At 44.3% G+C, this 288,358-nt stretch overlaps 1 protein-coding gene across 1 annotated transcript; it reads left to right on the forward strand.

Moving 5' to 3' along the window:
- Nucleotides 1-79,106: 79,106 nt before the first annotated feature.
- On the forward strand, nt 79,107-241,854 carry RAB2A (RAB2A, member RAS oncogene family). Its single transcript, XM_069731387.1, has 8 exons — nt 79,107-79,244; nt 112,908-112,979; nt 144,911-144,978; nt 163,636-163,718; nt 164,225-164,317; nt 173,437-173,548; nt 210,928-210,996; nt 237,292-241,854. The coding sequence occupies exons 1-8, from the start codon at nt 79,199-79,201 to the stop codon at nt 237,379-237,381; spliced, it is 633 nt and encodes a 210-aa protein (XP_069587488.1). The 5' UTR covers nt 79,107-79,198; the 3' UTR covers nt 237,382-241,854.
- Nucleotides 241,855-288,358: the final 46,504 nt, after the last annotated feature.

Consider the following 288,358-nt stretch of genomic DNA (forward strand, 5'->3'; position numbering starts at 1 on the left):
TTTCTTTGATAGTACCTGCGTTTATTTGTGAAAAAAACGGAAATTTGGCGAAAATTTTGAAAATTTCGCAATTTTCAAACTTTGAATTTTTATGCAATTAAATCACAGAGATATGTCACACAAAATCCTTAATAAGTAACATTTCCCACATGTCTCCTTTACATCAGCATAATTTTGGAACCAATTTTTTTTTTTGTTAGGGAGTTATAAGGGTTAAAAGTTGACCAGCAATTTCTCATTTTTACAACACCATTTTTTTTTAGGGACCACGTCTCATTTGAAGTCATTTTGAGGGGTCTATATGATAGAAAATGCCCAAGTGTGACACCATTCTAAAAACTGCACCCCTCAAGGTGCTCAAAACCACATTCAAGAAGTTTATTAACCCTTCAGGTGTTTAATAGGAATTTTTGGAATGTTTAAATAAAAATGAACATTTAACTTTTTTACACAAAAAATTTACTTCAGCTCCAATTTGTTTTATTTTACCAAGGGTAACAGGAGAAATTGGACCCAAAAAGTTGTTGTCCAATTTGTCCTGAGTACGCTGATACCCCATATGTGGCAGTAAACCACTGTTTGGGCGCATGGGAGAGCTCGGAAGGGAAGGAGCGCTATTTGACTTTTCAATGCAAAATTGACAGGAATTGAGATGGGACGCCATGTTGCGTTTGGAGAGCCACTGATGTGCCTAAACATTGAAACCCCCCACAAGTGACACCATTTTGGAAAGTAGACCCCCTAAGGAACTTATCTGGATGTGTGGTGAGCACTTTGACCCACCAAGTGCTTCACAGAAGTTTATAATGCAGAACCGTAAAAATAAAAAATCATATTTTTTCACAAAAATTATATTTTTGCCCCCAATTTTTTATTTTTCCAAGGGTAAGCGAAGAAATTGGACCTCAAAAGTTGTTGTCCAATTTGTCCTGAGTACGCTGATACCCCATATGTGGCAGTAAACCACTGTTTGGGCGCATGGGAGAGCTCGGAAGGGAAGGAGCGCAGTTTGACTTTTCAATGCAAAATTGACAGAAATTGAGATGGGACGCCATGTTGCGTTTGGAGAGCCACTGATGTGCCTAAACATTGAAACCCCCCACAAGTGACACCATTTTGGAAAGTAGACCCCCTAAGGAACTTATCTAGAGGTGTGGTGAGCACTTTGACCCACCAAGTGCTTCACAGAAGTTTATAATGCAGAACCGTAAAAATAAAAAATCATATTTTTTCACAAAAATTATATTTTTGCCCCCAATTTTTTATTTTTCCAAGGGTAAGAGAAGAAATTGGACCTCAAAAGTTGTTGTCCAATTTGTCCCGAGTACGCTGATACCCCATATGTGGCAGTAAACCACTGTTTGGGCGCATGGGAGAGCTCGGAAGGGAAGGAGCGCCGTTTGACTTTTCAATGCAAAATTGACAGGAATTGAGATGGGACGCCATGTTGCGTTTGGAGAGCCACTGATGTGCCTAAACATTGAAACCCCCCACAAGTGACACCATTTTGGAAAGTAGACCCCCTAAGGAACTTATCTGGATGTGTGGTGAGCACTTTGACCCACCAAGGGCTTCACAGAAGTTTATAATGCAGAGCCATAAAAATAAAACAAAATTTTTTTCCCACAAAAATTATTTTTTAGCCCCCAGTTTTGTATTTTCCCTAGGGTAACAGGAGAAATTGGACCCCAAAAGTTGTTGTCCAATTTGTCCTGAGTACGCTGATACCCCATATGTGGGGGGGAACCACCGTTTGGGCGCATGGGAGGGTTCGGAAGGGAAGGAGCGCCATTTGGAATGCAGACTTAGATGGAATGGTCTGCAGGCGTCACATTGCGTTTGCAGAGCCCCTAATGTACCTAAACAGTAGAAACCCCCCACAAGTGACACCATTTTGGAAAGTAGACCCCCTAAGGAACTCATCTTGATGTGTTGTGAGAGCTTTGAACCCCCAAGTATTTCACTACAGTTTATAACGCAGAGCCATGCAAATAAAAAATATTTTTTTTTCCACAAAAATTATATTTTAGCCCCCAGTTTGGTATTTTTCCAAGGTTAGCAGGAGAAATTGGACCCTAAATGTTGTTGTTCAATTTGTCCTGAGTACGCTGATACCCGATATGTGGGGGGGAACCACCGTTTGGGCGCATGGGAGGGCTCGGAAGGGAAGGAGCATCATTTGGAATGCAGACTTAGATGGATTGGTCTGCAGGCGTCACATTGCGTTTGCAGAGCCCCTAATGTACCTAAACAGTAGAAACCCCCCACAAGTGACCCCATATTGGAAACTAGACCCCTCAATGAACTTATCTAGATGTGTTGTGAGAACTTTGAACCCCCAAGTGTTTCACTACAGTTTATAACGCAGAGCCGTGAAAATAAAAAATCTTTTTGTTTTCCCACAAAAATTATTTTTTAGCCCCCAGTTTTGTATTTTCCCAAGGGTAACAGGAGAAATTGGTCCACAAAAGTTGTTGTCCAATTTGTCCTGAGTACGCTGATACCCCATATGTTGGGGTAAACCCCTGTTTGGGCACACAGGAGAGCTCGGAAGGGAAGGAGCACTGTTTTACTTTTTCAACGCAGAATTGGCTGGAATTGAGATCGGACGCCATGTCGTGTTTGGAGAGCCCCTGATGTGCCGAAACAGTGGAAACCCCCCAATTATAACTGAAACCCTAATCTAAACACACCCCTAACCCTAATTCCAACGGTAACCCTAACCACACCTCTAACCCTGACACACCCCTAACCCTAATCCCAACCCTATTCCCAACTGTAAATGTAATCTAAACCCTAACCCTAACTTTAGCCCCAACCCTAACTGTAGCCCCAACCCTAACCCTAACCCTAGCCCTAACCCTAGCCCTAACCCTAACCCTAGCCCTAACCCTAACCCTAGCCCTAACCCTAGCCCTAGCCCTAGCCCTAACCCTAGCCCTAACCCTAGCCCTAGCCCTAACCCTAGCCCTAACCCTAGCCCTAACCCTAACCCTAATCCTAGCCCTAACCCTAGCCCTAATGGGAAAATGGAAATAAATACATTTTTTTTTATTTTTCCCTAACTAAGGGGGTGATGAAGGGGGGTTTGATTTACTTTTATAGCGAGTTTTTTAGCGGATTTTTATGATTGGCAGCCGTCACACACTGAAAGACCCTTTTTATTGCAAAAAATATTTTTTGCAATACCACATTTTGAGAGCTATAATTTTTCCATATTTTGGTCCACAGAGTCATGTGAGGTCTTGTTTTTTGCGGGACGAGTTGACGTTTTTATTGAAAACATTTTTGGGCACGTGACATTTTTTTATCGCTTTTTATTCCGATTTTTGTGAGGAAGAATGACCAAAAGCCAGCTATTCATGAATTTCTATTGGGGGAGGCGTTTATACCGTTCCGCGTTTGGTAAAATTGATAAATCAGTTTTATTCTTCGGGTCAGTACGATTACAGTGATACCTCATTTATATCATTTTTTTATGGTTTGGTGCTTTTATACGATAAAAACTATTTTACAGAAAAAATAATTATTTTTGCATCGCTTTATTCTCAGGACTATAACTTTTTTATTTTTTTGCTGATGATGCTGTATGGCGGCTCTTTTTTTGCGGGACAATATGACGCTTTCAGCGGTACCATGGTTATTTATATCTGTCCTTTTGATCGCGTGTTATTCCACTTTTTGTTCGGCGGTATGATAATAAAGCGTTGTTTTTTGCCTCGTTTTTTTTTTTTTTTTCTTACGGTGTTTACTGAAGGGGTTAACTAGTGGGACAGTTTTATAGGTCGGGTCGTTACGGACGCGGCGATACTAAATATGTGTACTTTTATTGGTTTTTTTTTTTTATTTAGATGAAGAAATGTATTTATGGGAATAATATTTTTTTTTTTTTTCATTATTTTGGAATATTTTTTTTTATTTTTTTTACACATTTGGAAAATTTTTTTTTTACTTTTTTACTTTGTCCCAGGGGGGGACATCACAGATCAGTGATCTGACAGATTGCACAGCACTCTGTCAGATCACTGATCTGACATGCAGCGCTGCAGCCTTCACAGTGCCTGCTCTGAGCAGGCTCTGTGAAGCCACCTCCCTCCCTGCAGGACCCGGATCCGCGGCCATCTTGGATCCGGGGCTCGAGCAGGGAGGGAGGTGAGGAGACCCTCGCAGCAACGCGATCACATCGCGTTGCTGCGGGGGGCTCAGGGAAGCCCGCAGGGAGCCCCCTCCCTGCGCGGTGCTTCCCTGCACCGCCGGCACATCGCGATCATCTTTGATCGCGGTGTGCCAGGGGTTAATGTGCCGGGGGCGGTCCGTGACCGCTCCTGGCACATAGTGCCGGATGTCAGCTGCGATAAGCAGCTGACACCCGGCCGCGATCGGCCGCGCTCCCCCCGTGAGCGCGGCCGATCGGCTATGACGTACTATCCCGTCCAGGGTCAGATAAGCCCAGGGCACCTCGACGGGATAGTACGTCTAAGGTCACAGAGGGGTTAACCTGAATCCAAGCCTGCCCAACAAAGCAAACTCTAACAGGCTGAGGCACAGGACTTCAGTGATGACTTAATGCTCTTCCTCTCCACCTTGTAAAGCTCAACACGCAATATGCTTTCCCTTTGACTTACTCAACCAGTGCTAAGTTATAGTTATCAGATTGTCCAACAATTCATAACTACCTACATGACGAAATCACGAAGAACCGCCTCGGCTAATCCTAACCTCTGGACAGGGGCGGCCACTGACAGCTTGGGGCCCCTGTGCAAGAAATGTGTCTGGGCCCCTCTCCTTTTATGGCAACAAAGGAATATATATACATAGCCACACACACACACATGTATATATATTACATAGTCTCCTTTATTATGTATATTGCGGTCCCTTATTACACAGTGCCCTCTCTTGTTATGTACAGCACCGTCCCTTATATATCGGATAATATAGAGCCCTGTCTTTATTACATACCGTCCTGTCTTGTTAGATATACAATGCAATTACAGCTGATGGAGCATGGGAAAGCTTCTTTTCTAATGGAGGAGCTGATGGACTGGTCGTCTGGTCACCGGCTGATCCATCAGCAGTCATTTTATATCTAATAAGAGAGGGAGCTATGTAATAAAAGAGGGCACTGTGAATAACAAAAATAACAAGAATATACTATGTCAGGGACAGCATTGTTGTGCATAACAGCAGAGGAAGCTATATAATAAGGGACAGCACCATATATAACTAGAGAGGATGGTACGCATAATAAAAGGTGAAATTATGCAACTAAGGACGGTGTTATACATAATAAGTGAGTACACTATATACTAAGGGACTGTGCTATACATAATAAGGCTACATTCCTGTATCCATGTACAGTGTCGGTGTGCTGCATGCTTTTACAGATGCATTAAGCATGTCCTATTCTAAAAACACCTATATGTATCCTATATATATACCATGAAGGGAATAAACAGCTACAAACACCAAAGAAACCATCCTTCACACAGAGCCAATAAAATCCATGTATACTTTATTAACAAATATTTAAAAGAGTCAGCAGTAACAGGTAAAAACCACAGCACAGGAAAAAAAGGTGGGCTGTCCAGGAAAGCAAACTTCAAGTATAGTGACAACTAAATCCTAATGCAAACAGAGCATAACATTGTGCCAAGTGACCATGTACATACATGCAAAACAATAATAATATCAATCAAAGTAAATACAAGTGTATATATTAATAATTACCTACGGAGCGCTCCTGGAGACCCACCACACACGACGCGCGTTTCGCAATGAAATGCTTCGTCCAGGGGTGGTTGGGAACTGGCCAGTGAAGGTATATATGTCCCTAAGGACCAATGGGAGCAGTGTTTGGATTAATTACATAATGGAATGCTCCTGTGTCCACATACGCGCAGTGGAATCCTAAGATAACCGACACAGAAACAGCTGACCAATAAAGAACAAGAGAACAAGGAACAGAGCATGCGTCAGAGACAAAAGGCCGTAGCCATGATCACCACACATGATCCGGCAATCATTTCCAGTATCTAAACAAAATGCTTCCATGTTACGGCTGCCAGCCACAATAACACACGGCTAACGCAATACCCGGTGCGCCTCAAATGGTAACCATGGCCACCAGATGCCTAATAACAGCGCGCACATTGTAAGTCCACCGCGCCTGCTACTGTGACTTATGGCACACATAGTCCGGCAACAGTTTCCGGTGTATAGGTCAAACACCTCACCTCCTTTGTTCCGGGAATGCGTAATTGTAACATACCACCGACACAACATCCGGTGTACACAAGCACGTTACCACGGACACCACCTCGCTAACAACAGCGCGCGTACACCATCTGCCATTAGACCCATACAAAATCCCCGCGCATGCGCCGAATAGCTAAGACGGATAATAGTAAAGTAGTTGATCGCAACTAAGGATGCTCAGGTATACAACAATTAATGGCTCAAACCAGTAAATATTACTGGAGCCAGCGAAAGTGCAATAGTGCGTACACAGTGAACTATAAAGTGCGCAGTGATACAAAATGTGAAATCTATAAGGGAAAAAAAAAAGTTAGAACAACCAAATAAAGACAATACAACAAGGGGCACAATTATACCCAAATATAAAACATTAAAAACAATGAATCATATACTGACATAAAAATAGTGTGCCAAATATAACAATATAACATCACAAAAAACGCCAATACATATCAGCAATAACAATCAATAAAATGCAATTAGTGAAAAATACATATGATTGATAAAAGTTGCATGGTAAGTACATAGGCACAAACACACAACAACAACTACATATAAAAATAGCCATGAGCATGAAATAATTGAAGATAATTATAGACGATCAAAAAATCCAATACATAGCGAGGATAAGTCCAACACTGATGACACTCAGTTCCAATTCTCCAAATTCCATATAAAACACCAACACCAAGGTCCTATAAAAAAACAATATAAACAACATATAAAAGAATAAAAACCAGATAAAAACCAGGATCCAAAGATTGCTAACCTGACATTTTAATAACAACCCATTGTTAAACTTGAAAACCTAAATCTATACACCATACATAATACAACCCCAGAGGCTATAATGGTAGGAAGGGAGCATAACTGTTGTGATCATTAAGACCCAGGGGCTGTTTATAGGAGAGAAGTTGAGAAATGCATGTTCTATCAAAGGGACTAAAGGTACCTTCACACATAACGATATCGTTAACGATATCGTTGCTTTTTGTGATGTAGCAACGATAGCGTTAAGGAAATCGTTCTGTGTGACAGCGACCAACGATCAGGCCCCTGCTGGGAGATCGTTGGTCGCTGAGGAAAGTCCAGAACTTTATTTCGTCGCTGGATCTCCCTGCAGACATCGCTGGATCGGCGTGTGTGACACCGATCCAGCGATGTCTTCACTGGTAACCAGGGTAAACATCGGGTAACAAAGCGCAGGGCCGCGCTTAGTAACCCGATGTTTACCCTGGTTACCAGCGTAAAAGTAAAAAAAAACAAACACTACATACTTACCTACCGCTGTCTGTCCCCGGCGCTCTGCTTCTCTGCACTCCTCCTGCACTGGCTGTGAGCGTCGGTCAGCCGGAAAGCAGAGCGGTGACGTCACCGCTCTGCTTTCCGGCCGCTGTGCTCACAGCCAGTGCAGGAGGAGTGCAGAGAAGCAGAGCGCCGGGGACAGACAGCGGTAGGTAAGTATGTAGTGTTTTTTTTTTTACTTTTACGCTGGTAACCAGGGTAAACATCGGGTTACTAAGCGCGGCCCTGCGCTTAGTAACCCGATGTTTACCCTGGTTACCCGGGGACCTCGGGATCGTTGGTCGCTGGAGAGCTGTCTGAGTGACAGCTCTCCAGCGACCAAACAGCGACGCTGCAGCGATCGACATTGTTGTCGGTATCGCTGCAGCGTCGCTGAGTGTGAAGGTACCTTAACATTCTGTCCTACAGGAATCTGCTTGTCAGAAGTGTCCTCTCATCACCATCAGTGACTGGCACATTCCCCTGTAATAAAAAATGCAAAACGTGTACCCACATATTACCAACAAATATAGTCCGTGTACCAAACACAAATCAGGACTATAAGGTCATGGGCTCCTTTTCTTGTACATCCTCCAACGTGGTGTACATGATACAATGTACGAGGTGCCCTGGAAGTATTTATATAGGGGAAACTATGCAAAGACTACAAACTAGGATGAATCTACACAGGCACACAATCAGGAATGAAATGGACACACCGGTGGGAAAACATTTCTCTGGACCTGGACATTGTATGACAGATTTAAAAGTCTTAATACTAAAAGGTAATTTTAAGGACCACAGGGAAAGAAAAATTTGGGAATACAAACTAATGAATATGTTTAATTCGTTGACACTAGGACTCAATTTAACACCTGGATTTATGAGTCACTACATGGATACAATTCACACCTCCACCAGACAGACTCCAGATTACTAAGAACATTATTCCCACTGCCTCTCCATTTGTAAAGGTACCGTCTCACAGTGGCACTTTGGTCGCTACGACGGCACGATCCGTGACGCTCCAGCATCGCTCCATTATCTGTTGTGATAGGCAATTCAGAATCACAATGGACATAGCGGTCAGAGCACATACAGTGATCTGACAATAACCCAAAATAATAGAACGAGCTCTGAGACGTGGGAACTCTGCAGACCGCAATCCCTAATCCTCTCCAAACAACACTAGAGGCAGCCGTGGATTGCGCCTAACTCTGCCTATGCAACTCGGCACAGCCTGAGAAACTAACTAGCCTGAAGATAGAAAATAAGCCTACCTTGCCTCAGAGAAATACCCCAAAGGAAAAGGCAGCCCCCCACATATAATGACTGTGAGTTAAGATGAAAAGACAAACGTAGGGATGAAATAGATTCAGCAAAGTGAGGCCCGACTTACTTAACAGAGCGAGGATAGGAAAGATAACTTTGCGGTCTACACAAAACCCTAAAGAAAACCACGCAAAGGGGGCAAAAAGACCCTCCGTACCGAACTAACGGCACGGAGGTACACCCTTTGCGTCCCAGAGCTTCCAGCAAAACAATTAGACAAGCTGGACAGAAAAAATAGCAAACAAATAGCAAAGAAGAACTTAGCTATGCAGAGCAGCAGGCCACAGGAATGATCCAGGGAAAAACAAGTCCAACACTGGAACATTGACGGGAAGCATGGATCAAAGCATTAGGTGGAGTTAAGTAGAGAAGCACCTAACGACCTCACCAGATCACCTGAGGGAGGAAACTCAGAAGCCGCAGTACCACTTTCCTCCACAAACGGAAGCTCCCAGAGAGAATCAGCCGAAGTACCACTTGTGACCACAGGAGGGAGCTCTGCCACAGAATTCACAACAATTATCGCTCCAGCGTCGTAGACTGCGGTCACACTTCGCAATGCACGGCGCTGGAGCGATAATTTCATGACGTATTTGCGATGCTGAATCAGCAGAGGAGGTGGAGAATATCGTGCACACCTTTGTTACACGATGCGATCATGCCGCCACAGCGGGACACTTGACGACGAAAGAAAGTTTCAAACGATCTGCTACGACGTACGATTCTCAGCGGGGTCCCTGATCGCAGTAGCGTGTCAGACACAGCGAGATCATAAGTATATCGCTGGAACGTCATAGATCGTGCCGTCGTAGCGACCAAAGTGCCACTGTGAGACGGTACCCTAAGAAAATGCCTAATTTGATTACCTTGGCTTATCTATGGACTCATCACACTTCTCACCCCCTAACAAATGTCCTGCTGTACTATTCTTTAAATGTTGTGCTTGTTCCTTATTAATCTATTTGTAATCTTGCCTAAAGAAGGAGCCTCTGTGCTCTGAAAGCTTGCAAACATATTATTTTCTGGTTAGCCAATAAAGGTATCACTCCTAGAATACTTCTGTCATCATTGGGCAGAAAAATATTCACATCGATTTTTTTGGCTAACATGGTACCACAATACAATTTGTTATTGTACATCATTTTTCCAACAAAATTTTAAAAAACATTTTTTTAGTCTCCACATCACATTTAAAGTGACTTTGAGGGGCCTATATGCCAAAAAGTACCCAAAAGTGACACCATTCCAAAAACTGAATCCCTCAAGGTGTTCAAAGCCGCATTCAAGAAGTTTATTAACCTTTAACCCCTTCACCCCGAAGCCTGTTTTCAACTTCCTGACCAGGCCATTTTTTTCATTTCGGACCACTGTCACTTTATGAGGTCATAACTCTGAAACGCTTCAACGGATCGTTTTCTCGTGATATATTGTTCTTTATGATAGTGGTAAACTTTCTTCAGTTTGACTTGCATTTATTTGTGAAAAAAATGGAAATTTGGCGAAAATTTAGAAAATTTAGCAATTTTTAAACTTGTAGTTTTTATACCCTTAAATTAGAGAGTCATATCATACAAAATAGTTAATAAATAACATTACCCACATGTCTGCTTTACATTACCACAATTTGGAAACACAATTTTTTCGTTAGGAAGTTATAAGGGTTAAAAATTGACCAGCGCTTTCTCATTTTTACACCAAAATTTGCAAAACCATTTTTTTAGGGACCACCTCACACTTGAAGTGACTTTGAGGGGTCTATGACAGAAAATGCCCAAAAGAGACACCATTCTAAAAACTGCACCCCTCAAGGTACTCAAAACCACATTCAAAAACTTTATTAACCCTTCAGGTGCTTCACAGTAATTTTTGGAATGTTTTAAAAAAATTGAACATTTAACTTTTTTTTACAAAATTTTTACTTCAGATCCAATTTGTTTTAATTTTATCAAGGGTAACAGGAGAAATTGGACCACAAAAGTCGTTGTACAATTTGTCCTGAGTACGCCGATACCCCATATGCTGGGGTAAACCATTGTTTGGGCACATGGCAGAGCTCGGAAGGGAAGGAGCGCCATTTGACTTTTCAATGCAAAATTTGCTGGAATTGAGATCGGACACTATGTCACGTTTGGAGAGCCTCTGATGTGCCTAAACAGTGAAACCCCCCACAAGTGACACCATTTTGGAAAGTAGACCCCCTAAGGAACTAATTTAGATGTGTGGTGAGCACTTTGAACCTCCAAGTGCTTCACAGAAGTTTATAATGTAGAGACGTAAAAAAAAAAATCAGATTTTTTTTCCCAAAAAATGATCTTTTCGTCCCAAATTTTTTTTTTTCCCAAGGGTAAAAGGACAAATTGGACCCCAAAAGTTGTTGTACAATTTGTACTGAGTACGCTGATACCCCAGCTAGCCACCTCACTTCATGACCCGGAAGGAGTCTCGCGGCCATCTTGGATCCAGGGACTCCTTCCGGAACCCCGGAACAACACGATCGCATCGCGTTGTTCCAGTGGGAGAGCGCAGGGAGCCCATGTCCCTGCGCGATGCCCCTCTATGTCGCTGTCACTACTGAGAGCGGCTTCAGAGGGGTTAAATTCCCACGATCAGCACAAGCGCCGATCGTGGGCATTGCTGCGGGGTGTCAGCTGTCATATACAGCTGACACCCACACGCGATCACCGCGGCGCTCACTGTGAGGCCACGCGATTGCGCCACCGTACTAGTACTGCGGTTTGCGGGAACTCAGTTCCCGCAGAGCAGTACTAGTACGGCGCATGTCGGGAAGGGGTTAAGTTGCTTCACGAGAACTGAAGCAATGTGGAAGGAAAAAATGAACATTTCATTTTTTTTTTTTTAAATTACTTTAGACCCAAACTTTTTTATTTTCACAAGAGGAGAGAAAGGACCACAAAATTTGTTGAGCAATTTCTCCTGAGTATGCCAATACCCCATATGTGTGGGAAATCCACTCGCTCACGGCAGGGCTCGGAAGGGAAGGAGCACCGTTTGACTTTTTGAACACAAAATTGGCTGGAATCGAGAGCAGACGAGATGTCGTGTTTGGAGAGCCCCTGATGTGCCTAAACAGTGGAACCCCCCACAAGTGACCCTATTTTGGAAACCACACCCCTCAAGGATTTTATCCAGGGGTATAGAGAGCATTTTGAACCCACAGGTGTGAGAGACAATTTGGTAATATTAGATTATCATATTGAATATGTCGTCATTAGTGTTGAGCACAAGTGTTTGCTACTCTAGCTTGTATCGGTTGCTCGGTTATGCACCGAATATCACGGGTACTCAAATCGCAAGCTCGAGTCCTGCCTTGCATGTTTTGCAGCTGTTAGACACCCCCCAAAAAATGCGGGGATCCACGATACTCTGTGCATACCCAAGCACCCGATGCAAATTCGAGTAGCGAGCACTTGAGCTCAACACTAACCGTCATATCATTTTTTTTTTAGCTTTGAAAAAAAAACAATTCTCATCCCAACCTTAACCCTAATACAACTGTAACCCAAACCCTAAGACAAACCTACCCCTAACCCAAACCGCAACCCTAACCTCAACCCTAACTGCAAATAATGGGGAAAAAATGACAATTTTTTATTTTATAATTTTTATAACTAAGGGGATGACAAAGGGGATTTGATTTACTATTTTTTGATTTGACCACTGTAATAGGGTCTATCACAATGATTAAAAAGTACCAATAGGAAAAATTCCCTATTGTTTCCAGGTATCGGTTGGCAGACCTCAGCAGGCGCACTGCGCACGTGCCTGCCATTTTTTTGCAGGAAGATGATACAGAGCGTCGGGGGATGGACCACGACAGAATGGGGGATGGAGGAGATATGGGTGGGGCACGGGGGACCCCATTTCCTTCTTCTCTGATGTTAAATCATATAAAGTGAGAGAGAAATGAATTTTAAATCAGCCTTTTTTTTGTGATGGCCATTATTCGGTGAATAACTGTGGTCATGTGACAGGGAACCGTAAAAATTAGCTCTGGTCATGTTCTCAAGGGCAAGTAAATAAGGCAGCACACTGCAGCGCTAAAGCCTGCAAACTTGAAACACGAAATTTGAACTGCATTACTGCACTAGAAATATGAAAAATGAGAGCGTTTAGCGCATAAAAATGGCCAATTTTATGTGTACCTGGTAGCCCCTTTACGGCATCTCTCTTATACCAGGTCCTAAACTTAATACAATCCAAAACGGGGTCCCAAATATATCATTGTGTCAACATAGCTCTATTCAGATCCAACAATTCAGTCTTTTACTTGCCACACAAAAAAGACTAAAAGCACAATGTTTGCAATAATATTAATATCGTAATGTTTATTAATAATTAACAAAAATGAAACAAAAATAAATATTAAAAGGAAAAATCTCCCATGTAGCGGAACGGAAATTTACAACATGGCCACAGAACAAAAAGCACCTGAATATATCATAAGCTCACTACCAAAAACAGCCTGTGTTGTTTAAATATCCCTTTCAGCTGGACACCAATAGTCTTAAAAGCATCCAGCCCTCTAGTGACAGGAGGTGTTATTTAACAAAGGTGCTACAAACGATTTTGTCACTGCCATAAGCATATGACTCACTCATTAGCTGCCCTAGAGTAAACACCCTCAACAATGCCATAAACACGCCGATCTAAGTGAGCCTTAGACTACTTACATAGTGTTTTGTAGTGCCCATGTCCGTTCCTTTACCCCCAGGTAAGGACTCACTCATATGACTCACGAAATTTGAACTGCATTACTGCACTAGAAATATGAAAAATGAGAGCGTTTAGCGCATAAAAATGGCCAATTTTATGTGTACCTGGTAGCCCCTTTACGGCATCTCTCTTATACCAGGTCCTAAATGTGTTTTAATTACAGCAGGTCCAATACCCCTCCATAGAGAGAGAGAATTTTAGTCTAGGAAGAGGTTTCACATGTACCCATTCAGATGGAGATGTTTATTCTCAGCGAGGTAAGGCAAGTTTAGAACCTGGTATAAGAGAGATGCCGTAAAGGGGCTACCAGGTACACATAAAATTGGCCATTTTTATGTGCTAAACGCTCTCATTTTTCATATTTCTAGTGCAGTAATGCAGTTCAAATTTCGTGTTTCAAGTTTGCAGGTTTTAGCGCTGCAGTGTGCTGCCTTATTTACTTAACTATATACGAGTTGGCGACTCTAGGTTCAGCACCTGTTCACACTTAGTCTATGTTTGGATGTGCCGGTCAGGTTTTTGAAATGTATTCTTTAGCCTTCTGATCGTGCACTCCGCCTCCTAGCCTCAGGTGTTTTAATTACAGCAGGTCCAATACCCCTCCATAGAGAGAGAGAATTTTAGTCTAGGAAGAGGTGTCACATGTACCCATTCAGATGGAGATGTTTATTCTCAGCGAGGAAAGGCAAGTTTAGGACCTGGTATAAGAGAGATGCCGTAAAGGGGCTACTAGGTACACTGTTGTGAATTCTGTTGTTGAACTCCCTCCTGTGGTCGTGAATGGTACTTCGGCGAGTTCTGTCCATGGACTCCCTCTGGTGGCTGTGAGTGAAGCTGCTGCTTCTGAGGTTCCTTACACAGGTGACGTGGTTTATCCTTTGGTTGGCTGCTCTATTTAACTTCACTCAGATCGTTACTCCATGCCAGCTGTCAATGTTCCTGTGCTGGTTCAGTTCGCTCTTAGATCTTTCTGGAGACCTGTCTCTTCCTGCAAGAAGCTAAGTCCCCGTTTGTTATTTTCTGTTCATGGTTTTCTAATCCAGCTTGCTTTCATGATTTTGTCTTGCTAGCTGGAAGCTCTGGGATGCAAGGTGGCGCCTCCGCACCATGAGTCGGTGCGGGGGTCTTTTTGCACACTCTGCGTGGTCTTTTGTAGTTTTTGTGCTGACCGCAAAGATACCTTTCCTATCCTCTGTCTATTTAGTTAGTCTGGCCTCCCTTTGCTAAAACCCTGTTTCATTTCTGTGTTTGTGACTTTCATCTTAACTCACAGTTAATATTTGTGGGGGGCTGCCTTTTCCTTTGGGGAAATTTCTCTGAGGCAAGGTAGGCTTTATTTTCTATCTCTAGGGCTAGCTAGTTCTTAGGCTGTGCCGAGGCGTCTAGGCCTGTTAGGTACGCTCCACGGCTATTTTTAGTGTGTGTGATAGGATTAGGGATTGCGGTCAGCAAAGTTCCCACTTCCCAGAGTTTGTCCTGTGAGTTTAACCATCAGGTCATTCCTGGTGCTCCTAACCACCAGGTCATAACAGTACAGCTGGCCCAAAGTATTAATGCATCTCAATAGAGGGATAAGAGAAGCTCTGAGACCATTATTTTTTTCTTTGCACTGTGTTTTGTCTTTCTTTTCCCCTAGACCTTTGGGTGGTTCAGGACACAGGTGCAGAGATGGACATTCAAGGTCTGTCCTCTTGTGTGGATCATCTCACTGCAAGGGTACAAAACATTCAAGATTTTGTGGTTCAGAATCCTATGTTAGAGCCTAAAATTCCTATTCCTGATTTATTTTCTGGGAATAGATCTAAGTTTCTGAATTTCAAAAATAATTGTAAACTGTTTCTAGCTTTGAAACCCCGCTCCTCTGGTGACCCCGTTCAACAAGTAAAAATCATTATTTCTTTGTTGCGTGGTGACCCTCAAGACTGGGCATTTTCCCTTGCGCCATGAGATCCTGCATTGCGTGATGTTGATGCGTTTTTTCTGGCGCTTGGATTGCTTTATGATGAACCAAATTCAGTGGATCAGGCAGAGAAAATCTTGCTGGCTTTGTGTCAGGTGTTGTGAATTCTGTGGCTGAGTTCACTTCTGTGGTCACAAGTGGTATTGCAGTCTCTGGGCTTCCTCCCTCAGGTGTTTTGGTGAGCTCGTTGGCTGCCTTGCTATTTAGCTCCACCTGAGTCTGTCTTCCTTGCTCCTTGTCAATGTTCCAGTGTTGGATCTGAGCTACTGCATCTTTCCTTGGGCCTGCTGCTCTGCTAGATAAGTGCTTCTAGTTTGTTTTCTGTTTTTTCTGTCCAGCTTGCTATTAACTTTTGCTGGAAGCTCTGAGAAGCAAAGGGGTGCACCGCCGTGCTGTTAGTTCGGCACGGTGGGTCTTTTTGCCCCTTTGCGTGGTTTTCGTTTTAGGGTTTTTTGTAGACTGCATAGTTCTCTTTGCTATCCTCGCTCTGTCTAGAATATCGGGCCTCACTTTGCTGAATCTATTTCATTCCTGCCGTTAGTTCGGTACGGAGGGTCTTTTTGCCCCCTTTGCGTGGTTTTCTTTAGGGTTTTGTGTAGACCGCAAAGTTATCTTTCCTATCCTCGCTCTGTTAAGTAAGTCGGGCCTCACTTTGCTGAATCTATTTCATCCCTACGTTTGTCTTTTCATCTTGCTAACAGTCATTATATGTGGGGGGCTGCCTATTCCTTTGGGGTATTTCTCTGAGGTAAGTCAGGCTTGTATTTCTATCTTCAGGCTAGTCAGCTCCTCAGGCAGTGCCGAGTTGCATAGGTAGTGATAGGCGCAATCCACTGCTGCTTATAGTTGTGTGAGGATAGATCAGGTACTGCAGTCTACAGAGATTCCACATCTCAGAGCTCGTCCTATTGTTTTTGGTTATTGCCAGATCTCTGTATGTGCGCTGATTACTGCACGCTGTGTTGCCTGATTGCCAGCCATAACAGTACAAGGAGCCATACCAATGATTCCCAATAGAGGGAAAAAAGAAATCCTGACATCATTTTTTTTTCTTAGCTCTGTCTTCAGTCTTTTTTTTCCCCTAGACATTAGAGTGCTTCAGGACACAGCTGTGGACATGGATATTCAGGCTCTGTGCTCCTCAATGGATAATCTCGTTGTAAATGTACAAAAGATTCAAGATACTATTGATCAGAAATCGATGCTAGAACCAAGAATTCCGATTCCTGATTTGTTTTTTGGTGACAGAACTAAGTTCCTGAGCTTCAGAAATAATTGTAAGCTATTTTTGGCCTTGAAACCTCATTCTTCTGGTAATCCTATTCAACAGGTTTTGATTATTATTTCTTTTTTGCGCGGCGACCCACAGGACTGGGCGTTTTCTCTTGCACCAGGAGATTCTGCATTGAGTAATGTTGATGCATTTTTCCAGGCGCTGGGATTGCTTTACGATGAGCCTAATTCAGTGGATCAGGCTGAGAAAAATCTGCTGGCTTTATGCCAGGGTCAGGATGATGTAGAAGTATATTGTCAGAAATTTAGGAAGTGGTCAGTACTCACTCTGTGGAATGAATCTGCACTAGCGGCTTTGTTCAGAAAGGGTCTCTCTGAAGCTCTTAAGGATGTAATGGTGGGATTTCCTATGCCTGCTGGTTTGAATGAGTCTATGTCCTTGGCCATTCAGATCGGTCGTCGCTTGCGCGAGCGTAAATCTGTGCACCATCTGGCGGTATTGTCTGAGAGTAAACCTGAGCCTATGCAGTGCGACAGGACTATGACTAAAGTAGAACGGCAAGAACACAGACGTCTGAACAGACTGTGTTTCTATTGTGGTGATTCTACTCATGCTATTTCTAATTGTCCTAAACGCACTAGGCGGTTCGATAGCTCTGCCGTTATTGGTATTGTACAGTCCAAATTCCTTTTGTCCATTACCTTAATGTGCTCTTTGTCATCGTATTCTGTCATGGCGTTTGTGGATTCAGGCGCTGTCCTGAATCTGATGGATTTGGATTATGCTAAACGTTGTGGATTTTTCTTGGAGCCTTTGCGGTGTCCTATTCCGTTGAGAGGAATTGATGCTACACCTTTGGCCAAGAATAAGCCTCAGTACTGGGCCCAGCTGACCATGTGCATGGCTCCTGCACATCAGGAAGTTATTCGCTTTCTGGTACTGCATAATTTGCATGATGTGGTCGTGTTGGGGTTGCCATGGCTACAAACCCATAATCCAGTATTGGATTGGAACTCTATGTCGGTAACCAGCTGGGGTTGTCAGGGAGTACATGGTGATGTTCCATTTTTGTCTATTTCGTCATCCATTCCTTCTGACATCCCAGAGTTCTTGTCGGACTTTCAGGATGTATTTGAAGAGTCCAAGTCTGATGCCCTACCTCCGCATAGGAATTGTGATTGTGCTATCGATTTGATTCCTGGTAGTAAATTCCCTAAGGGTCGTTTATTTAATTTGTCCGTACCTGAACACACCGCTATGCGCAGTTATGTGAAGGAGTCCCTGGAGAAGGGACATATTCGCCCATCGTCGTCACCATTGGGAGCAGGGTTCTTTTTTGTAGCCAAGAAGGATGGTTCGCTAAGACCGTGTATTGATTACCGCCTTCTTAATAAGATCACTGTTAAGTTTCAGTATCCCTTGCCATTGATTTCTGACTTGTTTGCTCGGATTAAGGGGGCTAGTTGGTTTACTAAGATTGATCTTCGTGGTGCGTATAATCTGGTGAGAATCAGGCAGGGAGATGAATGGAAAACGGCATTTAATACGCCCGAGGGTCATTTTGAGTATCTGGTGATGCCGTTCGGACTTGCCAATGCTCCATCTGTTTTTCAGTCTTTTATGCATGACATTTTCCGTGAGTATCTGGATAAATTCTTGATTGTTTACTTGGATGACATTTTGATCTTCTCAGATGATTGGGAGTCTCATGTGAAGCAAGTCAGAATGGTTTTCCAGGTACTGCGTGCTAATTCCTTGTTTGTGAAGGGATCAAAGTGTCTCTTCGGTGTGCAGAAAGTTTCATTTTTGGGGTTCATCTTTTCCCCTTCTACTATCGAGATGGATCCGGTTAAGGTTCAGGCCATCCAGGATTGGACTCAGCCGACATCTCTAAAAAGTCTGCAGAAATTCCTGGGCTTTGCTAATTTTTATCGTCGCTTCATCTGTAATTTTTCTAGCATTGCCAGACCATTGACCGATTTGACCAAGAAAGGTGCTGATTTGGTTAATTGGTCTTCTGCTGCCGTGGAAGCTTTTCAGGAGTTGAAGCGTCGTTTTTGCTGTGCCCCTGTGTTGTGTCAACCTGATGTTTCTCTTCCGTTCCAGGTCGAGGTTGATGCTTCTGAGATTGGTGCAGGGGCGGTTTTGTCACAGAGAGGTTCTGGTTGCTCAGTGTTCAAACCATGTGCTTTCTTTTCCAGGAAATTTTCTGCTGCTGAGCGTAATTATGATGTGGGCAACCGAGAGTTGCTGGCCATGAAGTGGGCATTCGAGGAGTGGCGTCATTGGCTTGAGGGTGCTAAGCATCGCGTGGTGGTTTTGACTGATCATAAGAACCTTACTTATCTTGAGTCTGCCAAGCGCTTGAATCCTAGACAGGCCCGTTGGTCGTTATTTTTTGCTCGTTTTGATTTTGTGATTTCATACCTTCCGGGCTCTAAAAATGTGAAGGCGGATGCTCTGTCTAGGAGTTTTGTGCCCGACTCTCCGGGGTTATCTGAGCCGGCGAGTATCCTCAAGGAAGGAGTCATTGTGTCTGCCATCTCCCCTGATTTGCGGAGAGTGTTGCAGAAATTTCAGGCTAATAAACCTGATCGTTGTCCGGCCGAGAAACTGTTCGTCCCTGATAGGTGGACTAGTAAAGTTATCTCTGAACTTCATTGTTCGGTGCTGGCCGGTCATCCAGGAATCTTTGGTACCAGGGAGTTGGTTGCTAGATCCTTCTGGTGGCCGTCTCTGTCACGGGATGTGCGTGCTTTTGTGCAGTCCTGTGGAATTTGTGCTAGGGCTAAGCCCTGCTGTTCACGTGCCAGTGGGTTGCTTTTGCCCTTGCCGGTCCCGAAGAGGCCTTGGACACATATTTCGATGGATTTCATTTCTGACCTTCCCGTTTCTCAAAAAATGTCGGTCATTTGGGTGGTCTGTGATCGCTTTTCTAAAATGGTCCATCTGGTGCCCTTGGTTAAATTGCCTTCCTCCTCTGATTTGGTGCCTTTGTTCTTCCAGCATGTGGTTCGTTTACATGGCATTCCTGAGAATATTGTTTCTGACAGAGGTTCCCAGTTTGTCTCGAGGTTCTGGCGAGCCTTTTGTGGTAGGATGGGCATTGACCTATCTTTCTCCTCGGCCTTCCATCCTCAGACTAATGGCCAGACCGAACGAACCAATCAGACCTTGGAAACATATCTGAGATGTTTTGTTTCCGCTGACCAGGATGATTGGGTGTCATTTTTGCCGTTGGCTGAGTTCGCCCTTAATAATCGGGCCAGCTCGGCTACCTTGGTCTCTCCATTTTTCTGCAATTCTGGGTTCCATCCTCGTTTCTCTTCAGGACAGGTTGAGTCTTCGGACTGTCCTGGTGTGGATTCTGTGGTGGACAGGTTGCAGCAGATCTGGACTCAGGTAGTGGACAATTTGACCTTGTCCCAGGAGAAGGCTCAGCTTTTCGCTAATCGCAGACGCCGTGTGGGACCCCGACTTCGTGTTGGGGATCTGGTTTGGTTATCTTCTCGTCATATTCCTATGAAGGTTTCCTCTCCTAAATTTAAACCTCGTTTTATTGGTCCGTATAGGATTTCTGAGATTCTCAATCCGGTGTCTTTTCGTCTGACCCTCCCAGACTCCTTTTCCATACATAATGTATTCCATAGGTCGTTGTTGAGGAGATGCGTGGCACCTATGGTTCCATCTGTGGAGCCTCCTGCCCCTGTTTTGGTGGAGGGGGAATTGGAGTATATTGTGGAGAAGATTTTGGATTCTCGTGTCTCTAGACGGAAACTCCAGTATCTGGTCAAATGGAAGGGTTATGCTCAGGAAGATAATTCCTGGGTTTTTGCCTCTGATGTCCATGCCCCAGATCTTGTTCGTGCCTTTCATGTGGCTCATCCTGGTCGGCCTGGGGGTTCTGGTGAGGGTTCGGTGACCCCTCCTCAAGGGGGGGGTACTGTTGTGAATTCTGTGGCTGAGTTCACTTCTGTGGTCACAAGTGGTATTGCAGTCTCTGGGCTTCCTCCCTCAGGTGTTTTGGTGAGCTCGTTGGCTGCCTTGCTATTTAGCTCCACCTGAGTCTGTCTTCCTTGCTCCTTGTCAATGTTCCAGTGTTGGATCTGAGCTACTGCATCTTTCCTTGGGCCTGCTGCTCTGCTAGATAAGTGCTTCTAGTTTGTTTTCTGTTTTTTCTGTCCAGCTTGCTATTAACTTTTGCTGGAAGCTCTGAGAAGCAAAGGGGTGCACCGCCGTGCTGTTAGTTCGGCACGGTGGGTCTTTTTGCCCCTTTGCGTGGTTTTCGTTTTAGGGTTTTTTGTAGACTGCATAGTTCTCTTTGCTATCCTCGCTCTGTCTAGAATATCGGGCCTCACTTTGCTGAATCTATTTCATTCCTATGTTTGTCTTTTCATCTTGCTAACAGTCATTATATGTGGGGGGCTGCCTATTCCTTTGGGGTATTTCTCTGAGGTAAGTCAGGCTTGTATTTCTATCTTCAGGCTAGTCAGCTCCTCAGGCAGTGCCGAGTTGCATAGGTAGTGATGGGCGCAATCCACTGCTGCTTATAGTTGTGTGAGGATAGATCAGGTACTGCAGTCTACAGAGATTCCACGTCTCAGAGCTCGTCCTATTGTTTTTGGTTATTGCCAGATCTCTGTATGTGTGCTGATTACTGCACGCTGTGTTGCCTGATTGCCAGCCATAACAGTCAGGGTCAGGATGAAGCGGAGGTGTACTGTCAGAAGTTTAGAAAGTGGTCTGTGCTTACTCAGTGGAATGAGTGTTCCCTGGCGGCAATTTTCAGAAAGGGTCTTTCTGAAGCCCTTAAGGATGTCTTGGTGGGATTTCCCATGCCTGCTGGTCTGAATGAGTCTATGTCCTTGGCAATTCAGATCGATCGGCGCTTGCGTGAGCGCAAAGCTGTGCACCATCTGGCGGTATTCTCTGAGCATAGGCTTGAGCCTATGCAGTGTGATAGGACTTTGACCAGAGCTGAACGGCAAGAACACAGACGTCGGAATGGGCTGTGTTATTACTGTAGTGAATCCACTCATGCTATCTCCGATTGTCCTAAGCGCACTAAGCGGTTCGCTAGGTCTGCCACCATTGGTACTGTACAGTCTAAATTTCTTTTGTCCGTTACTCTGATTTGCTCTCTGTCGTCCTATTCTGTTATGGCATTTGTGGATTCAGGCGCTGCCCTGAACTTGATGGACTTGGAGTTTGCCAGGCGCTGTGGTTTTCTCTTGGAGCCCTTGCAGTATCCTATTCCATTGAGAGGAATTGATGCTACGCCTTTGGCCAAGAATAAGCCTCAGTACTGGACTCATTTGACCATGTGCATGGCTCCTGCACATCAGGAGGATATTCGCTTTTTGGTGTTGCACAATCTGCATGATGTGGTCGTTTTGGGGTTACCATGGCTACAGGTCCACAACCCAGTATTGGATTGGAAATCAATGTCTGTGTCCAGCTGGGGTTGTCAAGGGGTACATGGTGATGTTCCATTGCTGTCAATTTCGTCTTCCACTCCTTCTGAAGTCCCTGAGTTTTTGTCGGATTACCGGGATGTATTTGATGAGCCCAAATCCGGTGCCCTACCTCCTCATAGGGATTGTGATTGTGCTATTAATTTGATTCCTGGTAGTAAGTTTCCTAAGGGTCGACTGTTCAATTTATCGGTGCCAGAACACGCCGCTATGCGGAGTTATATAAAGGAGTCCTTGGAGAAGGGTCATATTCGCCCGTCGTCTTCACCATTGGGAGCAGGGTTCTTTTTTGTGGCCAAGAAGGATGGCTCTTTGAGACCTTGTATTGATTACCGCCTTCTTAATAAGATCACAGTCAAATTTCAGTATCCTTTGCCGCTGCTGTCTGATTTGTTTGCTCGGATTAAGGGGGCTAATTGGTTCACCAAGATAGATCTTCGAGGGGCGTATAATCTTGTGCGAATTAAACAGGGCGATGAATGGAAAACAACATTTAATACGCCCGAGGGCCATTTTGAGTACCTGGTTATGCCATTCGGGCTTTCTAATGCTCCATCTGTGTTTCAGTCCTTTATGCATGACATCTTTCGAGAGTACCTGGATAGATTCATGATTGTATATTTGGATGACATTTTGGTCTCTTCGGATGATTGGGAGTCTCATGTGAAGCAGGTCAGAACGGTTTTTCAGGTCCTGCGTGCTAATTCTTTGTTTGTGAAGGGGTCAAAGTGTCTCTTTGGAGTTCAGAAGGTTTCATTTTTGGGTTTCATTTTTTCCCCTTCTACTATCGAGATGGACCCTGTTAAAGTTCAGGCCATTTATGATTGGACTCAGCCGACATCTGTGAAGAGCCTGCAGAAGTTCCTGGGCTTTGCTAATTTTTACCGTCGCTTCATCACTAATTTTTCTAGTGTTGCTAAACCGTTGACTGATTTGACCAAGAAAGGTGCTGATGTGGTCAATTGGTCCTCTGCGGCTGTAGAGGCTTTTCAGGAGTTGAAGCGTCGTTTTTCTTCTGCCCCTGTGTTGTGCCAGCCAGATGTTTCGCTCCCGTTTCAGGTCAAGGTGGATGCTTCTGAGATTGGAGCAGGGGCTGTTTTGTCGCAAAGAAGTTCTGATGGCTCGGTGATGAAACCATGTGCCTTCTTTTCTAGAAAATTCTCGCCTGCTGAGCGCAATTATGATGTTGGCAATCGAGAGTTGTTGGCCATGAAGTGGGCATTCGAGGAGTGGCGACATTGGCTTGAAGGAGCTAAATATCGCGTGGTGGTCTTGACGGATCACAAGAATTTGACTTATTTCGAGTCTGCCAAACGGTTGAATCCTAGACAGGCTCGATGGTCGCTCTTTTTCTCCCGTTTTGATTTTGTGGTTTCATACCTTCCGGGATCTAAGAATGTGAAGGCTGATGCCCTGTCAAGGAGTTTTGTGCCTGACTCTCCGAGTGTTCCGGAGTCGGCGGGTATTCTTAAAGAGGGGGTAATTTTGTCTGCCATCTCCCCTGATTTGCGGCGCGTGCTGCAGAAGTTTCAGGCTGATAGACCTGACCGTTGTCCAGCGGAGAGACTGTTTGTCCCTGATAGATGGACTAGTAGAGTTATCTCTGAGGTTCATTGTTCGGTGTTGGCTGGTCATCCTGGAATCTTTGGTACCAGAGATTTGGTGGCTAGATCCATTTGGTGGCCTTCTTTGTCACGGGATGTGCGTTCTTTTGTGCAATCCTGTGGGACTTGTGCTCGGGCTAAGCCCTGCTGTTCTCGTACCAGTGGGTTGCTTTTGCCCTTGCCGGTCCCGAAGAGGCCCTGGACGCATATTTCCATGGATTTTATTTCTGATCTCCCTGTTTTTCAAAGGATGTCGGTCATTTGGGTGGTTTGTGATCGCTTCTCTAAGATGGTCCATTTGGTACCCTTGTCTAAATTGCCTTCCTCCTCTGATTTGGTGCCATTGTTTTTCCAGCATGTGGTTCGTTTGCATGGCATTCCAGAGAACATCGTCTCGGACAGAGGTTCCCAGATTGTTTCGAGGTTTTGGCGGTCCTTTTGTGCTAAGATGGGCATTGATTTGTCTTTTTCTTCGGCTTTCCATCCTCAGACTAATGGCCAAACCGAACGAGCTAATCAGACTTTGGAAATATATCTGAGATGCTTTGTTTCTGCTGATCAGGATGATTGGGTGTCCTTCTTGCCTTTGGCTGAGTTCGCCCTTAATAATCGGGCCGGCTCGGCTACTTTAGTTTCTCCTTTTTTCTGTAATTCTGGTTTCCATCCTCGTTTCTCTTCAGGGCAGGTTGAGCCTTCGGACTGTCCTGGTGTGGATACGGTGGTGGACAGGTTGCAGCAGATTTGGACTCATGTGGTGGACAATTTGACATTGTCCCAGGAGAAGGCTTAACGTTTCGCTAACCGCTGGCGCTGTGTTGGTCCCCGACTTCGTGTTGGGGATTTGGTTTGCTTGTCATCTCGTCATGTTCCTATGAAGGTTTCCTCTCCTAAATTTAAGCCTCGTTTCATTGGGCCATATAAGATTTCTGAAGTTCTTAATCCTGTGTCATTTCGTTTGGACCTTCCAGCTTCTTTTGCCATCCATAATGTGTTCCATAGGTCGTTGTTGCGGAGATACGTGGCGCCTATGGTTCCCTCCGTTGATCCTCCTGCCCCGGTGTTGGTCGAGGGGGAGTTGGAGTATGTGGTGGAGAAGATTTTGGATTCTCGTGTTTCGAGACGGAAACTCCAGTACCTGGTCAAGTGGAAGGGTTATGGTCAGGAAGATAATTCCTGGGTTTTTGCCTCTGATGTTCATGCTGCTGATCTAGTTCGTGCCTTTCATTTGGCTCATTCTGATCGGCCTGGGGGCTCTGGTGAGGGTTCTGTGACCCCTCCTCAAGGGGGGGTACTGTTGTGAATTCTGTTGTTGAACTCCCTCCTGTGGTCGTGAATGGTACTTCGGCGAGTTCTGTCCATGGACTCCCTCTGGTGGCTGTGAGTGAAGCTGCTGCTTCTGAGGTTCCTTACACAGGTGACGTGGTTTATCCTTTGGTTGGCTGCTCTATTTAACTTCACTCAGATCGTTACTCCATGCCAGCTGTCAATGTTCCTGTGCTGGTTCAGTTCGCTCTTGGATCTTTCTGGAGACCTGTCTCTTCCTGCAAGAAGCTAAGTCCCCGTTTGTTATTTTCTGTTCATGGTTTTCTAGTCCAGCTTGCTTTCATGATTTTGTCTTGCTAGCTGGAAGCTCTGGGATGCAAGGTGGCGCCTCCGCACCGTGAGTCGGTGCGGGGGTCTTTTTGCACACTCTGCGTGGTCTTTTGTAGTTTTTGTGCTGACCGCAAAGATACCTTTCCTATCCTCTGTCTATTTAGTTAGTCTGGCCTCCCTTTGCTAAAACCCTGTTTCATTTCTGTGTTTGTGACTTTCATCTTAACTCACAGTTAATATTTGTGGGGGGCTGCCTTTTCCTTTGGGGAAATTTCTCTGAGGCAAGGTAGGGTTTATTTTCTATCTCTAGGGCTAGCTAGTTCTTAGGCTGTGCCGAGGCGTCTAGGCCTGTTAGGTACGCTCCACGGCTATTTCTAGTGTGTGTGATAGGATTAGGGATTGCGGTCAGCAAAGTTCCCACTTCCCAGAGCTTGTCCTGTGAGTTTAGCCATTAGGTCATTCCTGGTGCTCCTAACCACCAGGTCATAACAGTACACACAAAATTGGCCATTTTTATGCGCTAAACGCTCTCATTTTTCATATTTCTAGTGCAGTAATGCAGTTCAAATTTCGTCTTTCAAGTTTGCAGGTTTTAGCGCTGCTGTGTGCTGCCTTATTTACTTAACTATATACGAGTTGGCAACTCTAGGTTCAGCACCTGTTCACACTTAGTCTATGTTTGGATGTGCCGGTCAGGTTTTTGAAATGTATTCTTTAGCCTTCTGATCGTGCACTCCGCCTCCTAGCCTCAGGTGTTTTAATTACAGCAGGTCCAATACCAAAGATTAGTAGAGAAAAGACATGTTGTAAAGGAGATCAACAGGACAAATAGTAACTAGTTACTATTTGTCCTGTTGATCTGCTTTACAACATGTCTTTTCTCTACTAATCTTTGGTGCTTGTTTACTTGTTGAGGGGGATTCAGGATTTTCTGACTCGTGTGGTATATCTAAGGTGGTTCCCTCCATTGGTACAATTACAGCAGGTCCAATACCCCTCCATAGAGAGAGAGAATTTTAGTCTAGGAAGAGGTCTCACATGTACCCATTCAGATGGAGACGTTTATTCTCAGCGAGGTAAGGCAAGTTTAGGACCTGGTATAAGAGAGATGCCGTAAAGGGGCTACCAGGTGCACATAAAATTAGCCATTTTTATGCGCTAAACGCTCTCATTTTTCATATTTCTAGTGCAGTAATGCAGTTCAAATTTCGTGTTTCAAGTTTGCAGGTTTTAGCGCTGCAGTGTGCTGCCTTACTTACTTAACTATATACGAGTTGGCGACTCTAGGTTCAGCACCTGTTCACACTTAGTCTATGTTTGGATGTGCCGGTCAGGTTTTTGAAATGTTCTCAAGGGCAGGGCCGGCTCCAAGTTTTCATGGGCCAGGGGCGAAAGTCTCAGTGGGCCCCTTTAACACATACCGCGATTCATGATGCACATATAAAATATAGAGAAATATAGGTATAGAACAATGCCAAAGATTTCACTTAGTTCATACATTACATGAGTGATATCTATTGTAAATACTACAATAGCTCAGAACCCCGACAGTATAGTCCTCCATACAGTATTATGGGCACCACATAGTGCTCCATATAGCATAATGAGCCCCATATATGTTGCTCCATGCAGTATATGGGCACCACATAGTGCTCCATATAGAATAATGAACCCCATATATTGCTCCATACAGTACCGTGGGCACTACATAGTTCTCCATACAGAATAATGTGCCCCATATATTCCTTCAAACAGAATAATGGACCCCATATAATTTTCTATACAGTATAATAAGCCACATATATTGCTCCATACAGTATAATGAGCCACATATATTGCTCCATTCACTATAATGGACCCCAAATATTTCCCTATACAGAATAATAGACCTGATATATTGCTCTTTACAGAATAATGAGCCCCATATATTGCTCCATACATAATGGTTCCCATATAATGCTCCAAACAGTATATGATGGGCCCCATAAAATGCTCCATTCATAATGGGCCCCATATAATGCTCCATACAGTATATGATGGGCCCCATATATTGTTCCATATAGTATATAATGGGCCCCATATATTACTCCATACAGTATATGATGGATCCCTTATATTGCTTTATATATAATGGGCCATATATAATGCTCCAGTATATGATGGGCCCCATATAACACTCCAGTATATGCTGGGCCCCATATAATTCTCCAGTATATGCTGGGCCCCATATAATGCTCCAGTATATGCTGGGCCCCATATAATGCTCCAGTATATGCTGGACCTCATGTATTGCTCCAAACATTAAAAAAAATAATGAAATACTCACCTCTCCTCGCTGGCTGCTGCTCTGTTCCGGATTCCTCAGCGTCGCTGTCTTCCGGCTCTCTACACTGTGACTGTTCAGGCAGAGGGTGCACACTAGTCACATCATCGCGCCCTCTGACCTGAAACGTCAGTCAGGAGATGTGGAAAACGCCACAGTGGAGAAATAGGGATAGGTAAGCATTGCAAGCACCAGGGCCCTGAGCGAAGGGGCCACTTGTGGATGCTGGCACCGGGCCCCCATAGCGCACTGGTGTCCCTGACAGTGAGTGGCCCCCTTCCCCCCTGGCTGCTCAGGGCCCCGGCACTTGCCCGGGTGCTACTCCCGGTAGCCACGACCCTGGAGATTCTCTGACGTTGAGGAGCACTATAGCCTTATTTCTCAAGGCCGTTAAAAAGTGGCGCTGAAGAATATGTACCATTAACTGCCACCATTAAAAGGCGGATCAGATGTCATTAAGGGGTTAAACACCTTAATGCTGTAAACAAATGCTAAGGTGTTGACAAGATGGTACCTGAGTCCAGCTACATTGGCCAAGGCATTTTCCAATTACTCTCCTAATTGTTTCAGAGGCTGCAATTCCACTGGTGACATAATCTACAAATGATGGTGATGCCCTATAGTCCGCAGGCTCTGAATCAGATTATACTTCTGCAGCGCCCCAGAGATCTGGTCGTTGCAGTATGACACTCTGCCGCTAAGGGGAGTGATGGTACGTCTGATGGCACTGAAGGAATTCTTCTGACCAGGTATCACCAGCACACATTACACTTCACACTCCGGCCACTAGGGGGAGAAAAAGGCTTTATTTATTGGGCCACTCCTCACACTGGTAAAACTAGGGGTTGGATAGGAAGTTAGTCAGAAGCTGACTGGGTTGGATTCAGGCAACATCCCGTGGCAGGGGGTGTTGCAGGGAGAAGACACAGGGGGGTCCCTGTCACGCGTGGGAACCTGGCAGGTGCCTAGCGAACAGAGCAGAACGTTACGGAACCGCGCCTGCACTACCTTGCGGCGGTATCATAAGAAAGAGACACGAACGGAAGGATATTGTGGAACAGTGAGAAACGAGATCAAGCACAAAGGTGAGCCAGTAGTAGTCATGCCGTGAGACCGAGGCAACATCCTACTGAGTTGCGTAGCCGGTGGCCGGAACACCGCGGAAGTAACTGACTCTATGCCTTACTTCGAACTCCGCAGGACAGTTAATTATAGGTTGGCTGTCTACCTTAAATTTCCTACGAAGACATAGGTGGCAACGCGTGGAGAGGGACGTCTCTAGGGTCCCGGAAGAGCTCCGAGCCTTCCCGTCATACGGGTGCGTCCTAGCCATAACATACCTGGGGGACGAGAAACTAGTAACATCAGGAACAAGAGAGAGAGAGAAAGAATTAGAAAGAACGAATGAACGAGAACAGAAGTTGTGAGGACTATTCCGAATGCTCAGCAGGATAGCACTACAACACACAGGCGCTAGTGGTAGGCAACGATTTCCACCTGCAAAGAGAACTCTGGATGTGCCCATTGGACCGGCCGGTCTCAGAAAGCCCTGTTAAACGTGCTCTGGATTGAGGATCCTGAAGTCTTCAGTAAAGAGGTAAAGAGACTGCAACCTTGTGTCCTCGTTATTGACTGCACCTCACACCATCACTATCCACCTTACTGGGAAGCCCTGGGGACATACTTCACCTGTGGGAAGGTATACCATTTAGCTGCCATTCCATCACCCCAGCGGACCCCACAGCAGAGTCGGTCACCCTGACCGAACACCACAGGTGGCGTCACGAATCCCTGACAAACTGTACCACCTTTATTGGACGCCCCTTAGCACGGTCGCGGACCGTGTCTAGCCACCGTGACAGCCTCAGAACCGAACCAGAGAGGCCAGGTACCGAGAACTCGTGGCCCTGTGTCTGGGGGCGATCCAACTTGGCGTCAAGAACAGGATCGTACTTAAGCCTGAAGAAGCAGATCATGTGTGCCTGGGAACTGTGATTGAAACGTGCTTGGAACTGTGATTTATTGCAAAGACTGTGTATTGCTATCTGCCGCAAGATTCCTGCCAAAACCGTCGCCATTATAGCGCCACGAGGAGCGCAGGAGAAGAAGGGCGTGGAAGTGGGCGTGAAAGAGCTGAAGAACGCGAAAGATAATGGCCGCCCAGTCCAAGTATTGCTGTATCCTGAGGGCATGTCCGTCAGCAGCTGAGGTCCGCCTTCTCATCCTCTATGGCGGGCAGAGACCGAAGAAACGAAACTATGACTCAGATGGAGTGGAGCTGGAAAGCCGGGGAGGCTTACGGAAGAGGATGGCCCAGTCTAGATCCCCATCATCGGAGGATTTTACCGGCATGCCACTGCTGGAGAAGATCGAGTCCTGGGAGCTGACCGCAGAGCCCCCGCTGCCTGCACCAGACCAGGTGGTCGCCCCTGAGGAACGGCGTGGAGCTGCCAGAGCCCCCACCTGCGAGTGAGCTCGGTGCCCTGGCCAATCGGGGATCGGTGTTCCGCCGACGTATGACCCGACTACCGACGTGGTTGGTGGAGTTCCGGAGTCCGCATCATTCGACCCGGAAACGCGTGAGTGGGACATGGGCTCCTTCCCCTGTGGGGATTATTGGAAGCACCTCATAGCTGAGCATTCCAGGGACGTGGAACGGGATGCCCGCGGTGAGCTGCTGGATGGGTCATTGCCGAAATGGGGAGTGGTGATTGTTTACCAGCCCCAGAGAGGAAGAGGCTTTGTCCAGGAAATAGGATCGACAATAAGGGTCCATATCACCCGGGAGGTGGTGGAGGCTGGCCTGCGGATCGACAGTAAGGGTCCCGTCCTGCTGCTGGGGATGCGGTAAGCTACCGCAGATACCAGAAGGGCCACGGCTGGTGGGCTCGGGATATCCAGCGCTGTACCTCCGTCCTGGTTGCTGCCAAGTCCTTGGAGGAAGAACTGGCTGAAGTAGCGGCAGCCGCTGCTGCTGTTCCTCAGATCGTTCACTGGACTCCCGCACTGCCAGAAATAGACCGTGATTTAAGGCTTCCCAGACCCCCGAGGTCTGCCTGCCCGGTTAGGCCCTGGCAGAGGCCACCAGAGCAGAAATAAACCTCGAAAACCTGAAAATGTACATAGTTAACTCTTTGTTTTCCTTACTCTTTTTGCTGCTTAAACCCGTCCAGGGTTAACTCTTAAAGGGGTCCCTTTGTTTACCCGGCATCCCTATTGTTTCATATTTTCTACTTTGCACAAGTTATCATTGTTTCCAAAGACTGCCGGATCATGAACAGTGAATTATTCCAAAACTGTTTTGTACATAGTTTGCACCTTCTTAAAGGTGCTCCCTACTGGTTTTACATCAAAAGAAGACTTTGCGAAGATACTGCTTTTGGACATGACGCAAAAGGTCTTGCTTTCATTGGACTTGCAGACAGAGAGAATCTGGACTACTTCAGAGAGACTTGGTTCCCTCTTAAAGGGAATGTTCACATGTTGCCTTAAGAAAAGTTAAAATGTTAATAATGTTGTGATTCAGAAAAGTTTGATAATGTTGCTAGAGATTGAGGACAGGAAAGGTTGAAAGTGAACCCGTGGGTGTTAGAGAGAGAGTCCTCCTGAGAACTGTAGCTGGAAGAGAGACAATGACAGTAGGCCCTGCCAAGGAGCTGGGCGGTCCTGCATTGGTGAAGCTAGAAAGAAAAGTTGAGTTCTTTCATAGTATTTTATAGTAGGCCTTTAGTGGGTTCAGCTTATACGCCCTTAAAGGAAAAGTTAAATTATTGTTCAGAATTTGCACTTAGTAGAATACCCGGCTGGGTAATAAGACTTATTTATAGTATGTAGAATAGGATGTTATTTAACCCCTTAATCCCATATGACGTACTATCCCGTCCAGGTGACCTGGGACTTAATTCCCAGTGACTGGATAGTACGTCATATGCGATCGGCCGCGCTCACGGGGGGAGCGCGGCCGATCGCGGCCGGGTGTCAGCTGCCTATCGCAGCTGACATCCGGCACTATGTGCGGAGGGGGCTCCCTGCGGGCTTCCCTGAGACGATCGGTACACGGTGATGTACTCACCGTGTACCGAGCGTCTTCTCCCTGCAGTCCCCGGATCCAAAATGGCCACCGGGCTGCATCCGGGTCCTGCAGGGAGCACTTCCGGGTCAGGATCAGGCTGCAGCTGCAGCTCTAATCCTGCCCGGCTGTATGTCAGATCACCGATCTAACAGAGTGCTGTGCACACTGTCAGATCGGTGATCTGTGATGTCCCCCCCTGGGACAAAGTGAAAAAGTAAAAAAAAAAATTTCCACACGTGTAAAAAAAAAAAAAAAAAAAAATTCCTAAATAAAGCAGAAAAAAAAAAAATATTATTCCCATAAATACATTTCTTTATCTAAAAAAAACCAAAAAAACAATAAAAGTACACATATTTAGTATCGCCGCGTCCGTAACGACCGGACCTATAAAACTGGCCCACTAGTTAACCCCTTCAGTGAACACCGTAAGAAAAAAAAAAAAACGAGCCGAAAAACAACGCTTTATCATAACGCTGAACAAAAAGTGGAATAACACGCGATCAAAAAGACGGATATAAATAACCATGGTACCTCTGAAAACGTCATCTTGTCCCGCAAAAAACGAGCCGCCATATAGCATCATAACCAAAAAAATAAAAAAGTTATAGTCCTCAGAATAAAGCGATGCCAAAATAATTATTTTTTCTATAAAATAGCTTTTATCGTATAAAAGCGCCAAAACATAAAAAAATAATATAAATGAGGTATCGCTGTAATCGTACTGACCCGAGGAATAAAACTGCTTCATCAATTTTACCAAACGCGGAACGGTATAAACGCCTCCCCCAAAAGAAATTCATGAATAGCTGGTTTTTGGTCATTCTGCCTCACAAAAAATCGGAATAAAAAGCGATCAAAAAATGTCACGTGTCCGAAAATGTAACCGATAAAAACGTCAACTTGTCCCGCAAAAAACAAGACCTCACATGACTCTGTGGACCAAAATATGGAAAAATTATAGGTCTCAAAATGTGGAGACGCAAAAACTTTTTTGCTATAAAAAGCGTCTTTTAGTGTGTGACGGCTGCCAATCATAAAAATCCGATATAAAAAACGCTATAAAAGTAAATCAATCCCCCCTTCATCACCCCCTTAGTTAGGCTAGGTTCACATTGCGTTAATGGGTTAACGCTAACGGACAGCGTTGCACGGCGAAAATGTCACAATTAACGCCGTGCAACGGGTCCGTTAGCACAACCATTGACAGCAATGTGATTTTCGGGTGTAGCGCATCGCTAGAGCGTGCCATTTTCGGCTCGCGCTAGCAAGGTGCCGTTCTTTTGTGGCGCGCCTCAGACGCTGCTTGCAGCGTCCGCGGTACGCCCGAGGTCCGATCCCCGATCTTCCAGAGCGGGGACGTTAACGCGACCACTAAACACGACACCTAAAAAGACATTGCGTTAGCGCAATCCGCTAGCGCTAAACGGATTTCCCTAACGCAATGTGAACCTAGCCTTAGGGAAAAATAATAAAATTAAAAAAAATGTATTTATTTCCATTTTCCCATTAGGGTTAGGGCTAGGGTTAGGGCTAGGGTTAGGGCTAGGGTTAGGGCTAGGGTTAGGGTTAGGGTTTGGATTACATTTACGGTTGGGATTAGGGTTGGGATTAGAATTAGGGGTGTGTCAGGGTTAGGTGTGTGGTTAGGGTTACAGTTGGGATTAGGGTTAGGGGTGCGTTTGGATTAGGGTTTCATTTATAATTGGGGGGTTTCCACTGTTTAGGCACATCAGGGGCTCTCCAAATGTGACATGGCGTCCGATCTCAATTCCAGCCAATTCTGCATTGAAAAAGTAAAACAGTGCTCCTTCACTTCCGAGCTCTCCCGTGCGCCCAAACAGGGGTTTACCCCAACATATGGGGTATCATCGTACTCGAGACAAATTGGACAACAACTTTTTGGGTCCAAGTTCTCTTGTTATCCTTGGGAAAATAAAAATTTGGGGGACTAAAAATCATTTTTGTGGGAAAAAAAAAGGATTTTTTATTTTCACGGCTCTGCGTTGTAAACTGTAGTGAAACACTTGAGGGTTCAAAGTTTTCACAACACATCTAGATAAGTTCCGTGGGAGGTCTAGTTTCCAATATGAGGTCACTTGTGGGGGGTTTGTACTGTTTGGGTACATCAGGGGCTCTGCAAATGCAACGTGACGCCTGCAGACCAATCCATCTAAGTCTGCATTCCAAATGGCGCTCCTTCCCTTCCGAGCTCTGCCATGCGCCCAAACAGTGGTTCCCCCCCACATATGGGGTATCAGCGTACTCAGGACAAATTGGACAACAACTTTTGGGGTCCAATTTATTCTGTTACCCTTGTGAAAATACAAAACTGGGAGCTAAAAAATAATTTTTGCGAAAAAAAAAAAATTATTTTAACGGCTCTGCGTTATAAACTGTAGTGAAACACTTGGGGGTTCAAAGCTCTCAAAACACATCTAGATAAGTTCCTTAGGGGGTCTAGTTTCCAAAATGGTGTCACTTGTGGGGGGTTTTAATGTTTAGGCACATCAGGGGCTCTCCAAACCAACATGGCGTCCCATCTTAATTCCAGTCAATTTTGCATTGAAAAGTCAAATGGCTCTCCTTCCCTTCCGAGCTCTGCTATGCACCCAAAAAGTGGTTTACCCCCACATATGGGGTATCGTCGCACTCAGGACAAATTGCACAACAACTATTGTGGTCTAATTTCTTCTCTTACCCTTGGGAAAATAAAAAATTGGGGGCGAAAAGATCATTTTTGTGAAAAAATAAGATTTTTTATTTTTACGGTTCTGCATTATAAACTTCTGTGAAGCACTTGTTGGGTCAAAGTGCTCACCACACATCTAGATAAGTTCCTTAAGGGGTCTACGTTTCAAAATGGTGTCACTTGTGAGGGGTTCCAATGTTTAGGCACATCAGGGGCTCTCCAAACGCAACATGGCGTCCCATCTCAATTCCAGTCAATTTTGCATTGAAAAGTCAAATGGCGCTCCTTTCCTTCCGAGCTCTGCCATCCGCCCAAACAGTGGTTTACCCCCACATATGGGGTATTGTCGCACTCAGGACAAATTGCACAACAACTTTTGTGGTCTAATTTCTTCTCTTACCCTTGGGAAAATAAAAAATTGGTGGCGAAAAGATCATAATTGTGAAAAAATATGATTTTTTATTTTTACGGCTCTGCATTATAAACTTCTGTGAAGCACTTGTTGGGTCAAAGTGCTCACCACACCTCTAGATAAGTTCCTTAAGGGGTCTACTTTCCAAAATGGTGTCACTTGTGGGGATTTCAATGTCTAGGCACATCAGGGGCTCTCCAAACGCAACATGGCATCCCATCTCAATTCCAGTCAATTTTGCATTGAAAAGTAAAATGGCGCTCCTTCCCTTCCGAGCTCTGCCATACGCCCAAACAATGGTTTACACCCATATATGGGGTATCAGCGTACTCAGGACAAATTGGCCAACAATTTTTGAGGTCCAATTTCTTCTCTTACTCTTGGGAAAATAAAAAATTGGGGGCGAAAAGATCACTTTTGTGAAAAAATATGATTTTTTTATTTTTACGGCTCTGCATTATAAACTTCTGTGAAGCAATTGGTGGGTCAAAGTGGTCACCACACATCTAGATAAGTTCCTTAAGGGGTCTACTTTCCAAAATGGTGTCACTTGTGGGGGGTTTCAATGTTTAGGCACATGAGGGGCTCTCCAAACGCAACATGGCGTCCCATCTCAAATCCTGTCAATTTTGCATTGAAAAGTCAAATGGCGCTCCTTTCCTTCCGAGCTCTGCCATGCGCCCAAACAGTGGTTTACCCCCACATATGGGGTATCAGCGTACTCAGTACAGATTGTACAACAATGATTGGCATCCATTTTATCCTGTTACCCTTGGTAAAATAAAACAAATTGGAGCTGAAATAAATTTTGTGTGAAAAAAAGTTAAATATTCATTTTTATTTAAACATTCCAAAAATTCCTGTGAAACCCCTGAAGGGTTAATAAACTTCTTGAATGTGGTTTTGAGCACCTTGAGGGGTGGAGTTTTTAGAATGGTGTCACACTTGGGTATTTTCTATCATATAGACCCCTCAAAATGACATCAAATGAGATGTGGTCCCTAAAAAAAAATGGTGTTGTAAAAATGAGAAATTGCTGGTCAACTTTTAACCCTTATAACTCCCTAACAAAAAAAAATTTTGGTTCCAAAATTGTGCTGATGTAAAGTACACATGTGGGAAATGTTACTTATTAAGTATTTTGCGTGACATATCTCTGTGATTTAAGGGCATAAAAATTTAAAGTTGGAAAATTGCAAAATTTTCTAATTTTTCGCCAAATTTCCGTTTTTTTCACAAATAAACGCAAGTTATATCGAATAAATGTTACCACTAAAATGAAGAACAATATGTCACGAGAAAACAATATCAGAATCGTCAAGATCCGTTGAAGCGTTCCAGAGTTATAACCTCATAAAGGGACAGTGGTCAGAATTGTAAAAATTGGCCCGGTCATTAACGTGCAAACCACCCTCGGGGCTTAAGGGGTTAAAAATATTTCACCTTGTTTTGTTTGTAACGTTCAAGTGTTCTCACCTCCCATAAAGGGAAGCTTTGTTATATTTACTTGTTTCAAGCATTTCAAAATTTTGTATGTCTTTTCCTGATATGTATTGTTGTTCTTCTTCCCAGTCCAGGAGTACTGGATTTAACCGGGGGGGAGTGCAGCGCCCCAGAGATCTGGTCGTTGCAGTATGACACTCTGCCGCTAAGGGGAGTGATGGTATGTCTGATGGCACTGAAGGAATTCTTCTGACCAGGTATCACCAGCACACATTACACTTCACACTCCGGCCACTAGGGGGAGAAAAAGGCTTTATTTATTGGGCCACTCCTCACACTGGTAAAACTAGGGGTTGGATAGGAAGTTAGTCAGAAGCTGACTGGGTTGGATTCAGGCAACATCCCGTGGCAGGGGGTGTTGCAGGGAGAAGACACAGGGGGGTCCCTGTCAGGCGTGGGAACCTGGCAGGTGCCTAGCGAACAGAGCAGAATGTTACAGAACCGCGCCTGCACTACCTTGCGGCGGTATCATAAGAAAGAGACACGAACGGAAGGATATTGTGGAACAGTGAGAAACGAGATCAAGCACAAAGGAGAGCCAGTAGGAGTCGTGCCGTGAGACCGAGGCAACATCCTACTGAGTTGCGTAGCCGGTGGCCGGAACACCGCGGAAGTAACTGACTCTATGCCTTACTTCGAACTCCGCAGGACAGTTAATTATAGGTTGGCTGTCTACCTTAAATTTCCTACGAAGACATAGGGGGCAACGCGTGGGGAGGGGCGTCTCTAGGGTCCCGGAAGAGCTCCGAGCCTTCCCGTCATATGGGTGCGTCCTAGCCATAACATACCTGGGGGACGAGAAACTAGTAACATCAGGAACAAGAGAGAGAGAAAGAATTAGAAAGAACGAACGAACGAGAACAGAAGTTGTGAGGACTATTCCGAATGCTCAGCAGGGTAGCACTACAACACACAGGCGCTAGTGGTAGGCAACGATTTCCACCTGCAAAGGGAACTCTGGATGTGCCCATCGGATCGGCCGGTCTCAGAAAGCCCTGTTAAACGTGCTCTGGATTGAGGATCCTGAAGTCTTCAGTAAAGAGGTAAAGAGACTGCAACCTTGTGTCCTCATTATTGACTGCACCTCACACCATCACTATCCACCTTACTGGGAAGCCCTGGGGACATACTTCACCTGTGGGATCCAGCTGCCATTCCATTCCATCACCCCAGCTGACCCCACAGCATCGTCGGTCAACCTGCCCGATCACCACAGGTGGCGTCATGAATCCCTGACAAACTGTACCACCTTTATTGGACGCCCCTTAGCAGGGTCGCGGACCGGGTCTAGCCACCGTGACAGCCTCAGAACCGAACCAGAGAGGCCCGGTACCGAGAACTCGTGGCCCTGTGTCTGGGGGCGATCCACTTCCTTATTCTTTGTCAGCCATTAACCTTAAAAACATCCCTGAGAAGCTCTGCTTAATAAACGTATCCCTGGTATCGCCAAACACTCCCAAGTCCTTATCTCATTCATATTTCTTGCGGCTAAACAAACCCATGGAAAAGTCAGATGTGGACCTAGCAGAAGTCAAAAGCCACCTATCATGGTACATGATCAACAAAAAATTATCAGCCATACTCACAGATAAAGTCCATAAGTTTGAGAAAATTTGGGAGGAATATGCCAATCATATGCACTTATCTCTGACACCTCCGAAACTTCATGATACAGCAAGTCAAAATGAGACTTCACAGGTCTCTACCCTCAGGCTCCTTTACCCTTCCCCATCCTTTTCTCCTTCCCGTCCCTTTATCGTTGTCCTCTTTACTGCTCCTTTAAACAAATGTTTGTATTAATGCTTTTATTATGTATTCTACTTATGTTAAAATTCTTAATAAAAATCTATTCTTCAATAAAAAAAAAATTCAGACAAAACTTTAAAAAAAAATCTCATTTTTTTCAAAATTGCTTAGAATTTTTTTGGGGGAGGAATTGGCATATTACCAGAAAAATCTGTTTTCCTTAATTAATGACCTCTTTCCACTCCTTGCAAACTCAAAACTACAACAGCATAGGGCTGGTCAGACAGAAAAAAATTGTCAGAAATGCCAAAGTCTTTGAAAATTATTCGACCAAAATTATTTGTACTTCACAAGTTAAATTTAAAAATTGAGAGAGAACCTGTATACCAGCAGGGAAAGACCAGGCACTGAAAGAAATCATGAAGCCAGTGCCTGATACAGGCTGCCTATGGATAGGCAGCATCCATCAGCTGTCAGGTTCCCTTTAAGATCAGGATCATCAGGCATTTAATTGTCCCTTGTCCCATTGTGACTACTTTCTAAAGTTAATATAAGGTCATGTTCGCACTTAACCCCCGAAGCTTTTTTCGGTTTTGTGTTTTCCGCTCCCCTCCTTCCCAGAGCCATCACTTTTTTATTTTTTTGTCAATATGGCCATGTGAGGGCTTATTTTTTGCAGGACAAGTTGTACTCTTGAATGACACCATTGGTTTTACCATGTCTTGTACTAGAAAACAGGAAAAAAAATTCCAAGTACGGTGAAATTGCAAAAAAAGTGCAATTCCACACTTGTTTTTTGTTTGGATTTTTTGCTTGGTTCACTAAATGCTAAAACTGACCTGATATTATGATTCTCCAGGTCATTTCTAGTTCATAGACACCAAACATGCCTAGCTAATTTTTTTATCTAAGCTGTGAAAAAAAATTCCAAACTTTGCTAAACAAAAAAAAAATTGCGCAATTTTCCGATACCCGTAGCGTCTCCATTTTTCGTGATCTCGGGATGGGGAGGGCCAGAAGCGTAGCTAGGGTTTTGGCTCGGGGGGGGAGGGGCGAAAATTTTCAGTGGGCCCCTAACCAGGTAACCTTGATTACAACACGGTGATGCACCCTAATAGTGGAGCAGCAGATGATCGCGCTGTTGTAGAAAATAATCTATATATAAACACCAACATAGATATTGCTGCCATATTGTCAGTGGTTGATACCAGCCCTACAGAGCATATAAGAGATCACAGCACAGTTACAGATGGTGACTTACCGCTGACGTTCTTTCTGATGGAATCGTTCACATTTCCCGTCTTTTCCCATCTGGCTCAGACCGACATGACAAATTCTTCCACCCAGGACTCGACTGCAGAGAATACAACAAAGACACATTTCACTTCTCATATTCCAGCCCCATCACCATCTATTCCCAACCTGCACAAACTCCTCACCCTACTGATACCCCAATACTGAGCCACTGCTGCCGTATGTGACCCTATTACTGCACCTACTGTGTGGTTCTCTGTACCCTCTAAAATCTAAAGCACCCTCTATAATATAGTAATGCCGGCTGCAAGTGCCCTAGAAAACAGAGCCCACATTTTGCCCCCTAAAAAGTATTAATGCCCTCTATGTCCCTTTTGACAGTCACAGTAACCTGAGTTCCCGTATAACAATAAGTGCCCGCTTTACATTTAATAATGTCCAAAATCTACCCCTGTACAGCTCCCCTATACACAGTATAATGCCCCCCCCACTGTATATATACTGACCCCTTAATATCCCCCATATTTCACATAGGTAGACTATAGTATAATACACTTCCCATAGGAAGACTATATAGTATAATGCACTCCCCATAGGCAGACTCTATAGTATAATGTACTTCCCATAGGAAGACTATATAGTATAATGCACTCCCCATAGGCAAACTCTATAGCAGAGATCTCAAACTGTATTCCTCAAGGGCTGCAAACAGGTCATGTTTTCAGGATTTCCTTGTACTGCATGGATGATAATTTAATCACCTACACATAATGATTACAGAACCTTGTGCAATGCTAAGGAAATCTTGAAAACATGACCTGTTTGCAGCCCTTGAGTAATGTAGTTTGAGACTTCCCATAGGAAGACTATATAGTACTAGATGATGGCCCGATTCTAACGCATCGGGTATTCTAGAATATGCATGTCCACGTAGTATATAGCACAGCCACGTAGTATATTGCCCATCCATGTAGTATATTGCCCAGCCATGTAGTATATTGCCCAGCCATGTAGAATATTGCCCAGTCACGTAGTATATTGCCAAGCCACGTAGTATATTGCCCAGGCACATAGTATATTGCCCAGCCACGTAGGATATTACCCAGTCACGTAGTATATTGCCCAGTTACGTAGTATATTGCCCAGCCACGTAGTATATTGCCCAGTCACGTAGTATGTAGTATATTGCCCAGCCACGTAGTATATTGCCCAGCCACGTAATATATTGCCCAGTCATGTAGTATATTGCCCAGCCACGTAGTATATTGCCCAGTCATGTAGTATATTGCCCAGCCACGTTGTCACGGGACTACCGCGACAGAGAGGTTCCAGAGAACCGCAGCGCTCTGGGCCTCGTTCACACACAGTGACAGTCACAGTGATTTCTGACCTGGCTGCTTTGTGCCAGCAATGCAGGAGTTAACCTCATTGCTGAGAGCTGGGTCTCTCTCAGCTGAAGTGGATTTCTTAATCTGATCCTCTATATAGACCCAGTCCTGACTACAGCTAGTGTCAGTGATCAGTTCTACTGCCTGGCTTGGAGGTTGATGGAGCATGGTGTTGGTGTTGGAGGTTTATTTACAGAGATTGGTGTCTGCTGTTTTGGTTGCTTGTTAAACCTGTTTTCCTTCCTAAGTTTATTCCTTCTCTTCCCTTCTCTGTGTTCCTCTGTGGTTGTGTGAGGATTTGGTGAGTTTGAGTCTTTTAGTTACCTTGTCTGTATACCCTGTTAGTTGTTGTATTAATACACTGGTGCAGTCCACCTCCTTTGGGGGAGAGGGGGCCACTGATAGGGCCTGCACAGGAGACAGGGATACGCTGGCGGCTGGGGGCTCCTAACCATCATAGGTACCCCCGAGATAAGGGAAAGCCAGGGCCCCATTAAAGTGGTAGGGACAGGTGCGGGTCCCAGTACACCGACCTGCCCCTTTATCGCCGCTTACGGCGTGACAGTATCACTGACCTTAAAAAATTTTCTGGGTCCAATATGGACCCCATTGCTGCTTTAGCTGGACATATGCAGCAAATCAGTCTAGAGGTGGCTTACCTCTGCTCGGCGGTTGTGCAGCGCACTCCAGTGGCCACTGTAGGGGTTGCTACACCTCCACAAACTTCGCTGGAGCCTAAAATTGCGTTACCTGACAGGTTCTCTGGGAGGCGTGACAAATTTGTTACTTTCAGGGAGGCCTGTAAATTGTATTTTAGGTTGCGTCCTCACACTTCAGGTTCAGAGGAGCAGAGGGTTGGAATTATAGTATCGCTTCTACAAGGTGACCCTCAGACCTGGGCATTTTCACTTCCCTCTGACACTTTGCCGTTACAGACTGTTGAGGAGTTTTTTCGAGCCTTAGGTCATGTCTATGATGATCCTGACCGCGTCTCCCTCGCTGAGTCCACAATACGCCATCTTACACAGGGAGACCGGCCAGTAGAGGAGTACTGCTCTAAGTTTCATAGATGGGCTACTGACACAATGTGGAATGACCCTGCACTCCGCAGTCAATTTTATCAGGGCCTATCAGATAAAGTAAAAGATGCCTTCGCCCTACAGGAGACACCAACTACACTGGAGGCAGCTATGTCTCTTGCGATCCGTGTGGACCGCCGCCTGCGCAGGAACTTAATGAATCGCCGCTATTCAAGTTTAATTCAGATTTGGACTCGCCAGAATCTGAGTATCTAGGGGAACCTATGCAGATGGGTGGCGCTTCTCGTTCTAAGGGGGCTGCAGTAGTACGGCATAAGGAAGGTGCATGTTTTTTTGTGGCAGAATGGGTCATTATGTGAATGTGTGTCCTTCTAGAAGACAACCGCCGGAAAACTATTGAGCTCGGGTTGCAGTGAGGTTGGCAACTCGGGTGTACTAATTTCCTCTTTAGGTAAACCTCAATGTTCCCTACCAGCCGAGATTCGTCTTGGTGAAAATAGGTTCAATATCTCTGCCTTTCTGGACTCTGGGGCAGGGTTTAATTTAATTGATGCTGGGTTTGTTCAGGCACATGGGTTTAAAGGGAACCTGTCACCCCGTTTTTTCAGTACGAGATAAAAATACTGTTAAATAGGGCCTGAGCTGTGCGTTACTATAGTGTATTTTGTGTACCCTGATTCCCCACCTATGCTGCCGAAATAACTTACCAAAGTCGCCGTTTTCGCCTGTCAATCAGGCTGGTCAGGTCATATAGGCGTGGCGACATCGCTGTTTCTTCCCCCAGATCTTGCATATCTTTCCGTTGGTGGCGTAGTGGTTTGCGCATGCCCATCTTCTGAATCCACTGGGCAGGAGAAGAAAAAACGCGTGATCTGCGCTATTTCCCTGGTTATCTGTGGGGGCGACCATCTTCCTGAGACCGCGCGTGCGCATATGGAGTCCTCTGCTGCCCGGGGCTTCAGGAAAATGGCCGCGGGATGCCGCGCGTGCGCAGATGGAGATCGCGGCGGCCATTTTCCTGAAGCCAAGATGCGAACTCGGCTTCAGGAAAATGGCCACCGCGATCTCCATCTGCGCACGCGCGGCATCCCGCGGCCATTTTCCTGAAGCCCCGGGCAGCAGAGGACTCCATATGCGCACGCGCGGCCTCAGGAAGATGGCCGCCCCCACAGATCACCAGGGTAATAGCGCCGATCGCGCGTTTTTTCTTCTCCTGCCCAGTGGATTCAGAAGATGGGCATGCGCAAACCACTACGCCATCAACGGAAATATATGCAAGATCTGGGCGAAGAAACAGCCATATTGCCACGCCCAAATGACCTGACCAGCCTGATTGACAGGCGAAAACGGCGACTTTGGTAAGTTATTTCGGCAGCATAGGTGGGGAATCAGGGTACACAAAATACACTATAGTAACGTACAGCTCAGGCCCTATTTAACAGTATTTTTATCTCGTACTGAAAAAACGGGGTGACAGGTTCCCTTTAAGACTCAAGAGTTGTCTAGACCCATACCTATAATGGCCATTGATTCTGCACCCTTGAGCCAGGGGACTTTCATTCAGATCGTCCGTGGGGTGAGCCTACAAATAGGGGCGTTGCACTCTGAGTCATTAGATTGTTATGTGTTGGGGGGATTGCTGTCCCCTGTAGTTCTCGGTTTACCATGGCTCACGTTACACAACCCGGTGTTAGACTGGCAGACTCGGGAGATTACTAGATGGAGTGAGTTTTGTCAGGAACATTGCCTGGGCACTCGGCTGGCCGGACTGAGTTCTCAGGTTTTGCCAGAGTTCATCACAGATTTTGAGGATGTATTCTCTGAGGAGGGGAGTCGAGAGCTACCTCCACACCGTCCTTATGATTGTGCCATACATCTCATTCCTGGTGCTAAACTGCCTAAGAGTAGGCTATACAACATCTCTGCTCCAGAGAGACAGGTCATGAAGGACTATATCACGGAAAGTCTGGCCAAGGGTCATATCAGACCCTCGTCATCACCCATTGCTGCCGGGTTCTTTTTTGTTAAAAAAAAAGGCCGGGGGTTTACGCCCATGTTTAGACTTCCGTGAATTAAATCAGATTACGGTCCGGGATTCTTTTCCGCTCCCTCTTATTCCGGACCGCTTTAACCAAATTGTGGGGGCTAAATGGTTCTCCAAATTAGATCTCAGGGGGGCATATAATCTCATTCGGATGAAGGAGGGGGATGAATGGAAGACAGCGTTTAATACTCCAGAGGGACATTACGAGAACTTGGTTATGCCTTTTGGGTTAAGTAATGCTCCTGCTGTGTTTCAACACTTTGTCAATGATATATTTAGTCACTTAATAGGTAGGTTTGTGGTGGTATATCTCGATGACATCTTAATTTATTCCCCTGACCTCGAGTCTCATCAGGATCATGTACGGCAGGTTCTTCTGGTACTCAGGGATAATAAACTGTTTGCCAAACTTGAGAAATGCATGTTTGCGGTTAAAGAGATTCCGTTTCTGGGTTATTTCTTATCCTCCACAGGTTTTTGTTTGGATCCGGCTAAGGTCAGGGCGGTCTTGGAGTGGGATCGTCCTGAGGACCTTAAGGCTTTCCAGAGGTTTTTAGGTTTTGCTAATTTCTATTGCAAATTTATTAAAGACTTTTCAGTGGTAGCCAAACCATTTACAGACATGACCAAGAGAGGCACGGATTTCTCCGTATGGTCCAGTGCGGCCAGTAAAGCTTTTGAAACTTTGAAAAAGTGTTTTTCCACTGCACCCATACTAATACAGCCTGACATCACTCAGCCATTTGTGGTATAGGTGGATGCCTCTGAGGTTGGGGTGGTAGCTGTATTGTCTCAGGGGATTTCTCCAAGTAAGTGGCGTCCGTGTGCATTTTTCTCGAGAAAATTATCTCCTACGGAGAAGAATTATGACATTGGTAACAGGGAGCTGTTGGCAATTAAATGGGCATTAGAGGAATGGTGTCATTTTTTGGAGGGAGCACTTCACCCTCTCATGGTGATCACAGATCACAAAAATCTGTTATATTTAGAATCTGCAAAGCGTCTTACACCTAGGCAGGCAAGGTGGTCTCTGTTCTTCGCCAGGTTCAATTTCTACATTACGTGCCGGCCAGGAAATAAGAATGTCAAGGCTGATGCGTTATCCCGTTGTTTCCCGGGGGCTGGGGATAATTGTGAACCAGGTCCTATACTGCAGAAGGGTGTAGTAGTCGCTGCAATTAATTCTGATCTTGAGAAAGAGGTGGTAGAGGCTCAGGGGGACGCCCCAGCAGCCTGTCCGTTAGGTAAACTTTTTGTTCCAGCTAATCTCCGTCTCAGGGTCATAAATGAGCATCATGACTCGGTTTTGGCCGGACATCCTGGAAGTAAGGTTACCGCGGACCTACTCACTCAGTGTTTTTGGTGGTCTGGGGTAAGGCATGATGTACATGAATATGTCGCCTGCAGTGTGTGTGCGCGTTCCAAGTCCTCTCGTTCTCACCCATCTGGGTCTCTCCAACCTTTGGAGATTCCCAATAGACCTTGGACTCATTTGTCAATAGACTTCATCACTGACTTACCGGTTTCGGAGGGTAATACAGTTATTTTAGTCGTAGTTGATAGATTTAGCAAGCTGTCTCATTTCATTGCGCTCCCCGCATTACTAAATGCTCAGACTCTGGCACAGGTCTTTATTAAGGAGGTTGTGAGACTGCATGGTATTCCTTCAGATATTGTCTCAGACCGGGGGGTGCAGTTTATTTCTAAGTTTTGGAGGGCTTTCTGCAGCCGGCTGGGGACTCATTTGTCGCTTACTTCAGCTATTCATCCTCAATCCAATGGTCAGATTGAACGCGTAAATCAAAATCTTGAGACTTAGGTGTTTCATCTCAATCAGGAGGACTGGGTTAAATACTTACAGTTAGCAGAATTTGCTATAAACAATCGTACTCATGAGTCTACTGGTAAATCCCCGTTTTTCGGGGCATATGGTTTTCATCCTCAATCTAGTTCATTTAATAGGAGGGATTCCTCAGGTGTTCCTGAAGAGAGGTTTTCTTCATCCATCACGTCCGTAAGGCAAGGGGTTCTTGATAAATTAAAGAGGATGGGTTCCAGGTATAAGAATGCGGCTGATCGGAGACGTGTGGAAGGTCCGGACCTGTGTGTGGGTGATTGGGTTTGGTTGTCCTCGAAAAATATTAAGCTGAGAGTTCCCTCATGGAAATTGGGCCCTAGGTTCATTGGCCCTCATAGGATTGTGGCCGTCGGGAATTCCATTGCTTTTCGGCTGGCTTTGCCTCAGTCATTTAACATCCATAATGTTTTTCATCGCTCCTTACTAAAGGTTGTGGCGTCATCCAATCAGTCTTCTTCACCTCCATCTCCGTTCCTTGTTGATGGAAATCTCGAGTTCCAGATTTCCAGGTTTATGGATTCTCATTTAGTTCGTCGATCTCTACAATATCTGGTACACTAGAGAGGGTACGGTCCTGAGGAAAGGACGTGGGTACCTGCTACCGATATCCATGCAGTTAGGTTGGTTCGGGCATTTCATACTGCTCATCCTGAGAAACCTGGTCCTGAGGTTCCGGAGGTTCCTCATAGAAGAGGGGGGTACTGTCACGGGACTACCGCGACAGAGAGCTTCCAGAGAACTGCAGCGCTCTGGGCCTCGTTCACACACAGTGAACAGAAGCTCTTCACCTGTTTTCTGACCTGGCTGCTTTGTGCCAGCAGTGCAGGAGTTAACCTCATTGCTGAGAGCTGGGTCTCTCTCAGCTGAAGTGGATTTCTTAATCTGATCCTCTATATAGACCCAGTCCTGACTACAGCTAGTGTCAGTGATCAGTTCTACTGCCTGGCTTGGAGGTTGATGGAGCATGGTGTTGGTGTTGGAGATTTATTTACAGAGATTGGTGTCTGCTGTTTTGGTTGCTTGTTAAACCTGTTTTCCTTCCTAAGTTTATTCCTTCTCTTCCCTTCTCTGTGTTCCTCTGTGGTTGTGTGAGCATTTAGTGAGTTTGAGTCTTTTAGTTACCTTGTCCGTATACCCTGTCAGTTGTTGTATTAATACACTGGTGCAGTGCACCTCCTTTGGGGGAGAGGGGGGCCACTGATAGGGCCTGCACAGGAGACAGGGATACGCTGGCGGCTCGGGCCTCCTAACCATCATAGGTACCCCCAAGATAAGGGAAAGCCAGGGCCCCATTAAAGTGGTAGGGACAGGTCCCGTCCTGCCCCTTTATCACCGCTTACGGCGTGACACACGTAGTATATTGCCCAGCCACACAGTATATTGCCCAGCTACGTAGTATATTGCCCAGCCACGTAGTATATTGCCCAGTAACGTAGATAAAAACATTAGACTCGAACAAAGACGACCCAGGAAAACATACTCAGAAGGGAGGTAAGAACATTTCTAAAACAATCCACAATGAGGAGATTGGAACAAAACAAAATCCTCTAAACTGCATGCTCGCAAACGCCAGAAGCCTGACAAACAAGATGGAAGAACTAGAAGCAGAAATATCTACAGGTAACTTTGACATAGTGGGAATAACCGAGACATGGTTAGATGAAAGCTATGACTGGGCAGTTAACTTACAGGGTTACAGTCTGTTTAGAAAGGATCGTAAAAATCGGAGAGGAGGAGGGGTTTGTCTCTATGTAAAGTCTTGTCTAAAGTCCACTTTAAGGGAGGATATTAGCGAAGGGAATGAGGATGTCGAGTCCATATGGGTTGAAATTCATGGAGGGAAAAATGGTAACAAAATTCTCATTGGGGTCTGTTACAAACCCCCAAATATAACAGAAAGCATGGAAAGTCTACTTCTAAAGCAGATAGATGAAGCTGCAACCCATAATGAGGTCCTGGTTATGGGGGACTTTAACTACCCGGATATTAACTGGGAAACAGAAACCTGTGAAACCCATAAAGGCAACAGGTTTCTGCTAATAACCAAGAAAAATTATCTTTCACAATTGGTGCAGAATCCAACCAGAGGAGCAGCACTTTTAGACCTAATACTATCTAATAGACCTGACAGAATAACAAATCTGCAGGTGGTTGGGCATTTAGGAAATAGCGACCACAATATTGTGCAGTTTCACCTGTCTTTCACTAGGGGGACTTGTCAGGGAGTCACAAAAACACTGAACTTTAGGAAGGCAAAGTTTGAACAGCTTAGAGATGCCCTTAATCTGGTAGACTGGGACAATATCCTCAGAAATGAGAATACAGATAATAAATGGGAAATGTTTAAGAACATCCTAAATAGGCAGTGTAAGCGGTTTATACCTTGTGGGAATAAAAGGACTAGAAATAGGAAAAACCCAATGTGGCTAAACAAAGAAGTAAGGCAGGCAATTAACAGTAAAAAGAAAGCATTTGCACTACTAAAGCAGGATGGCACCACTGAAGCTCTAAAAAACTATAGGGAGAAAAATACTTTATCTAAAAAACTAATTAAAGCTGCCAAAAAGGAAACAGAGAAGCACATTGCTAAGGAGAGTAAAACTAATCCCAAACTGTTCTTCAACTATATCAATAGTAAAAGAATAAAAACTGAAAATGTAGGCCCCTTAAAAAATAGTGAGGAAAGAATGGTTGTAGATGACGAGGAAAAAGCTAACATATTAAACACCTTCTTCTCCACGGTATTCACGGTGGAAAATGAAATGCTAGGTGAAATCCCAAGAAACAATGAAAACCCTATATTAAGAGTCACCAATCTAACCCAAGAAGAGGTGCGAAACCGGCTAAATAAGATTAAAATAGATAAATCTCCAGGTCCGGATGGCATACACCCACGAGTACTAAGAGAACTAAGTAATGTAATAGATAAACCATTATTTCTTATTTTTAGTGACTCTATAGCGACAGGGTCTGTTCCGCAGGACTGGCGCATAGCAAATGTGGTGCCAATATTCAAAAAGGGCTCTAAAAGTGAACCTGGAAATTATAGGCCAGTAAGTCTAACCTCTATTGTTGGTAAAATATTTGAAGGGTTTCTGAGGGATGTTATTCTGGATTATCTCAATGAGAATAACTGTTTAACTCCATATCAGCATGGGTTTATGAGAAATCGCTCCTGTCAAACCAATCTAATCAGTTTTTATGAAGAGGTAAGCTATAGACTGGACCACGGTGAGTCATTGGACGTGGTATATCTCGATTTTTCCAAAGCGTTTGATACCGTGCCGCACAAGAGGTTGGTACACAAAATGAGAATGCTTGGTCTGGGGGAAAATGTGTGTAAATGGGTTAGTAACTGGCTTAGTGATAGAAAGCAGAGGGTGGTTATAAATGGTATAGTCTCTAACTGGGTCGCTGTGACCAGTGGGGTACCGCAGGGGTCAGTATTGGGACCTGTTCTCTTCAACATATTCATTAATGATCTGGTAGAAGGTTTACACAGTAAAATATCGATATTTGCAGATGATACAAAACTATGTAAAGCAGTTAATACAAGAGAAGATAGTATTCTGCTACAGATGGATCTGGATAAGTTGGAAACTTGGGCTGAAAGGTGGCAGATGAGGTTTAACAATGATAAATGTAAGGTTATACACATGGGAAGAGGGAATCAATATCACCATTACACACTGAACGGGAAACCACTGGGTAAATCTGACAGGGAGAAGGACTTGGGGATCCTAGTTAATGATAAACTTACCTGGAGCAGCCAGTGCCAGGCAGCAGCTGCCAAGGCAAACAGGATCATGGGGTGCATTAAAAGAGGTCTGGATACACATGATGAGAGCATTATACTGCCTCTGTACAAATCCCTAGTTAGACCGCACATGGAGTACTGTGTCCAGTTTTGGGCACCGGTGCTCAGGAAGGATATAATGGAACTAGAGAGAGTACAAAGGAGGGCAACAAAATTAATAAAGGGGATGGGAGAACTACAATACCCAGATAGATTAGCGAAATTAGGATTATTTAGTCTAGAAAAAAGACGACTGAGGGGCGATCTAATAACCATGTATAAGTATATAAGGGGACAATACAAATATCTCGCTGAGGATCTGTTTATACCAAGGAAGGTGACGGGCACAAGGGGGCATTCTTTGCGTCTGGAGGAGAGAAAGTTTTTCCACCAACATAGAAGAGGATTCTTTACTGTTAGGGCAGTGAGAATCTGGAATTGCTTGCCTGAGGAGGTGGTGATGGCGAACTCAGTCGAGGGGTTCAAGAGAGGCCTGGATGTCTTCCTGGAGCAGAACAATATTGTATCATACAATTATTAGGTTCTGTAGAAGGACGTAGATCTGGGGATTTATTATGATGGAATATAGGCTGAACTGGATGGACAAATGTCTTTTTTCGGCCTTACTAACTATGTTACTATGTTACTATGTTACTATGTAGTATATTGCCCAGTGACGTAGTATATTGCCCAGCCACATAGTATATTGCCCAGCCACGTAGTATATTGCCTAGCCACGTAGTATATTGCTCAGTCACGTAGTATTTTGCCCAGTCGCGTAGTATATTGCACAGCCACGTAGTATATTGCCCAGTCACGTAGTATATTGCCCAGTCACATAGTATATTGCCCAGCCACATAGTATATTGCCCAGTCATAGTATATTGCACAGCCACGTAGTATAAAGCACAGCCCATGTACTATATTGTTGTGAATTCTGTGGCAGAGCTCCCTCCTGTGGTCACAAGTGGTACTTCGGCTGATTCTCTCTGGGAGCTTCCGTTTGTGGAGGAAAGTGGTACTGCGGCTTCTGAGTTTCCTCCCTCAGGTGATCTGGTGAGGTCGTTAGGTGCTTCTCTACTTAACTCCACCTAATGCTTTGATCCATGCTTCCTGTCAATGTTCCAGTGTTGGACTTGTTTTTCCCTGGATCATTCCTGTGGCCTGCTGCTCTGCATAGCTAAGTTCTTCTTTGCTATTTGTTTGCTATTTTTTCTGTCCAGCTTGTCTAATTGTTTTGCTGGAAGCTCTGGGACGCAAAGGGTGTACCTCCGTGCCGTTAGTTCGGTACGGAGGGTCTTTTTGCCCCCTTTGCGTGGTTTTCTTTAGGGTTTTGTGTAGACCGCAAAGTTATCTTTCCTATCCTCGCTCTGTTAAGAAAGTCGGGCCTCACTTTGCTGAATCTATTTCATCCCTACGTTTGTCTTTTCATCTTAACTCACAGTCATTATATGTGGGGGGCTGCCTTTTCCTTTGGGGTATTTCTCTGAGGCAAGGTAGGCTTATTTTCTATCTTCAGGCTAGTTAGTTTCTCAGGCTGTGCCAAGTTGCATAGGCAGAGTTAGGCGCAATCCACGGCTGCCTCTAGTGTTGTTTGGAGAGGATTAGGGATTGCGGTCTGCAGAGTTCCCACGTCTCAGAGCTCGTTCTATTATTTTGGGTTATTGTCAGATCACTGTATGTGCTCTGACCGCTATGTCCATTGTGATACTGAATTGCCTATCACAACAGTATATTGCACAGCCCCATGTAGTACAGTCATGGCCAAAAGTTCTGAGAATGACACCAAAATTATATTTTCATATGATCTGCTGCACTCTGGTTTTTATTAGTGTTTGTCTGATGTTTATATCACATACAGAAATATAATTGCAATCATATTATGAGTAGCAATAGGTTATATTGACAGTTAGAATGAGTTAATGCAGCAAGTCAATATTTGCAGTGTTGACCCTTCTTCTTCAAGACCTCTGCAATTCTCCCTGGCATGCTCTCAATCAACTTCTGGACCAAATCCTGACTGATAGCAGTCCATTCTTGCATAATCAATGCTTGCATTTTGCCAGAATTTGTTTGTTTTTGTTTGTCCACCCATCTCTTGATGATTGACCACAAGTTCTCAATGGGATTAAGATCTGGGGAATTTCCAGGCCATGGACCCAAAATCTCTGTTTTGTTCCATGAGCCATTTAGTTATCACCTTTGCTTTATGGCAAGGTGCTCCATCATGCTGGAAAAGGCACTGTTGGGCGCCAAACTGCTCTTGGACGGTTGGGAGAAGTTGCTCTTGGAGGACATTCTGGTACCATTCTTTATTCATGGCTGTGTTTTTAGGCAAGACTGTGAGTGAGCCGATTCCCTTGGCTGAGAAGCAACCCCACACATGAATGGTTTCAGGATGCTTTACAGTTGGCATGAGACAAGACTGGTGGTAGCGATCACCTCTTCTTCTCAGAATAAGCTGTTTTCCAGATGTCCCAAACAATCGAAAAGGGGATTTATCAGAGAAAATGACTTTGTCCCAGTCCTCAGCAGTCCACTCCCTGTACCTTTTGCAGAATATCAGTCCGTCCCTGATGTTTTTTCTGGAGAGAAGGGGCTTCTTTGCTGCCCTCCTTGAAACCAGGCCTTGCTCAAAGAGTCTCCGCCTCACAGTGCGTGCAGAAGCACTCACACCAGCCTGCTGCCATTCCTGAGCAAGCTCGGCACTGCTGGTAGTCCGATCCCGCAGCTGAAACAGTTTTAAGATACGGTCCTGGCGCTTGCTGGTCTTTCTTGGGTGCCCTGGAGCCTTTTTGACAACAATGGAAGCTCTCTCCTTGAAGTTCTTGATGATGCGATAGATTGTTGACTGAGGTGCAATCTTTGTAGCTGCAATACTCTTCCCTGTTAGGCCATTTTGTGCAGTGCAATGATGGCTGCACGTGTTTCTTTAGAGATAACCATGGTTAACTGAAGAGAAACAATGATACCAAGCACCAGCCTCCTTTTAAAGTGTCCAGTGGTGTCATTCTTACTTAATCATGACTGATTGATCGCCAGCCCTGTCCTCATCAACACCCACACCTGTGTTAATGGATCAATCACTAAAACGATGTTAGCTGCTCCTTTTAAAGGCAGGACTGCAATGATGTTGAAATGTGTTTTGGGGGTTAAAGTTCATTTTCTGGGCAAATATTGACTTTGCAAGTACAGTAATTGCTGTTAAGCTGATCACTCTGACATTCAGGAGTATATGCAAATTGCCATTAGAAAAAATAAAGCAGTAGACTTTGGAAAAATTAATATTTGTCTCATTCTCAAAATTTTTGTCCATGACTGTATATTGCCCAGCCCACACAGTCTATAGCAATGTGGGCATCATATCCCTGTTAAAAAAAAGAATTAAAATAAAAAATAGTTATATACTCACCTTCCGGAGCCCCCGGATCCAAGCGAAGCGGTTACCGATGCTGAGTCCTCACGCGCTCCGGTCTGAAGAGTGCATTGTGGTCTCGCGAGATGATGATGTAGCGGTCTCGCGGGACTGCTACGTCATCATCTCGCGAGATCGCAGCATGGGCCGGTTACCGGAGCGTCGCGAGCGGGAAAGGCCTGTTGTGGATCTGAGGGGCCGACGGACGGTGAGTATACAGTACAGACCAAAAGTTTGGACACACCTTCTCATTTAAAGATTTTTCCGTATTTTCAGGACTATGAAAATTGTAAATTCACCCTGAAGGCATTAAAACTATGAATTAACACATGTGGAATTATATACTTAACAAAAAAGTGTGAAACAACTGAAAATATGTCTTATTTTCTAGGTACTTCAAAGTAGCCATCTTTTGCTTTGATGACTGCTTTGCACACTCTTGGCATTCTCTTGATGAGCTTCAAGAGGTAGTCACCGGAAATGGTTTTCACTTCACAGGTGTGCCCTGTCAGGTTTAATAAGTGGGATTTCTTGCCTTATAAATGGGGTTGGGACCATCAGTTGTGTTGTGCAGAAGTCTGGTGGATACACAGCTGATAGTCCTACTGAATAGACTGTTAGAATTTGTATTATGGCAAGAAAAAAGCAGCTAAGTAAAGTAAGCTAAGTAAAGAAAAACGAGTGGCCATCATTACTTTAAGAAATGAAGGTCAGTCAGTCCAAAAAATTGGGAAAACTTTGAAAGTGTCCCTAAGTGCAGTGGCAAAAACCATCAAGCGCTGCAAAGAACCTGGCTCAATCTTGCCTTGCGCAGGCGTGTACTACAGAGGACAGAGAATGAATTTCAATCCAATATTGCGGCCAGCATGCAGCCAGCGGGTAAGGAAAGGGTGAATCAAACACCTGAAAACTCCGCCCATATGACCGAAAACCGGTTCCGCCAAATTCAGATGACAAGTTCCCTTTAAGAACCTTCAGTGCTTTATATACTTGTATGCATATATTCAAACCAACAGATTAGACATAGCACATAGTAAATGACATGTGCCAAGATACTCATCAGTCCACATGCTGTGTGGAGTGTGTCCTCTGGTCCTGGGTGCTGCTCCTCAGCTATCAGGCTCCTCCTAATCAGAAGCAGAGGAGTGCAGTGAGCAGAGCTCACAGTCAGAGGTAGAGCCCTGCTGCGTCCAGGCTGGAGCTGATGACTTCTCTGCAGCAGGAAGCATTGAAGGAGAGCACGCTCAACTAGGATTGGGTGAGTGACCTCCCCTTCCCCCTCTCCTCCACAGACTGCAGAAGAGCAGTCACATGACTCACTCTCTGCACTCTGATAGGAGGCCTGTCATTCCTTCTCTCTGTTGACTCCCTGTGATCGCGTTTGTACCATGCATGTTAGAAACGCCGGCTCTGACAGTAGCGTAGCTCCAGGTGGGCCCACTCAGAGCGCAGGGCCAGGGGCGACCTCCTCCTCTGCCCCCTGGTAGCTACGCTACTGTGTAGGAGCAATCAGACGCTATGGTCTTCTGGCTCCTCTCTGTTGCGGTACCCTGCGACAGTACCCCCCCCCCCCCCCTTCTAGAGGGACCTCCGGAACCTCAGGACCAGTTCATCAGGGTGTGCCAAGTGAAAAAAACAGATCATTCTGGCCGCATGGAGTTCAGATGCTTGTACCCACTTCCTCTCCTCAGGACCCCTTCCAATGTATCAGATACTGAAGTGAACGAAGAACGAAACGAGAATCCATGATTTTTGCAATCTGAAACTCCTAGTTTCCATCAACAACGACAGGAGATGGTGGTTGTGGTGTTTGTATCGAAGATGTTTTTGAGGAGAGATCAATGAAATACATTATGGATCCTAAAGGTGGGCGGCAAACAAGACGGAATGCTGCGGAATTGGCAATAGCTACGATCTTATTAGGACCAATAAACCTGGGACCCAGTTTCCAAGATGGAATCTTCAACTTAATGTTCCTAGAGGACAACCACACCAAGTCACCAACACACAGGTCCGGACCCACCAAACATCTCCGATCATCCACACACATATTTGGATCTCATCTTCCTCAAACCAGTAGTAACCCCCTGCCATACGGACGTAATAGATGACGAAAACCATTCCTCTTCAGGTAACTCAGAAGGACGATTTTTATTAAATTAGCTGAACTGAGGATGGAACCTATACGTCCCGAAAAACAATGACTTACCAGTAGATTCATGAGAACGATTATTAACTGAGAATTCGGCTAACGGTAAATAGGTTACCCAATCCTCCTGATTCTCAGACAAAAAACACCTATGATAAGTCTCCAGATTCTAGTTAACCAGTTCAGTCTGCCCATTAAACTGTGGGTGTAATGCAGAAGAAAATGACTGATGGATCCCCAGACGGGTGTAAAATGCCCTCCAAAACTTGGAGACAAACTGTACCCCCCAGTCAGGTCAGAAACAATATCAGTTTGAATCTCATTTAATTTTACAATTTCCCTGATGAAAATTTGCGCCAAGGACTTGGCATTTGGTAAAGCTGGTAATGCAATAAAATGAGACACCTTACTGAATCTATCAACCACTACCAGAATTTCAGTGTTCCCCGCCTACAATGGTAGAACCGTGATAAAATCGACTGACAAGTGAGTCTAAGTTCTACTGAGAATCTCCAATGATTGGAGAGTGGAGAGCACCAAACGGAGGAGTATGAGAGGTCTTAGAACGCGCACAGATACTGCAGGCAGCTACTGTACATACTTCTCGACATCCTGATGAACCCCATGGCCACCAAAAACGCTGAGTAAGAAGATTAATCCCCAATCCCCACAGTTTTAAGCGTGCCCTAAAAACGCATTTGTTCAGACTTTATGTATTTAACCCCTTAGCGACCGCCGATACGCCTTTTAACGGCGGCCGCTAAGGGTACTTAAACCACAGCGCCGTTAATTAACGGCGCTGTGGAAAAAGTCAATAGCGCCCCCCAGAGGCCGATTTTCTCCGGGGTCTCGGCTGCCGAGGGTAGCCGAGACCCCAGAGAACATGATTCGGGGGGTTTTTAACCCACCCCGCATTTGCGATCGCCGGTAATTAACCGTTTACCGGCGATCGCAAAAAAAAAAAAAAAAAAAAGCGATCTCTTTTTAATTTCTCTGTCCTCCGATGTGATCGCACATCGGAGGACAGAGAAAAGGGGTCCCAGGTGGCCCCCCAATACTCACCTAGCTCCCCCGATGCTCCTCGTGTCTCCCGGTGGGCGCCGCCATCTTCAAAATGGCGGGCGCATGCGCAGTGCGCCCGCCGGCCGGCACCGGGAGAATCTTTGGGGTCTCGGCTGCCGGGGGTAGCCGAGACCCCAAAGAGCATGATCGGGGTCGGTATTACCGACCCCTGTTTTGCGATCGCCGGTAATTAACTGTTTACCGGCGACCGCAAAAAAAAAAAAAAAGTAAAGTGTAATTCTCTGTCCTCTGATGTGATCGCACATCAGAGGACAGAGAAATAGGGGGATTCGGGGACCCTAGCATACTCACCTAGGTCCCTGGATCCTCTTGCTGCTCCTCCTGGCCGCCGGCAGAAGAACATGGCGGACGCATGCCCAGTGCGCCCGCCATCTGTCTCCATCTGCCGGCCGGCAGGAGAACAGCAGTTGGGGCTAAAATTAGGGTTAGGGGTAGGGTTAGGGTTAGGGTTAGGGGTAGGGTTAGGGGTAGGGTTAGGGGTAGGGTTAGGGCTAGGGGTAGGGTTAGGGCTAGGGTTAGGGCTAGGGTTAGGGCTAAATTTAGGGTTAGGGTTGGGGCTAAATTTAGGGTTAGGGTTGGGGCTAAATTTAGGGTTAGGCTTCTTTCACACTTACGTCGGTACGGGGCCGTCGCAATGCGTCGGCCCGACATACCGACGCACGTTGTGAAAATTGTGCACAACGTGGGCACCAGCTGTAGTTTTTCAACGCATCCGCTGCCCAATCTATGTCCTGGGGAGGAGGGGGCGGAGTTACGGCCACGCATGCGCGGTCAGAAATGGCGGATGCAACGTACAAAAAAACGTTTCATTGAATTTTTTTTGTGCCGACGCTCCGCCAAAACACAACTGATCCAGTGCACGACGGACGCGACGTGTGGCCATCCGTCACGATCCGTCGGCAATACAAGTCTATGGGCAAAAAACGCATCCTGCGGGCACATTTGCAGGATCCGTTTCTTGTCCAAAACGACGGATTGCGACGGAATGCCAAACGACGCAAGTGTGAAAGTAGCCTTAGGGCTAGGGTTAGGGTTGGGGCTAAAGTTAGGGCTAGGGTTGGGGCTAAAGTTAGGGTTAGAGCTGGGATTAGGGTTAGGGTTTGGATTAGGGTTGGTATTAGGTTTAGGGTTGGCATTAGGGTTACGCTTGGGATTAGGGTTAGGTTTGAGATTAGGGTTAAGGTTAGGGTTGTGATTAGGGGTGTATTGGGATTACGGTTAGGTTTGAGGTTAGGGTTGAGATTAGGATTAGGGGTGTGTTGGATTTAGGGTTTTGATTAGGGTTATGGTTAGGGTTGACATTAGGGTTGCTTTGGGGTAAGGGTTGTGATTATGGTTAGGGTTAGTGATTAGGATTATGGATCAGGTTGGGATTAGGGTTAGGGGTGTGTTGAGGTTAGGGTTGGAGCTAGAATTGGGGGGTTTCCACTGTTTAGGTACATCAGGGGGTCTCCAAACACGACAGCCAATTTTGCGCTCAAAAAGTCAAATGGTGCTCCCTCCCTTCTGAGCTCTGCCGTGCGCCCAAACAGTGGGTTACCCCCACATATGGGGCATCAGCGTACTCGGGATAAATTGGACAACAACTTCTGGGGTCCAATTTCTCTTGTTACCCTTGTGAAAATAAAAACTTGGGGGCTACAAAATCTTTTTTGTGAAAAAAAAATATTTTTTATTTTCACGACACTGCATTCTAAACTTCTGTGAAGCACTTGGGCATTCAAAGTTCTCACCACACATCTATATAAGTTCCTTGGGGGGTCTAGTTTCCAAAATGGGGTCACTTGTGGGGGGTTACTACAGTTTAGGTATATCAGGGGCTCTGCAATCGCAACATAATGCCCACAGACCATTCTATCAAAGTCTGCATTCCAAAAAGGCGCTCCTTCCCTTCCGAGCTCTGCCGTGTGCCCAAACAGTGGTTTACCCCCACATATGGCGCATCAGCGTACTCGGGATAAATTGGACAACAACTATTGCAGTCCAATTTCTCCTGTTACCCTTGTGAAAATAAAAACTTGGGGGCTACAATATCTTTTTTGTGGAAAAAAAAATATTTTTTATTTTCACGACTCTGCATTCTAAACTTCTGTGAAGCACTTGGGCATTCAAAGTTCTCACCACACATCTAGATAAGTTCCTTGGGGGGTCTAGTTTCCAAAATGGGGTCACTTGTGGGGGGTTACTACAGTTTAGGTACATCAGGGGCTCTGCAATCGCAACATAATGCCCACAGACCATTCTATCAAAGTCTGCATTCCAAAAAGGCGCTCCTTCCCTTCCGAGCTCTGCCGTGCGCCTAAACAGTGGTTTACCCCCACATATGGCGCATCAGCGTACTCGGGATAAATTGGAAAACAACTATTGCAGTCCAATTTCTCCTGTTACCCTTGTGAAAATAAAAACTTTGGGGCTACAATATCTTTTTTGTGGAAAAAAAAAATATTTTTTATTTTCACGACTCTGCATTCTAAACTTCTGTGAAGCACTTGGGCATTCAAAGTTCTCACCACACATCTAGATAAGTTCCTTGGGGGGTTTAGTTTCCAAAATGGGGTCACTTGTGGAGGGTTTCTACTGGTTAGGTACATCAGGGGCTCTGCAAACGCAACATAATACCCGCAGACCATTCTATCAAAGTCTGCATTCCAAAACGGCGCTCCTTCCTTCCGAGCTCTGCCGTGCACCCAAACAGTGGTTTACCCCCACATATGGGGTACCAGCATACTCAGGACAAATTGGACAACAACTTTTGGGGTCCAATTTCTCTTGTTACCCTTGTGAAAATAAAAACTTGGGGGCTAAAAAATCTTTTTTGTGGAAAAAAAAATATTTTTTATTTTCACTTCTCTGCATTATAAACTTCTGTGAAGCACTTGGGCATTCAAGGTTCTCACCACACATCTAGATAAGTTCCATGGGGGGTCTAGTTTCCAAAACCCTTGTGAAAATAAAAATTTGTGGGCAAAAAGATCATTTTTGTAGAAAAAATGCAATTTTTTTTTTTCACGGCTCTACGTTATAAACTTCTGTGAAGCACATGGGGGTTCAAAGTGCTCGCCACACATCTAGATAAGTTCCTGAAGGGGTCTAGTTTCCAAAATGTTGTCACTTGTGGGGGGTTTCCACTGTTTAGGCACATCAGGGGCTCTCCAAACGCGACATGGCGTCCAATCTCAATTCCAGCCAATTATACATTGAAAAAGTAAAACGGCGCTCCTTCACTTCCAAGCTCTGCGGTGCGCCCAAACAGTGGTTTACTCTCACATATGGGGTATCGACGTATTCAGGAGAAATCGCACAACAACTTTTGTGGTCTAATTTCTCCTGTTACCCTTGTGAAAATAAGAATTTGTGGGCGAAAAGATCATTTTTGTGTAAACAAAAGCGATTTTTTTTTTTCACGGCTCTACGTTATAAACTTCTGTGAAGCACATGGGGGTTCAAAGTGCTCGCCACACATCTAGATAAGTTCCTTAAGGGGTCTAGTTTCCAAAATGGTGTCACTTGTGGGGAGTTTCCACTGTTTAGGCACATCAGGGGCTCTCTAAACGTGACATGGCGTCCGATCTCAATTCCAGCCAATTCTGCATTGAAAAAGTCAAACGGCGCTGCTTCACTTCTAAGTTCTGCGGTGCGCCCTAACAGTGGTTTACCCCCACATATGGGGTATTGGCGTATTCAGGAGAAATTGCATAACAAAATTTATGGTTACATTTCTGTTTTTACACTTGTGAAAATAAAAAAAATGGTTCTGAATTAAGATGTTTGCAAAAAAAAGTTAAATGTTCATTTTTTCCTTCCACATTGTTTCAGTTACTGTGAAGCACGTAAAGGGTTAATAAACTTCTTTAATGTGGTTTTGAGAACCTTGAGGGGTGTAGTTTTTAGAATGGTGTCACACTTCATTATTTTCTATCATATAGACCCCTCAAAATGACTTCAAATGTGATGTGGTCCCTAAAAAAAAATGGTGTTGTAAAAATGAGAAATTGCTGGTCAACTTGTAACCATTATAACTCCCTAACAAAAAAAAATTTTTCTTTCCAAAATTGTGCTGATGTAAAGTAGACATGTGGGAAATGTTATTTATTAACTATTTTTCGTGACATATCTCTCTGATTTAAGGGCATAAAAATACAAAGTTTGAAAATTGCAAAATTTTAAAAATTTTCGCCATATTTCCGTTTTTTTCATAAATAATCGCAAGTAATATCGAAGAAATGTTACCACTAACATGAAGTACAATATGTCACGAAAAAACAATCTCAGAATCAGCGGGATCCGTTGAAGCATTCCAGAGTTATAACCTCATAAAGTGACAGTGGTCAGAATTGCAAAAATTGGCCTGGTCATTAAGTACCAAATTGGCTCTGTCACTAAGGGGTTAATAGCCCTCTGTATCTGTACTGTTACATACTTAGGCTGATAACCGGTTCATGCAGCTTTACATGAACCCCCAAGCCTTACACTATGGCTGGTCTGAACAACTAAGGCAATTGTTACCATCCACCTCTCGGGTCTCCCCTTTTTTCTCATAGATTTTAAGCTTGCGAGCAGGGCCCTCATTCCTCTTGGTATCTGTTTTGATCTGTGTTTATTGTTATGCTGTAATGTCTATTGTTTGTACAAATCCCCTCTATAATGTAAAGTGCTGTGGAACATGTTGGCGCTATATAAATAAACATTTATTATTATTATTATTCATTATATTATCAGGGGTGGCTTTATTACTAGGATGTACGGCCAAGATCGAATCATGATGTTCACAAAGGACTCTTGGACAAAGATTAACAGGAACAAACAGTTTACCTAGTGGACAGGAAGCAGGGGTATACCTCTGAACGTCAACAATCTCTCTTTCCAGATCGGAGCATATAGACGCTATAACCACTCCTTTTTGTAGAATAGGTACCGGTTCATAATTATTTCCTTCTCCTGGAAAACAATGAGATAAGGCATCTACCTTGTTGTTCCCCGGCCTATATGTGACAAAAAATTAAACCTGGTAAAGAACAATGCCCATCTTGCCTCTCGAGGAGTTAGATGTTTCATCGATCCCAAATATACCAGATTCTTATGGTCCGTGATCACTATAACTGGATAAACTGCTCCCTCCAAAAAATGCCGTCATTCTTCAAAAGTACACTTGATTGCCAAGAGTTCCCTGTTACCGATCTAATAATTTTTCTCTGCCAACGACAGTTTTTTGAGAAATAAGCACATGGACGCCATTTACCAGGAGACACACCCTGCGACAACACAGTCCCCACTCCCATGTCAGATGCATACTCAATGATAAAAGGCCTCTGAGAGACGTCTGGATGTATAGGGATCGGCCTCTTCAAAGTATCGAATGCCTTCCTGCCGGGACTCGACCACTTGAAAAAGTCCATCCCCTTCCTAGTCATATCCGTAACAGGTTCGGCTACTTCCGAAAAGGTTTTGATGAACTTACAGTAGTAGTTGGCAAAACCTAAAAATCTTTGTAACCCCTTCAAATCCTCAGGACGATCCCAATCGAATCCCACCCAGTTATCCACCCTAGCAAGCTGGGTACCCAAGTAGTTCCCTTGACAATACTCACTCCACTTTACCAATTCTTGAGTCTGCCAATCTATTACAGGATTGTGCAGAGCGAGCCAAGGAAGTCCAAGAACCACAGGTGAGGTCAGACCCTCTAGCACATGGCCCCTACCTGAAGATGTAAACCTCGGACGACTTGAGTAAAATACCTATCTCAATGGGTTGGAGTTGATGGCAATTATGGGTGTGGGTCTGGACATTGTATGTGGATTGAGGCCTCGTACCTAGAAGAACCTAGCATAGATCAAGTTAAACCCCACCCCACTGTCTAGAAACATACACATCTACCTTAACCCCTTTCTGGCATTGGACGTACTATTCCATCCATTTGACCTGAGACTTAATACTCATGGACGGAATAGTATGTCATTACCGATCGGCTGTGCACGGGGGGGTATGCGGCCGATCGCGGCCGGGTGTCGGCTTTTGACACAGCTGACACCCGGCACTAAGTGCCAGGAGTGGTCACGGACCGCTCCCGGCACTTTAACCCCCGAGACACTGCGATCAAACATGATTGCAGCGTTCCAGAGCCTGCACAAGGGCTGACAGCCCCTATGCTTTTGGAGCGGAGACCCCATGGCACGCCGCGGGGTCCCGATCGCTACCATGGAGACCCGGATGTCATCATGACGACATCCAGGTCTCCAGAGCTGAGAGACTGCCTGTCATGCGCAGTGCATGTCAGGAAGTCTCTCAGATCAGTGTAAAGAAACTACAGCGCTGACAGCTTCTATAACATGCAGATCTGCATGCTATAGAACCAATCAGCATGCAAAAAATGATTGTCCCATAGTGGGACACAGTGGAAAAGTTAGAATTAATTAAAAAGGTTTTTTTTTAAATAATTGTAAAAATATTTACAAAAATAATAAAAAATAATAAAAAAATAAATACGTATGTATTCAATCAGTAAATAGATATTTGAGTGAAAAAAAATCTAAAGAATAAAAGTACACATATTTGGTATCCCTGCGTCTGTAACGACGCGCCCTATAAGACTGTACCACTAAGTAACCCCTATAGTAAACACCATTAAAAAAACAATGCTTTATCATCATACCGCCGAAAAAAAAAGTGGAATAACACGCGATCAAACAGAAAGATATAAATAAATGTGGTACTGCTGAAAACATCATCTTATCCCGCAAAAAAAAAGCCGCCACACAGCTCATCAGTGGAAAAATACAAAAGTTATAGCTCTCAAAATAAAGCAAATGCAAAACATAAAACAATTATATAAATGAGGTATTGATGTATTCGTACTGACCCAAAGAATAAAGCTGCCTTACCAATTTTACCACACGCGGAATGGTATAAACAACCCCTCCCCCCAAAAGAAATTCATGAATTGCTGGTTTTTGTTCATTCTGCCTCCCGCAAAAAAAAACAAGACCTGACATGATTCTGTGGGCCAAAATATGGAAAAATTATAGCTCTCAAAATATGGTGATGCAAAAACTAGTTTTTCCAATAAAAAGCATATTTTAGTGTGTGACAGCAGCCAAACTTAAAAACCCGCTATAATGCCTCTCACGCGTCCTGATATTTCTGTTACCGGAGATGTCAGTGTCCGTGTGTGTAGTACTTTCAGCACACATGTAGCATGCGTGTGCCGCATCAGTACCACAAGGACGGGTGCCAGGGAAGAAGCGTTACAGTAAGCGCTGTTCCCCGGCGAGAATCATTCTCCTCTGCTTATGCCGATCGCTGGCAGAGCAGGGGAGAATGATGAGAGCCATGTTCAGCACCCGGCGTCGGGGAACAACACTTACTGTAACGCTTCTTCCCCAGCGCCGATGCGTGTCACATGGATGACATCCATGTGTGCTATGCGTATGCACAGGTGCTGGATGTTTTGTGGCCCATGCTGACGTTAAAAAACAGACATGTCAACATGTTTTGCCCACGGACACAGGGTCCATGGAAACACACTGACATGTGCACAGACCCATTCACTTGAATAGGCAAATAGCGCTCCATTCCTCCCAAGTCTCTCCGCATGGCTGCCCAATGGTATAAAATTCTGTGACACGCCCATGGTGTCAATATGACACCTCTCTCAATGAAATCATTGAGAGGTGTAATTCCTACAATGGGGTCTCTTATGGGGGGTTCTGCTGTCTTGGCACCTCATGGGCTATCCCAGTTGGTCATGGCACCTGCAAATCATAACAGTAAAATCAGGTGCTCTTTGACTTCTGAGCTCTGCTGTTATGACCTGGTGGTTAGGAGCACCCGGAATGACCTGATGGTTAAACTCACAGGACAAGCTCTGGGAAGTGGGAACTTTGCTGACCGCAATCCCTAATCCTATCACACACACTAGAAATAGCCGTGGAGCGTACCTAACAGGCCTAGACGCCTCAGCACAGCCTTAAGAACTAGCTAGCCCTAGAGATAGAAAATAAAGCCTACCTTGCCTCAGAGAAATTTCCCCAAAAAAAGGCAGCCCCCCACAAATATTAACTGTGAGTTAAGATGAAAGTCACAAACACAGAAATGAAACAGGTTTAGCAAAGGGAGGCCAGACTAACTAAATAGACAGAGGATAGGAAAGGTATCTTTGCGGTCAGCACAAAACTACAAAAGACCACGCAGTGTGCAAAAAGACCCCCGCACCGACTCACGGTGCGGAGGCGCCACCCTGCATCCCAGAGCTTCCAGCTAGCAAGACAAAATCATGAAAGCAAGCTGGACTAGAAAACCATGAGCAGAAAATAACAAACGGGGACTTAGCTTCTTGCAGGAAGAGACTGGTCTCCAGAAGATCCAAGAGCGAACAGAACCAGCACAGGAACATTGACAGCTGGCATGGAGTAACGATCTGAGTGGAGTTAAATAGACCAGCCAACCAAAGGATAAACCACGTCACCTGTGTAAGGAACCTCAGAAGCAGCAGCTTTACTCACAGCCACCAGAGGGAGTCCATGGACAGAACTCGCCGAAGTACCATTCACGACCACAGGAGGGAGTTCGACAACAGAATTCACAACAGTACCCCCCCCTTGCGGAGGGGTCACCGAACCCTCACCAGAGCCCCCAGGCCGATCAGGATGAGCCAAATGAAAGGCACGAACTAGATCAGCAGCATGAACATCAGAGGCAAAAACCCAGGAATTATCTTCCTGACCATAACCCTTCCACTTGACCAGGTACTGGAGTTTCCGTCTCGAAACATGAGAATCCAAAATCTTCTCCACCACATACTCCAACTCCCCCTCGACCAACACCGGGGCAGGAGGATCAACGGAGGGAACCATAGGCGCCACGTATCTCCACAACAACGACCTATGGAACACATTATGGATGGCAAAAGAAGCTGGAAGGTCCAAACGAAATGACACAGGATTAAGAACCTCAGAAATCTTATATGGCCCAATGAAACGAGGCTTAAACTTAGGAGAGGAAATCTTCATAGGAACATGATGAGATGACAACCAAACCAAATCCCCAACACGAAGTCGGGGACCAACACAGCGCCGGCGGTTAGCGAAACGTTGAGCCTTCTCCTGGGACAATGTCAAATTGTCCACCACATGAGTCCAAATCTGCTGCAACCTGTCCACCACCGTATCCACACCAGGACAGTCCGAAGGCTCAACCTGCCCTGAAGAGAAACGAGGATGGAAACCAGAATTACAGAAAAAAGGAGAAACTAAAGTAGCCGAGCTGGCCCGATTATTAAGGGCGAACTCAGCCAAAGGCAAGAAGGACACCCAATCATCCTGATCAGCAGAAACAAAGCATCTCAGATATGTTTCCAAAGTCTGATTAGTTCGTTCGGTTTGGCCATTAGTCTGAGGATGGAAAGCCGAAGAAAAAGACAAATCAATGCCCATCTTAGCACAAAAGGACCTCCAAAACCTCGAAACAAACTGGGAACCTCTGTCCGAGACGATGTTCTCTGGAATGCCATGCAAACGAACCACATGCTGGAAAAACAATTGCACCAAATCAGAGGAGGAAGGCAATTTAGACAAGGGTACCAAATGGACCATCTTAGAGAAGCGATCACAAACCACCCAAATGACCGACATCCTTTGAGAAACAGGGAGATCAGAAATAAAATCCATGGAAATATGCGTCCAGGGCCTCTTTGGGACTGGCAAGGGCAAAAACAACCCACTGGCACGAGAACAGCAGGGCTTAGCCCGAGCACAAGTCCCACAGGACTGCACAAAAGAACGCACATCCCGTGACAAAGAAGGCCACCAAAAGAATCTAGCCACCAGATCTCTGGTACCAAAGATTCCAGGATGACCAGCCAACACCGAACAATGAACCTCAGAGATAACTCTACTAGTCCATCTATCAGGGACAAACAGTCTCTCCACTGGACAATGGTCAGGTCTATCAGCCTGAAACTTCTGCAGCACGCGCCGCAAATCAGGGGAGATGGCAGACAAAATTACCCCCTCTTTAAGAATACCCGCCGGCTCCGGAACACCCGGAGAGTCAGACACAAAACTCCTTGACAGGGCATCAGCCTTCACATTCTTAGATCCCGGAAGGTATGAAACTACAAAATCAAAACGGGAGAAAAAGAGCGACCATCGAGCCTGTCTAGGATTCAACCGTTTGGCAGACTCGAGATAAGTCAAATTCTTGTGATCCGTCAAGACCACCACGCGTTGTTTAGCTCCTTCAAGCCAATGTCGCCACTCCTCGAATGCCCACTTCATGGCAAACAACTCTCGATTGCCAACATCATAATTGCGCTCAGCAGGCGAGAATTTTCTAGAAAAGAAGGCACATGGTTTCATCACCGAGCCATCAGAACTTCTTTGCGACAAAACAGCCCCTGCTCCAATTTCAGAAGCATCAACCTCGACCTGAAACGGGAGCGAAACATCTGGCTGGCACAACACAGGGGCAGAAGAAAAACGACGCTTCAACTCCTGAAAACCCTCTACAGCCGCAGAGGACCAATTGACCACATCAGCACCTTTCTTGGTCAAATCAGTCAACGGTTTAGCAATACTAGAAAAATTAGCGATAAAGCGACGGTAAAAATTAGCAAAGCCCAGGAACTTCTGCAGGCTCTTCACAGATGTCGGCTGAGTCCAATCATAAATGGCCTGAACTTTAACAGGGTCCATCTCGATAGTAGACGGGGAAAAAATGAAACCCAAAAATGAAACCTTCTGAACTCCAAAGAGACAATTTGACCCCTTCACAAACAAGGAATTCGCACGAAGGGCCTGGAACACCATTCTGACCTGCTTCACATGAGACTCCCAATCATCCGAAAAGACCAAAATGTCATCCAAATATACAATCATGAATCTATCCAGGTACTCTCGAAAGATGTCATGCATAAAGGACTGAAACACAGATGGAGCATTAGAAAGCCCGAATGGCATAACCAGGTACTCAAAATGGCCCTCGGGCGTATTAAATGCTGTTTTCCATTCATCGCCCTGTTTAATTCGCACAAGATTATACGCCCCTCGAAGATCTATCTTGGTGAACCAACTAGCCCCCTTAATCCGAGCAAACAAATCAGACAGCAGCGGCAAAGGATACTGAAATTTGACTGTGATCTTATTAAGAAGGCGGTAATCAATACAAGGTCTCAAAGAGCCATCCTTCTTGGCCACAAAAAAGAACCCTGCTCCCAATGGTGACGACGACGGGCGAATATGACCCTTCTCCAAGGACTCCTTTATATAACTCTGCATAGCGGCGTGTTCTGGCACCGATAAATTGAACAGTCGACCCTTAGGAAACTTACTACCAGGAATCAAATCAATAGCACAATCACAATCCCTATGAGGAGGTAGGGCACCGGATTTGGGCTCATCAAAAACATCCCGGTAATCCGACAAAAACTCAGGGACTTCAGAAGGAGTGGAAGACGAAATTGACAGCAATGGAACATCACCATGTACCCCTTGACAACCCCAGCTGGACACAGACATTGATTTCCAATCCAATACTGGGTTGTGGACCTGTAGCCATGGTAACCCCAAAACGACCACATCATGCAGATTATGCAACACCAAAAAGCGAATATCCTCCTGATGTGCAGGAGCCATGCGCATGGTCAAATGAGTCCAGTACTGAGGCTTATTCTTGGCCAAAGGCATAGCATCAATTCCTCTCAATGGAATAGGATACTGCAAGGGCTCCAAGAGAAAACCACAGTGCCTGGCAAACTCCAAGTCCATCAAGTTCAGGGCAGCGCCTGAATCCACAAATGCCATAACAGAATAGGATGACAGAGAGCAAATCAGAGTAACGGACAAAAGAAATTTAGACTGTACAGTACCAATGGTGGCAGACCTAGCGAACCGCTTAGTGCGCTTAGGACAATCGGAGATAGCATGAGTGGATTCACCACAGTAAAAACACAGCCCATTCCGACGTCTGTGTTCTTGCCGTTCAGCTCTGGTCAAAGTCCTATCACACTGCATAGGCTCAGGCCTATGCTCAGAGAATACCGCCAGATGGTGCACAGCTTTGCGCTCACGCAAGCGTCGATCAATCTGAATGGCCAAGGACATAGACTCATTCAGACCAGCAGGCGTGGGAAATCCCACCATGACATCCTTAAGGGCTTCAGAAAGACCCTTTATGAAAATTGCCGCCAGGGCACACTCATTCCACTGAGTAAGCACAGACCACTTTCTAAACTTCTGACAGTACACCTCCGCTTCATCCTGACCCTGACACAAAGCCAGCAAGATTTTCTCTGCGCCAGAAAAAACGCATCAACATCACGCAATGCAGGATCTCCTGGCGCAAGGGAAAATGCCCAGTCTTGAGGGTCACCACGCAACAAAGAAATAATGATTTTTACTTGTTGAACGGGGTCACCAGAGGAGCGGGGTTTCAAAGCTAGAAACAGTTTACAATTATTTTTGAAATTCAGAAACTTAGATCTATCCCCAGAAAATAAATCAGGAATAGGAATTCTAGGCTCTAACATAGGATTCTGAACCACAAAATCTTGAATGTTTTGTACCCTTGCAGTGAGATGATCCACACAAGAGGACAGACCTTGAATGTCCATCTCTACACCTGTGTCCTGAACCACCAAAAGGTCTAGGGGAAAAGAAAGACAAAACACAGTGCAAAGAAAAAAAAAATGGTCTCAGAGCTTCTCTTATCCCTCTATTGAGATGCATTAACACTTTGGGCCAGCTGTACTGTTATGACCTGGTGGTTAGGAGCACCCGGAATGACCTGATGGTTAAACTCACAGGACAAGCTCTGGGAAGTGGGAACTTTGCTGACCGCAATCCCTAATCCTATCACACACACTAGAAATAGCCGTGGAGCGTACCTAACAGGCCTAGACGCCTCGGCACAGCCTAAGAACTAGCTAGCCGTAGAGATAGAAAATAAAGCCTACCTTGCCTCAGAGAAATTTCCCCAAAGGAAAAGGCAGCCCCCCACAAATATTAACTGTGAGTTAAGATGAAAGTCACAAACACAGAAATGAAACAGGTTTAGCAAAGGGAGGCCAGACTAACTAAATAGACAGAGGATAGGAAAGGTATCTTTGCGGTCAGCACAAAACTACAAAAGACCACGCAGAGTGTGCAAAAAGACCCCCGCACCGACTCACGGTGCGGAGGCGCCACCCTGCATCCCAGAGCTTCCAGCTAGCAAGACAAAATCATGAAAGCAAGCTGGACTAGAAAACCATGAGCAGAAAATAACAAACGGGGACTTAGCTTCTTGCAGGAAGAGACTGGTCTCCTGAAGATCCAAGAGCGAACAGAACAAGCACAGGAACATTGACAGCTGGCATGGAGTAACGATCTGAGTGGAGTTAAATAGAGCAGCCAACCAAAGGATAAACCACGTCACCTGTGTAAGGAACCTCAGAAGCAGCAGCTTTACTCACAGCCACCAGAGGGAGTCCATGGACAGAACTCGCCGAAGTACCATTCACGACCACAGGAGGGAGTTCGACAACAGAATTCACAACACTCTGCCATGTGCCCAAACAGTGGTTTTCCCCCCACATATGGGGTATAAGCGTACTCAGGACAAATTGCACAATAACTCTTGCGGTCCAATTTCTTCTGTTACACTTGGGAAATTAAAAAATTGGGGAGAAAAAGATAATTTTTGTGGAAATAAATATGATTTTTTATTTTTATAGCTCTACGTTATAAACTTTTGTGAAGCACTTGGGGGTTCAAAGTGCTCACCATACATCTACAGTTAAGTCCATATATATTTGGACAGAGACAACATTTTTCTAATTTTGGTTATAGACATTACCACAATGAACTTTAAACAAAGCAATTGAGATGCAGTTGAAGTTCAGACTTTCAGCTTTCATTTCATTAAAATTCATTGTGGTAATGTATATAACCAAAATTAGAAAAATATTGTCTCTGTCCAAATATATATGGACTTAACTGTAGTTAAGTCCCTTGGGGGGGTTTAGTTTCCAAAATGAGGTCAGTGTGGGGGGTTTCCACTGTTTAGGCACATCAGGGGCTCTCCAAACACGACAGGACGCCCGCAGACCATTCCATCAAAGCCTGCATTCCAAAACGTCACTAATTCCCTTCCGAGCCCCGACGTGTGCCCATACAGTAGTTTTCTCCCACATATTGGGTATCACTATACTCAGGACAAATTGGACAACAACTTTTGCAGTCCAATTTCTACTGTTACCCTTGGGAAAATAAAAAATTGGGGACTAAAGATCATGTTTGTGGAAAAAATATGATTTTTTTATTTTCACGGCTCTGCGTTATAAACTTTAGTGAAACACCTGGGGGTTCAAAGTTCTCACCACACATCTAGATAAGTTCCTTGGGGGATCTAGTTTCCAAAATGGGGTAACTTGTGGGGAGTTTCCACTGTTTAGGCACATCAGGTGCTCTCCAAACGCAACATGGCATCCAATCTCAATTCCAGCTAATTTTACGTTGAAAAAGTCAAACGGCGCTCCTTCTCTTCTGAGCTCTGCCATGTGCCCAAACAGTGGTTTACCCCCACATATGGGGTATCAGCGTACTCAGGGCAAATTGCAAAATAACTCTTGGGGTGCAATTTCTTCTGCTACCCTTGGGAAAATAAAAAATTGGGGGCGAAAAGATCACTTTTGTGGAAAAATGTTTTTTTTTTTTTTTTTTGTCGGCTCTACGTTATAAACTTCTGTGAAGCACTTGGGGGTTCAAAGTGCTCACCACACATCTAGATGAATTCCTTAGCGGGTCTAGTTTCCAAAATGGTGTCACTTGTGGGGGATTTCCAATGTTTAGCCGCTTCAGGGGCTCTACGAATGCGACATGGCGGCGATCTTAATTCCAGCCAATTTTGGGTTGAAAAAGTCAAACTGCACTCCTTCCCTTCCGAGCTCTGCCATGCGCCCAAACAGAGGTTTACCCCCACATATGGGGTATCCGCGTACTCAGGACAAATTGCACAACAACTTTTGGGGTCCAATTTCTCCTGTTACCCTTGGTAAAATAAAAAAATTGGATCTGAAGTAAATTTCTTGTGAAAAAAAGTGAAATATTCATTCTTTTTAAACATTCCAAACATTCCTGTGAAGCACCAGAAGGGTTAATAAACTTCTTGAATGTGGTTTGAGCACTTTGAGGGGTGTAGTTTTTAGAATATTGTCACTTTTGGGTATTTTCTATCATATAGACCCCCAAAGCGACTTCAAATGTGATGTGGTCCCTAAAAAAAAAAATGGTGTTGTAAAAATGAGAAATCGCTGGTCAACTTTTAACCCTTATAACTTCCGAACAAAAAAAAAAATTTGGTTCCAAAATTGTGATGTAAAGTACACATGTGGTAATTGTTACTTATTAAGTATTTGTTTGTGTGACAAATCTCTGTGATTTAACGGCATGAAAATTCAAAGTTGGAAGATTGCAAAATTTTCAAAATTTTGCCAAATTTCCATTTTTTCCCAAATAAACGCAAGTAATATCAAATAAATGTTACCACTATCATAAAGTACAATATGTCATGAGAAAACAGTGTCAGAATCACCGGGATCCATAGAAGCGTTCCAGAGTTATTACCTCATAAAGAGACAGTGGCCAGAATTGTAAAAATTGGCCCAGTCATTAACGTGCAAACCACCCTTGGGAGTAAAGGGGTTAATTACACCCAGGTGAATTTCTGCTGGCAGAAAAAATTGCGTCCTACCCACAGAAGTGAGGAATACACCCAGGTGGCTAACATCCCTGCAACCTGGGCCCCTTAGATTTCCTGGTGACTGTTTACTGCAGGGTCAGGAAAGTCACATGCCCACGAAATAATCCTTTTTACCACAGTAAAAAAAACGCTCCCCCTTTACACCAGTTTTCCAGAGTGAGTTACCACACCCACCTGCATACTTTCCTTAGATGAATGAGTCCCGATCTCCCTGGTGCCCCGGACCTCCCGCACCTTGGGCTGTCTCCCTACGTCTCTGGCAAAGACGGCCATCAACCTGGATCGCCAGAGACAAGGTCGCCTCAAGGGAGACTGGAGTGTCATACAGGGCTAAAGCATCCTTCACCCTACTGTAAGCCCCTCACAGAACAGGCTACGGAGTGCGGGATCATTCCACTTAGTGTCCGTGGCCCACCTTCGAAACTCAAAGCAATACTCCTCCGCCGGCTGGTCTCTTTGCTGAAGTTCGCGCAGTGTGGACTCTGCCAAGGAGACGCGGTCAGGGTGAGTTTTTAATTTTTAAATATATATATGGATCTGTGATATTACCTTATCCGCTGAATGCAAATTGGTTTCTCATATATTCATTTTTTTATATTATTAATTATTTACCCTTTGCAATTTTTACCTTGTTACATGCACATCAATTATATGTTGTTTTTGTCAATATAATTATAAATAAAGTGATATTATTTTTTTAAATTTCCTGCCTTGGTGATCTCTGACCTTTTAACCAGTCTGGTGCATGGATTAGTTCACATATTACAGAGGAATGCACCGGGGAGTGGAGTACGAGGGAATAACCAAAGTAAGGACAGTATGGACAGTGGTTAGCACTGCAGACTTTCAGCGCTGGAGTCCTGGGTTCAAATCCCATCAAGGACAACATTTGCAATGAGTTTGTATGTTCTCCCCGTGTTTGTATGGGTTTCCTCTGGGTTCTCCGGTTTCCTCCCACATTCCAAGGACATACTGATAGGGAATTTAGATTGTGAGCCCCACCAGGGACAGCGATGATAATGTGTGCAAACTGTAAAGCGCTGTGGAATATATTAGCGCTATATAAAAATAAAGATTATTATTAGAGGGAAGGGAATTATCACATTTACAAACCACGCAACAGTCACAGATAACTCATCCAAAACTCCTCATATAAACTCCTCTCCACCAAGCCATGCAGCAAAAGCTAGCTTTGACATGAGTTTGAATTAGGACACAGATTATAAAGGGGATGTGAATAGCTAACCGAGCTCATACTCCCAAAGTTTCCAACATGGCCAATTAACCCATTTTCTGCCAAAAGAAATAAACACCACTTAAAACAAAGGAGAAATGCTTCTTTTCAGGGCAGGATTAGGAGCAATCAGATGCTATGGTCTTCGGGCTCCTCTCTGTTGCGGTAACTCTGTGACAGGAACAGAGGAAAAGTATCATAGAAGCATGTCACCACTTCTTTATCACCCACCTAGCCAAATCAGATCTCATGCTTCGCACTGACGAGGGCCAACTGCCCGAAACACCGTGTCTGCGAATTGAGATATTGATTTGGGTTGATTGTGACTTGTAGGATCGCTACTTCCAACAGGTGGCGCTATAGAGTTTAAGTCCTCTTTTTTTTCAGAAGAGGCAATTTGCATATTATATTTCCCAGAGGAGCATTGCATGGCGAATAAGCCTCCTTACCTTGACAAGCCAGAGATGGTATGTCACTCTCCATAAGGAGAAACGTTGCCCCTTAGACCCCAGTCCAGAGCCTCTCACCTAGCCAAATCAGTTCTCATGCTTCGCACTGACGAGGGCCAACAGCCCGAAACACCGTGTCTGCGAATTGAGATATTGATTTGGCTTTTATCCTAAGTCATATTGCACGACTCGTTAAAGGGTTGATTGTGACTTGTAGGATCGCTACTTCCAACAGGTGGCGCTATAGAGTTTAAGTCCTCTTTTTTTCAGAAGAGGCAATTTGCATATTATCACCCACTCCTGATTTTGGCGTACAGACACAGAGGTAAAATACTGACCAAATATTGAAAGTGTGAACAAGCTTGAAGCTGGTTTGCTGATGAAAGCAGGAAAAATGATCATCAGAACTGGACCATGGAAAAAGGAAGTTGGGTGTGGTGAATCTTTTTCTTTTCAAACAATGTGGACAATACATACGTGTAACCAGGGCATTACTGCCCTTACTGCTGTATGGGGCCCGGTGAGCAGAAGGAAAGGGGGGGCCCAGACCTAATCCGGACCCCCTCTTGTGCTTTTGCTCACAGGGCCTCCGGGTATAATAATTTAGTTTGCGCCAGCACAGGGAGGCTTCCTGGAGCTCCCTGGAACAGCCGTGCAACTCCAAGGGAGTCCCCCCCACCCCTTATATAATGAACTTATGAAGGCACGCACGCAATATTATTGTATACGTGCTGGCATGTACGTGTGCCACTCGCGAGGATACCAGAAGTGGAGCTGCAGAGGATCACCAGAGAGGTAAGTTTGAATTTATATTTTTTTTTTAATTAAAAAATGAATTAAATTGGTGTGGGGGAGCACATGATGATGGATTGAGGGTGGGGGATGGGGAACAGCAAACAGTGATGGATTGAGGGTGGGGGATGGGGACAGCAAGTGAGGACTTGAAGGTGGGGGTGGGTAGAGCAAATAATGATGAATTGAGATTGGAGTACAGCAAATGATGGTGAATTGAGGGTAGGGAGAGTAAATAATGATGTATTGAGACTGGGGGAGACTAAATAATGATGAATCAAGGGTGAGGGCAACAAATGATGAATTGGGGGTGGGGAAAGTAAATGATGAACTCAGAATGGGGGTGAGCAAATTATGCATTATTGAGGATGGGAGAGACCAAATGAAGATGAAGTGTGGGTGGGAGGGAGAGAGGACATGACATAATGAATTGGGGCGGATGGGGGCATGTAAATATAATGAATCGGGAGATACAAAGTGGTGGTTGTTGTAGACGCAGGAGGGTGACTAGTAATGAATTGGGGAAAAGAGTACAGATTCTAAATAATTTATATATTTATTGGCTGGGGAAAGTGGCTGTTTATAGTTAGTGGGAGGCACGGTGGGAGTTATAATTTATATTTGGAATGGTGGGTTCCATAATAACTAATTATATATTAATGGTGGGTGCATGCCTGTATTCAACTGCGTAGTGTAGAAGATTCAAAAGGACCATACTCCAACCAGGATCAGAACCAGGACCGACACAGCAGGAAATATTTAAAATATATATGTTTATTTATTCAGTGACAAGATAAAAACCCTTAAAATATACAGACATTATGTTTCATTAATGTGCATATGTAAAAAAAATAAATAAAAAAAAACAAAAAAAAAACTATATAAATATATATATATATATATATATATATATATATATATATATATATATGTGTACAAAAATATAGAAAAATGTGCACGTATCAGGACTTCATATAGCAGGTCACTCCATCATAAAACTAAATAGTAAATAAATAATTAATGCCCCCAAGGACTCAATACTCATTATAAAGCCATATTGCACGTAAAAAAAAGTGCTCCAAAAATCGTATAAGCTAATAAGGTGTACATACAATGTGCCACTTAATCAACAAAAGATAATCCGGGTCCCAAGAGATCATAGAAAGTGCAAAATGTGCACAAAATAAGGTGCTATTTTAAAGTGCAATGCATGCGCGCTATCTAGAGTCACTTACTTATAAAGATAGGGGAGTTGTATTAGGACCGCCAATTGCCTGCGAGCGTGCACCCCGACACGCGTTTCGGAAGCGCTGTTCTATCGTTTTTATGGTTAAAAAATCTCTTTCATGGTACTGGGGGGTCGCTTCTGTGTTTTATTAGTAGTGTAGAAGATGTAGAAAAAGTGGGGAATGTGCTCTGGAAGCGGTGCTCTAGATAACTGTGTTATTTTATGCAGAGACGAGCGCTGGCTGGAAGAAGTGATTGCGGTCTGCACTGGGTGAAGAAAAGCAAAGATGAGGGACTTCAACTAGAGATGTCACTGGTGAGTGAGCGTGCTATTTGTTCACTTACACTATATACAGGTCTCCTGTGTATAATGTCACTGGTGATTCCTGTATTACTGTACACTGACACTATATACAGAGCTCCTGTGCATAATGCCTCCGGTGATCCCTGTATTACCTGTACACCAGGGGTGTCAAACTGCATTCCTCAAGGGCTGCAAACAGGTCATGTTTTCAGGATTTCCTTGTACTGCACAGGTGATAATTTAATCACCTACACACATAATGATTACAGCACCTTGTGCAAAGCTAAGGAGATCTTGAAAACACGCATGGTTTGCAGCCCTCGAGGAATGCAGTTTGACACCCCTGCTGTACACTATATACAGAGCTCCTGTGTATAATGCCACTGCTGATCACTGTACACTGAAACTATATACACAGTTCCTGTGTATAATGCCACTGCTGTTCACTGTATTACCTGTACACTGACATTATATACAGAGCTACTGTGTGTAATGTCATTGGAGCTCACTGTATAATCTGTACACTGACACTATATACACAGTTCCTGTGTATAATGTCACTGATGATCACTGTATTACCTGTACACTGACACAATATACACAGTTCCTGTGTATAATGCCACTGGTGATCCCTGTATTACTGTACACTATACACTATATACAGAGCTCCTGTGTAAAATGTCACTGGTGATCCCTGTATTACTGTACACTGACACTACATATACAGTTCTTGTGTATAATGCCAATGCTGTTCACTGTATTACCTGTACACTGACACTATATACAGAGCTACTGTGTGTAATGTCACTGGAGCTCACCATATAACCTGTACACTAAATACATACAGAGCTCCTGTGTATAACGGCACTTATGGTAATATTAGTATGATTTTTTTTAAATTACTGATCAGAATTATACTATTCGGTCACGATATGGTGGTAAAATGTGGTCCTGTCATTATGTGGCGGTATTTGTTGATTTTATGGGGTATTATTCGGTCACTATGTGGTGGTAATATGTCGTCTGGTCATGGTGTAGCAGTATTTGTCCCTTGTATATGGTATGTTTTGGTCACTATGTTGTGATAATATGTGGTCTGGTCATGTGTTGGTATTTGTTCCTTGTATGTGGTCTTATTCGGTTGCTATGTGGTGCTAATATGTGGTCTGGTCATGGTGTGGAGGTATTTATCCCTTGTATGTGGCATTATTTGGTAACTATGCGGTGGTAATAGGTAGTCCGGCCTTGGTGTGGCAGAATTTTTCCCTTGTACATGGTATTATTCAGTCACTATGTGGTGGTAATATATGGCCTGGTCACGGTTTGATGGCATTGGTCCCTTGTATGTGGTATTATTCGGTCAGTATCTGGTGTTAATATGTGGTCCGGCCATGGTGTGATATTTGTTCCATGGATGTGGTATTATTCAGTCACTCTGTGGTTTTAATATGTGTGTGTTAGGGCTAGCGGAATGCACCAAATAATAAGATAGATTAAGGTGCATTTGCAGCCCGGGGTCCACCGTGCAGAGATGGAACCTGCTGCCAAGTAATGACGGACTATATGGCGGTACAATGTGAATGCACACACGGGTTAACTTCACCCTGTGTGAAGGAAGCGAACTGTATTTGTCCCTTGTATGTGGTATTATTCGGTCACTATGAGATGATAGTATGTGGTCCCACCATGGTGTGACAGTATTTGTCCCTTGCATGTGGTATTATTTGGTCACTATGTGATGGTAATATGTGGTGTGGCAGTATTTGCTCTATGTATGTGGTATTATTCAGTCACTATGTGGTAGTAATAAGTGGTCTGGCCATGGCGTGATGGTATTTGTCCCTTGTATGTGGTTTTATTCAACACTATGTGATGTGAGTATGTGGTCTGGTCATGGTGTGGCAGTATTTGTTCCCTGTATGTGGTAGTATTCGGTCACTATGTGGTGGTAATATGCGGTCCAGCCATGGTGTGATTTGTCCCTTGTATGTGGTATTTTTGATCATTTTAAAAAATACACGTAAATCATTCCCTTAAAGGAAAATATACCTAAAAAGACTATTGGATATTAATAATAAATGTTTAATAGACTAGAGTAGGGCACTGCTAAAAGAGTCTACCTTGTGCCTCAAAAAATCTTTTGGCCAAAACAAAAGCTGATGGCTATGTATGTGATCTGGTGTTTCGATGGGCACTGATGTGTGATTGCTGACGACGTGGTACAGAAGTGGAGATTTTTAAGAGTGGGTAATAGCACTGTGGAAAGTTCGAGGGGTGAAGGCGGAGCTGAGGTGGAGCCTTGGCGAAGTTTCAAGGGGGCCTGAAAATGCTGCCAGTATGGGGCCCAGAAATTCCTGGTGGCAGCCCTGCGTGTAACCAAGGGCAGATCTAGAGTATGCGCAAGGGTCGTAGGGACCCCCGAGCTCTGGAGCCTAGAGGGGCCCAACTGGTCCCTTTGACCTGTATGAGAAGACTGATATTATTAAACCCCCTGGGGCCCTTGTGACGATTCTGTATTGGGGCCCACAAGCTTTATGTTAGACCCCTGTATTACTTGGCAGAGACGTCCCCAGGCTGCACTACGGAAAGGGAATAGAGCGGCCGTGCGTGATCTCAGGCAATGGCCCACCTCAAGCCTTGCGGCGCCATTTATACGGCTGTTACTTTGCCTTGGACCAACCATATATCATCGGGGCAGCCCAAGTCCAGCTATTGGCAATCACGCAGCGGACTCAGCAGTCACACCACGTCAGTGATTGGCTGCACAGGTCACATGACATCCCGCTAGCTGTGGATGCCGCGGCATCACTGAGCGCAGAGCAGTGCTTGTGCAGGAGGTGGCGGTACAGTGCTTGTATTTGTGAACCCCAGAATTAACCCTTCCTTCCTGCCCCAGGCGGCTGCCTACTTCGCCTTCAATTCTCAGTTATTTCTTTAATTATGTTAATTATAAAGAAAACCCATCATGACCTGGACACGACAGCAGCCGTTCTCTGGCCCTGACCCCTGTGCACACGTTCCATGGAGCGTCTGCGATTATCACCCATCTCCAGTGACGCGCTGCCATCATCCACACACTATGACTGGAGGTAACCCAGGAAGTACGAGAGCGCATGCGCGTTCGGATACGCTCGCAAGGATTGTCGTCGTGGACGAGCCCGTGATTACGTCAGCGCGCCGTTAGTAGCAGTGACGAGGAGACAGATCATCCGGACATGGCGTACGCTTATCTCTTCAAATACATTATCATCGGCGACACCGGTAAGAGGCGGCTCTGGCAGCGGCAGTGCTGTGTGAGGGCGCCGCGCTCAGGACGTGCGGGTACGGGCGCTGCTGTGTGCGGAGGCTGCGGTGCGGGCGGGGCCGCCGGTCCAACCATTTCCGCAGTGTTGGAGTCGTTGACGTGGTGGAAGCGAGAGGTGCCAGGGCCTGGTCCTGCGGGGGAGAGCGCTGTGTGCCCGGCCCGGACCCCGCAGGAAAGGACTGCGGCCCGCCCGCCTGATAACGAGGCTTGTGTGGGTGTACGGGGCGGAACTGCGGGTGATGTGTCCTGTACAGCCGGGTGTGAGGGGCGGAACTGCGGGTGATGTGTCCTGTACAGCCGGGTGTGAGGGGAGGAACTGCGGGTGATGTGTCCTGTACAGCCGGGTGTGAGGGGAGGAACTGCGGGTGATGTGTCCTGTACAGCCGGGTGTGAGGGGCGGAACTGCGGGTGATGTGTCCTGTACAGCCGGGTGTGAGGGGCAGAACTGCGGGTGATGTGTCCTGTACAGCCGGGTGTGAGGGGAGGAACTGCGGGTGATGTGTCCTGTACAGCTGGGTGTGAGGGGCGGAACTGCGGGTGATGTGTCCTGTACAGCCGGGTGTGAGGGGAGGAACTGCGGGTGATGTGTCCTGTACAGCTGGGTGTGAGGGGCGGAACTGCGGGTGATGTGTCCTGTACAGCCGGGTGTGAGGGGAGGAACTGCGGGTGATGTGTCCTGTACAGCCGGGTGTGAGGGGAGGAACTGCGGGTGATGTGTCCTGTACAGCCGGGTGTGAGGGGAGGAACTGCGGGTGATGTGTCCTGTACAGCCGGGTGTGAGGGGAGGAACTGCGGGTGATGTGTCCTGTACAGCCGGGTGTGAGGGGAGGAACTGCGGGTGATGTGTCCTGTACAGCCGGGTGTGAGGGGAGGAACTGCGGGTGATGTGTCCTGTACAGCCGGGTGTGAGGGGAGGAACTGCGGGTGATGTGTCCTGTACAGCCGGGTGTGAGGGGAGGAACTGCGGGTGATGTGTCCTGTACAGCCGGGTGTGAGGGGAGGAACTGCGGGTGATGTGTCCTGTACTGCCGGGTGTGAGGGGCGGAACTGCGGGTGATGTGTCCTGTACTGCCGGGTGTGAGGGGCGGAACTGCGGGTGATGTGTCCTGTACAGCCGGGTGTGAGGGGCGGAACTGCGGGTGATGTGTCCTGTACAGCCGGGTGTGAGGGGCGGAACTGCGGGTGATGTGTCCTGTACAGCCGGGTGTGAGGGGCGGAACTGCGGGTGATGTGTCCTGTACTGCCGGGTGTGAGGGGCGGAACTGCGGGTGATGTGTCCTGTACTGCCGGGTGTGAGGGGCGGAACTGCGGGTGATGTGTCCTGTACAGCCGGGTGTGAGGGGCGGAACTGCGGGTGATGTGTCCTGTACTGCCGGGTGTGAGGGGCGGAACTGCGGGTGATGTGTCCTGTACAGCCGGGTGTGAGGGGCGGAACTGCGGGTGATGTGTCCTGTACAGCCGGGTGTGAGGGGCGGAACTGCGGGTGATGTGTCCTGTACAGCCGGGTGTGAGGGGCGGAACTGCGGGTGATGTGGCCTGTACAGCCGGGTGAAGTGGGTTATGGGTTTATAGGGGGAGGGACTGATGCAGCCTGGTGTAAGAAGGGGTGATAGGTTTATAGGGGGTGGGTGTTAGTCAGGTGATGAGTCTATAGTGGGGGAGGATACAGCCGGGTGATGGGTGTATGGGGGGGTGATGGGTGTATGGGGGGGTGATGCAGCCGGGTGATGGGTGTATGGGGGGGGTGATGCAGCCGGGTGATGGGTGTATGGGAGGGTGATACAGCCGGGTGATGGGTCTATGGGGGGGGGGTGATACAGCCGGGTGATGGGTCTATGGGGGGGGTGATACAGCCGGGTGATGGGTCTATGGGGGGGGGGGGGTGATACAGCCGTGTGATGGGTCTATGGGGGGTGATACAGCCGGATGATGGGTTCATAGGGAACGGTGATCATATAGCTGGGTGATGGGTCTGTAGGGGGCTGATACATACGAGTGAAGAGGGTGATGGGTGTTCAAGGGGGTGATACAGCCCGGTGTAGGGGGTGATAGGTCTGTGGGAGGTCATACAGCCGGGTGTAGGGGATGATAGGTCTATAGGGGGTGATATAGCTGGGTGATGGGTTTATAGGGGGGATAATAGGTCTATAGAGGGGTGATACACCCGGATGTAGGAGGTGATGGGTTTATGGGGGGGATCATACAGCTGGGTGATGGATTTGTAGGGGGGGGGGGTCATACAGCCGGGTGTAGGGGATGTGTACAACTGGGCTTATGTTTTGTATGGGTGATATAGCTGGGCATATCTCATGTTGGTAGGGGGGAACTGTACAACCGGGCGTATGACATGTTTGTGCTGGGGGTCTGACCAGCTGGGTGTGTTTGGGGGCGTGGTCTGCACAGTTTGCCGTATGGTGTGTTGGAGGGGAGTTTGGACTGCTGGGTGTATGGCGTGTTGGATTGAGCCTAGGGGGTCCAACTGGTCCCTTTGACCTGTATGAGAAGACTAATACTATTAAACCACTTGGGGCCCTTTTGACGTTTCTGTATTGGGGCCCACGAGCTTTGTTAGACCCCTGTATTACTTGGTAGAGACATCCCCAGGCTGCACTACGGGGAGGGAATAGAGCGGCTGCGCATGATCCCAGGCAATGTCCCACCTGAAGCTTTGGGGCACCATTTGCACTTGGGAACGTATCCTCAATATCCGCTGCTGTTGGCTTCGTCTGCAATTGTCGACCAATGAGGTCCTAGATGTACTCACTCGGAGATAAGTGTGGAGACGCTGTAGGCCATGGTATCACATTTAGGCTGCTCACTGTATCATGGGCATCATGCGGCCTAGCGTAATTGAAACAGTTCTTCAGGGATAGTGCTCATACTCACCTGCGAGAAACTCAGATGAGTCTCACATGTTAATACCCGGCTGCAGCTACTGCTGCCGGCACTCAGGAGCGGAGCGTGCGGCTGCATGTATTCCTATGCGGCCGCACGCTCCGAGATCTGAGTGCCGGGTATTAACATGCGAGACTCATCCGAGTTTCTTGTAGGCGAGTATGAACCCATATACTAACACTGAGCTGTTAGCTTACCTAGATGAAGACTACAGGTTCGGACAAACATACATTATGCCACCCCACACCATAATCCTGGGAGTAGGACTGGTGTATTGTTCCCTCGTGAAGGTCCCTTTATGGCGTTGACCATGTGGTCTTCTGACCAATCTTCAACTATCAGTGTCCAAGCCAAAAGGTGGGACTTATTCCATCCTCCATGGCTGTCTTGCTCTGCACCAAGATATCCTTTCAGAGCGGTGGCATGAGGTCAGTGGAACACTTGTCACTGGATTTCTGGCTTATAGCCTAATGGGCAAACACCTTCTGATGCTTTGCGTAGACACTGTTTGCCTTAGGCTTAGTATATGATTTCCAATTTCACTTGCAGTGTGGAATGGATCTATTGTGGACTAGTGGTAAGGACATTTATTCAGAGGGTTCCAGGATGCGTTTTTCAACACAAGGCCAGGCCACATGGTCTCAACCTGCTACCGTGGCCTACAGCGTTTCCAGACTTGTCTCCCACCGAGCACATCTGAGACATGATTGGCCCTCGCTTGCACAGGGAGCTGCCTGCAGCAGATCTTGATGATTTTCCCAAGTGCATTCAGCGTGGTAGAACATTCCTCAGATGACCTTTAATAACCTCATTTATAGCAGCTAGAGTATGTACATGAGAGTATTCTGTGCGTGGTGTTCATACATGACACTGAATAAATTAAAATGTTTTGAAGCTTTTGTTTCCATTTTTCACTTTTTGTATATAATTAAAGGAGTGGTCAGACATAAAAAGCAATTTTCTTCCTAATTTCCTAACTGCTATGATCTATCCTGATTTCTAATATACCTGAATTAAAAATTCCATACCGTTCCCTTACTACACTGTCTACGGTAACTGCTTTTTTTTATTATTCCTTTTTGGTGATACTTCGTTTTAGAATCCCAGTGCATGCTGGGATATTAAATAAAGCGTCCTCACTGCCATAGCACCTGCTCTCTCACTGAGACAAAGCATCATCAGTGACGCACATTTCAGGCTATGTGCACACGCTGCGGATTACTCTGCAGTTTTTTCCAGACTGATTTTGGTAAATCTGCAGGTAATCCGCAGGGATTTACCAAGTTTTTTTTTTTTTGTGCGGATTCCACCTGCGATTTTACACCTGCGGATTCGTATTATGGAGCAGGTGTAAACCGCTACAGAATCCGCACAAAGAATTGACATGCTGCGGAATAAATAACACTACGTTTCTGCTCGTTTTTTTCCGCAGCATGTTCACTGCGGATTTTTTTTTCCATAGGTTTACATGGTACTGTAAACGCATGGAAAACGGCTGCGAATCTGCAGCGGCCAATCCGCAGCAAAGCCGCAGCGTATGCACATAGCCTCAGGGGCTGGACTAGTCCAAGCTCTTTAAAGGTACTGTCACACTAGACGATATCGCTAGCGATCCGTGACGTTGCAGCGTCCTGGCTAGCGATATCGTCCAGTGTGACAGGCAGCAGCGATCAGGCCCCTGCTGGGAGATCGCTGGTCGGGGTAGAAAGTCCAGAACTTTATTTCGTCGCTGGACTCCCCGTAGACATCGCTGGATCGGCGTGTGTGACACCGATTCAGCGATGTCTTTGCTGGTAACCAGGGTAAACATCGGGTAACTAAGCGCAGGGCCGCGCTTAGTAACCCGATGTTTACCCTGGTTACCATCCTAAAAGTAAAAAAACAAACACTACATACTTACCTACCGCTGTCTGTCCTCCAGCGCTGTGCTCTGCTCTCCTCCTGCTCTGGCTGTGTGCGTCGGTCAGCCGGAAAGCAGAGCGGTGACGTCACCGCTCTGCTTTCTGGCTGCCCGGCGCTCACAGCCAGACCAGAGAAGCAGAGCGCCGAGGACAGACAGCGGAAGGTAAGTATGTAGCGTTTGTTTTTTTACTTTTTAGGATGGTAACCAGGGTAAACATCGGGTTACTAAGCGCGGCCCTGCGCTTAGTTACCCGATGTTTACCCTGGTTACCGGCATCGTTGGTCGCTGGAGAGCTGTCTGGGTGACAGCTCTCCAGCGACCAAACAGCGACGCTGCAGCGATCCGGATCGTTGTCGGTATCGCTGCAGCGTCGCTATGTGTGACAGTACCTTAACTGTAGGATGTGAACAATGACCGTGTACTCCCTGTTGCCGGCTCAGATCAGTAGAAAAGGGAAGATCAGCAGAGCATGCTGTTATTGTGTGTTCTAAGACTACCCAGCCTGCAGAGACCAGTACAATCTACTATATAATTGTCTAAGGGTCACTTCTGTCTGTCTGTCCTTCTGTCACGGTTATTCATTCGCTGATTGGTCTCGGCAGCTGCCTGTCATGGCTGCCGCGACCAATCAGCGACGGGCACAGTCCGGAAGAAAATGGCCGCTCCTTACTCCCCACAGTCAGTGCCTGTCGCCCGCATACTCCCCTCCAGTCACCGCTAACACAGGGTTAATGCCGGCGGTAACGGACCGCGTTATGCCGCGGGTAACGCACTCCGTTACCGCCGCTATTAACCCTGTGTGTCCCCAACTTTTTACTATTGATGCTGCGTATGCAGCATCAATAGTAAAACGATCTAATGTTAAAAATAGTAATAATAAAACAAAAAAAACCTTATTCTCACCTTCCGCCGTCGCTTCCTCTCCTCGGCACTGCAAGCGGCAGGTTCCGCTTCCAAAGATGCTATGGGAGAAGGACCTTCCATGACGTCACGGTCATGTGACCGCGACGTCATGGAAGGTCCTTCGCTCATACCAATCCTGGGACGGGACACCGCACACAAGCGCCGGAACTACAACCGGCTCTTCGGATGGTGAGTATGTTTCTTTTTTATTTTTTAACCTGTTACATACGTGACTGGGCAATATACTACCTGGCTGGGCAATATACTACGTGTCTGTGCTGTATACTACATGACTGGGCAATATACTATGTGGCTCTGTGCTGTATACTACGTGGCTGGACAATATGCTACGTGGCTGGACAATATGCTACGTGGCTGGACAATATGCTACGTGGCTGGACAATATGCTACGTGGCTGGACAATATACTACATGGCTGGACAATATACTATGTGGCTCTGTGCTGTATAGTACGTGGCTGGGCAGTATAGTACGTGGCTGGGCAGTATAGTACGTGGCTGGGCAATATACTACGTGGACATGCATATTCTAGAATACCCGATGCGTTAGAATCGGGCCACCATCTAGTCTACTATATAATTGTCTAAGGGGTACTTCCGTCTGTCTGTCTTTCTGTCGGCAACTTCCGTCACGGAAAACCCGCGTCGCTGATTGGTCTCGCCAGCTGCCTGTCATGGCTGCCGCGACCAATCAGCGACGGCACAGTCCGATTTGTCCCTCCCAACTCCCCTGCAGTCAGTGGTCGGCGCCCGCATACTCCCCTCCACTCACCGCTCACACAGGGTTAATGCCAGCGGTAACAGGCCGTGGGTACCACAGGCCATGGGTACCACACGCCGTAACCGCAGCTATTAACCCTGTGTGACCAAGTTTTTACTATTGATTGTTATGAAAGGCAATTCAGTATCACAATGGACATGGAGGTCAGAGCACATACAGTGATCTGACAATAACCCAAAATAATAGAACGAGCTCTGAGACGTGGGAACTCTGCAGACCGCAATCCCTGATCCTCTCCAAACACAACTAGAGGCAGCCGTGGATTGCGCCTAACGCTACCTATGCAACTCGGCACAGCCTGAGAAACTAACTAGCCTGAAGATAGAAAAAATAAGCCTACCTTGCCTCAGAGAAATACCCCAAAGGAAAAGGCAGCCCCCCACATATAATGACTGTGAGTAAGATGAAAAGACAAACGTAGGGATGAAATAGATTCAGCAAAGTGAGGCCCGATATTCTAGACAGAACGAGGATAGGAAAGATAACTTTGCGGTCTACACAAAACCCTAAAGAAAACCACGCAAAGGGGCAAAAAGACCCTCCGTACCGAACTAACGGCACGGAGGTACATCCTTTGCGTCCCAGAGCTTCCAGCAAAACAAATAGACAAGCTGGACAGAAAAAATAGCAACAAATAGCAAAGAAGCACTTAGCTATGCAGAGCAGCAGGCCACAGGATCCAGAGAAACACAAGTCCAACACTGGAACATTGACAGGAAGCATGAATCAAAGCATTAGGTGGGGTTAAGTAGAGAAGCACCTAACGACCTCACCAGATCACCTGAGGGAGGAAACTCAGAAGTAGCAGTACCAGTTTCCTCCACAAACGGAAGCTCCCAGAGAGAATCAGCCGAAGTACCACTTGTGACCACAGGAGGGAGCTCTGCCACAGAATTCACAACAATTGATGCTGCATATGCAGCATCAATAGTAAAAAGATCTAATGTTACAAATAAGAATAATAAAAACAAAATAGGTTATTCTCACCCTCCGACATCGCGTCCTGTCCTCGGCAGTGCAAGCGGCAGGTTCTGGCGCTAAGGATGCTATGCGAGAATGACCTTCTATGATGTCACGGTCATGTGACCGCGAAGTCATCATAGGTCCTGCGCTCATACCAACCCTGGGACTGGAAGCTGCCGCGTGCACCGCACACAGGCGCCAGGACTACAAGAGCCCTTCAGATGGTGAGTATATGTTTATTTTTTATTTTAAGTCTTTTTTAACCTGTTACATATGTGGCTGGGCAATATGCTGCGTGGCTGGACAATATGCTACGTGGCTGGGCAATATGCTACGTGGCTGGGCAATATGCTACGTGGCTGGGCAATATGCTACGTGGCTGAGCAATATGCTACGTGGCTGAGCAATATACTACGTGGCTGGGCAATATGCTACGTGGCTGGGCAATATACTACGTGACTGGGCAATATGCTACGTGGCTGGGCAATATACTACGTGACTGGGCAATATGCTACGTGGCTGGGCAATATGCTACTTGGCTGAGCAATATGCTACGTGACTGGGCAATATACTACGTGGGCTGTGCAGTATACTACGTGGGCTGTGCAGTATACGTGGGCTGTGCAGTATACTACGTGACTGGGCTGTGCAGTATACTACGTGACTGGGCTGTGTAATATACTACGTGACTGGGCTGTGCAATATACTACGTGACTGGGCTGTGCAATATACTACGTGACTGGGCTGTGCAATATACTACGTGACTGGGCAGTATACTACGTGGACATGCATATTCTAGAATACCCGATGCGTTAGAATCGGGCCACCATCTAGTCATATTATATGGTACTGTCTACTTACTATTGCTCATTTTGCCATTCTACCAATTTAATTCTTCTGTTTTCCATTATGTCTATGACATAATACAAGTACACTGACTGTCTAATTCCGTCTAAGCTTTATGTAGTAACAGGAGGTTAATTTTCCCTGTAGGAGTCACTGCAAAAATCAATGGTGGGGGGAGGGAGGAGCAGCTGGGTCAGGAGTTAAAGAGAGGATTGATAAATATAGGGATAATAGACTTCCTGCTTCTACATAGAGTAGAGAAATAGTAGAATTAGCTGTGTAGAAACTCAAAATGAGCAATTGTAAGTACACAGTGCTATATAATATGATGACTGCAATATATTAAAAGGATAAAAACTTTTATGGGAGTGCTTTGCTAAATTGATAGGGATTTGGGATGAAAATTACTTTGTGTGTGGGACCATCCCTCTAACCCCTTAAGCTGGGTTCACATCGCGTTACTGCAGTTCGTTCAACGCATGCGTTAAACGGGCTGCGTTAACGCAAGTGCCGAAAAAGATCGTGTTATGCTAGCGCAGATGCTCTATCTGCACTAGCGGTGACGGACCCGGAAAAGCTGTAGCCCGCGTCAGAGGGTCCATCACAGAATGATGGCACATCACTAGCACATGCCCATTATGGCATGCGTTGGCGATGCGCTCAATTATAGGGGTTAATGGCAGCGTTAACGAACTGCGTTACACCGCGTTATGACTCGGTGTAACGCAGTCAGTCTAACGGACTGTGATAACGCAATGTGAACCCAACCTAAAGGTACCGTCACACTAAGCGACGCTGCAGCGATACCGACAACGATCCGGATCGCTGCAGCGTCGCTGTTTGGTCGCTGGAGAGCTGTCACACAGACAGCTCTCCAGCGACCAACGATCCCGAGGTCCCCGGTAACCAGGGTAAACATCGGGTAACTAAGCGCAGGGCCGCGCTTAGTAACCCGATGTTTACCCTGGTTACCATCGTTAAAGTAAAAAAAACAAACGCTACATACTTACCTACCGCTGTCTGTCTCCGGCGCTGTGCTTCTCTGCTCTGGCTGTGAGGGCCGGGCAGCCGGAAAGCAGAGCCGTGACGTCACCACTGTGCTTTCCGGCCGCTGTGCTCACAGCCAGAGCAGAGAAGCACAGCGCCGGAGACAGACAGCGGTAGGTAAGTATGTAGCGTTTGTCTTTTTTACTTTAACGATGGTAACCAGGGTAAACATCGGGTTACTAAGCGCGGCCCTGCGCTTAGTTACCCGATGTTTACCCTGGTTACCAGCGAAGACATCGCTGAATCGGTGTCACACACACCGATTCAGCGATGTCTGCGGGGAGTCCAGCGACGAAACAAAGTTCTGGACTTTCTTCCCCGACCAGCGACAGCACAGCAGGGGCCTGATCGCTGCTGCCTGTCACACTGGACGATATCGCTAGCCAGGACGCTGCAACGTCACGGATCGCTAGCGATATCGTCTAGTGTGACGGTACCTTTAGTTTTAGCCAATTTTTACAATTCTGACCACTGTCCCTTTGAGGTTATAACTCTGGAACGCTTCAACGGATCCCACAGATTGAGATTTTTTTTGTGACATATTGTACTTCATGTTAGTGGTAACATTTCTTCGATATGACTTGCAAAGTGTTTGTTATGAAAAAAAAACAGAAATATGGCGAACATTTTGCAATTTTCAAACTTTGAATTTTTATGCCCTTAAATCGGAGAATGGCGTCATACAAAATACTTAATACATAACATTTCCCACATGTCTACTTCAGCACAATTTTGGAAAACATTTTTTTTTTTTGTAAGATTTAAAAGTTGACCAGCGATTTCTAATTTTTCTAACAAAATGTACAAAACCATTTTAATTTAGGTACCACCTCTCATTTGAAGTGACTTTGGGGGGTCAGTATAACAGAAAAAAAACCAAAAGTGACACCATTCTAAAAACTGCACCCCTCAAGGTGTGCAAAACCACATTCAAGAAGTTTATTAACCCTTCAGGTGCTTTACGAGAACTAAAGCAATGTGGAAGGAAAAAATTAACATTTTACTTCTTTCACAAAAAAATTACTTTGGAATAATTTTTTTTTTTTATTTTCACAAGGGTGTCAGGAGAAAATGGACTAAAAAAATTTGTTGTGCAATTTTTCCTTAGTGCGCCGATACCCTGTATGTGGGGAAAAGTCACTGTCGGTGCATGGCAGGCTCATAAGGGAGGGAGCACCGTTTGACTTGTTTGAACCCAAAATTGCCTGGAATCAATGGTGGAGCCATGTCGTACTTGGAGATCCCCTGATGTACCTAAACAGTGGAAACCCCCCCAATTCTAACCCCAACACACCCTTAACAATAACCCTAATCCTAACCCTAACACACCCCTACTCCCAAACCTAACTTTAGCTCAACTTTAACCCTAATGGAAAAATGGAAATAAATATATATTTTTTGTTTTATTATTTTTCCCTAACTAAGGGGGTGATAAAGGAAGGGTTTATTTACTATTTTTTATATTTTGATCACTGTGATCGGGTGTATCACAGTGATCAAAATGAACCAATAGGAAAAATTTTCTATTGGTGGCGGGCACACTGCGCATTTTCTCTCGGAAGACGACGCCGGGGGACTTCACTGGGGCATGCCGAGAAATTCTGATGCTGGGGGGTGCTATACACTGAAACCTCAGCACCGTTAAAAGGTGTATCGGCGGTCGTTAAGGGGTTAAATATCTATCCATCCCGTGATTTCCATAAATGTATGACTTTTATTTCTTGACTAAACAAGTTCAGAGTTAAGGAGAGTTAGGTATTGTGTACAGTTGGCTGTATGGCGTATAGGTATCATACATGTTATGTGTTATATTACTGTTATAACCCAGCAGGATACACAACCTCTGTCATCAGGGGGATACTAGATCCTATATACTAGTCGCTGGTCAATTTCTTTCTGATGTGGACTAGGTGGTATGGTCTTGTGTCCCTAATGATATGCAGAGCTAAAGAACCGTAAACACTACCCTGTGAGGGTGCCCGGGTAGGTTCCCACACCATATAGCAATATAAAATAAACCCGGCACTCAACTTATGGTGAATCTCTTGGGATTTATTAACAAGAGAGAAGATAAACGTTTCTGCCTATGTGGCCTTCTTCAGTAACGTGCTGCCTACTGGAGCGGTGAATGGTGAGGCAGTAAATATCTGCCAGTGCTGATAATTCAGGAGGAAAATAGATGCAGGCTCACAGGATCCGACTGAGACAGGGTCTGGAATGACGTGGGTGGCCTGAGAGGAGCTGTGGTACAGAAATGTCCTGGACACCGCGTCGCCAGGACATTTCTGTACCACAGCTCCTCTCAGGCCACCCACGTCATTCCAAACCCTGTCTCAGTCGGATCCTGTGAGCCTGCATCTATTTTCCTCCTGAATTATCAGCACTGGCAGATATTTACTGCCTCACCATTCTTCGCTCCAGTAGGCAGCACGTTACTGAAGAAGGCCACATAGGCCGAAACGTTTATCTTCTCTCTTGTTAATAAATCCCAAGAGATTCACCATAAGTTGAGTGCCGGGTTTATTTTATATTCCTAATGATATGCAGTCTTGTACCTCTTATTAGACTATATGGACATGTGAAAGCACTTCGGATCTAATGTCATTGCAGCCTCCTCAAAACTCTGGACAAAGGGAGACAAGCAAGGAGAGAAAGGAGAGTTCATACAATCATGGCCAAAAGTATTGACACCCCTGCAATTCTGTCAGATAATACACATTTTCCTGAAAATGATTGCAAACACAAATTCTTTGGTATTATTATCTTCATTTAATTTGTCTTAAATGAAAAAACACAAAAAGAATTGTCCTAAAGCCAAATTGGATATAATTCCACACCAAACATAAAAAAGGGGGTGGACAAAAGTATTGGCACTGTTCGAAAAATCATGTGATGCTTCTCTAATTTGTGTAATTAACAGCACTTGTAACTTACCTGTGGCACCTAACAGGTGTTGGCAATAACTAAATCACACTTGCAGCCAGTTGACATGGATTAAAGTTGCCTCAACCTCTGTCCTGTGTCCTTGTGTGTACCACATTGAGCATGGAGAAAAGAAAGAAGACCAAAGAACTGTCTGAGGACTTGAGAAACCAAATTGTGAGGAAGCATGAGCAATCTCAAGGCTACAAGTCCATCTCCAAAGACCTGAATGTTCCTGTGTCTACCGTGTGCAGTGTCATCAAGAAGTTTGAAGCCCATGGCACTGTGGCTAACCTCCCTAGGTGTGGGCGGAAAAGAAAAATTGACAAGAGATTTCAACGCAAGATTGTGCGTTGAAAAACTCTGGGCAAAACCGTCAATGAAAAAGACCTGGGTGTATGGGTGGATGACAAACTCATATTCAGTGGCCAGTGTCAGGCAGCTGCTACAAAGGCAAATAAAATAATGGTATGCATTAAAAGAGGCATAGATGCTCATGAGGAGAACATAATTTTACCTCAATACAAGTCACTAGTTCGACCACACTTAGAATACTGTGCACAGTTCTGGTCTCCGGTGTATAAGAAAGACATAGCTGAACTAGAGCGGGTGCAGAGAAGAGCGACCAAGGTTATTAGAGGACTGGGGGGTCTGCAATACCAAGATAGGTTATTACACTTGGGGCTATTTAGTTTGGAAAAACGAAGACTAAGGGGTGATCTTATTTTAATGTATAAATATATGAGGGGACAGTACAAAGACCTTTCTGATGATCTTTTTAATCATAGACCTGAAACAGGGACAAGGGGGCATCCTCTGCGTTTGGAGGAAAAAAGATTTAAGCATAATAACAGACGCGGATTCTTTACTGTAAGAGCAGTAAGACTATGGAACTCTCTGCTGTATGATGTTGTAATGAGTGATTCATTACTTAAATTTAAGAGGGGACTGGATACCTTTCTGGAAAAGTATAATGTTACAGGGTATATATACTAGATTCCTCGATAGGGCGTTGATCCATGGAACTAGTCTGATTGCCATATGTGGAGTCGGGAAGGAATTTTTTTTCCCCAATGTGGAGCTTACTCTTTGCCACATGGGTTTTTTTTTGCCTTCCTCTGGATCAACATGGTAGGGCATGTTAGGTTAGGCTATGGGTTGAACTAGATTTACTTATAGTCTTCCTTCAACCTTAATAACTAACTATGGATGTTGGATAAAGAACCTCGACTAACATCCAAACAAGTTCAAGCTTCCCTGCAGTCCGAGGGTACAACAGTGTCAACCCGTACTCTCCGTCGGCGTCTGAATGAAAAGGGACTGTATGGTAGGAGACCCAGGAAGACCCCACTTCTTACCCCGAGACATAAAAAAGCCAGGCTGGAGTTTGCCAAAACTTACCTGAAAAAGCCTAAAACGTTTTGGAAGAATGTTCTCTGGTCAGATGAGACAAAAGTGGAGCTTTTTGGGCAAAGGCATCAACATAGAGTTTACAGGAGAAAAAAAGAGGCATTCAAAGAAAAGAACACGGTCCCTACAGTCAAACATGGCGGAGGTTCCCTGATCTTTTGGGGTTGTTTTGCTGCCTCTGGCACTGGACTGCTTGACCGTGTGCATGGCATTATGAAGTCTGAAGACTACCAACAAATTTTCCAGCATAATGTAGGGTCCAGTGTGAGAAAACTGGGTCTCCCTCAGAGGTCATGGGTCTTCCAGCAGGACAATGACCCAAAACACACTTCAAAAAGCACTAGAAAATGGTTTGAGAGAAAGCACTGGAGACTTCTAAGGTGGCCAGCAATGAGTCCAGACCTGAATCCTATAGAACACCTGTGGAGAGATCTAAAAATGGCAGTTTGGAGAAGGCACCCTTCAAATATCAGGGACCTGGAGCAGTTTGCCAAAGAAGAATGGTGTAAAATTCCGGCAGAGCATTGTAACAAACTCATTGATGGTTACCGGAAGCGGTTGGTCGCAGTTATTTTGGCTAAAGGTTGTGCAACCAAGTATTAGGCTGAGGGTGCCAGTACTTTTGTCTGGCCCATTTTTGGAGTTTTGTGTGAAATGATCAATGTTTTGCTTCATTCTCTTTTGTGTTTTTTCATTTAAGACAAATTAAATGAAGATAATAATACCAAAGAATTTGTGATTGCAATCATTTTCAGGAAGAAAATGAGTATTATCTGACAGAATTGCAGGGGTGTCAATACTTTTGGCCATGACTGTATCTTCAGGATGGGCATTACATAGATTGGAAAAAGACCTGGGTCCATCAAGTTCAACCTCTCCACCATTTATACATTTTGTCACTAAATTAGGCTACGTTCACATTTGCGGTGCGTCGGGCGCAACCGCGGCGACGCATGCGCCGTGCGCCCCATATTTAACATTGGGGCGCATGGACATGCGTTTTGTTGCGTTTTGTGACGCATGCGTTTTTTGGGCGCAAGTGTCAGGGAGCAGAGGACGCTGCTTGTTGCATTTTTTTTTTGCGCTATAAAAAAACGCATGCGTCACAAAACGCAGCGTTTTGCTGCGTTTTGCATGCGTTTTTGTTTGCGTTGTGCGGTGCGTCACCGACGCAGCCCCGCACAACGCAAATGTGAACGTAGCCTCAATTGTCTGTCTATACTAAAGAGGAGCATAATGATTTGCAGCTCCCTAGTCCACCTTCCATATCTATATTCAGGGCAGAACGAATGTCCTCAGCAGCACTGGAATGCCAGCATCCTAGGTGCTCTTATGATTAGTAGGCCACTGAAACAACCAATTTACATCCATGTTTTACATACAATGTTTTTATAGTGGACTAGATGGTGACCCAATTCTAACGCTTCGGGTATTCTAGAATATGCATGTCCATGTAGTATATTGCCCTGCCACGTGGTATATTGCCCTGCCACGTGGTATATTGCCCTGCCATATATATCAGAGCCACGTAGTACGGTATATTGCCCAGCTACTTGGTATATTGCCCAGCTACGTGGTATATTGCCCAGTCACGGAGTATATAGCAGAACCACGTAGTATATTGCCCAGCACGGAGCCACGTAGTATAGAGACTTAAAAAAATAAAATAAACATATACTCGCCTTCCGAAGGCCCGTTGGAAGTCCTGCTATACTCACCATCCGCCGCCTTTGCCGCTCCTCGCCACGCTCCCGGGACCGCTCCATTGCAAGCGGCAGCTTCCGGTCCCAGGGCTGGTGTGAGCAGGACCTATGATGACATCGCGGTCACATGACCGTGACGTCACGGCAGGTCCTTGTCGCACACCAGCCCTGGGACCGGAAGCTGGCGCTTGCAATGGAGCAGTCCCGGGAGCGTGGCGAGGAGCGGCAAAGGCGGCGGATGGTGAGTATAGCAGGTTTTTTGTTGTTTTTTTTTTTTTTTAAATTATTTTTAACATGACATATTTTTACTATTGATGCTGCATAAGCAGCATCAATAGTAAATAGTTGGGGACACACAGGGTTAATAGCAGCGGTGCGTTACACCGCGGGCCGTTACCGCTGCCATTAACCCTGTGTGAGCGGTGAGTGGAGGGGATTACGAAGCGGACGCCGGGCAGTGAGTGCAGGGGAGTAGGGAGGGACTAATCGGACTGTGCCCGTCGCTGATTGGTCGCGGCAGCCATGACAGGCAGCTGCCGAGACCAGTCAGCGAAGGAATAGCCGTTACAGAAGGAGAGACAGACGGAAGTGACCCTTAGACAATTATATATATAGATTGTGTTGAGTGCGTCATTAACTATCGAGTAGGTTCAGTGTACATAAAATCTTTATCAAGGCCCATACACTTTAAGGTTAGCTGAACGAATGATATCCGCAGGATCGACCATCCGTCAAATGTGCATTGGGGGCCTACAGACATATTGTCAGGGGAGGTAAGGATCGCTCAGTGTGGACTCAACAGCTATCTCTTTGTTTCTGTGGCAATAAGTTGCTGCCAGAAATGTCTGATAGCTTTTTTTTCCCATTTTCTCCTTTGAATGCTCTACTGAAAATGTATGTATTTTCGTGTATTGGGGAGTGATGGGTCATTTCGCCCACAAATATCACATATGTAAGGTCGGCTTTATTCCATGAGCAGATTGCAAGAGAACAATAAACTTTTAGACTTTCTGGCCTTGTTCACCCCACATACAAATAATGTTTTTATTTTCCTGCTGATTTTTTTTTTTTTTCTTTTGCTAGTGTTTTCACCAAAATGAGAAATAGAAGTCTGCTTGCATTGTTGCTTTTTGCTGCATTTTCCGATTTTTATGTTTTTGTTGCAGATTTGACACAGCAGTTGTTTTCATGCCTTTTTTTCGAGCAGAAATTCTGTATGGAAACTTTTATTGATTCGGCGTGTAACAATGCAATTGCTTCATTTTTTATTGTTTTTTCAAGATTTACAAAACCCAAGTCTGGTTACAGGCAGTCCTTTCTTCTTCCGAACTCTTCTTCTGCTGTTGTGATGGATGCAGTATGTGGTTTACCAGTGTCTTGCTGAAATATGCAATGTCTTCAATGTCCGATCATCCTATTTATAGTATACATTATGTATCTGTAAGTAGAGAGGAAGATGTGTCAGCAAGTTGGTCAGTGTCGCAGTAAGCGTCATGGTTTTTAGTATTTCCTTTATGTAGTATCGGTCACAACATTAAATGCTCCCCCATTGTGTTAAGCGTGTGTCTTTGGGATCCTTATCCAAGTGTCTAGAGATCTTTTTCCAGGTCCATAGTGATGAGACTTCAGCCTTTAGTATTTTGTCACAGACATGATTATGTAAAATCCTATAGTTCCACAAGAATGCATAAGTAAGACTTGGGCTCAGGGTATCTTTTACCACTTTTTGCTTGGTGAACTGGCTAAAGGGCCGATTATAATAATAATAATCTTTATTTTTATATAGTGCTAACCTATTCCACAGCACTTTACAGTTTGCACACATTATCATCGCTGCCCCCAATGGGGCTCACAATCTAAATTCCCTATCAGTATGTCTTTGGAGTGTGGGAGGAAACTGGAGAACCCGGAGGAAAGCCACACAAACATGGGGAGAACATACAAACGCCTTATAACGTAGTTTTCTTTATCCTTATTTTCCCTCTCAATTGTGGCGATGTTGGGGCTTCTAAAGTTTAGGGTCATTTCGCCTGGCCTTGCTCAATTTACTTTTTGTTGAGTGAGGCTGCGCATGTCTAGTTGGAATGTCACCGGGAGTATGTGTATGGAGAAACAGCAGACTTTTGTGATCATCCTGGACAACCCCTTTAAATTATTGGCATATCCTAGTCATTAGCCATATCTTCCTATGATGGGGATTTTCTTGTATGCTGCTTCTGTAAAAGCATTTGGTGCAATTTTTGATGCAGTCAAAACCAGGTGTGCATTAAAAAGTAGTGTAATGCATGTAATATTTTCCTATTTACTGTCAGCCAACACGTGGCCACAGATTCTCTTACCACACAAATTTCTGTATATGAAACTTTCCGGCAACAGTGTCTGAAAAATCTGACTATTGGTCTGACTAGAGACATCGGCAGCTCAGTGTGCTCAACCACATAGCTGCTTTCTATTACATGCACTATTCCGGCCTGTGAATCTGAGCACACTGGGGTGTGCTATGATATTAACGCTCAGCTCCATTGCCAGATGTGCTATCGTTGGTCTGTGCGCAATCCGTTGCACACATGGACCCAAATAGTCGTGTGAACATAGCCTTTAGACTGTGTGATAGCAGTAATAGCATGTTGTGGATCTACGCAGTCATTATCTGTGCAAAGTCAGATTATCCAGAGTCATTGGGTCTAACCTAGAGATGATCAAATCTGCCAAGAATGGAATGTGACAAGTCGCGTGCATTTTACAGGGGAATTTGATTTGCAACAAAGTGTTCAAGAGCATAATAAAGGAATTAAAAACAAAAAAAGCCTCATTGCACACCTGTCTGCTGTTCCCGAAGCCTTCAGTCCTGTCCTCCTCGTCCTCAAACCAGGGATTCAAGCTTCAGGAGGCTAATTTGCATATTCCAGGTGCCTTCTGGGAGAAGCGAAGTCTCCCTAAGCTAGAAGATCGTTGGGTACAGCCGGGACCAGCTGCTTCGAAAGCATCACCAAACCAGGGATTCAAGCTTCAGGAGGCTAATTTGCATATTCCAGGTGCCTTCTGGGAGAAGCGAAGTCTCCCTAAGCTAGAAGATCGTTGGGTACAGCCGGGACCAGCTGCTTCGAAAGCATCACCAAACCGCGCGCCGTAAGAATTTTTGCCTGTAGGACATTATTGCAAGAGAGCTTGGCTGAGTAGATTACACAAGAAGGAAAACACACAGCAAGTCAGCAGGATCTAGGAGCAACATGGCAGATGTGACAACCTACATGGTGAGCTGCAGCATGTGCTACATGTTCACAGATCGACCAGAAGAAGAATTAAATTTCACCTGTCAGAAGTGTAGACTAGTGGCCCATTTAGAAGAAAAGGTGCGGGGTCTGGAAGAAAGAATAGCAACTTTGAAACTCATCAAAGAGAATGAAGACTTTCTAGACAGAACAGAAGCATCTCTACTGGTCACAGAAGGTGCAAAAAGTGTCAGAGAACCTCCAAAAGCAGATGAGTGGAAGCATGTGACCAAAAGAAGCAAGAAGACCATGGAGAAATCACCAACCACACAACTGAAGAACCGATATCAAATCTTTGTAGAGGATGAAGATGGCACACCTAAGAATGAAGCAATACCAGCAAGCAAAAAAGAAAAGGGCACACAGCAACAAGTGACAGCAAAAAGTACAGCCAAGAAGCAACGAAGAGTGGTGGTGGTGGGAGACTCACTACTGAGAGGCACAGAAGCAGCCATCTGCAGACCGGACATAACTGCAAGAGAAGTATGCTGCCTTCCAGGTGCGATGATCAAGGATGTGACCGATAGGATACCAAAGATCTTCAGCTCCAAGGACGTCCACCCATTTCTTCTGATACATGTTGGCACCAATGACACGGCAAGGAAGGACCTACCGACAATCTGCAAGGACTTTGAAGAGTTGGGGAAGAAAGTAAAGGAACTGGATGCACAGGTAGTTTTTTCTTCTATCCTTCCAGTAGATGGGCATGGCACCAGGAGATGGAACAGGATCCTTGATGCAAACAACTGGCTAAGACGATGGTGCAGACAACAAGGATTCGGATTCCTGGACCACGGTGTGAATTACTTGTACGATGGACTCCTCGCCAGAGACGGACTACACCTCAACAAACCTGGGAAACACACATTCGCCAGAAGACTCGCTACACTCATCAGGAGGGCGTTAAACTAGAAGAAGAGGGGACGGGAAGAAAAACATTAGACTCGAACAAAGACGACCCAGGAAAACATACTCAGAAGGGAGGTAAGAACATTTCTAAAACAATCCACAGTGAGGAGATTGGAACAAAACAAAATCCTCTAAACTGCATGCTCGCAAACGCCAGAAGCCTGACAAACAAGATGGAAGAACTAGAAGCAGAAATATCTACAGGTAACTTTGACATAGTGGGAATAACCGAGACATGGTTAGATGAAAGCTATGACTGGGCAGTTAACTTACAGGGTTACAGTCTGTTTAGAAAGGATCGTAAAAATCGGAGAGGAGGAGGGGTTTGTCTCTATGTAAAGTCTTGTCTAAAGTCCACTTTAAGGGAGGATATTAGCGAAGGGAATGAGGATGTTGAGTCCATATGGGTTGAAATTCATGGAGGGAAAAATGGTAACAAAATTCTCATTGGGGTCTGTTACAAACCCCCAAATATAACAGAAACCATGGAAAGTCTACTTCTAAAGCAGATAGATGAAGCTGCAACCCATAATGAGGTCCTGGTTATGGGGGACTTTAACTACCCGGATATTAACTGGGAAACAGAAACCTGTGAAACCCATAAAGGCAACAGGTTTCTGCTAATAACCAAGAAAAATTATCTTTCACAATTGGTGCAGAATCCAACCAGAGGAGCAGCACTTTTAGACCTAATACTATCTAATAGACCTGACAGAATAACAAATCTGCAGGTGGTTGGGCATTTAGGAAATAGCGACCACAATATTGTGCAGTTTCACCTGTCTTTCACTAGGGGGACTTGTCAGGGAGTCACAAAAACATTGAACTTTAGGAAGGCAAAGTTTGAACAGCTTAGAGATGCCCTTAATCTGGTAGACTGGGACAATATCCTCAGAAATGAGAATACAGATAATAAATGGGAAATGTTTAAGAACATCCTAAATAGGCAGTGTAAGCGGTTTATACCTTGTGGGAATAAAAGGACTAGAAATAGGAAAAACCCAATGTGGCTAAACAAAGAAGTAAGGCAGGCAATTAACAGTAAAAAGAAAGCATTTGCACTACTAAAGCAAGATGGCACCACTGAAGCTCTAAAAAACTATAGGGAGAAAAATACTTTATCTAAAAAACTAATTAAAGCTGCCAAAAAGGAAACAGAGAAGCACATTGCTAAGGAGAGTAAAACTAATCCCAAACTGTTCTTCAACTATATCAATAGTAAAAGAATAAAAACTGAAAATGTAGGCCCCTTAAAAAATAGTGAGGAAAGAATGGTTGTAGATGACGAGGAAAAAGCTAACATATTAAACACCTTCTTCTCCACGGTATTCACGGTGGAAAATGAAATGCTAGGTGAAATCCCAAGAAACAATGAAAACCCTATATTAAGAGTCACCAATCTAACCCAAGAAGAGGTGCAAAACCGGCTAAATAAGATTAAAATAGATAAATCTCCAGGTCCGGATGGCATACACCCACGAGTACTAAGAGAACTAAGTAATGTAATAGATAAACCATTATTTCTTATTTTTAGTGACTCTATAGCGACAGGGTCTGTTCCGCAGGACTGGCGCATAGCAAATGTGGTGCCAATATTCAAAAAGGGCTCTAAAAGTGAACCTGGAAATTATAGGCCAGTAAGTCTAACCTCTATTGTTGGTAAAATATTTGAAGGGTTTCTGAGGGATGTTATTCTGGATTATCTCAATGAGAATAACTGTTTAACTCCATATCAGCATGGGTTTATGAGAAATCGCTCCTGTCAAACCAATCTAATCAGTTTTTATGAAGAGGTAAGCTATAGACTGGACCACGGTGAGTCATTGGACGTGGTATATCTCGATTTTTCCAAAGCGTTTGATACCGTGCCGCACAAGAGGTTGGTACACAAAATGAGAATGCTTGGTCTGGGGGAAAATGTGTGTAAATGGGTTAGTAACTGGCTTAGTGATAGAAAGCAGAGGGTGGTTATAAATGGTATAGTCTCTAACTGGGTCGCTGTGACCAGTGGGGTACCGCAGGGGTCAGTATTGGGACCTGTTCTCTTCAACATGTTCATTAATGATCTGGTAGAAGGTTTACACAGTAAAATATCGATATTTGCAGATGATACAAAACTATGTAAAGCAGTTAATACAAGAGAAGATAGTATTCTGCTACAGATGGATCTGGATAAGTTGGAAACTTGGGCTGAAAGGTGGCAGATGAGGTTTAACAATGATAAATGTAAGGTTATACACATGGGAAGAGGGAATCAATATCACCATTACACACTGAACGGGAAACCACTGGGTAAATCTGACAGGGAGAAGGACTTGGGGATCCTAGTTAATGATAAACTTACCTGGAGCAGCCAGTGCCAGGCAGCAGCTGCCAAGGCAAACAGGATCATGGGGTGCATTAAAAGAGGTCTGGATACACATGATGAGAGCATTATACTGCCTCTGTACAAATCCCTAGTTAGACCGCACATGGAGTACTGTGTCCAGTTTTGGGCACCGGTGCTCAGGAAGGATATAATGGAACTAGAGAGAGTACAAAGGAGGGCAACAAAATTAATAAAGGGGATGGGAGAACTACAATACCCAGATAGATTAGCGAAATTAGGATTATTTAGTCTAGAAAAAAGACGACTGAGGGGCGATCTAATAACCATGTATAAGTATATAAGGGGACAATACAAATATCTCGCTGAGGATCTGTTTATACCAAGGAAGGTGACGGGCACAAGGGGGCATTCTTTGCGTCTGGAGGAGAGAAGGTTTTTCCACCAACATAGAAGAGGATTCTTTACTGTTAGGGCAGTGAGAATCTGGAATTGCTTGCCTGAGGAGGTGGTGATGGCGAACTCAGTCGAGGGGTTCAAGAGAGGCCTGGATGTCTTCCTGGAGCAGAACAATATTGTATCATACAATTATTAGGTTCTGTAGAAGGACGTAGATCTGGGGATTTATTATGATGGAATATAGGCTGAACTGGATGGACAAATGTCTTTTTTCGGCCTTACTAACTATGTTACTATGTTACTCTTGGCACATCCTCTTCATTTGCTTATGTCACTGTGTGTAGTGACATGTGTGGCCTAGCTGAGCCAGAAGCCACAGCCTTAAGAGATTGGAGAAGGGGAACACAGAGGACCAGACGGCTGGCTGTGGAAACGGTGAGCGGTGAAGTGAGTAATAATATAGTATTTAAAGTGAATCTGTCGGCAGGATTGTGCTGAGTAATCTGCAGACCGTGTCAGGTTGGCGCCATTACACTGATTAAAATGATACCTTTGTTGATGAAATCCATCTTGTGTTTGTTGTATACAACTGAAATCTGTATTTATTCGGACTCCCATGACAGCACTACGAGAGAGGGGATCCGCCCTTCAGGAACAGGAAACCTACAGATACAAAAGGGCGGTACCTCTCCCCATGCATCAGTTGGTTTCCTGTTCCTGGAGGGACAGGATCCTACAGATTTCATCTCGTAAGGAGCCCAGGCCGGCCGGTCGAATCTGGTAGCGGGGGGGTCTCCTACCTCGACCGGTGCGGAAAGTCCTGGAGACGCCACGGTGGTCCAGGCTGGACTGCACGTCAGTGGCGTTGGCAGCAGGGAGCAGGGTCCGGAGGATTCCTTGTCTCCGGAAGCCGGCGTTGGTATGTTTCATTTCCCCCCCCCGGGTCAGGCGGCGGCAGTGAGGTGCGGTGGTACAGTTGCGGCGTCGGAAGTGGAGCGCCGTCCGGAGCACTGCTGGGCATTCCCGGCGTCCTGCATCGCTCACTGAGCGTTTCCGGAACGCTGGGGCGCCGGGGGGTGGGCCGGCAGGCGCTTCCGGTTTGCGGGGGGCTGCGCATGCGCGGTCTTTTCCAAAATGGCGGCGCCCATGGTCCGGTCGCCGGTTTCTTCTGCATTACCACCGCTAACATCCCAGCTGCAGGCTGATCATCAGGAACCAATGGGGAACACGCCAGGTGGCCTGCTGACCGGAATACAGGGGATATAAGCAGGTGTTGGCGATAGAACCCTGCTTTTGGCCACAGTCTCATCATGGCAGATGATGGTGAGCAGCAGCCTCAGCTTCTGGATAAAGTGCGGCAGGAAGCCGTGGGAAAGGAGCATATCAGAAGTGACCAGTCCAGCCGTAAAAGCTCGTCCAGGCAAGGATCTAGAGCTTCGACTGGCAAGGAGCCCCCTCGTGTTCCGGTACCTTTTTCTTTGGCGTACACTGGTAAGTGATCTACGTGAATGTTCACTCAGTGACGCGGGCCCCTTATACTTTGTCATTCTAGGGGAAGAGAAGTGCAAAGTCGAAACATAAGGAGTGTGCCCTATGTGAAGTTCCTTTACCAGATTCCTACCCTAAAAAATTGTGTGCCTCCTGTATACAACAGACGGTGAGGTCTACAGGAGTGGAGGGGTTGAGTGACATCAGGCTAGATAGATGGTATCTCCCTTATTGTCCTCCCCTAGGTAGCGGAAGAATCTGCTTCTACGGCTAGTCTAAAGGAGATGATCCGTATGGAAGTTAAGGAATCCCTGCGGTCTTTGTCCCAGGTGGGAAGTTCAAAACAAAGAGCTTCGGTGATCTCAGACTCTTCGGAGGAAGATAAAGAGGAGGGTTCTTATGGCTCGATTCTCTCTTCCTCGTCATCAGAAAAGGACTCTGGCCGATTCTGTCTGCCTCTAGACCGGGTGGATAAACTAGTCAAATCGGTCAGAGGCACGATGGGCCTAGAAGAGCCTAAGACTCAGCCTTCCCGTCAGGAGCTAATGTTCAGCGGCTTGGAACACAAGAAACGCAGATCTTTCCCGGTGAATGATAAAATTCAAGACCTGATTCTCCGGGAATGGAAAAAAGCGGAGAAGAAAGGTTCTTTGCCACCGGCTTTAAAGCGCAGGTATCCCTTTGAAGATGCGGCTGTGGATACCTGGGACAAGGCCCCTAAATTAGATGCTGCGGTGGCGAAAGCATCTAAGAAAGCAGCATTACCTTTCGAGGACATGGGTTCCCTTAAAGACCCCCTTGACAGGAAGGCGGATACCTTCCTTAAAGGTACCTGGGAGATGGCAGCCGGATCTTTGAGGCCAGCAGTGGCTGCGACTTGTACAGCCAGATCCCTGATGGTCTGGCTGGAACAGTTGGAATCCCAGCTTAAAGAAGGCGCTTCCAGGAATTCTATTCTAGGTGCGCTTCCCGTGATTCAGGATGCTGCGGCTTTCCTGTCGGATGCATCGGTGGACTCGGTCAGAATGGCAGCCAGAGCAGCAGGACTCTCCAACGCGGCTCGTAGAGCCTTATGGTTGAAGTGTTGGTCGGGGGATATCCAGTCAAGATCCAAGTTATGCGCTATCCCATGTAAAGGGGAATATCTCTTTGGGCCAACTTTGGATGAGCTGCTCGAAAAGGCTGGGGATGATAAGAAAAAATTCCCTAATTTGTCATCAGCTTCTTACCGGCGTCCATTCAACAGGAGGAGATTTGGTCGTGGAAGGAAGCGCGCGTCCTCACCCTCTAGAGAAAATTTTAGATGGGAGGATAGACGCAGGAAAGGTACGGGTTACATGTTTCGCCGTTCCTCAAAAGAACGTAAGAAACCAGACCAATGACTAGCAATCCCTGTGGGAGGGAGATTGTCAACCTTCTCTTCTGCATGGACTAACATCACGAATAGTGACTGGGTCCGAGGTATTATATCGGAAGGCCTAAAATTGGAATTTGTTCACTGGCCTCGGGATAAATTTATGCTAACCCCCTTGCGTTCCTCCACTATTGAGCAGACGGCCCTAGAGTCAGAGGTCATGACTTTATGCCGTAAAAATGTACTGATTGAGGTTCCGGAGTCAGAAAGAGGAAGAGGATTCTACTCTCCTCTTTTTCTGATTCAAAAACCAGACAAGTCGTTCAGGACTATTATCAATCTCAAATCCCTTAATGAATACCTGGTTAATACCACGTTTAAAATGGAGTCAATCAGTTCTGCAATAAAGATGTTGTTTAAACACTGCTTCATGGTAGTTGTGGACTTAAAGGATGCATACTATCATGTTCCTATCCACGAAAACTTTCAGAGGTTTCTACGTGTGGCGGTGTCTATGGGAGGTATTGTTCGCCATTTTCAATTTAGAGCCCTTCCCTTCGGCCTCTCAGCGTCTCCCCGGGTATTTACTAAAGTAGTTGCGGAGGTTATGGCGCACTTACGTGAATCCGATATCCTCATTGTCCCGTATCTGGATGATTTCTTAATAGTGGGGAACTCAGTAGACCATTGCCTGGCTCAGGTTAAAACAGCTATATTTAAACTGGAAAATCTGGGCTGGATCGTAAATTACGATAAGTCCCGTTTGCAACCCCTAAAGACCCAGAGGTTCCTAGGGCTGCTGTTAAATTCCGAGTCTCAACAATGCTGTCTTCCACCTGATAAATTACTTCATATCCAACAACAGGTGTTAAAAGCAATTAATAAACCATCCATGACCCTTAGACAGGCTATGTCTTTGTTAGGTTCCCTAACTTCCTGTATCCCCGCCGTCCGTTGGGCCCAATTCCACTCCAGGCCTTTACAGTTTGACGTACTACATTATGATAGAGTCTTACAGGGTTCCTTGCAAGGTCAGATGACATTGAGTTCAAGGGTTCTTGCATCTCTTAGATGGTGGCTAAAGGAAGACAATCTGTCAGCAGGAGTTCCCTGGGTGACTCAGGTGACTCGGGTAATCACAACAGACGCCAGCCCCACGGGGTGGGGGGCACACATGGGTGACGTTGTAGTCCAGGGTCTATGGGACTCCCAGACATCGGCCTCTTCCAATCAGAAGGAGTTGATGGCAATTGAATTCTCAATTAAGGAACTCCTCGTGTATCTACAGGGTCACCATGTCAAAATCCTCTCCGACAATCAGGTGGCAGTTGCCTACGTGAATCACCAAGGTGGAACACGCTCCGAGTCCCTGATGGAAATAGCGGACCGCCTGCTCCAGATAGCGGAAAACCATTTTCTATCTTTAACAGCAGTACATATAAAAGGGAAGGAAAATATAAGGGCGGACTTTCTAAGTCGAAACACCTTAAGACAAGGAGAATGGTCTCTGAACACAAAAATCTTCAACCAGATTGTTCGCAGGTGGGGTCATCCAGAGGTGGACTTATTTGCCAACAAGGACAACAGGAAAGTGAAAAAATTCTGTTCCTTAAATCCCAGGGAATATCCGCTGGCAGTGGATGCCTTCCTGATCAGATGGGATTTCCGGTTGGCTTATGCGTTTCCCCCGCTAAACCTGTTGCCTCTGGTGGTCAGAAAGATAAGGGAGGATCAAGTGAGAATCATACTGATCGCTCCGTTCTGGCCCAGAAGGGCTTGGTTCTCCTGGCTCAGGACCATGTCGGTGGAAGACCCCTGGGTACTGCCGGACATTCCGGACTTACTTCATCAAGGTCCGATCAACCATCCACAAGTGAAGGGTCTCCATTTGACGGCATGGTCTTTGAGAGGTCACTGTTAAAAAACAGAGGATTTTCTCCAAATCTCATTGATACCCTTATGAAGAGTAGAAAACTCATAACAACTAAAATCTACTCTAGAACTTGGAGGAAGTTTCTGGCCTCTTCAAATTTTAATATCGAAGAGGGTTTACCAATTAACCAGATTCTAGAATTCCTGCAGAGGGGGCTAGAGCTAAATCTATCCACAAGTACTCTAAAAGTACAAGTCTCAGCCCTGGGGGCTCTATTTTCTTGTAACATTGCTGGTAATTATTGGGTATCAAGGTTCATCAAAGCAGCTAGTAGATCCAGACCTATACACAGGAATAGGTCAATGCCTTGGGATCTCAACCTAGTCCTCTCAGCCTTGACTAAAGAACCGTTTGAGCCCTTACATTCAGCCTCGCTTAAATTACTATCCCTCAAAACAGCATTCTTGGTGGCAATTACATCTGCTCGTAGGGTAGGAGACATACAGGCTCTTTCTAGGCTCTCCCCCTATACAGAGTTTCTACAGGACAGAGTAGTCCTCAGACCAGATCCAGCTTATTTACCTAAAGTGGTCTCAGATTTTCATAGATCTCAGGAGATAGTTCTACCATCATTTCTCCCTAATCCTTCTAATTCCAAAGAGGAGTTACTCCATACTTTAGATGTTAGGAGATGTCTCTTAGAATATATATCAGTCACTGATGCTTGGAAGAGAGAGGAGGCGTTGTTTCTATCCTTCCAAGGTCCCAGGAAAGGTCTTAGAGTGTCAAAGTGCACGTTAGCAAAGTGGATTAGGGAGGCTATCTCTCTGGCTTATACTGCAGGTGGAGGTCCTGTTCCGCAGAATCTGAGGGCACATTCCACTCGGGCCATGGCTGCATCCTGGGCTGAGAGATCTGGAGTCTCCATCGACCAGATATGTAAGGCGGCTACGTGGTCATCCCCTTCCACCTTTTTCAAACACTATAGGTTGGACTTGGGGTTCTCTTCTGATCTCACCTTCGGGTTAAGGGTGCTGCAGGCTATAGTCCCTCCCTAAGGTAGTTTACATCTCTGTAATTCTCTCGTAGTGCTGTCATGGGAGTCCGAATAAAGCATTAAGCTACTTACTGGTAGCGGCATTTTTCGGAGGCCCATGACAGCACCCTTAGTTCCCTCCCTATTCACGTGGGGGTTGCACTTCCTATAGTATATATAATGAGATAGATAGATCTCACGTGTAGTATATAGTTCAATATGATGGATTATTTTTGTACATAAACTGTATATAATGTATATTTGTGTGCTACTAACCGCGGTAGTCCTCTCAGGCTCTAATATACAACTGATGCATGGGGAGAGGTACCGCCCTTTTGTATCTGTAGGTTTCCTGTTCCTGAAGGGCGGATCCCCTCTCTCGTAGTGCTGTCATGGGCCTCCGAAAAATGCCGCTACCAGTAAGTAGCTTAATGCTTTGCAGCTTTCAGTTAATGAGATCCTTGTGATCTGGGACAGCCTGTGGGGAGTAGTGGGGTCTTTATGTCGTGCTCCAATTACATATGCATCTGTATGGCTTATGACAGGTCACTGCATAGAAACGAGCGGTGGATACCACGTTCACGCCACCACACTGCGCTGGGTCTTCCCAGGACCACTGAGATTACACCGCTGGACTGTGTGTCCAAGACACTTTACCAATAACACTGTGTACTCTGAAGGTCCTTACCGACCGAAACGTCAAATTGTACTGTGACACTGTAAATAAAATCACTTATTCATCTAACACCTGAGTGCCAAGTTTCTCTACATTACTATTTGGTTTGGGACCCTACTTATGCACCTTACTTGGAGTGCCGCTATCTTCTAATTACTAATTCTTCACTGACCTGTCCCCTGTCTTACATACTGCATATCATATTGTGACTAAATCATATATGCATATTATAGACTGTATCATACTACAGTGCCGGCACCATTTTGATGAATGTAATTTTTTTTTGTACCCACACAATATGATATGCAGTATGTAAAATAGGGGGCAGGTCAGTGAGAGATCAGTGACTTGTCATAAGCCATCAGTATGAATACCTAAGTAGAGCACCACATGAAGACCCCCCCCCCACACACACACACACACACACAGGCACACACACAGGCCTCCCCAGAGCATGAGCATATCATTAAAGGGAACCTGTCACCTCAGATTGGCGGGATATTAAAATGAGTTTTTACTATATCCCAGAAGTATTTTGTTGTGTTGCGGGACATAGTGCGCGGGCGCATGCGCAGTAATGCTTTTCGGCTGTATTGTGATCCGGGAAATGATCATGTTCCTCAAACCATTATTGAGATTTTCCAGTGTATGGGGGAGAGATTATCCTTCTGAAGGAGACCACTGTCATTGGGGAAATACCATTGTCATGTAGGTGTTTTCTTGGACATCAGTACTCCTGTAGGTGATAACTGATAATAGCATGCCTGGACTGAAGGTTTCAGAGTTGGAATGTGCCCAGGAGGACATGCACTAATGTAGCACGTGTAGTGTGTTCATACAGATCCTTCTAGACATAAATAGATGAGTTGCTAGTATTAGATGATGTCCGTGTCTATATGCACGCTGGTTACGCAACCACCTTTACACCAGAGGGACACTTGTGACTTGTCATGCTGCTAATATTCTGCTTACACAATCGCTGTCTGAGCAGTTTCTGAAATAGAAAACATCTAACCTTACAACCCATATACAGAACAACAAGAGCTCCTCTAGCAACCAGGCAACTTGTCAGGATTGTCTGTGAACTGCCACTTGCACATCATGTACTTGTACCACAATGTAACACTTGGGCATTGTGCTGGCTTTTGTGTCACAAGCTTCAACAATGGCCCCATTACTAGGTACAATTAAGAAACAACTCTGACATTTGTCAGGAAGCTGGGCAGTCTGAATATTGCATGTACATGGAGTCGGAAGTTATTATGGTGTTAGATGACACTAGACACAATATTAGTGGAGGCGAATAGATAATAATTTAGAGTTGTAAAATTTGCATCACCTGGCCTTCTGACCTTTCCTAAGGATGATGGTGAACAAGCCGTAACCCTAACTGGCTAATTAAGGTCTGAAACTTTGGTCAAAGTTATGAGAACACAAATCTCCAACGGTGCCCAAACTTTTGCATCGTCCCATTTTCCTTTTTGTAATTTTTCAAATGTAAAAAATATTATTATTTTTTTTTTTGGGGGGGGGGGGGGGGGCTAAAATACAAAGGAAATCTGCCATCTTTAACTTTAGTCCTTTTAGAGATCTTTTCATATTCAACTTTCTTAAAGGGAACCTGTCATCCCAAAATTCGAGAATGAGCTGCGGCCAGCGGCATCAGGGGCTTATCTACAGCATTCTGTAATGCTCTAGATAAGCCCCCGATGTATACTGAAAGATAAGAAAAACGAGTTACTCACCCAGGGGGAGTCCCGGTTCGGGTCCGATGGGTGTCCAGGTCCGGGGCCTCCCATCTTCATACAATCACATCCTCTTCTATTCTTCCTGCTGCGGCTCCAGAGTAAAATACTGTAGTGCGCAAGCCCTAGGCCTCTCTGACCTTTCCCGGCACCTGCGCACTGCAGTACTTTGCTCTGGAGCCGCAGCAGGAAGAATAGAAGAGGACGTCATCGCATGAAGATAGGAGGCGCCGGACCATGACACCCATCGGACCCGAACTGGGACCGCCACTGGGTGAATATAATCTAACTCGTTTTTCTTATCTTTCAAGGTACATCGGGAGCTTATCTACAGCATTACAGAATGCTGTAGATAGGCCCCTGATGCCAGTGGCAGCAGCTCATACTCGAATTTTGGGGTGACAGGTTCCCTTTAACTGTTCGCAATAACAGTAATTTTGACCAGAGGTGACCAAACTTTTACATGGCACTGTATTGAAACGATGTACAAATAACAAAAAGAGCATACTGGCAATTTTAGCACAACATAGAGGTACAAGATGTACAATAAAAAGGAATGTGGAAGCTAAATCATAGGGAATTTAGTGGCTCATACATTACACCAATCAAAGTTATTGAACACATAATCACATATTAGTATTGGTCTCTAGTTACCAGAAAATTAAAAATCAAATTGACAAGCAAGACAAAAGACTTGGACATCTACAAGAGGAAGAAATACTATGTTATGTGGGTTAAATGCTATACTGCGCTCCAAAATTGTCTCAGGGAGCCAAAATTGCCTCAAATAAGTCCACCTTAGCATTAAGGGTTGTCGTAAGGTATTCCATCCTCCGTACATTAGTAGTTCTACTAAGTAGGTCCTGATAGGAAGGGGAAACTATCGTCCTCCAGTAGAGGGCAGCCAGACACCTGGCAGCCGTTAATAAGTGTAGGAGCAATTTGGAGGAATTTTTCCCCATTCCTCCATGAGCTATATTGAGAACGCTTCTGTCTTTATGAGAAATCTTATCTCTGGGAGGACAAAGTGTTTGGCAATACAAAATCGGACGTTCCCGATCAACACATCCTCTGATTATCTGTTGTCCTGGGACCCCCATACACATTAGACTATTGGCCAAACTGTCGATATCGGCGGCCTCAGTTGACTTTATTCTAATGTGTATGGAGGCCTTTAGACTGCATGTTTATTGTGAAAAGCATTCAACTTCAGGCTGCAGCGCATCACCTGGGAGAAAAAAAGATTAGGCATTCATGCGTAAATGGCCAGCACCTCATCTCTGATATCATCTTTCAAGGGATAGTCAGGAGGCTTCATACACGTTAGATGGTTGACAAGTTCAGCCAGACTTTGAAGGGAAACTGTCAGCACAAAATGACTGTGCAATGTACAGGCACTCTGTGCACCATTGATGTGACCTAACATTTAGGCCATGTGCACACGTTCAGTATTTTTCGCGGTTTTTTTTCGCGGTTTTTCGCTATAAAAACGTGATAAACGCGAAAAAAACGCTTACATATGCCTCCTATTATTTACAGTGTATTCCGCATTTCTAGTGCAAATGTTGCATTTTTTTCCGCGAAAAAATCGCATTGCGGGAAAAAAAAGCAACATGTTCATTAAATTTGCGGAATTGCGGGGATTCCGCACACCTAGGAATGCATTGATCTGCTTACTTTCCGCATGGGGCTGTGCACACCATGCGGGAAGTAAGCAGATTATGTGCGGTTGGTACCCAGGGTGGAGGAGAGGAAACTCTCCTCCACGGACTGGGCACCATATAATTAGTAAAAAAAAAAAAGAATTCAAATAAAAAATAGTGATATACTCGCCCTCTGATGGCCCCGAAGAGTCTTCCCACCTCTCATCGGTGCACGCTGCCGCTTCCGTTCCTATAGATGCTCTGTGTGAAGGACCTGCGATGACGTCGCTGTCTTGTGATTGGTCGCGTGACCGTGATGTCATCGAAGGTCCTGCACACACACACCATCTATAGGAACGGACGCCGCTGAGGAGATCGGCTGTTTGCAGGTAAGTATAACCATTTTTTTTTTTTTTTTTTTAAATATTTTTAAACATTCTATCTTTTACTATTGATGCTGCATAGGTAACATCTATAGTAAAAAGTTGGTCACACTTGTCAAACACTATGTCTGACAAGTGTGACCAACCTGTCAGTCAGTTTTCCAAGCGATGCTACAGATCGCTTGGAAAACTTTAGCATTCTGCAAGCTAATTTCGCTTGCAAAATGCTAAAAAAAAAAAAGCGCGAAAAAAACGCAAAAAAAAAATATGCGGATTTCTTGCAGAAAATTTCCGGTTTTCTTCAGGAAATTTCTGCAAGAAATCCTGACGTGTGCACATACCCTTAAGTTCATCTTCCCACCTACTCGTTTTCCCTCTTTCTCCACCCTTCCTCTTCTTTGATTGACAGCTCTGGCTTTATAGAGCCAGTGAATGGTGGAGCAAGATGCAAAGCAAGTAGGTGAGAGGCTGCACTTAAATGTTGGTCACACCAGCGGTGCACCGAGTGCCTATACTTGGTGGTTTGAACAGTCATTTTGTGCTGACACTGTCCCTTTAATGTAAGTGGATCTTAAAGAAACCACAATACTAAGGAGACAGGTGACAAACCAATGGAGATTATGCAGTGTCATTCTGGCTGTGATTGAGCAAGGTTCTGATGACCAGGGCTGTGGACTGTGAAGCCAAACCGACTCCACAGCACTGCCTCACTACTGAGCATGTACATAAAGTGCAGGACAGATTCATCTCCACTAAAAGCCCAGATCCTTAGGTCAAGGGCAGACATTTATAGGACATTTTATAACTTTCCAAAATTATGAAAACATTTACACTGCACTGAACTACTGAACCCAATTTAGTATATGTTTTAGAAGTCTGTCCATATTATACCAACTCCACCAGAATAGACTCCAACTCCACAGTCCTGCTGATGACCCCTGATATGTCACCCTAGGTTTTGGCCAGAGTTGCCTTTTAACTTTGTCCAATATGGATCATTTAGGTCCTTGCTGCTTTTTCTTAATAATCGTTTGCTAATTGTACAAATGGAAGAAATAGCTGGTAATCCTTTGATTTGTGCTTTTTATAATGTGTAATGTCTTTCATTTCTGTCTTGGTGTCAGGTGTTGGGAAGTCATGTCTACTACTGCAGTTCACCGACAAGAGGTTTCAGCCAGTCCACGACCTGACCATTGGTGAGTGAACAGAAAAGATGTCCTGCATTGTGCGGAGGGAATGGGGATTGGCATGACTTGGCATTCCGCCGTGTCAGACATTATGATTGCACTGGTTAGCGCTAGTAATACAGATATGTACATTTACTTTTCGTTGATGTCACTTATTGGAAGTTGTAAATCGTGAATCAAAACGTTTCTGCACATGACGGTGTATTCTGGCACTAGATATTTGCTGTCACTTGCGAACTTATTTTTGGTCTGTCCCCCACAACCTCCACACATTTTTCCATTATTTTTTAATAAATAATATAAAAACAACAAATTGTTTTTCTGCTGATTTGCAGTAAGTGCAATAGAGAGAAGTATCAAACACCTGCCCATCAATGATTGTGTTCATTACTACAGCTCTTCAACCCCTTCGTGACAGAGCCAATTTGGTACTTTTAATGACCGAGCCAATTTTTACAATTCTGACCACTGTCACTTTGAGGTTATAACTCTGGAACGCTTCAACGGATCCCGCTGATTCTGAGATTGTTTTTTCGTGACATATTGTACTTCATGTTAGTGGTAACATTTCTTCGATATTACTTGCAATTATTTATGAAAAAAACGGAAATATGGCGAAAATTTTTAAAATTTTGCAATTTTTAAACTTTGTATTTTTATGCCCTTAAATCAGAGAGATATGTCACGAAAAATAGTTAATAAAAAACATTTCCCACATGTCTACTTTACATCAGCACAATTTTGGAAACAAAATTTTTTTTTGTTAGGGAGTTATAAGGGTTAAAAGTTGACCAGCAATTTCTCATTTTTACAACACCATTTTTTTTTTAGGGACCACATCACATTTGAAGTCATTTTGAGGGGTCTATATGATAGAAAATAATGAAGTGTGACACCATTCTAAAAACTACACCCCTCAAGGTTCTCAAAACCACATTCAAAAAGTTTATTAACCCTTTACGTGCTTCACAGGAACTGAAACAATGTGGAAGGAAAAAATGAACATTTAACTTTTTTTGCAAACATTTTAATTCAGAACCATTTTTTTTATTTTCACATGTGTAAAAACAGAAATATAACCATAAATTTTGTTATGCAATTTCTCCTGAATACTCCAATACCCCATATGTGGGGGTAAACCACTGTTTGGGCGCACCGCAGAACTTGGAAGTGAAGGAGCGCCGTTTGACTTTTTCAATGCAGAATTGGCTGGAATTGAGATCGGACGCCATGTCGCGTTTGGAGAGCCCCTGATGTGCCTAAACAGTAGAAATCCCCCACAAGTGACCCCATTTTGGAAACTAGACCCCTTAACCCCTTCATGACCCAGCCTATTTTGACCTTAACCCCTTTCTGACATCAGACGTACTATCCCGTCCATGTGGGGTGGGCCCCTATGACCATGGACGGGATAGTACGTCCAGCGCGATCGGCGGCGCTCACGAGGGGAGCGCCGCCGATCGCGGCCCCGGGTGTCAGCTGTTTATCGCAGCTGACATCCGGCACTATGTGCCAGGAGCGGTCACGGACCGCCCCCGGCACATTAACCCCTGGCACACCGCGATCAAAGATGATCGCGATGTGCCGGCGGTGCAGGGAAGCATCGCGCAGGGAGGGGGCTCCCTGCGGGCTTCCCTGAGCCCCCCGCAGCAACGCGATGTGATCTCGTTGCTGCGAGGGTCTTACCTCCCTCCCTCCCTACTCGAGCCCCGGATCCAAGATGGCCGCGGATCCGGGTCCTGCAGGGAGGGAGGTGGCTTCACAGAGCCTGCTCAGAGCAGGCACTGTGAAGCAGCCTGCACTGCTCTCAGATCGGTGATCTGACAGAGTGATGTGCAAACTGTCAGATCACCGATCTGTGATGTCCCCCCCTGGGACAAAGTAAAAAAGTTAAAAAAAAAAATTTTTCAAATGTGTAAAAAAAAAATTAAAAAAAATATTCCAAAATAATGAAAAAAAAATATATATTATTCCCATAAATACATTTCTTTATCTAAATAAAAAAAAAAAAAACAATAAAAGTACACATATTTAGTATCGCCGCGTCCGTAACGGCCCGACCTATAAAACTGGCCCACTAGTTAACCCCTTCAGTAAACACCGTAAGAAAAAAAAAAAAAAACGAGGCAAAAAACAACGCTTTATTATCATACCGCCGAACAAAAAGTGGAATAACACGCGATCAAAAAGACAGATATAAATAACCATGGTACCGCTGACAACGTCATCTTGTCCCGCAAAAAACGAGCCGCCATACAGCATCATCAGCAAAAAAATAAAAAAGTTATAGTCCTGAGAATAAAGCGATGCCAAAATAATTATTTTTTCCATAAAATAGTTTTTATCGTATAAAAGCGCCAAAACATAAAAAAATGATATAAATGAGGTGTCGCTGTAATCGTACTGACCCAAAGACTAAAACTGCTTTATCAATTTTACCAAACGCGGAACGGTATAAACGCCTCCCCCAAAAGAAATTCATGAATAGCTGGTTTTTGGTCATTCTGCCTCACAAAAATCGGAATAAAAAGCGATCAAAAAATGTCACGTGCCCGAAAATGTTACCAATAAAAACGTCAACTCGTCCCGCAAAAAACAAGACCTCACATGACTCTGTGGACCAAAATATAGAAAAATTATAGCTCTCAAAATGTGGTAACGCAAAAAATATTTTTTGCAATAAAAAGCGTCTTTCAGTGTGTGACGGCTGCCAATCATAAAAATCCGCTAAAAAACCCACTATAAAAGTAAATCAAACCCCCCTTCATCACCCCCTTAGTTAGGGAAAAATTAAAAAAATGTATTTATTTCCATTTTCCCATTAGGGCTAGGGTTAGGGCTAGGGTTAGGGCTAGGGTTAGGATTAGGGTTAGGGCTAGGGTTAGGGCTAGGGCTACAGTTTGGGTTGGGGCTAAAGTTACAGCTAGTGTTTAGATTACATTTACGGTTGGGAATAGGGTTGGGATTAGGGTTAGGGGTGTGTCTGGGTTAGAGGTGTGGTTAGTGTTACTGTTGGGGTTAGGGGTGTGTTTGGATTAGGGTTTCAGTTATAATTGGGGGGTTTCCACTGTTTAGGCACATCAGGGGCTCTCCAAACGCGACATGGCGTCCGATCTCAATTCCAGCCAATTCTGCGTTGAAAAAGTAAAACAGTGCTTCTTCCCTTCCAAGCTCTCCCGTGTGCCCAAACAGGGGTTTACCCCAACATATGGGGTATCAGCGTACTCAGGACAAATAGGACAACAACTTTTGGGGTCCAATTTCTCCTGTTACCCTTGGGAAAATACAAAACTCGGGGCTAAAACATATTTTTTGTGGGAAAAAAAAAGATTTTTTATTTTCACGGCTCTGCGTTATAAACTGTAGTGAAACACTTGGGGGTTCAAAGTTCTCACAACACATCTAGATTAGTTCCCTGGGGGGTCTAGTTTCCAATATGGGGTCACTTGTGGGGGGTTTCTACTGTTTAGGTACATTAGGGGTTCTGCAAACGCAATGTGACGTCTGCAGACCATTCCATCTAAGTCTGCATTCCAAATGGCGCTCCTTCCCTTCTGAGCTCTGCCATGCGCTCAAACGGTGGTTTCCCCCAACATACGGGGTATCAGCGTACTCAGGACAAATTGGACAACAACTTTTGGGGTCGAATTTCTCCTCTTACCCTCGGGAAAATACAAAACTGGGGGCTAAAAATAATTTGGGGGGGAAAGATTTTTTTTTTTAATTTTCACGGCTCTGCGTTACAAACTGTAGTGAAACACTTGGGGGTTCAAAGCTATCACAACACATCTAGATGAGTTCCTTAGGGGGTCTAGTTTCCAAAATGGTGTCACTTGTGGGAGGTTTCTACTGTTTAGGTACATTAGGGGCTCTGCAAACGCAATGTGACACCTGCAGACCATTCCATCTAAGTCTGCATTCAAATGGCACTCCTTCCCTTCTGAGCCCTCCCATGTGCCCAAACAGTGGTTCCCCCCACATATGGTGTATCATCGCACTCAGGACAAATTGGGCAACAAATTTTGGGGTCCAATTTCTCCTGTTGCCCTCAGGAAAATACAAAACTGGGGGCTAAAAAAATAATTTTTGTGGGAAAAAAATTTTGTTTTATTTTTACGGCTCTGCATTATAAACTTCTGTGAAGCACTTGGTGGGTCAAAGTGCTCACCACACCTCTAGATAAGTACCTTAGGGGGTCTACTTTCCAAAATGGTGTCACTTGTGGGGGGTTTCAATGTTTAGGCACATCAGTGGCTCTTCAAACGCAACATGGCGTCCCATCTCAATTCCTGTCAATTTTGCTTTGAAAAGTCAAACGGCGCTCCTTCCCTTCCGAGCTCTCCCATCCGCCCAAACAGTGGTTTACCCCCACATATGGGGTATCAGCGTACTCAGGACAAATTGTACAACAACTTTTGGGGTCCAATTTCTTCTCTTACCCTTGGGAAAATAAAAAATTGGGGGCAAAAAGATAATTTTTGTGAAAAAATATGATTTTTTATTTTTACGGTTCTACATTATAAACTTCTGTGAAGCACTTGGTGGGTCAAAGTGCTCACCACACCTCTAGATAAGTTCCTTAGGGGGTCTACTTTCCAAAATGGTGTCACTTGTGGGGGGTTTCAATGTTTAGGCACATCAGTGGCTCTTCAAACGCAACATGGCGTCCCATCTCAATTCCTGTCAATTTTGCTTTGAAAAATCAAACGGCGCTCCTTCCCTTCCGAGCTCTCCCATCCGCCCAAACAGTGGTTTACCCCCACATATGGGGTATCAGCGTACTCAGGACAAATTGTACAACAACTTTTGGGGTCCAATTTCTTCTCTTACCCTTGGGAAAATAAAAAATTGGGGGCAAAAAGATAATTTTTGTGAAAAAATATGATTTTTTATTTTTACGGTTCTACATTATAAACTTCTGTGAAGCACTTGGTGGGTCAAAGTGCTCACCACACCTCTAGATAAGTTCCTTAGGGGGTCTACTTTCCAAAATGGTGTCACTTGTGGGGGGTTTCAATGTTTAGGCACATCAGTGGCTCTTCAAACGCAACATGGCGTCCCATCTCAATTCCTGTCAATTTTGCATTGAAAAGTCAAACGGCGCTCCTTCCCTTTCGAGCTCTCCCATCCGCCCAAACAGTGGTTTACCCCCACATATGGGCTATCAGCGTACTCAGGACAAATTGTACAACAACTTTTGGGGTCCAATTTCTTCTCTTACCCTTGGGAAAATAAAAAATTGGGGGCGAAAAGATCATATTTTTTCACAAAAATTATTTTTTATTTTTACGGTTCTACATTATAAACTTCTGTGAAGCACTTGGTGGGTCAAAGTGCTCACCACACCTCTAGATAAGTTCCTTAGGGGTCTACTTTCCAAAATGGTGTCACTTGTGGGGGGTTTCAATGTTTAGCCACATCAGGGGCTCTCCAAACGAAACATGGCGTCCCATCTCAATTCCAGTCAATTTTGCATTGAAAAGTCAAATGGCACTCCTTCGCTTCCGAGCTCTGCCATGCGCCCAAACAGTGGTTTACCCCCACATGTGTGGTATTGGCATACTCAGGACAAATTGTACAACAATGTTTGGGGTCCATTTTCTCCTGTTACCCTTGGTAAAATAAAACCAATTGGAGCTGAATTAAATTTTTTGTGAAAAAAAGTTAAATGTTCATTTTTATTTAAACATTCAAAAAATTCCTGTGAAGCACCAGAAGGGTTAATAAACTTCTTGAATATGGTTTTGAGCACCTTGAGGGGTGTAGTTTTTAGAATGGTGTCACACTTGGATATTTTCTATCATATAGACCCCTCAAAATGACTTCAAATGAGATGTGGTCCCTAAAATAAAATGGTGTTGTAAAAATGAGAAATTGCTGTTCAACTTTTAACCCTTATAACTCCCTAACAAAAAAAAATTTTGGTTCCAAAATTGTGCTGATGTAAAGTAGACATGTGGGAAATGTTACTTATTAAGTATTTTGTGTGACATATCTCTGTGATTTAATTGCATAAAAATTCAAAGTTGGAAAATTGCGAAATTTTCATAATTTTCGCCAAATTTCCGTTTTTCTCACAAATAAACGCAGGTACTATCAAAGAATTTTTACCATTGTCATGAAGTACAATATGTCACGAGAAAACAATGTCAGAATCACCAGGATCCATTGAAGCGTTCCAGAGTTATAACCTCCTAAAGGGACAGTGGTCAGAATTGTAAAAATTGGCCCGGTCATTAACGTGCAAACCACCCTTGGGGGTAAAGGGGTTAAAGACCATGCCGTTTTTTGCAATTCTGACCAGTGTCCCTTTATGAGGTAATAACTCGGGAACGCTTCAACGGATCCTTGCGGTTCTGAGACTGTTTTTTCGTGACATATTGGGCTTCATGTTAGTGGTAAATTTAGGTCAATAAATTCTGCGTTTATTTGTGATAAAAACGGAAATTTGGCGAAAATTTTGAAAATTTCGCAATTTTCACATTTTGAATTTTTATTCTGTTAAACCAGAGAGTTATGTGACACAAAATAGTTAATAAATAACATTTCCCACATGTTTACTTTACATCAGCACAATTTTGGAAACAAAATTTTTTTTTGCTAGGAAGTTATAAGGGTTAAAATTTGACCAGCGATTTCTCATTTTTACAACGAAATTTACAAAACCATTTTTTTTAGGGACCACCTCACATTTGAAGTCAGTTTGAGGGGTCTATATGGCTGAAAATACCCAAAAGTGACACCATTCTAAAAACTGCACCCCTCAAGGTACTCAAAACCACATTCAAGAAGTTTATTAACCCTTCAGGTGCTTCACAGCAGCAGAAGCAACATGGAAGGAAAAAATGAACATTTAACTTTTTAGTCACAAAAATAATCTTTTAGCAACAATTTTTTTATTTTGCCAATTGTAAAAGGAAAAACTGAACCACGAAAGTTGTTGTCCAATTTGTCCTGAGTACGCTGATACCTCATATGTGGGGGTAAACCACTGTTTGGGCGCATGGCAGGGCTTGGAAGGGAAGGAGCGCCATTTGACTTTTTGAATGAAAAATTGGCTCCACTCTTTAGCGGACACCATGTCACGTTTGGAGAGCCCCCGTGTGCCTAAAAATTGGAGCTCCCCCACAAGTGACCCCATTTTGGAAACTAGACCCCCCAAGGAACTTATCTAGCTGCATAGTGAGCACTTTGAACCCCCAGGTGCTTCACAAATTGATCCGTAAAAATGAAAAAGTACTTTTTTTTCGCCTCATTTTTTTCATTTTCACATGGGCAGTAGGATAAAATGGATCATAAAATTTGTTGGGCAATTTCTCCCGAGTACACCGATACCTCATATGTGGGGGTAAACCACTGTTTGGGCACTCGGCAGGGCTCGGAAGGGAAGGCGCGCCATTTGACTTTTTGAATGGAAAATTAGCTCCAATCATTAGCGGACACCATGTCACGTTTGGAGAGCCCCTGTGTGCCTAAACATTGGAGATCCCCCACAAATGACCCCATTTTGGAAACTAGACCCCCAAAGGAACTAATCTAGATGTGTGGTGAGGACTTTGAACTCCCAAGTGCTTCACAGAAGTTTATAATGCAGAGCCGTGAAAATAATAAATACGTTTTCTTTCCTCAAAAATAATTATTTAGCCCAGAATTTTTTAATTTTCCCAAGGGTAACAGTAGAAATTTGACCCCAATATTTGTTTTCCAGTTTCTCCTGAGTACGGTGATACCCCATATGTGGGGGTAAACTACTGTTTGGGCACATGCCGGGGCTCGGAATTGAAGTAGTGACGTTTTGAAATGCAGACTTTGATGGAATGCTCTGCGGGCGTCACGTTGCGTTTGCAGAGCCCCTGATGTGGCTTAACAGTAGAAATCCCCCACAAGTGACCCCATTTTGGAAACTAGACCCTGAAAGGAACTTATCTAGATGTGTGGTGAGCACTTTGAACCCCCAAGTGCTTCACAGAAGTTTATAATGCAGAGCCGTGAAAATAATAAATACGTTTTCTTTCCTCAAAAATAATTATTTAGCCCAGAATTTTTTATTTTCCCAAGGGTAACAGGAGAAATTGGACCCCAGTAATTGTTGCGCAGTTTATCCTGAGTATGCTGGTACCCCATATGTGGGGGTAAACCACTGTTTGGGCACACGTCGGGGCTCGGAAGTGAGGGAGCACCATTTGACTTTTTGAATACAAGATTGGCTGGAATCAATGGTGGCGCCATGTTGCGTTTGGAGACCCCTGATGTGCCTAAACAGTGGTAACCCCTCAATTCTACCTCCAACACTAACCCCCCCACACCCCTAACCCTAATCCCAACTGTAGCCATAACCCTAATCACAACCCTAACCACAACCCTAATTCCAACCCTAACCCTAACCCTATGTGCCCACGTTGAGGATTTGTGTGAGATTTTTCAGCATTATTTTTGAAAAATCCGCGGATAAAAGGCACTGCGTTTTACCTGCGGATTTTCCGCGGATTTCCAGTGTTTTTTGTGCGGATTTCACCTGCGGATTCCTATTGAGGAACAGGTGTAAAACGCTGCGGAATCCGCACAAAAAATTGACATGCTGCAGAAAATACAATGCAGCGTTTCCGCGCGGTATTTTCCGCACCATGGGCACAGCGGATTTGGTTTTCCATATGTTTACATGGTACTGTAAACCTGATGGAACACTGCTGCGAATCCGCAGCGGCCAATCCGCTGCGGATCCGCAGCCAAATCCGCACCATGTGCACATAGCCTAATTCTAAAGGTATGTGCACACGCTGCGGAAAACGCTGCGGATCCGCAGCAGTTTCCCATGAGTTTACAGTTCAATGTAAACCTACGGGAAACAAAAATCGCTGTACACATGCTGCGGAAAAACTGCACGGAAACGCAGGGGTTTACATTCCGCAGCATGTCACTTCTTTGTGCGGATTCCGCAGCGGTTTTACAACTGCTCCAATAGAAAATCGCAGTTGTAAAACCGCAGTGAAATCGCAGAAAAAACGCGGTAAATCCGCCATAAATACGCAGCGGTTTAGCACTGCGGATTTATGAAATCCGCAGCGGAAAAATCCGCAGAAGACCAGAAAACGTGTGCACATTCCTAACCCTACCCCTAACCCTATCCCTAACCCTAACCCTACCCCTAGCCCTAACCCTAACATTAGTGGGAAAAAAAAAATTCTTTCTTTTTTTATTGTCCCAACCTATGGGGGTGACAAAGGTGGGGGGGTCATTTATTATTTTTTTTATTTTGATCACTGAGATAGATTATATCTCAGTGATCAAAATGCACTTTGGAACGAATCTGCCGGCCGGCAGATTCGGGGGGCGCACTGCGCATGCGCCCGCCATTTTGGAAGATGGCGGCGCCCAGGGAGAAGACGGACGGACCCCGGCAGGATCGGTAAGTATGATGGGATGGGGGGAGCACGGGGGGGGGGGGGATCGGACCATAGGAGGGGTGGAACGGAGCGCGGGAGGGGTGGAACGGACCACGGGGGGGGGTAGAACGGAGCACGGGGGTGGATCGGAGTGCAGGGGGGGGTGATTGGAGCACGGGGGGGGGGGGGTGATTGGACCACGGGGGGAGCGGACAAGAGCAAGGGGGGAGCGGAGCACAGGACGGAGGGGAGCCGGAGCAGTGTACCGGACAGATCGGAGGGCTGGGGGGGCGATCGGTGGGGTGGGGGCACATTAGTGTTTCCAGCCATGGCCGATGATATTGCAGCATCGGCCATGGCTGGATTGTAATATTTCACCAGTTATAATAGGTGAAATATTACAAATCGCTCTGATTGGCTGTTGAAAGTGAAACTGCCAATCAGAGCGATCGTAGCCACGGGGGGTGAAGCCACCCCCCCTGGGCTAAACTACCACCCCCCCCTGGGCTAAACTACCACTCCCCCTGTCCCTGCAGATCGGGTGAAATGGGAGTTAACCCTTTCACCCGATCTGCAGGGACGCGATCTTTCCATGACGCCACATAGGCGTCATGGGTCGGATTGGCACCGACTTTCATGACGCCTACGTGGCGTCATGGGTCGGGAAGGGGTTAAGGAACTTATCTAGATGTGTGGTGAGCACTTTGAACCCCCAAGTGCTTCACGGAAGTTTATAACGTAGAGCCGTGAAAATAAAAAATCGCTTTTGTTTACACAAAAATGATCTTTTCGCCCACAAATTCTTATTTGCACAAGGGTAACAGGATAAATTAGACCACTAAAGTTGTTGTGCAATTTCTCCTGAGTACGTCGATACCCAATATGTGGGGGTAAACCACTGTTTGGGCGCACCGCAGAGCTTGGAAGAGAAGGAGTGCAGTTTTACTTTTTCAATGTAAAATTGGCTGGAATTGAGATCGGACGCCATGTCGCGTTTGGAGAGCCCCTGATGTGCCTAAACAGTAGAAATCCCCCACAAGTGACCCCATTTTGGAAACTAGACCCCCCATGGAACTTTTCTAGATGTGTGGGGAGAACTTTGAATGCCCAAGTGCTTCACAGAAGTTTAGAATGCAGAGTCGTGAAAATAAAAAATATTTTTTTTCCACAAAAAAGATATTGTAGCCCCCAAGTTTTTATTTTCACAAGGGTAACAGGAGAAATTGGACCCCAGAAGTTGTTGTTCAATTTATCCTGAGTACGCTGATGCCCCATATGTGGGGGTAAACCACTGTTTGGGCGCACGGCAGAGCTCGGAAGGGAAGGAGCGCCGGAAGGGAAGGAGCGACTTAGATAGAATGGCCTGTGGGCGTTATGTTGCGTTTGCAGAGCCCCTGATGTACCTAAACAGTAGTAACCCCCCACAAGTGACCCCGTTTTGGAAACTAGACCCCCCAAGGAACTTATCTAGATGTGTATTGAGAACTTTGAATGCCCAAGTGCTTCACAGAAGTTTATAATGCAGAGTCATAAAAATAAAAAATATTTTTTTTCCACAAAAAAGATTTTGTAGCCCCCAAGTTTTTATTTTCACAAGGGTAACAGGAGAAATTGGACCCCAGAAGTTGTTGTCCAATTTATCCCGAGTACGCTGATGCCCCATATGTTGGGGTAACCCACTGTTTGGGCGCACGGCAGAGCTCAGAAGGGAGGGAGCACCATTTGACTTTTTGAGCGCAAAATTGGCTGTCGTGTTTGGAGACCCCCTGATGTAACTAAACAGTGGAAACCCCCCAATTCTAGCTCCATCCCTAGCCCGAACACACCCCTAACCCTAATCCCAACCTGATCCATAATCCTAATCACTAACCCTAACGATAATCACAACCCTTACCCCAAAACAACCCTAATGTCAACCCTAACCATAACCCTAATCAAAACCCTAAATCCAACACACCCCTAATCCTAATCTCAACCCTAACCTCAAACCTAACCCTAATCCCAATACACCCCTAATCACAACCCTAACCTTAACCCTAATCCCAAACCTAACCCTAATCCCAAGCGTAACCCTAATGCCAACCCTAACCCTAATACCAACCCTAATCCAAACCCTAACCCTAATCCCAACTCTAACCCTAACCTTAGCCCCAACCCTAGCCCTAACTTTAGCCCCAACCCTAACCCTAAGGCTACTTTCACACTTGCGTCGTTTGGCATCCGTCGCAATCCGTCGTTTTGGACAAGAAACGGATCCTGCAAATGTGCCCACAGGATGCGTTTTTTGCCCATAGACTTGTATTGCCGACGGATCGTGACGGATGGCCACACGTTGCGTCCGTCGTGCACTGGATCAGTGTTTTGGCGGACCGTCAGCACAAAAAAACGTTCAATGTAACGTTTTTTGTACGTCGCATCCGCCATTTCTGACCGCACATGCGTGGCCGTAACTCCGCCCCCTCCTCCCCAGGACATAGATTGGGCAGCGGATGCGTTGAAAAACTACATCCGCTGCCCACGTTGTGCACAATTTTCACAACGTGCGTCGGTATGTCGGGCCGATGCATTGCAACGGCCCCGTACCGACGTAAGTGTGAAAGAAGCCTAACCCTAAATTTAGCCCCAACCCTAACCCTAAATTTAGCACCATCCCTAACCCTAAATTTAGCCCTAACCCTAACCCTAGCCCTAACCCTAATTTTAGCCCCAACTGCTCTTCTCCTGCCGGCCGGCAGATGGAGACAGATGGCGGGTGCACTGCGCATGCGCCCGCCATTTTCTTTTCCCCAGAAGATGCCGGCGGTCAGGAGGAGCAGCAGGAGGACCCAGGGACACCGGTAAGTATGATAGGGTCCCCGAACCCCCCTATTTCTCTGTCCTCTGATGTGCGATCACATCAAAGGACAGAGAATTACACTTTGCTTTTTTTTTTTTTTTTGCGGTCGCCGGTAAACAGTTAATTACCGGCAATCGCAAAACATGCTCTTAGATTCTCCCGGGGCCGTCCGGCGGGCGAACTGCGCATGCGCCCGCCATTTTGAAGATGCTGGCGCCCATCGGGAGCCACGAGGAGCACCGGAGGAGACAGGTGAGTATCGGGGGGCGATCGGGGACCCCTTTTCTCTGTCCTCTGATGTGCGATCACATCGGAGGACAGAGAAATTAAAAAGAAATCGCTTTTTTTTTTTTGCGATCGCCGGTAAACGGTTAATTACCGGCGATCGCAAAAGCGGGGTCGGTAAAAGACCCCCCGAATCATGTTCTCTGGACCCCGGAGAAAATCCGACTCTGGGGGGCGCTATTTACTTTTTCCACAGCGCCGTTAATTAACGGCGCTGTGGTTTAAGTACCCTTAGCGGCCGCCGTTAAAAGGCGTATCGGCGGTCGCTAAGGGGTTTAAGGGAACCTGTCACCCCCATAATCAAAGGTGAGCTAAGCCCACCGGCTTCAGAGGCTTATCTACAGCATTCTGTAACGCTGTAGATAAGCCCCCGATATATCCTGAAATATGAGAAAAAGAGGTTAGATTATACTCACCCAGGGGCTTTCCCACTGCGGTTCGGTCCGATGGGTGTCGTGGTCCGGTCCAGCACCTCCCATGTTCTTACTATGATGTCCTTTTCTCTCCGGCGTACTTTGTCTGTCCTGTTGAGGGCAGAGCAAAGTACTGCAGTGTGCTCTGGCGCTGGGAAAGGTCAGAGAGGCCCGTCGCCTGCGCACTGCAGTGCTTTGCTCTGCCCTCAACAGGTCAGATAAAGTACGCTTGCGCCGGAGCCGCAGCGTGAAGACAAGAAGTGGACGTCATCCTATGAAGATGGGAGGTCCCGGACCGCGACGCCCATCGGACTGCCCGCCCAGGTGAGTATAATCTAACCTTTTTTTCTCATGTTTCAGGATACATTGGGGGCTTATGTACAGCATTCCAGAATGCTGTAGATAAGCCCCTGATGCCGGTGGGCTTAGCTCTCCGTCGATTTTGGGGGTGACAGGTTCCCTTTAATGCCCTGTATAATCTCAGGATTGCGTTGAGCTTTATTATAGTACAATATATATTGACCCTGTCCATCAAACCCTACATCCAAGTCCTTTTTTCAACCCCAAATTCACTAAGTTGTTGGTGTATGCCCTCATCTCTCACCTTGACTCCTGCACTATCCTCTGTGGCATCCCTGCTAACACTCTCGCACCTCTCCAGTCTGTCCTTAACTCTGCTGACTGAGTGATCCACCTCTCCTGTCCTCACAACACCACCTTCTGTCTTACGTTCCTCACCCAATCACCTCCAAGACTCCTGGGCATCCCCCATCCTTTACCAAGCGTTTCTGGCCAGAAATGTGTGCATCGGTGATCCCCGTTACGTGATCAGGGGTCATCGGCGCGTCGGCATGACAACCAGAGGTCTCCTTGAGACTTCTATGGTTGTTGATGCCAGATTGTTGTAAGGCTGGAGTCACACTTGCCGTATAAAAAAATCGGTCCGATTTTGACAGCCGAGAATCGCACAAATGTTCCTGATCAGTGATCCGTATGTAATCCATTTGCAATGCGAGGAGGCAATTTCCTCGCATCTAGTAACAGTGAAATATCCGTATGGCATCCGTATGCAATGCGATTTTAACATGAACTTTTACATACAGCAGTTTTCTCTACGTAAAAGCTCATTTTAAAATCGCATTGTAAAACAAAGCTGTAATCATCGTTTTAATACCATATAATCTTCAAAACATATTTATAGAGAGAGATATAGATTAAAAGCCGGCAACTGACCTGCTGCGTACAGTATAGAATAGATATATACATGTACAATAGGTGTGTGTGCATGCATACATGCATACATACATGCATGCATACATACATACATGCATGCATGCATACATACATAAATACATACATACACACTGCTCAGTACCAATGCTTTCTGGCTGATGTTTTGGTCACTTTTGAATGTTGGTTGTGCCTTCACACTTGTGGTAGCATGAGACGGACTCTACAACCCACACAAGTGGCTCAGGTAGTGCAGCTCATCCAGGATGGCACATCAATGCAAGCTGTGGCAAGAAAGTTTGCTGTATCTGTCAACATAGTGTCCAGAGGTTGGAGGCGCTACCAGGAAGACAGGCCAGTACATCAGGAGACGTGGAGGGGGCCGTAGGAGGGCAACAACCCAGCAGCAGGACCGCTACCTCAGCCTTTATGCAAGGAGAAACAGGAGGAGCAATGCAAGAGCCCTGCAAATTGACCTCCAGCAGGCCACAAATGTGCATGTCTGCACAAACGGTTAGAACCGACTCCATGAGGATGGACTGAGTGCTCGACATCCACAGATGGGGGTTGTGCTCACAGCCCTACACAATGCAGGACGCTTGGCAATTGCCACAAAACACCAGGATTGGCAAATTTGCCATTGGCGCCCTGTGCTCCTCACAGATGAAAGCAGATTCACGCTGAGCACATGACAGTCTGATGCCATGTAGAGCGAACTGCTGCCTGCAACATCCTTCAGCATGACCAGTTTGGCAGTGGGTCAGTAATGGTGTGGGCCAGCATTTCTTTGGAGGGCAGCAAAGCCCTCCATGTGCTGGCCAGAGGTAGCCTGACTGCAATTGGGTACCGAGATGAGATCCTCAGACCCCTTGTGAGACTATATTCTGGTGCGGTTGGCCCTGGGTTCCTCCTAATGCAGGACAATGCCAGACCTCATGTGGCTGGAGTGTGTCAGCAGTTCTTGCAAGATAAAGGCATTGAAGCTATGGACTGGCCCGCCCGTTCCCAAGACCTGAATCCGATTGAACACATCTGGGACATCATGTCTCACACCATCTATCAATGTCACATTGCACCACCAACTGTCCAGGAGTTGGCTAATGCTGTAGTCCAGGTCTGGGAGGAGATCCCTCGGGTGACCATCCGCCGCCTCATCAGGAGCATGTCCAGGCGTTGTAGGGAGATTATACAGGCACGTGGAGGCCACACACACTACTGAGCATCATTTCCTTGTCTTGAGGCATTTCCACTGAAGTTGGATCAGCCTGTAACTTCATTTTCCACTTTGATTTTGAGCATCATTCCAACTCCAGACCTCCGTGGGATATCAGTTGTGATTTAGGTTGATAATTTTTAGGTTTTATTGTTCTCAATATACAGTATATATAATATATAATATGTGCCTTGCGAAAGTATTCGGCTCCCTGGAACTTTTAAACCTTCTCCCACATGTCGTGCTTCAAACATAGATACCAAATATAATTTTTTGGTGAAGAATCAACAACAAGTGGAACACAATTGTGAAGTTGACCGAAATGTATTGGTTATTTAAAAAAAAAAAAATTAAATTCCAAAACTGAAAAGTGGGCCTGCAATATTATTCGGCCCCTTTAACTTAATACTTTGTTGTGCCACCTTTTGCTGTGATTACAGCTGCAATTCGCTTGGGGTATGTCTCTATCAGTTTTGTACATCGAGAGACTGAGATTCTTGCCTATTCTTCCTTGGCAAACAGCTCGAGCTCAGTGAGGTTTGATGGAGATCGTTTGTGAACAGCAGTTTTCAGCTCTTTCCACAGATTCTCGATTGGATTGAGGTCTGGACTTTGACTTGGCCATTCTAACACCTGGATACATTTATTTGTGAACCATTCCATTGTAGATTTTGCTTTATGTTTGTGATCATTATCTTGTTGGAAGACAAATCTCCGTCCCAGTCTCAGGTTTTCTGCAGACTCAAACAGGTTTTCTTCAAGAATGGTCCTGTATTTGGCTCCATCCATCTTCCCATCAATTGCAACCATCTCCCCTGTCCCTGCTGAAGAAAAGCAGGCCCAAATCATGATGCTGCCACCACCATGTTTGACAGTGGGGACTGTGTGTTCAGGGTAATGAGCTGTGATGCCTTTACACCAAACATATGGTTTGGCATTGCTGCCTAAAAGTTTGTTGGGTCTTTGGCACAAACGTCACTGACATGCGCAGTAGGCGTATGAGGAAGCCGAAGACCTGGCGTGCATAAAAAATATATAATCGTAAGTGTTCTTTAATCATGTTTCACGGGACAGGGACACGTGAATTTTTTAAAGGGAAGGTACCGCATTTGTAGGTCATTAATAAATCACTGTAATATAGCATAACATGCTGCTATAAGCAAGTTTGAAATGCATGTGAAACAGATTTCATGTGTTATGAGTTTAAAGAAGGCACTGGCGGCTGACATCTTGGTTTTGCAGCAGTAGCAGGGCACTATCAGTGTTAGATTACAGCACCCCATGGACATAGAGTTAGCCGGTCTATTATCTCCTATCTCTAACATTGCAGCAGCATTAGCAGTGAGCTGGGCACGCCTCTGTGGGCTGCACAACTCACTGCTGTAGGTGTGACTAGCTGCCATTTTATTATAGCCCAGTGCTATCTGCCGAGCTCCACTTACTCTCTATCGCAGGACAGAAGAAGCCCTCACTGCTCCTCTGTACTCCAAGCAGGCACACATCCTCTGCTTCTCACACCCTGCCCTGTGTGCTTCCCCTGCTGTGTCTCTGCCTCCCCCTCACACACAGTCCCTGTGATCTCTGGTAAGCTGCACTCACAGCCTAGAGAGAGCAGGGCAGCTCACAGGACAGGGATTAAGGTGGGGGAAGGGGGATGGCACGAATGTTATTCACAAAAAATGCTGCTGAGCGCACTGTGTTCTGCTCCTCTGTAAACAAGCTGTGCCTCTGATGCAGTAGCTGCTGGTGATAGCAGGTCACAGGGCAGTCACACACAAAATGGCGCTGCCCTGTGATGCTGCTCTTCATTCTGCCCCAGGGATATTAGACCACCCAAAAGGTTAGGGAAATGGTGATGTCAGCAGTTACTGCCCCAATTTTCCAGCAAAGAGTAAAGCTGCTAAATGTTACTATAACTGCTTGAGGTCTAAAACGGAAAATGCTCCCCCTAGTGGTAAATATGTATATTTGTAGAAAAATATACAATATTTTTCATATAGAAATGTTTGCAAACAGTGCAAACATTGCATTAATACATTTTAATTACTATTTTAAGCTTAATTTCACAAAAAAAAACAAAATACAAGGAAACTGGTGGCACCTTCCCTTTAAATTGATTATTTAGTAAATCTTAATTATAATCACGTAGCATGAAATGTTAGATATATATATATATATATATATATATATATCTATCTATCTCTATAATGAATCTGAAAAGATTGTCTAAATATGCACCTATGCACTTTATTAATCACTTGTCATGAACGCACTATTTTCAAGTTTTCTATCATTGTTTTTAAGAAATTTATTAATGAGAAATGTATGTATAATCAGTGACACATTTTAATTCGTTTGTCGGCTTCTTTGAAATAATTGCAGAAGCCGATAGGAGACATGGTTTACATACAGTAAACCATTGCAGAACAGTTAGATTTTATATATGTCAGTGACTAATACTGTTATTACTATGTGTGTGTAAAATTTGGGACCCGTATGTATTTAAGAAAATACTGTATTCATGGAAAAAACTGGCGTGGGTTCCCACGCAATTTTGTACGCTAGAGAGGAAAAGCCAGTGACTGAACACAGATATTAATAGCTTAGAGAGGGTCCATGGTCACTGCCCCCCCCCCCCCCCCACACCTGCTAAAAACATCTTCCCCCAGCCACACCAGAATAGGTGCATCTGTAAAATGCGCCAATTCTGGCACTTAGCCTCTTTCTTCCCACTGCCCCATAGCGGTGACATGTGGGGTAATAAGGGGTTAATGTCACCTTTGTGACATTATTATTATTATTTATTATTATAGCGCCATTTATTCCATGGCGCTTTACATGTGAGGAGGGGTATACATAATAAAACAAGTACAATAATCTTGAACAATACAAGTCACAACTGGTACAGGAGGAGAGAGGACCCTGCCCGCGAAGGCTCACAATCTACAAGGGATGGGTGAGGATACAGTAGGTGAGGGTAGAGCTGGCCGTGCAGCAGTTTGGTCAATCGGTGGTTACTGCAGGTTGTAGGCTTGTCGGAAGAGGTGGGTCTTCAGGTTCTTTTTGAAGACATTAAGCCCATTAGTAATGGAGAGGTGTCAATAAGATGCCTATCCATTACTAATCCTAAAGATTGTAAAGGATTAAATATAGACATATACACAAACCCACAATAAAGTATTTTAAAGGGAATCTGTCACCCCAAAAATGGCCTATAAACTAAGGCCACCGGCATCAGGGGCTTAACTACAGCATTCTGTAATGCTGTAGATAAGCCCCCGATGTAGCCTGAAAGGTAAGAAAAACAGGTTATATTATACTCACCCAGGGGCCTTCCCGCTGTGGTCCGGTCTGATGGGCGTCGCGGTCCGGGTCCGGCACCTCGTATTTTAATACGATCATGTCCTCTTCTTGTCTTCTTGCTGCGGCTCCTGCGCAGGTGTAGTTTGTCATGAAATGAAAGACCACAGTTTTATTCACATCTTTATTCTTCTGCCATTCCAAACGTTGCCCTCGATCTGATGTAATATATGATAAAATAAAAAGCCAACAATATACCTGTCCGGCGTACAGTCAGTCCCAAGGCATAATGCAAATCTGGGGTATTATTATTATTATTTTTTATTTATATAGCACAATTCCATGGTGCTGTACTTGAGAAAGGGGTTACGTACAGAGTTACAATGACAAACTGGTACAGAGGGGAGAGGACCCTGTCCTTGCGGACTTACATTCTATGGGGTATATACAGAGTACAACTGGGAGCGTTGCTAATGCGACCGCCCCCGGCTGTAAACTACTGGGGAATGAATGAGATGCAGGGAGCAGAGCTTCAGTGACTATCAGTGACGTCACTGAAGCTGCGCTCCCTCACAGCATGAACTCGTGAGCGTGGGAAAATGCCAGCTTTTTTTTTTAAGCAAAGTGTGGAATTGTTTTTCACCAGTTAGATAAAAAAGAACCTAGACATGTTTGGTGTCCTGACCAGGAGACTCACAACGGCAGGTCAGTTTTAGCATTTAATGAACCTAACAAAAAAGCCAAACATAAAACAAGTGTATGATTGCACGTTTTTTGCAGTTTCACCGCACTTGGAATTTTCTTCCCGTTTTCTAGTACATGACCAGGTAAAACCAATGGTGTCGTTCAAAAGTACAACTCGCCCAGCAAATAATAAGCCATCACATGGCCATATTGACAGAAAAATAAAAGTTATGGCTCTGGGAAGGAGGGAAGCGAAAACCGAAAACGCAAAACCGAATAAAGCTCTGGGGGTTAAGGGGTTAAGTGGTTCCCTTTTAAGGCATATCTAATAAAAATTTAATTTGAGGGTAATTTTTTGTGGATTTCTGTAATCTTAAATATTAAAGAGTAAAAAGAAAATACCTAGTTTCTCCTGCAGTAAGAAAAACCAGATCAAATATTGCAATGGACAACTGTCATGGGGTGAGAAGTATGATATGATACCGCTCAAAAAGTCACCCAATCATGAAAAAGCGATCTTGTATGCGCATGAGTATATGGGACAGATAAATGTGTAAAAAAAAATTAGAGGTATAGGACCATTCCTTTATCCTGTTTGGGGAGTTAAATTGAAACCTGTGCACACCTCTAGGGGCACCAAGGTGTCAGACCCTCTGCGGCAAAAGAAATGGCAACATGTAACAATAGATAGATTAGAGGTATAGGACCATTCATTTCATTTTGTTCCGACAGTGGAACTAGAACACATACACTCCAGAGGAAAGAAGGGGCGGACAGTAGCCTTGTTAGTCCCTATAGGGCTAGTAAGCTAATCCCAGTACTCCTGCCCTGACAAGGCCAGTCCACAGCTACCCCTAGGCTGAATGGCCCTGCACTCTCCCTTGTAGTTGTGTCCTCTGGAGGATACAACCAGTAAGAAGGACACACTCCCTGTGAAAGTACACCACTGGTCTGGTGAGAATGTTCCAAATTATATACTTTCACACATGACTATTATGTTATGTTGTTGTCATGTATTATCCTTAGGCCTTTATTTGCCTCTAGAGGTGTGTATGGGTTCTCCGACCGGCGGTACTGATTTTACCGCTGAGCAGAGGCAGTGTTTACCACGCTGGAATGCACATGAGTGTGGCAATCATTGGATGTTCGGGCCCCCAATTCAAGCAAATGGGGTTCGGGTTCTGTTTTTGTACCCGAACCAAACTTTTTTTAAAATTGTTTGGGCGAACCTGCCGGACCCGAACATCGAGGGGTTTGCCCATCACTTATGTTCAAGATTTACGTTGGTAGATCCCTACCCTTACTCGTATAAGTCCGCTGTATTCATATAGATAGTGCACCCGACCCTTACTCGTATAAGTCCACTGTATTCATATAGATAGTGCACCCGACCCTTACTCGTATAAGTCCGCTGTATTCATATAGATAGTGCACCCGACCCTTACTCGTATAAGTCCACTGTATTCATATAGATAGTGCACCCGACCCTTACTCGTATAAGTCCACTGTATTCACATAGATAGTGCACCCAACCCTTAGGCTAAGTTCACACTTTGCGGATTCCGCAGCAGAATTCCAAAATCCGCAGTGAAAACCCGTCGCGGTTTTTACATGCGGATTTATCGCGGTTTTTACTGCGGTTTCTTCTGCGGATTTTAATCTGCAGTTTCCTATTGGAGCAGGTGAAAATCCGCAGAAAAGAAGTGACATGCTGTGGAATGTAATCCGCTGCGTTTCCGCGCGGTTTTTTCCGCAGTATGTGCACAGTGTTTTTTGTTTCCCATAGGTTTACATTGTACTGTAAACTCATGGGAAACTGCTGCAGATCCGCAGCGGTCAAATCCGCTGCGGATCCGCAGCAAAATCCGCAAAGTGTGAACATAGCCTAACTCATATAAGTCCACTATATTCATATAGATAGTGCACCCGACCCTTACTCGTATAAGTCCACTGTATTCATATAGATAGTGCACCCGACCCTTACTCGTATAAGTCCACTATATTCATATAGATAGTGCACCCGACCCTTACTCGTATAAGTCCACTATATTCATATAGATAGTGCACCCGACCTTTACTCGTATAAGTCCACTATATTCATATAGATAGTGCACCCGACCTTTACTCGCATAAGTCCACTATATTCATATAGATAGTGCACCCGACCCTTACTCGTATAAGTCCACTGTATTCATATAGATAGTGCACCCGACCCTTAAGGTACCGTCACACTTAGCGACGCTGCAGCGATACCGACAACGATCCGGATCGCTGCAGCGTCGCTGTTTGGTCGCTGGAGAGCTGTCACACAGACAGCTCTCCAGCGACCAACGATCCCGAGGTCCCCGGTAACCAGGGTAAACATCGGGTAACTAAGCGCAGGGCTGCGCTTAGTAACTCGATGTTTACCCTGGTTACCAGTGAAGACATCGCTGAATCGGTGTCACACACGCCGATTCAGCGATGTCTACGGGGAGTCCAGCGACGAAATAAAGTTCTGGACTTTCTTCCCCGACCAGCGACAGCACAGCAGGGGCCTGATTGCTGCTGCCTGTCACACTGGACGATATCGCTAGCGAGGACGCTGCAACGTCACGGATCGCTAGCGATATCGTCTAGTGTGACAGTACCTTTACTCGTATAAGTCCACTATATTCATATAGATAGTGCACCCGACCCTTACTCGTATAAGTCCACTGTATTCATATAGATAGTGCACCCGACCCTTTACTCGTATAAGTCCACTGTATTCATATAGATAGTGCACCCGACCCTTACTCGTATAAGTCCACTGTATTCATATAGATAGTGCACCCGACCCTTTACTCGTATAAGTCCACTGTATTCATGAGCCCATCACTTCTAACCCTTGTTACACTACTCAATGGCGCAGCAATTATGTAATCTTAATGGGATTGAAAGAAATACAATATTCATGACCTAGTTTGATTTTGGATCAGCTGGATGCAATCATTGACCAGTCAGATCGTCATTGCTCCGTTCCATGTGTAGTGCTACTGCCGGGTACGGTAAATCAGCTCTTATTCTCTTAAAGAGATTGTCTATCTGTTTTTTGAAAATTCCTATCCCTGACTGCATTTTATTTTATTTATTGAAACGCCCAAATGACACCTCACCCTCCCCAGGTCCAATGTTAAGTCTCCACCTCTGCCCCAGGTCCGTTGTCTGCAGTGGACGTCACATTGTCGTCGCTGCAGCCAATCAGTGAGTGCATCGCCTCTTCCTGCATAGAACAATACATTCAGCCCCAGCCAGTGTTGAAAACAGCTGATGTGAGGTCGTGCCGGATCCCCAGTGATCTGATACTCCGCATCGGTTATCAGTATTTATATGCCTGGACAATCCCTTTAACAGAATTTGTTTGGTTGGCTGCAGCTTTCCCTGACAAAATTCATGGTTCACAAGAAGTGGATTGATCCCGATTGCCCCTAGGGGCCACATTTTTAAGAGCACTGACTTAAAGTCCTAAAGAACTGCTCCCCGAGGTTACATGTAGAAATGAGGCAATAAAATAATTGTTCTCCTATCCTGATAGATGGCAGTGTGGCCTCATTATATCCGGAGGTCGCAGTGCCTGCTTGGAGCTGACAAACACAAGTGCTTGGGATTTTCTGTGTATCACAAGGTTTATCATCAGTGAGTGATACATGTCGTGTGTTCAGCATGTATGGAGCCCCTGTACTAGCTGGCAACGTTAATTGTAAGAGACATTATGGGATCGAATGGATGAATGAGTATTTTTTATTTTCTTACCAGCTTTTGCAAAATAAAACTTACAGCGTTTCTTTCACCAGTGTGGGGCTGCCCTTTTTATGTAATAGTGATTTTAATAAATATCATCTGTTAATAAAAGTGTCCAGAAATCACGCTGTGCAGTAGCCCAGCATTCGGGTTACTTCTGGCCACTTTTATTAACAAGTGATCATTAGCAACCTCACCAATCCAGTGATGCCCACCTCTTTAAATATAAAAGGCAGTCACAAGTAGGTACTAGTTACCGTATATACTCGAGTATAAGCCGACCCGAGTATAAGCCGACCCCCCTAATTTTGCCACAAAAAAACTGGGAAAACTTTTTGACTCGAGTATAAGCCTAGGGTAGGAAATGCAGCAGCTACCGGTGAATTTCAAAAATAAAAATCGATGCTCCATACCGTTCATTATAGCCCCATGCAGTCATGGCCAAAAGTATTGACACCCCTGCAATTCTGTCAGATAATACTCATTTTCATCCTGCTCCTGAAAATGATTGCAAACACAAATTATTTGGTATTATTATCTTCATTTAATTTGTCTTAAATGAAAAAACACAAAAGAGCAAAAAGCAAAACATTGATCATTTCACACAAAACTCCAAAAATGGGCCAGACAAAAGTACTGGCACCCTCAGCCTAATACTTGGTTGCACAACATTTAGCCAAAATAACTGCGACCAACCGCTTCCAGTAACCATCAATGAGTTTTATACAATGCTCTGCTGGAATTTTAGACCATTCTTCTTTGGCAAACTGCTCCAGGTTCCTGATATTTGAAGGGTGCCTTCTCCAAACTGAAATTTTTACATCTCTCCACAGGTGTTCTATGGGATTCAGGTCTGGACTCATTGCTGGCCACCTTAGAAGTCTCCAGTGCTTTCTCTCAAACCATTTTCTAGTGCTTTTTGAAGTGTGTTTTGGGTCATTGTCCTGCTGGAAGACCCATGACCTCTGAGGAAGACCCACCTTTCTCACACTGGGCCCTACATTATGCTGCAAAATTTGTTGGTAGTTTTCAGACTTCATAATGCCATGCACACGGTCAAGCAGTCCAGTGCCAGAGGCAGCAAAGCAACCCCAAAACATCAGGGAACCTCCGCCATGTTTGACTGTAGGAACCGTGTTCTTTTCTTTGAATGCCTCTTTTTTTTCTCCTGTAAACTCTATGTTGATGCCTTTGCCCAAAAAGCTCTACTTTTGTCTCATCTGAGCAGAGAACATTCTTCCAAAACGTTTTAGGCTTTTTCAGGTAAGTTTTGGCAAACTCCAGCCTGGCTTTTTTATGTCTCGGGGTAAGAAGTGGGGTCTTCCTGGGTCTCCTACCATACAGTCCCTTTTCATTCAGACGCCGACGGATATTACGGGTTGACACTGTTGTACCCTCGGACTGCAGGGCAGCTTGAACTTGTTTGGATGTTAGTCGAGGTTCTTTATCCAACATCCGCACAATCTTGCGTTGAAATCTTTTGTCAGTTTTTCTTTTCCGTCCACATCTAGGGAGGTTAGCCACAGTGCCATGGGCTTTAACCCCTTTACCCCCAAGGGTGGTTTGCACGTTAATGACCGGGCCAATTTTTACAATTCTGACCACTGTCCCTTTATGAGGTTATAACTCTGGAACGCTTCAATGGATCCTGGTGATTCTGACATTGTTTTCTCGTGACATATTGTACTTCATGACAATGGTAAAAATTATTTGATATAACCTGCGTTTATTTGTGAAAAAAACGGAAATTTGGCGAAAATTATGAAAATTTCGCAATTTTCCAACTTTGAATTTTTATGCAATTAAATCACAGAGATATGTCACACAAAATACTTAATAAGTAACATTTCCCACATGTCTACTTTACATCAGCACAATTTTGGAACCAAAATTTTTTTTTGTTAGGGAGTTATAAGGGTTAAAAGTTGACCAGCAATTTCTCATTTCTACAACACCATTTTATTTTAGGGACCACATCTCATTTGAAGTCATTTTGAGGGGTCTATATGATAGAAAATACCCAAGTGTGACACCATTCTAAAAACTACACCCCTCAAGGTGCTCAAAACCATATTCAAGAAGTTTATTAACCCTTCTGGTGCTTCACAGGAATTTTTTGAATGTTTAAATAAAAATGAACATTTAACTTTTTTTCACAAAAAATGTAATTCAGCTCCAATTTGTTTTATTTTACCAAGGGTAACAGGAGAAAATGGACCCCAAAAGTTGTTGTACAATTTGTCCTGAGTACGCTGATAGCCCATATGTGGGGGTAAACCACTGTTTGGGCGGATGGGAGAGCTCGGAAGGGAAGGAGCGCCGTTTGACTTTTCAATGCAAAATTGACAGGAATTGAGATGGGACGTCATGTTGCGTTTGAAGAACCACTGATGTGCCTAAACATTGAAACCCCCCACAAGTGACACCATTTTGGAAAGTAGACCCCCTAAGGAACGTATCTAGAGGTGTGGTGAGCACTTTGACCCACCAAGTGCTTCACAGAAGTTTATAATGTAGAACCGTAAAAATAAAAAATCATATTTTTTCACAAAAATTATCTTTTTGCCCCCAATTTTTTATTTTCCCAAGGGTAAGAGAAGAAATTGGACCCCAAAAGTTGTTGTACAATTTGTCCTGAGTACGCTGATAGCCCATATGTGGGGGTAAACCACTGTTTGGGCGGATGGAAGAGCTCGGAAGGGAAGGAGCGCCGTTTGACTTTTCAATGCAAAATTGACAGGAATTGAGATGGGACGTCATGTTGCGTTTGAAGAACCACTGATGTGCCTAAACATTGAAACCCCCCACAAGTGACACCATTTTGGAAAGTAGACCCCCTAAGGAACTTATCTAGAGGTGTGGTGAGCACTTTGACCCACCAAGTGCTTCACAGAAGTTTATAATGTAGAACCGTAAAAATAAAAAATCATATTTTTTCACAAAAATTATCTTTTTGCCCCCAATTTTTTATTTTCCCAAGGGTAAGAGAAGAAATTGGACCCCAAAAGTTGTTGTACAATTTGTCCTGAGTACGCGGATACCCCATATGTGGGGGTAAACCACTGTTTGGGTGGATGGGAGAGCTCGGAAGGGAAGGAGCGCCGTTTGACTTTTCAAAGCAAAATTGACAGGAATTGAGATGGGACGCCATGTTGCGTTTGAAGAGCCACTGATGTGCCTAAACATTGAAACCCCCCACAAATGACACCATTTTGGAAAGTAGACCCCCTAAGGAACTTATCTAGAGGTGTGGTGAGCACTTTGACCCACCAAGTGCTTCACAGAAGTTTATAATGCAGAGCCGTAAAAATAAAACAAAATTTTTTTCCCACAAAAATTATTTTTTTAGCCCCCAGTTTTGTATTTTCCTGAGGGTAACAGGAGAAATTGGACCCCAAAATTTGTTGCCCAATTTGTCCTGAGTGCGATGATACACCATATGTGGGGGGAACCACTGTTTGGGCACATGGGAGGGCTCAGAAGGGAAGGAGTGCCATTTGAATGCAGACTTAGATGGAATGGTCTGCAGGTGTCACATTGCGTTTGCAGAGCCCCTAATGTACCTAAACAGTAGAAACCCCCCACAAGTGACACCATTTTGGAAAGTAGACCCCCTTAGGAACTTATCTAGATGTGTGCTGAGCGCTTTGACCCACCAAGGGCTTCACAGAAGTTTATAATGGAGAGCCGTAAAAATAAAACAAAAATTTTTTCCCACAAAAATTATTTTTAGCCCCCAGTTTTGTATTTTCCCGAGGGTAAAAGGAGAAATTCGACCCCACAATTTGTTGTCCAATTTGTCCTGAGTGCGCTGATACCCCATATGTGGGGGGGAACCACTGTTTGGGCGCATGGGAGGGCTCGGAAGGGAAGGAGCTCCATTTGGAATGAGGACTTAGATGGAATGGTCTGCAGGTGTCACATTGCATTTGCAGAGCCCCTAATGTACCTAAACAGTAGAAACCTCCCACAAGTGACACCATTTTGGAAACTAGACCCCCTAAGGAACTCATCTAGATGTGTTGTGATAGCTTTGAACCCCCAAGTGTTTCACTACAGTTTGTAACGCAGAGCCGTGAAAATTAAAAAAAAAAATCTTTCCCCCCAAAATTATTTTTTAGCCCCCAGTTTTGTATTTTCCCGAGGGTAAGAGGAGAAATTCGACCCCAAAAGTTGTTGTCCAATTTGTCCTGAGTGCGCTGATACCCCATATGTGGGGGGGAACCACTGTTTGGGCGCATGGGAGGGCTCGGAAGGGAAGGAGCTCCATTTGGAATGAGGACTTAGATGGAATGGTCTGCAGGTGTCACATTGCATTTGCAGAGCCCCTAATGTACCTAAACAGTAGAAACCTCCCACAAGTGACACCATTTTGGAAACTAGACCCCCTAAGGAACTCATCTAGATGTGTTGTGATAGCTTTGAACCCCCAAGTGTTTCACTACAGTTTGTAACGCAGAGCCGTGAAAATTAAAAAAAAAAATCTTTCCCCCCAAAATTATTTTTTAGCCCCCAGTTTTGTATTTTCCCGAGGGTAAGAGGAGAAATTCGACCCCAAAAGTTGTTGTCCAATTTGTCCTGAGTACGCTGATACCCCGTATGTTGGGGGAAACCAACGTTTGAGCGCATGGCAGAGCTCGGAAGGGAAGGAGCGCCATTTGGAATGCAGACTTAGATGGAATGGTCTGCAGACGTCACATTGCGTTTGCAGAACCCCTAATGTACCTAAACAGTAGAAACCCCCCACAAGTGACCCCATATTGGAAACTAGACCCCCCAGGGAACTAATCTAGATGTGTTGTGAGAACTTTGAACCCCCAAGTGTTTCACTACAGTTTATAACGCAGAGCCGTGAAAATAAAAAATCTTTTTTTTTCCCACAAAAAATATGTTTTAGCCCCGAGTTTTGTATTTTCCCAAGGGTAGCAGGAGAAATTGGACCCCAAAAGTTGTTGTCCTATTTGTCCTGAGTACGCTGATACCCCATATGTTGGGGTAAACCCCTGTTTGGGCACACGGGAGAGCTCGGAAGGGAAGAAGCACTGTTTTACTTTTTCAACGCAGAATTGGCTGGAATTGAGATCGGACGCCATGTCGCGTTTGGAGAGCCCCTGATGTGCCTAAACAGTGGAAACCCCCCAATTATAACTGAAACCCTAATCCAAACACATCCCTAACCCTAATCCCAACAGTAACCCTAACCACACCTCTAACCCTGACACACCCCTAACCCTAATCCCAACCCTATTCCCAACCGTAAATGTAATCTAAACCCTAACTGTAACTTTAGCCCCAACCCAAACTGTAGCCCTAGCCCTAACCCTAGCCCTAACCCTAACCCTAGCCCTAACCCTAGCCCTAACCCTAACCCTAGCCCTAACCCTAGCCCTAACCCTAGCCCTAGCCCTAGCCCTAACCCTAGCCCTAACCCTAGCCCTAACCCTAGCCCTAACTCTAACCCTAGCCCTAATGGGAAAATGGAAATAAATACATTTTTTTAATTTTTCCCTAACTAAGGGGGTGATGAAGGGGGGTTTGATTTACTTTTATAGCGGGTTTTTTAGCGGATTTTTATGATTGGCAGCCGTCACACACTGAAAGACGCTTTTTATTGCAAAAAATATTTTTTGCGTTACCACATTTTGAGAGCTATAATTTTTCTATATTCTGGTCCACAGAGTCATGTGAGGTCTTGGTTTTTGCGGGACGAGTTGATGTTTTTATTGGTAACATTTTCGGGCACGTGACATTTTTTGATCGCTTTTTATTCCGATTTTTGTGAGGCAGAATGACCAAAAACCAGCTATTCATGAATTTCTTTTGGGGGAGGCGTTTATACCGTTCCGCGTTTGGTAAAATTGATGAAGCAGTTTTATTCTTCGGGTCAGTACGATTACAGCGACACCTCATTTATATCATTTTTTTATGTTTTGGCGCTTTTATACGATAAAAACTATTTTATAGAAAAAATAATTATTTTTGCATCGCTTTATTCTCAGGACTATAACTTTTTTATTTTTTTGCTGATGATGCTGTATGGCGGCTCGTTTTTTGCGGGACAAGATGACGTTTTCAGCGGTACCATGGTTAGTTATATCTGTCTTTTTGATCGCGTGTTATTCCACTTTTTGTTCGGCGGTATGATAATAAAGCGTTGTTTTTTGCCTCGTTTTTTTTTTTTTTTTTTCTTACGGTGTTTACTGAAGGGGTTAACTAGTGGGCCAGTTTTATAGGTCGGGCCGTTACGGACGCGGCGATACTAAATATGTGTACTTTTATTGTTTTTTTTTTTTTATTTAGATAAAGAAATGTATTTATGGGAATAATTTTTTTTTTTTTTTTTTCATTATTTTGGAATATTTTTTTTTATTTTTTTTTACACATTTGAAATTTTTTTTTTTTACTTTTTTACTTTGTCCCAGGGGGGGACATCACAGATCAGTGATCTGACAGTTTGCACAGCACTCTGTCAGATCACTGATCTGATAGGAGTGCAGGCTGCTTCACAGTGCCTGCTCTGAGCAGGCTCTGTGAAGCCACCTCCCTCCCTGCAGGACCCGGATCCGCGGCCATCTTGGATCCGGGGCTGGAGGGAGCAGGGAGGGAGGTGAGACCCTCGCAGCAACGCGATCACATCGCGTTGCTGCGGGGGGCTCAGGGAAGCCCGCAGGGAGCCCCCTCCCTGCGCGGTGCTTCCCTGTACCGCCGGCACATCGCGATCATCTTTGATCGCGGTGTGCCGGGGGTTAATGTGCCGGGGGCGGTCCGTGACCGCTCCTGGCACATAGTGCCGGATGTCAGCTGCGATAAACAGCTGACACCCGGCCGCGATCGGCGGCGCTCCCCCCGTGAGCGCTGCCGATCGCATATGACGTACTATTGCGTCCTTGGGAAGTAAAGCCCACCCCACATGGACGCAATAGTACGTCTAATGGCAGAAAGGGGTTAAACTTCTTGATGACACTGCGCACGGTAGACACAGGAACATTCAGGTCTTTGGAGATGGACTTGTAGCCTTGAGATTGCTCATGCTTCCTCACAATTTGGTTTCTCAAGTCCTCAGACAGTTCTTTGGACTTCTTTCTTTTCTCCATGCTCAATGTGGTACACACAAGGACACAGGACAGAGGTTGAGTCAATTTTAATCCATGTCAACTGGCTGCAAGTCTGATTTAGTTATTGCCAACACCTGTTAGGTGCCACAGGTAAGTTACAGGTGCTGTTAATTACACAGATTAGAGAAGCATCACATGATTTTTCGAACAGTGCTAATACTTTTGTTCACCCCCTTTTTTATGTTTGGTGTGGAATTATATCCAATTTGGCTTTAGGACAATTCTTTTCGTGTTTTTTCATTTAAGACAAATTAAACGAAGATAATAATAACAAAGAATTTGTGTTTGCAATCATTTTCAGGAAGAAACTCCGTATTATCTGACGGAATTGCAGGGGTGTCAATACTTTTGGCCATGACTGTAGATGCTCCATATAAAGCTGTGCCACATATAATGCTGCATACTGTTCATTATTGCCCCATAAGATGCTCCATATAATAATAATAATCTTTATTTATTTTTATATAGCGCTAACATATTACGCAGCGCTTTACAGTTTGCACACATTATCATCGCTGTCCCCGATGGGGCTCACAATCTAAATTCCCTATCAGTATGTCTTTGGAATGTGGGAGGAAACCGGAGAGCCCGGAGGAAACCCACGCAAACACGGAGAGAACATACAAACTCTTTGCAGATGTTGTCCAAGGTGGGATTAGAACTCCAGCGCTGCAAGGCTGCTGTGCTAACCACTAAGCCACCGTGCTGCCCTGCCCAGCTGTGCCACATATAATGCTCCATACCGTTCATTATTGCCCCATAGATGCTCCATATAAAGCTGTGCCACATATAATGCTCTGCACCGTTCATTATGGCCCCATATAAAGCTGTGCCACATATAATGCTCTGCACCGTTGATTATGGCCCCATATAAAGCTGTGCCATATATAATGCTCTGCACCGTTCATTATGGCCCCATAGATGCTCCACATAAAGCTGTGCCATATAGAAAGCTCTGCACCGTTGATTATGGCCCCATAAGATGCTCCTTATAAAGCTGTGCCATATAGAATGCTGCTGCTGCAATAAAAAAAAAATCACATACTCGCCTCTCTTCGCTCAGGACGCCGGCGCTTGCAATATTTACCTGCTCCTCGTGCGGCTCCGTCTCCAGCACTGACGCTCAGCAGAGGGCGCGCACTGACTACGTCACCGCGCCCTCTCATACTAGCATCATCGACACATTGGAATTGACAGGACGATTTGCTGATGCCGCTCACCATTACTGCCCCTGATTAGATAGGGGACATTACCTACCATTTTTATGTGTTCGAGACTTGACCCGGAAGTAATGGCAACAGTTTGTCTGTGAAGTCCTGTGCACACATTGAAGGTTTGGTTAGTGTTTTGCATTAGGATGTTTTTCTGTAGATCATAGAGTTCTGGAAATGCCACATTGAATGTCTATTCATCAATTAGGCGTCACATGCATAGAAAAAAGTAAATATTCCTTAGGTGGGATAAAAATAAACCTTGGAGCCTTTCCCTTATAAAATATGCAGTCACTAAGCTCCTTCGCACGCAGGGCGACGTTCCTGACAAGTTGGACTTGCTCAGCATCGGTCCTAGGAGGACTTGAATTATCGCTGAACTTTGACCACTTAATATTAAAGTCCGCTGCCTGCACTCAGATTCTGGATTATCACCACAAAACAATGAACAAGACATGAAAATAGTTGCATAGAAAGAAATGTTAACTTTCTTCTTTTTAATTTTTAGGTGTAGAATTTGGTGCACGAATGATAACAATTGACGGGAAGCAAATTAAACTCCAGATATGGGACACAGTAAGTGATGCTTCCGATAGCTGTTCTACATATTTTTAAAAGTTGTCAGGTTCAGTTATGAAACAAGACATTTTATTATTGACTAGCTGAAGAGCCCGGCGTTGCCTGGGCATAGTAAATATCTGTGGTTAGTTATAGCACGTCACTTCTCTTATTTTCCCATCACGCCTCTCATTTTCCCAATCACATCTTTAATTTTCCCCCTCCCACCTCTCATTTTCTCCCTCACACCTCTCATTTTCTCCCTCACACCTCTCATTTTCTCCCTCACACCTCTCATTTTCTCCCTCACTCCTCTCATTCCCGCCTAACACTTGTCATTTCGACCTCACGTCTGTCATTTTCCGATCACTACACTATTTTCCCTCACTCCTCTCATTTTGCACTCACACCTTTTCATTTTCACCTCACACCTCTCATTTTCACCTCAGTATATACATGTTTGTCATCTCCCTTATATATAGTATACACCTGTATGTCATCTCCTGTATATAGTATATACCTGTATGTCATCTCCCCTGTATATAGTATATACCTGCTGTGTGTCATCTCCCCTGTATATAGTATATACCTGTATGTCATCTCCTATATATAGTATATACCTGTATGTCATCTCCTATATATAGTATATACCTGTATGTCATCTCCTCCTATATATAGTATATACCTGTAGGTAATCTGCTCCTGTATATAGTATATACCTGTGTGTCATCTCCTCCTGTATATAGTATATACCTGTATGTCATCTCCTCCTGTATATAGTATGTACCTGTATGTCATCTCCTCCTTTATATAGTATATACCTGTGTGTCATCTCTTCTGTATATAGTATATATCTGTGTGTCATCTCCCCTGTATATAGTATATACCTGTGTGATCTCCTGTATTAGACCTCGTTAACACGTTATTTGCTTAGTATTTTTACCTCAGTATTTGTAAGATAAATTGGCAGCCTGATAAATCCCCAGCCAACAGGAAGCCCTCCCCCTGGCAGTATATATTAGCTCACACATACACATAATAGATAGGTCATGTGACTGACAGCTGCCGTATTTCCTATATGGTACATTTGTTGCTCTTGTAGTTTGTCTGCTTATTAATCAGATTTTTATTTTTGAAGGCTAATACCAGACTTGTGTGTGTTTTAGGGCGAGTTTCGTTTGTCAAGTTGAGTGTGTTGAGTTGTGTGTGGTGACATGCATGTAGCGACTTTTGTGAGATGAGTTTTGTGTGGCAACATGCGTGTAGCAACTTATTGTGTGTCGAGTTGCATGTGACAGGTTAGTGTAGCAAGTTGTGTGCAGCAAGTTTTGCGCATGGCGAGTTTTGCGCATGGTGAGTTTTATGTCTGGTGCCTTTTGAGTATGTGTAAGTTTTGTGTGAGGCAACTTTTGCATGTGTTGCAAATTTTGTGCATGTGGCAATTTTTCCGCATGTGCAAGTTTTGCGTGTGGCGAGTTTCCCATGAGGTGAGTTTTGCACTTGTGGCGAGTTTTGCGTGAGCCTATTTTTTGCATGTGGCGAGTTTTGCGCATGGTGAGTTTTGAGCAGCGACTTTTGTGTTTCGACTTTTATGTGGCGAGGTTGGTGTATGTGTGGTGAAATGTGTGCTGAGGGTGGTATATGTGTTCAAGCACGTGGTAGTGTGTGGCGCATTTTGTGTGTGTGTTCATATCCCCGTGTGTGGTGAGTATCCCATGTCGGGGTCCCACCTTAGCAACTGTACGGTATATACTCTTTGGCGCCATCGCTCTCACTCTTTAAGTCCCCCTTGTTCACATCTGGCAGCTGTCAATTTGCCTCCAACACTTTTCATTTCACTTTTTCCCCATTATGTAGATAGGGGCAAAATTGTTTGGTAAATTGGAAAGCGCGGGGTTAAAATTTCACCTCACAACGTAGCCTATGACGCTCTTGGGGTCCAGACGTGTGACTGTGCAAAATTTTGTTTCTGTAGCTGCGACGCCTCCCACACTTTTCCTTTCACTTTTTTCCCCATTATGTAGATAGGGGCAAAATTGTTTGGTGAATTGGAACGCGCGGGGTTAAAATTTCGCCTCACAATATAGCCTATGACGCTCTCGGGGTCCAGACGTGTGACTGTGCAAAATTTTGTGGCTGTAGCTGCGACGGTGCAGATGCCAATCCCGGACATACACACATACACACACACGCACACACACACACACACACACACACACACACATACACACATTCAGCTTTATATAGTAGATTTTGACCTCCTCAATTGAAAATTTTTAGTTGGCTCTTGTTTCTATTATATCATTTACTGCTACGTATAATTAATGCAAGAAAGCTTCAGTACTTTGAAACATTTTTGCCAAATAAAATATTCTGCATCTTTGTTATGCCAACTTTCTGATGTTTATTGAGAGGAAACTTAACAATTCCATTAACTAAAACATGTCTAAAACTATTGCAAACTATAAAGTTACAGAAATTGCACTACAAAATTTGGTCCTCATTCAGTGACTTTTTTTTTTTTTTTTTGCTTGTCTATTGTAGTCCTGCATCGCATCATCTCTTACAATTGTCCAATAGTAATCTGCAAACATTGATGAATTCCATTTTCCTTGATATCTTTTCTCCATAGCCGCAATAACTTGATGAAATCTCTCACCAGGCTTGATCGCAGTTTGGTGGGAAAAAGTCTAGATGCAAATGTAATAAATGGGTCTTTAAGGATGTGTTATAGCCAAGATCCTTATGTTTTGGGGAGATTTTCCACCAACTCATCATAGTTATCTGCTCTTGTTTCTCCCAAAATTAGTTACCACTAATGTGACTGCTACCCATCAGCCTCTTCCATGCCTTGCAACAAACAGAGAAGCTTCTAAATCTGAGATCCACTAAAGACTCCTTTCTTTCTTTTCCTCACCCAACCTTGGAAATGTGTCAATAAGAGACTTGAATGCTTTTGCATTTTTATCCATTGCTTTTACAAAGTTCTTCATTAGGCCCAAAATGATATGCAGTGGTGGTAACAAAATCTTATGTGAGTTCACAAGTGCTGGATACAGGACATTTTTACTTTCTGGCTGAAGTTAATGTCTGAGTCTTTTATTGTAGTGATATTCTGTTGCACAACTATGCCACTCACACAGAAAGCAGCGGTACTCAGTGTATCCACCCTGGAGACCAAGTACAGATGGGCCACAAATGTTGGTCATAGTTCAGGCACCTCAACACCTGAAACTTCTTTTCTAATGGTGGGCAATATGCAGAAATAGCTATTGATAGTTCAATCGTTTGGCTCTCTCCAGATCATTGGGACTGGAAAAGGTATAGATTGCCTCTTACCATGCAAGATGCAACCACTGGGTAAGATCTATTGCAGTGTGTGTGTGTGTGTGTGTGTGTGTGTGTGTGTGTGTGTGTGTGTGTGTGTGTGAAGCCCAATTCTTGTTCTGATCTCCTATTCTGCAGCCAAAATACCGTTGTAGGCTTTCCTTATCATGGAGTCAAGTTTCGACCTTTGTGGCGCAAAAGTGACTTCTCTGCGTAGGTAGCAAAAGCTATTTGCTTTGTTAATGAAAGAACAAGGCATATCTGAATAAAACATGTAGAAACATGTCAGTATGCTAAAAATCCACAAACCGTGTACCTTACACAGAGAGCATTTATGAAAGTCGGTGATGCAACTGTAGTTAGGATTACGGCATTGGAGCGGAGTTGACGATTTTGATTGGCCAGCCTAAGATGATGAATACTGAAGGCTCAATAGCCTAAATAGATGATGTAATAGACTACTGACAAAGCAATAGTGATGAAGACGCAATTTTTCTATAAGCCTGCATGAAATGTGTCATAAGTAATTGCAACCTCCTCTGGATCTTGAAAATTAGATCCAATCAGCTGTAAGGCTGGTTTCACATTTGCGTTTAAAAACGCAGCGTTTTAAACGCAAACGCATTTGGTGAAAAAACGCGTTTAAACGCTGCGTTTTTTAGACGCATGCATTTTTGCATGTTTTAATACAAACGCGGCGTTTTGACATGTTTACATGCGTTTTTTCCTGCGTTTGCGTTTTTGAAACGCATGATGAGAAGTGTGTGACAGCTGCCAATCATCAAAATCAACAAGAGAACCCACTATAAACAGAAATAGCTAGGATAGGGTTAGGATCCCTAGTAACCCTAGGGATCCTAACCCAAACCCTAAGGGATCCTAACCCAAACCCTAAGGGATCCTATCCCTAAGGGATCCAAACCCTAACCCTAAGGGATCCTAACCCTAAGGGATCCTAACCCAAACCCTAACCCTAAGGGATCCTAACCCTAAGGGACCCTAACCCTAAGGGATCCTAACCGTAACCCAAACCCTAGGGATCCTAACCCTTAGGGTTAGGATCCCTTAGGGTTAGGGTTGGGGGTTGGCTTATCAGTGTGTATTCTTGTGTTTTTCTATTAAAACGCATGCATTTAAAAATGCATGCAAACGCATGTGCTTAAAAACGCATGCGTTTACATCATCAGAAATACGTTTTTTTGCCGCAAAATAAGCCGCTAGAAATTACTACATGTTGCATTTCTGCAACCAAATGCATGCATAGAAACGACGCATGCGTTGTCAAAACGCGGCAAAACACATGCATTTTTAATGTTAAGTATAGGGGGAAAAACGCATGCGTTTTTTTGCGCAAAAACGCAGCGGCAAAAAACGCAAATGTGAAACCAGCCTAACCCGAATCAAGCTGCTCATGTCCTGGAGACCACACCGGGGCCTGATCGGAGTACTCCCATATTCCAGGCACTGTCTTTCCTCTGGCGTACTATTAGTGACCAATCAAAGGAGAGACAGGTGTCAGCTGTGCTTTACAGGTGACACTCTGCTGTGATGGCCTCTAATCAGCTCTTGCACTGATTGTCACTGTTCTCAGTAGTGACACTGGCATCTAGATTTGATTAAAAAAGGGGGTTTCCTTTTGTATCCCTTCTGTGTTACTACTGAGACGCAATAATTACCTTGGTACTACTACAACGCTGTTGGTTGTGACGGCAGCCAAAGGTCAATCATTGACCTTTTAGGTCTGCCAACTGAGAGTTGTTATACCCTGCAATAAATGGAATTACAGTTTATTACTCCAGTGATAAGAATTTTGTTTGACAAACTCCACTGTCCCTCCCACCCCAAAAAAGACATTATTGCTATTACTGCATCTATAATAAAGTGAACTATCAATTTGACTTTATTTATCCCGCACCATGAGACTTGTAAAATAATTATAATTATTGTCAGGAGGATCAACTCTGCTAAGCCGACTATGTCATATAGATCACAGGAATCTGGATAAAAGGATACCTTTTATATCTATAATCCAATGTCTTATTCCAAAAAAAACTATGCTTTTCTTATATGCTCTGGGCCGGACATAGATCTCCGTGAGAATCTGCCTCCGTTATCTTACGTGACGGGGGAGTTACCAGTGTGAGACATGTCACTAACGCAGAAAAGGAGAAATGAATTTTGTCATCTTGCAAACACTTTTTGCAGGTCTCACAGCTCCGCTGTATTGTAACAATATTGCAGCCCTGTCTGCCTGTGAGATGGAAACTGAGAGGAACCTGTGTCCGGTATAATCACACACAGCTTTGCCGTGAGATCAGGAGAGCAGAGAGCGGCCATGACACATTACACTGGTAACTCCCCTTAATGTAAAATATCCTCTGGAGGCAGATTCTCATACAGATCAATGTCCAGCCCATAAAAAAAATATTCATTTGGTATCACCGTAGTCCTAGTGACCTCAGAATAAAGTCAGTTTGTCATTTATATTGAACACAGAGGGCCGTAAAATCAAACCTGGAAACAATGGTATAATTGCTGTATTTTACCATTCCGCACTACTCCCAAAAATATTATGCGATCTCTGCATCTGCTGAGAGATTCTTTTGAAATTGACAAAAAGCGCATTAAAAAGTAAGACTGTACCAACAGGACGTGGTGTGAGGTATTCGTTAAGTGTAGAACAGCGCAGCACTCCACACTAATCTATTCTATACCTGTGATATACACATTTCAGAACAGCATAGTTGCACCACGGCTGACCAGTACAGTCTCTGTCTTTAACTTACCTTTTTTGTCCGTTTTCTTACATACTCACTAGAAAGGTGCAGGGATCGTAATGTTAAATGTGAACAACCCCTCCAGACGCTCTCATTGGAAATCAAAGTAACAGTAAAACTACTACCCCTTGCTATAGTCTGGATACTGTGATGGGATGTAGTTTCCGAAGTGTGCTCATCTCTCATCTGTAAAAACCAAATGGTGGTCCTCGTGTTCTGAGCCAAGTAGCTTGCCCAAACTGGGCTATTTATATGGCATTGCAGTGCCTGAGAGAGCTCACTTAGAAAGTAAAGGAGCTTGTGTCTCCAATGCAAAAACTGAGAACAACATATATTGGGCTGCAAATTGGCATTTCTACGGAAAAATGTGCTTTTTTCACTTAGCACCACAGCTTTGTTTTCAAAATGGCCAATATGCCCCTTCATAAATGTCCTTGAGGTGTGTAATTTCCCAAATGGGATCACTTCTCGGATTTTTTTTTTTTTGTAACCGCAGAACTTTTACAGTTGTCTGCCTGTACTATGTCTATTGCTAAATTGGGCCTCGTGAGCATCGTTCACCCCTTATCTGTGTTATATGTTCAGTTAAAACATTATGGCCATCTGCAGGGCATTTAAAAAAAAGAGGAAAGCAGAGCTGTCCGCAGTGGCACATGCTGGGCGCTGTATATTAATTACCTACTGTATTTTTCAGATTATAAGACATAATTTTATGATCCCCAAAATTAGGGGGTGCGTCTACCGAACACGGTTGTTACCGAGGGGTCAATGCTGGGGGCCCAGAGCTAGGGATGTTGCGGTGGTCCTGCGGTGTGCGGTGGTGGTCCTGCGGTGGTGGTACGACAGCGAGCGGTAGCCCTGCGGCGGCATATGGCAGCCGCCATTCTATTGGGGTCCGGCTTCTCACTTGGCGCAGGCGCAGACGGAGGAAAGCCGATATCTCCATCTGCGCCTGCCTCTACATGATGCCTCCAGGAAAATGGCCACTGATGCGGCGCCGATGGAGATCTCGGCACTAAGATCTCGGGAGATCTCCGCTCCAAGATCTTCATCTGCGCATGCGCCGCCCCGGCAGTCATTTACCCGGAGTCCACCACATGGTAAATAATGCGGGGGCTCTGGGCTTTCACAAAATGTTGGTGGAGCCCCCGCACCACCGAACACCTGCAGAGCCACACTTGCCTCCTCCAGCAGCGACCCTGGGACCCTGCTCCACTGCGGCCTGCACCTCCAAACACTAGCAGCAACCCTGGGACCCCGCTTCACCGCAGCCACCACCCCCGGTAAGCAATAAGATGCCTGACTTGTAAAAAGCACCACCATTTTATTAAAAAAAGTTGTTGTTTTTCCCTATTTTTCTCAAAATTTGGGGTGTGTCTTATAATCCGGTGCATTTTATAATCTGCAAAATACGGGAGATTGAATTTGAACATTTGTGAAACAATTGGAATTTTCACTTTGCGACATTCACTGCACATCAATTTCTGGAATACACCTGTGGGGTCAAAATATTCACGGCAGCCCTAGATGAATTCACTGAGGAAATGGCATCACTTTTGAGGGATTTTCTGCTGTTCTTGCATCTTGGGGGCACTTCAAATGGTGTCCATAAACTATTCCAGCATAATCTGCGACCACCTATGGGTTATTGCTATATTTGGTAGAAATTATGTTGCAAATTATATGGTCAGGTTAAAATTTAATATTAATGAAGAAAATGTAATTTAGTTTGTATTCACAGCTCAATGTTGTGTAATTTTGTGAAATAGTTGTGGGGTCAAAATACTCACTACACACCTAGATAACTTTCTTAGTTTAAAAATGGGGTCACTACTGGGATTTTTGCTGTTTGGGCAACTTGGGGGCTCTGTGAATATAACTTGACATCCTCACTGTATTCCCTCCAAATTTGCCCTCCTAAATTCTAATATCTCTCCCTGCCATGTGGCCAAAGTAGTTGTGGCCAAAGTAGGGCAATAACATGTGGGTTATTGCCCCATTCAGCTGTAAATAAGCACCAAAATTTATACCGTTGTCAAAAAGAAAAAAAATAGGGCTAAGTCACTAGTTCAGTGGGAGAAATAAATATTTTTCATTCCACTTTCTGTTAATTCCTGTGAAGCGCCTGAAGGGTTAGCAAAGGTTCCTGAATGGTTTTTCGATTACCGTAATTTGGGGGATACCATTTTTAAGATGGGATGTTTTCCAATGTACAGCCCCTCAGTCATTTCATTGAATAGGGCGCTAACAAAGAAAATAGGTTTCTGGGAATTCCATTGGAAATTTTGAAAAACACTTCTAAAATTTTACGTCTTTTAACTTCCTAAATTGATTAAATACCATTTGAAAAAATGATCCCAGACATTGTAACATGAGTTCTGTAGCTGATCAGCGGCATATGATGGGCTTCTTTGCTCACACTTTCCTCGGAGAAACTCAAATGGGTGACTGCAGCTAAAAAAGTCACCACTCAAAACTCGGCACATGCATAACTAGGCTCACGCAAAACTCACCACACGTGCAAAACTCACCACACGTGCAAAACTCACCTCATGGAAAACTCGCCACACGCAAAACTTGCACACGCGGAAAAATTGCCACATGCACAAAAGTTGCCACATATGCAAAAGTTGCCTCACACAAAACTTGCACATGCTTAAAACGCACCACACATAAAACTCGCCATGCGCAAAACTCGCCACGCGCAAAACTTGCTGCACACAACTTGCTACACTAACCTGTCACATGCAGCTCGACACACAAAAAGTTGCTACACGCATGTCGCCACACAAAACTCATCTCACAAAAGTCGCTACATGTATGTCGCCACATGCAACTCAACACACACAACTTGACACATGAAACTCACCCTAAAACACACACAAGTCTGGTATTATCCTTCAGAAATAAAAATCTGATTAATAAGCAGACAAACTACAAGAGCAACAAATGTACCATAGTGGAAATACGGCAGCTGTCAGTCACATGACCTGTCTATTATGTGTATGTGTGAGCTAATATATACTGCCGGGGAGGAGGGCTTCCTGTTGGCTGGGGATTTATCAGGCTGCCAATTTAGCTTAAAAATACTGACCAAATAACGTTTGAACGAGGTCTAATACAGGAGGAGATGACACACAGGTACATTCTATATACAGGGGAGATGACACACAGGTATATACTATATACAGGAGGAGATGACACACACATATATACTATATACAGAGGAGATGACACACAGGTATATACTATATACAGGAGATAACACTGGTATATACTATATACAGGGGAGATGACATACAGGTACATACTTTATACAGGGGAGATGACACACAGGTATATACTATATACAGGGGAGATGACACACAGGTATATACTATATACAGGGGGGATGACACACAGGTATATACTATATACAGGTGGAGATGACATACAGGTATATACTATATACAGGAGGAGATGACACAGGTATATACTATATACATGAGGAGATGACACTGGTATATACTATGTACAGGGGAGATGACACACATATATACTATATACAGGGGAGTTGACACACAGGTATATACAGGAGGAGATGACACACCGTATACACTATATACAGGGGAAATGACACACAGGTATATACTATATACAGGAGGAGATGACACACAGGTATATACTATATACAGGAGGAGATGACACCCAGGTATATACTATATACAGGAGGAGATGACACAGGTACATACTATATACAGGGGAGATGACACACAGGTATATACTATATACAGAGGAGATGACACACAGGTATATACTATATACAGGAGGAGATGACACACAGGTATATACTATATACAGGAGGAGATGACACACAGGTATATACTATATACAGGAGGAGATGACACAGGTACATACTATATACAGGGGAGATGACACACAGGTATATACTATATACAGGGGAGATGACAAAATGAGAGGAGTGAGGGAAAATAGTGGAGTGATCGGAAAATGACAGATGTGAGGTCGAAATAACAAGTGTTAGGGGGGAATGAGAGGAGTGAGGAGAAAATAAGAGAAGTGAGGTGCTATAACTAACCACAGATATTTACTATGCCAAGGCAATGCCGGGCTCTTCAGCTAGTATATGGATATTTATTGCAGTCAAATAAAAGTCTTATCTACTATATAATTGTCTAAGGGTCACTTCCGTCTTTCTGTCTGTCCTTCAGTCTTTCTGTCACGGATATTCATTGGTCGCGACCTCTGTCTGTCATGGAATCCAAGTCGCTGATTAGTCGTGGCAAAACGCCCACGACTATTGCCACGACCAATCAGCTACGGCCACAGTCCGGCGGCAATATGGCCGCTCTTTCCTCCTCGCAGTCAGTGCCCGCTCGATACTCCCCTCCAGTCATCCAGTCAGCCCTCACACAGGGTTAATGCCAGCGTTACTGGAGCGCAGTGTAACGCTCTCCAGTTACGCAGCTATTAACCCTGTGTGACCAACTCTTTACTATTGATGATGCATATGCAGCATCAATAGTTAAAAGATCTAATGTTACAAATAATAATAATAATTTAAAAAACAAAAAGTTATTCTCACTCTCCGACGTGTCGTCCTGTCCTCGGCAGTGCAAGCGGCAGGTTCCGGTGCTAAGGATGGTATGCGAGAAGGACCTTCCATGACGTCATGGACATACTGATAGGGAATTTAGATTGTGAGCCCCATCGGGGACAGTAATGATAATGTGTGCAAACTGTAAAGCGCTGCGGAATATGTTAGCGCTATATAAAAATCAAGATTATTATTATTATGTGACCGCGACGTCATCACAGGTCCTGCGCTCATACCAACCCTGGGACCGGAAGCTGCAGTGCACCCAGTCCTCATCTCTCTCTCCAGCCTGCAGCTATGGCATTTCCAGGAGGAGGCTACTATCCGGCCCCGGGGGTGAGTGCTGCGCCGAGGGCCTCTGTGCGCTCACTGACTGCCTGTGGTTAGTGATGAGCAGGAGGGAGGCTTGGTATAATCGCATACGGTACCGCGTGTAGTCTGCACGGGGAGCTCACAGGGCGGTGTGCAGGGATGCATAGTGTGTGGTCCCTCACTTGGTCCCTGGAGGAGAAGTCACTTTTAGGGCAGTTCCAACATTTTGCAAATTGGACCATAGTCCTGTATAGGAGGTAGTAATGCAAAAAAGGAAGTTCTAGGAGCCACGTAATACTATGTAACTGGGCAATATACTATGTGGCTGGGCAATATACTATGTGGCTGGGCAATATACTATGTGGCTGGGCAATATACTACGTGGCTGGGCAAAATACTACGTGGTTGGGCAAAATACTACGTGGTTGGGCAAAATACTACGTGGCTGGGCAATATACTACGTGGCTGGGCAATACACTACGTGGCTGGGCAATATGCTACGTGGCTGGGCAATATGTTACGTGGCTGGGCAATATGCTACGTGGCTGGGCAATATACTACGTGGCTGGGCAATATGCTACGTGGCTGGGCAATACACTACGTGGCTGGGCAATATACCACGTGGCTGGGCAATATACTACGTGACTGGGCAATATACCACGTGGCTGGGCAATACAATACGTGGCTGGGCAATATACCACGTGGCTGGGCAATATTCTACGTGGCTGGGCAATATACTACGTGGTTGGGCAATATACTACGTGGACATGCATATTCTAGAACAGAGGTGTCAAACTGCATTACTCGAGGGCCGCAAACAGGTCATGTTTTGAGGATTTCCTTGTATTGCCCAAGGTGCTGGAATCATTCTGTGCAGGTGATTAAATTATCACCTGTGCAATACAAGGAAATCCTGAAAACATGACCTGTTTGCGGCCCTCGAGGAATGCAGTTTGACACCTCTGTTCTACAGTCATGGCCAGAAGTTTTGAGAATGACACCAAAATTATATTTTCACATGATCTGCTGGCCTCTGGTTTTTATTAGTGTTTGTCTGATGTTTATATCACATACAGAAATATAATTGCAATCATATTATGAGTACCAATAGGTTATATTGACAGTTAGAATGAGTTAATGCAACAAGTCAATATTTGCAGTGTTGACCCTTCTTCTTCAGGACCTCTGCAATTCTCCCTGGCATGCTCTCAATCAACTTCTGGACCAAATCCTGACTGATAGCAGTCCATTCTTGCATAATCAATGCTTGCATTTTGCCAGAATTTGTTGGTTTTTGTTTGTCCACCCGTCTCTTGATGATTGACCACAAGTTCTCAATGGGATTAAGATCTGGGGAGTTTCCAGGCCATGGACCCAAAATCTCTATGTTTTGTTCCCTGAGCCATTTAGTTATCACCTTTGCTTTATGGCAAGGTGCTCCATCATGCTGGAAAAGGCATTGTTGGGTGCCAAACTGCTCTTGGACAGTAGGGAGAAGTTGCTCTTGGAGGACATTCTGGTACCATTCTTTATTCATGGCTGTGTTTTTAGGCAAGACTGTGAGTGAGCCGATTCCCTTGGCTGAGAAGCAACCCCACACATGAATGGTTTCAGGATGCTTTACAGTTGGCATGAGACAAGACTGGTGGTATCGCTCACCTCTTCTTCTCCGAATAAGCTGTTTTCCAGATGTCCCAATCAATCGAAAAGGGGATTCATCAGAGAAAATGACTTTGCCCCAGTCCTCAGCAGTCCTCTCCCTGTACCTTTTGCAGAATATCAGTCGGTCCCTGATGTTTTTTCTGGAGAGAAGTGGCTTCTTTGCTGCCCTCCTTGAAACCAGGCCTTGCTCAAAAAGTCTCTGCCTCACAGTGCGTGCAGAAGCACTCACACCAGCCTGCTGCCTTTCCTGAGCAAGCTCGGCTCTGCTGGTAGTCCGATCCCGCAGCTGAAACAGTTTTAAGATACGGTCCTGGCGCTTGCTGGTCTTTCTTGGGCGCCCTGGAGCCTTTTTGACAACAATGGAAGCTCTCTCCTTGAAGTTCTTGATGATGCGATAGATTGTTGACTAAGGGTACCGTCACACAGTGCAATTTTCATCGCTACGACGGTACGATCCGTGACGCTCCAGCGTCGTAACAATATCGCTCCAGCGTCGTAGACTGCTGTCACACTTTGCAATCTACGACGCTGGAGCGATAATTTCATGACGTATGTGCGATGTAGAAGTCGTTGGTTACTATGCGCACATCGTATACGATATATGTTACACCATGCAATCATGCCGCCACAGCGGGACACTAGACGACGAAAGAAAGTTTCAAACGATCTGCTACGACGTACGATTCTCAGCAGGGTCCCTGATCGCAGGAGCGTGTCAGACATTGCGATATCGCTCGAACGTCACAGATATATCGCTCGAACGTCACGAATCGTGCCGTCGTAGCGATCAAAATTTCACTGTGTGACGGTACCCTAAGGTGCAATCTTTGTAGCTGCAATACTCTTCCCTGTTAGGCCATTTTTGTGCAGTGCAATGATGGCTGCATGTGTTTATTTAGAGATAACCATGGTTAACTGAAGAGAAACAATGATACCAAGCACCAGCCTCCTTTTAAAGTGTCCAGTGATGTCATTCTTACTTAATCATGACTGATTGATCGCCAGCCCTGTCCTCATCAACACCCACACATGTGTTAATGGATCAATCACTAAAACAATGTTAGCTGCTCCTTTTAAGGCAGGACTGCAATGATGTTGAAATGTGTTTTGGGGGTTAAAGTTCATTTTCTGGGCAAATATTGACTTTGCAAGTACAGTAATTGCTGTTAAGCTGATCACTCTGACATTCAAGAGTATATGCAAATTGCCATTAGAAAAAATGAAGCAGTAGACTTTGGAAAAATTAATATTTGTCTCATTCTCAAAACTTTTGGCCATGACTGTAGAATACCCGATGCGTTAGAATCGGGCCACCATCTAGTGTAATAATATATACGGTATATATAATACACTGCTGCATCAAAACCCTGTAGTTACCTCCAAGTGGTTTGGTATAGATGTCCATAAATGATGGAACAAATTCCCCATTGGGGCTCACAATCTAAATTCCCCATCAGTATGTCTTTGGAGTATGGGAGAAAACCAGAGAACCCGGTGGAAACCCAGGCAAACTCGGGGAGAACATACAAACTCATTGCAGATGTTGTCTATCTGAATGCAAAATTTTTCACAACAAGCATTGTTGGAAATGTGCACTTTTTAGGCAGCAGTGTTCAAGCATATGCTACCTGATGAATTGCCCCTCTTGTATGTGTCTGTCTATAGACTTTACAGCCCTAGGGTGTGATTGAGATGAGTCCCATGACTGAGACAGTTGCAGAGACTTGGGCTCTGTCACACACCCATTAATATAGCCTTGTAAAGCTTAGGCAGAAAGATGCAACACTAACAATAGGTGATGGTCACCACCACAACACCCTCCCCCGCACATTGACCTCTGCATCAGTGACCCTCTCCAGTCCATTGTTTCTGCAGCCCATGTGACCGCTGTAAAGCCGATGTCAGAATGCTCAGACAAGATGACTGCCTTCATGATCACGATCAGAAAGTAAAATACAAAAACTCTACCACCTCAAAATAAAAATAGGAAAAAAATGTGTGTCGCTATCAGAGTGTATACAAAATAATTGTAAAAGGAAAAGAAAAAATCCTACATTCCCTGATACTTAAGAGATTTTAGGTTTGTAACTTAAAGGGAACCTGTCACCCCCAAAATGGAAGTTGAGCTAAGCCCACCGGCATCAGGGGCTTATCTATAGCATTCTGTAATGCTGTAGATAAACCCCCGATGTATCCTGAAAGATGAGAAAAAGAGGTTAGATTAGGCTTCTTTCACACTAGCGTCGGAATCTCCCCGTCGCAATGCGTTGGGGAGAGATTCCGACGCTAGTGTTTAGCGCATTGCACAATGGGTGCAGCGGATTGTAAGGTGCGGGGAGGTGGGGGCGGAGGTCCGGCCGTGCATGCGCGGTCGGAAAAAGCGTTCCGTCAGGAGAAAAAAAGTTACATGTAGCGTTTTTTTTCTCCCGACGGTCCGCAAAAGCACGTCAATGCAAGTCTATGGGGAAAAAACGCATCCTGCAAGCACTTTTGCAGGATGCGTTTTTTCTGCAAAACGACGCATTGTGACTGATTGCAGAAAACGCTAGTGTGAAAGTAGCCTTATACTAACCCAGGGGCGGTCCCGGTCCGATGGGCGTCGCGGTCCGGGCCCTCCCATCTTCATAGGATGACGTCCTCTTCTTGTTGTCATGCTGCAGCTCTGGCGCAGGGGTACTGATTTGCCCTGTTGAGGGCAGAGCAAAGTACTTCAGTGCGCAGGCCTCGGGAAAGGTCAGAGAGGCCCGGCATCTGCGCACTGCAGTACTTTCCTCTGCCCTCAACAGGGGAAATCAGTACCCCTGCGCCAGAGCTGCAGCATGACAACAAGAAGAGGAAGTCATCCTATGAAGATGGGAGGCCCCGGACCGCGATGCCCATCGGACCGGGACCGCCCCTGGGTGAGTATAATCTAACTTCTTTTCCTCATCTTTCAGGATACATCGGGGGGCTTATCTACAGCATTACAGAATGCTATAGATAAGCCCCTGATGCTGGTGGGCTTAGCTCAACTTCCATTTTGGGGGTGACAGGTTCCCTTTAAGGCGTGATATATCATGATTCTAGTGGAAAGTAACATCTTATATTAGGTGACTTGTTACATAATGTTTCGCATCCAGGAAGTTTCCAGGCTCAATAATTTTTTTTTCTTATTAGTGTTAGCTGAAATCTATTATGTGACTTTCGCAGGTGATCAACAAAACTGAATTTCATCAATTTAATTTTTTTTTCCTAAACTGATTAAAAGGGGAAAAGTGACAACATTATGTCTTGGGATTGCTGGGAGGCTGGCGGCTGCTTCCGATATACGGGAGCAAATCTGCATCCTTGGCCTTCCAACAACCTTTCCACCAGCAGATGGTGGGCGTAAAGATGTCATTCATCATTTATTTACAATGGGCTTTATTTATTCTGGTGTCAGCAGCTGCCCCAGGGAGCAGGTTATTGAATTGAAATGCGCCGCTCTGGGTTATTTGCTTCCTTTCAGATTTGTCTTGTGGGCTCAGTTGCTAGGAGTCCTTTCTGTGTTCTAATAATGATTCATGTATTGTGAAGCCATTCAGTAAATTGGGATGTCAGGGATTGCCAGGGAAGGGCAGCCTGTTCCTGGAGAAAATAGAAAGCAGAAGATAAGCCGCTACCTGCTCCTTCATTCCCTGCTAATGCTCCATAAAGAACATTATAGCCCTGGCATCTATTGCCATCTCCTCCGGGCACCTTAAACACTAGAGGGGGACTGACTGCAAAATGTCAGCACCTGACACGTAAGCGTGAATGATAGCTGAAGGTGCTTGGAGAACTTTCATTTATATGCAAGGTGCGGAACACGTTTGCTGGTGACCGATTCAACGTAAAAACACAATCCTAAAGATTTATTTTCAGGTGCCATGTCAGGATGTGGATGGACTAGGTGATGTCCACCCTGGTGACCCTGCAGTGCTGAAGGGATTTAAGGGCTTACAAATTTAAGGTTTAATGGCCATTTAAATGAACCAATGGGTATATTGGATTGTTTGATCCAGGCTGTAAATGAGCACTGATCAGCTGTATACAAGGCTACACATGATGAGTGTTCTGTGTGCCTCGGCAGCACATCCCCTCGCACAGGACAGTGTGCTGCTGAGGACGATGATTTTTATGCTTGCTTACAGTGACTATTGCCTTTTTGCCATTGTCCAGGAAACGCACATTCCACGAAACTGTTACCCTATTTATTGGCCCTTCTAAGTTGGTCGTAGGGCTAAATATCTCCGGCCTAAAGTTATCATTCCTGATTATCGGCCCGTGTACACATACCACCTATCAGCCAATGATTGAGCAAAATGCGGCTACATCTGCTGATAGGATTATTTATAACGGCGTAAAATCATCATTGTCAGCAGCACCTCGCCCCAAAGCAGGCGCTGCTACAATGCGTGAAGAACGGGGGCAGAATTGTTGTCTTAAGCTAGGTTCACATTTGCGGTTGAGTCCTCAGTATTTCGTACGCAACCGCAAAACGCATGATAACGCTGCATTTTTTATCCGCATCAACTTACATATGACGGATAAAAAACGCAAAGTTTGCGCTTGTTTGCATGCGTTTTTGCATGCGTTCGCATTGTTTATACGTATGCTTTTTTAATGAAAAATATTTTCAAGGAGAATTTCGTTGACACATGGGATTTCTGTATATAGACGCTTGTGCAAACGCAAGCGAACGCATGTCCTTGGACATTCCCATAGACTGTAATGCATTTTTTTTTTATGCATTCCTGCAAGCGTCCGCATGCGTATGGCGGCGGAAATTTGATGCCAAAAGAATTCTAACATGGTTCGTCAGCCGCACACCACGAAAATACGCATGCGTAAGCAAACACGGGCAAACGCATGCACCTGCGTCTACAATGTTAAAGATAGGAAATGAAGACGCATGCGGATGTATGCATCCGAAACGCTGCGGACGCGACCCCAATTCTGAAACTGGCCTTAATTGTTCTGTCACTGTACGCTTTGTGTCGGCCTATGTGGACAGGGGTTGTTACCAGATTCTGTTTCCAGCTTTACTTTGTTTTTCTCTGTTAACATTGTCCGAAATCATTCATTTATTTTGTGCTTTTTTTTTAGCATTATATTATGTGCAATTTGGATGGCCATAAATATTGGTGGAGGTCCAACTCTTGCCCCCTGCGGTGGTCTGTTGTTTGAGGGTGCCGCGGGCAGCACTGTATTCCATCACTCTTCACCACGTGTTTGGTATCTGTAACATGACCATTTCCCTTGTGAGTACACACAATTTTATGTGCCCAGTCTCCCAATAGAATTGCATTAAGTGCGGAAAATCCTCTGCAGAAAAGCATTCAAAAATGCATGCAATCCGCAAGTGAATATATTAGTAAAGCTTTGTCAAAGCCAAATACCAGGAAGAATAAAATACAAAGTAGCTTCAAAACCACAGCGTCAGAACAATGATAAATATTGAGAAAAAAAATGCAAGTAACCTAATAGGTGCAGAAATGCTGCACAAAATCCACAGCATCAAACACCGTAGGAACGTTCCTGGTACTGCAGTTTTCTACAGCTCAGTTACGGGAATGGCTCTGAGCTGCCACCACTAAATGTATGATACGGTAGAGGGGGCAGCCCCCATAAACAGCTGATGGTTAGTGGTGACAACTTATAGCAGTCTGTAAATATGTGTATTTGTGTATATGAATGTGTGTACCTGCACAGGAGAGCTGCGCTCATGTGCCACAAAACACATTACCTGCACATAGAGGAGGACTATAAACCACAAGATGACGCAATGTATTACCAGCAAAGTTTGTGCTATTCTGTCCATTGAACTATATGATCCTGTTCCTCCAGTTTTTCCGCTGTGAAGGTGGCAGTGCTTGGGATGACTGTTTTGAGCGGTGCATACATTTATACTCCCTCGCTCTGGAAACTTTATGTTCCATCATTTGTAGCTGATCTAAAAGTGAATATGTTAATAACTTGACCATTTCTTGCTTTTTCCAGGCCGGTCAGGAATCTTTTCGCTCCATCACAAGGTCATACTACAGAGGCGCTGCCGGTGCTTTATTAGTTTATGACATTACAAGGTAGGATTTTCCATTTTGGTGCTTTGAGATCACATTTAGAATTTAATGTAGCTGTAGTGGTCCTTCCTTTTCTTCTAGACTTTAGTAATGCCTACATGTCTGCTAGGTAACAATTGGGAATCCCACAGAGAATTATTTCCCAGTCTAGTCGCCATTCAGATCATCCCTCTCCCAGTGGGCGTTACAATCCTAACGCTTTTTCTCACTTGCAATATAAGGCCAGCCACACAGAAAAATATCACCAAGCGTAGAGGTTTTCATTTGGTCTACCAATTATAAACTTACTTTCTGAAAGTAGTTTTATACATTTGGTGGATTGCCTTTAAAATAAAAAATACAAAAAGTTTTGCAATGCGTTTGCTAGTAATTTTGCCTGCATATTGTTCTATACATTCAATGTAGGGTTTGTTTTCCATCTGATGCCTTGCCATAGCCCACTACACACTGTAGGTGACACACACAGCTGGTCCTGTATCTCCTCTCACACTTTCTGTATTTGTACCTAGGAGAGACACGTTCAATCATCTGACTACCTGGCTTGAAGACGCCCGTCAACACTCAAATTCAAACATGGTGATCATGCTAATTGCCAATAAAAGGTAAAGTGATTGTGTGTCTAATGTCTCCGTTGATGATGCGGGATCTGAAGCTGTTTTCCCTGTGAACTTGTATGCAAGAGATGTCTGTTCTAGAGCTCTTAAAGGAAGGGGAGTTAGTAGGAATTGGCTCCTAAGTAGTGATGAGCGAGCGTGTTTAGATAACGTGTTATCCAATCACTCTCATATCCTGATCAAGTATTTTCGGTGTGCTCGTGGGGCGAAATGCTCAAGTCGCCACAGCTGCATGTCTTGTGGCTGTTCGACAGCCACAACACATGCAGGGATTGCACATGCAGCCACAGCAACTCAAGCATTTTTTTTTGAACATGCCGAAAATGCTCGATTAGAACACGAGCGTGCTCAGATAACACCTTTTCCGAGCACACTCGCTCATCACTAGTCCTAAGTGATCCAAGTTACCTCACCCCCACATGAAATTTCTAGAAGTTGGTCAGTGGGCACTTAAAGTTGTGTGAAAAAGTATTTGCCCTCTTCCTGATTTCCTACTCTTTTGCATGTTTGTTACTTAAATGTTTCAGATCACCATACAAATTGAAATATTAGACTAACTCAAATAGATTTTTATTAAGCTTAAAGTCACAATAAACATTTTACAACAATACAGGGATTTTGAAAAGATTTCCCCCACAATATATCCCAACATTGCCAACCCCCACCTTCTCCCCATTTAGACAGCTCCTGCTCTTCCCTTAGCATATCGTATACCGGCATATACTTTAGTATTATGTGATTACTCCTACTGTCCCCATATAAACAAACATTCCAACAGGAAAAAACTTCACAGAACGTTCTTCCTTCATCCCTCCCCTACCTCAATTCCAGCCAAAGCGCCCACAGTTTATTATAAAACTCCACTTTCCCTCTTTTCTGGTAAACCCCTTTTTCTGGAGGAAGATCGTTGTTATTATTAATGGAAAAAGAAATCCAAACCTATAGGGCCCTGTGTGAAAAAGTGATTGCCTCACCCTCTTAAAATATAAATTATCTGGTTATCACATCTCTGGTGATTCCCTAGCCACACCTGTTCTCAATCAAGAAATCTCTAAAATAGGACCTGCCTGACAAAGTGAAGTAGACCAAAAGATTCTCAAAAGCTAGACATTGTTCCGCGATCCAAAGAAATTTTGGAACAAACGTGAAGCAAAGTAATTGAATTTATCAGTCTAGAAAAGGATATAAAGCCATTTCTAAAGTATTGGGACTCCAGTGAATCACAGTGGGAGCCATTTTCCACAAATGGCGAAAACATGGAATATTGGTGAATCTTCCCAAGAGTGGCTGGCTGACCAAAATTACCCATAGAATGCAGCGACAACTCATCCAAGAGCTCACAAAGGACCCCACAGCAACATGCAAAGAACTGCAGGCCTCACTTACCTCAGTTAAAGTCAGTGTACATGACTCCCCCATAAGGAAGAGAGGAAGGGCAAAAATAACCTGCATGGCAATAAGAACATAAAGGCTCGTCTCAGTTTTGCAAGAAAACAACTTGATGATCCCCAAGACTTTTGGGAAAATACTCTGTGGACTGACGAGACAAAAGTTGAACTTTTTGGAAGGTGTATGGCCCGTTACATCTGGCATAGAAGTAACACCGCATTTCAGAAAAGGAACCTCATACCAACAGTAAAAAATGGTGGAGTTAGAGTGATGCTGTGAGACTGTTTTGCTGCTTCAGAACCTCGAAGACTTGCTGTGGTAAATGGAAACATAAATTCTGCTGTCTACAAAAAAATCATGAAGGAGAATGACCGACCATCTGTTTGTGACCTCAAGCTAAAGCGCACTTGAGTTATGCCGCAGGACAATGATCCAAAACACACCTGCAAGTCCACAACTGAATGGCTTAAGAAAAAGAAAATTAAGACATTGGAGTAGCCTAGTCAAAGTCCTGGACTTTGAAAAGGCGGTTCATGCTTGGATACCCTCCAGTGTGGCTGAGTTACAACAATTCTGCACAGATGAGTGCTAGAATTCCTCCAGAGCGTTGTAAAAGACTCATTGTCAGTTATCACAAATGCTTGATTGCAGTTGTTGCTGCTAAGCGTGGCCCAACCAGTTATTAGATTTAAGAGACCATTACTTTTTTCACACAGGGCCTTGTAGGTTTGGAATTCTTTTTCGCTTTGCAATAAAACCTTCATTTAAAAACTGCATTTTTGATTACTTGTGTTATCTTCGTCTAATATTTAAATTTGTTGAGTGATGTGAAACATTTAAGTGTGACAAACATGCAAAGGAATAGGAAAGGAGGAAGGGGCAAACACTTTTTCACACAACTGTAAGTGTCTGTGGATCCTTACAAAACTGACAAGATTGGCAGAAAGAATTCTAGTGACTCCTGTCAGCGATTTTGAGACTTCCAGTGAAGTCACATTGACAGTGCATCTTCTTCTCTTCCACTCTGCTCTGTCGAAGGAGTGTCATGGTGATTGACAGCTTTCTTCACGCTCTCTAACTGCAGTTATCAGACTTTCAATCAGTATGATGTGGACAGTGATGGCCCGTTGACAGAGCAGACCAGAAGAAGAGGTGCTGCTCTGTTGACGTGAGATCAAATTAAGCAGCAGAATCCGTGTCAGGAGCAGTCCGTGACCACTCTGGAGTCAGCAGAGATTGGTGCTGGACAGAACAGGTAGTTAGCTGGCAACTACTTTCCTTTAAGTTCTTAGTCCCACAGGGAAAAATAAGCCAGAACTTTTTTTATTTTTCCCTCAATATAGCCATGTGAGGGCTTGTTTTTTGCGGGACGAGTTGTAGTTTTGATCGCCAACATTGGTTTTACCATGTCGTGTAACAGAAAAACATGAAAAAAAAATCCAAGAGCTTTGAAATTGCAAAAAAAGTGCAATCCCACACTTGTTTTTTGTTTGGCTTTTTTGCTAGGTTCACTAAATGCTAAAACTGACTACGCCACTATGATTCTCCAGGTCATTACGAGTTCATAGACACCAAACATGTCTAGGTTATTTTTTATCTAAGTGGTGAAAAAAATTCCAAGTTTGAAAAAAAAAATAAATTGCCATTTATCAAGACCTGTAGCGTCTCCATTTTTTTTTTGTGATCTGGGGCTGGGTGATGGCTTATTGTTTGCGTGCGGTCTGACATTTTTTATTCATACCATTTTAATGCAGATGCGATCTTTTGATCGCCCGTTATTGCATTTTAATTGCAATGTTGCAGCGACCAAAAAAACGTAATTCTAATGTTTTGATTTTTTCTCGCTATGCCATTTACCTATTTGATTCTTATTTTTTTTATTGATAGATCGGGCGATTTTGAACGCGGCGTTACCAAATATGTGTATATTTGATTTTTTTTAATTGTTATATTTTGGATGGGGCGAAAAGGGGGCGATTTGAACTTTCATATATTTTTTATATTTTTAAAAACATTTTTTTTTCTTCACTTTTTGCATGCTTCAATAGCCTCCATAAGACTAGTAGCTGCACTTGTCCGATCGCCTCTGCTACATAGCAGATATGCTCATTTGCTATCAGCGCCGACCACCAGGTGGCGATCATAGTTATCCAGCAACGACAACCACAGGAGTCTTCTCATGACCCCAGGTTGTCATACCAACCCATCCGCGACCCGCGGTCATGTGACACTGGCGCTGATGGGAGGAGGGAATGACGTGCTTCTTGCTCGCGTATGCTAAATGCCGCTGTCAGATTTTGACAGGGGCATTTAACATGTTAACAGCCGCTGGTGAATCGCGATTTCACCCTCTGCTGTTTCGGACACATGTTAGCTGATCAGATCATCTGTCATGTCCCTGAAAAGGTGGGGGCTCATCGCCGGAGTCCGCACCAAACAGAGGGAGGCGTCCAATGATGGACTGTGTCAGTCATTGGACGTTAAGGGGTTAATCAGTCTCATGGCGCCAACCTGACGGTGTCTGTAGTTTACTTAGCAAAATCTTGATGACCGGTTTGCTTTAATGCTTAGCAACACCATAAAACCAAAGCCACACGTTAAAGAATTTCGTATTGCACATTTCACATTTGAAATCTGTACATCGAAATAATAAACCTTCAGCATTTCCATAAAATGAACAAGCTGAAGTTTTGAAAATCTGGGCAAACTTCATCTAATCTACCGTATATACTCGAGTATAAGCCGAGATTTTCAGCCCATTTTTAAGGCTGAAAGTGCCCCTCTCGGCTTCTACTGAAGTCATTGTCCCAAGGGGTCGCCGGGGGAGGGGGAGCGGCAGCTGTCACATCATACTCGCTCTCCCGGCGCGGTCCCTGTCAGCTTCTCCGATTCAATGTACTCCGGGCGCCGGCAGCTCTTGCTGTGTTCAGCGGTCACGTGGTACCGCTCATTAAAGTAATGAATATGGACGCGACTCCACTCCCATAGAGGTGGAGCGCATATTCATTACTTAATGAGTGTTATCGGTGACCGCTGAACACCGAAACAAGCTGCTGGAGAGACCATTGCATTGGAGAAGCTGCCAGGGACCGCGCCGGGAGGGTGAGTATGACTGGGGAGGGTGAGCATTGCGATATTCACCTGTCCCCGTTCCACCGCCGCGCAGCGCTCCATCTTACGTTTCCTCTGGCTGTGACGTTCAGGTCAGAAGGCGCGATGACGTGGTTAGTGAGCGCCCTCTGCCTGAACAGTCACTGCAGAGAGCCGGAAGACACAGCGGCGCATGGCGGTGGAACAGGGACAGGTGAATATCGCAAGTGGCGGTGTCCCCGCCTGCTCAGGACAAAGAGGTGAGAACGTAATTTTTTTTTTTTTTAATCGCAGCAGCATATGGGGCATAATATTCCATGGAACAACTTATGGGGCCATAATCAACCTTTGTGCAGCATTATATGGGGCAAATGTTTCTATGGAGCATTGTATGTGGGCATAATCAACCTTTATGCAGCATTATATGAGGCATATTTTTGTATGAAGCATCTTATGGGGCCACCATGAACTGTATGGAGCATTATATGGGGCTCCTGATTCAATATGGATATTCAAAAACACTTAACCTACTAACATAGTAACATAGTTAGTAAGGCCGAAAAAAGACATTTGTCCATCCAGTTCAGCCTATATTCATAGTAACATAGTTAGTAAGGCCGAAAAAAGACATTTGTCCATCCAGTTCAGCCTATATTCCATCATAATAAATACCCAGATCTACGTCCTTCTACAGAACCTAATAATTGTATGATACAATATTGTTCTGCTCCAGGAAGACATCCAGGCCTCTCTTGAACCCCTCGACTGAGTTCGCCATCACCACCTCCTCAGGCAAGCAATTCCAGATTCTCACTGCCCTAACAGTAAAGAATCCTCTTCTATGTTGGTGGAAAAACCTTCTCTCCTCCAGACGCAAAGAATGCCCCCTTGTGCCCGTCACCTTCCTTGGTATAAACAGATCCTCAGCGAGATATTTGTATTGTCCCCTTATATACTTATACATGGTTATTAGATCGCCCCTCAGTCGTCTTTTTTCTAGACTAAATAATCCTAATTTCGCTAATCTATCTGGGTATTGTAGTTCTCCCATCCCCTTTATTAATTTTGTTGCCCTCCTTTGTACTCTCTCTAGTTCCATTATATCCTTCCTGAGCACCGGTGCCCAAAACTGGACACAGTACTCCATGTGCGGTCTAACTAGGGATTTGTACAGAGGCAGTATAATGCTCTCATCATGTGTATCCAGACCTCTTTTAATGCACCCCATGATCCTGTTTGCCTTGGCAGCTGCTGCCTGGCACTGGCTGCTCCAGGTAAGTTTATCATTAACTAGGATCCCCAAGTCCTTCTCCCTGTCAGATTTACCCAGTGGTTTCCCGTTCAGTGTGTAATGGTGATATTGATTCCCTCTTCCCATGTGTATAACCTTACATTTATCATTGTTAAACCTCATCTGCCACCTTTCAGCCCAAGTTTCCAACTTATCCAGATCCATCTGTAGCAGAATACTATCTTCTCTTGTATTAACTGCTTTACATAGTTTTGTATCATCTGCAAATATCGATATTTTACTGTGTAAACCTTCTACCAGATCATTAATGAATATGTTGAAGAGAACAGGTCCCAATACTGACCCCTGCGGTACCCCACTGGTCACAGCGACCCAGTTAGAGACTATACCATTTATAACCACCCTCTGCTTTCTATCACTAAGCCAGTTACTAACCCATTTACACAAATTTTCCCCCAGACCAAGCATTCTCATTTTGTGTACCAACCTCTTATGCGGCACGGTATCAAACGCTTTGGAAAAATCGAGATATACCACGTCCAATGACTCACCGTGGTCCAGTCTATAGCTTACCTCTTCATAAAAACTGATTAGATTGGTTTGACAGGAGCGATTTCTCATAAACCCATGCTGATATGGAGTTAAACAGTTATTCTCATTGAGATAATCCAGAATAACATCCCTCAGAAACCCTTCAAATATTTTACCAACAATAGAGGTTAGACTTACTGGCCTATAATTTCCAGGTTCACTTTTAGAGCCCTTTTTGAATATTGGCACCACATTTGCTATGCGCCAGTCCTGCGGAACAGACCCTGTCGCTATAGAGTCACTAAAAATAAGAAATAATGGTTTATCTATTACATTACTTAGTTCTCTTAGTACTCGTGGGTGTATGCCATCCGGACCCGGAGATTTATCTATTTTAATCTTATTTAGCCGGTTTCGCACCTCTTCTTGGGTTAGATTGGTGACCCTTAATATAGGGTTTTCATTTTTTCTTGGGATTTCACCTAGCATTTCATTTTCCACCGTGAATACCGTGGAGAAGAAGGTGTTTAATATGTTAGCTTTTTCCTCGTCATCTACAACCATTCTTTCCTCACTATTTTTTAAGGGGCCTACATTTTCAGTTTTTATTCTTTTACTATTGATATAGTTGAAGAACAGTTTGGGATTAGTTTTACTCTCCTTAGCAATGTGCTTCTCTGTTTCCTTTTTGGCAGCTTTAATTAGTTTTTTAGATAAAGTATTTTTCTCCCTATAGTTTTTTAGAGCTTCAATGGTGCCATCCTGCTTTAGTAGTGCAAATGCTTTCTTTTTACTGTTAATTGCCTGTCTTACTTCTTTGTTTAGCCACATTGGGTTTTTCCTATTTCTAGTCCTTTTATTCCCACAAGGTATAAACCGCTTACACTGCCTATTTAGGATGTTCTTAAACATTTCCCATTTATTATCTGTATTCTCATTTCTGAGGATATTGTCCCAGTCTACCAGATTAAGGGCATCTCTAAGCTGTTCAAACTTTGCCTTCCTAAAGTTCAATGTTTTTGTGACTCCCTGACAAGTCCCCCTAGTGAAAGCCGGCTGAAACTGCACAATATTGTGGTCGCTATTTCCTAAATGCCCAACCACCTGCAGATTTGTTATTCTGTCAGGTCTATTAGATAGTATTAGGTCTAAAAGTGCTGCTCCTCTGGTTGGATTCTGCACCAATTGTGAAAGATAATTTTTCTTGGTTATTAGCAGAAACCTGTTGCCTTTATGGGTTTCACAGGTTTCTGTTTCCCAGTTAATATCCGGGTAGTTAAAGTCCCCCATAACCAGGACCTCATTATGGGTTGCAGCTTCATCTATCTGCTTTAGAAGTAGACTTTCCATGGTTTCTGTTATATTTGGGGGTTTGTAACAGACCCCAATGAGAATTTTGTTACCATTTTTCCCTCCATGAATTTCGACCCATATGGACTCGACATCCTCATTCCCTTCGCTAATATCCTCCCTTAAAGTGGACTTTAGACAAGACTTTACATAGAGACAAACCCCTCCTCCTCTCCGATTTTTACGATCCTTTCTAAACAGACTGTAACCCTGTAAGTTAACTGCCCAGTCATAGCTTTCATCTAACCATGTCTCGGTTATTCCCACTATGTCAAAGTTACCTGTAGATATTTCTGCTTCTAGTTCTTCCATCTTGTTTGTCAGGCTTCTGGCGTTTGCGAGCATGCAGTTTAGAGGATTTTGTTTTGTTCCAATCTCCTCACTGTGGATTGTTTTAGAAATGTTCTTACCTCCCTTCTGAGTATGTTTTCCTGGGTCGTCTTTGTTCGAGTCTAATGTTTTTCTTCCCGTCCCCTCTTCTTCATTCCATCATAATAAATACCCAGTCTCTGTTAACTGATGTCTCAGTTAATTTTACATTTATTGGTATCTATTTTTATTTTTGAAATTTACCAGTAGCTGCTGCATTTTCCACCCTAGGCTTATACATTAAGTTTTCCCAGTTTTTTGTGGCAAAATTAGGGGGTCGGCTTATACTCGAGTATATCCGGTATTTTGCTATAATCGACTTCAGATTTGTGGCACGTAATTCACCCCAAAAGATTTTAATGGTTTAGTTCAGATAGCCCAGCCATGTAGAGAGGTGTCTTCCACTTTTATTTTGCACCAGACAATTCAATGAAAACTTTACTGATGTTCTCATTTTGTCGGATGTCCACATCTGCTATTAATAAGCTTGCCGGATGTGTCTCAAGGCCGTCCTAAGGTTCTGCATCTATTTAGAAAGCGAAGCACTTTAGACGTCACACTGATCTCTGGAGCTGTGCCGCTTTGAAGTTGGTCTCAAGGGGCGAAGTAGATGTAAAATGTAGTAAGATGAAGTTTCCATAAATTTGGAGAAATACATCCTCAATCACATTAATGATTTCACAAGGAAGAAGTGTCACTGTCAGCCATCAGAGGAAGATTTTTAGAAGTTATGTATATTTTCAGTGTAGGTGTCCTGAAGATGTGAACCCTTTTCTCACTAATTAATAATGACCTCGAGCTATCAGGCAGGAAAGGCACCACATTCAGTATGTGAACATCGGGGCCCGCTTCCTTCATTGGCCACCTCTGCCATGGCTAATTGTGCTTAGCTGAGCTCATTAAAGGTATTAGGATGAAAGATTAAATAAATGTAGAAAGCGTATCGTACGGTCCTGTTACCAGGAACTGGAAAATATATATTTTTTCCAAGTCGGATTATTTTTGTGTATAGTTTGAGTTCATATAATAATTTTTAGATAACATAAAAATAGCACATTTTTCTTTTGGATTATAATCCTGTCCACTCGATGTTGAGATCTGTCTGACATGTACATGTTGTTTGCAGTGATTTAGAATCAAGGAGAGAAGTAAAAAAAGAAGAAGGTGAAGCATTTGCCAGAGAACATGGTCTAATCTTCATGGAAACTTCAGCTAAAACTGCTTCAAATGTGGAGGAGGTAACATAATAATTTGTCATCACACTGTATCTATTGGACATTAGCTTCCACCAGGTATTCCAAGATCCTATCCCAATACGTAGTAGGTGTAATAATATTGGCAAAAATCCCCAATTAGAAATGTAGTGTAGTTTTTCTGATTCTCTATGTCACTTACCCCATATGCAGGGCATTGCAGTAACTTAGGTATCCATGGTTACGACCACTAATAGCTGACGAAGTAACTCTCTATGAGTGGTCGTAACCATGGATACTTAAATCACTGCAATGTCCTGCACATGAGGTAAGCAACATAGCAAATCTGATGAACTATACAACATTTCTAATTTACCCCTTTGAGAAAGCAGCCACTCGAAACGCGCGTCAGAGGCTGCAAGTAGAGGATTGTTTGCGGTCCTGACACACTATGGGTAAGGCATTTGTGTTCATTTATACATCTGACTATGGCCTGAAGGCATGATCTTTGCTGGTGACGTATTTCATATGATGTATTTCATTCTGTAGTCTGAGTGCTGTTCCCATACTCATGTGACTTCACCTCTACTTGCACATTTTTCCACATCTCCTCTATATATAAACCTTTACAGTTCTACATGTCGTATATTTGTGTTTTTATTATATTTTTTCTTATAACATTATATTATCATTTTAATCTTTTCATGGTTTGTCTGTGCAGTTTTCAAAATTTCTAATTGGCAGTATTTTTTTTAAATTATTATTATTATTATTATTATTACTACACCTACTACATATTGGGATAGGATCTTGGAGATGGGAATACCCATTTAAGTGCTCGGTTATGTGCTTTCTATTTATCGAAGATTCCTATGAAGAAGCACTCCTGTGAATGTATTTTTTCATTAAATGTGTGCATGTAATGTAGTGTGAACGTATTAATTTCCTCCCCTTCTGGTCCTTTCTCCGGTGTCCAGTGCCGTTCTGCTTCTCTTCTCAGTGATGTCACTACGGTTTAGACTATCTGCTCACGCTTCATTTGCACTGTACGCCTATGGGGCCTTGTTGTGACGCTTCATACTTACATTGTAAAGCCACTTCCAGGGCATGCAGAGCGCAGCGTGACCCAGAACGTCTGCTGAGCAGAACGGCGCGGGATCCCAGAGGAGTGTACATGAGTATATTAACACACCTACACCACACGAATTCAGGGGAGTCCTTTCTGAAGCTCCAGACTGAGACTAAAGTTACATTGCTTCATTATTAAAAAAGGTTGTCCCCTACTTTGATATTGATGACCTATCTATAGAATAAGTGATCAGTATGAAATGATATGGGGGACTGACTCTCCGTGGTCAGCTGTCATCCCCTCTGGCGGTGCGTGAGCAGAACACTACGTCTCTGCACAGCTTAGTCCTGCAGATCAGCTCCTACTGAAGGGAATGGCTGCTCTGCTGTACCTGTGTATACAGCTGTATTGTCCGCTTCATGCACCGCTCACGTGCAGCTTATAGGTGTGGGTCCCGCACACCCACCATCTTGTATTCATGTCACAATATAAAAACTGGTGAAGATATGCAGTGTGACTAGAGCATGGATGGATCATTAGAGCTTTTTAAATATCAAATAACACAAAAATGCATCCTGTTAGGAGGTGGGTAAATCTATTCTTGTCTACAGTACCCCCCATCAGTATTGCAGAATTACTGTGGGGGGATTGTGATTTCCAGCATTTGTCTGTAGATCTGCAGGTGCCTCAGGGAAGACATGAAATTCAGTGTGTCACAGATGGAATGACGGCTGCGGGCTGGATTATTGTACGCTGTCAGAAGGCGCCGCTCAGTAAGAGAATAACTGCTTTTCCCATACAAGCTGCAGCGATGTCGGCTTTTGGCAACTCTCCTGCCCTTTCTGACCCACTTGGCTATAACACATATCATCCTCCTGATTGTGCCCAGCTTAGGTTTTGGTGCTGAACTCCTGTATTGAGCTTATGGTCCTCAGTCATGAGTCCTGCTCTCTCATAGCTGTCATTTCACCTTGTGACACCTGAACACGCACTGAATTCAATGCCGATCTGCAGACAAATCCTGGAAATCAGTCTCCTCTTCACTTATGTGCTCTTTGTGATTAGCGGGTCACTTCTGCGTACAGATTCGTTACATCAGGCATCCTCCTATCCTGCTTATAGCCTTCATCTACCGATTCGGTCCTCCACTGCAGCACAAACCTCCTGGCCTACATTTCTGTTGGACTTCACAAGATGCATGTATGGGCGAGGTTTCCTTGCTGGCCTTTTATTAAAGACTTGTGTAAGATTGGAAAAATCCGTTTTTTGTTCTTCTCACCAAAATAGCACCACTCTTCTCCTAGGGTTGTGTCTGGCATTACAGCTTGGCTTCAGTGAGTAGTGCGGAGAACGATCTGAATGGGGGCTGCACACACATCTGTATCCCCTTATAGTTGCAACTCCAGTCCTAAACAGTCACCAACAGGTCATGTTTTCAGGATTTCCTTAGTATTGCCCAGGTGATCATTGCATTACCTGGAAATGCAAGAATTCCATCGCCTGTGTAATACTAAGGAAATCCTGAAAACATGACCTGTTGGTGGCTCTTGAGGACCGGAGTTGGGGAACACTGCTTTAAGGTTACGGGAAATGGATACAAGAATGGTGCAGGGGTAGAGATGTCCTTGGTGCAGCCTGGGCCGCGGCACAGGGGCCTAGGTCCTCATCCAGAGCAGTGCACAGCTTCTGTCACACACACGTTGTTGGGCTACAATGGGCCCATATACTGTCCTTCAGAAAGCGAGCATTGTACTCTCTGCATACTGTAACTTCTGATGCTTCCATAGAAATGACATTAACTGAAATTACTCATTGAGTGTATTAAAAAAAAAATAATAAAAAAAAAATTAGCCATAAGCTGCAGAAGTTTTGGGTACTTATCTTTATGAAAATCCATCATATTCCACAGACATTATCATCACTGTCCCCATTGGGACTCAAAATCTAAATTCCCTATTAGTATGTCATTAGAGTTGTGGGAGGAAACCGAAGAACCTGGAGGAAACCCATACAAACCTCTTGCAGATCTTTCATTTTAGGGATTTGAACCCAGGACCCCAGCGCTGCAGTGCAGCAGTAATAACCACTGAGCCACCGTGCTTTCCTTGTTTCAGGAATAGAACAACGTCTCTGCCTCCTACATGGACTGACATCTCTCACTTGGCCTGTCCACTACGTTTTTTTATTTATTTTTTTAAACACCCAGTTTAAATTTGATATACACCCGCTCCCTGATATGCTATAGCTCTGCACTTATCTAGGAGCAGTCACATTACACAACATTTACCTTTCCTGTGAGCAGGTGATAAATGTATGAGTGCTGTGGGTCTGGCTGCTGATGGCTCTACAAAACAGAAAAACTATTGGCCCAAAGTGCACCCAGCCTGTTTCTGTATATCATGAGATCTGGCCTACATGATGTTCCACAGGAGGAGCCGACCCCCTCTGACATCAATATGGAAGCGATTGTGAGACAGCCCACTCAGTACACCAGTGCTATCATTCTGATCAACGTGCCGGCATCTCCTTACTTATTCTGGGGATTTCTTACCTTTCTGTTCCTGCAGTTCCAGCTTTATGTGCTTCTGGTGAAGTGCTCAACTAGGAGAACACGCTGCCACTAAACCATCTTTTCCTTGCTTGACCAGGTTGCTGGTGGTTTCATTGGACAGTAGTGATGGAAAATTTTGTAGATTGCCAGTTTTAAGCTAGAAAAGAGAGTAGTTAATGGCTATAATTGCTGGAGATCACAAAAACATTTAGTTACAACCAGTGGAATTTTGTTCATTAGGCACAGCATTTTTTTTTCTCATTTCATATTAAAGAGGTGTTCGCATTTTGTAAAGTGACGGTATGTCATTAGAATATTGCATCACTTAATTTTGGGTGGGGGTCCAACCTCTAAAACGCTGCCAATCCTGAGAACACAGGACTTGCCGCACTGATGTACAGCCGTAGTCCCCTTCTGCACTTTCCCTTAATTATGGCTTTACCTTGCCACCACCTGTATGGGGGGCAAAACCGCCAAATCCACATAAACCCCACTAAAACATTATTTTATTCAATATACATTAAAATAGTATACAATGTAACCAAAGTAGACTGCCACCTGTACTCCAATATCTTCTCGAAACATTACATTGTAGGGTATGTCACCATATGGAAAATGTTGTTCCCTTTCTTCAGCTGTTGAGTATTTTGCACATACAAAAGTTGATGGTGTAAAAAGCAGTGAAGTGGAATAAGTTGCTATTCATGCAGCGTGTAGGTGCATGTTCACACTGGCCACCAGGGCTGCGGAGTCGCGGAGGTTGAGTTGTTGCGGAGGTTGAGTTGTTGCGGAGGTTGAGTTGTTGCGGAGGTTGAGTTGTTGCGGAGGTTGAGTTGTCGCGGAGGTTGAGTTGTCGCGGAGGTTGAGTTGTCGCGGAGGTTGAGTTGTCGCGGAGGTTGAGTTGTCGCGGCGGTTGAGTTGTCGCGGCGGTTGAGTTGTCGCGGCGGTTGAGTTGTCGCGGCGGTTGAGTTGTCGCGGCGGTTGAGTTGTCGCGGCGGTTGAGTTGTCGCGGCGGTTGAGTTGTCGCGGCGGTTGAGTTGTCGCGGAGGTTGAGTTGTCGCAGGTTTGGCTTACGGACTCCACAGCCCTGCTGGCCACTAAACAAAACCCAAGATGGAAACAAAATAAGCACAAACCCTGCAATATATAGCAAGAGTTCATGAAAATAACATAGGGTACTAAGTTAACATAATTTTGATTGAAAAAAACCATAAAAGCCATCCCACCACGTGACGGTGACCCTATTCAGGATGGTCCTAACCTCTAGTATTAAAACCTGACCATGTGTCAATTGAAGTAATATGAATAAGGGCTGAGAAGGACTGAGACCCGGCTCATGGACACCTAGCCATGGGGAACTAGGGTCACCATGACATGATGGGATGGCTTTTATGTTTTTTTTTAATCAAAATTATGTTAACTAAGCACCCTGTATTTCATGCACTATTGCCATTTATTTACTGCAGGGTATTTGCTTATTTTGTTTTTATCTAAGTTTGTCCCTTAGTCATACTGGCCTGAAACACTCTCTGAAATTCTCTTTTGCTTGTAATGACCCATGGGTTTTTTTCTGTTTTTCTATTGATCCATTTTAAACTTTTTCCAGTTTTTAACGTACAATCCATACAAGTCAAGCCCATGTTTTATTAACAAGGAAAATAAAGTATCCAGTGGTTTTACTACCGTTTGGATGCCGGCTTTCTGCGTATTTTTTTTTTTATGTCTACACTACGAGCTGCCATATAATCCTCCGCACAGGGGGAGCTGACATTACTCGCTCCTCATCGGAGTATCCATCTAATGTTTGATCAGCTATTGTATCAGAAAAATACGCAAAAGTCGCAGAATGGAAGCACGGCTTTACGTTCAATTACAGATCTACAATGTCGTGTCCTGAGGAAATATTGGAGGTGGCGGACTACTCCTTGTATGACCACCAAACATAGTTTGCAGGCACAGGATGCCCACGCCAACCAGCCTCCAAACTGGGGGTCCCGTCATATTGGGACTTTGCAGGTTTGAGGGAGGACCGTTTACTATACATAGAGGAGAGTTGTCAAGGGGTTTGGACTCGTTTTCCCTTTATTTGTGCATATTACAGCTAACCTCAAATCGGGATGAAATATTCCACTAGACAAAATATAAATTTAGATATTTAAAATTGCAAAAATAATTAACCAGAGTTTTGCTTAATTGCAAGTGGCATCCCATTAATTAGGTACTCAGAAACTTTCCGCTTCCTTACCTTTTAATTTTTTTTTTTCTGCTTCTTCTACCAGGGAGGCTTGGGAAGGAATGTGGAAAGTCAGCCAGCTTAGCAGGGTCCCCCATCAACATGACAGCTCAAGATTAATTAGCAGCTCCGTAATAATGGAGATGCATCTTCTCACCAAGCTTTGGCTTTCCGTAGCAGATTTATCACTTGAGCAAAGCCAGCAGGGGGCTTTTCCTGGAGATTACTTCCCCAAGCAGCCATGTGATATGATTCTGGGGTCACCGGATGGGAGAACTAGTAGTGGGAGGAGAGCTGTACTGCTGCAGTGTAATGGCCCGGGGTCCAGCAGCTGCCCTCATGTGTATTACACTCTAATATTGAGGTCTAGTGGAACCCTAAATGCCGAACTAAATACATGTCCATTGCCCTCTGCCAACACCCGATCTCCTATAATGGTGTAGAAAGGGCAAAAGGTGTGACTCCTCATGGGAGGGCCTACCACATCCATGAGGAAGAGGACTGGAAGTCCATTGCCACCTATTGGGGTTAGCAGCTCTAAAAGTCAATATCGACCCTTTAAAGCAGGGGTCCACAGGAACTCTAGTGCAAGTAGCAATCCTAATGGTCGATATGGACATTTTGAAAGGGCCTAGTTAAATGACAGGACCATCTAGTGATTGTCATGAGGAACTCTGTTATGCTTACCCTGTGGAGGCGCTACAGAGATATTGAATGCTTGCTTCGGGTGCATACAACTACAGCTGACCACTGGTGGTCAGCAGAGGGACCTCTTGTGATCACTCTATCAAGGAGCCCATCCATGTAGAGATTATCAGACAGCCGAGCCATTTGGATATAGTTTGCTTTTGTGGCGGATCTATATGTGCCTGTTGACCAAGCTGAATTTCCAACTTTTTGTCTTGAAGTTTCTCAGCTTTTCCATAAGGTGGCAGTGTAACACACAGAATCTCAAAATGTACCGCGCACTGCTGGCTGCTGAGCCTGCAATGGCTGCAGATCAGGGATGACATTCACACGTTTTCTTACATAATTGATAAATCTATCACTTATATATCTATGTGAAGCTAAGAATTGATTAGGCTATTTCTTTCTATAGGAATAGCTTGTTTTGGATTTTTTTTGATGATCAATTAAAATAATAAATACCGCGCTACAAGGGTTAAAGGTTGGTTTGAAAACACAGATTAATTATTACTGCACCTGAGTGCAACAAGCTTGGCAAAATAAAGTGAACAAACTATACTGGTGTTCACACAATCGTCAGCTCACACTGGTACAGCCCGCAGTTGGAGTCCTTAGTGATTTGGATGTGCACTATATGCAATATGATAGAAATAAATAAATAAATAGTAGAGCACATACCATGGTGGTGTAACTAGTAGCTGGAACTGAGCGGACCCCCGGATGCATGCGGTACTTCACAGCGGAGGACCAGAGTTTAGTGAATAGAAGTATTCCTCAGAGCGGTGGCGATCAGCTGGGCATGCACCGGATACCAGTAGATCAGTCAGAGGACCGGGTGCCGATGAACAGTACAGAGCCAGGAGTCGTCCCGGCCGGAGGCGATCCTGGATGTACTGAAAAAATGGCCGACGCTGCTGCGCAGCGTGTGACGTCACAGGCCTACGGAGTCACACTGGGGCAAAAAACCAAACCGACGCGTTTCGGAGTGTAACGCACTCCTTCCTCAGGGGTTACCGCCCCCAGATGACTGGCTCCATATTTATGCACACGCGCTGGAGGCCCAACTGCGTGCTGCATATTAACTCTATCCTGCCTGGTCCTCGTCAACTACGGTACAATGGTATATGCCTGAAACCACTGATCACCTGCACTCAAGATGTGACGATTAGTGCCTCCGCTCCCCATTCCTGTCCCCTCTAATAGAAGCACCACATTAATAAACTATTAATATTAGAAGCTCTGCCACATACTCAGCCTATCTGCCCCCAAAGGGAACACCTTACATACATAAATTCAAATGACAGTAAAACCTAAGATTGCACACATTACATATCCAATACAAAATACTTGTTAAACGATATCAATTTTTATTATAACTAATTAAAACTTATAAAACAAAACTAAAACCTAAATATAAATGTACAAATAGATAAACTGAATAAATAAATAAATAAATGCAGAATAACTGTACCCATTCATGGAAGCACGTCTTGGGATGTACATAGGGTCCCAGCAATACACACTTCATGCTCCATAATGGGCCGTTACTACAATGTTAATTAAAATGCGTACAATTCTAACTCACAATTTAATCCCCTAGGATACAAACTATCTAGGGTGAAGATCCATTGGGATTCAAGACGAGACATTTTCCCAAGAAAATCCCCACCTCTTTTATCTGGACGTACAATTTGAATGCCACAGAAAGATGTGCCTTTTAGGGATTGCCCATGTTTCTCCCTAAAGTGGCGGGAGAGTGGATGACCCACAAACCCCTTCTGTATATTTTTAAAATGTTCCCTAATCCGTACTTTTAGTTGGCGTTTGGTACGGCCAATATACAACTTCTTGCATGGGCATTGAATTAAATAAATGACCCCAGCGGTATGGCAGGATATACAATCTTCGATCGTAAAATGTTGGCTAGCATTTGAGTCCAGGAATGTCAATTGTCTCATTTTTTTAAAAGAGGTGTGCATACAACCATAACACCCTTTGCATGGTAAAAAGCCCTTTTTAGAGTGATTGGATACTACTAAATCCTCTGCTTTATTCCCAAGGACCATTCGTGTGGTGGGGGCTATTAAATGTCCTAGAGATTGAGCTTTACGGTATATAAATCTAGGGTTACTTGGAAGGTACTCCCCTATCACCTTATCCTTCTGTAGGACCGACCAGTGTCTACGCACAATTCTAGTGAATTGGTTATGTCCACTATGGAATTGGGTTATAAATGGCAGCTTAAGAATCTGCTGCTGTAAATTTGCCGTAACAACTCCAGATATGTTATTAGATTTCTGTAGCAGGATATCCCTTGATACTAAAGCCACTTCCTCCCGTACTTGATCCAACCTAGGCCTAGAGTAACCTTTGTCTTGGAATTGTTGGCTTTTAGGGATATTTTGTAGCCACACCGGTAGATAATCTACCGGTGTGGCTACAAAATATCCCTAAAAGCCAATATACTAGTGTGCGTAGGAATTGTTCTAATTTGGGTGATTACAACAAAGAGGCTGACTATTTAACTCAACAATTCCAAGACAAAGAAATCTAATAACATATCTGGAGTTGTTACGGCAAATTTACAGCAGCAGATTCTTAAGCTGCCATTTATAACCCAATTCCATAGTGGACATAACCAATTCACTAGAATTGTGCGTAGACACTGGTCGGTCCTACAGAAGGATAAGGTGATAGGGGAGTACCTTCCAAGTAACCCTAGATTTATATACCGTAAAGCTCAATCTCTAGGACATTTAATAGCCCCCACCACACGAATGGTCCTTGGGAATAAAGCAGAGGATTTAGTAGTATCCAATCACTCTAAAAAGGGCTTTTTACCATGCAAAGGGTGTTATGGTTGTATGCACACCTCTTTTAAAAAAATGAGACAATTGACATTCCTGGACTCAAATGCTAGCCAACATTTTACGATCGAAGATTGTATATCCTGCCATACCGCTGGGGTCATTTATTTAATTCAATGCCCATGCAAGAAGTTGTATATTGGCCGTACCAAACGCCAACTAAAAGTACGGATTAGGGAACATTTTAAAAATATACAGAAGGGGTTTGTGGGTCATCCACTCTCCCGCCACTTTAGGGAGAAACATGGGCAATCCCTAAAAGGCACATCTTTCTGTGGCATTCAAATTGTACGTCCAGATAAAAGAGGTGGGGATTTTCTTGGGAAAATGTCTCGTCTTGAATCCCAATGGATCTTCACCCTAGATAGTTTGTATCCTAGGGGATTAAATTGTGAGTTAGAATTGTACGCATTTTAATTAACATTGTAGTAACGGCCCATTATGGAGCATGAAGTGTGTATTGCTGGGACCCTATGTACATCCCAAGACGTGCTTCCATGAATGGGTACAGTTATTCTGCATTTATTTATTTATTTATTCAGTTTATCTATTTGTACATTTATATTTAGGTTTTAGTTTTGTTTTATAAGTTTTAATTAGTTATAATAAAAATTGATATCGTTTAACAAGTATTTTGTATTGGATATGTAATGTGTGCAATCTTAGGTTTTACTGTCATTTGAATTTATGTATGTAAGGTGTTCCCTTTGGGGGCAGATAGGCTGAGTATGTGGCAGAGCTTCTAATATTAATAGTTTATTAATGTGGTGCTTCTATTAGAGGGGACAGGAATGGGGAGCGGAGGCACTAATCGTCACATCTTGAGTGCAGGTGATCAGTGGTTTCAGGCATATACCATTGTACCGTAGTTGACGAGGACCAGGCAGGATAGAGTTAATATGCAGCACGCAGTTGGGCCTCCAGCGCGTGTGCATAAATATGGAGCCAGTCATCTGGGGGCGGTAACCCCTGAGGAAGGAGTGCGTTACACTCCGAAACGCGTCGGTTTGGTTTTTTGCCCCAGTGTGACTCCGTAGGCCTGTGACGTCACACGCTGCGCAGCAGCGTCGGCCATTTTTTCAGTACATCCAGGATCGCCTCCGGCCGGGACGACTCCTGGCTCTGTACTGTTCATCGGCACCCGGTCCTCTGACTGATCTACTGGTATCCGGTGCATGCCCAGCTGATCGCCACCGCTCTGAGGAATACTTCTATTCACTAAACTCTGGTCCTCCGCTGTGAAGTACCGCATGCATCCGGGGGTCCGCTCAGTTCCAGCTACTAGTTACACCACCATGGTATGTGCTCTACTATTTATTTATTTATTTCTATCATATTGCATATAGTGCACATCCAAATCACTAAGGACTCCAACTGCGGGCTGTACCAGTGTGAGCTGACGATTGTGTGAACACCAGTATAGTTTGTTCACTTTATTTTGCCAAGCTTGTTGCACTCAGGTGCAGTAATAATTAATCTGTGTTTTTAAACCAACCTTTAACCCTTGTAGCGCGGTATTTATTATTTTAATTGGTCTATTTGTTTTTCTGGTAGAGTGTGCACGGATCTGCCTAATACCTGCAGCACTTGGGTTATCTATTTAGTAGCGCCAGTGTGTTCTATTGTTGTGCATTTTTTTGATGACCCCCCACACTTCTGTAGGAGTGTAGGAGGATTCTATGTGCATTTGCATCTACTATATGGCTCCTAAATGCCATTTACCCTGCGTGATTATGTATCTGTATTCTAGATCTATTTTGTACTGTTAGTTAAGGCATATTAATCAGTTGGTTGCATATTGCACAGTGTCTTGCATATATCAGGTGGTGGTAGAAGGCATGTGAGGGTTATTCTGTCTCTGTCCCGGTTACTGTCATTCCCTAATGTGGTATATAATGTGAGTCTGCAGTACAACGGCCGGTGTTTGCCTGACACTATCCCATACAATCATGTCTGACAGCAGGAGCCCAGTCAGAGGTGACAGGAGAGATCCACTATGGAAGGAGCTGGTGTTAGAAGGTGCGTATGAGCCATTCCCAAAGAGACGGCTCCATATAAAGCATACCTTGGGGAGAGCCGGTGATGAATGAGGCTGTCATCTGCCTTCAGTTTCCCGCTAGTATTTCAGCCTCTCACTAATCACGCCGTCTCCATTTTCTGCCTGGTGATGTTCATTTCCGCACCAAGTATCCTGCATCCTGGCGCGTCAGTATGGAGCGAGCAATCCGAGCAGTACATATATCTGTGAGGATAGTCACAGTCTGGCTTCTGTGTTAGCTCCATATTACATGGCTATGTGAGAGTAGTAGCTACATATTTATTCCTTATCACACATCGCTGTTCTCCAGAATGCCGGAATAACGTTCTGTCTGCACGTCATTTTATATTCCCTGATGTATACTTCCACCAGCCGCCATTTTATGTCCCTGTATAGGTATGCGTCTTACATTACTTCCAAGTGTACGACTCGCTCACCTATAAGGATATGCTGGTGTATACATGCACATCATATTTCAACAGAACATCCTTTTCACACACACCTGGTCCATTGGGGCCTCCAGATAGATTAAGCATGTATAACAGAAGCTTTCCCACGTGCTGAACATCTACTATATAATTGTCTAAGGGTCACTTCCGTCTTTCTGTCTGTCTGGCACGCATATTCATTGGTCTCGGCCTCTGTTTGTCATGGAAATCCAAGTCGCTGATTGGTCGTGGCCACGACCAATCAGTGACGGGCACAGTCCGGCGGGAAAATGGCCGCTCCTTCCTCCCCGCAGTCAGTGCCCGCTCCGTACTCCCCTCCAGTCAGCGTTGACCGCTGTGTAACGCACTCGGTTAACGCTGCTATTGACCCTGTGTGACCAACTTTTTACTATTCATGCGGTCTATGCAGCATCAATAGTAAAAAGATCTAATGTTAAAAATAATAAAAAAAATAGTTATATACTCACCGTCCGTCGGATCAGGAACAGGCCTTTCCCGCTCCTCGCGACGCCCCGGTGACCGCTCCATGCATTGCGGTCTCGCGATATGATGACGTGCGGTCTCGTGAGACCGCTACGTCATCATCTCGCGAGACCGCAATGCACTCTTCAGACCAGAGCGCGCGAGGAGCGTCAGTAACCGCTTCGATCCGGGGGCCAACGGAGGGTGAGTATATAACTATTTTATTTTAATTATTTTTTTAACAGGGATATGGTGCCCACATTGCTATATACTACGTGGGCTGTGCAATATATTACGTGAGCTGTATTATATACTACTACGTGGCTGGGCAATATACTACGTGGCTGGGCAATATACTACGTGACTGGGCAATATACTACCATATATACTCGAGTATAAGCCGACCCGAGTATAAGCCGACCCCCCTAATTTTGCCACAAAAAACTGGGAAAACTTATTGACTCGAGTATAAGCCTAGGGTGGAAATGCAGCATTTACCGGTGAATTTCAAAAATAAAAATAGATCATTATTTCCCCATAGCTGTGCCATATAGTGCTCTGCACCGTTCATATTGCCCCATAGATGCTGCACAGATGCCCCATACAGTGCTCTGCACCGTTCATATTGCCCCATAGATGCTGCACAGATGCCCCACAGTGCTCTGCACCCTTCATATTGCCCCATAGATGCTGCACAGATGCCCCATACAGTGCTCTGCACCGTTCATATTGCCCCATAGATGCTGCACAGATGCCCCATATAGTGCTCTGCACCGTTCATATTGCCCCATAGATGCTGCACAGATGCCCCATATAGTGCTCTGCACCGTTCATATTGCCCCATAGATGCTGCACAGATGCCCCATATAGTGCTGTGCCGTTCATACTGCCCCATAGATGCTGCACAGATGCCCCATATAGTGCTGTGTGCCGTTCATACTGCCCCATAGATGCTGCACAGATGCCCCATATAGTGCTGTGTGCCGTTCATACTGCCCCATAGATGCTGCACAGATGCCCCATATAGTGCTGTGTGCCGTTCATACTGCCCCATAGATGCTGCACAGATGCCCCATATAGTGCTGTGTGCCGTTCATACTGCCCCATAGATGCTGCACAGATGCCCCATATAGTGCTGTGTGCCGTTCATACTGCCCCATAGATGCTGCACAGATGCCCCATATAGTGCTGTGTGCCGTTCATACTGCCCCATAGATGCTGCACAGATGCCCCATATAGTGCTGTGTGCCGTTCATACTGCCCCATAGATGCTGCACAGATGCCCCATATAGTGCTGTGTGCCGTTCATACTGCCCCATAGATGCTGCACAGATGCCCCATATAGTGCTGTGTGCCGTTCATATTGCCCCATAGATGCTGCACAGATGCCCCATATAGTGCTGTGTGCCGTTCATATTGCCCCATAGATGCTGCACAGATGCCCCATATAGTGCTCTGCACCGTTCATACTGCCCCATAAATGCTGCACATAAATCTGTGCCATGGCCGCTGCTGCTGCTGCTGCAATAAAAAAAAAAAAACACATACTCACCTCTCTTGATTGCAGCTCCCAGCGTCCGGTCCCGGCGCCTCCATCTTCCCGGCGTCTCTGCTCTGACTGATAGGCAGAGGGCGCCGCGCACACTTTACGCGTCATCGCGCCCTCTGCCTGAACAGTCAGAGCGGAGGCGCCGGGGAGATGGAGCGGCGCCCGGCGGCTGGAACGGGGACATGTAAGTATGATATACTTACCTAGTCCCAGCGATCCTGACGCTCCCCGCCTTCCTCCCCGTCTTCTGTGCTGCAGCCTCTTCCTGTCAGCGGTCATTGGCACCGCTGATTAGAGAAATGAATAGGCGGCTCCACCCCTACGGGAGGTGGAGCCGCCTATTCATTTCTGTAATGAGCGGTCCCACGTGACCGCTGAAGAGGGGAAGAGCTGCAGCACAGAAGACCGTGGGACGGCAGGGACAGCGCGAGGATCGCTGGGACTAGGTAAGTATACCTCAGCGACCTCTCCCCCTCACCCGCCGACCTCTCCCCCTCACCCGCCGACCCCACCGCTACCGTGACTCGAGTATAAGCCGAGAGGGGCACTTTCAGCCCAAAAATTTGGGCTGAAAATCTCGGCTTATACTCGAGTATATACGGTACGTGGCTGGGCAATATACTATGTGACTGGGCAATATACTGTGTGACTGGGCAATATACTGTGCGGGCTGTGCAATGTACTGCGTGGACTGTGCTATACATTACGTGGCCTGTGTTATAAACTATGTGGCCTGTGTTATACACTACGTGGCCTGTGTTATATATGCGTGGTACTGTGCGGGCTATGCAATATACTACGCGGGCTGGGCAATATACTACGTGACTGGGCAGTATACTACGTGTCTGTGCTGTATACTACGTGGCTCTGTGCTGTATACTACATGACTGGGCAATATACTACGTGGCTGGGCAATGTACTACGTGACTGGCCAATATACTATGTGACTGGGATTCTTGTGTAAGAGTCAACAGGCCATAGATTACAATGGTGCCAACAGCAGGGCTGTGGAGACGGTAAGCCAAACCTCCGATTCCTGAACTTCCCTGACTCCAACTCCACAGCACTACTGAGCATGTGCATAAAGTGCAGCACAGATTCATCTCAACTAACAGCCCAGATCCTTAGATCAAGAGCAGACATTTATAGGACATTTCATAACTTTCCCACATTCTTATGAAAACATTTACAGCACATCCTGCACTGAACTACTGAACCCAATTTATTATATATTTTCGGAGTCTGTCCATATTATACCAATTCCACCAAAATGGACATTGACTCTCTAACTCCACAGCAGTCAACATGTGCTCATCATCTTCAGGCGTCTACACCAACTGGAGTCGGACACCCAGACGCAGTAAACTACTGGTATGTTTTGGTGTCCACCTCCCAGGAGGCGTATACATCCAAATATGATGCGCGACAGAGCACATGTTGGCTATTGTAGTCTATGGCCTCTTCGTTGCATATGCCCGAATCCTCTTTGGTGGTGGGTTTGAACGCAAGTCCGATGGGACCACTGAACATGGGCAAGAACTCGGTGTGAAAGGAACTTAAGATGTACAGTAAAAACTGTATTGGGGTGAAATGAGTTCTCGTTATATATACGTCTTTACATTGAGATTACAACACCAAGAAGGAAAAGTCGTGGAATTATGGAAATCACTGGATCTATAGGTTAATGAAATGAGAAAATGGAAACAAAATCTTCCAAACCTCTCTATTGAGTGTTGTGAGCGCCATGCACCATAATCCCTTTAGTTACACACCTTTTCTGCCATCACGGAGGGTACTAATGGTTGTCTGATGAGTGCCCTGCCACATTGAATGTATGTGCAAGCATAACCTCAGGATCCTCTTCTGGCAGCATCCTGTTCAATTCCCGACCAATGATGTCCCAGATGTGACCAATGTGAGAAAAGTCCGGTGTTTCTGCAGGCCATAGCAGCACGTTTGATAGAATACATGACAATGAGTCTCGGGGCCCATGGCTAGGATTCCACTCCTTAATCCAAGAGTTAGAAAACACATGGCACTCCAAATCTATGCAGTTTTAAATGTTTCTTTTAATAGGTACACAATACAATTTCATATACAGTATGTGAGGTATCATTCTTTAAGACCAGACATATGGATTGCCTTAGGAGAAATGATAGTATTCAAAGGCCAATTGTACAGTACTGCATTGTAGAATGGACAACAACCATGGCTACAGAGAAGCGCTGATTGTCTCTGGTCTCAGCCCTCATTCCTGGAATATTGTTCTTCAACACTACAATTGGTCTTTTGGGGAAATACATATGTCTGATGGTAGAACATTTAGGTCACGCATGCTCCTTATAGCAGCACGCGCATCGTGTGGCCTTACATTATGCCACCCCTCAGCGTCATCCCAAGGGTAGGACTGGTGTGACTTTCCCTCATGAAGGCCTCTTCGTGGTGTTGCCCACATGGTCTCTAGACCAATATTTGGCTATCATTTCATCCAAAAGAAAAGCTGGAGCGGTGGCATGAGGTCAATAAAGAGGCCTTTGTGAGGGAACGTCTGATCGGTCTTACTCCCCAGACTTTGGTGTGGGGTGGCAAGTTGTACAGTAGCCAGACTGTTCTAGTCTTCATCCAGGTACTCTAACAGCTCAGCGTTAAATTTATTTTGAGGTGGAACCAGTGGTATGGGTGTTTCTCCAGAGTGTCCCTTTCTCAATATGACGTATCCAGGCCGCTTGTTGCTTGTGCTATTGTGAGCAGTTTGTGTGGTTAAACGTGCTATCATTGCCTGCACCGTCCCAGAACCTGTCTCCCATCGAGCACATCTGGGATGTCATTGGTGGCAATGGCAAAGGGATCTTGATTTGCCCAAATGCATTCAGTGTGCCAGAACATTCCGCTGACAACCATTAATAAAGTCATTGATAGCAGCCGAGACTTATAGGCTATGTGCACACGTTGCGGATTAGCCTTAAATTTCTGGTGCGGATTCTGCCTTTCCTGGCAGAAAACGCACCTGCAGATTTGTCGTGTTTTTTGTGCGTTTTTGCTGCGGTTTTTCTGACATGGCACTTCTTTTAAACCGCAGCGTTTCCGCAGCGGATTTTCCGCAAAGTGCACAGCTTTTTTTTTTCTCATTGATTTACATTGTACTGTAAATCAATTGCGGATCTGCAGCGTTTCTGCACCTCAAAAAACGCTGCGGATCAGCAGAGAATCCGCAGCATGTGCATATACCCATAAGTGTGGGGATTTCTGCATGTGGTGATACTGAATAAATCAAGACATTTGGAAAATGGTGTTTCCATTTTTTTTTTCATCATGTGCATATCATTAACATGTCGATCAGTCCTATGATCTCCATAAATTCACGACTTTCTGCCTTTGTGTTACGACTTCAATGTTGAGAAGTATGTGTAGTGTGTAATTTGCATATTCCAGGTGCCTTCTGGGAGAAGCGAAGTCTCCCTAAGCTAGAAGATCGTTGGGTACAGCCGGGACCAGCTGCTTCGAAAGCATCACCAAACCGCGCGCCTTACGGCGCGCGAATTTTTGCCTGTAGGACATTATTGCAAGAGAGCTTGGCTGAGTAGATTACACAAGAAGGAAAACACACAGCAAGTCAGCAGGATCTAGGAGCAACATGGCAGATGTGACAACCTACATGGTGAGCTGCAGCATGTGCTACATGTTCACAGATCGACCAGAAGAAGAATCCAATTTCACCTGTCAGAAGTGTAGACTAGTGGCCCTTTTAGAAGAAAAGGTGCGGGGTCTGGAAGAAAGAATAGCAACTTTGAAACTCATCAAAGAGAATGAAGACTTTCTAGACAGAACAGAAGCATCTCTACTGGTCACAGAAGGTGCAAAAAGTGTCAGAGAACCTCCAAAAGCAGATGAGTGGAAGCATGTGACCAAAAGAAGCAAGAAGACCATAGAGAAATCACCAACCACACAACTGAAGAACCGATATCAAATCTTTGTAGAGGATGAAGATGGCACACCTAAGAATGAAGCAATACCAGCAAGCAAAAAAGAAAAGGGCACACAGCAACAAGTGACAGCAAAAAGTACAGCCAAGAAGCAACGAAGAGTGGTGGTGGTGGGAGACTCACTACTGAGAGGCACCGAAGCAGCCATCTGCAGACCGGACATAACTGCAAGAGAAGTATGCTGCCTTCCAGGTGCGATGATCAAGGATGTGACCGATAGGATACCAAAGCTCTTCAGCTCCAAGGACGTCCACCCATTTCTTCTGATACATGTTGGCACCAATGACACGGCAAGGAAGGACCTACCGACAATCTGCAAGGACTTTGAAGAGTTGGGGAAGAAAGTAAAGGAACTGGATGCACAGGTAGTTTTTTCTTCTATCCTTCCAGTAGACGGGCATGGCACCAGGAGATGGAACAGGATCCTTGATGCAAACAACTGGCTAAGACGATGGTGCAGACAACAAGGATTTGGATTCCTGGACCACGGTGTGAATTACTGGTATGATGGACTCCTCGCCAGAGACGGACTACACCTCAACAAACCTGGGAAACACACATTCGCCAGAAGACTCGCTACACTCATCAGGAGGGCGTTAAACTAGAAGAAGAGGGGACGGGAAGAAAAACATTAGACTCGAACAAAGACGACCCAGGAAAACATACTCAGAAGGGAGGTAAGAACATTTCTAAAACAATTCACAGTGAGGAGATTGGAACAAAACAAAATCCTCTAAACTGCATGCTCGCAAACGCCAGAAGCCTGACAAACAAGATGGAAGAACTAGAAGCAGAAATATCTACAGGTAACTTTGACATAGTGGGAATAACCGAGACATGGTTAGATGAAAGCTATGACTGGGCAGTTAACTTACAGGGTTACAGTCTGTTTAGAAAGGATCGTAAAAATCGGAGAGGAGGAGGGGTTTGTCTCTATGTAAAGTCTTGTCTAAAGTCCACTTTAAGGGAGGATATTAGCGAAGGGAATGAGGATGTCGAGTCCATATGGGTTGAAATTCATGGAGGGAAAAATGGTAACAAAATTCTCATTGGGGTCTGTTACAAACCCCCAAATATAACAGAAAGCATGGAAAGTCTACTTCTAAAGCAGATAGATGAAGCTGCAACCCATAATGAGGTCCTGGTTATGGGGGACTTTAACTACCCGGATATTAACTGGGAAACAGAAACCTGTGAAACCCATAAAGGCAACAGGTTTCTGCTAATAACCAAGAAGAATTATCTTTCACAATTGGTGCAGAATCCAACCAGAGGAGCAGCACTTTTAGACCTAATACTATCTAATAGACCTGACAGAATAACAAATCTGCAGGTGGTTGGGCATTTAGGAAATAGCGACCACAATATTGTGCAGTTTCACCTGTCTTTCACTAGGGGGACTTGTCAGGGAGTCACAAAAACATTGAACTTTAGGAAGGCAAAGTTTGAACAGCATAGAGATGCCCTTAATCTGGTAGACTGGGACAATATCCTCAGAAATGAGAATACAGATAATAAATGGGAAATGTTTAAGAACATCCTAAATAGGCAGTGTAAGCGGTTTATACCTTGTGGGAATAAAAGGACTAGAAATAGGAAAAACCCAATGTGGCTAAACAAAGAAGTAAGACAGGCAATTAACAGTAAAAAGAAAGCATTTGCACTACTAAAGCAGGATGGCACCATTGAAGCTCTAAAAAACTATAGGGAGAAAAATACTTTATCTAAAAAACTAATTAAAGCTGCCAAAAAGGAAACAGAGAAGCACATTGCTAAGGAGAGTAAAACTAATCCCAAACTGTTCTTCAACTATATCAATAGTAAAAGAATAAAAACTGAAAATGTAGGCCCCTTAAAAAATAGTGAGGAAAGAATGGTTGTAGATGACGAGGAAAAAGCTAACATATTAAACACCTTCTTCTCCACGGTATTCACGGTGGAAAATGAAATGCTAGGTGAAATCCCAAGAAACAATGAAAACCCTATATTAAGGGTCACCAATCTAACCCAAGAAGAGGTGCGAAACCGGCTAAATAAGATTAAAATAGATAAATCTCCGGGTCCGGATGGCATACACCCACGAGTACTAAGAGAACTAAGTAATGTAATAGATAAACCATTATTTCTTATTTTTAGTGACTCTATAGCGACAGGGTCTGTTCCGCAGGACTGGCGCATAGCAAATGTGGTGCCAATATTCAAAAAGGGCTCTAAAAGTGAACCTGGAAATTATAGGCCAGTAAGTCTAACCTCTATTGTTGGTAAAATATTTGAAGGGTTTCTGAGGGATGTTATTCTGGATTATCTCAATGAGAATAACTGTTTAACTCCATATCAGCATGGGTTTATGAGAAATCGCTCCTGTCAAACCAATCTAATCAGTTTTTATGAAGAGGTAAGCTATAGACTGGACCACGGTGAGTCATTGGACGTGGTATATCTCGATTTTTCCAAAGCGTTTGATACCGTGCCGCACAAGAGGTTGGTACACAAAATGAGAATGCTTGGTCTGGGGGAAAATGTGTGTAAATGGGTTAGTAACTGGCTTAGTGATAGAAAGCAGAGGGTGGTTATAAATGGTATAGTCTCTAACTGGGTCGCTGTGACCAGTGGGGTACCGCAGGGGTCAGTATTGGGACCTGTTCTCTTCAACATATTCATTAATGATCTGGTAGAAGGTTTACACAGTAAAATATCGATATTTGCAGATGATACAAAACTATGTAAAGCAGTTAATACAAGAGAAGATAGTATTCTGCTACAGATGGATCTGGATAAGTTGGAAACTTGGGCTGAAAGGTGGCAGATGAGGTTTAACAATGATAAATGTAAGGTTATACACATGGGAAGAGGGAATCAATATCACCATTACACACTGAACGGGAAACCACTGGGTAAATCTGACAGGGAGAAGGACTTGGGGATCCTAGTTAATGATAAACTTACCTGGAGCAGCCAGTGCCAGGCAGCAGCTGCCAAGGCAAACAGGATCATGGGGTGCATTAAAAGAGGTCTGGATACACATGATGAGAGCATTATACTGCCTCTGTATAAATCCCTAGTTAGACCGCACATGGAGTACTGTGTCCAGTTTTGGGCACCGGTGCTCAGGAAGGATATAATGGAACTAGAGAGAGTACAAAGGAGGGCAACAAAATTAATAAAGGGGATGGGAGAACTACAATACCCAGATAGATTAGCGAAATTAGGATTATTTAGTCTAGAAAAAAGACGACTGAGGGGCGATCTAATAACCATGTATAAGTATATAAGGGGACAATACAAATATCTCGCTGAGGATCTGTTTATACCAAGGAAGGTGACGGGCACAAGGGGGCATTCTTTGCGTCTGGAGGAGAGAAGGTTTTTCCACCAACATAGAAGAGGATTCTTTACTGTTAGGGCAGTGAGAATCTGGAATTGCTTGCCTGAGGAGGTGGTGATGGCGAACTCAGTCGAGGGGTTCAAGAGAGGCCTGGATGTCTTCCTGGAGCAGAACAATATTGTATCATACAATTATTAGGTTCTGTAGAAGGACGTAGATCTGGGTATTTATTATGATGGAATATAGGCTGAACTGGATGGACAAATGTCTTTTTTCGGCCTTACTAACTATGTTACTATGTTACTATATGTTTCTATTATATTTTTCCTCTAATTGTTCCACTCCTGGTTTTGGCTTACAAATACTGATGTAAAATACTGACCAAATACTGCTAGTGTGACGGCAGCCTTAGGATGGATTTGTGTAGACACACTATAGGGAGCAGGGTGTGGATTGTTCCAGACCCACTAAGTTGGGTACTCTGGGAATTGGTGAGGACACAGTAGGAGGATTGGAACGGTCACACTGAGTGGGTGCTGGGAATTAGTGCTGACACACAGTATGAGGAGTGGGTGGGATTAGTGTGAACACAGTATGAGGATTAGGGGGTTTGCGTACACAGTATAAGGAGTGGGGGGATTAGTGCAAACACTGAGGAGTGGGAGGGACTAGTGTGGATGCAGTATAAGGAGTTGAGTGATTGGTGGACCAGTATGAGGATTAAGGGGGATTGATGCAGACACACTGAGGAGTGGAGCAGTTTGTGCGGTGACAGAATGAGGAGTGGGGGTGTGTGTGGACTCAGTACGAGGAGTGGAGGGATGCAGACACACTATGAGGTGTGGTGGGGATTGGTGCGGACACAGTATGAGGAATGGGTGGTTTTGTGGACACTGTATAAGGAGCGGTGAGGGGATTGGTTTAGACACACTGAGGATTGGGGGGATTATTGCGGACACAGTATCAGGAGCGGAGGGGATTGTACAGTACAGACACAGTATACGTATTGAGAGCATTGATATGGTATGAGGAGATTGGGAGGGATTTGTGTGGACACAGTATGAGCAGTGAGGTAGGGGAAATGGTGTGGACATTGTATGAGGTGAGAGGGATGGAATTGGTGGGGACTCAGTATGAGGAGAGAGGGAGGGATTGGTGTGGACATAGTATGAGGAGCGAGGGAGGGATTGCTGTGGACAGAGAATGAGTAGCCAGAGAGGGATTGGTGTAGACACAGTATGAGGAGGGAGAGAGTGGTGTGGACACAGTATGAGAAGTAGGGGGATTGGTGTTGACACACTATGGGGTGCGAGCGGCAGCTGTGCGGAGACAGAATGGCAGTATTGGGAGTGTGAGAGACCTGAGAGGAGACAGTATGGCAGTTTGGGGAGCTAGGGGGACCTGTGAGGAGACAGTATGGCAGTTTGGGGAGCTAGGGGGACCTGTGAGGAGACAGTATGGCAGTTTAGGGAGCAAGGAGGGCTTGTAAGAAGACAGTATGGACAGTGCAATATGTGAAAAATCAGTATGAGGAGTGGGGCGAATGGCTGTGGAAACAGTATTTTGAGTGGTGATGTATTAGACAGTATGGAGAGTGAGGAGACTATTGAGGGGATAGTATAGGGGCAGAAAAGTATGATGGGGCTCAGAATAGAGACTGGGCAGTGTGAGGGGACTGTATGCCTAGGAGGGGAATATGATGAGGTGGCCCAATATTCCGATTGTTCACTATAAGGGGGACACAATGTGAGAGGACAGGTTTAAGAGGAGGCCCAGTATGGAAAGTAGTGCCAAATTGAATTCCTGCCTCGGGTGCCAAAAAGCCTAGCTACACCACTGGTCTTCACAGAACCATACAGCTGACACTAAGCTTGTGGTGTTTTATGATTCTATCGTTGGTTATTATCGGGTCATGTAATATTCTCTACACTGGAGGATTTTCTACCAGTAATCTGTACTGCAGTGATCTTCAGTTTGATATATATTGTTACAAACATTCGTTATTGAATATTCATTAGGGGAACTTCCTTGCCCTGTTTTCTTAAAACAGGAGAAGTCCCAGAATATAGGATTTGTTGATCATGTAAGTTGGCTTGCTGTGCTGGATCTGACGGGTCTATGGCTATGTGCACACGTTGCGGATTTGCCTCTGGAATTTTCTGTGCGGATTCTGCATCTCTTGGCAGAAAATGCAGGTGCAGATTTGATGTGTTTTTCTTGCGGATTGTGTGCGGATTTCATGCGTTTTTACCCCTGCGGATTTCTATAATGGAATGGATGCAGAAACGCTGCAGATCTGCACAAAAGTGACATGGTCCTTTTTTGAATCTGCTGCTTTTTCCGTGCAGATTTTTCCGCACCATTAGCACAGCATTTTCTTTTGCCATTGGTTTACATTGTACTGTAAATCACTTGCAGATCTGCAGCGTTTCTGCTCTTGAAAAAACGCTGCAGTTCAGCACCAAATCTGCAACGTGTGCACATAGCCTAAGACCTCACCACATCGCTAATCTTGAGGGTGCACTTACACTGGCTAGTCATGTGTTGTTCGTAGGAAAGCTTGATTCCCCGTAATTTCATACACCAAATTAAATTATTTTTATAGCTTGCTTAACCCCTTAGCGCCCTTTGATACGCCTTTTAGCGGCGGCAGTTAAAGGGCATTATTCTTCAGAGCCATTAAAGCGGCGCTGAGAAATAAGGTTATAGCGCCTCCCAGCATGGGGTAACTGAGACACCAGAGAAAACATGATAAGGACAAGTTTTTACGGTCTGCTGTCACATAATTGCCGTTACTCACCAAATAACAGCATTCACACAAGAAAAAAAAATCCGTGTTACAATTCATTTCTCTCTCATGTGATATGATCTAACATATCAGAGAAGAGATCACAGTGATCAAAATAAAAAAAAAATGTAAAAATTAAATCCCACTTTGTCACCTCCTTTGTTAGAAAACAAATTATAAAATAAAATTGTACAAAAAAAATACATTTTTTGCAGTTGAGGTTAGGGTTGAAGTTGGAATTGGTTTGGTTTCTTTTTTCAAAAGAAAAAAAGAAAATAAATGATCACAATATGATGACAAAGGTTCGGTGCTCAGGTATTCACATAGTATCGCATATCCCCGCATGTTTTTTTTGGGTGGGGACTCGAGCAAGTCACTCAAGCACCCGTGATATTCGGTGTATACCCAAGCAACCGATTCAAACTGGAGTAGCGAGCACTTGCGCTTAACATTAATGACAACATATTCACTATGACAGCCTAATGTTAGCAAATTCTGTGTCATACCTGTTGGTTCAAAATTCTCATTATACCCCATGATAAAATCCTTGAGGAATGTAGTTTCCAAAATGGGGTCACTTGTGGGGGGGTTTCTACTGTATAGGCACATCAAGGGCTCTCCAGTGCGTCTGCTCTCGATTCCAGCCAATTTTGCGTTCAAAAAGTCAAAAGATGCTCCTTCCCTTCCGAGCCCTGCCGTGCGCCCAAACAGTAGATTTCTCCCACATATTGGCATACTGGGGAGAAATTGCACAATAAATTTTGTGGTCTGTTTTCTCTTGTGTACACTTGTGAAAATAAAAAAAATTCGGTCTTAAGTTAAATGTTCATTTTTTCCTTGCGCATTGCTTCCATTCTCGTGAAGCAACTGAAGGGTTAATACATTTTTTTAATGCGTTTTGAACACCTTGAGGGGTGCAGTTTTTAGAATGGTGTCACTTTTCGGGTACCTTCTTTTAACCCTCATAACTTCGTAACATCAAACACTGATTCCAAAATTGTTCTGATGTAAAGTAGACATGTGGGAAATGTTATTTATTAACTATTTTGTGTAACATGACTCTCTGATTTAAGGGCACAAAAATTAAGTTTGAACATTTTTCTTAAATTTTGCCAAATTTACGTTTTTGTTTTTTTTCATAAATAAACGCAAGTCATATTGAAGAAAGGTTACCACTGTCATGAAGTACAACATGTCACGAAAAAACAGTCCAGTGCTTTCAAGAATGACAACAATCATTGTGCATCATTCAGTGTCCATTGTAAGTGCTGATTGTCTTTACAGGCTATTAAACAGTCAATTGGCAAATATAGCCGTTCGGTGGTCATTTAACAGTCGCCATCGGCCAGCGTAAATTAGTTTTTCGGCTCCTTCAGACACAAACTGACTCCTTAGGTTATGTGCAGATGGGGCGTATAGCCTGTAAACTATCATGAGAACATACCCTTAAACACATTTTCTAATCTTAGGCTACTTTCACACTAGCGTCGGACTCGTTCCGACGCTAGCAGTGAATGCGCCGCACAGCGGAGGCAGCGGATGCATTTTTCCAGCGCATCCGCTGCCCCATTGTGAGGTGGGGGCGGAGTTCCGGGTCGGAAAAAGCGGTCCGTCGGCAGCAAAAAAATGTTACATGTAACGTTTTTTGCTCCTGGTGGACCGCCACAACACGGCGCAACCGTCGCACGACGGTTGCGACGTGTGTCAATGCGTCGCAGTGCGTCGCCAATGTTCGTCTATGGGGCAAAAACGCATCCTGCAAACAACTTTGCAGGATGCGTTTTTCCCCCTAAACGACGCATTGCGACGTATTGAAAAAAATGCTAGTGTGAAAGTAGCCTTAGACGCAAAAAAGTGTGTGTGTGCCCTGCAGCCGTTAAATAACCGCCATTTGGCTACGGTTGCTGATCGATGGTCATTTAATTCCCTGTTTAGACCCCTTTCACACATTAGTTTTTTGCCATCAGTTGCAATCTGTCGAATTTTGAAAAAAAACGGATCCGGCGACGGATGCCGCCAGATCCGTTTTTTTCTCATAGATTTGTATTAGCGATGGATGGCCTCACTTTTCATCCGTTGTTCGCCGGATCCGTCGAAAATTGTCCAGCGGTCGGAGACGACGGACAAAGTAACGCTTTTTGTGTACGTTGAAAAAACGGACGGCGACGGATCCGTTGTTTGCTCGAATGGAAGCCTATGGGCGCCTGATCCGTCAAATGATGGAATCCGGCGACGGATTCCGTTTTTTTAAACTGAGCATGCTCTGATTTTTTTTTTTTTTAAGGATCCAATTAGCCAGATCCGATAGTCGGATCCGGTGAATAACGGATCCGGTCTATCAGTTTTTCAAAATCTGCGTCGGATCCGTCGAGCCAACGGATTGTGACTGACGGCAAAAAAATGTGTGAAAGGGCCTTAGTGAGAGGCTGCACTACCCATGCACCCAGAGTTCTCGGCAGCACACGTCCTGTTTACACAAGATAAGGTGCCGCTAAGAAGAATTGTTTTTCTTTTTAAGCCTGCTTAAAAATCATTTCACCAAATAAGAACATTTTGCTCATTTATCAAATGATTGGCTGCCTGTTCACACTGGCCAGTTGTTCCTGGAACGCACGGTTATAAAGCAGAGGGTGGTTATAAATGGTATAGTCTCTAACTGGGTCGCTGTGACCAGTGGGGTACCGCAGGGGTCAGTATTGGGACCTGTTCTCTTCAACATATTCATTAATGATCTGGTAGAAGGTTTACACAGTAAAATATCGATATTTGCAGATGATACAAAACTATGTAAAGCAGTTAATACAAGAGAAGATAGTATTCTGCTACAGATGGATCTGGATAAGTTGGAAACTTGGGCTGAAAGGTGGCAGATGAGGTTTAACAATGATAAATGTAAGGTTATACACATGGGAAGAAGGAATCAATATCACCATTACACACTGAATGGGAAACCACTGGGTAAATTTGACAGGGAGAAGTACTTGGGGATCCTAGTTAATGATAAACTTACCTGGAGCAGCCAGTGCCAGGCAGCAGCTGCCAAGGCAAACAGGATCATGGGGTGCATTAAAAGAGGTCTGGATACACATGATGAGAGCATTATACTGCCTCTGTACAAATCCCTAGTTAGACCGCACATGGAGTACTGTGTCCAGTTTTGGGCACCGGTGCTCAGGAAGGATATAATGGAACTAGAGAGAGTACAAAGGAGGGCAACAAAATTAATAAAGGGGATGGGAGAACTACAATACCCAGATAGATTAGCGAAATTAGGATTATTTAGTCTAGAAAAAAGACGACTGAGGGGCGATCTAATAACCATGTATAAGTATATAAGGGGACAATACAAATATCTCGCTGAGGATCTGTTTATACCAAGGAAGGTGACGGGCACAAGGGGGCATTCTTTGCGTCTGGAGGAGAGAAGGTTTTCCACCAACATAGAAGAGGATTCTTTACTGTTAGGGCAGTGAGAATCTGGAATTGCTTGCCTGAGGAGGTGGTGATGGCGAACTCAGTCGAGGGGTTCAAGAGAGGCCTGGATGTCTTCCTGGAGCAGAACAATATTGTATCATACAATTATTAGGTTCTGTAGAAGGACGTAGATCTGGGGATTTATTATGATGGAATATAGGCTGAACTGGATGGACAAATGTCTTTTTTCGGCCTTACTAACTATGTTACTATGTTACTATGTTACGGTGATCAGTGTAGATGCACCCCAAGTATTCAACAAGTAATGGATCATAAACTAATACAGATTAAGTCTCAAATTGCTGTCCAATATCAGCCTGAGCTATATACTCAGCTGGCATTGGGCCTCAGGGTTATATGGTGTGCCCATACTAGCGCCACATACGCTCCTTACTGCTCTATTCTGTGGAGGTTTACACAGAACCCTAGATACCTGCTCGTGTCATCAATCTACGAAGACCTAAAACAACAAATATTTATTAACCGGCCCAGCCCAATTATAAAATAAGTAAAGTATTGATAATCGCCCTCACTGACCCCCCATGGGTTTTTCTAGTAATTGGCTTATCCATAATTTCCAGCCAGTTCTGGGCGTTGAGATGTAACTGCAAAGCTAAGACCACCTGGTGTCAGAACAGGAAGGATGTCATTGTAATTATATGCAAGACCGAACCCTATCACCTGGGCAACCCCTTTAACGCGGGCATTGTCATGGTGGTATAGAGCAGAAGAAGAGATTCTTTATGGCCATTCTCCTTTAAGAACACTTGAGAACTGTCTGTGTCCTGGCAGCCATGGTTCCTAGTCCTCTTCTTCACCAGCTTGGTGTTCTTTTCTCTTGAGCCAGAACGTGCAGCCCAGGAAGCATCTAACAAATTGGGGTTTTACTCGCCAAGAGGAATAGTAGGCTGGAGCAGGAAGCCAGACAGAGAGCGCACGGAGACATAGATTTTTGTAATTGAACTCGATGCATGTTGAAAGGTTGAATATATAGCGCTGAACAGTAGGGAACGCTGAGGTATGTTGGAGTAAGTGGTGCATGTGATTCCAAACATCTGGCCGCGGCCCCACCGCTGCACGGGGACTCATCTGGTGCTCGTTCTCCTAACAAAGCACATAATGCGCCAGAGAGAGCCATTGAAAATTGGAATTGTCTGATGTTTATTTGTGGGTAATTGCGGCTAAGCGGTATATTGCTGTAGAGTTACAGTGATCCATTCTTGGCGCTGTCACACTTACAGTACAACATTTGTGGAGCCATAAATCAGCATCTAATTCCTCTTGACCTAAAATAAACGGAGGCCTTGGACTTAATTTAACTGATTTTCCCCCGTAATGAATCCGGGGCGGGAGGAAGCGGCGAGCGCTGTAATGCTTCCCTCCATGTGCCAGTTGTTAAGTGCTTGTTTACATGAAGTTATCATAACACGTTTTCAGGATTTCATGGCTCTGTTCAATGTTTTCCTTAACGCGAACAACTGAACACCCCATACGGGATCCCAGCTGCTCGGATTTGTGCAGCTTTTGACCGCCGTTTTCAATTAGCACGGTTTGTTAGGCCATCGCGATAATTGGTATGTTAATCGCAAGCCCAGGAATCCCCCCATCCCCTCCATCGTTATTTGAAAATTAAAAACTTCCATTTCAGAGAATTGTGAATCAATTCACGACTGGCTTGGAGCCAGGTCTTCTCTATCCTAGCGGCACGCCTGAAAAAATGCACTTGCTTTCCTAAGTGCTTGACGAAAGTGTGAGATGATTAATTCCTTTCATTATTTTGCTGCAAATTCTCCTGACCCCTCCGCGATGGCTCGATCGCCCACTTAGAGGCCATGCATATTCATGGCTGCAGCCACCCTCCCTGCCTTATGGAGCTGCGGCCTGAGCGCGGTGCAGTAATTGAGCTGCACTAGATTGATTGCTCTGGGGAGCTGTAAGGCCTTTAAAGGTGAAAACATATCAGTCCTGTTAATTAGGAAACAAAGCTCCGGTGGCAAGTTCAACAGTCAAATGCTGCCACTGCTCAAACGAGGAGGACCATGATGAGTTTTTCCACCGTGGACCTTGTTTACTTTCTTGGATGTGCGTGAGATCCCTCTATGTGCAGACATTTCCAGGACATATCCAATTATTGGATGGGATCAAGATAAAAAAAAAATGACTAATTGTTCAATACTTCTTATAATACACTGTGCATGCTAGTATAAAGGGAAAGCCTGTAATGTAAAGCACTGCGGAATGTGTTGGCACTCTAGAAATAAAAATTATTAATAAAACCTCCTGTCAACAATATATCGCGTGCTTACATGACAGGTGATAAGTGTGATCTCTGGATGCACAACACTTGGGAGCTCCAACGCTCACGAAAACCTGGGTCCCAAAGTCCTCGGTATGAATGGAGCAGTAGTGAGCATGCGCGACCTCTCCTGCATTCACTGCACATGCTCACTACGACTCCATTCCCTGCTCCTGAATGGTGCAGATCTTAAAGGGGTAACACTTCTGCATCAGGAGGCGAGTGGGGCTGTAGATGAGCAGAGAAGGATCACTGCTTTAATAGTCAGGACCCGATGATCATGCACTCACCTATCTCCTGGATAGGTGATAAATGTTGTGTCTGGGAGAAACTTCTTAAAGGGGTTTCTAGTTTATATCCATTCCTGTTCCACTTTAGATCTACATCCATACTTGTAAATGGCAGATCGTTTAGTTGATTTACAAGCAGCCAAATATGAAGGGAGCCCTTCAGCAGCTATATCTGTACTTTGAGTCATGGCAGCTACGGTAATTACGAGTTCGTTCTCCAGCGAGTCTGACACTTGATTTGCCAAGAAGAAGGTAGTCACTCCCAGCAGTGCCCATTTTTTGAGCCCAGCCTGTTTTCGGAGTAGTGAAATTTGATTAACTCATCTGACAGTAACATTTATTTTAGTTATTTTACTCCCATATACAGACATCACTGTCCCCATTGGGGCTCACAATCTAACTTCCCTATCCGTATGTCTTTGGCGTGTGGACCCGGAGAAAGCATACAAATTCCTTGGTGCTAACCACTGAGCCATCCTGCTGCTTCACATAATTCTGCTTTTTCTACCTCTCTTACTCTATATATATATCCTGTAGAGTAGTGTGGGATGTTAGTGATTGTACGGCCCAGTAAGGAGATGCAGCGTTGTACCTACGTGCAGTGTTTTCCGTACGCTGGCACTGCTATTTCTCTCCCTGCCATGGCTGCTGCGGTGTGGTCCCTGAATGTCGCTCTTGGGGGCAGTGTCGCTGTCTGTATACATCTGCTGTACGGGGTTATTTACGCCTAGTCCGGTCCCTACATCACAGTAGTGGTGTGTATTACGTGGCTGGGAAAAATCCTGCTGCTTAAAGGTATACATAGCCTAAAGGAAAAAATGAAGCAAACACCCTGGTCAGAAATGCCGTGAAATTGCCTTGCTCTATTGTTTAGTCTGGTAGTTATGGAAATGTTGATAATAAGAGTCAAAACGATCTAAAACACTCCACAGACTCTGTGGGTAAAGGATTATGCTGAAGAGGCATCTCGAACTTCAGAGACAGGAGCCCAAACCACAAGACAGCTAATCCTCCGAAGAATCCCAGAAGCCTCTGTCATGATGTATAGATTGATTGATTGGCCCGGCCATGTATTGTCTGTCAGCATTTGTGTATTATCAGTCGCAATCATTTCCATCTCCCTCATATGACCAGAATTAGCAATAGGAGAAGGGGAGGGGGCGTCATAGCTTCCTGCTTGTTCCATACACGTTGGGAGGTTTCTGGGTCTGCACGCTAGCAATGGGGTAAGAGTTTAATACTTTTTACTCACAGGGCCAAGTTTATACTGTCTAAGGTCTCATTCAGACGTCCGTGTCAATCGGTCCAGGCAGGGCCCTACAATGCACAGACTAACTACAGCTTACCAGCCCGAGTCTGACCGCTCCATATATTAGTGCGTGCATTGCAGTCTGGTCTAGGACCGATGTTCACAGATATCTGAATAAGCCCTAATAATCATTACCCAGTCATTCTTTTTAGGCATTATTCACACATCCCTTTTTCTGACGTACAAGAAAAACAGACCGATTATTTTGATCACAATGTGGTCTGAATGTCATCAATTTTTTCTTGTACATGGAGAAAAAAAAATTTCTCCACCTTCTCTGTGACAGTCTGTTAAAATCAAACCGCACGCAGATGCCACCTGAGTGCTATGTTTTTATTTTTTCCAAGGACCGATAGACTTGCATTGCCAATTGTGATCTGGCACTCAGATAAAAATTGAACATGTCTGTTAATTTTCCTTGATCACTCTGTCCATGGAAAATCACAGACATGTGAATGGCCCCATAGACTATCACAGGTTTGAGTTCTATCTGTGAAGAACTAGAATAGCACTCATAGGCAAAAACACACATCTGAATGAGGCCTAACTTATTTGTCTTGACTAAACGTCTTGTTTCAATAGTTGGAGGATAAGGGGCTGTTTTTTTGTGCAGCGTATCTCAGGAAGGAACCATAGGGTTAGACTAGTAAAAATTGAACTCCATGTTTTCTGACTATTTTTAATTTTTTTTTTTTAATTAGTCAGCAACAAATGAAATAATGAATATAAGTTCTGTTTTAAAGAGTCCTAATTAAAGGGCTATTCCTTTTCTGCACTTCAGTGGTCTAATGCGTTCTACTGTTCAAAAATCACAAAATCATCATTACTTATCCCTTCCTGCATCAGCGCCCACCTCTGTTGCTCGTTGACGTGACCTCAGCGGTGGCATCGCGCCTGCAACTAATCAATGATCTCAGCGATCATGAGAAAGACAGCACAAGACTTCTGGGTCCAGTGATTGGCAGCAGCAGTCTTGCGCTGTAGTTGTGATGCCATCACTGTCCAGATAGATCAGTGGAGAAGTAGCAGAGAGACGCTGATGGAATAAGTCTAAGTTCACATTTGCGTTGTGCGCCGCAGCGTCGTCGCCGCAACGCACAACGCAAACAAAAACGCAGCAAAACGCATGCACATGCGGCCCCATGCGGCGCCAATGTTAAAGATAGGGCCGCACGACGCATGCGTTTTTTAAAAGGTCAGCGCCGCACAAAAAATCCAACATGTTGCGTTTGCCGCGCCCAGACAGGTGCGCCCTAACGCCGCATGCGGCGTAAAACGCAACACAACGCATGCACATGCGGCCCCATGCGGCGCCAATGTTAAAGATAGGGCCGCACGACGCATGCGTTTTGTTGCGGCGGCGACGCTGCGGCGCAAACCGCAAATGTGAACGTACCCTAAGAAATGGAACGTGGGTTTGTTGTTTTTTTTCACAGATGCCCTTACTATGCTTTGCTCCCCACAGCTATCTCATTCTTTGGAGCCACTCATGAGATGACATATTATTGTACCCCCAACAACATCGGAATACTGGATCACGTTAGCTCTAAACCTTAAGTCTATCATAACTGCTCTAGAGGTTTGAAATTCATCACCGTTTTTAATGAGGGCAAGCCTAAATCTCCTGGTCCAGCTGAATTACATCCTAGGGTACTGAAAGAGATAGCAGAGGAAGTTGCAGAACCACTAGCTAGAATCTTTGAAAATTGCTGGAGAAAAGGAGAAGTCCGATAAGATTGGAGAATGGCAAATGTTGTCCCCATCTTCAAAAAAGAAAGAACATCGAGCCAGGAAATAACAGGCCTGTGAGCCTTGCTTCTATACCAGGAAAGATATTTGAACTACCGTAATTATTAAACAGCATGTATGTAAGTACTTGGACAAGAATACAGTAATTAACCAGAGCCACCATGAGTTTGTAGCAAACAAGTCATACCAGACTAATCTCATTTCCGTCTAAGATGGAATCACTGACTAGGTGGATCAGGGATATGCAGTAGATATAGTATATATCTCGACTTCAGCAAGACATTGGATAAAGTATTTCATACTATCCTTATTGAAAAAATGACTAAGTATGGGATTGACAAAGCTACGGTTAGGTGGATTCATTCAGTGATCGTACTCAGAGTTGTAAAAAATGGTTGCACATTCAATTGGAAGAGTGTTTCAAGCGTTCTGTCCTGGCCCCAGTGTTCAACATTTTTATAAATAATCTAGATAAGGGAACTGAAGATAAACAACGGTAATCAAATTTGCAGATGATGCAGAGCTAGGAGGGACAGCTAACACTAGATAATACAGAGAAAGGATTCAGAAGGATCTAGGTAAGCTTGAATAATGGGCAGCAACTAATAGAATGGTATTTAACAGGGAGTAATGCAAGATTCTACATCTGGGCAAGAAAAACGAAAATTACATCTACAGAATAGGAGAAATTGAACTAAGCAACAGCACGTGTGAAAAAGACTTGTGTATACTAATAGATCACAGACTGCACATGAGTCAACAGTGTGATGCAGCAGCAAAAAATGCAAACACAGTTCTGGGATGTATTAAGAGAAACATAGAGTATAGATCTCATGCAGTGATTATCCCCCTCTACTCCTCCTTGGTCAGGCCTCATGTGGAATAGTGTGTCCAGTTCTGGGCACCACATTTTAAAAAACTGGAGCAAGTTCATAGAAGAGCTACCAAGATGATGAGCGAACTGCAAAGTAAGTTCTATGAGGAACGATTAAAGAATCTGGGAATGTTTTGCTTGCAAAAAAAGAAGACTAATCGGAGACTTAATAGCTGTCTACAAATATCTTAAGGGCTGCCACAGTGTAGAGGGATCATCCTTATTCTCATTTGCACATGGAAACACGAGAAGCAATGGGATGAAACTGAAAGGGAGAAGATACAGATTAGATATTAGAAAAAACTTTTTGACAGTGAGAGTGATCAATGAGTGGAACAGGCTGCCATGAGAGGTGGTGAGTTCTCCTTCAATGGAAGTGTTCAGAGTCTGATCTGTCTGAGATGGTTTAGTGAATCCTGCATTGATCAGGGGTTGGACACAATGACCCTGGAGGTCCCTTCAAACTCTTAGGGTATGTGCCAATGCTGCGGAGTTTTCCGCAGCCGATTTGGAAAATCCGCAGTGCAAAACCACTGCGGTTTTCACTGCGGATTTTATTGCGGTTTCTTCTGCGGATTCCACTGCGGATTTTCAACTGCAGTTTCCTATTGGTGCAGTTGTAAAACCGCTGTGGAATCCGCACAAAGAATGGACATGCAGCGGAAAATAATCTGCAGCGTGTGCACAGCGTTTTTTTTTCCCCGATAGGTTTACATGGTACTGTAAACTTAGGGAAAACTGGTGCGGATCCGCAGCGTCAAATCCGCTGCGGATACGCAGCAAAATCCGCAGCGTGTGCACAAGCCCTTAACATTCTATGATCTATGAAGTGAAAAATTAGGGAATTTGCAACACCATTTACCTGCGGTTAGCCCTATATCTGCCGGTAAATACAATTTTTGAACTTTGAACACTTAGGCTACTTTCACACTTGCGTCGTTTGGCGTACGTCGCAATGCGTCGTTTTGGTGAAAAAACACATCTTGCAAATGTGCCCGCAGGATGCGTTTTTTTCTCCATAGACTTGTATTACCGACGCATTGCGACGTATGGCCACACGTCGTATCCGTCGTGCAACAGATGTGTCATGTTTTTGGAGGACGCGACCCACAAAAAAGTTCAATGTAACTTTTTTTTGTGCGTCGTGTCCGCCATTTTCGACCGTGCATGCGCCTTTCCTCCCCGCTCATCGCAATGGGCAGCGGATGCATTGTAAAACTGCATCCGCTGCCCACGTTGTGCTACATTTAACACACTGTCCGTCGGGCCGACGGTTTGCGCCGGCCCCGTACCGCCGCAAGTGTGAAAGTAGCCTTATTGATTTTATTTATATTTTTTTAAATAAAGGTAATAGCTTTTCTATATTGAACAATTAAAACCAGATACTAATACATTTTTTCCTAATCTGTTATTTTTCTAAATATTGGCTTTTTCCCACAAATTGTATAGTTCTTCTGGGGGCAGCGATTTTGCTTGTGCTGCTGTTAACGGCATTTAGCAATCTGCTTTACAGCAGTCACATGGACCATTAGCAGCATTGGATAGGATGTGACTATGGAAGTGTTTTCTAGGCATGCCTTGTGACGTCCCCAAGCAGGGAAGGAAGGGGAGTTGTGAGTTCCTAGGTCATCTATGGTCTGGCTTTAGGTCTTATTGTAAACTTCTGAGTCCTAAGCCAAAGAAAATCATTTTTGAGGGTTACAGCTTTGTTCTAGATACTGCGGCGCTTGAAACCTGTATACTGTGAATACATGGATGGGACGTAGTGCTGGGTCTCCGTTCTAATTGGCACCATAAAATATCCTCTTGCTGGAAAATGCTCTTTGCAATTTGCTCGGCATGGCACGGTTGTATTCATCTTCTAAATCTACATGTAAGCATCTGGTGAAGACATGGGGGCTCAGTAATCATTGTCCTCCCCTGCAAAAATGTTGCGGGCAAATGCGGCGGCACTGTACAGGATATAAACCATCGCAAGTGTCATCTTCCCCTAGTGCTCTCTGCTGAAGCGTAGCATCTCTAGTGTCTGCTGCCCAATGTTAGTAAGGTCACCATTAATATTTAATGGCTCTAGCTCGGCAGCAGGCAGCTCGTAAAAGTGTGTGCCTGCTATCTGTTACTGCGGTGACTCCATAGCTGCTCTGTAATTTCACCATTGCTTCATATAGCTGCCTTCCCCGACAGTTCAGGAAAGATTTCCGGGCTGTGGAATCGATGCTTCAAAGCCCAATTTAACACTTTCCGCGGCTGAAGCCTGTCATTCCCTATGGCGGTGGTTTATGAGGCTCGCTGTCTTACATGGGCACGTTATGTAGTAGCTGCAAATGATGTATTTTATCTTCTTTCACCAAGCATGTGCTGCTATCCAGATGTTTCTCAACTCCAGTCCTCAGGACCCACCAACAGGTCACGTTTTCAGGATAGCCTTAGTATTGCCCAGGTGATAATTTCATCACCTGCCCAAGCATTAATTCCATCACCTATGCAATGTTAAGGAAATCCTGAAAACATGACCTGTTAGTGGGCCTTGAGGACTGGAGTTGACAAGCACTGTGCTATTCAGATGTTTTAGAGACTATATAGAATTTAGTGTTTATTTCGGTGTGATCCCAACTTAATCTGTGCTAAATATATTGAATATAATAATATAGGATTCCATAAAATGATCTCATCAGTAGGGAGCTGAGCAGAACATGGAGGATTTCATTATTCAGTGATATTCTTGGTGGCTGACTTGTATCTCTGCATGCATACCTGTGCACATCACTGCAAGGACCGCCTACTGGACTCCTGAATCCAGTGAATAATCCGTAGTTCCTGCTGCTGCTTACCATGCTGTCTCCAGATTGGGGAACATGTGTAAAATCACTGGTGACCTGTTCCCTGAAAGAACCAATGACACAAGCCAAAATGGCACCCCACAAATGTGAAGAAAACACTGTTATTGCCATCCTGGATTTATCCCCCATATCAGCACTTTGCTACAATATCCAGCCTACTTATTTCTCATCCACGGACAGCATCTGCAAGGAGTTCATATGTTTTCCACCCTTGTTTCCTGCTACAATCCAAAGGCAATGGGGACAGTGATGATAGTGTGTACAGCGCTTTATAATGTGTTGGTGCTATATAACCAAGCATAGTAAATAACATATTCAACATCTGATAGTTGGTTAGTACTAAACAGGGAATCTTTTCATAGGAACCCAGGCATTATTATTTAGTCAGTCTTCGCTGGAGTTGTCTCCATTGTCTAGTAGTTCACTGTTGGCGTGCTGGCCATATGTTGTTCATCTTTGCCCAAATTCCTGGTTGTATCTGCTTATTGTATTTTTTATGATCGCATAGATTCATGCCTTTCATTTCCAGAAATGATGCTGATAACTATCACTTCATAGCAATTCATATTTTCCTCTATTTTTGTCTTCCAGGCATTCATAAACACAGCAAAAGAAATTTACGAAAAAATTCAAGAAGGCGTCTTTGACATTAATAATGAGGTAATTTTATGTCTTTATGTATTCACACGTGTCAGATGGGTACATTTATGGACGAAGTCACAACAGCAACATTATGAAAAAGGCTCCATGGCGATTTTTTTTTTCCCATATTGTCCTCTAAGGCCATGTTCAGTATTTGGTCAGTATGTTACATTGGTATGTGTAAGCCAGAATCGGGTGTCAAACAGTCTAATTGAAACATATGCACCACTTCTGTATGTATCACCCACTCCTGGTTTTGGCTTACAAATACTGATGTAAAATACTGACCAAATACTGAACATGTGAACGTGGCCTCAAGGAAATGCTGAGTTCTTACAACAGTTGCAATGCAGTTTTGCAGTGACAGCAGACTATATATTTATTATTATGATATATATTTTTTAAAGGGATTCACCTGGCATTTATGGATGACCTAACCTAGGTCATCATCTTTGGGATAGGAAGTTGAGGTTCTGGTACTCGACCCGAACTTTAGTTCAAAGTTCGGTTCATGTAGTTCGGTTCATGTACACAAACTTTACCCAGACCTCAAACTCCATTGATATGTATGGCGACCTTAATTTTGGAGCTGGAAAAAATCTTGCGCTCTCTGTCTTCCACCCCCCCTCAGAATTCGAACTTTGCACCAGACTTCCGGGAGTAGTCCGTGTTCGGCGTTTAGCACCATAAACGAACTGTCCAGTACAAACGCCGGACTTTTAAGTTCGGGATCGCTCATCTCTAATCATCCTCCATATTACATTGTTGGGTGTCTGGCAACCAGTACACCTACCGATCAGCTGCTGTTAGCTTTGTTCAGATGTATAAATTAAAAGGATCTACCTGGCACAGCCCCCTTTCAGTGTGTAGCGGATGCTGCTGAGTGCTGCAGATCAGCTTCTGTTCTCTTGAATAATTGCTTCTCTGCAGCGCTCTGCTGCGGTCACTACACATTCAATGGTACTGCATAGCGCAGCTCAGTTCAGTGTTTACATTCGGAGGCTGCTGGTGTTATGGCAGTCGATCTGATATTGATGGCCTATCCTAAGGTTGGTTCATCAGTATCATAAGCCTAGACAGCCCCTTTAATTAAACCATAAATTAATTTGGGAAGCTTTAATAATCCAGTGCAATTTGGTTAGAAGATAATTAGATGATGCCTGCTGTCCTTTACATTTATAGGGAGGCAATGACTTCCTACAGTACTTCTGTCAATGAGAAGTGAAGCTTTATAGAATGTTTGTTTCTCTAAAAAGGTTGCCTATCAATAATCCGCCATTTCACCAAAGCCCTCAGAATAAAGCAGGCCTGTCATTCCCTTCATGCTTCCCTAATTAAGGGCAAAATGTGTAAGTCAAGAAATGCTGAGCAGGTGGAAATTGGAGAACTAGAGGGTTGTTAGAGAAAATAAGGAAGAGAAAAGCTCAGTAAATCAGTACAGGTACTAACGAAATGTAAATAGAGCTCAAAGTTAGTGTCTTGGGCTGAATTCACACGTTCGTGTTTCACAGTACATAAACGGACCACATTGCTCTGACAGACCTCGAGTCTACTTACCTGAAATAATTCAGTACTTAAATAGGTTGTCCACTACTTTATCACTGATGAATAGAGATGGGCAGACCCCTGGGTGTTCGGCAGATTCGGGTACGTACCAGAACAGTACCCGGAACCCATTCACTAATGGATGTACCTTTTCTGGGCAGCTGCGGGCTGCTATTTTTAGGCTGGTGGGAGGTGGGCAATGTCCATAGCCTGTTACCAGCCTGAGAGTACCAGCTGCCTGCTTTAGCTTGGTTGGTTTGTCCAAAATGGGGGGGGCCCAAAACATTTTTTTAATTATTTATTTAGAGTTTAGGCGCCGGCTGATGTATACTCCCATCAGCCGCCGCCTGCTCTCGCTGCTAATAGTGGCAGCAGGCTGATGGAGTCAGTAGTCCCATTTGACAGCGTGGGAACCACATCTGTCTGACAGGCGGTAATGATTTTACCGCCGATCCAAAGCTGTCACTCACACAGTGTTCGGGGGGGGGGGGGGGGGCGATCCTGAACAGTAACACAGACTTCCTGGGGAAGTTTGTACCCGAACAGTAGGTGTTAGGTACGGACGCCGAACTTTACTGTTCAGGTTCGCCCATCTCTACTGATCGGTTGGTGTCCAGCACCCAGCATCCCCACTGAGCAGCTGTTCCCTGTGTCGGCGACCAGAAATGCTCCATTGGGGAGCTGCTCTGTCTTCTGATAGTGGCCGGGTACTACACATCTGTCTCCTATTGATTTTAGTAATAGTTTAATTGTAGTATTTGTCCGCGGCCACTTTATGAAGATGGAGCAGCTCTGCAATTGAGCATGCTTTCACCGATTTGTGCAGGCTGACTGCTGTCACTGCGTTCACTGATTGTGCAGGCTGACTGCTGTCACCGCGTTCACCGATTTGTGCAGGCTGACTGCTGTCACTGCGTTCACCGATTGTGCAGGCTGACTGCTGTCACTGCGTTCACCGATTGTGCAGGCTGATTGCTGTCACTGCGTTCACCGATTGTGCAGGCTGACTGCTGTCACTGCGTTCACCGATTGTGCAGGCTTACTGCTGTCACTGCGTTCACCGATTGTGCAGGCTGACTGCTGTCACTGCGTTCGCCGATTGTGCAGGCTGACTGCGGTCACGGCAGGCTTTGTTCACTCACAAAGATTGCACCAACTCCCCTTGTGCTGGCGCCGCTCCCTCTACTAAGCACTGGCCACATCATGTCAGATTCCAAGATGGCATCGGCTCCCTGTGCCAGCTCTGCTGCTAACCACTGGCTGTGTCAACATAGAAGGAAGCCAGTACTTTTTAGAGGGGGCAGAGCCCGCACAGGGGGCGGCTGCCATCTTAGATTTTGAGCTACAGCATAGACTTCAACACTGCTCCGACCAGCTCTCCATACGGCGGAAAGTGAAGAGATAGTACTTTTGTGTCCTGACCTTGTGGGCCGGATTCGACCTGCAGGCCTTTAGTTTGACTCCTTACAGATGGTTGACCACATTTATCTAATGTGTGTTGAGTAGTCATGAGCGAGTATACTCGTTGCTCGGGTTTTCCCCAGCACGCTCGGATGTCCTCCGAGTATTTTTTAGTGCTCGGAGATTTAGTTTTCATTGCGGCAGCTGAATGATTTACAGCTATTAGCCAGCTTGATTACATGTGGGAATTCCCTAGCAACCAGGCAACCCCCACATGTGCTCAGCCTGGCTAGTAGCTGTAAATCATTCAGCTGCTGCAATGAAAACTAAATCTCCGAGCTCTAACAAATACTCTGAGGTCACCCGAGCATGCTCGGGAAAACCCGAGGAATGAGTACACTCGCTTATCACTAGTGTTGTCTTTTAGGCTGGGTTCACTTATTTTCATCCTGATGAAGGATATTGTTTTGGCACTTTTTAAAACCGGATGCAGCAGGATATTAGTAGTGATGAGCGAACGTGCTCGGATAAGGTGTTATATGAGCATGCTCGTGTGCTAACCGAGTGTCTTCGGCTTGATCGAATAATATGTTTGCGTCCCCGAGGCTCCATATCTCGTGGCTGTTTGACTGCCACAACACATGCAGGCATTGTCTGGTTGTTAGGCTATCCCAGCATGTGTTGTGGCTGTTGAACAGATGTGGGGAATCGGACATATTTTTTGAAGACTCTCGGTTAGCACCCGAGCATACTCTGAAAACACCTTATCCAGGCGCGTTCGCTTATCACTAGATATAAGTCCTGTTGTTGGCATTGATTTATTAAAAAACAATCTTAATATCAGAATCTGTCCACTGTAACCGGTTTAACAGGACCAAAAAATCAGCCTGAATTATATCTAACTGTGTTTTCCAACAATTTTGTAGTTGCATAAATAAACACCTAAAACCACAATCCATGTAAATGAGCCAAAAAGCATAATTATAACCAACTCCTATAAACAAAAAAAACTTTCACTCAGGCCAAGTAGAATATGCAATTATTCTATTTATATGATGTACAAAAGCAAATTTCATAAAAACATAATGATAGCATAGAGGAGACTAAAGATGGCTACACCTGGAAAAGAGGGAATATCCTCCATATTATAATAGGGATGATACCAGTGACGAAGCATTCAGTGCGAAACGTGCGTCGGGCGTAGTGGCTCCATGGGCGTAGGTAACACTCTCCTGCATATACTTATGATCACTGTATGTAGGAGTTCATACTTGGTGGATGGCGGACATGTGCCTGTGTGTGCATCTACTATATAATTGTCTAAGGGTCACTTCTGTCTGTCCTTCTGTCTCTCTGTCTGTCGCGGATATTCATTGGTCGCGGCTTCTGTCATGGAAATCCAAGTCGCTGATTGGTCGTGGCAAAACGGCCATGACCAATCAGCGACGGGCACTGTCCAGCGGCAAAATGGCCGCTCCTTCCTCCCCGCAGTCAGTGCCCGCTCCATACTCCCCTCCAGTCAGCCCTCACACAGGGTTAATGCCAGCGTTAATGGACCGCGGTGTAACGCACTCCATTAACGCAGCTATTAACCCTGTGTGACCAACTTTTTACTATTGATGCTGCGTATGCACCATCAATAGTAAAAAGATCTAATGTTACAAATAATAATAATTAAAAAAAAAACGTTATTCTCACCCTCCGACGTCGCGCCCTGTCCTCGGCAGTGCAAGCGGCAGGTTCCGGTGGCAAGGATGCTATGCGAGAAGGACCTGCCATGACGTCACGGTCATGTGACCGCGACGTCATCATAGGTCCTGCGCTCATACCAATCCTGGGACCGGAAGCTGCCGCGTGCACCGCACACAAGCGTCAGGACTACAAGGAGCCCTCGGAAGGTGAGTATATGTTTATTTTTTATTTTAAGTCTTTTTTAACCTGTTACATACCTGGCTGGGCAATATACTACGTGGCTGGGCAATATACTACGTGGTTGGGCAGTATACTACGTGTCTGTGCTGTATACTACGTGACTGGGCAGTATACTACGTGACTGGGCAGTGTACTACGTGACTGGGCAATATACTACGTGGCTGGGCAATATACTACGTGACTGGGCAATATACTACGTGACTGGGCAATATACTACGTGACTGGGCAATATACTACGTGACTGGGCAATATACTACGTGACTGGGCAATATACTACGTGACTGGGCAATATACTACGTGACTGGGCAATATACTACGTGACTGGGCAACATACTACATGACTGGGCAATATACTACGTGGCAATATACTACGTGGTTGGGCAATATACTACGTGACTGGGCAATATACTACGTGACTGGGCAATATACTACGTGACTGGGCAATATACTACGTGGCTGGGCAATATACTACGTGACTGGGCAATATACTACGTGGCTGGGCAATATACTACGTGACTGGGCAATATACTACGTGACTGGGCAATATACTACGTGACTGGGCAATATACTACGTGACTGGGCAATATACTACGTGGTTGGGCAGTATACTACGTGTCTGTGCTGTATACTACGTGGCTGGGTAATATACTTCGTGACTGGGCAACATACTACGTGACTGGGCAATATACTACGTGGCTGGGCAATATACTACGTGACTGGGCAATATACTACGTGACTGGGCAATATACTACGTGACTGGGCAATATACTACGTGACTGGGCAATATACTACGTGACTGGGCAATATACTACGTGACTGGGCAATATTCTACGTGACTGGGCAATATACTACGTGACTGGGCAATATACTACGTGACTGGGCAATATACTACGTGGCTGGGCAACATACTACGTGACTGGGCAATATACTACGTGACTGGGTAATATACTACGTGACTGGGCAACATACTACGTGACTGGGCAACATACTACGTGACTGGGCAATATACTACGTGACTGGGCAATATACTACGTGGCTGGGCAATATACTACGTGACTGGGCATTATACTACGTGACTGGGCATTATACTACGTGACTGGGCAATATACTACGTGACTGGGCAATATACTACGTGTCTGTGCTGTATACTACGTCGCTGTGCAATATACTACGTGTCTGTGCTGTATACTACGTCACTGGGCAATATACTACGTAACTGGGCAATATACTACGTGGCTGGGCAATATACTACGTGACTGGGCAACATACTACGTAGCTGGGCAATATACTACGTGACTGGGCAATATACTATGTGGCTGGGCAATATACTACGTGACTGGGCAATATACTACGTGTCTGGGCAATATACTACGTGTCTGGGCAATATACTATGTGGCTGGGCAATATACTACGTGACTGGGCAATATACTACGTGACTGGGCAATATACTACGTGTCTGGGCAATATACTACGTGACTGGGCAATATACTACGTGACTGGGCAATATACTACGTGTCTGGGCAATATACTATGTGACTGGGCAATATACTACGTGACTGGGCAATATACTACGTGGCTGGGCAATATACTACGTGTCTGGGCAATATACTATGTGGCTGGGCAATATACTATGTGGCTGGGCAATATACTACGTGTCTGGGCAATATACTCTGTGGCTGGGCAATATACTACGTGGCTGGGCAAAATACTACGTGACTGGGCAATATACTAAGTGACTGGGCAATATACTACGTGGCTGGGCAATATACTACGTGGCTGGGCAATATACTACGTGTCTGGGCAATATACTATGTGGCTGGGCAATATACTACGTGACTGGGCAATATACTACGTGACTGGGCAATATACTACGTGACTGGGCAATATACTACGTGACTGGGCAATATACTACGTGGCTGGGCAATATACTACGTGTCTGGGCAATATACTATGTGGCTGGGCAATATACTATGTGACTGGGCAATATACTACGTGACTGGACAATATATTACGTGTCTGGGCAATATACTACGTGGCTGGGCAATATACTACGTGGCTGGGCAATATACTACGTGGCTGGGCAATATACTATGTGACTGGGCAATATACTACGTGTCTGGGCAATATACTATGTGGCTGGGCAATATACTAAGTGACTGGGCAATATACTACGTGGCTGGGCAATATCCGATGTGGCTGGGCAATATCCGATGTGGCTGGGCAATATACTAAGTGGACATGCATATTCTAGAATACCCGATGCGTTAGAATTGGGCCACCATCTAGTCTTATATATGTGTGAGTTATGAGGGGCACATTTGACGTTTGTCATACGCATTATCCCACTATATTTATCTGAATATTATGCATTGTGCCGTGACATTTTCTGAGATTTATTAATATATAATGTACATGATTTTCTGGTTTACCATATTTATTATTGATCTGCAGGATTTATTGTATCATCCCTATTATAATATGGAAGATATTCCCTCTTTCCAGATGCAGCCATCTTTATCCTCCTCTGTGCTATCTTATGTTCTGATATTTGCTTGTGCACGTTACTTGTATAAATAAAATAAACCTTGTGTAGGTTCTCAAAGTGGACACGTTGCTGCCAGCACAGTGTAAATTGTGGTTAGACGGGTTCGCTATTACCTCTGCAGATTTCTCCTGCTTTTTCTAACCTAGTGCAGTAGGCTAGAGTGTTGATTATAGATTTTTAATTTATCCATTATTATTATTATTACCGTATTTATTATTATAGCACCATTTATTCCATGACGCTTTACATGTGAGGAGGGGTATACATAATAATAATAATAATAATCTTTATTTATATAGCGCCAACATATTCCGCAGCGCTTTACAGTTTAACAGTTTCAAACACAAAAGTCATAAGTAACAACGTTAACAATACAATAATTAAAGCAAAATAAGACGACCCTGCTCGTGAGAGCTTACAATCTACAATGAGGTGGGGGAGATACAAAGTACAGGTGTGTATTTACAATGATGTATTTACAATCATGGTCCAGCCATCTTCAGGGGGTGGGGAATAGATGGGGATAGTGAATGGGCTACACACACACACAAACATAACTTTGATTAGTGAACGTGATAGGCCGCTCTGAACAAATGTGTTTTGAGCGAGCGCCTAAAACTATGCAAATTATGGATGGTCCTAATATCTTGGGGTAGAGCATTCCAGAGGATTGGCGCAGCGCATAATAAAAACAAGTACAATAATCTTAAACAATACAAGTCATAACTGGTACAGGAGGAGGGAGGACCCTGCCCGCGAAGGCTCACAATCTACAAGGGATGGGTGAGAATATAGTAGGTGAGGATAGAGCTGGTCATGCAGCGGTTTGGTCAATCGGTGGTTACTGCAGGTTGTAGGCTTGTCGGCTGCAGGTAGAGGCTTCTATTATAGATTACCTCTGACATTAGTCCTCGTCTGAACTTTACTTCTGACCCGGTTTCCTGGAGTACCACAAGTTCATAAATAGCTTTGCTGGAATTCAGTTATAGATGAGCTGCACAACCTAGATGGGATTGGCCACAAGGAGGCGCCCTGGAAGCGCTCTCCGGAGGTCTGTGGTGCCTGCCGGGGTCAGGGGTTGCAGACGTTGGCAGGACATTTTGGGAAACCTCCATCAGCCCTGCAGCTGCTTCCACTACATGTGGCCTGTGAGTAAATGGAGGACGAAGCCCTGATAGGAGAAGGGTCGCCACCTGGCCCAGTGCGGACCGCCGCAGGACTTGTTCTCCTTTGTCTCCCCGTTTTGATACAAGATTGACTGCTGCTTTTGGATCTTTAACAGTTTGCAGTCTGCTGAAATCCATTTCCCCCAGAGTTTACTGTTTCTAGTGAGATCTTTGAAGTTTCTTTGTGAATCCGCCTCTATTCTCTTAGCATTTATTATCCATTTGCTCTGAATGGGATCATTATGCTAATACACTGTAGGGATTGTAATAACTCATTTATCGGCAGCCATCTCCGTCTCCTCTGTAACCTGTTGTGTAGCGCAGCGTGTAGCTGTACTGTCAAACTTCCCAGCTGTAGTAGCATTGCTAAATGCAGGCCTTCACAATGGCCGCCCCAGGCTTCCTGGGATTGAGGACCGTCAATTGTTCCCTGCTGTCTGTTCCACTTCTTTAAAGGGGTTTTCCAGGCAAAAGAAATATATTTCTAAATCCACTTTAAACCAGGACTGTGGAGTCGTTAAGCCAAACCTTCGACGACTCAATTTCTAGGACTCCGACTCCACCAAATTGGGCTTCGACTCCACAGCCATGCAAAACAGTCCATTGCCTAAGTGGTTAATATAGATGCCGTATGCTTCCTGTAGCCGCTCTCTCCTGTCCCGGCAGTTACCAGTCCTTCGGCACGTGATAGCAGGCGGCTGCTTAGCTAATGAAATAAGTCCACTCCATGGATGGAAATGCAGACGAGCAAATGCCGAGGCCTGAAATGGAGGATCAGGGCACCTGGCCTAATGGAATGATGGCATTAACTTCTCAGTTTGGAAATAACCCTTTCCCACCTCTACATGTGTTACGTGATATCTTGCTGATTGCTGGGATTCCACCTCTTGGGCCTCCACTGATTTCGAGGATAGGGGTCTGTAGTGTCCCATTGGAATGGAAAAGCACAAGTAAGCCACCGCTCCATTTATTGATTATGGGACTGGCAGAGATTGCTGAGCACTGTACATGGTGATCTCCAGAAGTCTCATGGACAGTGAACTGTGCGTCCCACTGCTCCATTCCTATGGGCACCTGGCTCAACAAAGGACCCAATGGTGGGTCCCCAGCGATCAGGAAGTTAATGCCCATCCTAAATTGAGTTCACCCTTTTTTGTTTTTTTAATTTCCTATTTTTTCCTCCCCTTCTTCCCGCAGCCATAACTTTTATTTTTCTGTCTACATAGACATATAAGGGCTTGCTTTTTGCAGGAGTTGTACTGTTGAATGAGACCATTCATTTTACAACAGTATACTAGAAAAAAAAAATTCCAAGTGAGGTGAAATTGTAAAAAAAAAAAATACAATTCTGACATTATTTTTTTTGAGAATTGTTTTTATGGTGTACATTTTGTGGTAAAAATGACCATGCAGTATGATTCTACTCATCAGTAGGATTACGGCGATACCAAACGTCCTTTTTTTTGTCATTTTAGTGATGAAAAACTGAAGTTTGTCCCCATTTTCCGAGACCTGTAGCATTTTTCTTTTTCTTCCAATAGAGCTGTATGGTAGCTTATAATTAGTACCATTTTGGTTTAAATATGACTTTGTGATCACTTGTTGCGACATTTTTTTTGTGGGAAAAAAACTTACACTTGGCGTTCTTGATTTTTTTTCAGTTTACGATGTTTTCCGATCTAGCTAACTGTTTATATTGTTTGATAGATTAGACTTTTCTGAACGCGGTGACACCACGTGTGTATTTTTTTAATATATATATATATTTTTCAATGTGGGGAAAAGGGATTGATTTGAACTTTTAGTCGCGCCAATGGGAGGAGGTAATGACACGCTGGCATGACGGCGCTTGTGAAATGCCGCTGTCTGATTGACAGTGGCATTTAACATGTTAACAATGATGGGCGGAGCTCCGATCCACCCACATTTGTTAGCGGCAGGTCGTGGCCCTAATACACAGCCATCGCCTGCCGGGTATGGGGCTGGCTCGCTGCATGAACCCCCTCCATACACTTCCGGCTTGAGCCGTTTATATACTTGTATTTGAATAAAAGTTTATATACACACTGCACATACACATGTACAGCTCCTTCAAAAATGAAGAGACCACCACATCAAAGCCCTGTCATGGGCAGCCCAATCTCCAGACCTGAACCCCATTGAAAACCTCTGGAATGTAATCAAGAGGATGATGGATAGTCACAAGTCATCAAACAAAGAAGAACTGCTTACATTTTTGCGCCAGGAGCCGTGTGAAAGACTGGTGGAAAGCATGCCAAGACGCATGAAAGCTGTGATTAAAAATCATGGTTATTCCACAAAATATTGATTTCTGAACTCTTCCTGAGTTAAAACATTAGTATTGTTTTTTTTCTAAATGATTATGAACTTGTTTTCTTTGCATTATTTGAGGTCTGAAAGCACTGTTTTTTTTTCTAATTTTGACCATTTCTCCTTTTCAGAAAAAAATACTAAATGTATTGCTTGGAACTTAGGAGACATGTCAGTGTTTTATAGAATAAAAGAACAATTTACATTTTACTCAAAAATATACCTCTAAAGATAAAAATCAGACAAACTGAACATTTTGCAGTGGTCTCTTAATTTTTGCCAGAGCTGTATATGCGCACACTGCACGTACACATGTAAGTTTGCACACACTGCACGTATACATGTATAAACACACACTGCACGTACACACGTATGCATGTATATCAACACACTGCATGTACGGTACACACCAGACTAACCTTTCTTCAATTCCTCTTGACTCCTGCAGTTAAAGAAACTTTGAGATCATGGTTAAGGTTACATTCACATTTGCGTTGTGCGGTGCTGCGTCGGCGACACAACGCAAACCAAAACGCATGCAAAACGCATTGTTTTGTGAGGCATGCTTCCTTTTTTGGCATGATTTTGGATGCAAAAAAAAATGCAACTTGCTGCGTCCTCTGCGCTCAGACGCGTGTGCCAAAAAAGACGCATGCATCACAAAACGCAATGCAACGCATGTCCATGCGCCCCCATGTTAAATATAGGGACGCATGCGTCGCTGCTGCTGCGCCCGACGCAGCCTGGCAGAACGCAAATGTGAACATAGCCAACATGACTTGATGTCAGCAAAGGTCCTTAAGCAGTCTTAAGGGAATAGTCTCCCACCCCCCTACAAACTTTTCCAGAATGCTGTAGATAAGCCCCTGATGCTGGTGGGCTTAGCTCGCCTTCAATTTTGGGGGTGACAGGTTCCCTTTAAGTTCCTGCAGCCTCCTTTTGGTGACATCATGGTCACGTGACCGTGATGTCACCAAAGATCCTTAAGTTTTTTTTAACCTTGGAATAGAAATACTTGGAGCTCCTAAGACGGTGGGGTCCATCTGACCAGTTCCCCAAAACACAATTTCTTACTGTAACTATGGCTTCTTTTTTGAATAGGGCTTTTACTTCAAACAAAAATTACTCCAAAAATCCTGTAAAATCATGCTAGGGTTTATTTTCTGGGTAGCTCTTATGTTAGGGGAAACACGGTACTTTAATCTACATGTTTGCCGATCAGTGGTTCTTTAATAGGCTGTTCAGACAGGCTAACTGCACTTTCTATGCACACAAAACAATGACATGATCGTTCTCTGCGCATGTCCTCGGCGAAAATGATGATCTTTAAGCAAGCTTGAAAATAATTTTACCCAACAAACAGGTTTTTTGTTCATCAGGTGATCGGCCGCCTGTTTACATTGTCCGATTATTGGGAAAATAGCTCTACTTGGAATACTCATTCCCTGTAACCAGTGTAAATGCGCCTGATGCTGTGTATGCGACTCCCCTGTCAAACTCTGCAGCTAGACACCCAACATATTTTGGAGACTGTGCTAGTTTATCAGATTTTTAGTGCACGCAGTCTGGACAGTATAGGTAGGTCTCCAATTGATTCCCTATAAGAGAACAACGTCCTTTGCTGCACCAGGTTATTGAAATCAGGAACTTTGTCAGACTGCAAATTGGATATAAAGTGGCTGCGACTTGATACACAAGAATTAGCTCATATCATTTTCTTTCTCAGTACAAATACCCTAATAACAATGAGTTCTGCTCAGTGTCAGGTCAGGACCAGTAAAGATTCACAATGTACTGGTAGGTGACTGGCAGTAATCTGCAGCTGAGCTTTGTCAGCCTGTGACTTATTGAGTTGCAGTTTGACAAGTAATGTATTGTGTCCAGCACAACTCTCTATGGATTGGGTCTTAGTACTTGCTGGCAAGTAAACCAGATGCTCCACTGAGGGAATGGGACAGATATGTACATCTGCAGGAGGCAGACATTGCAGTACTCAGTGCATATCACATAAATGGCATGTCTGGATGTCTCAAGAGCCCCCTTCTTTGTGTCGATGACCCTCAATTCTCAGGACTGGACATTGGCACAAACCCCTTATCTCTACTACCTGGGCAACTTTATTGCTATGGCCTCCTGTAACTTTCAGATAAATCTGTCATCCTGTGATGCAGCAATCCATCCTTGTGGCAACTGCAGTGTATGCCGAATAAACATAATGGGTGGTCTGCTGGGTGGATTATTAAATGTCCAAAGATAGGTATTTTGACTAGGGATGGGCGGACTTTTGGGTTCAGCTGAACTTTATAAAAAAAAAAAAAAGTTTGGGTACTAAAACGGTTCTCGATCCCCATTCAAGTGAATGGGGCTCCCAAACATCCAGCGGTTTCCATGTTGTCCTCTGTGTGACACTGTGGGAAATACCGCCTCTGACCTGCAGTTACCTTACTGAAGTCACACCCGCTGGGTATCGCAGACCGCTGAAGGCTCCTACTCTGTCAACAGAGGACAGCGTGTGAACCAGCGGCTGTGAAAAGGATACCGCCGATCAGGCGTCTACTACTACTCTCGTCATCATGCACCTGGTTTTGTTGATGGCAGTGAGAGCAGGCGACGCTGATGAAAGTATTCAGGAGCCGGCGCATGTACATAGTTGGAAATATGTCATTTACATAAATAGTGCAGTGCTAATAAATAAACAAAAGAAAAAAAACCTTGTGTGGGGCCTCCCCTTATTTTTAATACCCAGCTGCAGGAAAGCAGACAGCAGGGGTCTGGTGTTCATTATTCTGGGAAGGGGGCAATAAACATAGAGCTTCCCAGGCAATCAGTATCAGATCACAGCTGTCTGCATAGCCTTTACTGGTTATTAAAAAGTGGTGACTCCAAAAAATATTACGTGGCGTCCCCTCTATTTTTAATAACCAGCAAAGGTTAAGCAGACAGCTGCGGGCTGATATTAATAGGCTGGGGAAGAGGCTATTGATATTGGGCCCCCTTCCCAGACGAGTAACCCTGGCCCTCCATTAGATGCGCTAATCCTGGATCTTAGCCTTGGCTCTTCCCGATTTGTCCTGGTGTGTTATCCAGCAGGGTAATGGTTTTGGGGTTGGTATCACCTGTCTAATGTCCACTGACATCAAGCCCAGGTGTTAGTAATGGAGAGGTGTCTATTAGTGATGACCGAGTATACTCGTTACTCGAGATTTCCCGAACATGCTCGGGTGTCCTCCCGAAAAATTTTTAGTGCTCGCAGTTTTCGTTTTCTTCGCTGCAGCTGAATGATTTACATCTGTTAGCCAGCTTGATTACGTGTGGGGATTGCCTAGCAACCAGGCAACCCCCACATGTACTTATGCTGGCTAGTAGCTGTAAATCATGCAGCTGCGTCAACAAAAACTAAATCTCCGAGCACTAAAAAATACCCTGAGACCCCCTGAGCATGCTCGGGAAATCCCGAGCAACGAGTATACTTGCTTCTCACTAGTGTCTTTTAGACACCCCCATTACTAACCCTGTAGTAAAAGCAATAAACACACAGAGAAAAGTCCTTTTAATTGTAAATAGCGCTTCCCGACAATTACCCTCTCTTACCAATTTATTACCTTTAAAATAAAAAAATAATCAAAGGGGTCCGCCATAAATCCATCAAATGTCCCACAACGATCCCCCGACTCTGCTACATCCGAAATGCAGTGCTGAGTGGTGACATCAGTAATGTGACCGCACAGCAGCCGGAACACAATGACAGCAGCATGTGAATCCAGCTCCTGCAATGAGCGCTGACGTCCATAAGCTTATCGCAGTTCATTGGCTGTGAACTGCATTAACCTTACTGACGTCTGCGCTCGCAGCATGAGAAATTTATCATGCTCCGAACAGTGACATATTAATCTTTATTTGTTTATAGCGCTAACATATTCTGCAGCGCTTTTACAGTTTTTTTGCACACATTATCATCGCTGTCCCCGATGGAGCTCACAATCTAAATTCCCTGTCAGTATGTCTTTAGAATGTGGGAAGAAACCGGAGTACCCGGAGGAAACCCACGCAAACCCTGGGAGAACATACAAACTCCTTGCAGATGTTGTCCTTGATGGGATTTGAACCCAGGACTAAAGCCCTGCAAGGCTGCAGTGCTAACCACTGAGCCACTGTGACATCTGTAAGGTTACCGCAGTTCATCGGCTCTGAACTGTGATAACCTTACTGACGTGAGCGGTAGTCACAGCAGCTGGAACCACACGCTGCCGTCAGTGTATTCTGGCAACTGTGCTGAGCTGTCATATTACTGATGTCACTGCTCAGCACTGCATCTGGATGTTTTAGAGTATTCAATCGACATGGGATGGATTTACAGTTGACCTCTTTGGATTTTTTTTTTTTTTTTTTTTTTTAAGGTAATAAATGGGTAAAAGAGGGTTGGGGAGTGCTTTTTACAATTAAAGGACTTTTTTCTGTGTGTTTATTGCTTTCGACTACTGAGTTAGACTGATTGACACCTATGTCATTACACAGCTGAGATCAACCCCAAAACATTACCCTGCTTGCTAATGCAGCATGGCAAACGGGAAGAGCTAGGCAAAGCTCCCGAATTTGTCCATCTAAAGGTTGCGCCTTTCCTGGGGTGGCTTCGGGCTGCTATTTTTAGTCTGGGGGGTGCAATATCCATGGACTTTCCCAGCCTGAGAATACTGGCCCCTGTCTGCTTTACCCTGGCTGGTTATCAACAATAGGGAAGCCCAAACACCATTTTTTTTTTCAAATTACCGTACTTATGTAAGTAAAAAAAATTAACTGGTGGGATAGGACCTCTATTTTTTTATAACCAGCCAAGGTAAACAAGACGGCTAAGGGCTGCAGCTGTCTGTTTTACCTGTGCTTGTTATCAGAAATAGAGGGGCCACAACATCTTTTGTGATTGTTTAGTTTTGTTTTTTTTTTATATTGTGCTGGCTAATCACAGCCATGCCAATTCATGGCATGGTTATGATGGAGCCGAAAGTTAACACACCAAAAAGGCTTGTTTCAAAAAGCTTTGTTTGGGCTGCCGAACCCGAACAGTAACACAGACTTCCTTGTTCGGGGGAAGTGTACGAACTTTACTGTTCGGGTTTGCCCATCACTAATTTTGACCTCACTGGTAAACTTCACCAAGACACCTCCATAAGACATACCAACATAACGAAAGATTGTTACAAAATGTCTTGCTATTTCTTTTAATCTGCTGAGTCTCTTGACTGCTTCCTATAATGTGAAATTCAACACTATTGTGCGGTTCTGTGCTGGAGACAAGTACCAGATTGTCGCTATTCAATACTTGTAGCACTCTTCACTACAGTGCTTCAGGTGCGCAAGCGTCTCACTTCACTCTAGTAGTGTTATTATAGGATTGTGTTATAATCAGGGACCCCCTATACAGTAGGGAACAATTCTCATCGTCTGCAGAAGAGAGCTGACATCTGATGTCGGTATATTGTCATTTCTCTTAGGATCGTGGAGATGGCCATCTTCCAAATATTGCCTTCTGCTTCTGATGTGATCCATGCACATTGATAGCATCAGATTAATGTCCGTGTTCTCTGGCCCTTAAAATGATTATCAAGTTAGCTGCAGGAATATCCTCTCCACATGGAGACTGCCCAGACCTCTAATATCCTGTCATCTGTTTATTTTATTTTCTGTTTATAGCTCTTGGTCGGTGCGGTCCCCTCCCCCTCCTCTTCCTCTGCTGCTCTTTCACGCAGTTTCCATGTCCTCCTCGCTTGCCATCTTTATTATGTCACCTTATGTTTTCCCCCCTTGCATGCATTCCCTCACTCCTTCCTGTGCGTTCATTCAGTGTCAGCGGCGCAGTAAGGAAAGTGCGCACGTGAGAAAATGGGAATAAGCATCCACACGGGGGGCGAGTGCGGGACCCCTGGGGTGTGAGTGCAACTATGTACCTGCTACCAATTGCTAATATATCTTCCTTTTCCCGAGCATTCACAGAATATGTACCATAATACTATATATTTATGGCAAGTGGGATGGCAGGAGAGACTCTCCGTAATGGATGTTACATTACACCCTTCTATACAGATGCGTGTCAGTAGTGTCCGGAAGGGCCAGCTTGTCCTGTACTCGCTATCATCATCTCTCTGCCCTCCCCATTACACACCTATTTGCTGAGACATATCTTATTTTATCATAACATTACTTATTGTTTATATTAAGATTTTGTCGCTTGTTTTCTATTTTTTTATGCCTACATAAAAAGGAAATGATCTGAAATCTTGCACTTTTTCGCACTGGCCACTAAGCCTAAAGGCCCACATACACCTTAGACTGCTAGCCATCAGATGGTCAGGAGAGATGTCGGTCACGCATGTGCAATTTCAATCACATTGCTCTCCCTGACCTAAGACGTTAGCCGACGTGTCAGTCAGTGGCTTTTTCATAGAGCGCACAGGACGTCTCGTCTGGGTATCGCCAGCTTTATATTACGGTATATTAAACGCCTATTCCCTGCTCTGTACAGAACGTTTCTGCGATCCTCCATCAGTGCAGACCAAATTACAATGACAGGCGACACCTTTGTACATTCACAATAGGTGATGTCACAGCTCACCTCCTCCCTCTTCATTCACAATGACAAGTCAGTAGGGTCATTCATTCTTTTGATCCCTATGTTCATGTGTTTGGCTAGTGTTAGATTTGCAAAATGTATATTTTTTATGTATAGATTTTAAGAAAAAAAAACATTACCAATATGTAAAATAAATATGTTTTACATAAAAACCTTGATTAAACAATCAGTCATTTTCATGGTGGCTGAGCACTTTAGATATGTGCTTTCGGCTTACAGCTTTTTATCCTGATCCCCCTCCCTGAGGCATGCATGCTTAGCTCGGATGAGCATGCATGTGTTCTCAGAGGGGGAGTGAACTGCTGGCAGAGACCCCTGACTGCGACATTTCTCGTGAGATGGATGGATGACTGGCCCCACCAAGAAAGGAGGATTGGGCTGACATTCATCCAATGTGTATGTCCACCTTTATTCTCAGCTTGCTGTCTTTTTAACATGGCCAAATGTTGCTTCCCCAAGTTACAGGGCTCTTATCACAGAACCATATTGCCTCCTTTCCGACAATGGCAGCTAACACCCAGGTCAATAATGGTATACAGGGGTCTGTACATCAGACACACGGACATTCCAGCCAGTGTTCACCATCTCCTCTCGGATGGCTTACTTGTGTAATCCCATCCACCCTCCAATGCCCCACTTGCCCGCATCCTGCACCACACCCCCAGTGTCTTTGTACTGCCGTTAGCTCTCCCTCCCTGTGTCTAGGCTATTATCTCATTCCCTTTGTCTTTCCGAGTGAGAGTGGATATGACACACGGGGGAGGGGAGATCATGCATTATTCTAAGCCAGCAACGCGAATATAAAAGCTGTAGAAAGTTGGGCAGGTCGCGGCTCCTAGTTAATACAGCACCTGACTGCTTCTCTGCGCCTTTATGGAGCTCTGATTGCAATCTGCTGTGAGAGCCAGCCGTCTGTGCTACTTAGCTGGCGCAGCGCCCTCGAAACTTTCTACCAGCTGAGAGGGGGCAAAACCAATGAGCCATAGGGCATGCTTTTTATTAAAGCAGAGTCAAAGAAAGCCCCGAAACCACTTCAGCTGCTGTCAATGCCCAGCCATTGCCAGAAACCCCAAGGCTACTACCGTAGCAGAACAACTGCCAAGCGCCATAAATCTGAGCCTTACTGTGACGCAAAGTTTCCTTAAGAGCTTAATTTCTGAAAGCTCCTGTATTACTCCACCCCACCCAAAGTGCCGTGTTCCCCAGCGAAACCCACTGGAGGTAGCGAGCACTGAGATAGGAGTGCGATGGTGATGAATGAAAGGCTCTGCGCCGTGTGTGGGTTGTTGGCGAGCTGCCATGTCTGTGGGGATCATAGAAATTATTGATGACACTGAACACTTGTATGCATCCACACAGCTGACTCAAGACAGAAAAGACTCGCAGCCGCCGGAAAACTCCCGGCCTTTCCCCCACTTACTTGTTTCATGCTGGTGAAAGTTTTAGGAGAAGTTTAGTCATAGGTCTCGAGTATGGTGCAGGGAACCATTGAGTCAGGTGTCCGCGTGTAGTTCTGTGTGTAACTTGTCATCTAACCATCATGTGCTTTATGTGCACGACTGGCTGTCATATAATGGTGTGTTGTACCTCTGTACCTGATTCCCATATTTAGCAGGAGTAGTAGCGCTTCACCCATTGCTACACAATGCGGCATTTATTTTCCTGCCTTCGGTCTATGAATATGCCAGCTTTGTGGATTGTAATGTAAGCAGCCGTCTGCAGCACAGACTTCAGACTTCCTGCACCAAAACTCTAGTTTCTTACCATAAAGACATTTCAGATTCTGTTTGTATTTTTTTTTTTCACAAAGATTTTAAAACTGAGACTTTTTTTTTCTCTTACCTACAATGCTGTCCACCAGCCAGTGAAATCACTGTCGTTACTTAAAGGAGTTTTCCTTACTTCAGAAGTTATCTTTGGGCCTGGGGTGGGGTAATAAAAAAAAATATTCAATACGTCCCTCCTGGAAAGGAGAACTCTTCCAAATTTAATACAGTGAGCCCTGTCCGTTTTGGGCAATCCATAGCCAAAGGAGGTGTCACATGACTGCTGCAGCCAATCAATGGCTGATGATCGACTGCAGCATTCACATTCCATGCGAGGAAGCTTCTTTAGGTTAAATAGGATGTGAAGGCTGCATCAGTCGCATGTCACCCCCACTGGAGCCCACCCTGGACACATTGACAAAAACTTTAAAACTAGGGGAAAACACCTTTAAATATGAGCTTTGGTGACCCAGTGAGACTGTGTAAATGCTATACCTATATTTTACTAAGTCATATGATCAGATTGGCCTAAAAATGGTCGACGTACTGATAAAGACATGCCCCAAGAGACTTGCAGCTGGAATCGCAGCAAAAGGTGGCGCAACAAAGTATTAAGTTAAAGGGGCCGAATAATATTGCACGCCCAACTTTTCAGTTTTTGAATTTCCACAAAAATTTAAAATAACCAATAAATTTCGTTCAACTTCACAATTGTGTTCCTCTTGTTGTTGATTCTTCACCAAAAATTTACATTTGTAACAACGAAAAATTGGAGTTGATGTCCATAAATATTAACAATTTTTATTGGTTACACAAATTACAACCTAACCATAACAATATTTGACGAATCATACTTCAAAATACATTAACCCCTTAGCGACCGCCGATACGCCTTTTAACGGCGGCCGCTAAGGGTACTTAAACCACAGCGCCGTTAATTAACGGCGCTGTGGAAAAAGTCCATAGCGCCCCCCAGAGGCCGATTTTCTCCGGGGTCTCGGCTGCCGAGGGTACGATCGGGGTCGGTATTACCGACCCCTGTTTTGCGATCGCCGGTAATTAACTGTTTACCGGCGACCGCACAAAAAAAAAAAAAAAAAGTAAAGTGTAATTCTCTGTCCTCTGATGTGATCGCACATCAGAGGACAGAGAAATAGGGGGATTCGGGGACCCTAGCATACTCACCTAGGTCCCTGGATCCTCTTGCTGCTCCTCCTGGCCGCCGGCAGCAGAACATGGCGGACGCATGCCCAGTGCGCCCGCCATCTGTCTCCATCTGCCGGCCGGCAGGAGAACAGCAGTTGGGGCTAAAATTAGGGTTAGGGGTAGGGTTAGGTTAGGGTTAAGTTAGGGGTAGGGTTAGGTTAGGGGTAGGGTTAGGTTAGGGGTAGGGTTAGGTTAGGGGTAGGGTTAGGTTAGGGTTAGGTTAGGGGTAGGGTTAGGGGTAGGGTTCGGTTAGGGGTAGGGTTAGGTTAGGGGTAGGGCTAGGTTAGGGGTAGGGCTAGGGTTGGGGCTAAATTTAGGGTTAGGGTTGGGGCTAAATTTAGGGTTAGGGTTGGGGCTAAACTTAGGGTTAGGCTTCTTTCACACTTACGTCGGTACGGGGCCGTCGCAATGCGTCGGCCCGACATACCGACGCACGTTGTGAAAATTGTGCACAACGTGGGCAGCAGCTGTAGTTTTTCAACACATCCGCTGCCCGATCTATGTCCTGGGGAGGAGGGGGCGGAGTTACGGCCACGCATGCGCGGTCAGAAATGGCGGATGCGACGTACAAAAAAACGTTTCATTGAACGTTTTTTTGTGCCGACGCTCCGCCAAAACACAACTGATCCAGTGCACGACGGACGCGACGTGTGGCCATCCGTCACGATCCGTCGGCAATACAAGTCTATGGGCAAAAAACGCATCCTGCGGGCACATTTGCAGGATCCGTTTCTTGTCCAAAACGACGGATTGCGACGGAATGCCAAACGACGCAAGTGTGAAAGTAGCCTTAGGGTTAGGGTTAGGGTTGGGGCTAAAGTTAGGGCTAGGGTTGGGGCTAAAGTTAGGGTTAGAGTTGGGATTAGGGTTAGGGTTTGGATTACGGTTGGTATTAGGGTTAGGGTTGGCATTAGTGTTACGCTTGGGATTAGGGTTAGGTTTGGGATTAGGGTTGAGATTAGGATTAGGGGTGTGTTGGATTTAGGGTTTTGATTAGGGTTATGGTTAGGGTTGACATTAGGGTTGTTTTGGGGTAAGGGTTGTGATTATGGTTAGGGTTAGTGATTAGGATTATGGATGAGGTTGGGATTAGGGTTAGGGGTGTGTTGGGGTTAGGGTTGGAGCTAGAATTGGGGGGTTTCCACTGTTTAGGTACATCAGGGGGTCTCCAAACACGACAGCCAATTTTGCGCTCAAAAAGTCAAATGGTGCTCCCTCCCTTCTGAGCTCTGCCGTGCGCCCAAACAGTGGGTTACCCCCACATATGGGGCATCAGCGTACTCGGGATAAATTGGACAACAACTTCTGGGGTCCAATTTCTCTTGTTACCCTTGTGAAAATAAAAACTTGGGGGCTACAAAATCTTTTTTGTGAAAAAAAAAATATTTTTTATTTTCACGACTCTGCATTCTAAACTTCTGTGAAGCACTTGGGCATTCAAAGTTCTCACCACACATCTAGATAAGTTCCTTGGGGGGTCTAGTTTCCAAAATGGGGTCACTTGTGGGGGGTTACTACAGTTTAGGTACATCAGGGGCTCTGCAATCGCAACATAATGCCCACAGACCATTCTATCAAAGTCTGCATTCCAAAAAGGCGCTCCTTCCCTTCCGAGCTCTGCCGTGCGCCCAAACAGTGGTTTACCGCCACATATGGCGCATCAGCGTACTCGGGATAAATTGGACAACAACTATTGCAGTCCAATTTCTCCTGTTACCCTTGTGAAAATAAAAACTTGGGGGCTACAATATCTTTTTTGTGGAAAAAAAAATATTTTTTATTTTCACGACTCTGCATTCTAAACTTCTGTGAAGCACTTGGGCATTCAAAGTTCTCACCACACATCTAGATAAGTTCCTTGGGGGGTCTAGTTTCCAAAATGGGGTCACTTGTGGAGGGTTTCTACTGGTTAGGTACATCAGGGGCTCTGCAAACGCAACATAATACCCGCAGATCATTCTATCAAAGTCTGCATTCCAAAACGGCGCTCCTTCCTTCCGAGCTCTGCCGTGCGCCCAAACAGTGGTTTACCCCCACATATGGGGTACTAGCATACTCAGGACAAATTGGACAACAACTTTTGGGGTCCAGTTTCTCTTGTTACCCTTGTGAAAATAAAAATTTGGTGGCTAAAAAATCTTTTTTGTGGAAAAAAAAAATATTTTTTATTTTCACGGCTCTGCATTATAAACTTCTGTGAAGCACTTGGGCATTCAAGGTTCTCACCACACATCTAGATAAGTTCCATGGGGGGTCTAGTTTCCAAAATGGGGTCACTTGTGGGGGATTTCTACTGTTTAGGCACATCAGGGGCTCTCCAAACGCGACATGGCGTCCGATCTCAATTCCAGCCAATTCTACATTGAAAAAGTAAAACGGCACTCTTTCTCTTCCAAGCTCTGCGGTGCGCCCAAACAGTGGTTTACCCCCACATATTGGGTATCGACGTACTCAGGAGAAATTGCACAACAACTTTTGTGGTCTAATTTCTCCTGTTACCCTTGTGAAAATAAGAATTTGTGGGCAAAAAGATCATTTTTGTGTAAACAAAAGCGATTTTTTATTTTCACGGCTCTACGTTATAAACTTCTGTGAAGCACTTGGGGGTTCAAAGTGCTCACCACACATCTAGATAAGTTCCTTAAGGGGTCTAGTTTCCAAAATGGTGTCACTGTTTAGGTACATCAGGGGCTCTCTAAATGTGACATGGTGTCCGATCTCAATTCCAGCCAATTCTGCATTGAAAAAGTCAAACGGCGCTCCTTCACTTCTAAGTTCTGCGGTGCGCCCTAACAGTGGTTTACCCCCACATATGGGGTATTGGCGTATTCAGGAGAAATTGCATAACAAAATTTATGGTTACATTTCTGTTTTTACACTTGTGAAAATAAAAAAAATGGTTCTGAATTAAGATGTTTGCAAAAAAAAGTTAAATGTTCATTTTTTCCTTCCACATTGTTTCAGTTCCTGTGAAGCACGTAAAGGGTTAATAAACTTCTTGAATGTGGTTTTGAGAACCTTGAGGGGTGTAGTTTTTAGAATGGTGTCACACTTCATTATTTTCTATCATATAGACCCCTCAAAATGACTTCAAATGTGATGTGGTCCCTAAAAAAAAATGGTGTTGTAAAAATGAGAAATTGCTGGTCAACTTTTAACCCTTATAACTCCCTAACCAAGAAAAATTTTGTTTCCAAAATTGTGCTGATGTAAAGTAGACATGTGGGAAATGTTATTTATTAACTATTTTTTATGACATATCTCTCTGATTTAAGGGCATAAAAATACAAAGTTTGAAAATTGCAAAATTTTAAAAATTTTCGCCATATTTCCGTTTTTTTCATAAATAATCGCAAGTAATATCGAAGAAATGTTACCACTAACATGAAGTACAATATGTCACGAAAAAACAATCTCAGAATCAGCGGGATCCGTTGAAGCGTTCCAGAGTTATAACCTCATAAAGTGACAGTGGTCAGAATTGCAAAAATTGGCCTGGTCATTAAGTACCAAATTGGCTCTGTCACTAAGGGGTTAAGTATAAGAAAACGAGAGGGATGAAGGTAGCAAGAAGATGGAAAAACACAGCGTGCATACTCCTAATGCCAAATGTATTACTCTAAAGTGCATAGTGCAACTAATAACTGGGCCCAGGACCGAAGCACTGTAATGCTTCCACAAAAAATCATGAGTCAATTACTATAGACAGGTACGCCGAGCCCTGCGCACAGGCTCAAAGACCGACAGTCAGAGGAAAATACGGGAAAAGAGTACGCCCATTGTCCTTACCCAGATAGTGGCAGATAGGATGCTCCACGCCGTGGGCCCAGTTATTAGTTGCACTATGCACTTTAGAGTAATACATTTGACATTAGGAGTATCCACGCCGTGTTTTTCCATCTCCTTGCTACCTTCATCCCTCTCTTTTTCTTATATTCAATGTATTTTGCAGTTTTTTGACAAAAGCAGCCTTGCGTGTTCAGGCGTGTTCACAGAGGTTTTCTTTCTTTCTTTTTTTTAACGTTGATTCCGCTCTAAATATACATCTAAAAAGAAATACTGCAAATCTGCTTCCAGCAGGCAAACATGAGAAAAGGCATATAGTGCCCATCGTGTGTTTTTTTTTAACTTGTTAGGAAAAAGCATGATGTCAGTTCTTTGGTGCTTTTTTCTTTCGTAGAGTGCCACAAAAGCAGAGTTATTTATTGGCCAGTTTTGGTGAGAGGTGTATGTATATATCTACTATATAATTGTCTAAGGGTCACATCCGTCTGTCTGTTTGTCTGTCTGTCTGTCTTTCTTTCTGTCACGGATATTCATTGGTCGCGGCCTCTGTCTGTCATGGAAATCCAAGTCACTGATTGGTCATGGCAAAACGGCCACGACCATTGCCACGACCAATCAGCGACAGGCACAGTCCGGTGGCAACATGGCCGCTCCTTCCTCCCCGCAGTCAGTGCCCGCTCCATACTCCCCTCCAGTCAGCCCTCACATAGGGTTAATGGCAGCATTAATGGACCGCGTTATGCCGCGGTGTAACGCACTCCATTAACGCAGCTATTAACCCTGTGTGACCAACTTTTTACTATTGATGATGTGTATGCAGCATCAATAGTAAAAACATCTAATGTTACAAATAATAATTAAAAAAAAATGTTATTCTCACCGTACGAGACTGCCCAATATACTACGTGGCTGGGCAATATACTACGTGCCTGGGCAGTATACTACGTGGCTGGCCAATATACTACGTGGCTGGCCAATATACTACGTGGCTGGGCAGTATACTACGTGGCTGGCCAATATACTACGTGGCTGGGCAATATACTACGTGGCTGGGCAGTATACTATGTGGCTGGCCAATATACTACGTGGCTGGGCAATATACTACGTGGCTGGCCAATATACTACGTGGCTGGCCAATATACTACGTGGCTGGGCAGTATACTACGTGGCTGGGCAGTATACTACGTGGCTGGGCAGTATACTACTTGGCTGGGCAGTATACTACGTGGCTGGGCAGTATGCTACGTGGCTGGGCAGTAGGCTACGTGGCTGGGCAGTATACTACGTGGCTGAGCAATATACTACGTGGCTGGGCAATATAATACGTGGCTGGGCAATATACTACGTGGCTGGGCAATATACTACGTGGCTGAGCAATATACCACGTGGCTGAGCAATATACCACGTGGCTGTGCAATATACTACGTGGCTGAGCAATATACTACGTGGCTGAGCAATATACTACGTGGCTGAGCAATATACTACGTGGCTGTGCAAAATACTCCGTGGCTGGGCAATATACGCCGTGGCTGGGCAATATACTATGTGGGCTGGGCAATATACTACGTGGACATGCATATTCTAGAATACCCGATGCATTAGAATCGGGCCACCATCTAGTTTGTTAATCAAAGGGTAAAAATATAAACTCCACTTAAAAAAAACTCTGTAAACAAGACCTTTCAGGAAAAGCAACCGTCCTTCTCGTGGTTGTTTCTACACTTGACAGTGGCAAAAGGCTTTAGGAGCATCGTCTGAACTTTAGACAAAGAAGGGGAGGGGATGGGGGTCTTTTTTGTTTTTCCAAAACGCCCCCATGTTCCCCAGAAAGACTGTTCTGTAAAGGTAAGTGGTTTTGCTGTACGTACAGACAGAACAGTGCGACTACATCTGGTTTTATGGACTTTTAGGGTTGGTCATTTTGGTGTGATTGGCCGGAGCCATCAGTGGCATATGGTGTAGGTTGTGTTGTGCCTCAAATACTTATCAATCTTTTTTTTTCTATTATAGGCAAATGGCATCAAAATTGGACCACAAAACCCAATGCCTGGGCCAACCGGACCGCACAATGCAGGACAAGCTGGTGGCAGCTGTTGTTGAACCTGCGTTTTCTTTTTTTTTTTTTTTTTTTTGTTTTTTTTTTTTCCATCTGAGGAGCCTCCTGTGGCGCCTTACCTTGTTCATAGGCTATTTACATGTACTTTTACCTATTACCCTGCCCTTCCTCCAGAGTTTCAATGTTCACTATAAAGAGAAAGATTTTGGAAATTGTATTCATACTGTATCTATTTGCTTTTGATTTCTAGGTTTATTGATTGTGGTTGTTTAAATGTCGTCTTGTTCCCCTAAGAACTGAATTATCAACACTAAAATGTTTTCATAGTATTTTAAATGGTTTGTGTAGCTAGGATTCACAGATCTGAGGTCGCCTGTTCCAAGGGACATGACACCCAATAATAAAGGACATTTGGAGACGCCTTTTTTCTCTCTACCAATATGTTTTTAATGAAGGAAATGGGACATTATTGAAGAAATAACGTTGATGTGCATGTTACAATAAGTGTTTATTATTTCCATGAGAGCTGCCTGTACAGGAATGTCTGTTTTATAGGTGGACCCAATTCTGAGGTCATTGGAGGGAACGTTCCCACGGGCCATATCCGCTGCCGACTTTCCACCATGGAATTGCATTGCAAAGGATGATATGTGGAGGAACTCCTTTGCTTTTCTACAGCAATGATTTTCTGTGGATTTTTTGCCCCGGACAACTCCCATGAGAATCCACCCTTGGGGTAATTTTGGTTTTGGCAAATAAAGCTTATTCATTCTCCAATGGCATGCAATGCTCTGATAGACTTTGAGCGGCCGTTTTCCGGATTTCCTGATGAATGTGACCCTTTGGATGATGGTGGGATCACACTTGTGCTTGGCTTATAAAGAGCCGTGCACCAGTGTCATCATCACATGAGAGATTCTTATTCCTTGGAAGTAAAAAATGAAGTTTCCTTTTCACGGACAAGTCGAGATCTTGAAAACCAAACTTTGCATGACACAATGAATATTTTTTTATTTGTTAAAACCGATATCCCTTTAACCAATGTGTAACAAGGCGTAGGACGGTTGATTTTAAACAGTTTGTTTGTTTGTTTTTTTTTTGATGATTTGGGCACGATACGCAAACTGCCAAGTGGTAATGTCGCATGTGAAGATCACAGACTTCCCTTAAGGGAGAGCCTTTAGTTCACTGCTCACAACACTGGGAAGGAAGAAGTGTTTTTTATGTTAAATATTGGTGGACATGAAAAACGGCTGTAGCCAAAATGTATCCATATCCAATTTACTCATGTATAGTGTGCATATTCCTGACATATAATGCTGCCAAACCCATACAATCAAGGCGATAGAGTGAACACAAAATTGTATTAAACTGTTAAATTACTGGAGACAATAATCCTAATCTGCTCTAATCCTGCTTTTTTGTCATGAAGTAAACCACTCGTATTGTCATTACCTGAACTAGTGAGAACATTAATGTGCTTTTCATTTAAAGGGACTCGGTCAGCACAGAACAGCTGTTCAAACCAAGCACAGGCGCTCGGGGCACCCTTGGTGTGGCCAAACATTTAAGTGCACCTTCCCACCTACTTGTTTTCCCTCTATCCAGCTCTTCAATCCCCCTCCTCCTTTTTATTGGCATTCCTGGCATCATACAGCCATATAAAGGTGACAATAGATGCACACCAATCTAGTGGAAACGTGCACTTAAATGTTTGGCTACACCAAGGGTGCACCAGGCCCCTGTAAAGGTTTGAACTGTCATTCTGTGCTGACAGGGTCCCTTTAATTTTCTTGCATTGTTATTTTGCACATCTTATTGTGACTGAAGTGACTTGGTGTAATATTGGGGTGACCGTGCTGATGATATGTGCTGCTTTTACATGGCCTGTTTATGCATTTGAAAAGGACACTGCAACTTTACTTCCCCAGATAAGTGATTTGTAGTCTGATGGCAATAGCAAAATAGTGAGCCTAGTGTATCACAAATAGGTCTTAGTGCCCATCGCAGCCAATCAGGGCTCTACTTTCGGTTTTTAAATTGTCCAATGAAAAAAGAAAGCTGTGCCGTGATTGGTTGCTGTCGACATTTGTTGGCTAGCTTTGATAAACTACCCTATCCCTATTGTTCCCCATGTATGGACTCTGGGTAACCGGACTGGATTTAAATGCCTCTCTCTCCAGTTTTGCCAATTCATACCAAATCATCTGCCACTGGTTTGCTTTTGCCAACCTGAATAAAAAAAAAAAAGTACAACTTATCAACACATAGGATATGATTAAATTGATCATTTTTAAGTAGTGTTGTTTGTCTAGAAAAGTATGGCTGCTTTTTTCCAGAATCCACGCTGCCCGTGTCCACAGCTTGTGTGTGCGCAGCTCATCCCCCGCAGTACTAGACACAACCCGTGACAGGCGCTGTTTGTGGAAAGAAAAGCAGCCGGGTTTTTCTAGTCCTGTACCTCTGTATGTGTATATGAACATGACTTTCCCGGAGGTCCACTTAGACACTAAGAGAAATCTAGCAGTTGTAGCTCCATATAAGTGGCCAGGCCCCGTCCTCCATCGTGATCGTTGCCGCCACTATATGTGCACTTTAATGTAGGATACATTCCAGATTCGTGACCCACTGTGGTAGAAGATAATGGGTGTGCTGGACGCAGGTTGTAACCATGGAGGATGCAGCTAGTTGTTGCCCGGAGGTACACGGCAGGACTGGCAGTGGTGTGTTCAGTATTGTATACGCTGCAGCGACTCCCCGAATCTACACTCCTTCCATTTTCTTTAGCATCATGAACTTTGCGTAGGTCATGTCTGTAAATACATGGGATATTTTTATAACTCAGAGTATGTTATCTCTAATTGCTTTCTCTTTAATCCTGGCATGATCATGGTTTACTGCTACTGGAAATCCTTTCTTTTTGCCTTATTATTGTGCTCTGTGTTTGAAATAAAGATTTCTTTCACTGTAACCTTGTGAGAACTTGAGGTTGAAGGAGTTTTTGTTTGTGACCTCAACCTAAGGCACCACCACTTCGTATGGCGTCACATCTGGGGAGGGAGTACCGCGTGCTACACATATCCTGGAGAACTGATCCTTTATGCTTCCCATCATCCATTCACACAGGTATCACACAGCACCAGCTCAGTGATTCCTCCTAAAAGAGAATCTGTCAGCAGTTTATTGCTTTGTAATCTGAAGGCAGCAGGAGGTAGGGACCAAGACACTGATTCCAGGGATGTGTCGCTTATTAGGCTGTGCGTTGTTTCAACACGCAAAGTTTATCAGCAGGAATTGACTGCCAGACTAGCTCCCATGTGCATCCAGGTCCAACCCTGCCCCCAGCACTGATTTATCAGCTCACGGTTGATATACAGCGTACGCAAAAGCTATGCTGTGGGTAGGGTCAGCTTTCTGAGCTCTGCTACATCTAAAAATTGTGTCACAATCGCTGCACCCAGTAAAGTAAGTGATACATCGCTGGAATCAGGATCTTTCTTTACATTGTGCTGCTCTCAGTTAAAACCTGGTGACAAATTCCCATTAAAATCATCAGTTATGGTAAATGTTAGAAAGAAGAGGTACAAGTAGAAATATTCACCTTTACCCAAGTCATGAAATACAGATCAGTAATTGTCCCATCTGTGGCCATGTGACATGTACCTAGTAATCGAGAAGTATAGCTGGCCATACATTTGATAGACAAGTTGGCTAAACAAGCTGATTTGGATGGGAATTGCTGAGGATGTCATGTTTATGATGATGATTATGATGTTTATGATGAATTTTTTTTTTCCCACCCATGAAATAAAGCGATATAAGAGGGGGTCTCACAGCAACTAATGCCCCATTGGAGTGGATGAATATCCCCCGGGGGGTTAGAGGGGCATTCGGCCAATCACTTTCTCAGCTGAGCCGATTTTCTGAATGTATCGCTTCAACACATTATACCATAGGTCATTGTCAAAAGCTGGCGTCAGCCGTCCCATGCTTTACACGCGGCGTATGTGGACGTACATGAGTAAATGCAAGTCCCTTATAATAAAGCCTAATTCTAGTTAATGCTGTATTTTATTTATCTTTACATATTGTAAATAATGTGTAAGATGACGTGCCTTGGTGTATATGCCAAGCTAAGGTTGCAATGAGTTTCCATTCAGTTTCTTTGTATTGCGAGCTTCTGCGGATCATTGCTATAGGGTTTGCTTCGGCATGTTCATCCCAGTCCAGTGACTGCTTTAATCGTACAGTTTCTTCCTTAGCATACCAGTTGAAGTAGATGTGTGCCAATGGTTTGGGAAACCTGCCCCAGTCTGAGGAGCCGCGGCGACGCGCGTCAGGGAGTGATTATTCCAGGCTTTTACATATGGAAGGCTATATATTTTTCTTTGTGTTAAACACAATCTTAAGTTTTTCATCTAGATCTTTGTTCAGGTGGATTTTGCAATGTGTCCGAATATGACGTCATAAATGTAAAACTAAAAACTAAATAAAGTACTTTTTTCTTAATATTGTAAGCCACCTCTCTAGTAACTGCTGTTTTTTCGATTGTTGGTGTATTCCAGCCGTATCTTGGATATGATCATCTGCTTTATCATCGGCTCCATTGTCCGTAGGGTGCATTGTTATTGGCCTATTATCACCGAAAATGATTTTATTGAAAAAATGTTCAAAGTGATTTTGCCGCTCCCTACAGCTGTGTCCTATAGGGATCAGACTTCTCAACCTGTCATTTTTTTTTTCTGTCCGTGATGGCTTATGAAGCAATGTGGTAGAAATCCGGCATCTTGATTTTCTCCATTATTTTTCTTGGAATCTGTTGCAATAAAGGCAAACCCACTTCAGGCCCTTGTCCTCCTAATGTTTCCCTCAAACTAATGTCTGGAGTAGGAAAGGTAATGTTAAATGTATCTGTATTTCTATTTGGCCACCTCTCCTTCCTATCAGATGTTTATATACACTCCTCAACATTAACCCCTTCACGACCTTGTGGGTTTTCGTGTTTTTGCTCCCTTCCCATACCTATAACTTTTTTTTTTTTTTATTATTATTCTTTGGTCAATATGGTCATGTGAGGGCCTTGTTTTTTTGTGAGACGAGTTGTACTTTTGAATTACACCTTTTGGTTTTACTATATAATGTACGAGGAAAAAACATTCCAAGTGCGGTGAAATTGCAAGAAAAGTTCAATTCCACAATTGTTTTTTTATTTTTTTTTTACCATGTTCACTAAATGCTAAAACTGATCCTCCCTTATGATTCATCAGGTGATTACTAGAGATGAGCGAATTTGATCGGGTCAGGGCTTATTGGGCAAGCTATAGCGCTTACCGAATAAGTTGCATCAGGAACCCGGATACCTGGATCGCTCCGGCTGTGTCGTGACTGTCGCATGCAGCTGCGGAGCCAAACAGCTGATCAGAGCGATCCAGGAAGCCGGGTTCCCTCTGCAGCTTATTCGGTAAGCCCTATAGCTTGCCCAATAAGCCCTGACCCGATCAAATTTGCTCATCTCTAGTCATTACGAGTTTGAGGATACCAAACATTTACAGTTTTTTTTTAATTTAAGTGGTGAAAAAATATTCCAATATTTGCAAAAAAAATAAAAATGGCACCATTTTACCAATATCCGTAGCGTCTCCATTTTTCAGGATCTGGGGCTGGTTAAGGGCTTTTTTTTTAGCGCTGAGCTTGTTGTTATTGGTACCATCTTGGGGTAGACACAATTTTTTGATCGCTGGTTTTTTCATTTTATTGCAATGTTGCGGTGACCAAAAAAAACAAAATTTCTGGCTTTTTGATTTTTTGTTTTCGCCACACGGTTTACCGATCGGATTAATTTTTTTTTATAGGTTGATATATCGGGCGTTTTTGAAATCGGCGATACAAAATGTTTTTTTTTTTATTTTATTGGGAATGGGGGATGATTTGAACTTTTATATTTAAAAAAAAAAATATAATTTTGAAAAATGTTTTTTTTTTCTCTACTTTTCACCTGCTTCAATAGTCCCTAGTAGACTTGAAGCTGCGATCGTCTGATCACTTGCGCTACACATTACAGGCCTTCAGCCCGGCTATGTGTAGCAGAAATACTCACCACTGGGCGGTGCTCATAGCAGAGCGGTAATGACAACCCATCTGTGCCCCGCGATAATGTGACAGGGGCGCCGATGGGGGAGATAAGTGACGCCCTTCCAACACAACATTAACAGCTATGGGTGGATTGTGATTCAACCCATGGTTGTTATGGGCATATGACGAAATCAGCTGTCATATGACAGAAAACGTGGGCTCATCGACGGAGCTTGCATGGAGTGCAGAGACACGACCTATGACGTATACATACGTCATAGGTCGTGAAGGGGTTAATTAAAATTGAAACCAAGAAGGTAATGTGAAATTATGAAAATTACAGGTGGCAAGTCATGTTAATGTTATACTAATGATAAAAAAAATGGATATCTTTTCATAACCTCTTAATTTATTCATTATGGAATGAGTGCCACATTCCGAAGTACACGCACTTGCACGGCTATTAGAGAGGTTAATGGTCGTCTGAGAAGTGTTCTGCCAAACTGAATGCATTTGGGCACACAAATCATCCAGATTTGGTGCAGTCAGTTCCCTTGGCAAATGCTGACCAATCACATCCCTCCCTGATGTGCTCCATGAGAGGCAAGTTCATAGACGTTGCAGGTCATGGTAACATGTTTAGGCGAGAAACACTGCTCACAGCACGAGTTGCGGCTTCACGTTTTGTTCAAAATGGACTCATGGGACTCGTTAATGTAATGCCTGTACCACTGGTTCCATAACCACATAATTGTAACGCTGAGCTGTTGGTGTACCTGGAATGAAGGCAAGTGGGTCTGGCTACTGTACATTAAGACACCCTACACCATAATGCCAGGAGTAGGACTGGTGTGACGTGTCCTCATAAAGACCTCATGGTGCTGTCCACAGACTAGTGATGAGCAAGTGTACTCGTTGCTCGTGTTTTCCCGAGCACGCTCTGGTGGTCTACAAGTATTTGTTAGTGCTCGGAGATTTAGTTTTCGTCACCACTGCTGCATGTTTTATGGCTGCTAGACAGGCTGAATACATATGAGGAATGCCTGTTTGCTAGGGAATTCCCACATGTATTCAGGCTGTCCAGCAGCCGTATATCATGCAGCTGCGGCGACAAAAACTAAATCTCTGAGCACTAAAAAATACTCGGAGATCACCCGAGCGTGCTTGGGAAAACCCGTGCAACGAGTATACTCGCTTATCACTACTTATAACTAGTGGTGAGCGAATATACTCGTTACTCGAGATTTCCCCAGCACGCTCGGGTGTCCTCCGAGTATTTTTTTAGTGCTCAGAAATTTAGTTTTTATTGCCACAGCTGAATGATTTACATCTGTTAACCAGCATAAGTACATGTGGGGATTCCCTAGCAACCAGGCAACCCCCCCTCCCCCCCCCCACATGTACTTATGCTGGCTAACAGATGTAAATCATTCAGCTGCGGCAATAAAAACTAAATCTCTGAGCACTAAAAAATACTTGGGTCACCCGAGCGTGCTCGGGAAATCTCGAGTAACGAGTGTATTCGCTCATCACTACTTATAACCTTTCAGACCGGTGGAGGGAGGTCAATGGAACACGTTCAAGAGAAGATAGTATTCTGCTACAGATGGATCTGGATAAGTTGGAAACTTGGGCTGAAAGGTGGCAGATGAGGTTTAACAATGATAAATGTAAGGTTATACACATAGGAAGAAGGAATCAATATCACCATTACACACTGAACGGGAAACCACTGGGTAAATCTGACAGGGAGAAGGACTTGGGGATCCTAGTTAATGATAAACTTACCTGGAGCAGCCAGTGCCAAGCAGCAGCTGCCAAGGCAAACAGGATCATGGGGTGCATTAAAAGAGGTCTGGATACACATGATGAGAGCATTATACTGCCTCTGTACAAATCCCTAGTTAGACCGCATATGGAGTACTGTGTCCAGTTTTGGGCACCGGTGCTCAGGAAGGATATAATGGAACTAGAGAGAGTACAAAGGAGGGCAACAAAATTAATAAAGGGGATGGGAGAACTACAATACCCAGATAGATTAGCGAAATTCGGATTATTTAGTCTAGAAAAAAGACGACTGAGGGGCGATCTAATAACCATGTATAAGTATATAAGGGGACTATACAAATATCTCGCTGAGAATCTGTTTATACCAAGGAAGGTGACGGGCACAAGGGGGCATTCTTTGCGTCTGGAGGATAGAAGGTTTTTCCACCAACATAGAAGAGGATTCTTTACTGTTAGGGCAGTGAGAATCTGGAATTGCTTGCCTGAGGAGGTGGTGATGGCGAACTCAGTCGAGGGGTTCAAGAGAGGCCTGGATGTCTTCCTGGAGCAGAACAATATTGTATCATACAATTATTAGGTTCTGTAGAAGGACGTAGATCTGGGGATTTATGATGGAATATAGGCTGAACTGGATGGACAAATGTCTTTTTTCGGCCTTACTAACTATGTTACTATGATGTCACACCAGACTTACTCCTGGGATTATAGTGTATGGTAGCCAGACCTTCTAGTCTTTATTTGAGGTACATCAACCACCCAGACTTGCACTAATTCTGTTGTGAAGCCAGTGGGATTGCATTTTTCCAAAGTGTCTCAAGAGCCATTTTCCAACAATGCCAGACCGCATGTTGCTCGTGCTGCTGTTGGCAGCCTGTGTGCCTTACATGTTTTACCATGGCTTGCAGCATCTCCGGACTTGTATCTCATCGAGCACATCTGGGACATCACTGGTCTGCAAGTGCAAAAGTAACTGCCAGCAGCAGATTTTGATGGTTTGCTTCCCAAGTGCATTCAGCGTGGCAGAACCTTCCATTGATAACCTCACTGATAGCATGGAAAGGTCAGAGAGGCCCGGCGCCTGTCACTGCAGTACTTTGCGCGGCCCTCAACAGGGCAGACAAAGTACGCCTGTGCCGGAGCCGCAGCGTCAATACAAGAAGAAGACGTCATCGTAAGAAGATGGGAGGCCCCGGACCGCGACGCCCATCGGATCGGACCGCCCGCTCAGGTGAGTATAATCTAACCTTTTTCTCATCTTTCAGGATACATCGGGGGCTTATCTACAGCATTACAGAATGCTGTAGATAAGCCCCTGATGCCGGTGGGCTTAGCTAACCTTCGATTTTGGGGGTGACAGGTTCCTTTTAAATAGCTATTGGCCAAATGATGGTTATTTTGCTCTTTTAGCTGGTAGCAATCTCCCCACGACTTTTCCATTCGCAGTAGTGCTCAGCTCGACGACCGTTCCTGTGTTCTCTATGAGAGTGTAGCTGCCAGACATCTCTGGCGGCTGCTTATTGCTTAGAGAACAAATATATTGCCAGTCCGAAATCGGACACGAGTCGAGGGAAAGTCAGGACACGTTGCTCTTGTAGCGTTACACAGACTGTTAGTCTAATGTGTATGGGGACTTTAATGTTACATATAGACTTGACGATTTTAGCCCATCAATTCACCTTAACAAGCGCTGTTCGGCCATGTAGAAATTTTGGAGACTGGAGTGGAAGGTTTGGATTATTAAGGATGTTAGCCTTAGGTCATTAGCAGAACAGGACACGGGTAGGGTGATAGAAAGAAATGAGGGAGGAAATGTAGGGTGGTGCTGAACCGTGAAGCACTTTGTGGGTGAGAGTGATATGTTTATATTGGACTCTAGCGAATGGGCAACCAGTGCAATAGCTGGCACAGGGTTGAGGCATCGGTGTAGCGGTTGGAGAGGAATATAATCCTGGTTGCTGCATTAAGGATGGATTGGAGAGGGGCAGGTTTAGTAAAAGGGAAATCAATTAGTAGAGAGTTGCAATAGTCTAGACGAGAATGAATAAAGAGAAAGAGCAACAGTAAGGCTATATGCCTATGCTGCAGAAATGTCGACAGCATTTCCGCAACTCACTGCCGCGGGTAAAAGGCATGAGGAATTCGCATGTGTTTACCCGCAAAGCGCAAGCGTTTTTAGCTTGCAGAATGCCTGCGCTTTTCCAAGCGAAATGAAGCATCGTTTGTTGGAAAGTGATTGACTGGTTGGTCACACTTGTCAAGCATAATGCTTGACAAGTGTGACCAACTTTTTACTATTGATGCTGCCTGTTAAAAATAGTAAAAAAAAAAATATGGTTATCCTCACCTTGCGACGGCCCCCGATCTCAGCGGTGCTCCCGGTATGTTCCGTTCCCAGGGATCCTTTGCGCGAAGGACCTTTGTGATGTCACGGTCGCGTGACCGTGACGTCATCTCAGGTGATTTGCGCAATGCATCCCTGGGAACGGAAGCCGCCGCGTGCACCACTGAGAGCTGGGAGGACTCCGGGGGCCATCAGAAGGTAAGTATATCCCTATTTTTTATTTTAATTCTTTTTTTTTACAGGAATATGGTCTCATCTCCTCCAGACCCTGGGTACCATCCGCACATGAAGCGTTCACTTTACGCATGGTGGGCATATCCACATGCATAAAGTGAGCGTTTCAATGCAATCCTATGGCGACCGAATTGTCACGCTTCCGCAGAAATAATGAACATGCTGTGGATTTTACCACTATGGGATTCCGCAGCAGGAAAATCCGCAGCATGGGCACAGCAACTGCGGAATCCCATAGGATTGCATGGGAATGCATTTTTTTAAAGTGTTTCCGCTGAGGCAAAAACAGCAGAAACGCATAAAAAACGCAATGTGGGCACACAGCCTTAGAGTTTTTGCAAAGTCAAAGGAAAGAAAAGGTCAAATTCTAGATATGTTTTTGAGGTGTAGGTGACATGAGCGATTGAGTGATCATATGTAGGGGGTGAATGAAAGATCAAAATCAAACATGGCCCCAAAACCACAGGCGTGCTGCTGAGGAGTACTCCTAGAGCCACACGGAAATGGCAATATTGGGTGTAGGTAGGTTAGTGGAGGGAGGAAACACAGGCAGTTCAGTTTTTGACAGTTTCAGTTTTAGATGGAGGAACCCTGAAAAGCATAAACATGTATTCTCAGGAGGTGTTGTTCATCTCAGACCTTGCCTTGGTCCAATTTATAGGCATAAACATTAGTGATGAGCGAATATACTCGTTACTCGAGATTTCTCGAGCACACTCTGGTGACCTCCGAGTATGGTTTAATGCTCGGAAATTTAGTTTTTAGTGCTGCAGCTGAATGATTTACATCTGTTAGCCAGCATAAGTACATGTGGGGGTTGCCTGGTTGCTAGGGAATCCCCACATGCAATCAAGCTGTCTAATATCTGTAAATTATTCAGCTGCCGCGATGAAAACTAAATCTCCGAGCACTAAAAAATACTCGGAGGACACCCGAGCGTGCTCGAGAAATCTCAAGTAACGAGTATATTTGCTCATCACTAATAAACATGAATATTTATGTTGTTGTTTTTTTACAAAACAGCATTTTAACACTTTGCTAAAGGTATCCACGATTGTAAAATGCATTGGTGATAGATGAAGTCTTTAAGTGATGGCATTCAGACTTTTCTGAAAAGCCTGTGTATATATGAGCAGCCCCAACTATAGATATATGACTTGGGTTTTATTACTGTTTGCTCCACCATTACATGTATGGGTCAGTCATGTCACTTTATTATTGTACTAGAGTAGCTTGCACCCTAGAAAGGCTGAAACCTTGTGGTTGGTTAAGAGTAAAAAGTCTGTAGGGACATTTGGTTTTGTCTCACAAGCCTTATTTGTGTAGAAATGTTCTAAAGTTGTTAAAGGCCACTTTCTGTAATGTAAGCACCATTGGTGAGTTGTTGTATACAGTCATGGCCAAAAGTATTCACACCCCTGCAATTCTGTCAGATAATACTCAGTTTCTTCCTGAAAATGTTTGCAAACACAATTCTTTGGTATTATTATCTTCATTTAATTTGTCTTAAATGAAAAAACACAAAAGAGAATGAAGCAAAAAGCAAAACATTAATCATTTCACACAAAACTCCAAAAATGGGCCGGACAAAAGTATTGGCTCCCTCAGCCTAATACTTGGTTGCACAACCTTTAGCCAAAATAACTGCGACCAACCGCTTCCAGTAACCATCAATGAGTTTCTTACAATGCTCTGCTGGAATTTTAGACCATTCTTCTTTGGCAAACTGCTCCAGGTCCCTGATATTTGAAGGGTGCCTTCTCTAAACTGCCATTTTTAGATCTATCCACAGGTGTTCTATGGGATTCAGGTCTGGACTCACTGCTGGCCACCTTAGAAGTCTCCAGTGCTTTCTCTCAACCCATTTTCTAGTGCTTTTTGAAGTGTGTTTTGGGTCATTGTCCTGCTGGAAGACCCATGACCTCTGAGGGAGACCTAGCTTTCTCACACTGGGCCCTACATTATGCTGCGATATTTGTTGGAAGTCTTCAGACTTCATAATGCCATGCACACGGTTAAGCAGTCCAGAGGCAGCAAAGCAACCCCAAAACATCAGGGAACCTCCACCATGTTTGACTGTAGGGACCGTGTTCTTTTCTTTGAATGCCTCTTTTTTTCTCCTGTAAACTCGTATGTTGATGCCTTTGCCCAAAAAGCTCTACTTTTGTCTCATCTGACCAGAGAACATGCTTCCAAAATGTTTTAGGCTTTTTCAGGTACGTTTTGGCAAACTCCAGCCTGGCTTTTTATGTCTCGGGGTATGAAATGGGGTCTTCCTGGGTCTCCTACAATACAGTCCCTTTTCATTCAGATGCTGACGGATAGTATGGGTTGACACTGTTGCACCCTCGGACTGCAGGGCAGCTTGAACTTGTTTGGATGTTAGTCGAGGTTCTTTATCCAACATCCGCACAATCTTGCGTTGAAATCTCTTGTCAATTTTTCTTTTCCGTCCACATCTAGGGAGGTTAGCCACAGTGCCATGGGCTTTAAACTTCTTGATGACACTGCGCACGGTAGACACAGGAACATTCAGGTCTTTGGAGATGGACTTGTAGCCTTGAGATTGCTCATGCTTCCTCACAATTTGGTTTTTCAAGTCCTCAGACAGTTCTTTGGTCTTCTTTCTTTTCTCCATGCTCAATGTGGTACACACAAGGACACAGGACAGAGGTTGAGTCAACTTTAATCCATGTCAACTGGCTGCAAGTGTGATTTAGTTATTGCCAACACCTGTTAGGTGCCACAGGTAAGTTACAGGTGCTGTTAGTTACACAAATTAGAGAAGCATCACATGATTTTTCAAAAGGTGCCAATACTTTTGTCCACCCCTTTTTTATGTTTGGTGTGGAATTATATCCAATTTGGCTTTAGAACAATTCTTTTTGTGTTTTTTTCATTTAAGGCCAGTCTCACACGTTCAGGCTGGAGTTTGCCAAAATTTACCTGAAAAAGCCTAAAACGTTTTGGAAGAATGTTCTCTGGTCAGATGAGACAAAAGTAGAGCTTTTTGGGCAAAGGAATCAACATAGAGTTTACAGGAGAAAAAAGAGGCATTCAAAGAAAAGAACACGGTCCCTACAGTCAAACAATAAACACCATTAAAAAAAGAATAAAAAAGCATGTCAAAAATAAGAAAAATAAAATGATCAAAAAGTCACATAGAAAAATAATGGTAAAACGTCATCTTCTCCAGCAGAGAGTGCGGCTCTTCATATTCCAATTTTTTCCTGTGTGGCCCATTTACCCAGCTGAATTTGAGATCGCTTTGTTAAACTTTTTTTTTTTTTACTTTTTTGTGCTTTTGACCTCACTGATGCAAGAACAGAAAAGGACCTTCCCAAAACTGTTACACATGACATTCTCCCAGCATCTGTCAGACCCGAATTTATCCAACAGACCCCTAGATCACAAAAGTTAAACTTTTGGCCCAAAGTGTATTATATTAGGGGACAAGTTTTCGTGTAAGTTATGAAGGTGTCTATACCAGCAAGCCAGAAACGAGGGAGTTACATGATGATGCCAGAAAAAGTGAAGATTGAATTCTCCTAAATGCTGGTAATATGAATGGTGGATATCTAAGTAAATAATTATTACATGTAGCAGTCTGCAATCAGCGGATCTTTCATGTCAGGATGGCACGCCGCTGTTACTCTTTAATATTAATAGGAAAATGACTATTTATCTTAGAGTCAACAGTTACGCTAATGGCAAGTATTAAATAAAAATTGTCAGTCAGCGTCTAATTAGGACAAGTCTTTTCTGCGGCGCGCCGGCAGTCGATGCCTTTCTTAGAAGCCGTCTTATATAAGATCATCTATCACAGAACAGATCTTTAAATTGTGGAGCTAATGTGGCACAGAGGATCTCCCTGCTGTCCGGCTACATTGACAAGTGGTAATTTCTGACCTAAACAAATACATGTACAAGCCGCTGCCTTTTTATTGTCAGCGAGCCAGCTAGGAAGCCTCTAATTACTGACAACTGTATTACTCCACCAGAAAGAGCAGTTCATAGTAATTATTCCCAAAGTCACATTCATTATTTGGTTCCCAAGGAGAGTTCATGCTGCACATTATACCTCATAGTTTTGCTGCGAATTGGAATTTTCCGGCATTGACGAACCATAGGTTCCAGCAAGTCCTCTCTCTACAGAGTAGATCACCAGTACAAGCGCAAAGCAGCAGTAATGGCATTCACATAAATTGTATAAATTAGGACATACTCCTCAACTATGCACCGAATGTGTCCAGAATGACACCTATTGGCATAAATGTGGACAGTATGTAATATCCCTTATGTTGTTTTTCCTTACCAAAAAGTGACACAATTTAATACAGGGAAAAAAAGTATGAGAACCTGGGGAAACATGCGATCGTTCGGTCATTTTTATGTTTATTATGCTTACTTGTCCAGTAGTGCTCAAATAGTGTGTTCAAAAAGATGAGTTACTCACAAAACCGTTTATACTAGTGTTTATTTCCAGAAACCAAAAGAAAAATGGACACTCGAGCTAAAATATATGAATTTATTAGAAATATTCTAAAAATGTCAAACAACAAAACATAATGAACAATAGTAAAAAAAAGACACAATAAGAAGAGAAAGGCAACACTCTAATGCCACGTACAGGAGACCAATCTCTGGCAGGATCATCCAATAGAGTCCATAGATGTACAGAATAAATTACTACAAATAATGATATTCAAAAAATCACATTAAATCCATAGAGCCAATAATTAAAGAACGAAGTACCAAATACCAATAGGGATTGCAGGGTAACCAGATAGAAAAATGATTATTACGCCATATATAGCATATTGTAATCAAGTCAGTAAGTACTAAGATATATGGTATGTGGATTACAAAGTGTAAATCTTTTATGGACTAGCTAAAAAGATATAAGGAAGGCTCATAGACTAGATTGAGTCAAAAAAGGTTCATATATATATAAAATGAAGTTATGGTAGAATGCAAGACGCAGCCTCTATATACAGGTCCTTCTCAAAAAATTAGCATATAGTGTTAAATTTCATTATTTACCATAATGTAATGATTACAATTAAACTTTCATATATTATAGATTCATTATCCACCAACTGAAATTTGTCAGGTCTTTTATTGTTTTAATACTGATGATTTTGGCATACAACTCCTGATAACCCAAAAAACCTGTCTCAATAAATTAGCATATCAAGAAAAGGTTCTCTAAACGACCTATTACCCTAATCTTCTGAATCAACTAATTAACTCTAAACACATGCAAAAGATACCTGAGGCTTTTATAAACTCCCTGCCTGGTTCATTACTCAAAACCCCCATCATGGGTAAGACTAGCGACCTGACAGATGTCAAGAAGGCCATCATTGACACCCTCAAGCAAGAGGGTAAGACCCAGAAAGAAATTTCTCAACAAATAGGCTGTTCCCAGAGTGCTGTATCAAGGCACCTCAATGGTAAGTCTGTTGGAAGGAAACAATGTGGCAGAAAACGCTGTACAACGAGAAGAGGAGACCGGACCCTGAGGAAGATTGTGGAGAAGGACCGATTCCAGACCTTGGGGAACCTGAGGAAGCAGTGGACTGAGTCTGGTGTGGAAACATCCAGAGCCACCGTGCACAGGCGTGTGCAGGAAATGGGCTACAGGTGCCGCATTCCCCAGGTAAAGCCACTTTTGAACCATAAACAGCGGCAGAGGCGCCTGACCTGGGCTACAGAGAAGCAGCACTGGACTGTTGCTAAGTGGTCCCAAGTACTTTTTTCTGATGAAAGCAAATTTTGCATGTCATTCGGAAATCAAGGTGCCAGAGTCTGGAGGAAGACTGGGGAGAAGGAAATGCCAAAATGCCTGAAGTCCAGTGGCAAGTACCCACAGTCAGTGATGGTGTGGGGTGCCATGTCAGCTGCTGGTGTTGGTCCACTGTGTTTCATCAAGGGCAGGGTCAATGCAGCTAGCTATCAGGAGATTTTGGAGCACTTCATGCTTCCATCGGCTGAAATGCTTTATGGAGATGAAGATTTCATTTTTCAGCACGACCTGGCACCTGCTCACAGTGCCAAAACCACTGGTAAATGGTTTACTGACCATGGTATTACTGTGCTCAATTGGCCTGCCAACTCTCCTGACCTGAACCCCATAGAGAATCTGTGGGATATTGTGAAGAGAAAGTTGAGAGACGCAAGACCCAACACTCTGGATGAGCTTAAGGCCGCTATTGAAGCATCCTGGGCCTCCATAACATCTCAGCAGTGTCACAGGCTGATTGCCTCCATGCCACGCCGCATTGAAGCAGTCATTTCTGCCAAAGGATTCCCGACCAAGTATTGAGTGCATAACTGAACATTATTATTTGATGGTTTTTTTGTTTGTTATTAAAAAACACTGTTATTTGATTGGATGGGTGAAATATGCTAATTTATTGAGACAGGTATTTTGGGTTATCAGGAGTTGTATGCCAAAATCATCAGTATTAAAACAATAAAAGACCTGACAAATTTCAGTTGGTGGATAATGAATCTATAATATATGAAAGTTTAATTGTAATCATTACATTATGGTAAATAATGAAATTTAACACTATATGCTAATTTTTTGAGAAGGACCTGTATTGGTCACTGGGCGCCATATCATACCATGAAAGTGACACATAGACAGAGATATAAAGGGAAATCCCATATGATAGAAAGGCTGCACAACCAACCGGCAGTCGTACGTGGGAGAAGAGGCCCCGACACGCGTTTCGCAAAATTGCTTCCTCTGGGGGACGGTGGCACCCTTGAGCTCCAGGTACCCCTCAGGTATGTTTACAGGTCATCTTAGTTTATAAGCCTCTCTTTGCTCCTTTTTCAGCTGCGGCATACTGCCTCGCTGTATCAATTATGTTTTGGTCTTGTATGTTTTGAGACTTCACAATGATTGGCACAATGCATAAAGTGTATACATACTAGTTGGAGCACTTGGAGTTTGTTCTTATACATATCTGAGGGTATCGGTCTCCTTTTTGGTGCCGCCTTTTTTTGGCCCATTTTTGTCACATCCCTATTAAGTTTTTTCTGTCTGTAACTTTTATATTACTATGAATAAAATTTTGATTTTTTTATTGGTTGTTCTGGTGCTCTTTTTCATATATGATTTCTATGTGATATTAGCACTTACCTGTTTGATTCGCTTTACACCCCCCCCCCCCCCCCACCCTTTTTGGGTAGTAGGTGTGAGCCTTTTATTAAGTATTTTAATATACGCAAACTGGTCCATGATCTCTGGTAGGTACCATAGTAAGAGAATCATGACCATATCATGGATACTTGCATCACCATGCGTCATGGTCTTCAGAGTCTACTGTGGCTTGAATGCAGAGTTTGGGGGTCGTCTGACGAACTCTCTGCGGCCCTTGGACCCAAAAAGAACTATTTTACTTTCATCAGTCTACAAAATGTTTCTCCATTTGCCTTTAGGCCAGTTGATGTGTTATTTGGCAAATTGTATCCGCTTCAGTACATGTCTTTTTTTTTTTTTAACAGTGCGATTTCTTGCGAAGAGATTAGCTTCACACAGGCGTCTTCTAACTGTCACAGTACTCTAACTTGAGACTGTCTTAGATCATCCTGGAGCTGACCATTGGCTGAGCCTTTGCCATTCTGGCTATTCTTCCATCCATTAGAATGGTAGTTTTTAATGATGAACGAATATACTCGTTACTCGAGATTTCCCGAGCACGCTCGGGGGTCCTCCGAGTATTTTTTAGTGCTCGGAGATTTAGTTTTTCTTGCCTCAGCTGAATGATTTACATCTGTTAGCCAGCATGAGTACATGTGGGGGTTGCCTGGTTGCTAGAGAATCCCCACATGTACTTATTCTGGCTAAGAGATGTAAATCATTCAGCTGCAGCGAGAAAAACTAAATCTCCGAGCACTAAAAAATGCTCGGAGGACCCCCGAGCGTGCTCGAGAAATCTCGAGTAACGAGTATATTCGCTCATCACTAGTAGTCTTCCATTTACTTCCATGTCTCTCTGGTTTGCTTCCATTTTAAAGCACTGGAGATCATTTTAACTGTTCAGCCTATCTTGATCTGCACTTCTTTATAAGTTTTACCCTCTCCAGTCAACTTTTTAATCAAAGTACGCTGTTCTCCGGAATAATGTCTCGAAAGACCCATATTTCTCAGGCTTTCAAGGAGAAATGCATGTACAACATGTCCTGACTTCACCTTTAAATAAGAGACACCTGATTCACACCGGTTTCTTCACAAAATGATTGACCTCACTTAGTCTAGGTTCACATTGCGCTAACAGCAGCCCATTCAACACATGCCTTAACGGGCTGCTGTTAATGCAAGTGCCGACAATGCTCTATCTGCGCTAAAGGTGACGGACCCGGAAACGCTACAGCCCGCCTCCCAGGGTCCGTCACTCAATGATGGCACATTGCTAGCGCACACCTATTGTGGGCGTGCGCTAGCGATGCGTCCGACATAGGGCATAATGGCGGCGTTAATGGACTGCGTTGCACCGCATTATGCCGCGGTGTAACGTAGTGCGTCTAACGGACGCCACAGACGTAGTGTGAACCCAGCTTAATTGAACTCCACACTGCTATTATTTTGAACACCCACCTGTCAATTATTCTAAGGGCTCATACTCACCTGCGAGAAACTCGGCACTCAGATCGGAGCGTGCAGCCGCATAGGAATACATGGAGCCGCACGCTCCGCTCCTGAGTGCCGGCAGCAGCGCCGGGTATTGATGTGTGAGACTCATCCGAGTTCCTCGCAGGTGAGTATGAGCCCTATTACACAGACTCAAAATACACAGATCATGAATGCGGAGTCTAGTGGTTTTCTTAGAATCTACTGCCCAAACTGGTAAATTGTTTGCCATGTAGTAATATAATTTATACCAAAAACAGTGATTAATCTGGTTGGTCATATTGGACTGCTATTATTTTGAACACTACTGTATAACAGAAATATTGTCCGGCTCACCGTGACTTGTATCCTGGAGGTGTTCGGAGCACAGAAACACCATGTCAAGACATAGAAAATGCAACATGAAGATAAATACAGATCCAAAAGGCTGGAACTGGATTTATCTTCACTTTACTTATATAGCGCCATTATATTCTACAACGCTTTGTAGACATCATTATCTCTGTCCCCACTGGGGGCTCACAATCTAGATTCCATATCAGTATGTCTCTGGAGTGTGGGAGGAAACCGGAGAATCCTCACGCAAACACGGGGAGAACATACAAACTCCTTGCAGATGTTGTCCAAGGTGGGATTTGTACCGAGGACCCCAGCTTGCAGTGCTAACCACTGAGCCACCGTGTTGCCCCAAGTTTAAAAAAATCTATTTTGAACTTTGATATTGATGACCCATCCCAGGATTAGGTCATTACTTTCAGATCTGAGGGGCCCTGACACCCCAAATTATCAGCTCCGGCGGTGGCTGGATGTGAACATTGAGCTGCTTCGCCCATCAGTACCGATCCTTTTGAATAGGAATAGGTCGGTACTCAGCAGCGGCCTAATGATAGGTTATCAATAGAGACAAGTGGTTTATTTTTTTATTTAATTCAGGTGTGATTTATCTGAAAACTTAATCCAGACTGAATTGATTTGTCACTGCTCAAAAGTAGCCTTAAAAAATGTATACTATGCTCTGAGGTCTTCATATTAAAAGGTATTCTGGGAAGAGGTTCAAACATATCTACTCCCCTGTCACCCTGCCCAATTCTCCAGCCTTTGCTTCAGTTCTTCTGGTCTTCACTTTTTGTCTTTCTGCGCCGACTAGGTGTCATGTGAGGGGCGACCCAGGATAGGGTATTTTCGAATCATGAAAAATTCAGATTCTGGCAAATCTGAATTTTCCACAACTGTTGATGTGCCAGAAAGGCGAGAAACGATTTAATTGAAAACAATAAGATCAGTTCTTCCAATAGTTTTCATAAAATGCCAGATGATAATTTCAACAGAAAGGCGTCTACTGGTATTTTAATAGGACTGGACAACCAGGCCTGGAAATGAGGACCCCCTGGTAAACAGGAAAAGCAATGCTGCAATAGAAGTTACATGATACCACACGGCATTCATTCACATCAATGGACAATCACGTAATGTGAGGAGACCAGTAAGCGTAAAGAGACCGTGCCGAGCAGAGGACTCCACTTTGTGACATTTATATGCTATGATATGGTTGTCTTAGTAGGACAGCCCCTTCAAGACTTGAGCAGAGTTTATTATCTCCACCGACTTAAATGACGCTCTGCAAAACACTTTTGAGGCTACGTGCACACGTTGCGGAAAGTCTTGTGGATTTTTCGGAGTGATTTTGGTAAATCCAGAGGAAATGTGCACTGCGGATTTCTGCGTTTTGTTTTTTTTTTGTGGTTTTACACTTGCGGATTCCTATAATGGAGCACGTGTAAGCCGCTGCGGAATCTGCACAAAGAATTGACATGCTGCGGAATAAACAACGCAGAGTTTCCGCACGTTTTTTTCTGCAGCATGTGCACTGCGGATTTTGTTTTCCATAGGTTTACATGGTACTGTAAACTCACATACCCTTATAATTTCTCCGGCCTAACGTGCGACACCATGCACCAAAAAAGTGCCATGATTGTGACGCACATTTCTTGCCTAAAGTAAGCCAAGTATTAGGTGGTGTAAACTTAAACTTAAAATTAGACAGATTTATCAAACACCATGAACTGCTTTAATAAATCTGGCTCATTTTAAACACAATCTGTCAGAAGGTTTTGCTATGGAATCTGTGAGCAGTATGATGTAGATGATGAGAGCCTGATTCCAGCAATGTATTACTTAAGGGGCTGCTTGCAGCAGTTTTGTTAGAATCCCTGTTTTCTCTCCTGTAGCTGTAGCTGTGCTATGAATACTGAGCTGTGTATAACCTCGCCCACAACCCCGATAGACAGCATACTGTGTATTGTCAGCAAGCTTTCAAACAGTGGTGGGGGCAGGGGTTAGATTAGCTGGACTCTGTTTTGCAAGCAACACCTAGTCCAGCAGTGATAATCTCCTGCTGATAAAACAGTGATTATTGACAATACAGTACACAGCCTAATAAATGAAACATCACTGGTATCAAGGTCTTTTTCCATTTAAAGTAATGGGTGGTGAAAAACGCTGAAAAAAACAGGTGTCAGGTTTTGCTGCGTTTTTTGTGCCAAAACCTGATGAAGTAGATTTTTTTTCAGGGGGGTTTATAAACTTTATCAGCATGCACAATAGACAAAATGTATCGTGAAAAAAACGCAGCAAAAGACGCTAGAGCAAACAAACAAATCCTGCTTTTCTTTACTGCCAAGAGAGCAGGTTTTGCTGCAGGAAAAAAATGCCACGTGTGAACATACCCTTAGCCTGCAGATACGAGGTTAATCTGCAGGATAACAGCGTTCTGAAGCCAAGCGGCTGCCGCACTGAAAGCCTGGCTCCCAGAAGGAAATTAACTTTATTCCTCCCAGTGGTCACAGGCTTTCAGTCATAAAGGCATGGCCGACGCGGTTTCAGTCAAGGCTCAGTACACAGTGTGCAGCGACTGTAACCACGCCACTGACTGACAGCCATTTCTGCACTGATGCACTGCTAAGGCCGGTTTCACACGTCAGTGGCTCCGGTACATGAGGTGTCAGTTTCCTCACGTACCGGAGACACTGACTCACGTAGACACATTAAAATCAATGTGTCTCCGCACACGTCAGCGTGTTTTCACGGACCGTGTGTCCATTTGAAAAACACGGAGACATGTCAGTGTTTGTGGGAGCGCACGTATCACACGGACCCATTAAAGTCAAAGGGTCCATGTAAAACACGTACCGCACACGGATGCTGTCCGTGTGCCGTGCAGGAGACAGCGCTACAGTAAGCGCTGTCCCCCCAGCTCGTGGTGCTGTAGCCCCATTCATTTCTCCTCTCCAGCAGCGTTCGCTGGAGCGAAGGAATGAAAAATTGTTTTGTTTTTTTTGTTTTGTTTTTTTGTTGTTAAAATAAAATTCCCGGATTCCCCCCCCCCCCTTCCTCCCCCTGTGTGCCCGCCCGCTGGCATTAAAATACTTACCCAGCTCCCCCGATGCTTCCTCAGCGTCGCAGCTCTTCCTGTATGAGAGGTCACGTGGTGCCGCACATTACAGTGATGAAAATGCGGCTCCACCTCCCATAGGGGTGGAGCCGCAAATTCATCACTGTAATAAGCAACACCACGTGACCGCTCATACAGGAAGAGCTGCGACGCTGAGAGGAAGCATCGGGGGAGCTGGGTAAGTATTTTAATGCCAGCGGGCGGGCACACAGGGGGAGGAAGGGGGGGGGGGAAATCCGGGAATTTTATTTTAACAACAAAAAAACAAAACAAAAAAAAAAAACAATTTTTCATTCCTTCGCTCCAGCGAACGCTGCTGGGAAGAAGAAATGAATTCTGGATTCAGCACCCAAAGCAGGGAACAGCGCTTAACTCTAGCGCTGTCTCCTGCACGGTGCGTGTGGTACCCAGTCGGCACACGGACGGCACACGGCTGCCGCACGTGTGCCACACTGATGTGCCACGTGAGCACACGGACACGGATTTTTCCGGTACCGGAATTATCTGGACATGTGGGACAGGCCTAAGCTGGCTGTCAGTCAGTGTCAAGGCGCAGTTACAGTCACCTCTTACTATTTACTGAGCCTTGCCTGAAACCGTGCTGGCCACGCCTCTATGACTGACAGCCAGCGGCCCCGGGAGGAATAAATCTTCCATACAAGGTAAGCTTTTCAGTGTGATTTACTACCCGGACAATGATGTCAGGTATTGTTGGCGTTGGCTATACAACCTGCGTTATGTTTGCGGTCCCCCATAGTCCAGTCACTGGAACAAATATATGCAGAACTCACATAAACTCTTTTCAGCAGATTTTGCTAACGCTATATTAAGCCGGGTAAACACAGTAGTGATTGAAAACTGAGGTGTGAAGTGCATCATACTCATGGAAATGTAACGGTGGGTGGCATGGAAACCCTTTACATCTGTTCTCCGCAGACTGAGACCCGGCTGTCAGTGCGATAACAGCTGTAATCAAGCCAAGAGGAGCCTGTGGAATTCCAGACTTCATGCCCAATTTCCATTGCAAAGGTAAAATTATTCAATGGTAATTTCGGCTAAATTGTGTTTATGACAGTTTGTGGCAGCATGCAGTTTTGCATAGCACAACACGAATAGGCTGAGTGACGGGACAAATACTCCCTGACAGGGCTTTTGGAAGAGGGAAACATAAATTGCAAGCATTAGTGTTATCTGCTTTTAGCAACAGACTAAAGCTCATTTTTCCAATATTCTGAATCTTTAGCGAGAAAATAATTTTGGGCACAAATTTTCCAGAAAATAGATTTTGCCAATAATCAAGTTAATTAAATTAACCTTAAATACATACGGAAAGGAACATTGTGTTAATTTCTCTTTTTATTATATTTGTGTATTAATGGCAATCAAGGGACAGAGACCTGATCTACTAAAAGTAACTTTTACACAGAGCAAACTTAGAATAATCTCATGTTGGTTGATAAATCTGCTGCATCAGTAGACTATGTAGTCTTAAAGGGGTTGGCCAGGCTTAGGACAAAAATCTGTAGGGACTCTCTGCAGAATAGTGAGATTGTGCTGTGTGCACGCCGTCACCGTTCCCTTATATTTCCCGTGCTAGTCGCTTATCTCGTGAGCACACGTGTGTGTTTTGCATGCTTGTAGTCATGTGTTATCTAGACTCATTCGATTTCTCGTAAAACAAGAGAGAAAATCAAGCAGGATATGTAAACAGGCAGGTACGGACTGGGGCTGAAATTCAGTCCTGGCATTTGAAATCACACGGGCCCATGTTGTCCCCGTCCCCAAGAACCAGATGGGATATATTGCTAATATTACCCTGGATGGAGGAAAGGTTTACTACAAGACCAATATTTCTAATGATACTTATGGCCTGCTGGGGTGAGTGACTGAGTCAGCGATTTGTGCTCTGTCATAAACTCTTAACAGTATGGATGTCTTGAGAACACCCATTTTGTTAACAACATTGCAGACAAGGCAGCCCACAACCAGTCAGGCCCTTCTGGCGTTTGCCAGAATTGCCAGATGGCCAGTCCGGCCCTGTAAACAGGTACCTTGCAAATAGCAGAACATTGTAGAGACAGGTACCTTGGTACCGCTGATCCTAGTGTGTGGACCTTGGAACAGCAGACTCGTGTAGGCAGACTGGTACCTTGGACAGCATTTTTGAACAGTAAAGCCAAACATTCAGTTCTGCTATACCAGAGCAGCTCGGTATAACAGAGCGCACAGTGTGGACAGCACCTTGGAGCAACAAATTTGGATTGGAAAATAGGCCCCTTGATGTAACAGACCTGAGTGTGCAGACAACACTTTGGAACAGCAGACGTGTTTGTCACACATTGAGCATTACAACAGAGCCCAATGCAGCAGCGCTAGATTTGTCATGTAGCTAGGCTGAGTGTAGGAAATTGGTAGCAGTTTATGCTTCACTCCTTAATAATCCACCTGAATCGGCCTAAATGGCACAGTAATATGACATCAGAAATGTGTGCTGGATTATCATGGTAGCCCGACATGCCCTAGATCATAGACAGTCGGCGTTGGGGAAGTAAGACTCGTGGACCAAGGCTGGAGCCAGGACAGGTAACAATTCCATCGGTGGGCGCGTCAAAACAACGCATCCACATACATCCGCATGTCCTGCGTACCCAATGTTAAAGATAGGTGCGCAGGACGCATGCAGAAGTAGGTGGGGCTTAGCGAAGGACGTACGCAGCCCTCCGCAAAGCCCCCGAACGCTAATGTGAACTTAGCCTTAATGAGAGACAGATGGATGAAAGATCTTGGTCCGACTATGGAATGAAAGACTCATCCATGGATTATTTTATTTTTGGCAATGATTGTGATCAGTTGGTTAAACTGTTGTTAAATTTCACTCGAATGTTCATTATTGCTGAAATCTTCTCTTTTCTACAAGTATGGTGTCGTGTAGGGCACTTTTCGACATCGACACTGACCTGCACCAGCTATTGATTTCTTACATATCAAAATGACATCAGGGCATTTGTAAAGTGACCGCCCATTAAAGGAAATCAGTAACTTCCACACAGAAAAATAGATTTTTATATAAGTTAGTGCTAATAACACTGCACTAAGTTTTGTTATACAATCTTCACTCATTCATTTATAGACCTCTTGAGAAGAACTTTGTAGTCAAATCCAAGTTTCACATTTTTCTCCTGTAGTAATGTCCCGCACAGTAATATAGGTTGGATGTGAGCTTTATGTGTATCCAGCATTCTGCTGTCTTCTTTAGCTCATATATCAGAGCAGCTCCAAATGTTACTTGTTTCTTCTTCATGTGCTTTCCCCCTTTTCTACAGCCTGTTTTATCTGCCCTCCCTGAGACTACATGCTTTCTTCCCTGTCTGTATTCTAGAGATCTGTGTACATCCCCCTCGCCACCCTGATGATATCTCTAACACTGAAAGATGAGAGTAAAGAGCCATCGGAACTGAGCAAGAGCTCTGACAAATTTATAACATTTTTGTAAAGCGCTCAGTTAAAATAAAGGACTTACAGACACTCTGCAGCAGCAAAACTGTAATGAATGATTATTTAGAAAGTTGCTTAACTGAGCATTTATGAAGCAAATGAATAATGAAAAAAATTCTATACATAGCCTTTAAAGCTCATCCATCATGTCCAGTCAGTAAAAATAGTTAAAGCAGCGTTTTAATAGCTGGACTTTATTGCTGTAGGCAAGACAGTGTTGGAGTCAGATGTTTTGGTTTATCTATAAAATGAAAATGGAAAGTGGAAATACAGTGGACTGTAAAAGTTTTCACCACCTTGGCATTTTTCGTGTTTTGCTAAACAAAATTCCTAAAACTGTGAGCATGTGGTTTTCTTTTTATTGTGAAGCAAACAGCAAATAGGACAAAATAACAGAGAACTTCAGTGTGCATAACTATTCACCCCCTAAAGTCAGTACTTTGTAGAGCCTCTTTTCATGGCAATTACAGTTGCAAGTCACTTTGGATAAGTCTCTATGAGCTTTCCACATCTTGCAACTTGGATTTTTCCCATTCCTCAAGGCAAAACTATTCCAGCTCCTTCAAGTTAGACGGTTTTCTCTGGTGAACAGCAATCTTCAAGTCTGACCACAGATTCTCAATTCGATTTATGTATGGGCTTTGAATAGGCCACTCCAAAACATTTCCACGTCTCCCCTTAAACCACTCGAGTGTTGCTCTAGCAGTATGGTTTGAGTCATTGTCTTGTTGGAATGTGAATCTCCGTACCATTCTCAAATCACTGACAGACTGAAACAGATTTTGCTCAAGAATATCCCTGTATTTCACATCATCCATCTTCCCTGCCGAAAAACATCCCCACAGTATAATGCTGTCACCACCATGTTTCACTCGGGCATGGTGTTCTTCGGTTAATGAGCTGTGATGCTTTGGCACCAGAGCTGGTGTTTACCTTGGTGGCCAAAAAGTTCAATTTTGGTCTCATCTGACCACAGCTCGTACCCTGTAAAAATATGATGTTAGCTGTTTTTGATATTAGAGTAGGACTTGCACGTTGATGAGGACCCTTGACGTTGGGTTGCAAGCTTATCCATTTTGGCCAAAATTGTAACTAATACCTCATCTAATGTATTATATACATTTTTAAATTTTTCATCTTTTTTGCACTTTTTGTAATCTTTTTGCAGGGTGCGGCAGGGCCCCTTTATGTTGTTTCTTGTGTGTTGCATGTATATATATAGTGCTGGACGGCCCGCCTGCTAATACTATGGGCGTGATCAATAGGTTGTTCAGACACTGTGCATCACATTTATCTGTGTGAATAGTGTCTTATGCAAGCCTTACTTGTGTGCATTTTTGCTACTAGGCAGCCAACCCCTCTAATGTTTGGGCGAGTGGGTGGTTGCTCTCATCAGTAGCTTGCACCTGTGCTGCATTTCTTATCAGGGGCTTGCTGCACCCTGCGAGTGCATTTATCATTTGACAAGGTTTTGGTAAGTTTGCACAACCTTTAGCCAAAATAACTGCGACCAACCGCTTCCGGTAACCATCAATGAGTTTCTTACAATGCTCTGCTGGAATTTTAGACCATTCTTCTTTGGCAAACTGCTCCAGGTCCCTGATATTTGAAGGGTGCCTTCTCCAAACTGCCATTTTTAGATCTCTCCACAGGTGTTCTATGGGATTCAGGTCTGGACTCATTGCTGGCCACCTTAGAAGTCTCCAGTGCTTTCTCTCAAACCATTTTCTAGTGCTTTTTGAAGTGTGTTTTGGGTCATTGTCCTGCTGGAAGAACCATGACCTCTGAGGGAGACCCAGCTTTCTCACACTGGGCCCTACATTATGCTGCAAAATTTGTTGGTAGTCTTCAGACTTCATAATGCCATGCACACGGTCAAGCAGTCCAGTGCCAGAGGCAGCAAAGCAACCCCAAAACATCAGGGAACCTCCGCCATGTTTGACTGTAGGGACCGTGTTCTTTTCTTTGAATGCCTCTTTTTAACTCTATGTTGATGCCTTTGCCCAAAAAGCTCTACTTTTGTCTCATCTGACCAGAGAACATTCTTCCAAAACGTTTTGGGGTTTTTCAGGTAAGTTTTGGCAAACTCCAGCGTGGCTTTTTTATGTCTCGGGGTAAGAAGTGGGGTCTTCCTGGGTCTCCTACCATACAGTCCTTTTTCATTCAGACACCGATGGATAGTACTGGTTGACACTGTTCTACCCTCTGACTGCAGGGCAGCCTAAATTTGTTTAGATGTTAGTCGAGGTTCTTTATCCAACATCCGCACAATCTCTTGTCAATTTTTATTTTACGTCCACATCTAGGGAGGTTAGCCACAGTGCCATGGGCTTTAAACTTCTTGATGACACTGCGCACGGTAGACACAGGAACATTCAGGTCTTTGGAGATTGACTTGTAGCCTTGAGATTGCTCATGCTTCCTCACAATTTGGTTTCTCAAGTCCTCAGACAGTTCTTTGGACTTCTTTCTTTTCTCCATGCTCAATGTGGTACACACAAGGACACAGGACAGAGGTTGAGTCAACTTTAATTCATGTCAACTGGCTGTAAGTGTGATTTAGTTATTGCCAACACCTGTTAGGTGCCACAGGTAAGTTACAGGTGCTGTTAATTACACAAATTAGAGAAGCATCACATGATTTTTCGAACAGTGCCAATACTTTTGTTCACCCCTTTTTTATGTTTGGTGTGGAATTATATCCAATTTGGCTTTAGGACAATTATTTTTGTGTTTTTTTCATTTAAGACAAATTAAATGAAGATAATAATAACAAAGAATTTGTGTTTGCAATCATTTTCAGGAAAAAACTGAGTATTATCTGACAGAATTGCAGGGGTGTCAATACTTTTGGCCACAACTGTATATATAATATATATATATATATATATACAGTGGGGCAAAAAAGTATTTAGTCAGTCAGCAATAGTGCAAGTTCCACCACTTAAAAAGATGAGAGGCGTCTGTAATTTACATCATAGGTAGACCTCAACTATGGGAGACAAACTGAGAAAAAAAAATCCAGAAAATCACATTGTCTGTTTTTTTAACAATTTATTTGCATATTATGGTGGAAAATAAGTATTTGGTCAGAAACAAACAATCAAGATTTCTGGCTCTCACAGACCTGTAACTTCTTCTTTAAGAGTCTCCTCTTTCCTGCACTCATTACCTGTAGTAATGGCACCTGTTTAAACTTGTTATCAGTATAAAAAGACACCTGTGCACACCCTCAAACAGTCTGACTCCAAACTCCACTATGGTGAAGACCAAAGAGCTGTCAAAGGACACCAGAAACAAAATTGTAGCCCTGCACCAGGCTGGGAAGACTGAATCTGCAATAGCCAACCAGCTTGGAGTGAAGAAATCAACAGTGGGAGCAATAATTAGAAAATGGAAGACATACAAGACCACTGATAATCTCCCTCGATCTGGGGCTCCACGCAAAATCCCACCCCGTGGGGTCAGAATGATCACAAGAACGGTGAGCAAAAATCCCAGAATCACGCGGGGGGACCTAATGAACTGCAGAGAGCTGGGACCAATGTAACAAGGCCTACAATAAGTAACACACTACGCCACCATGGACTCAGATCCTGCAGTGCCAGACGTGTCCCACTGCTTAAGCCAGTACATGTCCGGGCCCGTCTGAAGTTTGCTAGAGAGCATTTGGATGATCCAGAGGAGTTTTGGGAGAATGTCCTATGGTCTGATGAAACCAAACTGGAACTGTTTGGTAGAAACACAACTTGTCGTGTTTGGAGGAAAAAGAATACTGAGTTGCATCCATCAAACACCATACCTACTGTAAAGCATGGTGGTGGAAACATCATGCTTTGGGGCTGTTTCTCTGCCAAGGGGCCAGGACGACTGATCCGGGTACATGAAAGAATGAATGGGGCCATGTATCGTGAGATTTTGAGTGCAAACCTCCTTCCATCAGCAAGGGCATTGAAGATGAAACGTGGCTGGGTCTTTCAACATGACAATGATCCAAAGCACACCACCAGGGCAACGAAGGAGTGGCTTCGTAAGAAGCATTTCAAGGTCCTGGAGTGGCCTAGCCAGTCTCCAGATCTCAACCCTATAGAAAACCTTTGGAGGGAGTTGAAAGTCCGTGTTGCCAAGTGAAAAGCCAAAAACATCACTGCTCTAGAGGAGATCTGCATGGAGGAATGGGCCAACATACCAACAAGAGTGTGTGGCAACCTTGTGAAGACTTACAGAAAACGTTTGACCTCTGTCATTGCCAACAAAGGATATATTACAAAGTATTGAGATGAAATTTTGTTTCTGACCAAATACTTATTTTCCACCATAATATGCAAATAAAATGTTAAAAAAACAGACAATGTGATTTTCTGGATTTTTTTTTCTCAGTTTGCCTCGCATAGTTGAGGTCTACCTATGATGTAAATTACAGACGCCTCTCATCTTTTTAAGTGGTGGAACTTGCACTATTGCTGACTGACTAAATACTTTTTTGCCCCACTGTATATATATATGTGTGTGTGTGTGTGTGTGCAGTGACCTATGTATATGTATTGTGTGACTAGTAACATCTGTCCTGAAGGCTGCATGTCTCACCCAGGTGTTAATATGTATTTTCCTGAGACAAGCAGACTTCTGTCTCCAAATCGCACCAGGGGGTCTAGCTAGGGCCAAGAAGAAAGGGTAACACTTGACAGCTCCTAGCTCTTGGAAGAGAGATGTCGATTACGGCCTGACAGTATCTCTGTGAGAACGTTTACACAAAGGATCTCAAGAGAAAATAATATATTCATTGGTAGCGTGGCCGTGGTCCAATCAAAAACAAGCAATTATGATATTAACCTGAGGGGCTGGTCTAGAAATCTGACTTCCAGACCAAAGCTATAAATTAGACGTGTATACTTAGAATCGTGTTCACATAATGGGGGCAGCCCAGCTGGTGTGATCCAATCTACATTCATCCTATCCTCAGGGAGCAGAAAGCAGACTACCAAGTTAAATGATTTCTGTAAGTTTTCTCTTGTTATTTTATACTGTTTTGCATACGTTGTATGTCTTCTTTTTATCATATTTTTATACCTTTTTCTTACTGTAAGCACTGAACTTTTTTGTATTAAAGTATAAAACTTTAACAAGTTGAACCTTGAATGTTCTCATGAATCCATAGCCTAAGGTGTGTGAGCCTTATGAGTGTTAGACAATATTATTATTAATATTTCCGGGACTCATCGCCCGTATGTTTGATGAGTGGTGGCAGCGTGTATGAGCAGGTGTGTGGCCTGGGTCGGTGTGTGATTTATGCTCCAATTACAGCATAGGACAGAGATTGAATGCTGGACTGAGAGTGGGGAGATAGATTAACCCTTGCAGGCACAACCCCAAGTCACGTGCTGAGAGTGGGCATGTGACGAATTAGTGACACCACGGAGTGGGGATGCATGACAGTCCGTCTTTCTTGTCCATCAAAAAAACTGACGTCTGAATTAGGGCTAACGGTCGTTTTTTGTTTATTTTTCATAAATCAATAATGTACATGAAAATAAGAAACATTATATCTATTGCAGACATCTGTATCTTTCTCCTGAACTGATATTTCATTCTCAAAATTGTCAGGTAAAATCTGTCTTCGGTGAATCTTCTTTCAATTAGACAGATTTCTACTTGGTGCTTATAAGGTTCTATGGAGAACTGTAACCATCATTTTAGGAGAACTTGCAGCAGAATGTCTGCGTTTGCCTTCAGATCTTCACTCTATAAAATGTTAAAAGCACAAACTGTCCTCTCCTATCTCTGTAATGGGAAAATCTGTCTATGGAATACAGATTTTACAGATTTTACCCATGAATTGAGAGAGAAAGATCAATCCAGTGAGGGAAAGAAGCAGAATGCTCTGATAAGATACATTACAATACTGGTTATGTTTATGTGTACTATTTATTTATCAATTAAAAGTGAGGGTTACTCTTTAATGGAATGTGACTAATGTGCTACAACACCAGACGTAGCCATACACAAGAGCGGCACTGGTCGTGGTAGAAAGCAGCCTAGCCATATTTTTTCCATCTCTTATAACCCCTTTAATATTATGGCATATAAAATATTAATAAATGCATGGAAATACATGACTTGTACAGTCTCCAAAGCATTGTGACCACTTTACACTTTGTGTTTCTGTCTCTAAGAGTTTTTCTTCATTGTCCCAAATTGGATGTGACATGACCTTATGTATGCCGGCCCGCACAGCTCCGCACGGAGGAGACGCATGGCGAACAGCAGAAAGTGCAGAAAGTGTTGGGAAGGCTGTTAGGGTTGTCTGTCCGGCGTCCTGCTTGTGCCCTCTCTATAGTTGCCCCGTGATACAGCCCCATTCAATAGCGTTTCCTAAAACAGCAGCCACAATTTTTTTAATAGAATTTTGGAGCTAGGTAGTTGCAGATCTGAAAGTCTTTAAATGTCTTCCTTCATGAAGGAAGTGTCATTGTTTATTAGTCATACAGTTTAATAACATAGACCAGAAATTAACTTGCGTTTCTCAACATTGAAGACTAAAAAGTATAGTAATAAACTATATTTAAAGGGAATCTATCAGCAGGTTTTTGCGAAGTAATACGACAGCTCCACATTTCCTCTGTGTCCATGTTTGGGACCCAATCCTGCTCTGCCCTTATTCACACAGTACATCACTATGGTGCAGGGTAAGGTTTTAATATTGGAGGCTAGGAGCATCTCGAATTTTGGTACACCATGACATTGGTGGGATGGCTGTTACACTTTTAATCAAAAACAGTATTACTAAGTACCCAATGTTATTTATATGCACTATTGCTGGAGTCATGAGATAAGTCTCAAGCGCGCACTTCATGCTAGACAGCCCAGGAATTTACAGGAACTGGAGGATTTTTGCCAAGAAGAGTGGGCAGCTTTACCATCTGAGAAAATAAAGAACATCATCTACAACTACCACAAAAGACTTCAAGCTGTCACTGATGTTAGAGGGGAAATACACAGTATTAAGAAATGGGGTGTGTGAACTTTTGATCAGGGTCATTTGGATGTTTTGGGTTGTCATTATGATTGAAAAAGAGAAAATGCAGTAGTTTGACAATAAATGGCTTCACCCAACCACTAACCATGAGTGAAGAAAATGTTTTGGGGTTATCATTCATATTCTTTGAAAAAAGGCCAAGAAAGCAGAAATTCTGCCGGGGTATGTAAACTTTTGAGCACAACTGTATAGTCACCATCACTGCATTGCTTGTGCTGGCCATATGGACATGTGACTACTGCACCTTATCACTAGCCACAGTGGTGATGCATTGGTCACTGCTACGGCCAGTGATTGGCTGCAGCTATCATGTACCTTCTATCTAGAAAGAGGAAGCAGAGACCAGCACAGGGTGGAATCTAATAACCCTGAGGTCAAGGACCAGAAAGAAGTGGCCTAGGGCAAAAAGGAATTAATAGCATTTTTGGTGGTCTAGGCCAGTAAGGTGTTTAAGCCATATTCTTATCGCAGTCATTCGTGGCTGAGCCAGGAATATCTGTTTCAATGCAATTGGCCATAAGTGCTTGGGGATACAGATATAGAACCATGGGGACAGATATTCCTGTCTCAGTCCTGAATGGCATAGATGAAATGACATGTAATATCGGTGTCCCTGGTGATCTAGGGCAGTAAGAGTTTAATATCGGTATCCCTGGTGGCCTAACGCACTAAAAAGTTAATATCCCTATTCCTGGTGGTCTAGAATAGTGAAGGAGTTTGTGATACTTAGAGAGGATGTGTGTGGGCAGGACCTGTGCGTGGGCAGGTTCTGTGCATGGGCATGGTCTATATGTGGGAAGGGTCTGTGCATGGGCCGGGTCTGCGCATGGGAAGGGTCTGTGCGTGGGCAGGGTCTGTATGTGGGAAGGGTCTGTGCGTAGGCAGGGTCTGTGTGTGGGCAGGATCTGTGTGTGGTGTGTACGGGCAGTGTCTGTGTTTGGGCAGGGTCTGTATATGAGCAGGACGATGTGTTGTGTCTGATCACGATTACAGGAGACCTCCCCATCAGGCTGGCAGCGCATTAACGCTAGAATAACACCATTACCTCTTCTACTATCAGTGGTTTCGTGGAAACGGCACCATAGAAAGTCAATATATTCAAAGTTTAACAGTCTGATCCATTTCAACACAATTTCCACATTTTAAACCCACCTGTTTTAAAGATGTACTCCAATCTTAAGCATTTTTAGAAAATGCATCGGATATGACTCCATTTCCATAAATGAAGGAATTACTGTAGAAGCCTGGATCCATCAGGCTTGTATGGCAGATTATAAATAGGATTGTCATGAGGTTCTATGTTCTAACAGTTGTAAATAAATGCCCCCAAATATTTCTGCCTAATATGCGACAGAATTATCATCCCTGGACTTAATTGTGCCACATAAATGGAGTTTTATGCTACAATTTGCAGTTTATTAGGTCATAACTCATTGATAACCTAGTCAACACCTGGCACCCCCACCGATCAGTTGTTATTTGCGCTGCCCGCGGCTGGTTGTAAACATATGGAAAGGAGCTGAAACGTGAAGAATAGGCGGTGTTCTGCAGTACCCAGCAGCGGCCACTACACGTGGAATGGAGCTGCGCTTTGCAACTCCGTTCCATGTGTTGACATCTAGCTGACCCCTGCAGTAGCAGCTGATCAGTTCATGTTCAGTATTTGGTGAGTCTTTTATATATCGGCTGAAATCAGGATTGGATCAATCATAGGAAAAGTATAATAGAAACATGTCACGACTTCTGTATTTCTCACCTTCTGCTGGTTTTGGCTTATCGATACTGATGTAAAATACTGACAGAATACTGAACATGTGAACGTGGCCTTACAGTTATGACAGCACAACCCCTTTAAATGTTCTAAATAAAGAATTGTGAACAGCCTACAGTGCAGGAATGTGTGCTTGTAACCTTCTATATACAGTGGGGCAAAAAAGTATTTAGTCAGTCAGCAATAGTGCAAGTTCCACCACTTAAAAAGATGAGAGGCGTCTGTAATTTACATCATAGGTAGACCTCAACTATGGGAGACAAACTGAGAAAAAAAAATCCAGAAAATCACATTGTCTGTTTTTTTAACATTTTATTTGCATATTATGGTGGAAAATAAGTATTTGGTCAGAAACAAAATTTCATCTCAATACTTTGTAATATATCCTTTGTTGGCAATGACAGAGGTCAAACGTTTTCTGTAAGTCTTCACAAGGTTGCCACACACTGTTGTTGGTATGTTGGCCCATTCCTCCATGCAGATCTCCTCTAGAGCAGTGATGTTTTTGGCTTTTCGCTTGGCAACACGGACTTTCAACTCCCTCCAAAGGTTTTCTATAGGGTTGAGATCTGGAGACTGGCTAGGCCACTCCAGGACCTTGAAATGCTTCTTACGAAGCCACTCCTTTGTTGCCCTGGCGGTGTGCTTTGGATCATTGTCATGTTGAAAGACCCAGCCACGTTTCATCTTCAATGCCCTTGCTGATGGAAGGAGGTTTGCACTCAAAATCTCACGATACATGGCCCCATTCATTCTTTCATGTACCCGGATCAGTCGTCCTGGCCCCTTTGCAGAGAAACAGCCCCAAAGCATGATGTTTCCACCACCATGCTTGACAGTAGGTATGGTGTTTGATGGATGCAACTCAGTATTCTTTTTCCTCCAAACACGACAAGTTGTGTTTCTACCAAACAGTTCCAGTTTGGTTTCATCAGACCATAGGACATTCTCCCAAAACTCCTCTGGATCATCCAAATGCTCTCTAGCAAACTTCAGACGGGCCCAGACATGTACTGGCTTAAGCAGTGGGACACGTCTGGCACTGCAGGATCTGAGTCCATGGTGGCGTAGTGTGTTACTTATGGTAGGCCTTGTTACATTGGTCCCAGCTCTCTGCAGTTCATTCACTAGGCCCCCCCGCGTGGTTCTGGGATTTTTGCTCACCGTTCTTGTGATCATTCTGACCCCACGGGGTGGGATTTTGCGTGGAGCCCCAGATCGAGGGAGATTATCAGTGGTCTTGTATGTCTTCCATTTTCTAATTATTGCTCCCACTGTTGATTTCTTCACTCCAAGCTGGTTGGCTATTGCAGATTCAGTCTTCCCAGCCTGGTGCAGGGCTACAATTTTGTTTCTGGTGTCCTTTGACAGCTCTTTGGTCTTCACCATAGTGGAGTTTGGAGTCAGACTGTTTGAGGGTGTGCACAGGTGTCTTTTTATACTGATAACAAGTTTAAACAGGTGCCATTACTACAGGTAATGAGTGGAGGAAAGAGGAGACTCTTAAAGAAGAAGCTGCAGGTCTGTGAAAGCCAGAAATCTTGATTGTTTGTTTCTGACCAAATACTTATTTTCCACCATAATATGCAAATAAAATGATAAAAAAAACAGACAATGTGATTTTCTGGATTTTTTTTTCTCAGTTTGTCTCCCATAGTTGAGGTCTACCTATGATGTAAATTACAGACGCCTCTCATCTTTTTAAGTGGTGGAACTTGCACTATTGCTGACTGACTAAATACTTTTTTGCCCCACTGTATATAAAGTGGCTCAGTTCATGATAACACAATTTAGGATTGTAGTAATAATAGTAGAAGAGTGATTGTATAATATCTAATTACTTCATTAATTTAACAGTGAAACAAGCTTTACACAATGTGATTAGCTGAATCGGTGTACAGTCTGAAGGCCGCATTCAGCGAATCATTCAGATTGCTAAAATGAAAAATAATAGTATAGAACAAGATCACATAGATGGAAATTATAACTTACAACTGGAGGTTAAAAAAGTCATTTCTAGAGATATGTGGAAGGCACAGCAGACAACTGAAAGGCTCTCATCTCTACATCCCCCTCAACTAAAGGTCACGTGAAAATCCCAGAAATTAATATATCGTTTTCATTATGTGTTTACTGTGAAAGACAGCGGCCACTTAATCTATAACAGATAAGGTGGGGGCTAGGATTTCGTTATACTTACTAATACACGGGAACACTAAAATCCCACATTCATTACATAGTGGAATGTGTTGAGAACAATAAAATCTAAAAATAATCAACGTAAATCACAACTGATATCCCACGGAGGTCAGGAGTTGGAATGATGCTCAAAATCAAAGTGGAAAATTAAGTTACAGGTTGATACTAGGGTTGAGCGAAACGGGTCGAGATTTTTCGGCGATCTTTTGAATCTGGAATCGGAATTCCGATACCGATTCCCGATATGATTAAGATATCGGGAATTGGTATCGGAATTCAGATTAAAGTGTAAAATAAAGAATTAAAATAAAAAATAGCGCAATACTTACCCTCTGACGCGCCCTGGTACTAACCGGCAGTCTTCCTTCCTTAGAATCAGCCTTCCAGGACCTGGCGGTGACGTCGGGGTGACGTCGCGGCTTGTGATTGGCCGCGCGGCCGCCCATGTGACCGCTCGCGCGACCAATCAGAAGCCGTGACGTCACCGAAGGTTCTTCAAGCGCTGATTCTTAGGAATGATGGCTGTCGGAAGGAAGCAGGGCGCTTCCGAGGGTGAGTATATACCTAATAGGAATATACTCACCCTCGGAAGCGCCCTGCTTCCTTCCGACAGCCTTCCTTCCTAAGAATCAGCGCTTGAAGGACCTTCGGTGACGTCACGGCTTCTGATTGGTCGCGCAAGCGGTCACATGGGCCGCCGCGCGGCCAATCACAAGCCGCGACGTCACCGCGACGTCACCGCCAGGTCCTGGAAGGCTGATTCTAAGGAAGGAAGACTGCCGGTTAGTACCAGGGCGCGTCAGAGGGTAAGTATTGCGCTATTTTTTATTTTAATTCTTTATTTTACACTAAAATATGGATCGCAGGGCCTGAAGGAGAGTTTCCGCTCCTTCAGACCCTGGGAACCATGGAAACCCAATGCACTGCATTGGGTTTCGAGTTTCGGACGACCCCGACCCCGACTTTTTTATAGGATCGGCCGATTTCACTCTACCCGACTTTTGAAAAAGTCGGGTTTCGTGAAACCCGACCCGATCCTATAAAAGTAAAGGTCGCTCATCCCTAGTTGATACAGTGGAAATGCCTCAAAACAAGGAAATGATGCTCAGCAGTGTGTGTGGCCTCCACGTGCCTGTATGATCTCCCTACAACACCTCGACATGCTACTGATGGTGGATGGTCTCCTGAGGGATCTCCTCCCAGACCTGGACTAAAGCATCCAACTCCTGGACAGTCTGTGGTGCAACGTGACGTTGGTGGATGGTGCGAGACATGATATCCCAGATGTGTTCAATCGGATTCAGGTTGGGGAACGGGCAGGCCAGTTCATAGCTTCAACGCCTTCATCATACAGGAACTGCTGACACACTCCAGCCACACGAGGTCTGGCATTGTCCTCCATTAGGAGGAACCTAGGGTCAACAGCACCAGTATATGGTCTCACAAAGGGTCTGAGGATCTCATCTCAGTACCTAATGGCAGTCAGGCTATCTCTGGCGAAAACATGGAGGGCTGTGCGGCCCTCCAAAGAAATGCCATCCCACACCATTACTGACCCACTGCCAAAGCGATCATGCTGAAGGATGTTGCAGGCAGCAGATAACTCCACAGCGTCTCCAGACTCTCTGACGTCTGTCACATGTGCTCAGTGTGAACCTGCGTTCATCTGTGAAAAGCACAGGGCACCAGTGGTGAATTTGCCAATCCTGGTGTTCTGTGGCAAATGCCAAGCCTCCTGCATGGTGTTGGGCAGTGAGCTAAACCCCCTCCTGTTCCTCCTTGCACAAAGGCTGAGGTAGCGGTCCTGCTGCTGGGTTGTTGCCCTCCTATGGCCCCCTCCACATCTCCTGGTGTACTGGCCTGTCTCCTGGTAGTGCCTCCAGCCTCTGGACACTACGCTGACAGACACAGCAAACCTTCTTGCTACAGCTCGCATTGATGTGCCATCCTGGATGAGCTGCACTACCTGAGCCACTGAGCCTTGCTTCCGAGGGTGAGTATATACCTAATAGGAATATACTCACCCTCGGAAGCGCCCTGCTTCCTTCCGACAGCCTTCCTTCCTAAGAATCAGCGCTTGAAGGACCTTCGGTGACGTCACGGATTCTGATTGGTCGCGCGAGCGGTCACATGGGCGGCCGCGCGGCCAATCACAAGCCGCGACGTCACCGCGACGTCACCGCCAGGTCCTGGAAGGCTGATTCTAAGGAAGGAAGACTGCCGGTTAGTACCAGGGCGCGTCAGAGGGTAAGTATTGCGCTATTTTTTATTTTAATTCTTTATTTTACACTAAAATATGGATCGCAGGGCCTGAAGGAGAGTTTCCGCTCCTTCAGACCCTGGGAACCATGGAAACCCAATGCACTGCATTGGGTTTCGAGTTTCGGACGACCCCGACCCCGACTTTTTTATAGGATCGGCCGATTTCACTTGACCCGACTTTTGAAAAAGTCGGGTTTCGTGAAACCCGACCCGATCCTATAAAAGTAAAGGTCACTCATCCCTAGTTGATACAGTGGAAATGCCTCAAAACAAGGAAATGATGCTCAGCAGTGTGTGTGGCCTCCACGTGCCTGTATGATCTCCCTACAACACCTCGACATGCTACTGATGGTGGATGGTCTCCTGAGGGATCTCCTCCCAGACCTGGACTAAAGCATCCAACTCCTGGACAGTCTGTGGTGCAACGTGACGTTGGTGGATGGTGCGAGACATGATATCCCAGATGTGTTCAATCGGATTCAGGTTGGGGAACGGGCAGGCCAGTTCATAGCTTCAACGCCTTCATCATACAGGAACTGCTGACACACTCCAGCCACACGAGGTCTGGCATTGTCCTCCATTAGGAGGAACCTAGGGTCAACAGCACCAGTATATGGTCTCACAAGGGGTCTGAGGATCTCATCTCAGTACCTAATGGCAGTCAGGCTATCTCTGGCGAAAACATGGAGGGCTGTGCGGCCCTCCAAAGAAATGCCATCCCACACCATTACTGACCCACTGCCAAAGCGATCATGCTGAAGGATGTTGCAGGCAGCAGATAACTCCACAGCGTCTCCAGACTCTCTGACGTCTGTCACATGTGCTCAGTGTGAACCTGCGTTCATCTGTGAAAAGCACAGGGCACCAGTGGTGAATTCGCCAATCCTGGTGTTCTGTGGCAAATGCCAAGCCTCCTGCATGGTGTTGGGCTGTGAGCTAAACCCCCTCCTGTTCCTCCTTGCACAAAGGCTGAGGTAGCGGTCCTGCTGCTGGGTTGTTGCCCTCCTACGGCCCCCTCCACATCTCCTGGTGTACTGGCCTGTCTCCTGGTAGTGCCTCCAGCCTCTGGACACTACGCTGACAGACACAGCAAACCTTCTTGCTACAGCTCGCATTGATGTGCCATCCTGGATGAGCTGCACTACCTGAGCCACTTGTGTGGGTTGTAGAGTCCGTCTCATGCTACCACAAGTGTGAAAGCACAACCAACATTTCAAAAGTGGCCAAAACATCAGCCAGAAAGCATTGGTACTGAGATGTGGTCTGTGGTCCCCACATGCAGAACCACTCCTTTATTGAGTGCGTCTTGATAATTGCCAATAATTTCCATCTGTTGTCTATTTCATTTGCACAACAGCATGTGAAATTGATTGTCAATCAGTGTTGCTTCCTAAGTGGACAGTTTGATTTCACAGAAGTCTGATTTACTTGGAGTTATATTCTGTTGTTTAAGTGTTCCCTTTATTTTTTTGAGCACTGTATATTAGTGACATGCAAAAATAATTAAGTTATTACAGCTTCACTGCCAATCCCCTCCTTTGTGGATAAATAAGTTATTGCTCACAGGGGTCCGACCAGTGCAACACCCACCGATCTGAGCACAAGGTTTCAGAACCACAGTGGAATGAAGAATTAGTCCCTACATTCCCTCCGTCCTCACACTATCTTCCTGTTTTTGTCTATAAGAAGGATTTTGCTGTCTACAGGACTACCATGTTTTCCTGAAATTAAGATGCATCAGGGCTTATTTTCAGGGGGTGTTTTATTTTTTCCCCATGAACATCCACATTTATTCTTGAACAAAAAAAAATCAACATTTATTGAAATATAATCATGTCATCACACACACAATGCATATACACATGTATATACACACACACACACATACTGCACTTACATACACATGTATACACACACTGCACATACATACATGATAGTGATATTTCAACCACTAGGGGCAGCACCGGCAGGTAGCGTAGTCAGGCATAGCCAAGGAGTCGCTACACAGGAACAGCAATGTCATTTGAAGGTATAAGCTGTAATCGTAGTCAGGAAAGCCAGGGGTCGATATCAGGAGCAGCAATGTTGTATGGAGAAGCATCAGGTGGAAGGCCACTTGAATAGAGGCTGGCAGCTCAATAATCATGCAAGGAAAGGAGAGCAAGGCCAGGTTTAATTAAGGTGTTCAATGAGGATGGAGCCAAACTCTGGCCCTGACTGTAACTTGGACTTATTTTTGGAGTAGGGCTTGTATTTCAAGCATACTTCAAAAATTCTTCAAAATTATGCTAGGGCTTACTTTTAGGGAAGGTCTTATTTTCAGGGAAACACGGTATCTCCTTCAGGCTCATAGGCAATTAAGAAGATGGTGGTGAGCTTGCTGAATCATCGCTCTATTTAAATGAAGGCCAAGTTCATGGGATCAGAGGGGGGTCCAAAAGTTGAACCCCCAGCAATCAACAGCACCCCACCGATCTACCTTGTGTATAAAAATTCTGTGCAAGTGTATGTATGAGATGGCCGACTGCAGAATTCTGTCTGCAGGTTGGATTTTTTGGCTTCACATATGGTATGATTCCCACAGTCGATCATTCACCACTTGCTCCAAGTGTATTGAGCTGTTTTCTTTGATTAGGCTCCTAATCTGGTAGTATAGTACGGCATTGTACTGGTGGGGTCATTTACTGATCTTATGTGTATGGAATGGAGTGATAGCAGTCAAAGACAACTATTTCTTTTTTATGCTCATTCATAAAGCGCCATCATATTCTACAGCGTATCACAGATATTTTTCAATGCTGTCCCCATTGGGGCTCACAATCTAGATACCTTATCAGTATGTCTTTGGAGTGTGGGATAAAATCTGAGTACCCGGAGGAAACCCAGGCAAACACGGGGAGAACATACAAACTCCTTGCAGATGTTGGTGGGATTTGCACTTAAGACCCACATCACTGCAAAGGAACAGTGTGGACCACTAAACCACAATGCTGTAATACAGTGCTCTATTCAATCAAATTGGGGCAGCACGGTGGCTCAGTGGTTAGCACTGTTGCTTTGCAGAATTGGTGTCTTGGGTTCAATTCCCACCAACGACAACATCTGGAAGGAGTTTGTATGATCTCCCCGTGTTTGTGTGGGTTTCCTCCCAGTTCTCCGCCTTCCTCCCACATTCCAAAGACATACTGATAGGGAATCTAGATTGTAAGTCCCATTGGGGACAGTGATGATGATATATGTAAAGCGCTGTGCACTTAATGGCGCTATATAATGAGTTAAATAAATAAATACAATCCTGATTACAGTGAGGAAGAACAGCGGACCATTCTCCCATTCTTGTGATCTGTGGAGGTCCCAGCAGGGGTCTCTTCCGTGTCCAGATATTTAACAATCTTTGGATCAATTTCTTTCATAGGCAAATCCCTTTAACTGCTCTCACTACACTTTGTGCATAACAACAACTACAGTATGTCCAGTATTAATGATAATGGTGTAATTAGCCTCACTTATCTATGTGCCACATACCAGCTGAAGAGGTTTTGCTACAAGTCCTATTGTATATTCATCTAAAAACAACATGCCATCTGGCCATACATGACTATTGAATGTGGAGCAAATTTGTGGACTGAGCTAATGTTAAAGGGGTTGTATATTACATTGATATTGATGAATGACGCACTGATGGAGGGGAGCACTGCTACTAGGGAAAGATTAGAGGGACAACCCGTCATCCTTTCCCTGAACAACCCTGAGTTCCCTGATGACCCTAGATGGGGTCCTTCATCCTGTGCAGCGATGATGTTCCTATCCCTGCCTTTCCCTAAGCACTGCCCTGGCTATTGCGTAGGGCAGCAGGAACTCTAGTCCTGCTCTATAATAAAGATATAAAGGGAAACACACAAGGGTAAAATAATGCTGTAGAATGTAAGCCCGCAAGGGCAGGGTCCTCGCCCCTCTGTATCAGTCTGTCATTGTTAGTTTGTTAACTGTAAGTGATATCTGTAACTTGTATATAACCCCTTCTCATGTAAAGCACCATGGAATCAATGGTGCTATATAAATAAATAATAATAATAATAATAATAATACAGCAATCACTCTAAGCGCACCCAAACTATGGAATGGTATAAAATGAGATAAGAAAAAGGAAGACACTAGACAAACTTCTAAATGGGAATCCCCGGAGATGACTCCTAAATGATTTCTCTTTCCATGGCTCACAGCTCCAAACCATTTCCTAGGTATAGCAAGCTATCACTGGCAACTACCGCAGCTAAGAGGTGAGTACTTATACCAGAGGGTAGTGGAGAAAATCAGAACATCTGAGATAACTGAGGATGGAAAGCTTTAGGGCTCCTTCTCACTTGCGAGAAATACGTCCGAGTCTCGCAGGTTAAAACTCTCCTCTGGCGCCGGCACTCCGGAGTGCAGCTCCATGTGTCGCTATGCAGCTGCACGCTCCACTCTGGAGTGCCGGCGCCAGAGCAGGGTTTTAACCTGCGAGACTCGGACGTATTTCTCGCAAGTGAGGAGCCCTTAGGAGACAAACAGGAGAGTTTAACCCTTGCAACCAACGAACAGGGGAAATCTGCACCTCGAACTGGAAATCAAAGCAGATCCAACCAGTGCATTTGTGCGTGTAGCCAAACACTGAGATCTTCTGACCCCTGAAATAGAGAAAATTACTCTCTATTGCGGTATCCCCATGAAGATAGGTCATCAATATCAGATTGTGTGGCCTGACACTTGTCACTCCCACCTATCAGCTCTTTTGGTCACCGGATGTAAGGAGTGTACTGAGCAGTCAGAGGACAGCTCCCCTCTCTGTGTAATGGCCGTGCTGAGAACTGCTGCTCAGCTCCAATTTAATTGAACGATTAATCCCCAATCCCCACAGTTTTAAGCGTGCCCTAAAAACTCATTTGTTCAGACTGGCCTACCGCCTCAATGCATTAATGTAAGGATCCCTGTGTGGCCTATTTAAAAAAAAAAAAAAAAAAAATTGTTCTCATTCACTTTATGCAGTTAACCCCTTTACCCCCAAGGGTGGTTTGCACGTCAATGACCAGGCCAATTTTTACAATTCTGACCACTGTTCCTTTATGAGGTTATAACTCCGAAACGCTTCAACGGATCCTGGTGATTCTGACATTGTTTTCTCGTGACATATTGTACTTCATGATAGTGGTAAAATTTCTTTGATAGTACCTGCGTTTATTTGTGAAAAAAACGGAAATTTGGCGAAAATTTTGAAAATTTCGCAATTTTCAAACTTTGAATTTTTATGCAATTAAATCACAGAGATATGTCACACAAAATACTTAATAAGTAACATTTCCCACATGTCTCCTTTACATCAGCATAATTTTGGAACCAATTTTTTTTTTTGTTAGGGAGTTATAAGGGTTAAAAGTTGACCAGCAATTTCTCATTTTTACAACACCATTTTTTTTTAGGGACCACGTCTCATTTGAAGTCATTTTGAGGGGTCTATATGATAGAAAATGCCCAAGTGTGACACCATTCTAAAAACTGCACCCCTCAAGGTGCTCAAAACCACATTCAAGAAGTTTATTAACCCTTCAGGTGTTTAATAGGAATTTTTGGAATGTTTAAATAAAAATGAACATTTAACTTTTTTACACAAAAAATTTACTTCAGCTCCAATTTGTTTTATTTTACCAAGGGTAACAGGAGAAAATGGACCCCAAAAGTTGTTGTCCAATTTGTCCTGAGTACGCTGATACCCCATATGTGGCAGTAAACCACTGTTTGGGCGCATGGGAGAGCTCGGAAGGGAAGGAGCGCCGTTTGACTTTTCAATGCAAAATTGACAGGAATTGAGATGGGACGCCATGTTGCGTTTGGAGAGCCCCTGATGTGCCTAAACATTGAAACCCCCCACAAGTGACACCATTTTGGAAAGTAGACCCCCTAAGGAACTTATCTGGATGTGTGGTGAGCACTTTGACCCACCAAGTGCTTCACAGAAGTTTATAATGCAGAACCGTAAAAATAAAAAATCATATTTTTTCACAAAAATTATATTTTTGCCCCCAATTTTTTATTTTTCCAAGGGTAAGAGAAGAAATTGGACCTCAAGAGTTGTTGTCCAATTTGTCCTGAGTACGCTGATACCCCATATGTGGCAGTAAACCACTGTTTGGGCGCATGGGAGAGCTCGGAAGGGAAGGAGCGCCGTTTGACTTTTCAATGCAAAATTGACAGAAATTGAGATGGGACGCCATGTTGCGTTTGGAGAGCCACTGATGTGCCTAAACATTGAAACCCCCCACAAGTGACACCATTTTGGAATGTAGACCCCCTAAGGAACTTATCTAGAGGTGTGGTGAGCACTTTGACCCACCAAGTGCTTCACAGAAGTTTATAATGCAGAACCGTAAAAATAAAAAATCATATTTTTTCACAAAAATTATATTTTTGCCCCCAATTTTTTATTTTTCCAAGGGTAAGAGAAGAAATTGGACCTCAAAAGTTGTTGTCCAATTTGTCCTGAGTACGCTGATACCCCATATGTGGCAGTAAACCACTGTTTGGGTGCATGGGAGAGCTCGGAAGGGAAGGAGCGCCGTTTGACTTTTCAATGCAAAATTGACAGGAATTGAGATGGGACGCCATGTTGCGTTTGGAGAGCCACTGATGTGCCTAAACATTGAAACCCCCCACAAGTGACACCATTTTGGAAAGTAGACCCCCTAAGGAACTTATCTGGATGTGTGGTGAGCACTTTGACCCACCAAGGGCTTCACAGAAGTTTATAATGCAGAGCCATAAAAATAAAACAAAATTTTTTTCCCACAAAAATTATTTTTTAGCCCCCAGTTTTGTATTTTCCCTAGGGTAACAGGAGAAATTGGACCCCAAAAGTTGTTGTCCAATTTGTCCTGAGTACGCTGATACCCCATATGTCGGGGGGAACCACCGTTTGGGCGCATGGGAGGGCTCGGAAGGGAAGGAGCGCCATTTGGAATGCAGACTTAGATGGAATGGTCTGCAGGCGTCACATTGCGTTTGCAGAGCCCCTAATGTACCTAAACAGTAGAAACCCCCCACAAGTGACACCATTTTGGAAAGTAGACCCCCTAAGGAACTCATCTTGATGTGCTGTGAGAGCTTTGAACCCCCAAGTATTTCACTACAGTTTATAACGCAGAGCCGTGAAAATAAAAAATATTTTTTTTTCCACAAAAATTATATTTTAGCCCCCAGTTTTGTATTTTTCCAAGGTTAGCAGGAGAAATTGGACCCTAAATGTTGTTGTCCAATTTGTCCTGAGTACGCTGATACCCGATATGTGGGGGGGAACCACCGTTTGGGCGCATGGGAGGGCTCGGAAGGGAAGGAGCATCATTTGGAATGCAGACTTAGATGGATTGGTCTGCAGGCGTCACATTGCGTTTGCAGAGCCCCTAATGTACCTAAACAGTAGAAACCCCCCACAAGTGACCCCATATTGGAAACTAGACCCCTCAATGAACTTATCTAGATGTGTTGTGAGAACTTTGAACCCCCAAGTGTTTCACTACAGTTTATAACGCAGAGCCGTGAAAATAAAAAATCTTTTTGTTTTCCCACAAAAATTATTTTTTAGCCCCCAGTTTTGTATTTTCCCAAGGGTAACAGGAGAAATTGGTCCACAAAAGTTGTTGTCCAATTTGTCCTGAGTACGCTGATACCCCATATGTGAGGGTAAACCCCTGTTTGGGCACACAGGAGAGCTCGGAAGGGAAGGAGCACTGTTTTACTTTTTCAACGCAGAATTGGCTGGAATTGAGATCGGACGCCATGTCGTGTTTGGAGAGCCCCTGATGTGCCGAAACAGTGGAAACCCCCCAATTATAACTGAAACCCTAATCTAAACACACCCCTAACCCTAATTCCAACGGTAACCCTAACCACACCTCTAACCCTGACACACCCCTAACCCTAATCCCAACCCTATTCCCAACTGTAAATGTAATCTAAACCCTAACCCTAACTTTAGCCCCAACCCTAACTGTAGCCCCAACCCTAACCCTAGCCCTAACCCTAGCCCTAGCCCTAACCCTAGCCCTAACCCTAGCCCTAACCCTAACCCTAGCCCTAGCCCTAACCCTAGCCCTAACCCTAACCCTAGCCCTAACCCTAACCCTAGCCCTAACCCTAGCCCTAACCCTAGCCCTAACCCTAACCCTAACCCTAGCCCTAACCCTAGCCCTAATGGGAAAATGGAAATAAATACATTTTTTTTTATTTTTCCCTAACTAAGGGGGTGATGAAGGGGGGTTTGATTTACTTTTATAGCGAGTTTTTTAGCGGATTTTTATGATTGGCAGCCGTCACACACTGAAAGACCCTTTTTATTGCAAAAAATATTTTTTGCAATACCACATTTTGAGAGCTATAATTTTTCCATATTTTGGTCCACAGAGTCATGTGAGGTCTTGTTTTTTGCGGGACGAGTTGACATTTTTATTGAAAACATTTTCGGGCACGTGACATTTTTTGATCGCTTTTTATTCCGATTTTTGTGAGGAAGAATGACCAAAAACCAGCTATTCATGAATTTCTATTGGGGGAGGCGTTTATACCGTTCCGCGTTTGGTAAAATTGATAAATCAGTTTTATTCTTCGGGTCAGTACGATTACAGCGACACCTCATTTATATCATTTTTTTATGTTTTGGCGCTTTTATACGATAAAAACTATTTTACAGAAAAAATAATTATTTTTGCATCGCTTTATTCTCAGGACTATAACTTTTTTATTTTTTTGCTGATGATGCTGTATGGCGGCTCGTTTTTTGCGGGACAATATGACGCTTTCAGCGGTACCATGGTTATTTATATCTGTCCTTTTGATCGCGTGTTATTCAACTTTTTGTTCGGCGGTATGATAATAAAGCGTTGTTTTTTGCCTCGTTTTTTTTTTTTTCTTACGGTGTTTACTGAAGGGGTTAACTAGTGGGCCAGTTTTATAGGTCGGGTCATTACAGACGCGGCGATACTAAATATGTGTACTTTTATTGGTTTTTTTTTTTAATTTAGATGAAGAAATGTATTTATGGGAATAATATTTTTTTTTTTTTCATTATTTTGGAATATTTTTTTTTTTTTTTTTACACATTTGGAAATTTTTTTTTTTACTTTTTTACTTTGTCCCAGGGGGGGACATCACAGATCAGTGATCTGACAGTGTGCACAGCACTCTGTCAGATCACTGATCTGACATGCAGCGCTGCAGCCTTCACAGTGCCTGCTCTGAGCAGGCTCTGTGAAGCCACCTCCCTCCCTGCAGGACCCGGATCCGCGGCCATCTTGGATCCGGGGCTGGAGGGAGCAGGGAGGGAGGTGAGACCCTCGCAGCAACGCGATCACATCGCGTTGCTCCGGGGGTCTCAGGGAAGCCCGCAGGGAGCCCCCTCCCTGCGCGGTGCTTCCCTGCACCGCCGGCACATCGCGATCATCTTTGATCGCGGTGTGCCAGGGGTTAATGTGCCGGGGGCGGTCCGTGACCGCTCCTGGCACATAGTGCCGGATGTCAGCTGCGATAAGCAGCTGACACCCGGCCGCGATCGGCCGCGCTCCCCCCGTGAGTGCGGCCGATCGGCTATGACGTACTATCCCGTCCAGGGTCAGATAAGCCCAGGGCACCTCGACGGGATAGTACGTCTAAGGTCACAGAGGGGTTAATAGCCCTCTGTGTCTGTACTGTTACATACTTAGGCAGTTAACTGGTTCATGCAGCTTTACATGAACACCTGAGCCTTACACTATGGCTGGTCCGAATAACTATAGCATTTGTTACCATCCACCTCTCGTGTCTCCCCTTTTCCCCATAGTCTGTAAGCTTGCGAGCAGGGCCCTCATTCCTCCTGGTATCTGTTTTGAACTGTATTCCTGTTATGCTGTAATGTCTATTGTCTGTACAAGTCCTGTCTATAATTTGTAAAGCGCTGCGGAATATGTTGGCGCTATATAAATAAAAATTATTATTATTATTATTGAACAGAAAGCATAAAAGGGTAAAGTATAACGAATGGGTACGAACAATATTTTTGAGTGTTACATTATCTTTAATGGATAAATGACGACATTCTCATGTTCACTAATAACAAAAGATTACAAGCCTCCTAAAACATGAAAAATACCTTTTTAAGGCACGAGGGACAACATTAGAGCAAAAATGAGGCCTATGAGTAACCCCAAGATTTCTGCATGGAGAACAACTAAGTCAGCAATCACTGCAAATTGGGAGGAGGAACCTCCTGATACACCCGATGACCTAAAAGGCATCACCCATTGGGGATTATGGCACTACTCCACCCAACAGTTGTAATCATTATATAATTAATAACTGCTACAGGAAAAATAAGATGTTCATGATCCATCTTGCCAGTGAACTGAATGCCGCTCCATATACAAGTATGCCAGAGACAAATTGTGGAGGAAGGGCAGGAAGTGCTGATGAAAAGAGATTCGTGAGAAACATGAAAATAGCAACATCTTTTTATAAACCAACACACTATAAAAAGTCTGTCACGCATGCTTCACATTGGAATAAATATTAGAAGACATTTTGCTTTTGTTTAAATAGAAAGATGTTAGTTTTAGGTAAGAAAATTATTTATTTATTATTTATATATATTTTTTTTTTTTGCTGCTAATAGGGTTCCCATAAGGTACACCATATCCCACTAGGACTTGAGGTCTAAGCGCTAATATACACTTTTATTATCTTTTATGTTTAATGACAAGTGGGTGGCTGTTGTCTTTATTCCGCTACTAAGACCCTTGTCCTGATTAGTGCTACAACTGTGTAAGAATATTATTTACCAAATTTCATATAATTTCTTATCAGGGTCCCCAATCATAAACTAACCACAGGGTTTTCTTCTTCTGTAATTTGTGGGGGAACATCGTTACAAGTGTTCAATATCCCTGCAGCGCCACTACTGGGGAAATGAAGCATTACATTAAAATCAATGCACTGTTAACATAATGTGTGGCCGAGTCAGTCTTTCAACATGAGTGTCACTCTCCATTCTAGATATTGATGGGGAACTTGGACAGGAATCCTACATTCTATTAAAGGGAATCTGCCACCAGGTTTTTACTACGTAATCTGAGATCAGCATGATGTAGGGGCAGAGACCCTGATTCCAGTGATGTGTCGTTTACTGGGCTACTTGCTGTCATTTTGATAAACACACAGTTTATATGCTGCAGATCTAGCAGTTCTCTGAATGCTGAGCTCTGTATAACCCGCACACACTAATGATTGGCAACTTTCTCTGTATACTGTGCACAGGCACAAAGCTGTAAATCAGTGGCGGGGCAAGGTTATACAGAGCAGGAGGATTACGTGGCATGAGACAACTACATTTCAAAAACCTGACCGGCACATCTAAACATAGACTAAGTGTGAACAGGTGCTGAACCTAGAGTCGCCAACTCGTATATAGTTAAGTAAATAAGGCAGCACACTGGAGCGCTGAAACATGCAAACTTGAAACACGAAAATTAAACTGCATTACTGCACTAGAAATATGAAAAATGAGAGCGTTTAGCGCATAAAAATGGCCAATTTTATGTGTACCTGGTAGCCCCTTTACGGCATCTCTCTTATACCAGGTCCTAAACTTGCCTTACCTCGCTGAGAATAAATGTCTCCATCTGAATGGGTACATGTCAAACCTCTTCCTAGACTAAAATTCTCTCTCTCT

The sequence above is a fragment of the Ranitomeya imitator genome, chromosome 6, assembly GCF_032444005.1.
Source record: "Ranitomeya imitator isolate aRanImi1 chromosome 6, aRanImi1.pri, whole genome shotgun sequence".
In the NCBI taxonomy this organism is placed as follows: Eukaryota; Metazoa; Chordata; class Amphibia; order Anura; family Dendrobatidae; genus Ranitomeya; species Ranitomeya imitator.

What these genes read in the sequence shown, in the direction of transcription:
- RAB2A (XM_069731387.1), top strand. Translation starts at nt 79,199, where the DNA reads ATGGCGTACGCTTATCTCTTCAAATACATTATCATCGGCGACACCG. An exon ending in AGTCCACGACCTGACCATTG is followed by an intron (nt 112,980 to 144,910) that starts GTGAGTGAACAG and finishes TTTAATTTTTAG; the next exon opens with GTGTAGAATTTGGTGCACGA. An exon ending in AACTCCAGATATGGGACACA is followed by an intron (nt 144,979 to 163,635) that starts GTAAGTGATGCT and finishes TGCTTTTTCCAG; the next exon opens with GCCGGTCAGGAATCTTTTCG.